This window comes from Protopterus annectens, chromosome 1.part1 (assembly GCF_019279795.1).
Source record: "Protopterus annectens isolate FY-2018-M chromosome 1.part1, PAN1.0, whole genome shotgun sequence".
Classification (NCBI taxonomy): Eukaryota; Metazoa; Chordata; order Ceratodontiformes; family Protopteridae; genus Protopterus; species Protopterus annectens.
The window spans coordinates 908,852,353-909,140,710 of NC_056726.1; positions in this window are offsets into that span (position 1 = coordinate 908,852,353).

Sequence of the window (288,358 nt, forward strand, 5' to 3'; positions counted from 1 at the left end):
GTTCGAGCATCCAATATAGACCCGAAGTGACAGAGTAAAATTTTCTTGTTAGCCTTCATAATTGCTCTACCACTTTTTTTCTGGTTGATTTTGTTATAGTAGGATATTCAGTGTCATTGACTTTGGCCAACCAATCTCCCCTGTCCTGATCCATGTAGAAGCAGTTTCACATATATTCGATCTCAGCCTTCTTTTTTTTAAACAAGAAACATCTTTATTAAATAACCACTTATGACATAAGCAATCATTTATATAAATGAAAACAAACCATATTGACATAATATTAGTTGTAAACATTATACATCACTTATAATCTATCTAGGCACTGTCAGTCAAACATTACATAGCTCATTCAAATCCTGCCTTCTTTTAAACCTCATTCCTCCTCTGCATGTATTGTTTCCACAATTCCCATATTTTTCTATGCAATTCGCTCCTATCGTTTTCTAAAGATCCCCTTTTCAGTTGTTTCATCTCTGTTACTATATTCACTACTTCTAGTACAGTTGGTTTAATTTCCATTTTCAAGTAATTACTCTTTTGGGAGCCACCATAATTGGATTCAGCAAGGTCTTAATATTTTATGAAATTTGGGTTCTGTATCATAGCTCAAAAAATAATTTCCTTAGTTATACCAATTTTTTCACCCAGTATTTCTGACAGAGTACTCTGCAAGGAACTTTTAAAGTCTGCCAACTCATTATACTCCCAAAAAACATGTTCTCAATTGCCTCTTTCTTCCCCATCACACCTCCAGCATTTGCTTTCTACCAGAGGAAAAATACTTTGGAGTCTACTTAGGGTATAAAAATACCCATGTAAATACTTCCAGGCAAAGATCCTAAATCTTCTAGACTTTGTTGCATATTTGGGAGACATACGGTCTGCGGCAAAGTATTGCAGCAGTTAACCATGTTGCCTCACAGTAAAGGTTCTCCAGTTCGATTCTTAGCTGGGGTCCCTTCTGTGTAGATTCTGCATGTCCTTCCTGCATTCATGTGGGTTTCCTCTGGAAAAGACGTGTCTGGAGAGTTTCTCCCTAGATCTCCACTGAAAATAGACTCTGTCCTAGCCTTTATTAAATAAAAAAATAAAATAAATACATATATCCCCCATTGTTTCTTTGTAAATTGTTTATACATTCTGTCTTCCCAATCATTTCAAACCTCTTCTGATTGATTCTTATAGTTACCATGCAAAATTTTATATGTTGTACTAATTATTCCTTTTATTAACAGTGGTTTCTGTTCTAGATTCTACTAAAAACTCTACCAGTGTGGGTCTTTCACTTAGGATCCCCCTATTTATTTATCTTGCCTGTACTGTGATATCTGTCCTTGATAGGGAAGGCAATCTTTAGCCTGCAGTCCAAATACATTTTTGGCCTCTTCCCATTCAATTACCTTTCCTTCTCTATTTATTTGCTCCCAATGCCTTGGTTCTTTTTCCAATTTTCTGTAATAAATTTCAGCCCCCCTCTTGCCTATTGTCTGTATCCCTAATTGCAGTCATCCATATCAGCACAATCTCCTTTCTCCATTCCTGTGTTGGCTTAGTTCTTAGAATACTTTCTGCTACTTTATGGATATAGTGTTCTGCATGGTTATTGTTAATTCTCCTTAAGGATCCGCACCAAAAATCTCAGTCTCTCCTTGCATCCCTTTCCACTTTGAATTGTTGCTTTTTTTGCACTATATATAGGAAACGTAACTGTGTAGCTCTGTAATACCCCTTCAAATTGGGTAATTCCAAACTACCTTGCTCTATTGGAAGAATCAGCTTATCCCACTTGACTCTTGTCATCTTCTCCTACCAGATAAAATCCTTCAGCTCTTTATTAACTACTATTTGCAACTTCTCCATTGCTTGATAAAAACAAACCTGAACTTTGTATAAAACTAAAGGAACTAAAAACATTTAACTGCTTGATCTTGCTATCCATATCCATAAAACAGAACTTCCAGTTTCACAGTTTTTGTGTTATTTTTTGTTTATTCTGTTTCCACATATCCCTAGCTGCCACACCAAAATCCTTTTTAATCCATACTTCTAAGTAGTTCTTTTTACGGTGTCCCCATAAATATAGATATTGCTGAAGCAGTTAGTGTTTGGATACATAATTTACAGCTGTTGCTTTTGTTTTAGCTTCATTAATTTTGTATCACGAAAAGATTTGAGACTGTCTCAGAATGTTCCACAACACTGAAATGTCAAATAATATGATCTCAAACAGAGCCCACTTTTCTTGACTACCATAAGAATGATAGCCTCAAATATATGAGTCCCTTATTTTCTTTGCCAGTGGTTCTAAATATAATCCAAATAACAAAGGGAAAGAGGACACCCCTGCCTGGTTCCTCTACTCAAACACAGATTATCAGAGAGGAACCCACCCACTTTCATTTTCACCTCCTATCCCTCATATATCCTCCTAATCAACAGTATAATTTTATCAGAGAATGCAACTGCTTTCATTGCCCTACTTATAAACTCCCAGCTTATTCTGTCAAATGATTTCTCTGCAACAAGAGCCACCAACAACAATGGTATTTTTTTTTGCATTCTGCTTCCCTCTGGATCACCAATGTTTTGTTAATGTTGTCAAATGTTTGCCTCCCCTCCACAAAACCATGCTGATCCATATTTATCAATGTTGGCATCACCTTTGCCATTCTTTTAACCATTATAAACATAAACACTTTATAATCATGGTCTAGGATTGAAATGGGCCTGTATGAAGCTGGATCTGATGGGTCTTTACTCTATTTAGGCATTGCAGCCACCACTGCTTTCTTCCAGGATGTTTGTGTTTCTTCTCCTCTTAAAATACAGTTAAACAAACCTTCCAGATCTTTGTCAGTTTTTTTCCCTCATAGCATTGAAGCTTTCACATGAATGACATCTATTCCTGCGGACTTTCCCATGGATTGGTTATAAATCACCATTTTTATCTCATATCCTTCTGTCTTGTCAGTAATTGAGCCTCATCTACAACTAACCTTGTCAAATTTAATTCTTCCATAAACATTTCTATTTGCACCTTTTCTTGATTTCCATATTTCTCTGCTTTATACAGAGTTTCATAAAATGTCTGAAATATGTATAGTATAGTATAGGTAGGTACTAGGCTATCAGCCCTAGGGCCTATACAAGCCTAGCCAAAAAGGTACCCTGGCTTTCGCCACCTAAGAAAATAATTTTCCTGTGCCCATGTCGAGCAGAGCCAGAGAGGTGATCCCTGGGGTGAATTTCCGATTTCCCATCCAATTACATATAGAACCTCTACTGGATCTCTTGTTATCTTTCTTATTTTAGGCTCTCTAAGCTTGGCAACAGCCCTTTCTACTTTCTGTTGCCTGAATTGTGCTAAAAGTTTTTGTTCTCTGGAGTTATCAAAAAACAGTTGCTTAACAGGAACTTTTTTAAACTCATACATATTATCAATGTAATCCCTTATTTTCTGTTTAGCATTCTGCAATTGCTCCTCTTCTTGATCTATGAAATTCTCCCTGTTCTACAATACTTTAACCTTTCTTGGTCCCTGTAAATAATTCTTGTTACTTATTAACCATATCTCTCTTTCTTTTATTTCTACCCTATTTTTAAACACCACTTTAATTTTATCCCACTTCCTAGCTATATTTCCTGAAGAAAATTCTGTCTTCTCTAACTCTGAATAATTTCTACCCATTTTTTAAATTCCTCTCTTTTCAACAAATAGGTGGGAAAGTGCCAGTGTATCATTTTTATTTCATTACCCTGCATTTTTTGTTTTAGTTATTATTGACATTTTCTCTGAAATAATTATTAGATGTGTATCAAAACTTTCAATTAAATGCACATGTTCCTGTGAAATATAAGTTCTGCCAAGCCTAGCCCAGTTTTGTATATTGGGGAATAATATGTAAATTCACTCCCAACCCCTACTACTGAATTCACATCTTCCATGCCAAATGTTTTCATAAATTTCTTCAGAACTCTACCCTTCTTTCTTATATTTTCCATTTTGGGTCCCCAAGATAGATCTTCACTGTAGCAGATCAAATTCCAGTCCCCACCTATTAGTAATATTCCCTCCTGAAAGCAGATTACTTTTCCAAGAATTTTCCTAAACTCCATTATAGCAGTTTTAGGTGGAAAATAAATACATGCCAGTGTAATCCTCCTCCCTTGCCAGTAGCCCCTTAGTACTACAAATCTACCATTATTGTCTTTTTTATCCTCTTCTATCACTATTGGAGCTCCTCTTGCAATTAGCATAAATACTCCTGTTTTCCTTTGTCCCAGATATTTTGCTGAATAATCATCCTGAAAACCTTTCTTTATCAAATTCACATTCACTTCTTTCCAAATATGTCTCCTGTAGCATAACTCTTTATACTCTACATGCTCAATGTAGTTCAGAACTATTTTTGTATATGTCTGTGAGACTATTTTTCATTTAAAGATTATATAGAAAGAGTCATGTTAAAAAGTTATTAGTCACACATTTTATATGTAACAACTTTATTGTTAAGTGTCTAGTTCCAGCTTTTGTGTTACATGCATACACTAATGCTTGGCAGATTAATCTTTTTCTTGTAATATCCATTTGAACCCATGTGACATCTTACAAAACTTTTTGTTTTATTGAAAACCCTCAAACAAACAAAAAAGAAAAAACAAACACACCCCAATACACATATAAAACCAATTAACTTAATACTAACACACAAAACTATGTACATCTTCAAATATTAAAGTTTTACCCTCCTAATATGAAAAATTGTCCCAGATTGACAGCCACACTCACAGACTTGCATTAACCTAAAAGGAAGGTTATGTATGCTAAGATGCGTGGTACAGCGTGTGCTTCTATTAAGTTCTGGCTGGTTTTGTCTTATCCTTATTACTCTCCTAGAATGGCAAACCACTTGAATGCTTTCAGAAAACATTATCTCCTAGCCATTGAAAGAAAGAAGTATTCTGTTTTATTACTGTTTATCAGATTGTCTCAGTGGTGGTGTGAGAACCAGATACAGAGTTGCTTCTACAAGCACTCATTTATTTGCTAGAGGAAAACTTTTGATTATATTAAATTTTCTTTTTTATTCATTTGCTTTCTCTTAAAACTTGTTACTAGATCAAGCCAAGGGCCTTATTCCCGTTATTCCCCTATGCAAGACTGCAAAAAATCACATCAGTTTTTCTTGTATCATGCTCTTTTGACAAGACTTTTCTTCTTTTTTTTTACATTGCAATGCATACATTTGTTAAAATTGAAGAGGGAGAAAGAAAGAAGGCAAAAACAGGGGCACCTGTTTACTTCAGTATTCCTATAATACTAAAAAATAACAGAAAATATTACTTTATAGCATGCAGATTATATCATGCATTATAAAAATACTACTGTTAAGAACAAATTTTGTTTTACTTGCAGTTAACTCTTTCCTTTCTCTTCTCCCTCCTTAATATTCTTCCAAACATTAATGGCATGAAGTAGGGCATATGTCCCCTACAAGTTTAAAAAAGTCAAAAAGGTTCAGTATTTCCAGGTTTTTCTTTTGTCCTGTCATGTTTCATAAATATAATTAATGCTTTGTAATCCCACATTTATTTGTCATTTTCCGAGTTGCTGGTTTTATTACTGTTGATCTCTATCTCCCAAATTCAGTCTATGCTTCATTTCCAACATACTCCAAGTTCTTCTAGTGAACTCTTGTGCTTTTTTCTGTCTCTCAAGCATTTTCTGTTGAAACATTGGAAAAGGATTTAGTGGCACAGTCTCTCTGTGGTCTTTGTTACCAGAAGAACAATAAGCAGAATCTCCTTCCGTTATAGCTCTCTTTTATTGGACAAACATATGTGTTTACTCCTTAGGATGCTCTGCATCAAAAATGATTTTGTCCCTCCAGGAAAGAATATTCTGAAAATATCTGGGTACAGCACTTTGAACCTCATGTCTGCTTTTCAACATTCCATGATTAGTGGAAAAATATACTCCTCTTCTGCCCGGTGTACAGTGAGTAATCATTTTCCACAAACACTCTACTCTCTTCCACTTTTAGTACTTGTCAGAATCCACTCCTTCTGCTGGTAAGATTGCGTATTTACTGTTAAAGGTTGCATTTTCATGGCCAGGTTTAGAACATACACATGATGTGCCCTTTCAATTAAGAACTTCTGCTGTGGAATACCAGTCCAGCTGCTTATTTGTGCTTTCATAAAATTAATACAGTCTATTTCCAGCTTCTCTAGAACAGCAGGAAATCTCAGATTTTCTCTTAATGCTCTGTCCTGTAATTATATTAGTTTTTGAAACATCTTTTCTTGAGCAGTCTCATATTCAGCTAGACTTTTCTTCATTTTGACCTCTGATTTTTGCAGTTTTATCATCTCATCTGAAATCTGTTTAAGGCTTCTTCCATTTTTTTCTAGCCTTTGTTATTTGAGTTGATATACTCCATCAGTGTTTTGTTTATTTTAATCAGCTCTGAGTAAATTTGACTTAATTTTTCCTCTAGGTTACTGGAAGTCATATCTTACACCAGAGCTGGAGCTTGCACTGCTTTTTGCTAAAAAAACTACAGAATTCATCCCAGTCAGTGTTTTTCCTCACCTTTTGTAATTGATTTTCTTTCAGGTTCTCTGAATTTCTTTTTTGCTGACATCCAGGCAATGCACTTACTACCCACTTACTGGAATTTACCCAAACGTACGAGTTCACTGTCTCTCTCTTCTTCTTCTGAGTTTCTGTTTTCACACTGGGAGAGCTGGAATTAAGCTGTTACTCAATGCACAGCCATGTTGGAAGTTTCTATCTGATCCTAACCTTAAACAAAACAAGCCACAAAATTCACCTGAACAATCCAAACCCAAACCATAGGAACTGGACCATGAAAGTACTTCCTTAAAAATTAATGTTTATTTAATCCACATTAAGTGCTTTCCTTCCACAAAGGGACTTCAACAGAAAAAAAGACATGGGCACCTTATACACTCCAGGTATCACTCCTTCTTAATTGAACAAGTTAAGCTAAGCTAATTAAAAATGAGCCATTGAAATTTAAAGGCAACATGTTGAATATATTAGTTACATCTAAGACAAACACTGACTGGAAACCAAGAAAGACTCATAAAACTAATAAAAGCAGTTCACGCACTGAATAGTTTCAGTCTGATCAAGACTGAAACCACCAAAATTAAACCTAAAACCAAAAATATTGATTGGAACAGAATAAGCACATGTACCAAAAAAATGTAAATAAAAAATGAATATTTACAAAATATAAGACTAAGGCTGCACCAAGCTGTAAAACACGCCAACAGCAAAAACAGTAATCAGTATTGTCACAGCATAACAGAAATAAAATTAAAAATACAATAAAAAATTGTATACAAAAAGAGGCCTTGAGATGTTGCTTTTAGACACCATGCCATTACGACCATGCTCATTGGTAGAATTAAGTTTTAGTTGCCGTCTTAGTTCTTTGAGCTCCAAGAAATCCTTCCACAATGCCCCAACCATTGATGTTAACATAGCCATTAGCAAAAAATTAAAAACTGTGGGAATTATTCAACTTAATATGTCTAAAAGTATGTTCTACTCATCTTTCTTGTCAACATTATACATATGCTGGTAAATTCTAGTTCTAAGGGGGTTCACAGTTTTCCCAATATAGAAAGCAGGGCAGACCTAGCATTGTATCATGTAAATGATCCCGAAGCTCATATAGTAAATTCTTTGCTTCAGGAAGACATCACTGTGGCCTGAATATTAAAATGGAGCCCTCCTTAATAAATCCACATTGATTACAAGGCCCACATTTCATCATGCAACAATTAAAAATAGTTGAAATTGTTTTTTTCTTTAAGAAATTTAAATGATATGTCCTTCTTTTGAACAATCTTAGGGGAAGGACCCAGGACCTGAAACTAATCACATACCATGGAAAAAATGTTCCATTTTTTTGTAATCACAGACTGAATGCCCAAAAAGTCCAAATTAAAGGTGAGAACCAGGGCCTATCCTTAGTTACCTGAGGTTGTTACTTGGGCATTACTACCGGTACAATGAGCCCCTTTCCCGATCGAGAGAAAGAAAACAGACTGGTCGCATTTGAGTGTAACTTCTCCCATAATAACATTAAGAAGGGTGTGGGAGATAGCTCTGTACCTTGAACATATTTTTTAATTTAGTACTCCCTTGGAAAAAGGTCTCTTGTTGTGAAATCATGCGGGCAAGGCCTAACCATCTGGCCCTTGACTAGTGCCTTCTTTTGATGTAGTGGATGCCAGCTTGAAAAGTACAGCAAAAAGTTAGAGTAACTTTGCTTCCTATAGATGTTTGATTCAAAACAATAATTGTCACAATTTTTAGAGATTGTTACATGTAGGAAGTTGATGTAGTCAACAGAGTAGTTCAAGGTAAACTGAGAAACTTAGTGATGTCCTTCAAGTAACAAAAACATCATAGAGCTTTTCAAGGCCACCAGTCCAGAAAATGATGATGTCATCCAAGTAGTATCCATACATTCTCCACATGTTGCTGTAAAAATGTTTAAGAACAAAGTTAAATTCCCAATGGGCCATCACTGATTGGTGAAGATCAGGGCACAGGTGACCCTCATAGCTATCCCAGTACTTTGTCTAAAAAGCTGCCCCTCAAATTAGATGAAATTGTTCACCAGGACAATTCCCATTAAGTTTCTAAGTAGCTTGATCTTACCATGGTCTAGTGTAATTTGAAAACACAAATAGTCATAGACCCACTCTAGACTCACATTGTGGGGAATAACTGAAAAGAGGTCCTTAACATCCATGGTAACAAAGATAATATCATCACTGTATATGTCCCTGGAAACTCTTTTCAAAACGTTCCATGAGTCTTTCTAGATGTGTGCAATGTTGGCCATCACCTCTTTCAAATGGAAATAAATATAAGGGGCCAAGGTGGAAATTTTTGAATTTTTTTGCATCTGCAGTTGGGCAAATTGGTGTATCATATATGTCCTTATGACTCTTTCATGGCCCTTTTTTTCTATTACCATAGACTATTCTGTCTCTGATGAATGAGATTATACAACCCACTGAATTCACAGTCTTTAGGCTATCAATTATTTCCCATGAACCTTGACTCTTTGTAAACAACAAATATCTAATAAATGGCAAGTTTTTATTAAGTTCACAGTACTCATTACATTTCTCTGTTATGATAGTTAGTTTGTCTCTCTCTTCATTGTAAAAATTTGCTTGCTGTATCATTTCTGGTTTCCCTACAGGTCCACTCATAGTGCAATACGGCTTGAAATTCTGAATGGATAGAGTCTAGTTTTCTATCAAATTACGTTGTGATACAAAATACATTTGTGGTGTCAATGAATTCAATATTTAATTAAATAGAAGTTAGGCATTAACTGGCTCAATGAGGAAAGAAATGTCAACATATGACTTTAGCAAAACATGAAAATGACACTTTTATTGGAGAAATACACAAATGAGACTTGGGACTTGCTGTTGCTCATGGGCATGGTGCTATTTTCATTTCACTGTAGAAATGGTCCCCTTCTATATTCCTTTGTATTGTTAGCAGTTCCATTGATCATTCTAATCATGACTGAGTGATGACAAAGAAGCTAGGTTGATGATGGAATCTTTATTGCAAAAGCCATGAATTAGAGTCACAACCATGTAATGATCTCCTTAAGGTTACACCCATTCTTAATGCCATATACTGTAGTGCTAAATCTGAATCAGTCACTGCTCAGTGCTTTCCTGATAAAAATAATAAATGGTGATTGCATCCATTTGTATTCATCCGCATGCCAACACTTATCACATTGAAAAAACTATCTTGCCTATTATTTTAGATTACATTATTTATTTATATATTTGTTTATTTTACATTTGTTTACTGGGAAAGTCCGACTGGATACATGTCCTTTTTCAGCGGAGGCCTGAGGGAGAAAAGCTCCACATAGTACATAAAAGTTAAAAACAAACTATAAAGTATAAAATACAAATAAACAACTTTACAGATTTATGAGAACATATATCACAGTGGTTACATCTACGAGACTATAGCATAGTATAGAGAATTAATGTTGTTGTTGTGTCTTTCGGCTTTTCCCGGTTAGGGGTCACCACAGTGGAACTCCAGTCCGCTAATGATTAACAGTTGATTTTTACATGCTGAGTTGCCAGCCCTAATGCACAACCTTCAATGAAGGTACGCTCATTCACGCATGTCTCCACCCAGAAGACGCTCTAGCTGAGAGTCGAACCGGTCAGCGTCTTACTGTGAGGTGACAACGCTACCGCAGCACCACCACCATGGGTAGTATAGAGAATTAATACAAATATTAAATACTTTTTACAGAATCAATTAGTTAAAAATGCACAAATTGGGTTTTCTGAGCACATAGTACTGCCAGGTTACTAGAGGTCAGGGATCATGTGTGTGTACAGAGCATCAGAATCCATGTTGAGGAGGCAAATTAATTTAGCTCAGAGAGCTACATGAATTTAACAAGAATGTTAAACATCAGGCATTAATGAGATCTATGTTTCCTTCTCCTAAACAGAATTGTAGTATATTTGAGGCCAGCAGATCAGTATTCATTAAATGACTCTCAGTTAAGTGACTGCTATCTTCATTCTGTTAGCTAGCAGGAAAACTCCTTCCTCATATTAACTCAGGGCTTTATCTTCTCCTGCTTCCAGGTTTGAAAATTGTCTAGTTGTAGTGCATGAAATTAGAAGAAAGTATATCTGCCTTCCAATGTTTAATTAATAACTATATTATACTGACAACAAACATACTTCTGGGTTTGGAAGCAGAGATAAAGGTTTCAAATCACTATGAATGATAGAATAATGAAGCAAAATTAAAGTTTCTGGAAATTATTCAGGTTACCTGCATTTCCACATAATATCTTTACTTAAACTCAGCACATAATATCTACAAAAAACTAAATCAAAGCTACTACAGTTGCTTTATCTTCAGATGCAAACAAGTTACCTTCACTTGGAAGCCATATAGGATTTGAGGAAGAAATGTAAACCATCTCTTAAGGGGAAAAGACTGTTGCAATGCTGAATCATTTAGCAGCAATTTTTTATAGGCACATTGGTCCATAGTTGTATACCAGGCTAACAACTACATGGACCTTTTTAAGCCTAGCCATGCATCTCAAATGTATCTGACAAGTTTAGGGACATTAAGATTATTTTAAGGGATATATGCAGACTAGGGCTTGGTTGGCTAATCATTTACAGGCTGCCACTGTCCATTAGGGACATAATTGCCATACCAGGAGTGATTTTCTAATTCCCCATCCATTGGTCCAAATTATGCTTATGAAACCTATTCTAGAGAAGGGGTATGCTCTCAAGACATACCGGTCCCTACAATGTGTTCTGTTTTTGTTGTAAGAAAGGTTTAAGCCCTTACTTATATCATATATTTCTGATGCCATTTATTTTACAGCTATGCAAATAGTCCATCATACTGGTATCCAAGGATTCCTTGTATGCTCAGCACTGGTCATCCCTCAATAGCCTGTAGGAGCCTGAGTGGAAGAACAGGGTGATCTAAGGAGGATATGTTCTTTATGCCCTGCATCCTTTATGTTAGTAGCCTCTGTGAACATTCCAGTTGTTATATATGTCTGATCAGGTACGTACTGAAGGGGGTGTTGAACTCAATGATTAGTCTGATGAGGTCTGAATACAATGAAACTATGACTTCCTTGAATCTAGATGCCGTACCCTTGCTTATATGTTGTGCAATATAGAACGATTTCCTTACTACTGTAGACACATGCACATGTGTGCATGTGTCTCCAAATCCCTACATACCAGATTTGCTCTTAGGGTCGTGTTATCAATGAGAAAGTTAACAGGGGTGACCAGCTTGTCAAAGGATACTGTTATTCATTTCTTGTCATTGAGTTTCAGACCATGGTTCTGACACCAGTTATTTTCTGAGCCAGCCCTTCTTGGAGGATATTTGCATCTTGGAGGGATTTTATGACTACACCTAGTTTACAATTGTCAGTAAACTTGGTCAGTGAGAGAACATTGATATTGGTTTTAACTTCAGAGAAGTAGATGCCACAAAGAAGTGGACCCAGCACAGAGGCCTGAGGGACTCTTATATCCACTGGCATATTTATGGATGTGGACTCTCCTATCTTATGTTCATGAGTCCATTCAGAGGAAGACCTGGCTATCCATCGGGTAGCATAGAGGTTTATACCTAATTCCATGAGATTGTCTACAATGCCCAAGTGGGACATTCTATTAAATTCCTTGGCCAGATCAAGGTAGGCAGTATGAACTGCTTTGTCCTCATCTATTGCTTTGGTGATCTTCTTAAAGAAGGCTACCAGGATGAGTAGGCATGATCTGCCCTTTATGAAACCAAACTGGGTTGGATCAAGTGTCTGAAGATTTTCTATGTCATTGTTAGTCATTTCCATGATAATTCTTTCCATGGTTTTGCATGTTAGACTAGTCAGGCTTATGGGCCTGTAGATTCTAGAGTCTGTGGATGTCCAACCCTTGTGCAGGGGGATGACTGTTGTAGTTCTCTATTCGCATTGCCCGAAGCCTGGCTGTAGTTAAATAGTGATTCTACTGGTCCTGATAGGTCATGCCTCATACTATTTAGGATGCATCCTGGAATGTTATTGGGATGCATTTATGCAGTATTTCTGGCCTTGCATGAAGGACCTGCTGTGTAGTGATAGCTGTTATTTCCATAGGGTTGGGTAGAGGAATGAAAGGGGTAAAACTGGAACTGAATTTGTTAGCCTGTAGATTTGCTGTATGTTTTATGTCCAAGTTCTTTACTTCTCCAAATTAAGTTATATCCAAATAACCTTACAGACTGTACCATCCCTCTTCGCTTTTTTCTAAGTACTGCCAGCATTATACAAACATCACAACTTGTTTTTAAACTTTAGTCTTGTAGCATTACAGAAAGAAAAATACTCTATATGATTTATTCTGATAACTCTCAAAATATATTTGTCTTACTCTATATCTTAGTGAAGGAAAATAGCAGTTGTAATAACTGGACCTTATGCTGCTGGAAGTTATCCAACAGTCGATACCATTTCTGTTCTATCACCTCTCTCAAAAGGGATTGAACATTCTTGTCTTCTGATCTATCAAGCAATGTCAACTAGGATGGTATGCTCTGTGATGAACAGCCACATCTTTAGAAAAGGGCAGGATAGTTCCTCAGTTCTGGTCTTGCTGACAACTTTTAGTTTATGAAGTGAAGAGCCCAGGAAGTTTTTCACATGTTTGTAGATTTGTAGATATTAAAAAACAAAATTGGTTGACTCTGACATTTATTTTTTCTGGAATGGATACATCACTATATAATTGATCACACAGCTGTTCTTTACAGTAGCAATCTCTCCACCCATCAGTTCAGAAGTCATGCAAATATGTCATTTATCCCATCCAGCTATAAAAAAAAAGGGTTCAGAAGGGATCTCTGTGAGCATGTGTGGACTTGTGTACTTCACTCAAAAATATACTGGTAATTAAATGGAATGTCCCCAAAATATTGATGCTTGTGATTGAAATGCACAACATGGTGATCAGAATAATGCAAATGCAAATTGGTTTGAAATTAAGGAGTTTTGGAGACTGGCAGAAATTACGTGTATGATGGCCAGTTCTGCTATTCTGGGGAAGAGTTTGAGGATAACTACTGTATGTGAGACCTCTGGTAGAGATTAGAAGCTACACGGCTCAACAGATACAGCACACTTGCTGACATTATTGCGGATTGTTCTTCCATTGTTGGGAGTGGGACCAGCCTCTGTCATAAGGTGAGGACTCCTGGCACCTGGTAAATAGCTCTACACAGGGCTATCACTCTCTGGTTCTAGGATTTGTGCCATAAGGTAAACTCCCTGAGAAGATGGAAGCAGGTCTGTTAAAGGTGCACATCTGGGTTTGTCTGATAAGGAGCTATGGAGGTACCTGGGAAGTGATGGACTGGGTGTGCAGGGACATAGCCTGATTATAAAGGACAGTCTAAGGGGAGAAGAGATAAATGAAAAGAAAGTAATGCTTTATGCATGCAGCAGCTATATGCATCCCCATCTGGGGGATATATGCCCCCCGGCTACTGATGTAATCACCCCAAGATCATCATTTGGGAAAACAAAGAAACAAGCAAACAAACAAACAAATAAATGAAATACACTTTCAAACAAACAGATGAATAAATAAATAGGACAAATCATTTGCTTTTGTCTTTCTTTCTTTCTTTTTTTCCCCCTTTTTGTTGCATATTCAGGAAAAACAGCAACATTAAATCAATGTGATAGAAATAATTTTCATTATTTTGATTAGTTGATTTTTAGAACTTTTAAACTTTCACTCTGTATCTCACACATACACCTTTGCTTTGTATATGCTAATAAATCATCTAATTAAACTGTCAACCAGCTCAGTGCAGACTTTAAAACTACAGCCAAATGGCTTAGCAATTAATTATGAGACGAATAAAAGGATGAAACAACCATTAAACCTAGCAACCCAACGTTACAGCTGTCATATATCTGAAATAGTCTGCAGCTCATACTTTTACTAGACCTCTGGATGAATCCTTGTCTGGTCTGTTAATACTGTCATGATATATTATACTGTAATGTTCTTTAATCACTTAAAAACGGGGTCTTCCCCAAAATAACAAAAATTCCCACCCAAATGTAAGAAAAAAAAAACATGCAGTGAGAAGTTTGTGAATGTACAGTTGTCTGAAATTAGTGTTTTAAATGAGGATAAGGCGTGTTTCCTTTTCTCTTTAGAGCTATAGTAAGCTAATTTTTATAATTAAACCAGGGGTATTTAGCTGAAAAAATTCTGTAAAATATACCTGAAGTTTATCATTGTGTAAAGGTAATGGTGTCAAACCCATTCCAAAGCAACTCCCTGTCACAGAAAAGTTTTCATACTCCTAAGTAGAGAGAATAGGCTCATAGGCTCATAGGTTCCTAGGTAAGTACTTTGCTAACTGTGCTTGTGGTCCATTTTATGCCTAGCCAATGTCCCTTTTTTATAGAAACACAGAATATGTAAGATTACATAGTGACTAAGTTGTGCATACTACACATCAGGAAATCCAGAAGCTTCTACACAGACCTGGGTATGATATACTGGGTGCTGTATAACCAATGAAAAAGCATGCAGCTGAAATGTAAAATTAGAAAAGAGCCTGTCTGAAAATAATACTGTAGTTTTCATTTCAAAGAACCTCTGTCAAAACACTTTCATGACTAGAATTAATTTATTGTAATATGCATAGTTATGATCAACATGATTATAATTAAGTGGACTTCAAAGGTGAGTAGTACATTTTGTTTTGGGGGGGGGGGGGCTGCTTCGTGATCAGATATTTACAAGACTATTCTAAAGCAATTTCTCACAGACAGGACAGCAATAAAATACTGGTGAGTTCCTCCATGTCACTTGAAATGCTTCTGCTTAAATCCAGATAATACTTTCTCTCTACAGCTTCTTGAGCTGGACAGCTGCAGCTGTGAGGTGTAAGTTAGCAGATAATGGGAAACAGCAGGTTAGTGAGGCTAGCTTATAGATCAATAATGAAGACAGTGGTCACCAGTTGCAACTCAGATATTTCATACAGAGAAAACCAGGTCATGTTTTCTTTTCCAGCAGTCTGTTTGAACAAAAACCCAGCAAGATTTCCATTGCTATTGGATGATAAATAATGAACATACACTAAGCACTGCAGGGATATTCTCTGTTTCCAGAAAAACTAAGATCAGTTTTAGGGGCTGTACACACTCAGAGATGAGGTGTCATCTTTTGTGCTCAGCATCAAATGTTTTATAAAGGATTCATGGGGAAAGGAACAGGGACAGGGGCATGGAAGTGATAGTTTATGTGTTTTTGTAACTTGAAACTATCATCCTTGAAATATCATTTTTTGTGAGGGACTGAGGCTGAGTTGGGCCAGCCAGAAGATATTGTTAATCTTTTTTGTATTCTTTTTTGTTAAATGGGTAAGACACAGAAAGCATACATGCAACTTCTCAGAACTGAACCATGAGCAGAATGGCCTGTTAAAGAACTTGTCAGATAATAGAAGCAGAGTGGCTCATTGGTTAAGATACTTGCTACTGGTTGAGGTTTGATCCTGACTTCTTGTCAATGTCTTGGTGGAGTTTGCTTATCCCCATATGTGTGTGTTGGTTTTCTATCTGTACTCCAGTTTCCTCCCTAAACATACAAATCAGCTGGCTGCTTTGATTTGTCCACATATGTTGCACTAATTCCTGTTATTTTACACAAATTGTGACTGAAAAATGGTTAATTTATACTAATTCCCTTACCTGATTAAAAAAAGTTAATAAATTACATTAAAGAAATAAAAGCCATTGCTTCAGGACTATACTTACAAACAGCTCACAGACTTAACTGTTTATTTTATTATGCTAAACCATCACTCACCTTGTCCTTCTTATATTCACCTGTAGGATGCCTGCTTCAGAAAGGAATGTTCTTGTTATGCAGGATATAAACAGTATTTTAACAAATAAGTTTGTCTATTCCTGTGCAGAACCATATTATTAACACTTCTTAGTTTCTTTATTACAAAGCATTTACAGGGCTTAATTAACTAGCAACATGCATACAACAAGGTATGTGCTGCCAATTTCCAATATGTAGAATATAAGGTGATAAATAAGAATACTAGCTATGTGATAGTGCTTCAACAAGACAGTGACAGACATATATATTTTTGGGAACAGATGCTTTCTTGGTTCATAGGTAGGTAGGTACTAGGCTAGTGGCCCTAGGGCCTATATAAGCCTAGCCAAAAAGGTACCTTGGCTTTCGCCACCCAAGAAAATAATTTTCCTGTGCCCCTGTCGAGCAGAGCCCCAGAGGTGATCCCCGGGGTAAATTTCCTATTTCCCATCCAATCATCAAGATTTTTCTTGAAGAGTGCTAATGACGAGCTTTGTTTGATATAGGTAGGTAGTTTGTTCCCAGTATGGGAAGTCTCTGGGACAGGAATCTATCCCTCCAACATGTTCTGTTTATTGTGGTGACAAGGTTTAGGTCCCTAGAGCATGTAGCTCAGAGGGATTGGGATTTCTTTAAGTGGAGAATGTCCAACAGCTCTAGGTTTGACATAAATTTGTATGTTAGGCAGTGATCACCTCTGAGTAGGCGATATGCGATGGAGTAAAGCTAGAGTTTTTTGAGACGGTCTGCGTAAGACATCTGCTTGAGGCCAGTAATCCTCTTTGTGAGGTATTTCTGCAGCCTTTCCAATTGTTGTAGATGTCTTGTGAGGTACATACCAAAAGGGACGTTGTACTCTATAATGGGTCTAATGAGTGACGAGTAGAAGGGAACAATGACCTCTTTTTTCCTGGATGAGAAACCTTTTGTGATGAGGTGTGCCATGTAGAAGGATTTCCTGACTACTGTGGTGATGTGATTATTAAAGGAGAGACTACTGTCCGTCTGTGTCCCAAGGTCTCTTATCACACTTTCAGTGTTAAGTAGACTATCACTTATGTGGTAGCTCATGGTTACAGAAGTTTTACCAAAGGGGATGACAATGCACTTTTTGGCATTGAGCATGAGGCCATGGCTTTGACACCAGGCATCTGTCTCAGTGAGTGGCATACTTGAATGCTGTTTACCACTATTAGCCTTCATCTTTATGGCCTATGTGCTATATGTGCTATATGACAATGATATTTTCAATGGACCCCAAAGCCAAAAGGACAGTATGATGATCTAACAGGTAGCTTTGCTGCCTCACATTGATTAGTTCCTTAATTCAGTTGTCAGCTGGGGTAACGTTTGTGTAGAGTTTGCATTTCTTCCCTGTGTCCATGTGGATTTCACTGTGTGCTACAGTTTTCTTCAACATTCCAAGCATGTACCATTGGCAAACAGATGATCCCTCAAATTTTTAGCGCATGTGTGTGTGTGTGTGTATGTATCCTGTAATGGACTGGCATCCTACTCAGGATGATTTTTTCTGTATCATGCTCAATGAGTACTATGAAGTTCAGGATCTCACATGACACCGAACAAGATTATTTAGGCAATCAGAAAATGTATAAATGAATGAATTAATTCAAAAGAGCCAATGTTACTATTTACAGAAGAAAGTGTAGAAATATAAGTACAGCAATGAACGCAATGGCAGTTCAGTATACCAGGTTCATATACAATGTTACTAATAAAGCAGAACTAAAATCTAAAATGGAAAGTATCTAATTTGTTATCCAGTTTTTGAAAATCTGGAAACGTGGTACAGCAGACATAGTGATATGTTGTTTTACACAGTATTGGAGTAACACACTAGTCATGCTACAAGATGCATAAAGAATGTGATGTTACAGTTCTGAACTAATGTATATATGCATGTGTACACATGAAACACATATAACTCCAACATATATGTGTATATATGTTTATATGGATTAATATAATAGCATCAACATTTCAGAATGTCAAACCACACAGGACAGAGACCAAATGGTCAACATTTTTTCAGGAGACAAGCCCTTCACCCCTCATACCTGACCCACTAATTATACATATTAACTCCAAGATTGAAATAGAGTGGGAAAAAGGGCAAGTTCCCTGATACCACCACACCACATCTCATTAAAACAGTCTTACTACAATATCTAATGGTTGGCATTTCGGAATGTCAACTATTGATCATATAACATAGACCCATTTATATATATATATATATATATATATATATATATATATATATATATATATATATATATATATATATATGTGTACATGTATATAAGTTAGCTTCAAATGACTGACCACAAAGTCATCAAAGTATTTTGTGCTTGACGCTAAGTGGTCAAAGCATGTCCAATCAAATTTGTTGTTTTTGACATGCCCCTCTTCTGGACCCATGCTGAAAATTGTCACAAAGTTGTGGAGAGCTTGGTTATTGGAGAAATTTAAACTTAATGTTCTGTTGGATTCATATTTAAAGCCATCCAGGAGTTGCAAGAAATTGTGCTTTGATCATTAGCTGTTTGCTGAAGAGGTTAATTTGTTAAAAGAACATCACTAACACCATCATCGCCAACCCTATTTTTCCTATTTTCTACATAGGTTAGGGGTTTCATGCCAACTTTCGCAATCTCTCTCAATTCATTGGCACTTGCTTAACTTCTTAGACAGTTATGTCTGCCTGTCATAAGTCTCCTCTGAAACAATCCATGCAGGTATTTGCTGGATGCCTTCATTTTCTCTTGCCTTCTTCCTGTCTGTTCAGTTTTTTCTTCACCAGCTTGTCGTCTGCTTTGCTGCACATGTACCTGTATCACCATAATCTGTTTTGTTTGACCTATGACCTATTCTGCAATTGGAAAACAATAAAAACACGCACACAACCAAAAGCACTGTACTGTAGTGATGAGAAATGGGCACCCTCTGAGGATTTCCAAAATTCACTTTATTAAACCTTAGTTGAGCACTTTTGTCCTGTAGTTAGGACTTCATCTGATCTGTGACATTGATAAGTACCTGGTTGTTGCAAACTGAACCTTTTTGTGATCAGTCATCCTTTTAAAGCAGAAGTTAGGCAAAAGCCTACCAATATCAAAAAATTCCCTGGAATATAAAAACCCTGCAACTGGATCTGCTTGGGCTTCTGCTCAGTTGTCCTCATTTCTTCATCTGTCCCACATTGTGCATCCTAACACTCATACAAGGCACTTTAACTCCATTGCCTCTTCTTCAGCTGCTCTGCCTTAACTGCTCAGGTTTCTGCACTATACAGTAGTACTGGTTACACCACTGTTTTGACAAAATGACATATACTCATATATGTATGAGTGTATGTGTGTGTGCAGTATTGACACACCAGATACATGCATATGATTCTTTTATTTTTGATTGACTGATTACTTTGGCAACCAATGAAAACTTAAGCCTTTATATGAATGCTTATTCCACTGAAACACTAGAACAGATATTATCATGGGTCTTGCTGGGTGTAAAGACTTGCGCTCTATGCAGAACATGATGTCAGCAAAACATGGGTCTTGCAGGAAGAAAACGTTCTGTACTACATGCAGATTCAGCAAAACAAACATGCAATGAATTGGGCTTGACCATTTCTGATTTATCTTGTGAACCTTCAATGACACATGGTGATTTTCTATATCCATGTATATAGTCACACATTTACACACATACACACACACACACACACACACACACACACACACACACACACACACACACACACACACACACACACACACACACGTGCACACACACGCACACATAAACTATATATATATATATATATATATATATATATATATATAAATATAAATATATATGGTACCCCTTTATAATCATGAAATACTGAAATCTTGAATTTAAGTATTTTGTGACCATAAAGATGAAACTGTAAAAAACTGAACCTTCACAATCCCAAAACTACAAATCCTGAACACACAGCATACACCGCACCACACATTAACCACAACACCCACACTACAAAACAAATAAACACACAAGAATAAAACACCACACACCCAAATACCTACACTACACATAACCAGGGGGGCAAGCCCCCCTGCACCCCCACACACCCCTACTTATATATACTAACTCCGAGATTGCACAAACAGTAAAAGACAGTACACTCACACCCAGACATTCCAAGTCCCTTGCGCGCACACACACACACACACACACACACACACACACACACACACACACACACACAAACACATCACACATAGACAAACACCAACACATCCAACAATTGCACACTCATATGTTCACCTTTCTACCCTAATCCATACATACAACTTACAAACACTCTCACATACACACAAACTCCCACCCAAAACCCTTACAAAACACTCACTTACCTGAGATTCCACGTAAGTCCATACACTATGCCGAACAACATCCAAACCAGAACATTGCATGTCACGTAACATAAAGCCATAACTGCAAATTCAAAATATTCAAATAAACAATTATGCACTTTCAACATTTTAAAAATTCGCCTTTATGGTCGCGAAATACTGAAATTTGAGATTTCAGTATTTCGCGATTATAAAGGGGAAACACACACATATATATATCCATGCAAGTGTGCGTGTGTGTGTGGGTCTACTTCTAAAATTTGAATGACTTTCGAGTTGAGACCATAAGGTCAAAGTTTTAAAATTTCATGCTGTTTAAACGGAGATCGACATATATTGCCGAATGGAATATTTACTGTTTTCCTTGCTGTTGTGCAATCTCAGAGTTGGTATATTTAATTAGCAAGAGTATGGGCGTGCAGGGGGCTTGCCCCCTGTAAAAACATAAAAAAAAAAAAAAAGATTTTTTTTTTTGTTTTTATTTTTTTTTTATTTAAATTTTGAAGTTTCAAAACTTCAATCTTATGGTCTCGACCTTTGGAAAGTCAGTGTTTTGAAACTTCAGAATTTGGTAGTAGACCTGTGTGTGTGTGTGTGTGTGTGTGTGTGTGTGTGTGTGTGTGTGTGTGTGTGTGTGTGTGTGTGTGTGTGTGTCAATTGTCTCCTGTTGGTTATGGAGAATGTGTATGTGCCTTTAAATGTGTATTAGCTTTTCCTTTCCTTCTGCCCCTTCCTCCTCCCCTATTACGTACCTAATTGTATATACTGTATATGTTGAAAATTTACTGTGTATGCTACATTTTGAGCCACTTATGTAACGTCTTACAGTTTAAACACTGGCAGTTACTTTTTTACTTATACTTTTAAGTTTAGTTATAGTGCTGACAGACTGATTGATGGACAGCTTGAGCTATTCAACAATATGCATGTATCCATTTGAAAATATCATCTTTGTTATCTTCTGTCTGTTGTGGTCTCATGGAATAAGTCTGAAAATGATGAGTTAGTGTTAGTGTTCTGCCATAGTTAGCAGCTCTATATAAAATAAAGAATAAAATAAAATAAAGATAGCTAGTAAGTGCAAACCAACCTTTATTAATTTATTTATGTATTTATTTATTTATTTATTAATTACACTAAGAGACTGGACATATAATATTCCTTGTTTGCTATAACCTTGTTGCAAAGAAAATATGCACTAGGTACAGCAATAATCATACTTTTTCCTTTCTACACTTTAGTGGCAGAATAGCTAGAGCCTTTGTCATAAATTATAGTTGGTATCCATCTCCAATTGCCATCATGTTTCCAAAATCAGTCCTTGACCTCTCAAAAGTTATGCAAAGCTTTCCTTAAGGGTGTTTTTCTTTTGTGTCTTTCAGTTAAGGATCCCACTCCTCTATGGGATCTGAACCTTGTGACCACCATTTTGAGCCAGCGTCTTCGGCAGATGTAATATTCCTCTCTTGGAAAACCCTATTTCTGGTTGCAATTACTTCTGCCAGAAAAAAATATCTGAGCGTGGTACCCTGTCCACTAATGTCCCTTACAAGATTTTCCACTAAGATAGGGTTTTTACAAGAGCTGACTCCTACTTTGTACCACAGACAGTACCAGTGTTTAACGTGAACCAAATCATTCATTATCAGTTTTTTTCTGCAGTCACTTGCATGGAGGAGGATACTTGCACATGTTGATGTTTGCAGGCAACTAGGGTTCAGCCTTCACAGGTCCAAAACATTTGGAAATGGTTTGCATTTGTTCATGTCATTTGCCTAAAACAAGCAGGAAAAAAAGATAAGTAAGCAAATCTTATCCAGGTGGCTATCGGATTTTGTTACCTTTATTAACTCGCACAACAAAATGACTTTTCCATCTAAATCTAAAGCTGATTCAAGTAGATCAGTGGCAACCCCTACTGTGCTTTGAAGGAATTTTAGTGGAGGAAATGTGTGCCATAGCAATATGGTCTGTGCTACCTAACTTTGCTAAGCATTATAAATTAGATGTGATATCCAGGTTTGGAGCTTCCTTTGGACCTTTGGTTCTGAAGACCATCTTGTCATGTCATCCAGTCAGTAAAAAGTTAAAAATCCAATCAAGCTAGATTTTCCAATGTACGATTCCTTAAAACCTCTTGTATTAAAGGTAACATGGGATATATGCAGATGACCCCTTAAGGACATCAGGTGTTTTAGCTATATGCCAGTTTTGAATGCCCCCAACTTTTTACATTTTCAAGTCTGTTATGGACAACTTCAGGCCCATAAGGAATCACACAGTGGAAAATCTAGCTTGGCTGGGTTTTTCTTTTAGTTTTTATTAATTGGCTTTTCTGTGTGACCTTGTTACTCATTCTTTTATGATGTCATCCAAGGAAAAGGTTTGGGAGTGTGTGCCACGTAGGATCGAGTGATGAAATTGGATGTGTAAGTTAAATAACATAGTCTGTCTGATACAATATCCTTCTCTCTTTCAAATATAGGGGACTTGCAGACATTGGACCCGACCCAGTTTGGCTTTGTCAAGGGAAGATCATGCCTTTTGAACTTGGTCGACTTCTTCGAAACAGTCACCAAGGCCATTGATGAGGGAAAGGCAGTCCATACAGCCTACCTTGACCTTGCAAAGGCTTTCGACACAATACCCCACTCGGGTATTGTAGAAAAACTTACCAGCTTAAATGTAAACCCATATGTCACAAGATGGGTTGCAAACTGGCTTAAGGACAGAACCCACAGGGTTAGAGTTGCTGGCGCTGTGTCGGACTCCAAGCCGGTCACAAGTGGTGTCCCACAGGGCTCGGTCCTTGGCCCCTATTGTTTGGCATCTACTTCTCAGAAGTACAGGCCAACATGGGAGGACTTTGGCTGACAAAGTTTGCAGACGACTGCAAACTGGGCCATAGTGGAAAGTGCATCGGACACGGATATCCTTCAGAAGGACTCACGGAAACAGATAGCTGGTGCCAGAGCCATGGCCTGAAGTTAAACGCCAAAAATGTATAGTCATACCCTTCGGGAAAACAAGGTAACCCCAAGCTACCATATAGGTGGCAATCCACTAAGCACAGAAGAGGTTATCAGGGACCTGGGGACCCAGGTTGACAGTGGCCTTTCTTTGACACTCACATTGCTAAAGTGGTTAGAAAGACCTTCTACATTGCCCACCTGATCATGAAGGGATTCACATCCAGATCTAGTGAGGTCATTGTTCCCTGTACTCTTCACTTATCAGTCCAATGATCGAGTACAATGCCCCATTCGGGATGTATCTCACCCGACATCTGCAGCAATTGGAGAGACCCCAAAAGTTCCTCACCAAAAGGATAAAGGGACTCCAAAATCTGTCATATGCTGCCAGATTGAAGAAACTCCAGCTCTATTCAGTCGCATACCATCTGCTCAGAGGTGACATGTGCCTGACATACAAGGCCATGTCCAACCCGGAATTAATGGACATGCTCCACCTCAAAAAATCCAAATCCACCAAAACCACTAGAGCAAGCGACTTAAACCTTAGCACGGATATAAATAGGACATGCTGGAGGGATAGATTTATCACTCAGAGACTCCCTATGCTGTGGAATAAAATCCCGGTCCATGTGAGGCAGAGCACCTCGCTGACTCTGTTCAAGAGAAATCTAGACCTGTGGATAGGTTTACCCCGGGAATCATCTCTGTGTCACTGCTGGACAGAGGCACAACAAACTAATGGGCACAGTATTTTTTCATATAAGGGGTGGCGTAAGCCACAAAAATTTGGGCTAGGCTTATAAATGCCTTAGGGCAGATAGCCTAGTATAAACCTATGAACCTATGAACCTAAGTTAACACCAGTATACACAATGACACTGCTTCCTGTTACTTATGTGTATATGGGCATGTAGTGTGGTGGATAATTTACATATTTTAGTTGACCTTTGTTAACCAGCTAAGTTCCACTAGGTTAGTAGCCTCTTTAAGGGGATAACCTTTTGTAGTGGACATTCTTATTTGAAGTTAGGTGGGCATGAAGGCATTATGGAAGGCAGGATTTAAAGGAGCTTAAGGCTGAGAGCACTGGCAGATGGCTTGTTTGGACCTGACAGTTGTCTGTAGTCCCCAGTAATCTTATCAGACAGACTAGAATGAAAACAATCCTGTGTTTATGGTAAGTATATAACTTTTTTTAACAAAATGGCTCCATTAGCACTCCTCAAGAAAAATCTTGATGAGTGGATGGGAAATAGGAAATACTCCCCGGGGGTCACTTCTGTGGCTCTGCTCAATAGGGGCACAGGAAAATAACTTTCTTGGGTGGTGTAAGCCAGAGAACCTTGTTGGCTAGGCTTACTTAGGCCCTTGGGCCATTAGCCTAGCACCTACCTATGAACCTATGAACCTATTATTTGTGAACACAAAAAAACAGTAAAAGTACAATACACATAACCAATTATTTCAAGCAGTATGAAAAGATAACGTGCACATGGTAACACAGCATGGTTTATAATGTACATAACTGAAACAAGTAGCTTAATTGTGATAATACCATGGATTGCATTAATCAGCCATCCAGCAGCTAGGTCTTACCATGGTAAGAATTGTTATAACCCCAGAGTAATGGCCCAGCCCCAGAAAACAAGTGCACCTTTATCAGTAAGAAAGGCACAACACAACTCTCATCTTGCAGTTGATGACCACATTGGAATGACTACCAACTTAGAGCACCTAAAAAATAAAGGCACATAATGAAACTATCATTAAGAACCAATGACATAAATGTAAACTTTCATTTTACCTTCCCCAAAGTCACATTTTATTACAGATAGCATGAAAGGGTAGTATGAAATACTCCAGACATTAATCTTTCCATCAGTGCAAACCAAAACTGTTATTAGCAATGTGTCTTAGGATTTGCATTCATTAATGCATTTGTGTAGCTATGTGGTCTCTGTCAGTCTGTATCAGGCAAACAAAAACATTACTATTATTTTTCTAGCAATGAAGAAATGAACATACAGAAGTCATTAAGTGTGCTTAATACATGCCATTACTAATTTCACAGTAAGGTTTCATTTATAGACACATTAAAAATACAAAGAAAGGTCTGATGCTTTTAAAGTGATGGCCAGGTGTTAGAAAGGAAAACTTACACTTATCATCCCATTTTAGTGGGTCTAGGAATGTTAAATCAGAAAATAACATTCTCATCTTAGTGGGTCTAGGAATGTTAAATCAGAAAATAACATTCGAGTATTTGGGCTTTTGAGCATGCAAAGTAGATTCATTGAGATTAATGTGTTGGGGCTTGCACCCATATCAGCAGGGGAGGGGAGGAATATTTGTGTATGATGTGCAACACTGGGAGTATAGCTACTTTGACTGTGACTTCCCAAGTATTTAGATGTTGAGGTTTGATTAATCATATGTCAACTGAAATGGCATAAGATTACTCATAGTAAACCTAACAGAAGGCTTTTGCCTCAGCTACAGATTCTTAGACCACAGGAACGCAGTTTTTCAATTAAATGAGTTTTCTTCTGAAGCAACTGTGATGTCCTGCTGCCACCAGTGAAACTTGCATTATTTTAAACAAACTGAAATAACAGTTAATTTTGAAATAGCAGTTTCACAGCTAAAATTAACAGGAAACATTGCAAATGTTTTGGAAGAACTATACTATTTACTATTCAGTTAAATTATTTCATTTTCAATCTCCCTCATTCAAATACAAATTGTTTACCATTAACTTATTTTTAACTACTAAAAAGTCTTTTGTTGGTCAAAACAGTTAAAATGCAATAAATGTGAAGTTAAAAGAGTAGGATTACATTTCTTATCTGGTACTTAAAAATTCAGGGGCTCCCTTTATATTATTATATTTCCATGAACCATACAATATGCAGGGCAGAAGACATAAAGACAATGGAAAACAAATTGCCAAAATATAATATCAGTAATCAACAGTGGACATTTTTGTGCTGCATTTACCCACCTGTGCTTTTGTTAGGCTACTTTGGATTCATGTGCTAATGCAGCACATCCCCCACACTAGCTGAGGAGTATTTCTTGATAATAAAACTTGACTATTATAGTTATATATAGTGGTATTTAGGATTAAAATGGTTGGTTGGAAAAATGGAAACAGTATTAGTTGCATCAAGTCATAATACTGATATGGAAGTCCCTCCTGGTTGACTGCTAAGTAGTTACTTTTTCACTCCTTCATCCTATTTTTCCAAAGGTACATTAACCCAGCAAGGAGGCCACTTGGTCAAGGGTGGTGTATTTTTAGAATTCTTTTTTAATCAGTGTGACTTCATACAAATGGAAGGCAGCTATCTGTTAAGAAAGGGTAGATTAATTTATGGCAGGCAGATATTTAGCTGCTATGTAAGTTGTGCACACCTCTAAAATGGAGGGCTAATCCACAACAGTTTTTCCTGTAAATAGTGAAGTAAACAGAGGAGTTATTGTATGTGTAAGTATCTTTACTCATCTTATATGCAAGATAACATATTGCTGTAGGAGACCAAATCCAATATTCTACATACAGCCTTTTCTGCTTTAAAGACATTTTCTTATTTAGGAATTATTTGATGAGTTTTCCCAAATTAACAATATTATCCATCTTATCCTAATTAGGCATCTGATGATTTGCTAATAAGTAAGCTTAGCATGTAAATAGCTTATGATGTAATTCCTGTCTAACAAAAGGGAGTGAGAGATTTTTGAAAGTTAGTACTGTGAGGTGAATACTGTAATGAAAGTGGGCTCGATGTCATCTGAAGTATTATACTGTTTTACTTCTGCTTATGTTTCTTTAAGGATTTTAGGTCAGTCAATATATTTACAGATGGGATCTTAACCTACTATGTAGGTGTTGGTGGTGAAACCAACTTACTCTGACTTAAGTTCAATGGGTTAGGGTCAGAATAGTCATGTACAGCAGACTATAGTCAAGTAGAATATCTGTGTTCATGTGAGAATAGAACTAATAACATGTATTGTTTAAACCAATTGTCATTGGTACAAACAATACATGTCATTAGTTCTATTGTTTGTTTGTTTACATTACAATAAAAACAAACTCAAACTAAAATTCAGACATCATAGTGGCAATGTTCAAATCTGGGAGACTAAAAAAAGATGGCAAGCACTGAGGTCATCCTGATACTCAAGCACATTTATATTTCTGCAGTTACTGAGATGTGGTTTTAGTGCCATGTGCTCACTCACCATGCATATACCTTATATACCTTGCTATTAGATGGATTCCTACTTTGTTACACTTCTATTTTGTTAAAATATTTTTGCATGCTAGAAATTGCATTTGTTAGACTACCACAATGTTAAATTAATGTAAAATAGAATAAAAACATGGCAACAAAAAACAGCACTTTCATCTCTACATCTCAGGACTTCATCAGAAACTAAATAAATCCATACTAACAAGCCTTCTAATTAAAAAAAAACAAACATTGTTAATCTTAATTGATTACTAAATCAACTGTCCTACTGGTGCTAAAAACACTTGAAATGCCTTCCTCAATGAATATAAAAGCACCATCACTGTTTAAAGCAACAACCTGCACATACATATGTGGTAAGAATCTTAGCCATAAATGTATGTTAAAAATACAATCTCAGTCATACAAAATAGTTATAAACAAATGCATAAATGTATAAATAAGTAATGAATACAGTGGCACTTGGACCATTGTTAATGATTGGATACCAACAACAGGAACCACATTTTGACTTTCGTGGATTATTTGACACTACAGATACACCTTTGCTAGATTCCATCTTATTTATAATGTTAGCACTTCTACCATACACAATCATTGGTGTATTACCCAACTGTTCATTTAACTTCCATCAAAAGAAATGGCCCAATTTTATTAATAATTAATTTTATTAATAATGGACCTAAGGCACCAACTGTCTGTAGTGTATCGTATAATTATAGATGTATTTCTGTCAATCCTACCCTCCTTATTAACTGTTATTAGGACAGTGTCAGCATTTGCTAAAATGAGAGCATATCTTCTTGACTCTTTACCCTTCTTTACTTCCTCAAAAACTGTACTACATATGCTTCAAGTTTTCATCTTCCTTTAATAATACGTTAGCAGAAAACAAACAAGATCTTCTGACAAACTGTTCTTTTAACACACTTTGTGTTTGTTTAGAGGAATGCCAATTATCAAAATGAAGACAAGAATTTGAGAAAGTGGGTTTATATGTATTGATGAACAAAAACTCCCCAGGATTCACTAATCCTCCGTGTAAGACTAAATTAGTCTTACACGGAAACTGCAGCCTAAGAGTAAGACGTCAGCATGCCATGCATATTCATGAGGGCATGCTGACTCAACTCTAAGGCTAACACGGAGCATGCACAAGTGCAGGGGGCGTGTTGGACTGCCGAGCAGTCCAAAAATCCATGCCCCTGCAAGTCCCTCAATCGGCAAATGTCAACTAACATGAGCAAGTCCGCTCAAATGTGTACATACCCAACACTACACTCCCCCACATTCTAAACCCCTGTACAATTAGAAAATCTAAAACTTTTTTTTTTATTATTCTCGCTATAGCTACCCGTATTTGCACAGGTTTGCCCATTGCTTAGCTACAGTTAGCAGTTTAGACATCGAAGAGGATAATAAGAAACTTATATGCAAATTAAGCCAAATAGCAATAGCGTAGTGTAGACCTTTCACACAAAGAGGAGGCATTCCTGGTTCAAGTCCCACCACTCCCCTTTCTATTTTCTGTAGGAACTCTGTATATAATTCCTGACATTTATCTGTTAAATTTTAGTAAAAAGCATTGAAATGGCCTATGTAGTAGTGAACGATATTTTATATATATATATATATATATATATATATATATATATATATATATATATATATAAAAGAGAAACGGTTATGCATACTGATGAATGCATAAGTAATGTATCTTAAGCAATGTGAAGCACTGCTAAGCAAAGTTTACCAGTATTAAGCACATTTAAGTATAATTGCTCATAGCTTAGCACTGCTTTAACTAGCGCAATGGCTTTGCGCGGAGCTGCGCATCACACCAACTAGCGCAAACAAAACATGTTTGTACGTACCTGCGCACCACGCTAACTAGCGCAACATCGAGCAACGTCGGGCAATGTCGAGCAACGTCGAGCAATTTTGAGCAAAGTTGAGCAAAGTCAGCTAAACAGAGCCACACCTCCTAGCCAGTCTGGCCAGTAGTAAAATAAAAAGCAATAACAGGCCTTGAACCCGGGACACTGTGCACCATAATCACAGTACTAAACCACTAGGCCATGACAGCTTTTCATATGCATGCACTTTCAACACACACATACATATCAATGGAAGTTTACCCATTGCTAAGCAGGTGTGCTTTCAGCTGAGATTTTTCAAAACCAGCCAATCATAAATAAGTGCTGGAAATGAGGCATATTTAAGCTCCATAGGTGGGAATACTTGCCATAACTGATTGTAGCTCCCATCTGCAGTTAGCATGGCTGGTGTTGGAGAGGGGTCTCGATTTCAAGCGCAACATTGTGGCATTGAGGAGTCAAAAGTAATGGTTTGGCTCCTCGTCCATAATCATGATGAGAGACTCCTGCAGGGCCAATTCCAGGTCACCAAATACAAAGCGGAAGCCTAGAACCGTCTAGCTCATGATCTCACAAGTGCCACAGGCATCCCACGGACTGGTGAGCAGGTCAGACACCACTACTCAGACCTGAAGAGACACAAGGAGGACTGACTGAACCAGTGGATACAGTAGGCCCGTGGGATGGAAAATGCCCCACTACTGAGTAGGTAGCCATGGAATGAAGTATGTAAGAATTTATATCATAGTCTATATTATGGATAAGTATGTCTCAATATCACTTCATTTACTTCACAGCTGCAGGTGTCCGTGCTGCGACTCAGCAAGTCTATGCAGATAGGTTGTTAAGGCTGCGCCACCAGGCAGGTTAGTAATTATTCTGCATATATTGTTATATAAAATAAGTGAGAGTGCCTGAAAAAAGTGTTGTAGCCCAATAATAAAGGTATAATAAGTCTTGAATAACTTCTCTGCATGTACTGTTATATAAAATAAATGAGAGAGACTGAAAAAGAGTGTTGTAACCCATTAATAAAGGTATAATATGTCTTGAATAAGTCTTCTGCATGCACTGATATATCAAATAAATGAAAGAGCCTCTAGAAAAGTGTGTAATGTAATTAATAAAGGTATAATTCCTGGAGTGTGTCTGTGTCACTTTCTTTGATATTTTTTAATACTCTTGCATTATAGAAATAGTACTGTTGTATTAAGTGCTGTCAACCCACACTGGGGTAGGCCCATATAAAGTGGATGAAGGGAGTGCCAGTGGCTGTTAAGCATATATACAGTCCTCAACTGTTGGTTCATGGCCGGCATGAGCAGGTTAATCTGGGACATGAGTAGCTTGTTATTGTGTTCCCCAGAAATGTCAGTGTGCTGCCAGAAATCTAGGGGGCTGTTAAAATACAACTGATAATGTCACCTGAACACATAGATATATAAATATAAATAAAATATATAAATACGTAGCAGTAACATCTGCATCCTGGACAGTTTGCATGTCAGATACAGTTCAGGTATATAAAGAACTAGCAAAACCCATTTCACAATTTAACGGACATTGCTTAGTGTAATAATACATGTAGGGGATATATACCTGCAGTCAATAGGAGTGTAGTGTAAACTATAAATATATATAAGTTGCTAATGGAGGTATCTTTTTACACCGTACTGTATGCGCATAAACAATGCAATTCCACACCTCAATGGGCATGTCTAATCTCAAAACATTTATTGGGACATATGTCCTATTGGTTTATAAATATCTGCATTTACTTTGATGAAAATGCCCTGTTCAAATACCACAATCTTGGTGGCCTGTTGCCACCAATCAATCCTGCATGCTGTTGGAATGTCCACTGTTGTTCTATATATGCATGTGTTATGCTTGCTGTTCAACTGTTGGAACTCTGGTGTGTTGGGTTAATGGGAATACTACTGCATGCTGTTACAACTAATTTGGAATGCTGTTGGCTATTACCAACCCATATTTTCATTAAATCCTCCTAAACATAGAATGTATGGGAAGGTCGGTCCCAGTGGACCCACCTGTCCCACCTCAGCTGGCGATGGCACCTGGCACCAGCAGGTTCGGTGCCCAGCCCGGGACCTCCTCCTCCATTGGCCCTGTGCCACCTTCGGGTGGAAGTGCTGCAGGGGAAGGGGCTCATCCCCCCATGCAAGCGTGGGCGGATGAGGTCCACCTATCACCCACCGGACTGTCCAGGCTGTGGTGCGTAGGGAGATCAAGCGTTCAGTCGCTGATCCTCTACTCCAGCTTGAGGTATGAGTGGCACGACTCATGGGTGAGCCTGCCCCTCCTATGCAGCCCCCAGCACAGCCACCCTCTGGGCTGTGAAGGTGCAGTGGTGACTGCCCATGGGTGGGGATCTCAGTTCAACTGTTGCCATCTGTGGGCTCATGAGCTTGCGATTTCCAAACATCCTTCCACATCAATGGTGTTCACCCACCACATGTGTCATATTCCACCCCTGTATGCATCTTGTTTGTCTTATCTGTTTACCTCCCCAACCTACCTCCCCAAATATACCTACTCCCCCTACCCCACATTCCACTCTCACCTGAAAAAAAAAAGGGCAATCTGCTCCCAAAAAAAAATTACGCCCCATACATAGCTGCCCATTTTGCACACATGTCCACTGGACACATAAACTGATATGTAATTGGCAGTACAACAAACTTTGTTGTCCTCACCCCTCTCTCAGGGGTGGAAGGTTTCATATTTGCCTCCAAATTTATTGCATATGCACAGCTGTTGCTGTTAAACAAATGGGCAAATATGGACCTTCCCTACACCCATCCTGCACATCCCGAGCTGTTTTCTCTACTGTCTTTCCCTCTGTGTGCCCCTTTTTCACTACTGTCCTATCTCCCCATTTTCTTTTCTTTCAAAGAAATGAGTGCGGGGATTAGCGGGAGTAAGCACTTTTATGCAGTAGTTAGCGGGTTTGCATGAGTGTGCGCTTGTGTGCGCTTAGCTAAGTGTTGCTAAGCTTCACGCAAACCCATGCAAACCCGCTTACAACTGCTTAAAAGTGCCTTAGTCACCTTGCATGTGAGGGCCCTTGTTCTGCTCAGCAGCAAAATAAAACATCTCTGTCACTCTCGAACCCCAGACCTTGGACACACTAGACTGCATGAAGTACACTAAGCCACAGTAGATATACAGCAGGTTGTTGCTGAAATAGATATATCACACATCTGAATGAGTGAATGTAAAGGAAAGATAGGAATGCCATAACACAAAACCTGTTTTGTGGAACTTTACCAGCAGTTATTGAGGAATTGCATTACATGACTGTGATAAGAGAACAAACCATTCTAGCAGTAAATAATGTTACAGCAGCACTTTACAACCCTCACACAGTATCATAGCAGGACAATCCCCACCCAAATGTACAATACACCTGTGTGTTCAGGATCCACCAAGGATGTAGGTAGGCATACCCAGTACTGGAATTGTCCAGTTTTCTCGAGCATCCTGTGCTAATGTCAACAATAAAAAAACACAAACTGTGCAGAAGTGAGTACATTAATATTCACAGCATAGCAGTTCACAAACAGTTCATGTGCCAAATGAATACATCTCAATAACTACTTATGTATGGCAGTTAATTGTATAAGTAGAAAAGAAACTACATACTCCCATGTATCTTGTGTAAGCATTTGTAGGGGTGAGTACAATTCTACACTGACAACTGTGTACTGGAAGTGGCAACATTCAGGTCTGAGTACAACATTTAAATCACTGGCTACACCCCTAGCTTCAGATATAAGAAGTATACCAACCTTCTGACTTAAACAACGGTGTCCACAGCAAACAAGCATGGGTCCCACTTTGGAAAGCTGAAAGGGCTACACCTACCTGACTTAGCAATTTATAGCATTGGGTTGCTATGACAGTGAGTACTGCAATTACCACACAGCAGGCTGCATGCAATTACCAAATGGTGGCCACCAATTGGTGCACAGGCCATCACATGCACATGTGCAGATACCTATAAAAGTAGGCTGTACTTGTTGTCCACACATGCAATCATTCCATTGCAGCTATTGAGAGAGAGAGAGACAGACACACACCCACCCACATCAACATCAACATCAACAGAAAAAAAAAATAAGACACACGGAACTGAAAACTACAAACACATACAAAGGAAAGGTATGTAACAGATATGTGTTTACAGGAATGTAGTAGATGTTTTTGAAGAGTACTCTACGTACTTTGAAACATCCATATGTGGCAGCAGTACGTATCTATGCACAGATGCCCTGCATAACTACTGCCATGGACAAATCAGTGTGTAGCTGTGTGCAGTGGGACATAACTGTGACATATGTAGCTCAGCATTAAATGTCAAACATCTGATCCATGTTATCTGGGTTCTGTACAGTAGTGTGTACAATGGCTGTTTGGGGGAGTAGCGCATACAGCTATATAAACATGGATGTGACAGAGTAGCATATGCATGATAGTCATATTAATGTGTAGCTTAGCATTGACAACTGCTGTACCAGGCTAGTATGCTAATCTAGCATTTGCAGCTATATATATATATATATATATATATATATATATATATATACACCCTCTAATATTACTGTGTGCTCACATGTGACACCTGTTCATGTTGCAGCAAGGCCCAACAGGTTAGCCGTGAGGTCTACGGACTTACAACAGTGTGGATCTTGTGTGTGTGTATGGCACACACATACAGAGAGATATTTCTGTGTCAGATATATTAGCATCTGTACATGTGCATAGAGCAAGGGACATACTGCAACTGTTTGTGAAGGGTGGACATATATATGTTGGTGAAGGTTATGTGCATATTTCTATGTAGGTTGTAGTGTGTGGCAAACAAGGCAGCATACAGTGCTGGTATATGAGATGTGGTGGTTAAACGCAGTGAGTATGATTTGTTAGGTTTGCAGTGTTGCAGCCAGTGAGGCCTGCTAAAGCTACATGGGCTGAGAACACCTTCAATGCATTCCGCACAAGACTGTGCAATATTATTACATAACTGTATACCTCACAACCTTCGCATAATTGATATTCCCACCATGAAAGGTGGACTGTATATGTGCCTATATGTACATCTCTATGTACACCAATGGATGTTTATATGTATGTGTGTGTGTGTATATATATATATATATATATATATATATATATATATATATATATAGAGAGAGAGAGAGAGAGAGGGTCATATTTACTGCGACAGATGCCTGGTGACAAAGCCATGGCCTCAAGCTCAATGTCGAAAATGCATTGGCATCCCTTTTGGTAAAAACTCTGTACCTATATGTGGTTGTCTACTTAACACCGAAAGTGTGATAAGAGACCATGGGACACATGTGGACAGTAGTCTCCCCTTTGATAATCACAGTGCCACACTAGTCATGTAATCTGTCTATGTGGCACACCCCATCACAAAAGGTGTGTCATCCAGGGAAAAAGAGGTCAGTGTTCCCCTCTACTCATCACTCATAAAACCCATTATAGAGTACAATGCCCCTTTTGGTATGTACCTCACAAGACATCTACAGCAACTGGAAAGGCCACAGACATACCTCACAAAGAGTATTACCGGCCTCAAACAGATGCCCTATGCAGACCGTTTCACAAAACCACAGCTAGACTGTGTCGCATAACGCCTACCCAGTGGTGACCACTGCCTAACATACAAAGCTATGTCAAACCCAGAGCTGTTGGACATGCTCCACGTAAACAGATCACAATCCCTATGAGCTACACGGTCTAGGGACTTAAACCTTGCCACCTCAATAAACAGAACATGCTGGAGGGATAGATCTCTATTCTCAGGGACATCCCATACTCTGGAATCACCTCTGTGGCTCTGCTTGACAGGGGCACATGAAATTAAATTACATGGGTGTCAAAGGCCAGGGTACCGTATGGCTAGGCTTTTATAGGCCCTAGGGCCAATAGCCTATTACCTACCTATGAACCGATACACACCCACATGTACTTGTTGCAATAATTGCTATGTGAGGTTGACTGAGTGTGATGTTGAATGTGTTGGTGAATGTGTCAAAGTTGTGTATATGTGTGATAGCTTAGTGGGAAACTTTCTGTCATGGTATTTTGTGTCCTAGCTCTGATCCCAGCAAAAGATGTGTATGCTATTGCTAGGAAGAAAAAAGCAGCATGGCATATGGTCTGACGTAGTCCCTTGGTGTTGACTGGGGTGTGCCATTGTAGGCTAAAGCAGTACATGTATGCTTATTGACTGGTACTGCTGGTGAATCCAAATCCTGTATGTACTGTAGTACTACCTGAAGCTGTAGGCCTAAACAGCACAGTATGGTGTATGTCCACATTGCTTGGAACCACTGTTTTGTGTGTTCCCTGTAGTCCTCACAGATTACATACCTCAGGCATAAGATTTTGTAAGTACTGACACACAGTACTGTATGGTACACAGGTAAAGCTCATCTGGGTTGCCATACCTTTGTGTCTTGTATGTATGTCTGATGTGTGTGTGGGTATGCCTGTAACATGCCCTCGGTCATATGTGTGTTACAGGATATAAGTGCGTATCTAGCAACATGTGTAGTCTAGTACAGCAGTATGCCACCTATATTCACGAATGTGCACATATGTTAGGAAGGGGTTTGCCATCAACAACTAGGGTGGTATACTGGTAATACTGTAACTGGACTTTACAATCATTGCAATGGATGACATATTTCTTTATGCATTAGCTTGATATATACCTCCTGTGGCTAGGTGGTGCATTGTGTCGCATACAGTGTGCCATGTACTGTTGTATAGTCTTACATAATGGTTTCTCTTTGTTGCTGTGCAGAACATGGTTTAATACATAGAGCATGCCAGGTACTGTCAGGCAGTTGTGGGTTGAGCACTGATATGTGGTATTGAAAGTGTGTATCCTCTGACAGCCAATAGGTTGCTATATATGGCAGTTCAGTGATATCTGTACTTTAGAATGTTAAGTGTGCCACATGACTTGCTCATACATATTGTTTCATTGTCTTCCAGGGTCATGGCCCACCATCGCAACCCTACCTATAATCCAACTGAGGATGAAATAATAACAAACAGGCTGGTTCAGCATTACACCCTGCTTTTCTCCAGAATCAGCCAGGACCAGCATGCGCGGACTGCACTTTGGCAAGATGTTGTCCGTAGGGTAAATGACATAGGCATGCATAACCAGACATATGAGCAGGTACGCCATCACTGCAGTGATTTACTTAGACATGTCCGTCAGTGTGCGTCTGATGTCTGTAGACAACAGCTTGCCACAGGTGGTGGGGTAACCCCCCCCCCACCAGAGTGGAGGAGCTGCTCCTGAGCCTGGTGGCCCCTGGCCAACAACAACAACAGCACATATGTATCATCATGGAGGCCGGAGCCACCCAGCAAGTTCACATGGAGCATGCAGGTAACATGGCATATCTGTAGACTATTGTTACCTTGGTTGGTAGATCATGCATATGTGAGATGTGTACTGAGTAGTTAGAAGATGTGGAGCCTGTTGTTGTGCAATACTGATAATTTGGAACATAATCTGTAGGCCTGTGACTGTCAACAGTTGTACTACTGTAAGACTGCAAACCCACAATAGCAATGCCACAGTTGTTGCCACTGACAAACTGTCTCATATCCTTGTAGGTCCCTCTGGTGTGACAGCAAGGCAGCAGACCCATGCTGGTGAGTGTGTTCTACATTTAATATTGCAAATAACATGTGCATGTCATAGGTAAGGTGTAGGCCATGTACACATGTAACACACCTATGTATAATGCATGCTGTGCATGTTTGCTGTCAGACTATGCACATCTCAGTAACGTGAGTAGCTGCCTCAAACACATGCAATACACAGAGCATCCCAAACAATTGTGGCTACACTGTACTGGACATTGGATAGGCAGAGTGTATACGCATGCACACAACATACACAACTTTGTCATACGCAGTACACATCAATATGCTACACATGGCGTATTCAGACACCCGCTGTAAGGTCGCACTCCAGTATCCCAAATGTCATCCACACAGCACACATAATATACCTGAGGGGTAGAGGCCTATCATGTGGTGGTGTGACACTCTTCAACACACAACACACTCATGTTAGGCAATGCTCCTTATTGGGCACCTTACAAAGCCATGTAATGACTGTCTGTGAAATGGTGAATGTAGCCACGGTACTGCAGTTCAGGTAAAGCATGATAGTTGCCGGTCTGGCACACATTAGCAGCCTTGAGTGACCACATGATGCTGCATGATGATGGCTCATGGTACTACACCCCATCCAGTTACAGTAACCACAGTACTACACATATCATTCATTGCTATACACCTCAATGTTGTGTGTGTGCAAACATATGCACCTATACACAATATGTATAGCAATCACCATTTGCACAAAGTGACACATACATGTTTTGTAATGTTATTGAGTGCATAGGTCACATGACACACATTGGGTATGTGTGATGTTTAATGTTGTAGTTGTGATGTAGCATGCCATGTCATGGCTAGCACTGCCATGTCCACAATATGTTCTACACTCAACATAAGCACTATACAATGGCTTGAGCAATGGTATTCCATCAGGTATACATGCACCACTCATCCTGTGTGTATACATAGCATGCATGAGCTAAACCTGTGTCCACAATTATCTGCTAAAGACACAGACGCTCTAATCAGAAATGGATATCTATGTGACACACAGATACACATCCAGCCATGGTGTGTATACCCATGAGTGATGGTGCACAGGACATTGAAGAGCTTTTAAGACTTGCACAGCAATGTTGTGTCCATGTAAACATTGCATTCCAGGGTGAGGCCAATCACTGAACAACAACACACATGCATCAAAGCCATGTATACTGTTATTAGCAAGGACTGTCAACACTGGCACTGCATGCTGTTGAGCAGCACACGTCATGCATGCTGACAAGTGTGATATGACGCTTTGCCTTGTGATACTGTACCCCACCATCAACCGCTATTGAGTATGTTCTGGTTTGCTGGTGGTGTGTGTGTGTGTGTGTGTGTGTGTGTGTGTGTGTGTGTGTGTGTGTGTGTGTGTGTGTGTGTGTGTCTGTGTGTCTGCTTTAGTGAGGAGTGTATTTGTGTGCATGTGTGCATGTGTTCATGTGTGCATGTGTGCATGTGTTCATGTGTGCATGTGTGCATGTGTTCATGTGTGCATGTGTGCATGTGTGCATGCGTTCCGACATCATGTACAGGTCGTAAAGTGTGTTTCCTGTCTTCCTCTCACAGGTGCTGAGGTTGGGCTGGTTCACTGCAACATGGAACCTGATGTCACTGACACAAATAGTGATAATGAGTATAGGTGTGTTGAGGCACAGGCATGTTTGCCAGGTTCTGTCATTGGGACACCAATCGACAGTACACAAGTGTCCACCCCATCCATGCACACAGTCATATGACTAATACATCCATCACCAATGCCCTTAGCTGAGGGACAGTGTACAGTCGGCATTGGCCAGGACTGTGTGGTATCTATGGCACGTGCATCCCGACACAGCAGCCATACCCAGATGTCTGAAATGGTACCATGTAGGCAGATGCTCAGGGGTTCTCGTTGGAGCACTGCTGGTCATCATGACCCTGGCAGACATGCCACAGGTCTTACAACCTCACACATGTTCCAGGCTGTCAAAGAGGCACAGGCATGTATGGAATGGTACACCAGACAGGGACTAAGGGCACAGAGGGCACATAACACTGCTTTAAATGACAGTATCTGTGACCTAGCAGGTGCTATCCATAATTACACTGAGGTCACTGATAGATGTTGGGGTGAGACATTAGATGTCCTCCGCAATGTCATGTCCATGTGTCAGGACAGTGTGGGATGGTTGAAATGTCGACGTGGACGTATGCCAGCAACATCAGCAGCTGGCAGTCCCCGCGGATGTCCCTCAAGTCACAGCTGCTCCCGTAATGCCAGTACCAGCCCCAGCAATGTTGGGGGTGGGCTGTCCATAGACCATCCTAGAAGACCACGTGCACATGGCTCTGGCCAGTCCCAGCAGGGACCTGGGTCCAGTGCACATCTGTCTACCTCTGAGGATAGTACCCAGTCTGGCTTAGTACCTGATACTGTCAGTAGCACCCCTGCCAGGCACAGGTACCATATCCATGGCCAGAGACTGTGATCTGTAAAGCCTGGCAGGTAAAATCTGTGGCTGTCCCACAAATCCCTGTATATGGCAGCCACATGGTGGAACTGTGTGCATGCAGACACACACACACACATAAACCAGACACCTAGGGCTAACACATACCCACACACATTACATCAACATTGGCCCATAGCAGTACTCTTGGCCCTCACACACACACACACACACACACACACACACACACACACACACACACACACACACACACACACACACACACACACACGTCAATATTATGGCTCAATGTAGGCATCTGGCAAACCAACAACTCTCCCTGTGCATATGATGAAACCTGTGCCACCTCCTGTCATCTGTAACATTGATGCAGGAACAGGCTAACATGGTGCTGATGCACAGGGTAACTTTATAGCAATATAGCAATGTTAGCATGTTGTCAGCAGTAAAGTGTAATGATATCCTTGAAGGTGTAGCTGAGCAGGCATAATGCATTAAAGCTATGATTGTCAATGTAGTATTGTTTACACCAGTGATAATTCCAATAGTGTATTGTCCGCCCACGTGCCACTTGGCTGATGCATGTAGTATTGGCAACATGTGTTAGAGAGTGGACATTATGTGTGGGATGTGTGCAGCACAGATTTGCAGGTGTACATTTGTGAACATGGTGGAGGTGCACTGTCTGCATGTATGTGCATAGTGGACACATGGGCAGGGTGACATACCCTGTATTACACAGTGTTAACACTCCATAGTTTCTATTGGTGGCCAGTATGCATTGTACTACACACATCTTGGAACTTGGGTACACGTGTGTATGACATGGTTTGACACTGTGCTGTGGGTGATACTGTTACTATCTGTCATTGGTTTGCATTCTGGTAGTATTCATAACTTCAACAGCCTGACCATAAACAATCGTTAGATGATGTCTTGACAACTGACACCCAGATGTAGGACACACAGTTACATTTGGATCCTTCAGGTACTATACTAGGACCGTAACCAGTCATATTCACCTGCACCCATTCCTGGGACCACTCCTGTTTGGCATATAGCTCTCTTAGGTACAAGCAAACACAGTAGGGATATGTCCGTCCATGTCTGGAAATGCATATTGTGGCCTATAATGCATTCTCCAGATGACACACACATCCTCCACAAGGGTATCATACAGACAGATACCTGTTGTCAAACCCATGCTGTAAAGCTATAAGCCAACTAAAGCATAGTCATACACTTTTACAAAACATAGTATCCCCACAGTACCACATAGGTAGTAGCCCCCAACATGTTGAACAGGTACCGATGTGTACATACAGCCAAGTGTTACATCATCTCTCCTTTGGTAATCACATTTCCAAAGCTATTTTGAAATCTCTCAGTGGATCACATAAGCAATAAAGGGTCTGCATGCATATTCACAGAGGTTGTTGTACATCTATAATGAATAGCCATCATTGACAGACTTTGCTGCTTTTGAACAGGTCTGAAATATAGCTCAGGCATAAACCCTCACTCACACTTTTCAATAGAAACCGTAATGAGTGTGTGTGACACAGATGACCTAGGCCAGGGATCACTGCAGTGGCTGGGCTTGTCACAAGCATACAGATGTGACCTAAGGTCTGGAAAGTGGCAGCACACTCTGGTAAAGATAACAGATGTGTTCATGGAGAAAGCAGGGTTCCAAACTATGAAATAATTGAGGTCACATGTACGTATATGTGTTTGCCACACAGCTACCTGACATGTGCAATGCACATACTGTTGTCATAGTGATATGTCATACAGTAGTAAAAGCAAAACCCACAACACATTGACCAACAATGTCACACACATAGAGCACACATACACCAAGTGCAGGATTCAAACCCCTAAGTAATTAGTTTATGATAATAGAGGAGTACACATTAACATGACGTGTTATACACATTACTGGAAGATTTCTTTTCCACAGGTATATTTGTAGGATGGTAACATCATCAGACTTGACAAAGAAAAGTATACCACTTTTAAGGTGTATTAGTAGTCTCCAAAAAGGTTGCTCTTCTTCAACGAGATCACACACAAATACACGCACACAGCTGTCACATGCAGGATTCAAACCCTTACCTAACTACTTTTTGATACTAGAGAAGTATGCATTAACACAACACACTATATCCATTACTGGGAGTTCTCTTTTCCACAGGTATATTTGTAGGATGGTGACATCATCAGACGTGACAAAGATAAGTATACCGCTTTTAAGGTGCTTTAGTGGTCTCCAACTCTCCAAGGAGATCGCACACAAACACAGCTGTCAAGTGTAGGATTCAAACCCCTACTTAACTACTTTTTGATACTAGACGAGTATGCATTAACATGACGTGCTATACACATGACTAGGAGTTCTCTTTTCCACAGGTATATTTGTAGGATGGTGATATCATCAGACTTGACAAAGATGAGTATACCACTTTTAATGTGTTTTAGTAGTCTCCAAAAAGGTTGCTCCTCTCCAAGAAGGATCACACTGTCAAGTGGAGGATTCAAACCCCTATCTAACTACTTTATGATACTAAAGGAGTATGCATTAACACAATGCGCTACACACATTTCTAGAAACTTTCTTTTCCACAGGTATATTTATAGCATGGTGACATCATCAGACTTGACAAAGATAAGTACACCACTTTTAAGTAGTCTCCAAAAAAGTTGCTCCTCTCCAAGGAAATAACACACAGGCACACACTTGTCAAGTGCAGGATTTAAACCCCAGCCTAACTACTTTATGATACTAGAGAAGTATGCATTAACACGACACGCTATACACATTACTGTAAGTTTTTTTTTCCACAGGTGTATTTGTAGGATGGTGACATCATCAGACTAGACAAAGTGGGTTACATTAGGTGACATTAGGTGGGCTACACAAAAGGAATTTCTAAACACTTTGGCCCTGTGATCATCAAAGGAGAGTTTACTATCTACCTAGGTCCCCAGGGCCATAATTACTTTCTCTGTACATACTGGATTACCACCTATGTGGTAATTTGTGTGCACTTTGTTTTATCAAAAGGGGATGACTATGCATTCTTTGGTATTCTGCTTGAGGGCATTGTTTTGACACCAGGTATCTGTCTCTGTAAGATCCTTCTGGAGGATGTCTGTGTCAGCTGTAGAGTCAATTATGGACCACAGTTAGCAGTCATCTGCAAACTTGTTCAGCCATACTCCTCCCATGCTTGCCTGTACCTCTGAGCAGTATCTACTGAACAGGTGGGGTCCCAGGACCAAGACCTGTGGGATGCCATTTGTGACTGGTTTAGAGTCGGACATGGCACCTGCAACTCTGAACATGTGTGTTTGACCTGTGAGCCAGTTGGCCACCCATCCTGTGACATAGCTGTTAATGTTCAAGCTGGTAAACTTGTCCATGATGACAGAGTGGGGAATGGTGTTGAAAGTCCTTAGTGAGGTCCAGGTGGGCTGTGTGGACTTCTTTCACCTCCATCTATGTCCTTGGTAAATGTTTCAAATAAGTCAACTAGGTTTAGGAGGCAGGATCTGCCTTTAACAAGGACAAGTTGAGTAGAGTCCAGTGCCTGGAGGTCCCCAATGTCTCTGTTTATGGATTCCATGATAATTTGCTCCATAGCTTTGCAGACCATTCTTTGGGTACATAGCCTGTGGTAAGGTTGAGTCTAGACAGTGAATGTAGGTGAGGGTGTAGTTCCTTTGGGGGCTGGTGTAAGATGCAGCCTGGGACACCATCCAGTCACATTGATGCTGTGTTCTTAGCTTTGGAGAGGGCTGTCTTTACCTGCATGTCCATGAAGTCTGGGGCTCTGCATTCTTCTGGGATGGACACAGGCCCTTTTGGGGGTGATGGGGGGGGTTTGCACTGAACTTGTCCCCCAGGATGTGGGCAATGTAAGTTGGTTCAGTGTATTTACTGCCATTTTTCAGTAGCTGACAGCATATTTGGAAGTTGCCACCTAAATGGTATAGCTAACAAAGGCTTTGTGGTTGTTATTCTTACATTCCTTGGTGATTTGTCTTTAGAAACTGGCCTTGGATTATTTTATGAGCGATCATTGTGTCTTCCTAATAATGATCAGTGATGCCTTTCCTTTTGTGAAGTTTGCTCTATCATGTGTTTGTTTCTTCCTTCTGTTGTATAGCTTATTTATGGGTGATGACCACCAGATTGGTTTCTTATTTTTGGAGGAGGGCATCTTGATTTTATTTGGGATGTCTCGATCCATGCATCCCTGTAGATGCTCATAGCATGCACTTGTAAATGATTCGGCAGATTGTATAGCATTATCCTATAGTGGTGGTGCTGCGGTAGCGTTGTCGCCTCACAGCAAGACGTTGTGTCGTTTGATTCTCAGATAGAGTGTCTTCTGTGTGGAGGCATGCGTGAATGGGTGTACCTTCATTGAAGGCTGTGCATCAGGGCTGGCAAACTCGGCACGTAAAAAATCTACTGCCAATCATTAGCGGACCGGAGTTCTGCTGTTGCGACCCCTAACCGGGAAAAGCCGAAAGACACAAACAAACAAATCCTATAGCAAGGGGGCTTACAGTTTGCTTTTGAAAATGTCTTCACAGTGGTTTCCTTGACTGGGGGGGTGGGGCGGGATGTGGATGTCCAGTGTGATTACTTTATGATCTGATATTACCAGCGAGGGGTTTATCTCTGTTGTGGAACACTGGTACCCCATGTTGGTGATGATCAGGTCCAGTATGTTGTCACCTCTAGTGGGCATGGTGACCAGCTGTTCCAGGGCATTTGAGTTTTTAAACTCTAGGAAACATTGGGCAAAGGACGTTGTACACAAGTAATTCTCCCACTCAATGTTTGGGTAATTGTAATCTTTTCATATAATGGTGTTTGATAGGACCTTTATATTTTCCACTATTCTCAGGAATACTGAGTGAGGTTCCTGAGACAAGGTAGGTGATCTGTAGCAGGCTACAATCTGATAAGCAGCTTTGCCCAATGTTAGTTGCACTTGCATGGTCTCCAAGGCCTCATGCTGTGCCACTAACATGAAGGTGTGGGTATCCATAAGGTAAATACATACACCCCTTCCTTTTGTATTTCACTCGTGGTTTGGGGGCCGAAGATCAGAGGGATTGTGAGTGTTTTACGTGGAGCATGTCCAACAGCTCTGTGTTTGACATAGCTTTGTATGTTAGGCAGAGATCACCTCTGAGTAGGTGATATGCGAGAGAGTACAGCTGGAGCATTTTGAGATGGTCTGTGTATGGCATGTATTTCAGGCTGCTAATGCTCTTTGTGAGGTATTGCTGCAGGCTTTCCAGTTGTTATAGATGTCTTGTGAAGTACATAGTAAAAGGGGTGTTGTACTCTATTATGGATCTAGTGAGTGATGAGTTGAGGGGAACAATGTCCTATTCTAATCTGCATGAGACACTTTTGTGATGAGGTGTGCCACATAGAAGGATTTCCTGACTACTGTGGGGATGTGATTATCACAGGTGTGTCCACTGTCCACCTGTGACCCAAGGTCTCTTATCACACTTTCAGTGTTAAGTATACTGTTGCCTATGTTGTAGTTCATGGCTACAGAGTTTTTACCAAAGGGGATGACAATGCACTCTTTGGCATTGAGCTTGAGGCCATTGCTTTGACACCAGCCATCTGTCTCAGTGAGGCCCTTTTGTAGGATGTCCACATCTTTAGTATTTACTGTTATGGCTCCTAGTTTTCAGTCATCTGGAAACTTCATTAGCTACTGACCTTCCATGTTAAAGTTTACTTCAGGGAAGTAGATACAAAACAGGTCAGGAACCAGGACTGAACACTGTGGTACTGCACTCGTCACTGGTCCAAAGTCATAATTGGACTCTGCTACTTTCACAGTGTGTGTTCTGTCAGTAAGCCAGTTGGCAATCCATCTTGTGACATAGCAATTTATACCTAGTTTAGTGGGTTTATCTATAATTCCAGAGTGTGGGATGGTGTTGAAAGTTGTGGCAAGATCGACATAGGCTGTGCAAACCACCTTACCCTTGTCTATGGTTCTGGTGACTGCTTCAATGTCATCTATCAGGTTTAGGAGACATGATCTGCATTTTACAAACCCAACATGGTTGTGGTCCAGAGTTTGGAGATTACCAATGTCTTCTTTTATAAGTTGTGTGATGATACATTCCATGGCCTTGAACAGCAGGCTCATCAGGCTAATGGGGCACTAGTTCCTGGGGTCCGTGGTGTCTCCACCCTTGTGTAGTGGGATAACCGTCGCTGTGCACCATTCAGTAGGCAAAAAGCCTGAGGTGAGGCTATGACTGAACATGGTACATCAGTGTGGTGCCTGTTCGTTCTGTAGTTTGTGTAGAACACAGCCTGGGAAGTTATCTGGTCCCATGGATGCTGTGATACTGGCTCTGGAGAGTGTATTTTACCTGTGCAGCCGTGATGACAGCAACTTTGCAGTCTTCCATTATAGAGATGTGCTCTTTCATGGGTGAAAGGGAGGTAAAGTTAACACTGATCCTATCTGCCAGGATGTTGGCAATATCAGTTGGGTCTGTATATTTAGTGCCATTGAGCTGTAACTCAGAGCAGATCTGAGTGTTGTCATGACATGGTCCTGTCTGTTGGGCAGAGATCTCCTGAGTAGACAGTATGCAACAGAGTACAGATTGAGTTAACTTCAGTCTTGTTGCATGGGGAAACTGTTTGAGGCCAGTAATCCTCTTGTTGAGGTACTTCAGTGGTCTTTCCAGCTGCTGAAGATGCCTAGTCAGATTCATCGCAAGTGTGTTGTGGTACTCTCTGACGGGTCTGATGACTGATGAGTAGAGGGAACCTCCTTTGACCTACATGCAAAGACCTTGGCAGTTTGTGGGAACACATAGCATAATTTTCTGACCACTTTCTGAATGTGTTTCTGGAAGTAGAGATGACTATCCACATTTGTCCATAGATCCCTTATTATCACTTCCATATTTAGGGTGTTGGCACCTATGTGGTATTTGTATGACTGTAGCTCGAGGCCATAATTTTGACACCACATCTGTCTGACTGAGACCCTTTTTAAGGATGTCTCTGTTGTCCCAAGCATCGATTATGACAACTTTTTGGCAATCATCCACAAACTTTGCTAAACATAGCCCTTGTGTGTTTGACTTTATTTCTGAAAAGTATACACCGGACAGGAGGGGTCACAGGACTGAGCCATGGGGGACAGCAGTTGTTACCAGCTTGTACAGGAGACCACACTTCTTACCTTGTGTGATCTATCTGTGCCCCAGTTGGCAATCCATAAGATGACAGACATATTTATGCATGGGTTGTTGATTTTGTGGATATGACATGTGTCTGGGATGTTGGCAAAGGTCTTTTCAAGGTCTATGTGGGACGTGTGTAGCTCATTTAATTGATGTATGTCCTGGGTGACTTTTTTGAAAACAGTCTAGCAGGTTTGGGAACCATGATCTGCCCATGACCAAACCGAAATTGGTAGGGTTGGGTGTTTGTAGGCTCCCAATAGCTCTGTTTATGAGTTCCATCATGATGGACTCCATGGCCTTGCAGATCAGGCTTAATAGGCTTATAAGACAATAGTTCCCATGGTCTGTTGTGCACCAACACTTGTGGAGTGTGACAAACGTTGCCGTAACACATTCAACAGTTTCAGATCCTGTACAGAGGGTGAGGCTCAACATACTGTTCAGGTGCAGGGTCTGTTTGTTCTGGAGTTCACTTATGACACAGCTAGGGAAACAATGTAATCCCATAGACACCGTGTTTTCAGGTTTGGAAGGAGCTGTTTACCCATTCTATATGTGATATCTGGGCTTTCACAGTCTCCAGGTATGATGATTGGGCCTTTTGTCAGTGAGAGGGGGGTATGTATGTATGAGCCTGTCTGACAGGATGTTGGCAATGTCAGTCATTTACAGTTTGCACTGACTCAGGATATATATGAGTGTACATTGCTATTTATGACATAGCGGAAGGAAGCGTCATGGTTCTCTATGGACTCCTTCACATATTATTTTTCCAGAACATGGATTGAATAATATTTGGAGTGCACATTATTTATTGATGATACTGATTGCAGGTTTATTGATCTTCTTTGCTTTTTCACTTTCTGTTAACAACTTATGTTCTTGTGGTACATAGTGTGATTATGACAGGGTTCCAATATATTATATGTGTCTGTTTTCATATAACTGTGTGCACAAGGCAGGATTGGTGAATAGTGACAGGTTCCTGGGGTAAAACATGCAACTGCCAGATATGTGTGGCCCACTGCTGTACTCAGACATGGCCTAAGTGTGTGAGCATGCCCAGTATGACCTTTCAGTGTGATGTTGAATGAAATCCACTACATTTGTTGAAGTGTGTGAGCACGCCCAGCATAGACATTTATACTATATGTGTGTAGAAAATCAAGTTGTATTTTTACAGCAGGGCTCACCTTTGTGTCATAAATCAACAGGGATCATGCTGTGCCTGCAAGGCTTCCATGAGACACTTTGCATAGTCTTATCAACATTTCTACATACAGGGGGGACAGCTATTCTTTGTACATTTCTACCCGGGGGCACACCTGATTGTTACTGTGGGTGTACACAGGATGAGGGGTTAACCTGACAACTTATACACATTTGCTAGGCCTGCACTGCTATGTAAGGTACACCATTTCAGTCTGTACTGTTGCCTATCGTACTGGCTTGAGGCATACTACTGTACTACAGATCTTAGCGTCCAATGTCATGTATATTAGATTGCGACTTCATAGCCTACCCAACCCACATCACACCGCCTATCCTGCTGTTCTCTGTCTGCATAGGCCTGTGGGGGAGGTTACCCATATGCCTCTTTAGGGGCATGATACAGCATTTCTTTGTGTTTGCATTAGTGTACAATTGTCCTGCTATGTCTGTGCCAGTGAAATGCTGTCATGGCTTAGTGGTTCAGTACTGTGACTATAGTGCACAGTATCCTGGGTTCGAGCCCTGTCACTGCTTTTTATTTTCATGCTGGGCAGGCCAGACTGCTTAAGGAACAGTAAAGCAAATATGAGCATGTTTACCTGACTTTGCTCAACTTTGCACAACTTTGCCAGACCTTGCCCAACATTGCTCAAAGTTGCCCAACGTTGCGTTAGTTAGCTCGGCCAATTTTGTTTACATATACTAAATAGTGGTAAAAGCTGCTTAGCACTGCTTTATATTGCATGGCAATCATGCCTCAGGTGGTTCTGCAGGGCTGCTTATGTCGGATGCACATAGTACATTCCCTATACATGTTTGAAAACAGGCAGTGTCAAGTTAGGCATCCCTTTTATTTTATGTGAGAGTCAGAGAGAGGTATCATTTCCAGGGCTTCTACTGAGCCAGTGTATGTACTATGCGTTGCCTCTTTGCCAAGGCTAAGGCATACTGGGCACACCTCCTTCTGCCTACTGGGGCAGGCTCAGGTTGTTCCTCCTCCGACTCACGCTCTGCCTGTGATGGCCTTGGCAATGGTGGAGGTCTGTTTGGCCCTGCCCCATGCTGTTCCTGCAGCTGCAGCTGTTTTCACAGGATCATATTGTGTAGCATGGCACATACCATGACAATTTGGGTACATGTAGTTGGTGAGTACTGCAAGGCTCCACCAGATGTGTCCAAGCACCGGAACCGTGACTTGAGCATCCCAAACACATGCTCGATTACATTTTGTGTTTGTGCGTGTGCCTCATTTTGGAGTTCTTGTTCAGGTGTGTGTGCATTTCTGATGGGTGTCATCAGCCACGGCTCCAGTGCGTATCCAGCATCCCCCACTAGGTGACCGTCAGGGATGTCCCCATTGGCAAATGTCTGGTACAGCTGCATCAGATGCCAGATATGGGAATTGTGGTAGCTTCCAGGGCAGCTAGCACACATATTTAGTATTATGCCCTGGGCATCGCACACGACCTGGCAGTTGATGGAGGGGAAGCCCTTGTGGTTGATGTAGGCCCTACCCCGCTCACCAGCTGGTGCTTTGATGTGTATGTGCATGCAGTCAATTGCACCCACTACCTCAGGGTATTCTGCTATTTGCTGGAAGAGATGCATATTGCTGGCCAATGCCTCATGAGAATTGGGGAAATATACATGATCACCGACATGTGCTGACATGGCATTCAGGAACTGGTGCAGTACCCTGGATGCTGATGCCTGTGAAATCCCCATCATATCACCAGTTGGTCTCTGGAAGGTACCTGTTGCTAGTATTCTTAGGCCAACACATACGTTGGTTTCCACTGGGATGGGTTCTCCTATGTTGGTTCTGTGTGTGAGGTGTGGCCTGAACAGCTCAACAATTTGCTGCAGGAGGACTCTGTCCACTCTATAGTGCTCCACTATCTCCAGCTCATGTAGCCCCTGGTAGGTTACCCTGGGCCTGTACACTCTTCTCCGACTCCTCACTGTGGGTTGCTCAGCAGCATTCACAATGGCACCATCCTCAGCATCTTGCACATGTTGGCTTATAATAGCAATGGCAGCCCCTAACATTTTTTTGTCTGAGTTAAGCTTTTTAAGTTTTCACTCTCTTTGTATACTGCAGTGTTTTTGAGAAAAAACATGGGGAATGTTGTTTGCAGAGTTTTAAGTGCTGGGCTGGGCTGGGCTAGTGTACTGCCTGTATAATTGTCTGTTTCTGATTTATTTCACCTGGCAGCTCTGCTAGTTCTCCTTGGTTTACTTCCTACTACTTATTTTCCTTCTTTTCCCTTTCTGTTTCCACAAGGGGCAGCACTGCTCAAACAAGCGTAAACATGCGCACACGATTGCACATGCGCGCACACAGGCTTAGGCGGGTGCATGACTTAAAATCTATTTGATTTCTATGGTAACTTATTTTGACTATCCTTTTCTTTTTGAATTTTTTATTCATTTGTAGCTGAAAGTGTATTTTTTAAATTAGCATGCCATTAATGATTTGTGCTTCAGTGTACTAAATGTTACGTATATTTAAAGGTAACACCTGATAACACTGGTAACCTGTGTTCCTCTTGTCAAAAGCTGGAAGTATTAGCAATAAAGCTACACTTACTGATAACAATTGCACTCTTGCAGCTGTCACACCTTGTAGAACTGTTCTAACATGTATTGGCCTGATGAGATAAATAATATTAGCTGAAGAGCGAATAGAACACATGTAGGAAAGGAAGTGTCTATCATCAGTAAAGATCACTCAACCTCTATTAAAAATTAAACTATTGATGACAACTTTGGAATTCAGGATGCAAGTATTCAACAGACTGAGGACTCAAAGCATGTAGAAGAAAATTTAAATAAAGGAAGAAAGACATTCACAACAAATAACATGGAAGAGAAACAAATGTAAACAGAATATATGCAAAAACTACACTGCTTTGTTATGTAACACAGTGCTTATAGGGAATTATAACATTGATCTATTAGAAAACCTTCAGTCTACACAAAAAGGCATCATTTTTCCAAAAGAGAAGGTTAAAAAAGAGGCAAGGGGCAGGTGTAAAGGAATAAATCAAACTGAACTTAGAAAGACTGAAGAACATTACTGTAAGAAAAAGAGAAAGACCGAAGTTGGTAACATAGGGCAAGCTGTGAAATTAAAAGCCAGCTGGATGAGAATTCTGTGTTTGCAAATATAAAAAAAGCATTGCAAATGTGAGATTAATAAGATTAATGGTGATGAAGATCAATTAATTTTTAACAGTTGATAGAGAATATATTGCTATATTAGAAGCTGAAGATTCTTCAGATGTGGTCGGAAATGATGTCCTTGTAACTGGAGATTCATTTATTAGAGGAACTGATCCTTAATTTGCAGTGAAGATAATGAACATTGAATAGTGTTATGCTTGCGAGGAGCAAAAATAGAGGATGTGAGAAAAGCATTAAAATGCTTTAATGAAAGGAAGTGTGGAGCTGTTATTATTCAAGTTAGTACAAATGATCTCATCTTTAAGGACTCTCTGACTGTTAGTAAGGAACTGACAGCCACCTTAGATTGCATAGCTTGTACAGGTGTTAAGACATATTTTCACAAATCACATATAGAAAGGAAAGTAAGGTCACCATGAATTAAAAGATATTTTGAGTTAATACTTACATGACAAATGGCCAGTTTTAAACACATGGAAATGTTGTAGAGCATTCAAGCCAAATTTGGGGCACACACATGTTTAGATAGGATGGTATGTACTTGTCAAGGCCAGTTTAGAGAATTTTTGCAGCAGATGGATTGCAATACTTGGCAATCAGCATTAGTAATGTTGTATCTTTCGGCTTTTCCCAGTTAGGGGTTGCCACAGCGGAACTCCGGTCCGTTAATGATTTTTTATTGGAAAATTTGCAGCGTTCTCACAAGATTGATATTGTCAGTGTTAACATAGTTAAAGAATAATAACTGGAAACCAGTTCTGCCAGGGGACAAATATTTTACTGTAGCAGACATTCTAACAATAAATTAGGTGGAAGTGTTATGACAGGGATTAAAGATTGTTATGAGACATGTGATTGTTACATTTTCAGTGATAACACTGATACTGTAGATTGTTTAACTGTGACAATAAAGGCAAATGTGTAACATATAACAATTGCTGGAGTGTATAGACCACCAGTATTAAGTGCTGATGACCTATGAGAAATGCATACATTTCTTGCATGAAACACAGGCAGGAAGAATAATAGTGGATACAAACTTAAATTTTCCAGAAGCAGACTGGAATAATAATGATTCCACAACATTAGTGTGGAAATTATTTACAACATATTTTCAGGAACAACAATTGCTTCAGATTGTAAAGAAGCCAGCCAGGGAAAGAACATACTCACATTGTGTTTCTAAAGAAATGACTATTACTTCAAGTCACATTTTACCTCCATTAATGTGCAATGATGATGGAGTTCTAAATGTTAAAGTGCTGCTGGATGACTCTGTTAACCTGAAATCTAAGCCAATGCACCGAAGGTTAACAACAGATTATATGGCAGCACAACAGTCACAAAGTAAAACAAATTAGAGTGATGCGTTCAGCAGAAAAACTGCAGAAGGAAAGTGACACGTTTTAAAAGAGAAATTGTTTAAACTCAAAAAATCAAAACAAGATACTTGATTTAGGTGAGTGACAAAAAATGTAAGAAATGAAAAAGAGGCCAAAGTATAACTCTGAAACCTGAAATAAATAAACTGGGAAGACAGACTAAGAATATTGTGAGACAAGATCAAGAAAAACAAATTGAAGAAAATATATATAAAGATATCAAGCATATTAGGAAACTATTTTATTTATACATAAGATGTGTTGGGATAAAGAGATACAAATTGTGTGTGGATTCTAAAATTCATTATCAAACACAACAGATTATAGATATATTTAAAAAATCATATGCAAAGTAATTTGGATCCCCAAAGGGAATGATAAATCATATCAGTAACACCCAGGTAACCTCAGATACTGAAATCAGATTAGATTATATTGAAAAAGAACATGCAAATTTAACCCAAACAAAGCACAGTGGGGAAACAGAAGTAATAATAATGACCTAAGAATACATTGGCATGAATTTACAGGACCAGGTCCGAATGGAGAGATGAAAAGTCAGCAAGCAAAGGAGAGTAGTAGTGCTGAAATTGAATTCATCCTCAATTCTTGGTGAGTATCTTCATGAGGTGTGCCCTGTTTTCTACAAAATCTCACCAAGGCGACACTGGTATGTATTTATATACCATATATCATGGACAGAAGTAGGACAAAAATTAAAAAAGATAGGTGGGTACACAAGACCCAGGATAAAAAAAGTGTGCAATCCTGGGAGGTACACTGGTGCCAGGATTGGAAAAAAAATGACAGTGCAGAATCCTGAAAATACAGAAACATTCCTACAATGGGGCCAGGCCAGGCCCAGTGGTAGGATGGTCCCCCTGTTGTAGAAGGAAGTAGCAGTCCACAAAAATCACAAAAACTGATAGGCCAAAGAAGAGCCATAAAGACGATATACTGGACTATTGAGGATAAGAAAGAAATTATGTACTGTTACTATTATGCAAAAAGCCCAGAATTTCCATATACAAGAGAAATTAGAGGAAAGTCAAATACTTCTGCAAGAAAAACTGTCAGAAGCTTCAAAGAAAAAATTGTGGTCATCAGTGCAGCATATTTTTGAAAAACAGTATATAGACCAAGAAACTTTGATTTGTTTGGAAAAAGAAACATCCGAGGAAGTGCGAAAATTTAAACAACAAAACCTAGATCTTTTTGAAAAGTATAAAAAAGAAATATGGACATGGGAAAGAAAGAGAGGTGTGATATGGTGCAATATTTATGCATAGTTGAAAGCCAAATTAATCAATATAAAGATGGCAGCCCCAAAGTTATTCAAAGAGAAATACAGGCAAAGGCATCCAGACATAGAAAATTTCACAATAAAAAAAATAATATCCCAAAAAAAGGAATGTAGAAAAGCACATTAGTAAAGCAACAGTTAAAGAAATAGAAGTTGAAGTTATGGAGTGCCTGAAAAGTGAAGGATTTAATGTAGAAGGTCTAATAAAGGTTACATTACAGCATGATGGAATGAGTCCCCAAAGTAAGGAGAAACAGGAAGATCAGGAGATGTCAGGCAAAGGAGAAAGCAAAACTAATCAATACAAAAAGAGCAGCACCAAAGATATTTGAAGAGAAATACAGACAAAGGAATCTGGACATGGAAAATGTACAATACAAAAAATAAGACAGAGGAAAAGTAGAAAAGGAGATCAGTAATGGAGGAGTTAAAGAAATAGAAACTGAGGTTATGGAGTATCTCCAAAGTGTAGGATTCAGTGTAGAAAATGTAATTCAGAAAGCAGTGCAAAATGATAAAGCAATGGAACTACAAATTAAATGGAAACCTGTGGAATAGGAAGCGACTGGACAGGTGCCATATGAAGATATTTTGGAGCCTTCTACAGGAAACAAGTATAAACATTCACTTGAAGCTGGACAGCAAGGAAAGGAACAGGAAACTGTGGAAACTCTGATACAGTCAATGTTGAGGAGTGACAGGCCAGTGAGTTCCCATATGACAGAGCAATAGATGGCACAGGATGAAACTGAAGAGAGTGTGCCACAGGAAGATGCAATAGAACTTTCTATAGAATGCACACAGGAAATGGAAAACAAATGTGCCCTCAGTTTAGAGGAAAACAAGCTAAGAGAAAAGTTGCTTGACTTAATAGAGATAGACATATTAAGATCAATGAAAGAAATAGACTGCAGAAGGTCAATAAAACCCAAAAAGTCAGATGTCTGATAAAACAAATGAAATCAATAATTAGGAATGTCCGTAGAGATCCATGCGATATAATAGAAGTAAGAAGGATATATTACTCTGCAGCTACATTAATAATTGATAAAGTTCAATAACAAGAACACAGGGTAGTGAGGGAGAGAAAGGGGATAAATCGAATGTCATCATGGAAGTATCGAATAGAGAAGACTATAAGGCAACTAAGATAAGAAGTGTCACTGTTAAAAGAATATAGAAGAGGGAACAGCTCAACAAAAATACTTAGAAAGATAGATGTGATAAAAGCAATGCCCAGTATTAGAACAGATCAGGATCTATCATGCACTATCGCAAATAACAAACTAAAAATCATTTATAGATGACACAAAAAAGTTTTATAGAGAATTGGGAAATAAGGTAAAAGGAATTGAAAGACCTCCAAAAAAGAAGAAATAGATACATTTTGGAGAAGTATCTATGAAGATCCTGTGGAACATAACAAAGATGCTAAATGGATAGAAGTAAAAGAAAGAATAAGAAGTTTAAAGGTACAGGATATGAAATGGGATGAAGTAACAGCCAGAGAGTTGGAAAACCCCAGGCCCAGATGCAGTACCAAATTTCTAGCTAAAAGTATTAATATTTTTGCATGGAGATTTAGCCATGAGTAAGAACGATTTATATGCGCATCAACCTGGCTAACAACAGGAAAAACAATACTCCTACTTAAGAGTGAATCTGCAAGCTACCCTAAAAATTATAGACCAATAACTTGCCTTCTGACAATTTATAAACTATACACTGGAATTGATGCGGACATAGTCTAAAGTCATTTAGAAGAAAACTCAATTATAGCAATAGAATAAAAGGGCAATAAAAGAAAATCATATGGAACAAAGGATTTTTTGCTAAATAAAGTCATAGTGGAGAACTGTATAAAGGGGAAGAATTTAAGTATGACATGGATTGACTACAAAAAAGCATTTGATAGTATCCCATATTCATGGATAAAAGAGTGCTTAAAATGTAGAAGATACACCCTACACTGACCAACTAGAGTACATTACAGTGACCATGAAACAGTGGCAAACCACTTTGCAATTAAGCCATGATAAAGGACAGATTATTATCCCATGGATAAAAATTCAAATGGGGGATATTCCAGGCTGACTCTCTGTCACCCCTGCTATTCTGCATGCCCTTAACCCATTAAGCTATAATTTGGCTCCTAGAAAACAACAACGTGTAAAGACTTCTCATTTTCTCTTTGTTGATGATTTGAGACTGTGTTGCTCATCAGACGAGGAACTGAAAGTACAACTGCAAGTTGTCAAAACTTTTTCAGATGATATAAGAATGTCATTTGGTCTTGATAAATGCCCAAAAGCAACCTTTAATGCAGGAAAACTGCAGCACCAAGAAAACATCTGTTTGGGACAAGAATGTGATGTAAAAGAACTTGAGCAAGAGGCAGTGTATAAACATTTGGGAATTGAAGAAGGATCAGCAATAAAACATGAAGAAATGTGAATAAAACTTAGGAGTACTTTAGAAAATTTAAATTAATCCTGAAAACAGAGTTGGCATCTAGGAACAAAATCCAAGCTAGAAACCAATTTGCTCTTCCTGTCCTTACTTACAGTTTCAGTTTCAGAGTGATTGATTGGCCCCAAAATGTGTTGGATAGATTATATAGGAAAACAAAAAGGATGCTTCATGCTCACCAAATTATTTATAAAAATCAGTGCATACCAAGATTATATATTCCTCATTTTGAAGGAGGGATGGGCTACCTTATAGGTTCATAGGTTGGTACTAGGTTATCAGCCCTAAGGCCTATGCAAGCCTAGCCATAACAATTCCCTGGAATTTTTTTCCCACAATATTTACTTCTCTGGGCCCCTGTCTAGCAGGGTGACTGACATGATCCCTGGGGTGAATTTCCTATCTCCCATCCAATCATTAAGGTTCCTTTTGAAGAGGGCCCATGAGGTGCTCTGCTTGACATGTATGGGCAGTCTATTCCAGAGTATGGTGAGTCTCTGGGTCAGGAACCTATCCCTCCAGCATGTTTTGTTCATTGTGATGATAAGGTTTAGATCCCTGGAGCATGTGGCTCTGAGGGATTGGGATTTCTTTAAGTGGAGCATGTCCAACAGCTCAGGGTTTGACATGGCCTTGTATGTTAAGCAGTGATCACCTCTGAGTAGACGATATGCCACAGAGTATAGCTGGAGGTTTTTTAGATGGTCAGCATATGGCATCTGCTTTAGGCCTGTGATTCTTTTAGTGAGGTATTTCTGTGGCCTTTTCAGCTGTTGCAGATGTCTTGTGAGGTACATACCAAATGGGGCATTATACTCTATAATGGGTCTAATGAGGGATGAGTAAAGTGGGACAATGACCTCCTTTTTTTCTGGATGAAAAGCCCTTAGTGATGAGGTGTGCCACATGGAATGATTTTCTGACTGTTCTGGCGATGTGGTTATCGAAAGTGAGACCACTGTCCACTTGTGTCCCTAAGTCTCTCATCACACTTTTGATGTTTAGTGTCCTGCCACATATGAGGTAGTTCATGGGTAGATGCTTTTTTCCAAAGGGGATAGCTATACATTTCTTGGCATTAAGCTTGTGCCCATGGCTCTGGCACCAGGCATCTGTTTCTGTAAGGCCCTTTTGTAGAATATCCACATCATTTGAGGATTCAATAATGGCTCCCAGTTTGCAGTCATCTGCAAACTTTGTTAGCCAGAGTCCCTTAGTGTTGGCCTGTACTTTAGAGAAGTAGATGCCAAACAAGAGTGGTCCCAGGACTGAACCCTGAGGGACTCCACTTGTCACTTGTCTGGAGCTGGATTTGGAGTCGGCTACTTTTACAGTCTGGGTTCTGTCAGTAAGCCAGTTGGCAACCCATCGAGTGACATAGGGATTTATGCCCAGCTTAATAAGTTTATCTATGATTCCAGAGTGGGGGATGGTATCGAAGGTGTTGGCAAGGTCCAGATAGGCTGTGTGGACCGCCTTACCCTCGTCCACAGCTCTGGGGACTGATTTGAACAAGTCAATCAGATTCAGGAGACAAGATCGGCCCTTCACAAACCCAAACTGGGTGGGGTCCAGTGTTTGAAGGTTGCCAATGTCTTTGTTTATAAGTTCCATGATAATGTGTTCCATGCCCTTGCAGATCAGGCTGGTCAGACTGATGGGATGGTAGTTCCCAGGATCCAAGGCTGATCCTCCCTTGTGGAGCGGGATAACTGTAGCTGTGTGACACTCAGTGGGCATGAAGCCTGAGGTAAGGCTATGATTAAACATGACACTTAGGTGGGGTGTCAATTCATTTTGTAGTTCATGTAGTACACAGCCTGGGATGCCATCTGGTCCCATGGATGCTGTATTCTTAGCTTTGGAGAGTGCTGTTTCTACCTGTGTGGCTGTGATTATCGGAATTTGGCAATCTTTTGGTATTGAGATGGGCCCTTTAGGGGGTGAGAGGGGAGTGAAGTTGGCACTAACTCGATCTGCCAGGATATTGGCAATATCCTTGAGATCAGTATATTTAATGCCATTCTGTTGTAGCTCAGAGCAGATCTGAACATTGCCATTTAGATTCTTGACATAACTATAGAATGCCTTGTGGTTGTCTTTGGAATCTTTGGCAATTTTATTTTCGTAACTAGCTTTTGAGGATTTTATGAGGGATCTCAGCTTCTTACTGAGGCTGGTGAGGGAGTTTTTTACATCCTGGGAATCTCCTCTTTTCTGCAACAGTTTCTTCCTTCTGTTGTATAGTTTGTTTATAGCAGGGGACCACCAGATTGGCTTCCTTTTTTTGGAGAAGAGCATCTTGGTTCTATTTGGGATGACGCGATTCATGCATGAGTGGATGTGCTCGTACAGTGCCTTAGTGTAGGATTCTGCAGTCAAACTTCCAGATCCCATCTGTGTGGGTGTTGTGAAGTTTGCCACTTCTGACTTCAGTAGGATGAAGTTGGCTTTGGAGAAGTTTTTTAAGGAGGTTTCCTTACTGCGGGGTGGGGGGGTGGGATGTGGATGTCAAGGGTGATTTGCTTATAGTCAGACCTGACCAATGAAGGGGGTGACCACTGGTGTGGAGCATCTATCTCCCATGTTGGTAATGACCAGGTCTAGGATATTGGAGCCCCTGGTGGGACAATGGATTAGTTGATCCAGGGAGTTGGAATTTATGAATTCCAAGAACCATTGGGAAAAGGAGTTGGTACCCGAGTAGTTTTTCCAATTAATGGCAGGGTAGTTGAAATCACCCAGTATTAGGGTGTTTGGTTGTATCTTAATATTTTCCAGTATGTTTAGGAAGGTGTAGTGAGAATCTTGGTGTATGGTGGGGGATCTGTAGCAAGCTACAATTTGGATTGCAGTCTTACCTAGTGTTAGTTGCACCTGGAAAATTTCCGATGCATTGTGTTGGGCAACTAGCCTGGAGGTGTGAATATCCTTGGTGAATATGGACGCTCCTCCACCTTTAGTGTTTTGATTTTGGTTTTGTGGCCGAAAAGTGTGGTAAGAATTGTAGCCTGGTATTGCAGGGGTGCTCTCTGGAACCTTGAACCAGGTCTCAGTCACTGCACAGATATCGATGTTCTCCATTTTTAGGAGTGCCTCAAGAGAGTGCATTTTGAGGTTTAGACTTCTAGCATTGAGTAGCATTACCTGCAGATTTTGCATGCTTGTATCTGTTATATTGGTGGTTTTATCCTTTGATCCTTACCTAAAAAAGGCACTATAGGGGTGGCAAGAGCTTTAGCCAGTAAATTGAAATTGATTACATGTATAGATCTGTAATCGTGGATCTCCACACATATCTACTGAACTCACAAGACCCAAATGTAGTGAAAGTTTTGAAACATGAGGAAAATAAATATAAGATGACTTCCCTGCTTAGGCTAGCAGAAGCATATTGGCATCATGCAGGAATGGAAATCAATTCACAAGTGGATAAAAAAACAGGCAGCAACTGAATGTGCCAAAAAACAAAAGGAAGAATATAAATTGAAGGACCAGATGAAAAGACAAGAAATGTGGAAAATGCATAAATATAGTTGCAGATATTGAAAACTTCTGGAAGAACCTCATGTTGATCAGGAAAGAACGCAGGAATGGTTAAGGAGAGGCAAATTCAAACCAGGAGATGAAAGGTTAATACTGGTGGCACAAGATAGTGGGCTGCATACATGTTGGTTTAAATGGCCATTGAACATGTGGGAGAAACAGACACATGTAGGTCTGTAAAACAGAATTGGAAACAGTTGCACACCTTGTTGTTGGTTGTGACATCCTAATGGCAGAAGGACTGTATAATGAAAGGCATAATAATGTGGTGAGACTGTTGCACTGGGAAATGTGCAAACATTATGGTGTTCAAGTGGCTGAAAAACACTGTAAACATGAACCACAAAGCATCATAGAAAATGATGAAGTCTACATCACATGGAATCATCCATTATCAACACTTCAAAAGACAGATGCTAGAAAACCAGCTATAGTGGTCCAAGAAAAGAAGACAAAAGTAGCATTAATCATTGAAATTATTGCCACACCCAGTGACTACAGTGCCCTGTGTACAGAGAGAAATAAAGTCATAAAATATCAGGATTTTCAAGCAGAAATGAAAGCAATGTGGAAGAAAGATAACCAGATAGTTCCAATAGTATTAGGAGTACCATGTCATATAAAAAAGAGTCTACAATCATATTTAGATATGTTACTAATACATGTAACTCTGCATGAATTGCAGAAGGAGTCATTACTGGGCACATTGTGGATGCTATGAAGACCACATTTGGCTGACATCAAAAAGTGAAACAATACTAATTTCATGAACTTTGATTGTGCATTGACTTAGGAATGGGGTCCATTTCTGTCACTGTATCAGAAATCCACAAGATTTGGAGAAATTAAAAAGAGAGATACCATTGTCTGAATGGATAGATGATAACATCAGTAAAAAAAAAAAGGAGATTAGTATTGCTGGAACTAAATTTTTATATATGTATTTTATTTATTTTACATTTGTTTACTGGGAAAGTCCAACTGGACACAAGTCCTTTTTTTAGCAGAGGCCTGAGGAGAAATGTTCCATAGATAACACAGAGGAATGTAAATTCTTACATATACAAGCACACATTATAATTCAGAGAAATGTAACTTATTTACATATACAACATAGAGTAATAATCTTATGTACACTATCACATATACAGGTTCCACTTACGACACACAGAAATGTATGCATTTAAATGTTGAGTTATTAACATATATATATATATATATATATATATACAGTCAAAGCAGGTGTGTTTCATCGTATTGCAAGTTCAGCAGATATGTGTGGAGATCCACGATCGCAGATCTATACATGTAATCAATTTCAATTTAGTGTGTTCATGGATGTAGATGGGAAGCTCGGATAGTAGGTTGACATCAATACTTTTCAAATACTTGGATATTAGTAGAACAGTTTGAGATAAAGGTATATTATGAACCAAAACACCAGAACCAAAAACACACCTCAGCTCAAGGCTCCAATAAAGGCTATCCCTCCAAGACAGTGTAAAACATAAGTCACTGCAGTTCCACTGGTTTAAAACAGATTTATTCCATATCCAAACACAGAGACAAAAAAATGATTAAGCACTTTCATTTCCGTCTGGAAACTCCATCAGAATCTAATTTTTTCTCACTTCGGCCATCCATTAAGTTACGTTATAAAGGCATATTATGCTTGTCAAATAGGAAAACAATCTATCCTGGACTCATGCATGAACATAGCCTTGTATTAGATACGTGAGATTTAAGTGTTATTTTGAAATAAGATAAGTTTATAGAATATAGATATTATATCTGTTGGCAAGGTGTTCCAGATTTTAACTATACAGTTTGAGTAGGGGGATTCCCCGGTATCATTGTTGGCCTTGGTTACTTTGGTAGGGATTTATTTTTTGCACTGTAGGAGATGGTTACTGGATTAAGGTTGTAGGAGATTTTGAAGGGCAGGGGTTTTGTCTGGTTGGTTAAGAAATGTATTCTTCATCCTTAAGTCTTGGTGAGTGCTTTCATGTGGTGGGTCCTGTTTTCACAAAATCTCATCAAGACAACACTGATATGTAGATTGTATTTTACAAAGCATATATCATGGTGAGATGTAAGTTAAAAAATAAAAAAAGACTGCTGGGTGCACAAGTCCCAGGATGAAAAATTGTCCAGGCCTGGTATGCACACTGGTGCCAGGACAGTGTAGAAAAGACACAGAAACATTCCTACAATGGGGTTAGGCCAAGCTCAGGGCTCACAGAGACGATGCCCTCCGTGTTATAGAATGAAGTAGCAGTCCACGAAAAGTACAAAAATTGACAGGCCAAAAAAGATCCATAAAGATAATAGTGTGGATTACTGAGGATTAGGAAGAAATTATTTAATTACTGTTATGCAAGAATCCCAGAATTTCCAGAGAGAAGATATTCAAAAAGTTTAAGAGAGAAATTAGCAGAAAGAAAAATAAAACTACTTGCACAAAAGAAAATGTCAAAAGCTTCAAAGGGAAATTTGTATTCATTAAGACAACAAATCCATAAAAAGCATTACATAGTCAAAGAAACATTGAGCTGCTTGGAAAAAGAAGAAATAGAGGAAGTGTGAAAATGTAAGAACAAAACCTAGTGATTTTTGGAAGGCATGAAAAAGAAAAATGGACATGGAAAAGAAAAAGTGATCTGATATGGTGCAATGTTTATGAAAAGGAGAAAGCCAAACTAATCAATACAACAAAAGCAGGTCCAATGATATTTCTAGAGAAATACAGGCAAAGGCACCCAGCTATGAAATATTTTACAATACAAAAAATAAGATCACAAAGGGGAACCTAGAGGATAAGATTAGTAAAGTGGAAGTTAAACAAATAGAAGCTGAAGATATGGAATACCTGGAAGTAGAAAGTCAGGTTATGTCACAGCATCATGGAACAACGAGTCCCCAGATAGTGGTTTGGGATACATCTGAAGAAGAAATATGGATGTGGGAAAGAAAAAGAGATTTAATACATACATAAATAAATACATACATACAAATATTTCAAGCACAGGCATTAATGCCCTTCTAGCCTGCCAATATACTAAAACAGTTATTCCCATAATAAGTGTCCAGTTATTCTTAAAAATATCTAGACCACTTCTTACTTTAATGTAGTTTGGTAATCTGTTCCATGCATCAGCTGCTCTCAGAGAACCAATTTGTACACTTCTCATTCCTATAGAATCTTGTACATAGGTTGTCTAACAATTCTCTACTACTTTCTGATAACCCCAAAGATTCCCAGAGATAGGTGTCTCTAAATGCCCTATACATCTGAATAAGATTGCCTCTTAAATATCTGTAAAAGACACTGTACAAATTCAGATATTTTAGTCTTTCATAATAACTTAAATTTTCACATCCATGGATGCTCTTTGTATATTTACACTGTACTCATGCTTGTTTTGTTATAGGGTTTCCATATTTTTATTCTATACTGAAATTTGGGTCTAATGTAATTAACAAACAATGATTTCATCATTTCTGATTTCCTAGACTTTATAAATCTTTTTATACAACCTATAATTCTATAATTATCATTAACCAATTGGTTGATATGTTTAGAAAAACACAAAGCTGAATCTGCACATATAATCAGGTCCTTAAATGAATCTACAGTTTCAATTATTGTGTGTTGTTATTAAATATTCACTTTTCAGTTTATGTCTCCCAAATCTTATATGCTTAGTTTTTTATATATTTAGCAAACACCACCAACTGAATTGAAAAGCAGACCAAGATCTTCACAAAAAAATGAACCACCGTAGATTCACAACCAGTAGTTTATTGATGCTTCCTAGTACCTCGGCCAGTATGCCTTCAAACGGGAATGACTTTCAGCATCAAAACCTTACTTTAAAAACATTTTCAGAACCAATCAGAAATGAATTAACAACTCAATTGTATTAATTAAACAATTACATTGGTTCTAAGAACCCAACTTTTTTAAAGTGACTGTGCAACAATACAACAAAAGGTGCATGTGAAACCTGTGCGTTAATAAATGCAATAGAATGGGAATGCAGGATCAACCAAATGTCATACTAAACACAATAAATATAATTTCATAAATGCATATAGGACAAGAATTCAACTTTTTGATGTATTTATCAGGATATTATTCAAGTTCTTTTGCAGACCTGTCTGGTCTGTAACACATGCAATCAGTTTACCCAATTTCAGATCATCTGAATACAGACTATAGGTTCATAGGTGTGTGCTAGGCTAATGGCCCTGGGGCCTTTACAAGCCTAGCCATAGGATTACCCTAGCATAGTACCACCCGACCTTAATTCCCAGTGCCTCTGTAAAGTAGAGCCACTGGAGTTATCCTCGGAGTGAATTTTCCATTTCTCATCCACTCATCAAGATTTCTCTTGAAGAGGGTCAGCAAGGTGGTCTGCTTGACATGTATAGAAAGTCTGTTCCATAGCATGGGTAGTCTCTGGGTTATAAACCTGTCCCTCCAGCATGTTCTATTAATTGTGGTAATGAGGTTGAGGTCTCTGGAGCATGTGATGCAGAGGGATTGGGATTTCTTTAGATGTAGCATTTCTAACAGAGCTGGGTCAGACATGCTTTGTAAGTCAAGCAGAGATCACCTCTATTTAGGTGATATGAGATAGAGAATAGCTGGTGATTTTTGAGTCTGTCCATACAGGACAAGTGTTTAAGGCCTAGGATCCTCTTTGTGAGGTACTTTTTGCGACTTCACAAGTTGTTGCAGGTGTCTAGTGAGGTACATGCCAAATGGGGCTTTGTATTCAATGACTGGCCTAATGAGGGAAGAGTAATGGGAGACAATGACCTCTTTCTTCCTGGATGCAAAACCCTTAGTAATGAGGTGTGCCACATAGAAGGACTTTCTGACCACAGTGGCAATGTGGTGATCAAAAGAGAAGTTGCTGTCAGCCTGTGTTCCCAGATGTCTTATAATGCCTTCTGTGTTCAGTGGACTACCATCAATGTGGTAATTCATGGGAACTGAGTTTTTCCCAAAGGGGATGATGACACATTTTTTGAGCTTAAGGCTATGGTTCTGACACCAGTCATTGCTCCCAGTGAGACTATTCTGTATGATGTCAACATTGCTTGGGGAGTTAATAATAGCTCCCAACTTGCAATAATCTGCAAAATTTGTCAGCCAGAGTCCCTTTGTGTTGGCCTGGACTTCAACGAAGTAGATACCAAACAGAAGAGGACCCAGGACCAAACCCTGTGGGACTCCACTCATGACTAATTGGTAGTCTGACTTGGAGTCAGCTACTTTCACACTGTGGATTCTATCTGTGAACCAGTTTGCACCCCACCTAGTGATATAGGGATTGATGCCAAGCTTTGTGAATTTTCTATGATTCCTGAGTGGGGAATTGTATCAAAAGCCTTGGCCAGATCAAGGTAGGCTGTATGAACCTCCTTGCCTTCATCCACAGCTCTGGTGACTGACTCAAAGAAGTCAACCAAGTTGAGCAGGCATGATCTACCCTTCACAAAACCAAACTGTGTGGGATCCAGAGTTAGGAGATTCCCTATATCCTTGTTTATTAGGTCCATGATGATGCATTCCATAGATTTGTGATAGTTCACAGGGTCTGCAGTCACTCCTCCTTTATGGAGAGGGATGACTGTAGCAAAAGCCATCATTTTCAAGTCTTGAACCCAGGACCTTGTGCACTACAATCACAGCAACATACCTCTACACCATCTGAACACCTCAGCTGAAAAAGATAGGTCTGAACGATACAATCTAAACAAGAAAGGCCTAAGATAGAGCCCTGTAGGACACCCTGACTGTAACCAAGATATTTCACCTCTCCAATTGCTGTATGAGACTTACCATGTCCTGTTTTCAGCCAAGTGCTATCCATCTTATTAAGAGTAAATCATGCTTAGTTGTTGTAATTTATTGATCAGTGTTTTATTTATGACCCTGACAAATACTAAAGTTAAATCTATATAAATTACATAACGGCACAATTTTTCATTCAAAGCTGTTATAGGTGGTAATTATCTATTTTCAACATATGTGTGCTGATATATGGTTTGAATGTAGGACGCTTGAGAGGAGGAGTGAGTTGAGGAAACTGAGAATTTGAGAGGAGAAGTTATTTTAAGAAGAGTTATTACCTTAGAGATGTAAAGTACCAAGGTTTGCCTTAGGGAATGGTCAGGCGTTTAAGCAAATATTATGTTTATTCAGATTACATGAATTTCAAACTCATGCTTTTTAATCAGATTAATATGCACTGTGCGAAGACTGTATGGGGGGGGGTGGTGACTTGGAAATCTTTTTTGTTATTGAGAAGGAATATGAGTGGATAATACGTTTACAGGCTGATAAATGGCCTGGCTTGATTAAGCATCAGAGGGAGAATTTATGATGCTAACTTTGAGTTCTTTGATATGAATTGATTTATCTATATGTAACTATATTTAATCTATATAAGATCATGTGTTTTTCAGTGCTCCTCTACTTAAATGCAACTTATGTAAGGTGATTTTATGTGAAGTCCCAGCCTTCCCAGTTCTGAAAATAACTTACCTAATATTACCTTCTCTATTATTTTCCACAAGATTAAAGTAGACTTAAGGGTGTATATGAGTCTGGATTTGTCCTACTCCCCTTTTCATAAGCATGTCTCCAATCTTGAGGAATCTCCCCATATTTACACAACCTAGTAAATATAATAGATATAATGGTACTGTAAGTTCATGCTGAAGTGTTCTCAAGTCATTATTACTTATTCTGTCTCCTTCTTCTGCTTGATTTGGATCCAGTTTGCATAGTTCTTTTTCTATATAGTCTATTTTGATTGCAGTATCTGAGGTTACCTGGATATCACTAGAACACCTTATCAGTCCCTTTGTGGAGCCAAATTGTTTTACATAATATTCTATAAATATATCTATAATCTGTTGTGTCAGAGAATGCATTTCAGAATCTACACACAGTTTGTCAATTTGTATTTCTTTATTCCTTCCACAGCTTATATATCTATAAAATGTTTTCCTATTATGCTCAAAAGCTTTATATAAATTTTCTTCAAAATTTTCTTTATCTTGTCTCAAACTATTCCTAATGTGTTTGTCCAACTTGTTTCTTTCAGTTTTTAAAGTTGCAGTTTGACATGTTTCATTTCTTTTATTTTTTCTTGTCTCTCACATTAATCAGGTAGCTCATTCTTATAGAAATATATCCCCTAGTTGCCTAGATTCTGATTTGAAACATTTGCTTAATTTTTTTTCACTCACATTCCTTCTGTAGTTTTTCCACTGAACGCGTCACTCCAATTAATTTTACATATTGACTGCTTTGCTTTCATATAATCTGTAATTAATCTTCTATGCATTGGTTTAGATTTATGTTTGGCAGAATTATCTAGCAACAAATTAACCTTTATAACCCCATGATCACTGCACATCAATGGTGGTAAAACTTGACACGAAGTAACAGTTAATTTCTTTAGAAATAATAATGTTCCTTTCCCAGGTAGTTGTTTTACAACCTGAATCAACTGCTGTTCATGAACATGCACTGTGAATAATTTCCTTATTAATGTTGTCGAATCAATATTATTCCAGTCTGTTCCTGGTAAATGTAAGTCCCCAGCCACTATTATTCTTCCCTCCTGTGTTTCATGCAAAACATGTATGGATTGCTCTAGGTCATCTGCACTTGACTTTGGTGGTCTGTACAATCCATCAATTGTTATATTTTCCAAGGTTGTCCTTATTGCCACAGTTACACAATATATAGTACTGGTGTTATAACTGAACATGTAATAATCAGAGGTCTCATAACTATCTTTAATCCCTATCATAACATCTCCACCTGAGTTTTGTTAGAATGTCTGTTACAGTAAAAACATTTATACCCTGACAGAACATTGTTTTTTAATGATGTTTCAGAAAGAATAGCAACATCAATTCTGTGGGAACGCAGAACATTTTCCAATAATAAAACTTTATTATTAATGCTCCTAGCATTAACAAACATCAGAGATGCATCAAATTTTGCTATGTGTGAACTGTTAAATTTTCATCCTGGCAAGAATCCAGCCTCATGTTTGTCAACTACTGCAAAATATCTGCTGCAAAAGTTCTCTTTCCTGATCTTGACAAATATATACCATCCTGTCTGAACATGTGCGCCAGAAATTAGGCCAGGATACTTTACACATTTCCATTTTTTAAAATGTGACATTTTTCCATGTAGGTATTTACCCAAACAAATCTTTTCATTCACAGTGAGCTGACTATCCTTTCTATATGTGATTTGTAAAAAATAGATCCTTACACCAGTACAAGCTATACTATTTAAAACAGCTGTAAATTCCCTACTAACAGTCCTTGCGGATGACATCATTTGTCCCAACATGAATAAAAACAGCTACACACTTCCTTCTTTAAATTAAGGCATTCTAAGGATTGTCTCACATCCTCTACTTTTGCTCCTGGCAAGCATAACCCAATTTGATGATTCTTATCTTCTCTGCAAATATAAATATCAATTGCTCTAATAATTTAATCTCCAATTACAGGAATATCTTATCTGACTAGATCTGTAGAATTCTTCAACTTCTGACTCAGTAATGTCTGCTCTATCAATTGTTTCAATGGAATGAGCTTCATCAGCATTAGTCTTATTAATCCCACTGTTTTCATTGCATATTATATTTGCAAGCATGCAGTTCTCATCCAGTTGGCTTTGTATATCCACAGCTTGAGCCATGTTGTCAACATCTATCTTTCTCCTCTTTTTTGTTACAGTAATGTTCTTTAGTCTTTCCATGTTCAGTTTTGATTTCTTCCTTTTCACCTGCCCTTTGTCTGCTTTTTTCTACCTCTATTTTGAAAACATGCTGCCTTTTTCTGTAGACTGAAGGTTTCCTGATAGAAAAATATTATCATTCCCTGTAAAGTGTGTGTTACATAACAAAGCAGTGTCATTTTTAGTATGTATTCTCTTTACTTTACAGACATTTATCAGTTTCTTTTTCTTCCTTGTTATTTGTTGTGAACTTCATTCTTTCTTTCTTAATTCCTTCTAAACACTCTGAATCCTCAGATTGCTGAATACATGCACCCAGAATTCCAAAGTTGTCAGGGGCATTGTGTTGTTTCATATTGGTTGAATAATCTTTACAGACAATAGATACATCCGTTCCTAAATATGTTTTATTTATTTTTTACATTTGTTTACCGGGATAGTCTGACTGGATATGGGTCCATTTTCAGCGGAGGCCCGGGGAGAAAAGCTCCATAGTAAGTACCAAAATTAAACAATATGTTTAACAATTTTGAAGAAGCAAATATAAGAAAAAAACAACATGAAAAACAATATGAAGAAATACATGAAAAACAATCCCCCAGATTCATGAACCCTCTGTGAAAGACTAAATAAGTCTTATTCGGAGGCTGCAGTTGAACGGTATGATGTGAGCATGCCATGAATATTCATAAGGGCATGCTGACTCAACTCCAAGTCTAACATGGACCATGCAGGAAAGCAGGGGGTGTGTCCGACTGCCGAGCAGTCTAAAGGTCCATGCCCCTGTAAGTGTCCGAAATGCAAAATGTCAACACACAAGAGTGAGTCCGCTCAAATGTCCATGTACCCAACACCACACTCCCTGACATTGTAAACCCCCAGCACAGTTATAAAAAGTAAAACATTAATTTTTTTTTCTAATTCCCGATATAGCTGCCCGTATTTGCGTGTGTGTGCGCGGGTGTGCTCATTGCTTAGCTGCAGTTAGCAATCCCGACATGGAAGAGCATAAGAAGGAATGTTTATACAAATTAAGCCAAATAGTAATAGCGTAATGGTAGAGCATTCCACAAAGAGGAGGCATTCACTGTTCAAGTCCCACCACTCCCCTTCCTATTTCTGTTCTAAATTAGTATATAAAATAATTCTTGACATATATGATTAAAATTTTACTAAAAAGCACTGAAATGGCCTCTGTATCAGTGAACAAAATATATATTGATAAAGGATCCTGACATATAATTGCCCATAGTTAAGCAGCGCTTTACCCAGCGCAATATAGTTGCCCATAGTTAAGCAGTGCTTTACTCAGTGCAATAGAGTTGCCCATAGCTAAATAGTGCTTTACCCAGCACAATCAGTTTGCGCGGAGATGCGCACTGCGCCACTCAGCGCACCGCACCATAGGGCAACGTGGAGCAATGTAGAGCAAAGTCTCCTAAACACAGCCACACCCCCTAGCCTGTTTGGACAGTAGTAAAAAAAATGCAATGACAAGGTACGAACCCAGGACTCTGTGCACCATAATCAAAGTGCTGAATCACTAAGCCATGACAGCTTAGGATAAACAGCCACTGTTAACATACATATACTTATATATGGTAGATTAACCATTACTAAGCAGGTCTGCAGTCAGCCAAGAATTTTCAAAAATGGCCAATCACAAAAAAGTGTGGGAAATGCGGCATATTTAAGCCCCATAGGTGGGAATACTCACCATAACTGATTGTAGGTCCCATCTGCAGTTAGAATGGCTGGTGCTGGAGAGGGTACATGTTTTAGAGTGCAATGTTGGGGCATCAAGGAGTCAAAATACATAGTTTGGCTCCTTGTCTACCATCATGAGTCAAGACTCCTGCAGAGCCAGTTCCAAGGGACGGAGTACAAGGCAGAGGCTTGAAACCGGTTAGCTCATGACCTCACCAGTGTTACAGGCATTCCTTGGACTGGTGAGCAGGTCCATCACCACCATGCAGACCTGAAGAGATGGAAGCAGGACCTACTTAACCAATGGATACAGGAGGCCCGTGGGATGCAAGATGCCCCAATACTGAGTAGGTAGCCATGGAATGCAGTATGTAAGACATGCTAATTGATTCTGTATAATGGATAGGTATGTCTCAATATCCCTTCATTTACTTCACAGCTGCAGGTGTCCATGCTGTGAATCAGCAAGCCTATGCAGATAGACTGCTAAGGCTGTACCACCAGGCAGGTTAGTAATTATTCTGCATGTATTGTTATATAAAATAGGTGAGAGAGCCTGAAAGAAAGTGTTGTAGCCCAATAATACAGCCATAAATGCCCTGAATAATCCCTGTGCATGTACTGTTATATAAAAAATGTCAGAGAGCCAGAAAAAGAGTGTAGTAACCCATTAAAAAGGTAAAATATGTCTGGAATAATATCTCTGCATGTACTGTCATATAAAATAAGTGAGCAAGCTTGAAAAAGAGTGTTCTAACTTGTTAATAAAGGTATAATATGTCTTGAATATATCAGCCATATGCACTGTAATATTAAATAAAGGAGAGAGCCTGTGGAAAAGTGTATAATGTAATTAATAAAGGAATAAAACTTGGAGTGTGTCTGTGTCACTTACTTTGAAATGTCATTGTACCCTTGCATTATACAAATAGTACTGTTTTAATAAGTGCTGGCAACCCACAGTTGGGCAGTCCCATCTAAAGTGATTGATGGAAGTGCCAGTAGCTGTGAAGCATATATACAGTCCTCAACAGTCAGTTACTGGCTTGCATGCATAAGTAAATCTGGCACATGAGTAGCTCATTAATTTGTTCCCCAGAAATGTGAGTGTGCTACACGAAATGCAGGGTTCTGTACAAATTGAACTGAAAATGTCATGTGAACACATCCAGATATGTAGATAAAGAAATATAAATACAATCAATAAATATGTAGCAGTAGCATCTGCATCTTGGACAGTTATTATGTCAGATATAGGTCAGGTATATAATGAACTAGCCAAACCCATTACACAACCTGATGCATGTTGGCAAGTGTAATAAATGTAGGGGATATACACCTGCAGTCACTAGGAATGTAGTGTAGACTAAAAGTACTTATAAGATGTTAATTGAGGTATCTTTCTACACCCTACTATATGTGCATAAACCATGCAATTCCACACCTCAATGGGTATGTGTAATCTCAAAACATTTGTTGGGACATATGTCCTATTGTTCTATAAATATCTGCATTCACTTTGATGCATGTGCCCTGTTCAAAGACCAATATCATGGTGGCCTGTTGCTACCAGTCATCCCTGCATGCTGTTGGAATGTCCACTGTCGTTCAATATATGCATATGTTATGCTTGCTGTTCAACTGTTGTTGTGTTGGGTTAATGGGAATATTACTGCATGCTGTTACAACTAATTTGGAATGCTGTTGTTTATGTTGTAATTAAACACACCTAATCACAGAACGTATGGGAAGGCCGGTCCCAGTGGACCCACCTGTCCCTCCTCAGCTGGCAAGTACACCTGGCACCAGCAGGTCCCGTGCCCAGCCAGGGCTCCCCTCCTCCGTTGGTCCTGTGCCACCTTTGGGTGGAAGTGCTGCAGGGGATGGGGCTCATCCCCCCGTGCAAGCGTGGGTGGAGAAGGGCCACCTGTCACCCTTCGAAGGGTCTGGGTTGTGGTGCTTAGGGAGATCCAGCATTCAGTCGCTGATCCCCTATGCCAACTCGAGGCTAGAGTGGTGTATCTCATGGGAGAGCCTGCCCGTCCTACGCAGCCCCCAGCACAGCCACCCTTGGGGCTGTGAAGGTGCAGTGGTGACTGCCCATGGGTGGGGATCTCAGTTCCACTGTTACCATCTGTGGGCTCATGGGCTTGCGATTTCCAAACATCCGTCCCCGTCAATTGTGTTCATCCACCCCATGTGTCATACACTGCCCCTGTATGTATCTTGTTTGTCTTGTCTGTTTACCTCCCCAACCTACCTCCCCAAATATACCTACTTCCTCTACCTCACTTTCCACTCTCACCTAAAAAAAAAAAAAAAGGGCAATCTGTACCCACAAAAAAATTACGCCCTATACATAGCTGCCCATTTTGCACACATGTCCGCTGGACATGTAAACAGATAATTATAATTGGCAGTACAACATACTTTTTTGTCCTCACCCCTCTCCCAGAGGTGGAAGGTTTCAAATTTCACTCCAAATTTATTGCATATGCACAGCTGTTGCTGGTAAAGAAATGGGCAGCTATGGAGCTTCCCTACACCCGTCCTGCACATCCTGAGCTTATTTTCCTACTGTCTTTTCCTCTTTTTGCCCCCTTTTTCACCACGTTCCTATCTCCCCATTTTCTTTTCTTTTGAAGAAATTAGCGCGGGGGTTAGCGGGAGTAAGCAGTTTTAAGCAGTAGTTAGTGGGTTTGAGCAAGTGTGCACATGTGTGCGCTTAGCTAAGCATCACTAAGCGTCGTGCAAACCCATGCAAACCCGCTTACAACTGCTTAAAAGTGCCTTAGTCACTCTATGTCAGGGCCCTTATTCTGCTCAGCAGCAAAATAAAACATCTCTGTCAGTCTCAAACCCCAGACCTTGGACACACTAGACTGCATGAAGTACCACTAAGCCACAGCAGATATACAATAACTTGGTGCTGAAATAAATATATCATGCAATACAATGAGGGAATGTAAAGGGAAAATAGGAATGCTATAACACAAATCTTGTTCTGTGGGACTTTACCAGCAGTTGTTGTGGAATTGCATGACATGACTGAAAAGAGAACCAGCCATTCTAGCATGGAATAATGTTACAGTAGCACCTTACAAACCCCACACAGTATCAGACCAGGATAAACACTGGCATAGTTGAATAGGGCAGAGGCCAGACTTCCCAACTGTGACTGCTTTACAGGGATGTCCCTGATTCGTAAACAAATGTTAGCTGTGCCCCTCTGAATCACTTTGAAAATTACTAACATTAGGCAGAAAAGTGGGGAATCACACTTAATGAATGTCAATAAGTTAGAGTAGACACTGCTTGCACATCAGAAAAGGTGTAGTAATACATATGCTCCGATTCCCTCGAAGTCTCAACTGAAATATGTCTGTAATATATTACAGGTGTATCTCACTTATATGTACCTTTCCCTGAGGCTGTTCAAATATATACCTGAGAGTATCTGAGGCCTAGCAGAGGCAGAAACACACAGGCATATCAACATTTCTGCTGTTACACACTCTGCAAATAGCTTTGGATGGAGTTCTACAAGCATGCCATTATGTAGGAGATTCAACACAGAAATATCAAAGGATGTAGCCATGTACTGCTAGCAACCAACTGTGACAATGCCATTGTTCCAGTGCTGAAAAGACTGGTGTGGTGCACAGACAAAGAATAATACGCTAACCTCTAGCTACCATCTGGATATGTCCACAGGTGGGAGCTACACAGACAGACTATTTGCCTTGACAGACTAACAGGTACACAGCAACCCTGTATGTTCAGCAAGATAAACATCACACGATAATAAATAATGCTCTCTGCAGTTCTGCACCCCTACTCAAAAGTACTATATACCTGTGTATTCAGGCAAAACCAAGGGTGTAGGTAGGCATACTCAGTACTAAAATATGTCCAGTTGTCTTGAGCAGCCTGTGCTAATGTCAACACAAACAAACCACAAACTGTTCAGAAGTGAGTAACTTAATAATTACAGTATAGCAGTTCACAAACAGTGCATGTGCCAGAGGAATACATTGCAATAACTACTTTTGTATGGCAGTTAATTGTCTAATTCAAAAAGAAAGTACATACTCCCATGTATCCTGTATTAGCATTTGGAGGGGTGAGTAAAAGTCTACACTGACAAGTGTGTACTGGAAGCAGCAACATTCAGGTTTGAGTACAACATGCATATCACTGGCTGCAACCCTAGCAGATATGAGACATATACCAACCTTCTGACTGACACAACGGTGTCCAGAGCAAACAAGCATGGGCCCCACCTTGGAAAGCTGAAAGGGCTATGCCTACCTAACCTAGCATTTTATAGCAGTGGGCTGCAATCACAGTGAGTACTGCAATTACCACACAGCAGGCTGCATGCAATTACTAAATGGTGGGCACGAATTGGTGCAGAGGCCATCACATGCACATGTGCAGATACCTAGAAAACCAGGCTGTACCTGCTGACCACACATGCAATAATATCATTGCAGGAACAGAGAGAGAGAGAGCGAGAGCGAGAGAGAGACAGAGACAGAGACAAAAGAGACAGACAGAGAAAACCCCCCCCCAAAAAAAAAACAGTAACAGACAGAGCAAAGAAATACAAAGGTAACGTATGTAACACATATGTATTTGCCGGCATGAAGTAGATGTTCTTGAAGACTACTCTACATACTGTGAATCATCCATATGTGGCAGCAGTACGTATCTATATGTATCTGCACATGTGCATATGGCAAGGGACATACTGCAACTGTTAGTGAAGGTTGGACATATATATGTTGTTGAAGGTTGTTATGTGCATATATCTATGTAGGTTGTAGTGTGTGGCATAGAAAACAGCATGCAGTGCTGGTATATGTCATGTGGTGGTTAAACGCTGTGGGACTGATTTGTCAGATCAGCTGTGTTACAGCCAGTGAGGCCTGCTAAAGCTACATGGGCTGAGGACACCAAAATGCATTCTGCACAACACTGTGCAATATTATTACATAACTGTATATCTCACAACTGTTGCATAATTGATATCCCCACCATGAAAGGTGGACTGTATATGTGCCTATATGTACATCTATATGTACAGTAATGGATGTTTAGATGTATGTGTACATATATATATATATATATATATATATATATATAGAGAGAGAGAGAGAGAGAGAGAGAGAGAGAGAGAGACACACACACACACACGGGGTCATACGTACTGCAACAGGTGCGTGGTGGTCAAGGCATGGACTGAAGACCAGTGTCGAAACTGCAGTGCCATCCCTCCTTTCCAAAACACTGTACCCATTAACTACCACATAGGTGGAAATCTACCTAACACTGAAGGTGTGATAAGGGAACATGGGACATAGGTGGACAGTAGCCTCCCCTTTGATAATCACAGTGCCACACTAGTCTTGTAATCTGTCTACGTGATACGTGTCATCACAAAAGGTGTGTCGTCTAGGGAAATATAAGTCAGTGTTCCCCTCTACTCATCACAATGCCCCGTGTGGTATGTACCTCACATGACAACTACAGCAAGTGGAAAGGCCACAGACATACCTCACAAAGAGTAATACTGGCCTCAAACAGATGCCCTATGCAGACTGACTCACAAAACCACAGCTAGACTGTGCTGCATACCACCCACACAGAGGTGACCTCTGCCGGACATACAGAGGTATGTCATACCCATAGCTGTTGGACAACCACCATGTCAACATATCACAATCCCCCCCAGGCTACACGCTCTAGGGCCCTAAACCTCGTCAGCTCACCAAACAGCACATGCTGGAGGGATAGCATTAGCAGTCATCATAAATACCACTGATGATTGTTTGGGAGATAGGTAATGCACCCCGGGAATCACCTCTGTGGTTCTGGTTGACAGGGCTAAGTGAAATCAAATTACATGTGTTTCAAAGGCCAGAATAGCATATGGCTAGGCTGCTCTAGGCCCTAGGGCCAATAGTGTATTACCTACCTATGACACGATGCACACACACATGTACTCAATTCAATACCTGCAATGTGAGGTTGAATGAGTGTGACGGTGAATGTTTGCAAGGTCTGTAAAGGTGTGATAGCTTAGTGTGAATTTGTTTCTGACATGGTAGTTTGTGTCCTAGCTGTGAGGCCAGCAAAAGATGTGTATGTTATTGCTAGGCAGACATAGTAGTATGGCATACGTTGTGACATAGTTCCTTGTTGACAACTGTGGTGTCCCATTGTAGGCTAAAGCAATACATGTATGCTTAGTGAGTGGTACTGCTGGTGAATCCAACTCCCATATGAACTGTAGTACTACCTGATGCTGTAGGCCTAAACAGCACAGTATGGTGTATGTTCACATTGCTTGGAAACACTGTCTTGTGTGTTTCCTGTAGTCTGCACAGATTACATACCTCAGGCATAAGGTTTTGTTAGTACTGGCACACAGTACTGTATGGTACACAGGTAAAGCTCATGTGGGTTGGCATACATTTGTGTGTTGTATGTTTGTCTGATGTGTGTGTAATTATGCCTGTACCATGCCCGCAATCATATGTGTGTTACAGGGTATACGGGTGTATCTAGCAACATGTATACTCTGTTACAGCAGTATGCCACCTATATTAACAACTGTGCACATATGTTAGGCAGGGGTATGGCATCAATGACTAGGGTGGTTTACTGGTAATACTGTAACTGTACTTTACATTCATTGCAATGGATGACATCTTTCTTCATGCATTAGCTTGATATATACCCCTGTTGGGAGGTTGTGCATTGTGTCACAAACAGTGTGCCGGGTACTGGTGTATTGTGGTTTGATATATAGAGTGTGCCAGGCACTGTCAGTTAGTTGTGGCCTGAGCACCAATATGTGGTATTGAATGTGTGTATCCTCTGTCAGACAAACGGATGCTATACATGACAGTTAAGTGATATCTGTAGTTAAGGGCGTAAAGTGTGCCACATGACTCGCTCACACATATTGTTCATTTCTCTTTCAGGGCAATGGCCCACCAATGTAATCCCTGTTACACAGCAGTGGAGGAACAGGAAATCCATCACAGCCTGGTGCAGCACTACTCACTGCTGTTTTCCAGAAGCAGCCAGCACCAGCATGAGTGGACTGCACTGTGGCAAGATCTTGTTCGTTGGGTAAATGACATAGGCATGTATAACCGGACATATGAGCAGGTATGCATCACTGCAGTGATTTAATTAGACATGTCCGGCGGCGTGCATCTGATAGCCATAGACAACAACTTGCCACAGGTGGTGGGGTGGCCATTAATCCCCCCCTCACCAGAGTGGAGGAGCTGCTCCTAAGCATGGTGGCTCCTGGCCAACAACAGCAACTTCAACAGACATGTGTCGTCATGGAGGCCGGAGCCACCCAGCATGTTGACATGAAGTGTGCAGGTAACATGCCCTATCTGTAGACTACTGTTACCTGCATTGTTAGATTATGCATATGTGAGATGTGTACTGTGTGCTTAGCAGTTGTGCTGCCTAGTGTTGTGCAATACTGATATTTGGAATATTATCTGTACACCTGTGACTGTCAACTGTTGTTCTACTGTAGTTTAGCAAACCCACAGTAGCAATGCCAAAGTTGTGGTCACTGACAAACTGTCTCATATTCTTGTAGGTCCCTCTGGTGTGACAGCAGGGCAGACAATCTATGCTGGTGAGTGTGTTATAACTTTAATATTGGTAATGAAATGTGCATGTCATAGGTGAGGTGTAGGCCATGTACACGTAACACACCTACGCATAATGCATGCTGTGCATGTTTGCTGTGAGAAGTTGCACATCTCAGTAATGTCAGTAGCTGCCTCAATCACATGCAATACACAGAGTATCAGACACACTTGTGGCAACACCATACTGCACATTGCATAGGCATAGTTGATACACATGTACACAACATAACACGTTTGTCATACGCAGTATACCTCAACATGCTACACATGGTGTAACCACACACCCGCTGTAAGGTCACACTTCAGTATCCCACATGTCATCCACACAGCACACATGATATACCTGAGGGGTAGAGGGCTACCATGGGGCTGTGCAACACTCTTCAACACATAGCACAGTCATGTTAGGCACCTCACACACACATGTACAAAGTGGCTGTGTAATTGTGAAGGTAGCCACGGCACTGCAGTTCAGGTACAGCATGCTAGGCGGTGGTCTGTCACACATTAGTAGCCTTGAGTAACCACATGATGCATGATGATGATGGCTCATGGTACTACACCCCATCCAGTTACAGTGACCACAGTACTACACATAGCAGTCATTGCTTTGCACCTCAATGTTGTGTGTGTGCAAACATATGCAACTATACACAATATGCATAGAAGTCGCCATCTGTACAAAGTGACACATATATGTCCTGGAATGCTATTGGGTGTATATGTCACATGACACTCATTGGGTATGTGTGATGTTTAATGTTGCAGTCATGTAGCATGCCATGTCATGGCTGGCACTGACATATCTGCAACATGTCCACACTCACCATAACCACTCTACAATGGCCATGTCGAGCATTGGTATTCCATCACGTATACATGCACCACTTATCCTGTGTGTGTACATAGCATGCATGTGCTACACCTGTGCCCACAATTATCTGCTACAGACACAGACACTGTAATCAGACATGGAAACTATGTGACACACAGATAACACATGCAGCCATGGTATGTATACCTGTGAGTGATGGTGCACAGGACATTGCAGAGCTTATAATACTTGCACAGCAATGTTGTGTCCTTGTACATATTGTGTTCCAGGGTGTAGCCAATTACAGAACAACTACACACATGCATCAAAGCCATGTATACTATTATTAACTAGGGCTGTCTACACTCGCACTGCATGGTCTTGAACAACACATATTCTGCATGCTGACATGTGTGAGGTGACTGTTTGCCTTGTGATACTGTCACCCACCTTCAACCACTATTGAGTATGTTTTGGATTGCTGGTGTGTGTATCTGCTGTAGTGAGGAGTGTATTTGTGTGCATGTATGCATGTGTGCATGTGTTCATGTGTGCATGTGTGCATGTGCGCATGTGTGCATGTGTGCATGTGTGATAACATCATGTACAGATTGTAAAGTGTTTCCTGTCTTCCTCTCACAGGTTCTGAGGTTGGGTTGGCTGAATGCAGCAGGGAACCTGAAGTCACTGCCACAAATAGTGGAGATGATGATACATGTATTGTGGCACAGGCAGGTTTGACAGGGTCTGTCATTGGTCTGCCAATCGACAGTACACAGATTTTCACCCCATCTATGCACACACTCATACTGCCAATACATCCCTCATCACCAATGGCTTTAGCCGAGGGACAGCATACAGTTGACATTGACCAGGATAGTGTGGTATCCATGGCACATGCATCCCCTCACTGCAGCCATACTCAGATTCCTGGAATGGTACCACATAGGCGGATGTCCAGGGGTTCTCGTGGGAACACCGCTGGTCATAATGCTCCTGGCAGACATGGTCCCACAGGTCTTACAACCTCAGGTATGTTCCAGGCTGTAATGCAGGCACAGGCACATATGGAACGGTACACTAGACAGGGACTAAGGGTGCAGAGGGCCCATAACACCGCTATCAGTGACAGTATCCATGACCTTGCCGGTGCCATCCGTAATTAAACCGAGGTCATTGATAGACATTGGGGGGGGGACATTAGATGCCCTCCACAATCCATTTTCCATAGTGGCAGTACCAGCCCCAGCAATGCTGGGGCTGGCCTGTCGATTGACCATCCTAGTAGACCACGTGCACGTGGCTCTGGCCAGTCCCAGCAGGGACATGGGTCCAGTCAACATGCCTCTGCCTCTGATGATAGTACCCAGTCAGGCTTGGTACCCGATACTGTCCATAGCACCCCTGCCAGGCACAGGTACCATGTCCGTGCCCAGAGACAGTGATCTGTACAGCCTGGCAGGTACAGTCTGTGGCTGTCCCACAATCTCCCATATATGGCAGCCACATGGTAGAGCTGTGTGCATGCAGACACACACACATAAACCAAACGCCTAGGGCTCACACATACACACACACATTACATCAACATTGGCCCATGCTGTACTGTTGTCCCTCACACACACACACACACACACACACACACACACACACACACACACACACACACACACACACACACACACACACACACACATACATGTCGATTGGATGGGTCAGTGTCGGGCTCTGGCAAACCAACAACACACCCTGTGCATATGATGAAACCTGTGCCACCTCCTGTCATCTGTAACATTGATGCAGGAACAGGCTAACATGGTGCTGATGCACAGGGTGACATTATAGCAGTGTAGCAATGTTAGCATGTTGTCAACAGGAAAGTGTAATGATATCCTTGTAGGTATATCTAAGCAGGCATGATGCATCAAAGCTATGATTGTCAATGTAGTATTGTTTATACCAGTGTTAAGTCTGAGTATGTATTGTCCACCCATGTGACACTTGGCTGAAGTGTATAATGTTGCCAGCATGTGTTAGTGAGTGGACAGTATGTGTGTGATGTGTGCAGTACAGATTAGCAGGTGTACATCTGTGAACATGGTGGGGATACACTGTCTGCATGTACGTGCATAGTGGACACATGGGACATGTGACATACCCTGTATTACACAGTGTTAACAACTCATAGTATCTCTCGGTGGCCAGTATGCATTCTACTACAGATATGTTCTAACATGGGTACACATGTGTGTAAGACATGGTTTGACACTGTGCTGTGGGTGATACTGTTACTATCTGTCAATGTTTTGCATTCTGGTAGTATACACAACCTCAACAGCCTGACTATAACCAATCATTAGATGATGTCCTGACAACTGACACACAGATGTAGGGAACTCAGTAACAGTTGGATCCTTCCGGTACTATACTATAACAGTAACCAGTGGTATTGACCGCCACCCATTCCTGGGACCACACCTGTTTGGCATATAGCCCTCTTAGGTACATGCAAACACACTAGGGATATGTCCATCCACATCTGGAAATGCATGCATTGGCCTACAATGCATTGTCTGGATGGGACACATATCCTACACAAGAGTATCATACAGACAGATACCTGTTGTCCAACACATGCTGTATAGCTCTAAGCCAACTATAGCATAGTCATCCACATTTACTATACATAGTATCCTGACAGTACCACATAGGTGGTAGACCCCAACATGTATGTCGGGTACCAATGTGTACATACAGCTAAGTGTTACATCATCTGTCCTTTGGTATCCACATATCCAAAGGTATTGTGAAGTCCCTCGGTGTATCACATAAGAAATTAGGGGCCTGTATGCATATCCACAAGGCTGTTGTACACCTATAATGACTGTCCATTATTGCCAGACTTTGTTGTGTATGAACATGTCTGACATGTACCCCAGGCATGTACCCTCACTCACACTAGTCTATAGAAACTGTCATGGGTGTGTGTGACACAGATGACCTTGGCCACAGATCACTACAGTGGCCGGCCTTGTCACATACATACACATGTGACCTACGATCTGAGAAGCAGCAGCACAATCTGTCAAAGGTAACAAATGTATTCATGTAGTATGCAGGCTTCACACTTATGTACTAACTGAGGTCACATGTACATATATTTATTTGCCACACAGATACCTGATGTGTGCAATGCACATACTGTTTTAATCCTGATATGTCATACCGTAGTAAAAGCAAAATCCACACTGCATTGACCAACAGTGTCACACACACACACACACACACACACACACACACACACACACACACACACACACACACTCATCAATTGCAGGATTCAAACCCTATCTAACTATGTTATGACACAAGAGACACACACATTAACACAACACGCTATATGCTTTACTGGGGTTCTCATTTCCACTGCTGTATTTGTAGGATGCTGACATCATCAGACTTGCCAAAGAGGAATACACCTCTTTTAAGGTGTTTCCCCAGTCTCCAAAAAGGGTATTCCTCTCAAAGGAAATCACACAGACACATACACCCCCCCCCACACAGCAACTGCAGGATTTAAACCCCTACCTAACTATGTTATGACACTAGAAACATACGCATTAACATGACGTACTATATGCTTTACTGGGGTTTTTGTTTCCACTGCTATATTTGTAGGATGCTGACATCATCAGACTTGCCAAAGAGGAATAAACCTCTTTTAAGGTGTTTCCCTAGTCTCCAAAAAGGGCATTCTTCTCAAAGGAAGTCACACAGACACATACACCCCCTCACACACACACACACACACACACACACACACACACACACACACACACACACACACACACACACACACACACACACACACACACACACTCACAAATTCCAGGATTCAAACCACTACCTAACTATGCTATGATATGAGAGAGATACACGTTAACATGATGCGCTATATGCTTTATTGGGAGTTTTCATTTCCACTGCTGTATTTGTGGGATACTGACATCATCAGACTTGCCAAAGAGGAATGTACCTCTTTTAATGTGTTTTCCCAGTCTCCGAAAAGGGCACTTCTCTCAAAGGAAATCACACACATACACCCACCCCCACACACAGTCAGGATTCAAACCCCTACCTAACTATGTTATGATACCAGAGAGATACGCATTAAAACAATGCGCTAGATGCTTTATTGAGTGGCTTCTTTTCTCCTGCTATATTTGTAGGATGCTGACATCATCAGACTGGACATGGTAATGTGTGTGCACTTTGTTTTATGCAATCCCAGGAATGAACCATGTGGGTCAGCAGGTGTTAACAGCTTGAACAGGACTCCACAATTCTTAGCTTGTGTGATCTATCTGTGGACAAATTGCCATTCCTTCATATGACAATACATACTTATGCACAGACTGTTGATTTTGTGAATACAAAATGTGTTTGGGATGTTGATAAAGGGCTATTCAAAGTCTATGTGGGATGTGTGTAGCTCTTTTCAGTGATGTATGTCCTGGGTGGCTGACTTGCAAACAGTCTAGCAGGTTTGGGAACCATGATCTGCCCATGAACATACCACAGTTGGTAGGGTTGTGCGTTTGTCAGCTTCCAATAGCTCTGTTTATGACTTCAATCATGATGGACTCCATGGCCTTGCAGATCAGACTTCATAGGCTTATTGGACTATAGTTCCCATGGTCTGTTGTGCACCAACACTTGTGGGGTGTGCCATATGTTGCTGTAACACATTCAACAGTTTCAGATCCTGTAGACAGGGTGAGGCTCAACAGACTGTTCAGGTGCTGGGTCTGTTTGTTCTGTAGTTCACTCATGACACATATAGGGAAACAATGTAATCCAATTGATGCCATGTTTTCAGTTTTGGGGGAGCTGTTTACTCATTCTAGATGTGATATCTCCTGGTATGATGATAGGGCCTTTTGTCAGTGGGAGGTGGGTATGTATATATGGGCCTGTCTGACAGGATGTCGGCATTGTCAGTCAGGTACAGTTGGCCCTGACACAGGACATATATGAGTGTACATTGCTATTTATGACATAGCTGAAGGAGGTGTCATGGTTCTGTCTGGACTCCTTCGCAGATAATCTTTCCAAAACACCGACAAACCTGAGCACTAAACCCCTGTTATACTCTTTTACACACTTAACACCCTACTGATCCTTTGTGATCAGTCAACAGAGTATGTCATCATAATATCCTGGCATGTCCAAAGGTTGGTTTCGTGTGTACTCTCCAGTCCAGCTGGTGAATATTGGAATTTTGACACAATGTTACAACTGCCTTATGTACACAGACAACACTCTCCTCCTCCCAACAAGCTCCGATATATGTGAGAAATGCAACTATATAGACAAACAGGAGGTTGAGCTCTCTCAACCCATGACTGGCACAGTCTATCAGGTGGTGAAGGTAACCACACACACCACAAATCCAGTCTCACATAGACCTATAGCGACAGCAAACAAAATACATTGCCACACAAAAACATACTCGGAGGCTCTACATAAACTTTGCCTAAGCAGCAGAGACCTCCAAAGCAGACACACAAACAACTGCTACCCCATAACAATACCCACATATCACATAGTTCACAAAGTCAGTGTGCCACACAGTCACTGCCCTTAGGGCTAAACAACACACCTAATACACTTGTAATAGGTGACACTTATTGTCAGACACACTGACATCCCCCTCACCAGGCTGAATAAGGAGAAGGTCACTTTGAGCTATCTGTTGGGTGCCAGGATCCGCCACATAACACATGCACTCAGGTCACTCCAAAGCAAGTACAAATATGGCTCCATCATTGTCCATGCTGGTGTGAATAACCTCAGACGTTCCTCCCTGGACTACATGACAAGAGACATAGAGGAGCTCTCTGATCATGTAGCCCAGGCCAGTATGACCCTGACCTTGTGTAGCATCTTACCCTCACCAAGAATGATGTCACAGTATACAGACAAACTGATCACGTTTAACAGTTGGCTAACATACTGGTGTCATTCAAAGGGGATCCAGTGTCTGTCAGCTTAGGGATGACATGCTCGACATGCCACGTAGCTTCGCTATGGACGGCTTGCACTTGTCACCCCTGGACTTTTGAATACTGGCTAAGGCTCTTGCCACCCCCATAGTGCCTTTTTTAAGTGAGGCTCAAAAGACAAACCCACCTCTATAGACGTTACAAGGTAAAAGAAACTAAGGGTAATGCTGCTCAACACCAGATGTCTAACCCTCAAAATGCACACACTCAGGACTCTCCTCAGTATGGAGAATGTCGATATCTGTGCAGTAACAGACACCTGGTTCAGGCTCCCGAAACCACACCAGCACTACCAGGTTATTCTTCATACCATGCTTTTCGGCCACAAGACTCGGACCAGCCAACAAAAATAGGGGGAGTATCCATATACATCACAGATAAACACACCTCCAGGTTAGTAGCACTGCACAAAGCATCGGAGACCATACATGTGCAACTAACAGTAGCCAAAACTGCCTTTCAGTTTGTAACCTGCTATAGACCACCCTCCCAAACTCAGGAACCCCACTCGGCTTTCCTAGGAACACTGGAGAATATGAAGGACTCTCCAAACACCATTATATTGGGTGACTTCAACTACCCAAACATTGACTGGGAATACTACTCAAGCCCCAACACCCAAGCCCAACATTTGCTAGAATTTATAAACTCAAATGCTATGGCACAACTGGTCACCACACCCACAAGAGGGGAAAACATATTGGACCTGATCATCACCAATATGGGGACTCTATGTTCCACACCAGAGGTATACCTCTCATTGGTAAGGTCAGACCATACATTTATCTCACTGGACATCCATATCCTGCCCCCACCCCCATCCTAGGTAATCTCAGTGAAGAACTTCTCAAAAGCAAACATCACACTTCTCCAAACCAAGGTGGTGTCATTTAAAGACCCTGGGACAGTGGTAAATACAGCTCAGACCGCTGAATCCTTTACAAACACATTCTATGGACACCTACTGGAATGCATGGATTGTGCTATCCCAAATAACAACAAGACTCACCCCTCCAAAGGCAGGGGACCTGTCTGGTGGACCCCGGCAATTAATAAGCTATACAATGAAAGGAGGAGGCTACTACATGATAGAGCACAATCCCAAAAAGGGAAGGCATTTCTGATCAGTACTAGCAAAAAGCTACAATCACTCATGAATTCATCTAAGGCCCGCGTCTAACGGAAAATTGCACCAGACACTAAGGACAATCACAAGTCCTTCTTTAGTTATGTCAGGAACCTGGGTGGAAACTCCCAGATATGCTGGGAGTTACTGCATACTGACTAAACATACACTGAACCCACAGACATTGCCAACATCCTGGCAAACAGGTTCAGTGCAAATGTCTCCCCCCATCCCCCCTAAAGAGCAAATGTCCATCCCAACAGAGTGTAGCCTCCCTGACATCGCAGATGAACAGGTGAGTGCTGCCCTCTCTAATGCAGACAACACAGCATCAATGGGACTGGACGGTGTCCCGGCCTGCATCTTACACAAGCTTCATGATGAACGTAACCCTCACATTAAGTCACTGTTCAATATCAGAGTTACTACAGGATATGTACCCAAGGAATGGCTTACAGCAACAGTGGTCCCGCTCCACAGAGGTGGTGCCACAATGGACCCCGGACAATATCGCCCTATAAGCCTAACTAGCCTGGTCTGCAAAGCTATGGAGTGTATCATCATGGAACTCATACACATAGACATCGGGAAACTACAAACACTGGATCCTACACAGTTCAGCTTTGTTGTGGGCAGATCTTGCCTCTTGAACCTGTTCGACTTCTTTAAACAGTTACCAGGTCCACAGACATAGGGAAGGTTGTCCACACAGCCTACCTGGACCTCGCAAAACCCTTCAACACAATACCCCACTCGGGCATTATACATAAGCTCACCAGCTTTGATATCAACACATATGTCACAAGATGGATTGCTAACTGGATCAGGGATAGCACTCACATGGTCAGTATTGCAGGTGCCATGTCTGACTATACACCAGTTACACGTGGCATCCCACAAGGCTCGGTTTTGGGACCTCTCTTGTTCAGTATATATTTCTCTGACATACAGGCTAACACAGGAGGAATATGGCTGACCATGTTCGTAGATGACTACAAACTGGGTGCCATAATCAACTCTCCAGCTGGCACGAGCATCCTCAAAAAGGGTCTCACAGAGATGGATGACTGGTGCCAGAGCTATGGCCTACAGCTAAATGCTATTAGATGCATAGTCATCCCCTTTGGGAATAACAACGTGCCCACACATTACCACAAAGGTGGTAAGCCATTACATACGGTAGGAGTTATTAAGGATTTGGGGACATGAGTAGTTAGTACTCTCGCCTTTGACAATCACGTTGCCAAAGTGGTTAGACAGACCTTCTATATAGCCCACCTTATCCCATAAGGTTTCACATCCAGATCCAGTGAGGTCATTGTGCCCCTATACTCATCAAGCCCATGCTTTGATACAATGCCCCATTTGGGATGTACCTTACACGACACCTGCAGCAACTGTAATGGCCACAAAAGTATCTCACCAAGTAGATCTAGGGACTCACATAGATGCCCTGCGCAGTTCGGCTAAAGTAACTCCAGCTCTACTCAGTCGCTTACCGCCTACTCGGATGCGATCTGTGCCTGTTGTTTAAAGCCATGTCCAACCCAGAATTAATGGACATGCACCACCTCAGGATATCCAAATCCCTTAGAGCTACATGCTCCAGGGACGTAAACCTCAGCACAGATATTAATAGCAACAAAAAAAGAACAAACTGGATACTAAACACCAAAGCAAAAAGCCACCAACTGGATACGAACCAAATTTACTATAAAACCAAAGTGAACTTCAATATATGCATAAACAAACAAACAATAAATTGTGTGAACTTCAGTATTTGCATTAACAAACAAACAATAAAACGTACTTCATTTTATAATTTCCTGTAAATTCAAAAAAGCCCGCCATATGGCTTTTCAAATTCACGCATGCCTAATAGTAGTAAATAGGGAAATAGAATCTAATAACTATCTATGCACTGAATTTTGTATGCACCCAAAAAATATATGACTCAATAGCCGGATTATAAGTGGATTAACCCTATGGAAAAAAAAAAAATATATATATATATATATATATATATATATATATATATATATATATATATATATGGGTCTGCTTTAGAACATCGACACGCCAGTTCGCCGACACACAAACCACCGACACCAGATAACCGACAACACACAAAACCGACAACGCAAAACACCAAACACCATTACACCGACACACTAAACGTAAACAACACATTACACTACATCGCATAGCCACTAGCCCTAACCCAAACCCTAACCCTAAGGTCCGACACTACCGCACACTTACCCTACCTGCACCCTAACTCTAACTCACTTAACCCACCCCTAACCCTAAGGTCCAACACTACTGCACACTCACCCTACCTGCACCCTAACCCTAACTCACTTAACCCACCCCTAACCCTAAGGTCCGACACTATCGCACACTCACCCTACCTGCACCTAACCCTAACTCACTTAACCCACCCCTAACCCTAAGGTCCGTCACTATCGCACACTCACCCTACCTGCACCCTAACCCTAACTCACTTAACCCACCCTAAACTAAACTCCATCACGATCACACACTTACCTTACCCGAACCCTACCTCCCTACCTCCGACACTACCACACACTCACCTATGCCACACCCTAACCCAAAATCCCACAACAACGCACACTTACCTTACCGATCCTAACTCTGTCACAATCGCACACTTACCGAGGCAGCTCACGTTACCCTAGTAGCTGTATCCGCTATCGTCACATCACCTTTCCGGTAAACTTACCTGTCGGTCATTTCGTCTCCCTCTTCCGCGTGTCGGTCAACTCGATTTCGGCACATCACCTTGTCAGTAAACTTACCTGTTGGCCATTTCGTCTCCCTCTTCCGCGTGTTGGTCAACTGCGTTTTCGGTAATTTAAAGTAGACCCATATATATATTATTTTATTATATAAAATGAATGTATAAATAAGTATAAATAATTAAAATAAATAAATTAGATTATATTCATGCTTGCCTCCAATAATAATTTAAATACAAATATTTTAAAATATTTATTTAGAAATATTTAATAAATATGTATGATGTTATAATAAATAATAATAATTTAATTAAAACTCTGCACATATATATAATAATGAATTAATTTATTTTAAACTTTAATTTTCTTTCTATTTAATGCCTTAAGTTTTAGAATTGGGGCTATTGAACTATATAGCAATAACCCACGCCTGGGTGTGGGTAATGCTGGATTTACCCACGGTTGGCATGGTTTGGTCCCGAGGGAAGCCCGAGGGACCAACCAAAGCCAACCGTGGGTAAATCCAGCATTACCCACACCCAGAAGAGGGTTATTGCTATTATACCATGACATTATTTAAGAAAAGAAACTATTACTTTTCTTAGGTAATGGCGTAGTATAATGCCTGTTTACTGCCCTTCCGCAGATGTCTGGCATCCGCGACAGTTCTGATGTACTGCGCACCTGCGCAGTACATTAGAGCTGTGGGCAAAAGCAACGGAGAAAGCAAGATCTCCGTTGCTTTTTTTTTTACTGTTTCGCTATGTTAAATGGGTTTAGCATAGCGAGACAGCTTTAAAATAAGCAACGGAGATCTCCGTTGCTTATTTTAAAGCTGTCTCGCTATGGTAAACCCATTTAACATAGCGAGACAGTGTTTTAAAAGTAGAGTTATACTAATGGAAAAAAGTCTGGGCGACCGGACCTTATTCCATTAGTATAACTCGATTTACAATGTGCACGCTGGCAAATCAGCGTGCACGTTTTGGGGGGGGGTCATGGTATAATGTTCATTAATTCCTGGCCACATATCAGCCTGTACTTTGATTTGCCATTGTAATTCCTTTTGTTCTAACAATAATCCCCAGGGGCATTTATCATCAACTTCTATATGATGAATTACTGTAAAATAAAACTGATGATCTATAAATTCATTGATATGTTTTGCTAATGCATTATTTGTTTTGTTTTTCTTTATGGAATATTCATGTTCATAAATTCTCTGTGATAACATTTTCTCTGTTTTTCCTATATAAAATATAGGACAAGAGTTACACACCGCTAAATATACTACTGCTTTAGATTTGCAATTATATCTACTTTTCAAATAATATTTTTTGTTTCTTAGATGAAAAGCATATCCTTCTTTAATTTTGAAACACCAATTGCAGGCTCTACATTTATTCATCCCTTTTACTATATTTATATTTTTCGTTATTATATAAGATTCTTTTTTTAGTATGTCTTTAAAACGTCGACCTTTTCTGTAGACTATTTTTGGTATAGCGCCTAAATATTTTTTACATTGTGGATCATCCATAAGCATTGCCCCATTATTAATAAATATTTCTCTTAATAAATAATGTTCTTGAGAATATGTAATAATTAAAGCTTTTGCAAAATTATCCTTTATTTCTACCATCAATAATTTGGTCATTTATTATATTAAATGTATTATTATTAATAATCTCTAGTGTTTTTTGTTTAAATAAGATAGGCTTAAAATACCAATTTAATCTTTTATTGGTTACTTCTAATATTAATACATTGACCAATGCCTGTGGATAACATTTATTAATAAACATACTTCTTAAAAACATACTTCTTAACATATATTAGTCAAACTACAGAAAAAAAAAACTTTATTTTTTATATTATCTGGTTAACCTGCTATGATGTCATGTGAACTTTTATGCCAATGTATTTTTTATCTGATTATATTATTGTTTTTATTTCCTATCTTTCTTATGTAACCATTTATGCCTTTTTGTAAAAGTGTACAACTGATGGAGCTTTTCTCCCCGGGCCTCTACTGAAAACGGACATATATCCAGTTGGACTAGCCCGGTCAACAAATGTAAAATAAAAATAAATAATTTTTAAATTTACATGGAATATTAATGAACATAGTATTAATTATCTAGATATACAATTCATGAAAAAATTAGAAAATGAAACATATATTGCAGCTATCCACAGAAAAGAATCATATTCAAACAGCTTCCTTTACTATAATAGTTCTCATCCCGAACACCAGAAAAAATCTGTAGTGAAGGGACAATTAGTGAGAGCTGCTCGAATGATTACCAATTTTCAACAATTTGAAATACAATGTGATTTTTTAAGAAGTATGTTTATTAATAAATGTTATCCACAGGCATTGGTCGATGGCACTATGCTTAAACATTGGCGATCGGGATAAAAAAAAAGATTATTTTATTTTCATTTTGCATCGGTGAACATTGCCAATGGCCGTATATTTGGCCATTGGCATGCTTCCTCAACTGGATGCAACCTTTATTTGGTGCTGTCACGGCTCGGTTTTGCTATTTGCAGAACGGTACTCAGTTGTCAACTGAGTACATTTCTGCAAATAACACTGCTCTTACTTGGACAGGTTCGGGTTTCCTGGATCGCAAATTTACCTCATTTGCATAGCTTTCGCCTGCAATTGAGGTAATTTGCATATCCAAGTTCTGTCCGTGTAAGACTCGTTTTAGGAGCTCTGTTGCACGCCCCCACCGGCTGTTCCTGGATCGCTCTGCGGACATGTTGGCTGCATGGAGTCTTACTCTACTCTTAGACTCCGTGCAAGCCTTCATGAATCTGGCCCAATATGAAAAAATACTGTATAAGCAAATAGGGAAAAACAAGATATATATATATATATATATATATATATATATATATATATATATATATATATATATATATATATATATCTACAGAGAATAAAACATAGTTAACTATAGGTATTCATGCAATAAGTCTACAGTTTCCATAAGCAGCTAGAGTTTCATAAGACTGCAACAAGTTATACAGTGGTTGAAGTAGGCAGTGAGTTTTATGGAATGAATTAACAGAAGGAATTATGTGATGCAAGGGCATAACCATTTTTCCATTAAGTGTGATTTAAGTGAGTTTTTAAAATGGGTAAGAGTTGAGGCAGAAATTGGAGCAGAAGGGAGGTTATTTCCATGTCCTAGCTATGGTGTGAGAGAACACAGCTTTTCCTGCAGTACTGTTAGCCTATGAGATACAGAGTAGAGATTTGTTGGATGAGCGGAGAGGATGATTTGTATTATAGTGGGTGAGGAGCTGGCCTAGTGCTGGGTTTTTTTAGGATGTCTTACAACATTGTAGGAAATGACTAGCTGGTAGTAATTTAGTAGTTCCCTTAGAGCCTGGCAGTGGTGGGTTCTGAAGGTGGAGTTATTCGCAAATTTGGCAATTTTTTTATAATATGACTCAAGTCTGGCAAGGCCACATTTTCTGACTTGAGTAAGGATAGGAGCAGAATATATTAGAGTGGACAGTAGGTGAGCTTGGTCAAGGGTAATCTGAGCTTGTCTTGTGAGGGAGTTTCTGTATCTATATAGTGTTCTCATTTTTTTATGAACCTTTTTTATTGTTTGTGAAATATGGATGTTGAAAAGTGGTTTTTGTCAATTTCAATGCCCAGGAGTTTGCTGTGGTCAGAGGGAGAGATAATAGTGCCATTTTTGTAGGAGATACTGAAGGATAGAGGAGTAGATATGTTTTTTGGGGGGTGAAAAGTAACTATTTAGTTTTATTAGGGTTTAGGATAAGTTAGAATTGAGTAATCCATGTTTTGACAGAGCTAAAAGATTCCTGAGTGAGTTGTTGTAGAGTATTGATTGATGGTGCCAAACAAATAAGGGATGAATCATCTGCGTATTGTATAAGTGAAGCGTGCTGTATGGTTGCATGGAGATTATTGGTATATATGGAGAAAAGAAGTGGGCCTAATACTGAGCCTTGTGGTACACCTATGGTAGTTGGGAGTAAGGGGAATAGTACACCTTGCCATTAGATAAATTGTTCTCTTTCAGACAGCTTTTAAATGCTATAGTAGATGGGGCAAAGGATAGGGAGACCAGGGTGTCGAGTAGTAAGGAATGTGAGACCATGTCAAATGCTTTAGATAGGTCTAAAAATATTGCAGATACAAAGTTGTTATTATTTCTCTGTTGGTTGACTAGATTGGTAAAAGAGAGCAAAGCAGTTGTTGTGCTGTGGTGTTGCCTGAAACCATGCTGTGTGTCGGAGAGGAGATTCTATAACTAAATAAACTCTGTGAGTTTCTATAACTAAATAAGCTCTGCAAAGTTGATTTACTGCATTACTGTTTGTTTTCTGTACTTTTTGCACTTTGAAAGTTTGTTTTTGCTTAAATTAACTGGTAGGCTACACACTCAGGTGTGCTAGCCAATTTAAAGCATTTACTGTTGCCACTGTATCTATTTTCTGTTTTTCTGTGAAAAAAAACAAAAAATATCCTTGTTTCCTGCCTTTACTGAACTAGAATAGTCCACTCTTCAGATTTTGCTGATCTCTGGGCTGTGTCATAGTTCCTGTGTTGTCCATATCCTTGTTTGGATAGGAGGAAGCTTCTTTGTTCACCAGTGGGAGTGGGGAGCTCTGAGCGGCCTATCTGTCCCTTAAGGAGTGGTTCCAGCCCAGTAACTTGTAGCTTATTGGCCATTTTGGGCCATTTCCTAGCTCTTTCTAACCCCCTGCTATAAAGCCCGCTTTAGCATGCTTTTGCGCAAATTTGCACGAAGTTGCGCATAGCGCAGCATTGGGCAGTGCCGGTTAATCAAGTGTAAACTATTCCTGGCTCTGCAAAGTCTGCTCTTCAGTTTTTCCCTTAGAACTGCTCTAACTCTCAATCTAAACATTTTTTTCTCTATCTAAAAAGCCCAGCACTTGCTCCTAAAAGCATTTTACATAAGTAAAGCACTTTTTAACAAAAAAGAAAGCACTACATCCACCTAAAATCCCCTTGAATACCCATTCCCCTATAGGTCCTTTCTGGCTCAGTGACACAGCAATCCTTTACACTATTCTAGCATGTCGAAGAGTCAGTTGCTGGCATCCTCTCCAGTTCAGCTGGTGAATCTGGGAATCTTGAGGCAATGTTACAACTGCCTCATGTACACAGACAACCCTCTCCTCCTCCCAACAAATACAAATATATGTGAGAGATGCAACTATATAGCCAAACTGGAGGCTGAGCTCTCTCGACTCAGTGCTGGCAAAGCCAGTCAGGAGGTGAAGGTAACCACACACACCACAAACCCAGTCTCACATAGACCTACCACAACTGCAAACCAAACACATAAACACACAAAAACATACTCGGAGGCTCTAAATAAAAATCTGCCAAAACAACAGAGGCCTCCAAAGCAGACATCCAAGCAACCACTACCTCAAAACATAACACATGCAACACATAATTCACAAAGTCAGTGTGCCAAACAGTCACAGCCCTTAAGGCCAAACAACATGCCTGATACACTTGTAATAGGTGACTCTGGTGTAGTCAACACACACCCCTCTCCTGCTCAAGCTGAACAAGGAGAGGGTTACAGTAAGCTGCCTGTCAGGCACTAGAATCCATCACATAACACAAGCATCACCAAGAATGATGCCACAGTACAAAGACAAAATGTTCAGTTTAATGTCTGTCTGCTGATGATATGCTGCAAGCGAAGCTGCCTGCTTCACAAAGGGACGGCTTGCACCTGTCACCTATAGTGCCTTTTTTAGGCAAGGCTCAAAAGACAAACCCACCTCCCTAGATAACACTAGTGGAAAAAAACTAAGGGTAATGCTGCTCAATGCCAGAAGTCTAAACCTCAAGATGCATGCTCTCGAAGCCCTCCTCAGTATGGAGAACATCGATGTCTGTGCAGTGACAGAAACCTGGTTCAAGGCTCCCAAGAACACCCCAGCACTACCAGGTTATACATCATATCATGCTTTTCGGCCCCAAAACTTGGACCGAACCACAAAAGGAGGGGGAGTATCCATATTCATCAAAGATACCCACACCTCCAGGTTAGTGGCAATGCACGAAGCATCGTAGACCATCCATGTGCAACTAACCATAGGCAAAACTGCTCTACAGTTTGTAGCATGCTACAGACCACCCTCTCTAACTCAGGAACCCCACTCAACCTTCCTAAAGACACTGGAGAATATGAATGTCTCTCCAAACACCATCATATCGGGAGACTTCAACTACCCAAACATAGACTGGGAGCATTACTCAAGCCCCAACACCCTAGCCCAAAGGTTCATAGAATTCATAAACTCAAATGCTATGGAACAACTAGTCACCACTCCCACAAGAGGGGGTAACATATTAGACCTGATCATCACAAACATGGGGACACAATGCTCCACACCTGAAGTATACCCCTCATTGGTGAGATCAGACCATAAATTAATTTCAATGGAAATCCACATCCTGCCCCCACCCCCAGCACAGAAGACCACAGTGAAGAATTTCTCAAAAGCTGACTTCACACTTCTTAAGACTGAAGTGGTATCCTTCAAGGCCCCAGGGCCAGTGGAAACCACAGCCCACTCCGCTGAATCCTATATAAACGCATTCTATGGACACCTTCAAGAATGCATGGATCATGCAATCCCAAATAAAACCAAGACCCATTCCCCCAAAGGCAGGTGTCCTGTCTGGTGGACCCCAGCCATTAATAAGATATACAACAGAAGGAGGAAGCTACTACATGATAGAGCAAAATCCCTAAAAGGGAAGGCATCTCTGATCAGTACTAGCAAAAAACTACGATCACTCATAAAATCATCCAAGGCCAACTTTGAGAGAAAAATTGCACAAGACAATAAAGACAATCACAAGGCCTTCTTTAGTTATGTTAGAAACCTGGGAGGAAACTCCCAGATATGCTCAGAATTAGTCCAAAATGACAAAAAATACACTGAACCCACAGACATTGCCAACATACTGGCAGATAGGTTCAGTGCAAACCCCCCCCCCAAAAGGACAAATATCTATCCCAGCAAAGTGTTGCCTCCCTGACATCTCAGATGCCCAGGTGAGAGCCGCCCTCTCCAAAGCTAAAAACACAGCATCAATGGGACCAGACGGTGTCCCGGGTTGCGTATTACATGAACTCCAAGAAGAACTAAACCCGCGCATAAGGCTGCTGTTTAATCTTAGCCTTACTACAGGATATGTACCCAAAGAATGGCGTACAGCAACAGTGGTCCCACTTCACAAAGGAGGTGCCTCTACGGACCATGAAAATTACCGCCCCATAAGCTTGACGAGTCTGGTCTGTAAAGCTATGGAGAGGATCATTATGGAACTCATAAACAAAGACATTGGGGACCTACAGACATTGCATCCTACCCAATTTGGCTTTGTCAAGGGCAGATCCTGCCTCTTGAACCTGGTCGATTTCTTTGAAACAGTCACTAAGGCCATTGATGAGAGTAAGGCAGTTTACACAGCCTACCTTGACCTTGCAAAAGCCTTCGACACAATACCCCACTCGGGCATCATAGACAAGCTCACCAGCTTAAATGTAAATCCCTATGTCATAAGATGGGTTGCAAACTGGCTCAAGGACAGAACCAACAAGGTCAGAATTCCTGGAGCCATGTCAGACTCTAAACCAGTCACAAGTGGCATCCCACAGGCTCGTTCCTGGGACCTCTCTTGTTTGGCATTTATTTTTCTGAGGTGCAAGCTAACATAGGAGGATTGTGGCTGACCAAGTTCGCAGATGACTGCAAACTGGGCACCATAATTGATTCTCCAGCGGACACAAGCATCCTTCAAAAAGGTCTCATAGAAACAGATAATTGGTGCCAGAGCCATGGCCTTAAACTAAATGCCAAAAAATGTATAGTCATACCCTTTGGGAAGAACAAAGTACCCACAAATTACCACATAGGTGGTAATCCATTAAGTATGGAAGAAGTAATCAGGGACCTAGGGACCCAAGTTGACAGTAACCTCTCATTTGACACTCACATTGCCAAAGTAGTTAGAAAGACCTTCTATATTGCCCACCTTATCATGAAAGGATTTACATCTAGATCAGGAGAGGTCATTGTGCCCCTTTACTCCTCCCTTATCAGGCCCATAATTGAGTACAATGCCCCATTTGGGATGTACCTTACACGACACCTGCAGCAGTTAGAAAGACCCCAAAAGTACCTCACCAAGAGGATCAAGGGTCTCAAACATATGCCATATGCTGCCCGGCCAAAGAAACTCCAGCTCTATTCAGTCGCATACCGCCTACTCAGAGGCAATCTATGCCTGACGTACAAGGCCATGTCCAATCCGGAATTAATGGACATGCTCCACCTCAGAAAATACAAATCCACCAGAGCCACGAGAGCGAGTGATTTGAACCTCAACACAGAAATAAATAGGATGTGCTGGAGGGACAGATTCATAACCCAGAGGCTCCCCTCACTCTGGAACAGAATCCCAGTCCATGTTAGGAAGAGCTCCTCACTGACTCTCTTCAAGAGAAATCTTGACAAGTGGATGGGAGATCGTAGGTTTACCCCGGGGGTCATCTCTGTGTCACTGCTAGACAGAGGCGCAGTAAACTAAACCCTAAATGGGCACACTATCCTCATTCCAAGAGGTGGCTAAAGCTAAACACACTCTGGCTAGGCTTATAAATGCCCTAGGGCAGATAGCCTAGTATAAACCTATGAACCTATATGAGTTTAGGAAATGCTTCACTTGAGAATGTATACATTTCTTGAGTATTTTAGATAAGGGAGATAGAATGGCAATGCAGTGATAATTTGAGTATTCATAAGAATTTCCATCTTTATGAAGTGGAATAATATATGATAACTTGCATAGTCGTGGGATGTAAGATTCTTCTATGAAGCATTTGTTAAGAATAGAAATAGGATTGGATAAGGATTGAGCAGCTATTTTTAGGAAGTTAGTTGGTAGGTTGTTGGTGGCAAGGGTGGTCAGTTTCAGTTTTAGAAGTTTCTTAATTTTGGAGGTTGGCACGGGTGAGAGAGAAAAATGTCAGATATTCTCAGGGCATTTGGTTGGGTTAGGTGTAGGGTTGTTTTTGGATAGTTGGGAGGATAAAGTTAGTATGGATTCAGTGAAGGGGTGATTACATTGAGAGGCTATGTCCGTATTGTCCTTGGTGGAGTTAGGAGTGGGAGTGGTAGTTTTGCCTGGTTTTAGGAGAGTTGATAGCATGCTAAAACTTTTGGGGATCTTTTGAGTGTCTAATTTGTATATCAGGGAAGTAATTTTGTTTATCTAGTTTGTTTTTTCTCTTGGCCTGACTTCTAAGTTGTAGGTAGTTTTGTTTGGCTAGGCTAGTATTATCCTTTTTCCAGTCTTTCCAGGCTTTATCTCTAGATTTTAGCAGGGCTCCAGTTTCCCTACTTAGCCATGGTGCATAGTTTGCCTTGGCTCTGATTTTCCTAATGGGAGCAACTCTGTCTAGAGAATTGATGAAAATAATGTTAAAGTAATGTTAAAGTATTCAACTGCCTGGTCTAAACCTAGGGTTTGCAGTGGTTTCCAGTTATTACATTCCTGTATATTTAGTTTACGATCATCTCTGACTTGTCTTAAAATGACGGATTTGGCAGTGTTGGTACATTTCCGTAGGAGGAAAGTGGGGAGATGGTCACTGATACCATCTGGAAGACAGCCAGTCTGGTAGTTTGGTTTGGGGGAGTTGACTAGAGTCCAGTCTAGAATATATTGTTTATGGGGGTTTTTTAATCGACTCTAGTTGGTTCTTGGATAAGTTGGGAGAAACTGGATAGATTAACACGGTTAGTGGGGTTGTTAGAGGTGCAGGCTATCCAGTTAGCATTTAGGTCACCTAGTATGATGGTTTCTTGAGGAAGATTATCTGTGACCCATTGTAAGATTTTTTCAATGATGGGAGAGTTATTACCCAGGGGAATGTAACAGCAGAGAATGTTGATACCTTTTGTGTCATTCATGTTTAAGGTTGAACCTAGGGTTTTGGCATTTTGAAATTTAGGCATGTGGGTTTGTAGAGGTTTGGTATTCAGTGTATTTTTGAAGGGGATAGCAACTCCACCTCCCTGCATGCCTACTCTATCCAGTCTTAGGGTGTTATATCCTGGTGGGAGGCTTTCTTCATCTAGGGTGCTAAGTTTTAGCCATGTTTCAGTAATAGTTAGTATGTCTGGGGAGTAGTGTGCTATGAATGCATGTAGGTCTGGGAGCTTGTTAGAGATACTTCTGATGTTGATATTAAGAATCAGAAGGTCAGAGAGTTTCCTGGCTGAGAGTAGAACATTTTGTGGGCCTGGGTTTGGGTGTATGTCTCCTGATGTAAGTAGATGTTTTGTGATTAACAGTATGTATTTAATAGTGTGGAATATGCCTTTGTTGGATTTAAGTGGTATTTTCTAATGGATGATGTTATGTGAGATTTGTAGATGCATAGGATTAAGTTGTCTTTAAATAAAGTAGAAGAGATAGGTTAGTATGTGCGTGTGTGTATGAGTTTGTATTTGTGTGAGCATGTGTTGTATGGAATGATGTGTTTTCAAGTGGTGTGTTAGTGTATATTGATGTGATGTTGGTTAGGCATGAGAGTTTTAGGAAGAGAAGTCCTAGGATGAATGGTGTTTTCTGAGTGAGTGGTAGCTGGTTGTTAGAGGTTCTGGGGTTTAGGTCTGTAGGTATGTGTGAAGACATGGTAAGTAGGTATTATGTATTGTAAGGAAGAGAGTTTGGTGGGGGTGTGGCTAGGTTGGGTGATGAGGGGTCTTTGATTGGAGCATTGATGGATCAAGTGATATGAGGTTGGAAATAAATTTAGAGGAAGTGGGGGTGGGAAATGGGGGTAGGATAGGGGAGCAAAGTGAGCCCAGCACAGTGAGGTGAATGGAGCAGGCCTATACCAAGACCTCAAGACTACAGAACCAATCTGTAGAAATGGCCAACTTAGGACAGTAATGGAAGATGATTTACTGTGAGTATACTGCAATTACCTGGATATATTCTCTACTATCCATAAGTTAAATTTATTTGAGTGAAAGACAAACTGTAGGAATTTAGGCATGGCCTAGAGAGAAATATTGTCAACAGGTAGAAGTTGCATGATGCTTACTAGTCTGCAATGGCAGATTTTATTCTCTTTTATATTTTTATTCCCCTTTGCTCATTGTTTGCTGCACACTATGTAGCTAAAGATGAAAACAGTTGGAGACTTTGCACCTTTGTTTGGTGTTAAATTAGTGAAGAATAAGTATTGAGGGGGAGGGAGTAAAGGCTATGACTCTATTGAGAGGAGCTAAATACTTTAACATAAAACAGATAAGTTAAGCAAAATGTATCAACAGTGAAGTGGATGAAAGGGATGGGGGTGGGCTAAAAGGAAGAAGTTTTGCAGCTTTCACCCCTGGGGTATGCACTCTAGCTGATAGTAACAGATTTTAACAAGGGATAACAGTAGTCACAAAAGCAGGCACATACACTATATAAGTGGCAACATCAAGGTTCCCGGAGTTAAAGCTGGGGCTGGAGTCTATTTTTTGATGATTGCCACTCAGAGTTTCCTTTGCTTTTGGCTGGAGTGAGAGGAGATCTTGCTTGCGCAAGTTGAGAGGGGAGACCCGAAGTTACCAGGTGCTCACTGGCTCTAAAAGTTGCAAAGAAGACAAAAGGAAAGAATATAAGACTAAAAGCAATAAAATAAGGACATCAAAATAAGCATAGACATCATAAATATTGTACAGAAAGCAGAGTGAGTGAACATAACCTAATTAAAAGTCACCAAAACAAATACATTGAGACTTTACAACCAAACTTATTTAGCAGCAGGCAGTGTAACTAGTTAGAATATGTCATTACCAGACAATATTGCTTCACTACTCAACTGCCTCTCTCTCCTTCCTCCACTTTAGGTATTTATTTCTACTACTCTGCATACTTTATACTACCCATCTTCATTACCATGCATGTTCTGTATGAACTAGCCGTAAGTCTCCTATACTTCACTTATTGCACTACATCTTTTTGCTACATCTTACTGTATCATCTTACAATTTTGTTTAAAATATTATATAATACTAGGATTATTCATAACTGCATTGTATTTTTATTGTATCTTTGTAATTTTGGAGCTTTTCTCCCCGGGCCTCCACTGAAAACGGGCTCCTTGAGCCCAGTGGACCACCCCAGTTATCAAACTATAAATAAATAAATAAATAAATAAATACATACATATTGCAACAATGTAGCAGTTTCACCAGTTTACCCTAAATATCATTTTGCATTTTACAATGTATGTTTAACATGTAAAAACAGAGTATTCAGTAGCAGCAGTTGGTGAAACTAGTTGTAATATATCATTACCAGACAATATTACTGCAATGTAGCAGTTTCACTAGTTTACCATAAATATCATTCAACACTTTACAATATATGTTAGTTAAAAAATGGCAAGACACCTTGGCAGAGCAACAGTCACTATTCCTGTTTCAGTTTTTTACTTACAGTTAGTGGAAAGCGAATTGGAATAAACGCCTCAGATAATTGATGGTAACCACCCAAATTGATAGCCAAAAGCATGTTTGTGTTGGACAATAACTGTCTGTTAAGATAGCAACTGTTAGAGTTTCACGCCTTCTGCAAACAGTTTACTGTAAAATAGTCAGCGAAACACACCGGCTGTTTAGATCCCAGTAAATTTTTGAGTTAACAGGTTGGTTTTCACCTCACCAAACAGGAAATTTGTTCCACAGTTAAACAACACAAGCTATTATGTGTTGAAGTTCAGTCTTCACCTCATTACAAATGGAAACAGCTGTCCAAAATGCACTTTTGAAAGGACCACAGCGATATAATCTTGTAAATACGAACACTTTATTGACAAAAAACTGGCAAGTGCTTTCACCTTGTAGGCTTCCTCAGGCCAAACACATCACAGAGCTTTGACATATATATATACTTTTGGTCTGTGTGACATCACTTCCCTTGTGCTTGACTCACATTCTGTAATCTAACCACCAGTTATCTTAAATTTACTATGACAGCTTCTGAACAACTGGTCTCTTACTTAGATGTGTATGTAGAGAGGATGCCTAGTGGTCTCTTGAATAGTGGTGTTTTCAGAAAAGCCTGTTACAGAAACTCATTATTGCATAGATCTAGTATGCACCCTAGCTTTGTGTTTAAGAACGTCATTAAGGGACAAGCAATGAGAGTTTCTCGATTAAATTCAACAGAAACAGGATATAAGTCAGAGTTACATAACCTCAAACAACAATTACTTAACAGGGCATACGCACCATCAGAAATTAATCCAAAATTCTTAGAAGTAGATGGTTTAAGGAAAGATAGTGCTTCACCTTATTTTGCATCTAGTTCATATGAAATGTATGATGCATCTAATAGTAAAACTCTATATGATGAAAAGATGAAAATCTGTATCCATTATACACAAGATGTATACAACATAAAAAGAGCTTATTCTAAGTATTGGGATATACTGAAAGTTGATCCTAGAATTAGTGAATTTGTAGGTGAAGCCCCTAGCTTCATATACAAGAACAAACTTAATTTACACAAGATGTTATGTAGTTCTTCTAGAACAGAGCATATTACTAAATCAAATACCAAGGTAGGCAGTACTCAACCTTGCAGGAAATGTAACTATTGTGATTTAATAGACAGTAAAGCAATGTTCATACACCCCCTTACATTACAGTGTTTTAAGTTTTATCCAGTAGCTAATTGTAACACTCAGCATGTAGTATATCTTGCCACCTGCAGTTCCTGCCCAGCATTTTATGTGGGCAAGACTGACAGGCGGCTAAGAGATAGAATCAGAGAACATATGCACAATATCAGGATAAAGTATGATAAAAATACACTATCTAGACATGTTATTGATACATCACCAGATCACAAATTTAAATTTCTAGTCATGCAAGTTAATCATCCCACCATTAGAAGGGGGATATTTGCAACAGAACAGAACAAAATGAAACTAAGTGGATCATTAGACTAAGAGCTGATCATGAACCTGGCTTAAATGACAGGATCCCTATTAAACCAATACTGAAAGGCAAAGACCTTAGGAAGTAGTAAATGGTACTAGATGAGTTAAGCAGCTTATACAGATCATATGGCTTTATATCTTTCATAATATAAAATGTACTAGAATGTGAGCAACCATTTACATTTGTCTTTTAGCTTTTCATAATGCTTAAAAGTATATTTAAAAGTCTATACTTGAAATTGTGGATTTAATTAGAGGCTGGTTGATGCTAAAAAGCTAGCCTCAATAACAGTAGGGCTGTTGTGCATGGAAAATGTAATCTTGAAGTTGTGTCTTGTTATTAACAACAAAAGACACAACACCTCATATTTTGCACTTGCTCTAATCATATCGACGCTGAGGTTACAAGGTTCATTTTATGTTGATCCAGCGAACCTACATTATTTACCATATAATATATGTTCAACAGAGATTAGCTGGTCATGTCTGCAATTTAGTCTTTAGATATTTGTATGACGTTTTGAATTATATGTGTATACTCTTACTTGAATTTGTGCATCTAACATAAAAGCGATTAATGCTGCTATATTAGTTTTAAAGAAAGCTGTATCACTTTATTTTTGAGATATAACCTAGAATCTAGGCATTGCTTTGATAAGCTATTTCCAGCAAACTATATTTGTTTTTCTCATCAGAAGCACAATTAAGTGCAATCACTTGTATCTGGGTATCTAATATATGCTCAACTGAAGTGCCTTTATTTGAACTTGGGTATTTAACACATGTTCGATTGAAGTGTTTAATGTTAGTCCTGATATTTTTAAGCTTTATATTTCTTAAAATGCAACTGAGTGCAGGGTTTGTACCGACATGTTATGCCTAGAGAAGTATTTTAGTCATCTATCCATTAAAATTGATTGGTTTTATAAGCTTGAGATTGTTTGCTTGGCACAGCTACTCCTACTTGGTACAAGTTTAACAGTAGGCTTTTATTTTGTTTTATATGGTTTTATTTTTAAAAAATGCTTACTTGATGTCATCTTAAATAATCCATCTTAGCATAGCAGAGAGTGTTCAAATTTAGAATAAAAGTATGACATTCATATTTATATTTTTATTTATTATTATTATACAATTGATTTTAAGTAGTATATGTTGGATCATAGTCGACCAACATTATACTCTGCATTTTATGCACATTTTTTATATAGTTAGTGTTGTTTTAAATATCTGAATGTGAGTCAAGCACAAGGGAAGTGATGTCACACAGACTTAAAGTATATATATATGTCAAAGCTCTGTGATGTGTTTGGCCTGAGGAAGCCTACAAGGTGAAAGCGCTTGCCAGTTTTTTGTCAATAAAGTGTTCGTATTTACAAGATTATATCTCTGTGGTCCTTTCAAAAGTGCATTTTGGACAGCTGTTTCCATTTGTAATGAGGTGGAGACCGAACTTCAACACATATTAGCTTGTATTGTTTAACTGTGGAACAAATTTCCTGTTTGGTGAGGTGAAAACCGACCTGTTAACTCAAAAATTTACTTGGATCTAAACAGCCGGTGTGTTTCGCTGACTATTTTACAGTAAACTGTTTGCAGAAGGCGTGAAACTCTAACAGCTGCTATCTTAACAGACAGTTATTGTCCAACACAAACTTGCTTTTGGCTATCAATTTGGATGGTTACCATCAATTATCTGAGGCGTTTATTCCAATTCGCTTTCCACTAACTGTAAGTAAAAAACTGAAACAGGAATAGTGACTGTTGCTCTGCCAAGGTGTCTTGCCATTTTTTAACTAACAAACCTTACTGTTATTATCGAGACACTAAATATAGCAGCTATTTTTTACCTGATTCTTACTTTACAATATATGTTTAACTTAAAGAAACAGAGTATTGCTTCCTCAGAAGTATCATTTAGAGGAGCCATGAATCAGATTTAGTGAAAATGGGAGCAAGCAAAACAAACACTTAAGCTTCTAATATCCAAATATAAGCTATACCAGCAAAATAAAAAATAACTGAAAAGCTGCCTTATAGAGAAAGGTTAGTATACAGCTCAGCAAGCTCCTACCTGGTGCTGTGCAGGGTTCTACAGCAGCAGAGAGACAAAAGAGAGACTTTGGAGTGATTAAGTATTTTTCTGCATTTTCTTGCTGCCTTTAGGTAATTCCACCTAAAACACCAATTTTCTAGAGTTTCTGTGATTTAAAAAGCTTGTTTCAGCTACATATTGTACTTATTTTACTGCCTGCACTTTAGCAAAGTCATTTTTATGTTTACATTACCTGTTTAACTGTTGTAGGCTACACACACAAGTGTGATGGCCATTTATGTGCATTTAAAGTGTTTTTTTGATTGTATCTGCTTTATTTTCTGAAAAAAACCCCCAAAAAACAAAAAAATATACTTGATTTCCCGCTTTTCTAAGCTAGTATAGTCCAGTTTTAAGGTTAGTGCTGAATTCAGGGCTGTGTTACAAGTTTCTGTGTTTGCCCATACCTTACTTGGAAAGAAGGATGTTTCTCTGTTCACTGTGAGACAGGGAGCTTTGAGCAGCCTATCTGTCCCTGGAGTAGTGGTTTCAGCCCAGAATTTAGTAGTTTATTGGCCATTATGGGCTAATTTCTATCTCTTTCCTTTCCCTGATATAAAACCCACATTTGCACAGTGTTGCGCATCGGGCAGCGCCAATTAGCTTGGGTATAACTGTTCCCAGCTCCACAAAGTCTTCTCTTTAATTTTTCCCTTTGAACTAGACAAACTTTCAACTTAAGCACTCAAACCATTCACTTCTCATCCTGGCACTTGCTCAAAACTCATAACAAGCACTAATAAGCCTTAGCACTAGATCCCCCCCTATACTGTAGCGAAGGAAAAGGCTCTCTATTCGACCTTACCAGCCAATCAGTAAAACAGTTCACTGTACCTATTCAGGCATATCCAAAGGGCAGTTTCAGGTGTACTCTCCGATCCAACTGGTGAATCTGGGTATTTTGAGGCAATGTTACAATTGCCTCATGTACACAGACAACCCTCTCCTCCTTCCTCCAAACACTAATACATGTGAGAGATGCAATTATACAGCCAAACTGGAGGCTAGGCTCTCTCAACCCAAGAATGGACCAGGCAGTCAAGAGGAGAAGGGAATTACTTGCATCACCCTACCAGTCTCACATAGACCTATGACACTAGCACCAGAAAAAACCCAGATAAATACATGAAAACATACTCGGAGGCTCTAAATAAAAATCTGCAAAAGCAACAGAGACCTCCAAAGCAGACATCAAAGCAACCTCCACCCCCCCAACACAAACCATGAAACACATACTTCATAAAACCAGTGTGCCATGCAATCACAGCCCTTAAGGGAAAATAACATACCCAACACACTAGTAATAGGTGACTCTATAGTCAGGCACACTGACGTCCCACTCACTAGGCTGAACAAGGAGGAGGTTACTGTTAGCTGCCTGTTGGATGCCAGGATCCACCACATAACACAAGCACTCAGGTCACTCCAGAACAAGTACAAATATGACTCTGCCATTAACCATGTTGTTGTGAATGACCTGAGCTGTACCTCCCTGGACTACATGAAAAGAGACATGGAGGAGCTCTATGATCACGTAGCACAGGCCAGTATGACCCTGACCCTAAGTAGCATCCTGCCCTCACCAAGAATGATACTACGGTATAGAGAAAAAAATATCAATTTCAACAATTGGCTAAGCTTCTGGTGTCATTCAAATGGATCCAATGTCTGTCAGCCTGGGATGACATGCTCCACAAGCCACTTTGCTTCACTAGAGATGGCTTGCACCTGTCACCCTTAAGCTTTCGAATACTGGCCAAGGCTCTTGCCACCCCCATAGTGCCTTTTTTAGGCAAGGCTCAAAAGACAAACCCACCGCCGTAAATAGCACAAGTAACAAAAAAACTGAGGGTAATGCTACTCAGTGCCAGAAGTCTAAACTTCAAAATGCATGCACTCGTGGCACTCCTCAGTATGGAGAAAATCAATATATGTGCAGTAACAGAAACCTAGTTTAAGGGTCCAGAGAGCACCCCAGCACTACCAGGCTACAACTCATACCATACATTTCGGCCACGAAACCTGGACTGAAATACAAAATGCAGGGGATTACCCATATTCATCAAGGATACCCACACCTCCAGGTTAGTGGCACAGCACAATGCTTCAGAGATCATCCACGTGCAACTAACAATGGGCAAAACTGCTATTCAAATTATAGTTTGCTACAGATCACCCACCATGTCCCAGGACCCCCACTCCACATTCCTGGAAACACTGGGAAACATAAAGGTCCTACCAAACACCCTGATATTGGGTGATTTAAATTACCCTAACATTAACTGGGAGAACTAGTCAAGTACAAACTCTCTTGCCCAACATTTCCTAGAATTTATAAACTCAAATGCCCTGGATCAACTGGTCAACACCCCCACCAAAGGTGACAACATTTTGGACCTGGTCATCACCAACATGGGCAACTGGTATTCCAAACCGGAGGTCACCCCCTCGCTGGTTAGAGCTGACCATAAACTAATCACTTTGGATATCCACATTCCGCCACCACCCCTGGTCAAAGAAACCACCATGAAAAACTTTTCAAAAGCAAACTTCATGTTACTTAAGACCGAGGTGGGAAGTTTCAAAGCCCCCATGCTAAAGGATAACGCTGTCCAAGCTGCAACATCCTTTACTAATGCACTCTACGGGCACCTACAAGAATGCATTGATTGTGCTATCCCAAACAAAACCAAGACTCACTCCTCCAAGAAAAGGAAACCAGTCTGGTGGACCAATACCATAAACAAGCTATACAATAGAAGGAGGAAACTAGTACAGAAAAAAGTAAAACCCCAAGAAGGGAAGACATCCCTGATCAGTATCAGCAAGAAACTACGTTCCCTCATAAAATCATCCAAGGCTAGCTTCGAAAGAAAAATTGCCATGGACTCCAAAGATAACCACAAGGCATTCTTTAGCTATGTCAAGAATGTAAGTGGCAATACTCAGATCTGCTCGGCGTTAGTGGAGAATGGTATAAAATACACTGAACTGACTGATATAGCCAACATCCTGGCAGATAGGTTCAGTGCAAACTTCACCTTCCTCTCACCCTCAAAAGGTCCCATAACTATACCAGAAGAATGGAGTGACCCTGAAATCACAGGCACTCAGGTTAAAACAGCCCTCTCCAAAGCCAGAAACATGGCATCAATGGGACCAGACAGTGTCCCAGGCTGCATGTTACACAAGCTCAAAGATGAACTAACCCCTCACCTAAACACACTGTTTAGGCTACGTGCCCACAGAGTGACGCACAGCAATAGTTATTCTGCTCCACAAAGGTGGAGCCACAATGGACCCCGGGAACTATCGCCCTATAAGCCTGACTAGCTTGGTCTGCAAAGCTATGCAGCGCATCATCATGGATCTCATTAACAGAGACATTAAGAACCTCCAAACACTGGACCCTACCCAGTTCGGCTTTGTTAAGGGCAGATCATGCCTCCTAAACCTGGTGGATTTATTTGAGACAGTTACCAAAGCTATAGACAAGGGAAAGGTGGTCCAAATAGCCTACCTAGACCTCGCAAAGGCCTTCAACACCATTCCCCACTCAGGTATTATAGACAAGCTCACCAGCCTGAACATAATCCCCTACATCATGAGATGGGTTGCCAACCAGCTCACAGACAGAACCCACATGGTAAAAGTTGCGGGAGCTAGGTCTGACTCTAAAGCGGTTACAAGTGGCGTAACGCAGAGCTTAGTCCTAGGACCCCCTCCTGTTCAGCATATACTTCTCAGAGGTACAGGCAAGCACAGGAGAACTATGGCTGACCATGTTCGCAGATGACTGCAAACTAAGGGCTATAATTGACTCTCTGGCTGACACAGGCATCCTCCAAAAGGGTCTCACTGAGACAGATACCTGGTGTCAAAACCATGGCCTCAGGCTAAATGCCAAAAAGTGCATAGTCATCCCCTTTGGAAAAAACAAAGTACCCACAAACTACCACATAGGTGGTAGCCCCCTAAATACGGAAGATGTAATAAGGGATCAGGGGGACCCAAGTAGATAGTAACCTCTCTTTTGATAATCACATTGCTAAAGTGGTTAGAAAATCATTCTATGTGCCCACCTAATCACAAAATGGTTTGCATCCAGATCAAAAGAGGTAATTGGGCCCCTCTACGCATCACTCATCAGACCCATCATAGAGTACAATGCCCCATTTGACATGTACCTTACAAAACACCTGCAACAACTGAAAAGACCACAGAAGTACATCACCAAGAGGATCACTGGCCTCAGGCAGATGCCCTATGCAGCTCGACTGAAGAAACTCCAGCTGTACTCCGTTGCATACCGCCTACTCAGAGGTGATCTCTGCCTGACATACAAGGCCATGTCCAACCCAGAATTGATGGACATACTCCACCTAAAGAAAACCATATCCCCTCGAGCCACATGCTCCAGGGATCTAAACCTCACCACAACAATAAATAGGATGTACTGGAGGGATAGATTCCTGTCCCAGAGACTTCCCATGCTCTGGAACAAGACGCCAATCTGCATTAGGCAGAGCTCCTCGCTAAGCCTCTTCAAGAGAAACCTTGACGAGTGGATGAGAAACAGAAAGTTTACCCCAGGGATCACTTCAATGGCTCTGCTGGACAGAGGCACAGAGAACTAATCTAAGGGGGCGGTGAAAGCCAACACATTCTGGCTAGGCTTATAAATGCCTTCAGGAGATAGTCTAGTACCTACCCATGAATCTAAATTACTGTAATACTCTATGCAGGGACAGTGAGTTTACAGTGTGGAAGACAACACTGAGAACAAGAAAAAATAACACTGTCACTTACTAGATATGTTATACCTGTAGGGCTTTCAGCTGCAAAAGCAGAGCAAATATGGCATCCAGGGTTTTTAAAACTTTTGGTGTTTTGTACCTGAGCAATCACTTGGGGATGGGGGGAGTGAGGGAAACCATCAATTGGAGCAAAGAGTAGCAGGGGAGAATGTAACAAGTTTCTAGCTAACTAGAATTGGACAGCAAAGGAAATAAACATACAGACACCCTGTTCAAGGACTGGAAGGTTTCTCAAAGAAAAACTATGAGTAAGAGTACACAGCAGGTAGAAGTTGTATGCTGCTTACTAGTCTGCAGTGGTGGCTTTTATTCTCATTTACATGTATTCCCCTTTGCACTTTGTTTGCTGCACACTAAGTAGCTAAAGATGAAAACAGCTGGAGAGTTTGCACCTTTGTTTGGCGTTAAATTAGTGAAGAATAAGTATTGAAGGGGAGGGAATGAAGGCTATGACTCTATTGAGAGGGGCTAAATATCTTAACATAAAACAGATAAGTTAAGCAAAATGTATCAACAGTGAAGTGGATGAAAGGGATGGGGGTGGGATAAGAAGAAGAAGGTTTGCAGTTGTCGCCCCTGGGGTATGCACTCTAGCTGATAGTAACAGATTTTAACAAGGCATAACAGTAATCACAAAAGCAGCCACCTACACTATGCATGTGGCAACTGCAAGGTTCCTGGAGTTAAAGCTGGGACTGCAGTCTATTTTTTGATGATTGCCACTCAGAGTTTACTTTACTTTTGGCTGGAGTGGGAGGAGTCCTTCCTCACACAAGTTGTGGGGGGAGACCCGAAGTTACCAGGTGCTCAGTGGCTACTATACAAGTGGCAACAGCAAGGTTCCCGGAGTTAAAGCTGGGGCTGCAGTCTATTTATTGATGATTGCTGGTCAGAGTTTCCTTTGCTTTTGGCTGGAGTGAGGGGACTCTTTGCTCGCACAAGTTGGGCTTTGTCTAACATTTATATCACCAGTCCTGTCATGAATATATGTAATAGTTATCCAAACCATGCCAGTTGCACAATTGCAATCATCATCAGTAAGTCTAGATTTTCTACTAATACTGGTAAGCAAATCATCCAACTTTTGACATGAGGAACATTGATCACCAGTGTTATCATGTGTTGTCTTTAAATATACAAAGCATTTAAGATATGTGTGCTTTAGCAAATCATTAAAGGCATACTTATTTAAAGAATCCATATTCAGTTTCAAGTGAATAAACAATTATAAAAAAATAATAATCAAAATCAGTTACCTCTGAATTCAAAGAGAGCTTAAATCAACTTCTATGAGAAAAAAATCACACAAACAATATAGAACTAAATACTAAGGAAGTACATGAACATTGTTGCTCTGATCTTACAAGTTCTGAAAGTCAGACAAAAGCTGGAATTTTGTTTACATCACTATCACTCACAGTTACACCTCTTTTTAACAGTAAAGCTCAATAAATAACAAACCAAGACAGGATTGTTCTGATAAGATTTGGATTGTCCTGTCTGCAGTCTGTGTGACTTTATAGCTGGCTAGGTCCATTAGGTTGCCCAGAGTTTGCCTGTCTAAAACCTATCCCTTTCTAACAACAAACAGTGAAAATTAAAGGTAAATCAACAAACTGTAAATCAAAGTAAATCTTGTCTGCAAGCTATCCCTTCTTTCCTATAAATAGTGAAAAACAGTGGTAAAAAATAAAATATAAATTTAAATAAAACATCTCTTACCAGGCAACTCCACAGTAAAACACAAACCAAGACAGGATTGTTTAGATAAGCTCTGAAAATATGGTGCAATGTTTATGTGAAGGAGAAGGCAAAATTAATGAATACAAAAAAAAACAGCACCAAAGGTGTTTGAAGAGAAATACAGGCAAAGGCATCTGGATATTGAAAATTTCACAATACAAAAAAAAAAAAAAAAAAAAATAGAGGAGGAAAGTGGAAACAAAGATTAGTAATGGAGAAGTTAAAGACATAGAAACAGAAATTATGGATTATCTGCAAAGTGAAGCATTTAGTGTAGAAAATCCATCTCTGGTAATGCCATAGCATGATGTAACAATGAGTTCCCAAATTAGGGAGAAAAAGGTGGAATGGGAATCATATGATCACTTGCCACATGAAGATGCTGCTGAACCTTCAGTAGGAAACCTGAAAAAGAAGTTATGTACCTACCATAACGTTCCATGTTAGTTGTCTTCTTCTCGCCTTCTTTCTTGCTGGTTGGTTTCGGAGCCGAGAATCGGCCATCTTCAAAAGCTCAAGAGCTGCTTACTGGCTCGAGGCCCCCCTATATCCCATGATGCCTGGCACTAGATGACCAGATCTCGTTTGGTAAGTCTAACTGCAGACATAATAATAATAAGAAGAAGAAGAAGAAGGGAATCCTATCCTAGAATGCATAAATCTTACTGGAGAGGCTACTAGTCAGAAAGAAATAGCCAGAGAAGACTCAGCCAGTGAAAAAAATCAAGAACTCTTCTCGGTCCACTAGGATAGTGGGATGGAGGGTGGGATGCAAGAAAGAAGGCGAGAAGAAGACAACTAACATGGAACGTTATGGTAGGTACATAACTTCTTTATGTTAAGTTGTCTATCTCACCTTCATTCTTTCTGGTTGGGACAGCATCCCTAGCACCTAAAACCCTGGGTGGCTCATCAGAAGAGACACTTCAGAACAGTGGGACCAAAATCAGCTCTGCTCCTGGAAACCAGATCTAACTTGTAATGCAAAATGAAGGTATGTGGATTGGCCCATGTAGCCGCAGCACAAATAGATTCCATGGGCAACTTAGCCTGAAAAGCCACCGAAGTAGCTAAAGCTCTGGTGGAGTGACCTTTAGGTTTGACTGGTAATTTTTTATTCCTGAGTTGATATATGAATGTGATGATGGAAGTCAACCACCTGGATAAGGTTACCTTGGAGACCGGAAGACCTTGTTTACCTACTGCATAGGACAGGAAAAGTTGATCTGATTTTCTGATGTCTTTGGTTCTATGCAAATAAAAGCGTAGCTGCCTGTGGACATCTAACTGATGCAACTTATATTCTGCCCTGTTGGAGTGGTTAGGAAAAAACACAGGAAGGTCTATGGACTGATTCAAATTACTCTCTGAAGAGACCTTAGGAAGGAAAGAAGGATTAGTCCTAAGAGCAACCCTGTCATTGTGGAACACGAGGTATGGGGGACGGATAGAAAGAGCCTGTAGTTCCGAAACTCTTCTGGTTGAAGTAATAGCTACCAGAAAAAGGGTTTTCCAAGATAAGGACTTCAGTGAACAAGAAGGTTCAAAAGGGGGTAAAATTAGCGAAGCTAAAATCAAATTTAGATCCCACGGTGGTGGAGGATCTCTGACTGGGGGCCTGAGCAGAGTGGTTCCTTTGAGAAAGGCTTTACAGAGCTTATGGGACATGATATTGTTTTCCGATAGGCCAATGCAAAAATTTGAAATTGCCGTTAACTGGACTCTAATTGTAGTGGAAGCAGACCCCGCATGGAAGAGCTCCGCAAGAAAATCCAAAATGGAGTGTACGGGGGCCGAAAAGGGGTCAATACTTTTTGCCTCTGCCCAGGAAGAAAAATGTTTCCACTTACTAGCGTAAGCTTTTCTGGTCGTAGACTTGTGTGATGACAAAAGGATTTCACACACAGAGGGGGAGATATCTGGGAGCCTGGCTAAGGTTGGAAGTGGAGCAGCCACGCTGTGAGCTGGAGAGAGTGCAGGGATTGGTGCAGCCCATCTGATTGATGAATCAGGAGGTCTGGAACTAGGTCCAGAGTCCAAGGCTGTTCAAGAAGATAGAGATACAGGAACGGAAACCATATTTGTTGAGGCCAGTAAGGGGCAATGACGATCATTTTGCAACCCAAAGCAGTAGCCTTCTAAATTAGGTTTGGTATGAGGGGGAAAGGAGGGAATGCATAAAGGAGTCCCTGGGGCCAATCATGGACTAGAGCGTCTCTGGGGAAATGCCCGGGAAGTGGAAGGAGAGAGAAGAAATTGCTGCACTTGCTGTTGAAGGGAGTTGCATAAAGGTCGCAGCAAGGTTGGCCCCATCTGCAGAAGATTTGGTCTGCAATTACCTGGTTCGTAGACCACTTGTGAGGCATGAGAATTGCTCTGCTCAGTCTGTCTGCTATGACGTTGGACCTCCCAGGGATGTGCGTTGCAATCAGAAACCGTTGGGAAGAGATCGCCCATTGCCAGAGTCTGAGGGCTTCTCGACATAAGCGGTAGGACCTGGTTCTGCCCTGCTTGTTGATGTACCACACTATGGACATATTGTCCATTTGAACTGCAATGGTCCCAGTAGGAAGAGAGTCCTGAAGAGCCTGCAACGCTAAGAACACGGCCCTCATCTCCAAGACATTTATGTGCAGATGATACTCGTGAGGTTGCCAGGTGCCTTGGACTGTTCTGCTCTGATAACCCCCCCCACCCGATCAGGGAACCATCCGTGGTCACTGTAGCCACTGGAGGGGGGAGAACAAATGGTCTGCCGTGGAGTACTGACGTGGAGGCCATCCACCACGCAAGATGCTTCTTGCATTCCTGAGTGATCATAATCATGTAAGACATGGGAAGTTGCTGAAAGGACCATAGGGTGAAAAGAAATCACTGGAGAATCCTCATGTGAAAACGAGCTAGAGGGACAAGTACGATCACTGCTGCCATGAGACCCTGTCTGAAGGACAAATCTGACATGAATCCTTTTGCATGCTAATAAAACCTTGACATGCTGATGAATCATTAACACCCTGTCTGGTGGGAGGCTCGCTAACATGTCTTTGGTATTTAAATTTGCGCCTATAAAGGTGATAGATTGGCAGGGCGACAATGCAGACTTTTCAAAATTTATTGTGATACCTAGCCTGGAACAAGTGTGGATGGTGCAGTCTCTGGCTCGCAGAAGGTGATGTCTGGTGGTAGCAGTGAGGAGCCAGTCGTCGAGATATGGAAACACCTGGAATCCTTGCCATCTCAGGTGAGCGGTAACTACTGCCATACATTTGGTAAGCACCCTGGGGGCTGTGGTGAGACCAAAGGGCAGAGCTCTGAACTGATGATGGCTGAGTCTCAGCCAGAAGCGAAAGAATCTTCGGGATAGTCTGTCCATTTTGATGTGGTAGTATGCATCCTGAAGATCTATGGAGCACATCCAATTGTCCTGACCCAGGAAGGGTAAAATGGACTGAAGCGTGACCGTCCGGAATTTTGTTCTTTGTACAGACTTGTTTAGTCTGCTGAGATCCAAAATGGGTCTCCAGTCCCCTGTCTTTTTTGTTACTAAAAAGAACCTTGAGTAAATTACAGATCCTTGCTGGTCTGCTGGGACTTGCTGGATGGCCCTTTTTCTTTGCAGTTTTGAGACCTCTTGCACTGCTTGGTCCCTTAGATTGGGTGGAACATCTGGAAGGGACTTGTTTGACCTTAAGGGGGTGCGAATGAAGGGAATTCTGTAGCCTCCGGATATGACGGACTGTACCCATTTGTCTTGAGTTATGTCTTGCCAGGCTCTTGAGTACAGCGATAATCTTCCCCTGACTGCCTCCAGAGGTGAGCAGCTGAGCAACCCTTCAGGGATGCTGGAAGGGCTTGTCAGAGAAAGATTCTCTGCTGCCCTGGTTTTGTGGACCCCCTCTGACACGAGGGTGGCGTCTGTTATTGTTCCCTCCTCTGCCCCTGGAGGAAAACTCACCATGTGTGTCTGGCAAGACTCCTTGGGATTTCCGGAACCACATCTTTCCACTCTTTTGACCCTTAGGATAACGTCTGGAAGGAGTGGAAAAATGGACTCCTACGGCAGAGAGAGTCTTGCCTTCCTGCTCACACCTGGTAAGGGTATCTTTCACCTGTGATCTGAAGAGAGAGGAACCATCAAACGGGGTGTTGGTGAAAGACACTCTGAAAGGTTCCACAAAGTTACAAAGCCACATCCAAGCATACCTCCTCAGGGCCACGCCTGTGCCTGCGGCTCTACTTGCACCATCGGCTGCATATGAAATGAGCCGCATGGAGGAGTTTACCACTGAGTTAAGAGTCGCTGTCTGGGAAGCTGCCTTAGCCTGTGCCCCCTCAGCTGATGGATCTTGGAGGGTATCTCCATGCTCTTTCAGGAGATCCCTCTGAATACAGGTAAAGTGGCACAGGTAATTCAGGGACCACATGGAAAAGGTCACTGAAGAGAACATCCACTTCCCATATCTGTCCATCATCCTGGACTCCTTGTTAGGGGGATGGACAGATGAAGACGTTTCAGCCAACTCCTTCTTTGTGGCCGCTGCTACCACCATGGCATCAATGGGGACACCCTTGGTCAAGAACTGTTTTTCCTACGGGACAGCAATGAACTAGGCAGGTCTTCTAGGGGTCGGTTTCACTGTGTCTGGAGCCGTCCATGCCTTTCGAGCCACCACAGACATCAGTGGGTCAAAACGCGGAGACACCCAGGAGGTGGAAGGTCGGGATCCAAACACATCCAGGAATACCGACTCATCCTCAGAAGGGATTAGGGTAGTCCAGTTTCCCCTCTGCCTAAGCATCTCAAGGATGTCTGAGAAGGAGATATCTTCAGAGGGGGAGTTTGGGGACCCTTCCAGCTCCTCTAAGTCGGTATCCGATGTGACAGACTCGGGGGAGTCAACATGCTTCCTGTTACATTTTCTCTTGCGAGGTAGCTCCTCTGAAAGATCAGGGGAGGCCTTGGAAGAGGAGGATACACCCAAGGGGGTGTCCTGGAGCACTGGATCCCCATGCTTGGGATCTGGAAGAGGGGCAGAGGCTGACACAGGCACCCTAGGGGGAGGAGTCGATGGGGTCGATTATGGGACTAACTCAGGGGTCAGTACACTCTTCATCACCTCGAAGGCATCCCTGCCTGGACACAGAGAAGGCTCAGGCTCGGAAGAAACCAGAAGCCTCCCACCCCAAGAGAGACGGCTCCGAGGCAGATGTGGGAGCTGAGCTCACCTGCGCCGAAGCACCGAGAGGGAGAGTGGGGTCAGACAAGGGTCTGATGCCACTCACCCCCTCGGAGCCGACAAGGGAGTCTTGGTGCCCAGATCCCTCCAAGGAAGGTACCATGGAAGGGATCGGAACCGACAACGGAACCGAAAGAGAGGGTATCGGCGCTGACGGTTCCATGACTCGAACCCCAACGAACTCCGGCTCTAAGCTCATAGGAAGAGTCAAAGGAGGAATATCTACAGCTTTGGATGGAGCCGACTCCTGATGAGGAGGGCTGGACAACATTTTAGCTAGGGCCTGCGATTTTAAGAGCCTACTGACCACTCTTTCCAAGTCATGGTCTGAAAGTCTAGAGGACCGAGAAAAATGGGATGATCGGTGACTACACTCCGATTGGAGCAGGGGTGACTACGGGGGTGAACATATCGACTCCAAAGAAGGAGACCTGGATCTCTTTCCACTCTCAGCTGGCTCCGAAGACTGTGTCGGAGCCGACTGGGAGGGAGGGACATCGGTTCCAGCCAGAGCCGAAATGGCTTGTGTGGCTTCACCCAACGATGGCTCCGAACTGGGATCCGACAGTTTAGGTGGCCTGGAAGATTTTGCCAGCTGAGCCTTCGCCGGTGAATCTTGGGGTTTAAGCATACCCCTCAGAATCAATTTATTTTTGCGCTCCTGCATGACTCTTGGACTGAAGGCATGACAGACCGAGCAAGAGTCCTGCAGGTGCACAGCGCCCAGACAATAAACACAAGAAGTGTGACCATCTGTCAGAGACATCTTCTGACAGCATGAATCACACTTCTTGAATCCGGATGGTTTTGGATCCTTGGACATCCTAAGGAGAAAACCAAGGACAAGTTTCCACACAGATGGTTAAGGTAACCAACAGTAAAAAAGGATAACAATCTACAGTTACCACAAACCACTACAAATACCAAAACAACCAAAAAAAAATATCTAAGACTATCACTAAACACTAACAGTGATTAATTAGAAGAAAAAACTTTTTTTTTTTTTTTATTTAAAGGGAGAAAGGCTAACCTCTAACTTAAATGGAAAGAACCTTTCTGTGGAAAAAGGGAAGAAGGGGGGGAGGGGAAACTCTCTAACTAAAATGAGTTTCTTAGGAAGGTGTAATGCTTATCTAGAAGAAAACTAGCTACAATACTAAAGTCTAACTAACGACTAATTCTACACTACCAATATAGATTTTTAAAAAGAAAAAATAGAAAAATAGTAAAGCTTATACGACCCGAGCCAGTAGAACAACCTCCTAGCAGAAGCAGCAAACGAGATCTGGGTATCTAGCGCCAGGCATCATGGGATATAGGGGGGCCTTGAGCCAGTAAGCAGCTCCTGAGCTTTTGAAGAGGGCCGAGTCAACCAGCAAGAATGAAGTCGAGAGAGACAACTTAACATAAAAGGTTCAGTTGAAGTTGTATGACAAAGGAAGGAGCAGGAAAGAGTGGCAACTCTGATACAGTCAATGTTGTGGAGTGATGGGCCAATGAGTTCCAATATGAAAGAGCAACAGATGATGCAGGATACTGCTGAAGAGAATTTGTCACAGGAAAACATTCTGGAACTTTCTGTAAAATGCCCACAGGAAACAGAGGGCAAAGAATGTGCTCCCAATTTAGAAGATAATGAACTAAGGGATGAGTTGCTTGATTTAATAGAGATGGATAGATATATTAAGGTTGATGAAGGAAACAGATTACAGAAAGTGAAGAAAACCCAAAATGTTAAAAGTCTGATAAAACAAAAGTGAATGCAATCATCAAGACTATAAAACAGAAATTCATGTAATATAACAACAGTAAATAGGATATATTACTGTGCAGCTAAATTAACAACAAAGTTTTACTACAAAAATGCAGAGAAATAAGAGAAAGGAAGGGAAGAAATCAAATGCCAACATGGAAGCATTGACTAGAGAAAACTGTAAAGCAAATAAGACACTATTAAAAGATTATAGAAGAGGGAACGGATCAACAAAAATACTTAGAAAGATAGATGTGATGCAAGCAATGCACAATATCAGAACAGAGCTGTCATACAGATCTGCAGATCTGTCATACACTATTGCAAATAATAAACTAAATATATCAGCACAGTCAGAAAAACTTGGAAGATGTGCAGATAAAATATAAAGGAAAAGTACAAAATAAGCAATTCATTGATGGCACAAATAGGTTGTATAGGGAACTGAGTCCCAAAGCAAAAGAAATAGAAGCACCACAAAAAAAAAAAAAAGAAGAAATAGACACATTTAGGAGAAATATCTATGAAGACCATGTAGAAAATAACAAAGATGCTGAATGGACAGAAGAAGTAAAATAAGCAGTAAGAAGTTCAAATCAAGAGGATATGAAATGGGATGAAGTCATGGACAGAGAAACTGAAACAAAATTAAGAAATTCTCCTAAATGGAGCCCCCCAGGCCCAGATATGCAGTGCCTAACTTCTGGTTAAAAGTATTAACATCTTTACATGAAGATTTAGCCCTGAGTAAGAACTACTTATATGTGCATTCTGAACAGACAACAACCTAGTTAACAACAGGAGAAATGATACTCCTCCTTACGAGTAAACTTGCAAGCTATCCTAAAAACTATAGACCAATAACTTGCCTTTCATTGATGTACAGACTATATACTAGAATTGATGCAGACAGTGTTTATAGTTATTTAGAACAAAACTTGATCATGGCAATAGAACAAAGGGGTAACAAATTAAGTCATCAGGACCAAAGGATCATTTGTTGCTAAATAAAATTAGAATGGAGAATTGTAAAAGGGGAAGAATCTAAGTACAATATGGACAGATTACAAAAAAAAAAAAATTACAGCATCCATATTCATGGATAAAGAAGTGCTTACAGATGTATAAGATGCACCTTACATTGATCAATTGCATTATCGTCACCACGAAACAGAGTCAAGCCACTTTGCAGCTAAACCATGATAAATGGCAAATTATTATCTCAGGGATAAAAATTCAAAGGGGATATTCCAGGGTGACTGTTTGTTACCACTGCTTTTTTGTCTTGACCTTAACTCATTAACCTGTCTGTTTAACAGATTAGGTCATGGTTACAATTTGGATTCCAGAAAAACAACCAAATTTAAATGCAGTCTGTATTGGAATTACAGCAATGAAAATACACCTCAGGCAATGATTAATAGCTAGGATGTGGGCTGGCTCAACAACCCCCTACTTGATACTAGATTCTGAGCTACCCTGAGAAAAAAACACAGTGGAGACAACAAGGGACAGAAACAATACAGCACCACCATAAATAATAAGCAAATGTATAAATAAAGCACAGTACTGTTGTGGTGGTCCTGCGGTAGCGCTGTCGCCTCACAGTAAGACACTGTCCTGTTTGATTCTCAGCTAGAGCGTCTTCTGTGTAGAGACATGCATGAATGGGCGTACCTTCATTAAAGGTTGTGCATCAGGGCTGGCAACTCAGAGTGTAAAAATCCACTGCCAATCATTAGCGGACCGGAGTTCTGCTGTGGCGACCCCTAACCGGGAAGAGCCGAAAGACACAGCATAAATACAGCACAGTGCAAATTAAGTTGCAAACATTTTACTTATCAGTTTGGAATAGATTCCAACTCTGCTCACAGCAAATCTATCAGCTTTCCACCAGTTCACAGAAATGCAGTCTGCATTGGAATTACAGCAATGAAAATACACCTCAGGCAATGACTAACAGCTAGGATGTGGGCTGGCTGAACAACCTCCTACTTGATACTAGCTTTTGAGCTACCCTGAGAAAAAAAACTCAGTGGAGACAACAAGGGACAGAAACAATACAGCACCACTATAAATAATAAGCAAATGTATAAATACAGCACAGTGCAAATTAAGTTGCAAAAAGTGTACTTATCAGTTTGGAATAGATTCCACCTTTGCTCGACTTCTCATCTTCATTTTGTGAATGACTTAAAACTGTATAGTTTATCAGATGAGGAGTTGAAAGCACAACTGCAAGTATTTAAAACTTTCTCATATGATATAACAATGTTCTGTCTTGATAAATGTGCAAAAGCAACATTTAAAACAGGAACGCTGCAGCACTAGAAAATATCAATCTGGGACAAGAAAGTGATATAAAGGAACTTTCTCTGGAGGGAGTGTATAAATATTTGGGAACTGATGAAGGCTCGGCAATAAAACATGAATAAATACAAATAAAACTCATTAAGGAATATTTTAGAAAACTAAAACTAATATTAGAAACAGCCCTGACATATAGGAACAAAGTCCAGGCTGTAAACCAATTTGCTCTTCCTGTTCTAACTTACATTTTTGGGGTGACTAATTGGCCCCACAAGGTATTGGATCAGTTGGACAGGAAAACAAGAAAAATTATTCATGCTTATCAAATGATATATAAAAATCAGTGAATATCAGGGTTATATATTCTTCTTTCTGAAGGTGGTATGGTCCTCTTCAAAACTGATTACATGTATAGATCTGCATTCATGTGACTGCACATATATTTGCTGACCTCAACAGATCCAAACATAATGAATGTTTTACAACATGAGGAGAGGAAGTCTAAAATGACTTCCCTGTTTAGTTTAGGAGAAACATGTCAGTATCAAGCAGGAAATGAAATCAAACCAGAAGGAGACAAAAATCAGGCAGCAGCTGAATCTGCCTAAAAACAAAAGGAAAAATATAAGGAGAAGGAACAGATTAGGAAGCACGAAATGTGGAAAAGGTGTAAATATTGTGGCAAGTACACAAAACTCTTAAAACAACCTCATGCTGATCAGTATTTGATACAGGAATGATTAAGGAGAGGTGAATTTAAACCAAAAGATGATAAGTTAATATTGGTGGCCCAGGATAGTGAACTACATAGACATTGGTTTACAAAGTACATTGAACACATGGGTGAAGCACGCCAATGCAGATTCTGTAAAATAAAGCTGGAAACTGTCACACATCTATTTGCTAGGTGTGATACACTTATGGCAGAGGGTCTGTATACTAGGTTCATAGGTTCAGAGGTGTTTACTAGGCTACCAACTACAAGGGCCTTTTTAAGCCTAGCCATGCATCCCAAATCTCTGCCAGATTCTGGTACCCTTGATAGGTATAAGCAGAGACTAGGGAGGAGAAACATTTACAAGCAGGAGCCTGGGAGACAAACCATTTACAGGCTGCCTGTGTCCATTAGAGACATAGGTGCCAAACCAGGGATGAATTTCCTGTTCCCAATCCCCTTGTCCAAGTTACTAGAATTGGATTAGGGATAGATGGGAAGCCTGCTCCAGAGAAGGGGTAGTCTCTGGGATACATACCTGTCTGTCCAGCAGGTCCTATTTATACCACAGACAAGGTTTACATCTCTAGACTAGGTAATTCTAGTGCTGTTTGCTTTGCAGATATGTAGGAGGTCCATCAGTGTGGGGACTGATAATATCTTGTATGCCAGGCATAAGTCTCCCTTCAACAGCCTGTAGGAGGCAGAATACTTGGATAGGGCCTTGAGGTGGTCTGCACAGGACATGTTACTTAGACTGTATTCTTTTAGTGAGGAACCTCTGTGGATGTTCCAATTGTTGGATATGCCTGGTTAGGTACATAACAAAGGGGACATTGTACTCAATGATAGGGCTGATGAATGCCAAATACAGTGGAACAATGACTTCCTTGGACCTAGATGCCATACCTTTGTTTATAAGTTGCACAACATACTAGATTCTGTGACCTTACTTTAATATTTTGTAAATATTATAATTACTTGTATTATTTATGGAGATTTTCTCCTCGGGTCTCCACTGAAAATGGACCCCTGGCTCAGTTGACTAACCCGGTTAACAAATGTCAATAAATAAAATAAATAAACATAGAATGATTTCCTCACCACTGTAGACACATGATGATAAAAGGCTCAATTACTATCTATGTGTGTCCCTAAGTCCCTTACTACTGGGTCAGCTCTAAGGGGAGCGTTGTCAATATGATAGTTACTAGGGATGGATGACTTCCCAAAGGATACTATTATGGATTTCTTGGCATTTAGTTTTAGTCCACAGTTCTGACACCAGCTGTTTGTCTGTGTCAGCTCATCCTAGAGAACATTTGTGTCAGTGTGAGATTCAATGACAACTCCTAATTTGCAACCATCTGCAAATTTAGTCAACCAGAGACCACTGATATTGGCCTTGACTTCTGAGAAGTAAATGCCAAAAAGGAGCTGTCCAAGGACTAATCCCTGAGGGACTCCCACTTGTGACTGGTGTCTTTATAGAGGTGGAATCCCCAATTCTAACTTCCTGGGTCCTGTCTGTGAGCCAGTTGGCTATCCACCGTGGGACATGCGGGTTTGTACCTAACCTCTTGAGTTTGTCAACAAAGCCTGAGTGGGCTATTGTGTCAAATGCCTTGGTCAGGTCAAGGTAGGCAGTGCAAACAATTTTGCCCTCATCCATTGCTTTGGTGACCTTCTCAAAGAAGTCCACCAGGTTGAGTAGGCATGATCTGCCCTTTACGAAACCAAACTGGGTTGGGTCCAGTGTCTGGAGGTTTACTATATCTCTATCGATCATCTCCATGATAATTCTTTCCATGGCTTTACATATAAGACTAGTGAGACTTATGGGTCTGTAGTTTCCTGGGTTTGTAGATGGCCCACCTTTGTGTACAGGGATGACTGTTGCTTTTCTCCATTCATGAGGCATGAAGCCTGTTTGGAGGCTACAGTTAAACAGTAATTTCAGAGGTCCTGATAGGTCTTGTTTCATGCTATTTAGAAGGAATCCTGGGAAATTGTTTGGGCCCATTGATGCAGTGTTCTTGGTCTTAAGAGAGAATATTAAGGACCTGTTCCCTAGTGATAGTAGGGGAGTTATATCTGATGATATTTCCTGAGGGAAGGTTGAGAGGGGGAGAGAGGAATAAAGTTGGAGCTGAATTTATCAGCCTGGAGGTTTGCTGTATCTTCTGGCTCAGTATAGGTGGCTCCATTTACAATGAATTATGCACACAATTGTGTATTGCCTTTGAGGTTTTGGGCATAGCTAAAGAATGCTTTGTGGTTGTTCTTGGCCTGGGAGGCCAAACTTACCTCAAATTTGGCTTTGGTAGACATTATTTGTCCTCTGAGTTCTTTGTTTATTTTGATGAGAGTGCTTTTATCCTGTTGGGTGCTGCACCTCCTAATTTTTGCCATGATTTTCTTCCTCCTGTTATACATCCGATTGATTTTGTGATTCCACCAGGGTGGCTTGTTTTTTTAATTAGTTCTGTACTTCTTCCTGGTGGGTGCAGCTGCCTCTATGCAGCTATTAACATGCTTGTACAGGGTTTCTGTGAACAGTTCTGTATAGGCAGAAGTGTTCTCAGGGTTTATGGGGCTTGAAATTTTGCCAAGTTCTCACTTAATAGCAGGAGGTTATCCTTAGAATAGTTCCTGAATATTCCTGGTTTAGCTGGGGGTCCAGGTTTTATTTTTACTTCAAAGGAGACCATTTTGTGGTCTGACCTTACCAGGGAAGGCATTATAGTAGGGGATGTGCAGCACTCTACCATATTAGTGAGGACCAGATCCAGTATGGTTGCACTCCTGGTTGGTGTATTGACTATCTGGTCCAGGGAGTTTGTGTTTACAAAATCCAGGAATCTCTGTGCATGTACATTTGATGCCGTATACCATTCCCAGTTAATTGTGGGATAATTAAAGTCACCCATGGACATGGTATTAGGTTGGTTTTTAGTGTTTCTACTAAGTTTAAATATATGGTATGGGTTTCCTGGGTCATAGAGGAGGACCTATAGCTTACATGGGAGTGGTACTAGATTTTACCTATGGTGATTTGAACATGAGTGTATTGTCCTGTTTGATCAGTCTTGAAATATATTTATTTTTCATGTAAATAGTGACACCTCCACCTTTTGTTCGTATTGTGACATCATCCTCGGAGAAGGTAAAATGCTGCTCAGTGCTAGGCTCATACCAGCCTGAGACACATATTCCAAGAACTCTATGATGTCTCTCTTCATATAGTCTAGGGAGGTACGTCTCAGGTCATTTACTCTCACATGGACTATGACTGAATCATATTGGTAATTGTGGCCCAATGACCTGAGTGCATGCATAATGTGGCAGATCCTAGCCCCTGATAAGCAACTGACCATAACTTTCTCCTTACTCAGCCTGGTGAGAGTGACATCAGTGTGTCTCACTATGGAGTCTCCAATGACTAGAATGTTGGATTGTGTGGTGACTTGCCTTATGGGCTTTGAGGTAGAGGCTCCATAAGATGTAGTTCTATGTGTTGATGTGGGTGTTGTTTTGATAGAGTGTGTTTGGGGCTGCTGAGGGTATTTCTTATGTGTACTTTGTCTAGGAGGTCTTTGCGGTTTAGGAAGGTTACATGTAAGTGCCTCAGTATATGTGTGTCTATATGTCTGCATTAAACTGTATGTGATCAGTGCAGCCTGTGTACTATGGACAACATTACTGACATTATGAGTACTTTTATGTGAGCGCTTTGCCTCCAGTGACGTTGTCTAAATACATCTCTGATATACCATATCAGTTTGTTTGAGAGCTGCGGCAGAGTCTGGGTGAGCTTTTCCAGTAAAATCACTTGATTGCATCCTCTCATTCCTACCTCATGGATAAAGACACCTCCACAAAGTCCTCATTCATTGCCTACAAAGTATCATAACTGCCTATGTTAGATATGTATGTATTATGTATACCTCTATGAATGTTAGAATATGACCTACATGTCATAGCTGCAGAAAACAATGACAAGCAGGGTATACTAAAGAAGACAAAAACAAAGCACTCACATTCAAGTACCTTAGCCTTCAAAATGAACACCACTACATTACTAACTCAGAATCAGTAACTTATCCCTTCTTCTTCACTCAGTCGCATTGAACCTAAGCAATGATAACCATTGTCCTCCTCTATAAAAATATGTTTTTCTGAAACACTTTTTTACCCTCAGCAACAGTAATGATACCATTTTAGTTAGAACCCCATTCACGCTAGATAAGGCAGGAAATCATTGTGACTAGCACCTATATAATTTCCCATTTTCAGTAAAAAATTATGAACTACCTCAAACAAAACTCATGGTGTACCTGCTTTGATACCACTTGCTAACCAAATGTACCAGTACTTCTTATCTTCCCAAAACTGCTTTTTATAATATTCTTATGCCTGAGAGTTACAGATAATTATTTCTCCACTGTTTCTTTCTACTCCTCACACTATTCCCTTTTCTTATTTCCCCTTAACCTTTTCAAATTTCCTCTTTGCTTTCCATTCTATCACAAACTCTTTAATTTTCCACTCCTCACCTCTATCCTTCCACTTGTAGTGTACTACAGCTTGTAGTGTGTATTACTTATACAGAGAGATCTCTTTCATAGCTTTCATTGTTTAAGCTGACAGGAATATATTTTGTCAATTATCTATGCATTTATGTTGTACATTGACTTATTTCCCTTGCTGTACATACATTTATTGTTGTAGACTGACTTTATTGTTTCACTTATGCATGCATTTTATATTCATAAATGCCTGTTTTGTTTTACCAATTTGTGAAAATTTATTGTTTTTGTCTTGCTACTATATTTCTATTTGAGTACCTCTTAGGCGTGAGTCATGCCTGAAAAGGGTCCTTGCTCCAGTGTGCTTACAGTTAATATAAATAAATAGTGTTACCAATCAGAAATCCACATACCATGACAGAGAATGTGCATAACAATGCCCTATCATAGTTCCAAATTATTATGGAATGTATGCTTGGACTACTAAAGGAACACTTCTGTTATCTATATGCCTCTTATTGTACACTGCAGTATGACCTTGGAATATGCAGTAAAATATTTGCAATGTATATAACATTACACATACTGTTACACAAACAGATACAGCAGGAGAAAGACATCCCAGAAGAGGAAGTCCTGGAGTCAGTAGCAGAGGAGGTGCCTGATGGAGAAACCTGTGTAGGAATGTTTTGAATGGGATGACTATGCAAGGTGGAGATAGGTGTAGTATGATAAGGCACTGACTAACATCCAGTGTCTGGTTCATAACTTTGAGCCAGAATAAAAGTAGTACATGACAGTGAAAATGATGCAGGCAGTTCCATACCCAGGCTGTGCTATAACATACATGGACTGTCCACACTGTGCATCAGACACAGGCTACCCGGGCAACATATTACTGACAGCAGGGCATGACTGTCATCATATGCATAGGTAGGGTGGGTCCCAGAGACAAGTGTCAATAGTGGCCATTGTGTGTGTGTGGGTGTGTGTGTGTGTGTGTGTGTGTGTGTGTGTGTGTGTGTGTGTGTGTGTGTGTGTGTGTGTTTGTGTGGTGGGGGTGAGGGTGCAGGCTAATGCTGTGCATGAGTGTGAGAGCCATGGGTAGGTCCATGTGCAGAGCAAAATATACTGGCCAGGAATGGGGTTATGTCCAGTATTTTGTGACTAAGGGATGGTAGGTGGTGCTGATTAGTGTATGGTCATGTATGGACACAGATGCCTCAGATGATGCAGTACTGTGCTGGTATCTGATGGAGAAGTCTAGGGCACCTACAGGATATACTGACCATGAATGCCCCTATTTACTGGTCTGCCTTCTCCTAAGAAGTTCACAGGCATGATCTACAGCTTTCATAGAGGAGGAAGTCCTGCATGAGCATGAATGGTAGGATGCACTATGGATGTCTCAGCATGAATACCTCATCTGTGTCTATGTCCTCTGTGCCCCAATGCCTCAGAGTGTCTCAGCACTGGATGGAGGTGTGGAGTTAGTGGCAATATGGGCCATAGACTGTTCCCTCCTCCTCTAGCATTGTGCTTCCTCACCAGAGGCAGAGGTGGAATGGCCATGAGAAGAATGGTGGCTGTGATGGGCAGCAACACAGGGGCATATGCAGCATACAGGCTCCCTATATCACCTCTGCATAATGTCTGCATATCTGACCCAGACAATTTTACAGTTCATCACACAGACAACATATTACACTGATCAGCTCAGGTATTGCTGCATTGGTCTATGCCTAGCCCTGTATAATTTCCCTGAGCAATAATTGTATAGTGGCCATAAAGACATCCAGATCAGGATGGTGGAGGTACCCATGGCACTGTCAGCCATAGCTTACAGACCCTTGACATCTTTCTCATATTTGATGGAGCTGATAGTAACCAAGGGTGACTCTGTTGCTGGAAATAAGGTGCTTCATTGTCCTCACCCTATTCTTGGGTGGCATCCATGGTCTGAGGGTTGGGTTGCACAGACACCGTAGCTGTGGTTCTAGAAAGGTGTGGAGATTATACCATCACACTACCTGAGTCTACCACTGACACTGTGAGCTCTTGATTGTGCTGGAATGTGGCTGCCCTTGTCATCATCATCAAGCCCAGACAGTTTGCCAACATCAGGCAGGCCTATATCTGTGGTAGAGAAACCTGATAACACAGCACCTGTGAAAATACGTAAGCATTACTTAGTCTAACAATGAATCCTTCACCAATATGCACAGCCTAATAAATGCACTCTTGTATAACACAGCAATGGTTAACATACCTTGAACGGATTGCTTTTGTACTTGTAAGCCTGATGTTCTTGAAACAACAAATATGCCATACTCATTACTTGCAAGAACCTGAGGTGAACAAGTTCTATGGAAAGTCCACATGTTCATACATATTCATGATGGACAAAGTATCATAACTGCCTATGTTACATGTCAGGCTCACTATTGCCTTATGTATACCTCTACCAATGTTAGAAGTATCACCAATGTTTTTTGGAGATGTCAAATACAATTCAACACCCAAGTATAGCACACCACAGTGGATTCCTGAACTGTCTGGTTCCCTTGAATGAAATATCAAGAACTCCTCCGTATCTATCAAGAGTGACTCTGTCAGCAGACCCTCCCACCCCCACCCATGACCCTCTTCTCTTATGTCAGGCAGTTTGCCTTACCACAGCATAAGCAATTATGTTAGTATCCCTCTGATAGAATTTACCCTTTCAGTGATGGCCACCTTCATGCATGACAATCTGTAATATCATATAGGTTCATAGATTCATAGGTGTGTACTAGGCTAATGACCACTAGGACCTTTTTATGCTTAACTATGCATCCCAAATCTCTGACAAGTTGTTATACCCTTGATAAGTGTAAGCAGGGGCTTGGGAGATGAACCATTTAAAAGCAGGGGCCTGTGAAATGAGTGAGTTACAGACTGCCTGTGCCTATTAGACACAATAGATGCCAAACAAATGATGGATTTCCTGTTCCCCATCCAATTGTCCAAGTTATACTTGAATTGGGTTAGGGAGGAACTCTGCTTCAGAAGGATGGGGTGCCTGTTCCAGAGAAGTGGTAGTGAATGGGATACATACCTGTCACTCTGGAAGGTCCTATGTATATCACAGGCAATGTTTAAGTCTTTGGAACAGGTAATTCTGGTGAAGTTTGTTTTATGGATATGCACTATGCCTCTATGCAGCAACACAAGAAACTAACCAGTGTTAATAAGACCTCTGTTATCTGCAAAAATGATGCAGGACTACCCACATATACCCACATGTGTATGGTAGTATTAGATATGTTGTGTTTCTAGGTGCTATATTCATACAGGATTGGGAGGTCACATTATCCTGAGCAGGAAACATTGTGGGAACATGGTTGTAGTTGGGACAGTTCATGTCTTCTGTATGTCCAAGGTTGATCACCTCCCAAGACATGCATATCAACAGTGCATGAGACCTATACAGCCATGAGCCTACACCAGGGACTGTGCTTCCCATGTAGAAAACCAAACCTTACTGTTTGTTCTCAACCTCCTTTTTTTCTCATTTTCTACATATGGTCAGGGTGTCGTGTCAATGGTCACCATCTCTCTCGATTTAATGCCACACTCATACCTTTTTCAACAGTCGTGCCTGACTGTTGCATATCTTCTTTCACACAATCCATCCATCCATCTCTTTGCCTTACAACTTCATTTCCTCTTGCCTTCTTCCTGTCTTTCTGAAATCTTCTTCACCAGATTGTCTTCTGTTTTTCTGCACATGTACTTATACCACCATAATCTGTTCTCTTTGACTTTCTCTGCAATTGAATATACTTTGGCTATTGGACTTATGTCCTCATTTCTTCATATGTACCACAGTGAGCATCCTACCACCTGTCTCAGGCAGTTCATCTCCATCACCTCTAGCTTCCTCAACTACTCTGCCTTTATTGCCCCGAGATCTGTACCATACAGCCATATAGAACATACCACTGTTTTGTAAACCTTACTTTTCAACTTTTTTGGGATTCTTCTATCATACATTACCCTGACACTTTGAGCCAGTTGGCTGTAGCCCCTCTGAGCCTAGCTTGGGATCATATCATGTTACGAAATGTAATTTTAACAAGCACAAAAAGAGCCAGTACTGTTCACCGAAATGATTTTTGCCAACAGTGGAGTTTGCTTTTTCTCCACTGTTTTGTGACCCGGGAGTTAGTATAAGCACACATACACGGTGGTGTTGGGAATGCAAGGAGGGCTTGCACCCTTTGCAAAAACAAAACTATTAAATAATTAATTGAAGCTGATTTCGGAAAATAGTTTTAGTTTTTTTAACATTCAGAGAAATTACTTTCAATGACTCGACATGAATCCTTCCAGCTTTGACGTTCTCACTTGAGATTTCCCTTCTCCTCAACCACCCCTCCAAGATATCTGAAGCTGTTAACCGGATCCACTGTTTCCTCTTCTAGCTCCTTAATGTTCAGCTTCTTCTGATTCTCCACATTTGTTGAGATTACAACTGTCTTATCTGTATTCAGTTTCATCCCATGTGCCTTCAGTTTTTGCATTCCATTCCCCTATATGTTGATGATGTTCTTGCTCAGAGTTTGTCTGTAATGCCACATCATTTGCATACTGCAGCTTTGTATATCTGCCTCCTCCAGCTTGCTTGCTTGCTAATGTAGTCAATCACCAGTACAAATAGCAGTAAGCTCAGAGGTGAACCCTGATGCACACCCACTCCCCTTGGAACCCCTCTGTGAGTCCATGTACTGTTCATTTATCTGTGGTTGGGTCTTTGTACACAGCTTGCACTAATTCTACCAGTGCTTCTTGAACTTCAAATCACTGCTGGACTACCCAAATTAGCTTTCTTGGGACCTTGTCATATGCTTTCTCCAAGTCTAGGGATGCCCATCTGGACTCTTTCCTCATCTCTATCTTCTTCTCAACTATCTGTGTCACTGCAAACACTGAGTTGGCTATATGAATCCAAACTGATCATCTCCATCTTACTTCCTACTGTTCTGAATTTGTGTTTATCAATTACCCTCTCCAGAACTTTCATGTAGTGTAAGGTTTGATTCCTCTGTACTGTCCAAAGTTGTAGATGTCCCCTTTGATCTAGTACACTGGCACTAGTATAAAAATTAAAACAAACCAAGTGTAACACAGCTGAAAACTTTATTGACTGGTGCTAGGAAACAGTGCTTTCCTCTAAACCTTAAAGACTTCATGAGTATGCTTATTCTCCACTCATCTCGGATATGCCTTTCTCTCCAGGCAATGAGTACTCTCAGAAGCCAGGTCTCCCCCATCTCACCTAACATCTTGATCATATATACTGTGACCTCTTCTGAGTCTGCTACTTTCCCTGGCTTCTCTTTCCTTAGTGTCAGTCTTATTTCTCCTAAGGGGAGCTCCTCCTCTTCCTTCATCATAGGCTGTGTCTGGAGCAGTATAGCTTCTGTTGGGTTTGCGTCATTCAGAAACTGCTGAAAATACTCCTTCTATCTACCTTTGATTTTCTGTGGCTGGTGAGCAGATTGTTGCTGGAATCCCTTACTATCTTCTTTACGTTTCTGTCTTGGTCTTGCAACCTGATAGTTTCTTTGTGCCACCTACCAAGTTACTTTCCAGATGCTGGTAGAATGCCTCCTAGGCCTTCTTTGCTATTGCAACTCCTCTCTTAGCCTCATTGTTAGCCAGTCAGTATTCCATCTTAGCCTGTGCCACCTTTTTTATCGCCTACAGTTTCCTGTACTCCTTCTTTCTGTTGTGTTCTTAAACACCATTGTCTTTCTAGTTGCATGCCCCTTATGTTAATTTGACCATATATCTCATTTCCTCTCTGCTTTTACTGGCTGGTGCGAGTAAGCACAAACTTATCATTTTGTGAAATCACCCTCATTCATCTATTTAAATTTATTGGCCATCCTACTGTATTCCATAGTACCAGAATACAAAAGTGACCACCCCCTTTCAATCTATCTTGCTGTTTTAAAAATGGTGACTTTCCACTAAAACTTAACTTTTAGACAGGTAAAACTTGTTACCTGCTTTCACATCCAACTCCTCTAGTGCACACTGCAGTGTTTAGAATAAACCATTTTTTTCATCTTACCTTTGAACATCTATTGCAAGACCACCAGTTATTGGAGAGCCCACATTCTGCCTCGGCACTTGCTTGGAATTCATTGTGGGTACTAGATAGTTTGCAAATTGCTACAGCACTCGACTTTCCTCACTTGTCATGTGGAAGGCAGTTCTTGGTGCTTGGGTTAGTCAACACTTGTCCAGACATGTCCGTGGGTCAGCTCCTGATGTTGTCTCCTGTCCACCTGATGAATCCGGGCATCTTGGGGCAATGTAGCAATTGCCTCATGTACACTGACAACCCTCTCCTCCTACCACCCAACACTACAACCTGTGAGAGATGCACTTATATAGCCAAACTGGAGGCCAGGCTCTCTCCAGCCAAGACTGGACTAAACAGTCAAGAGGAGAAGGTGACACATGCACCACACCATACTCAACACATAGCCCTTCAAAACCCACACTTCCAAAACCCACACATAGAAACACAAAGCACACACCCACATTCACGGAGGCTCTCAATAAAAATCTGCCCAAGCAACAGAGACCTCCCAAGCTGAAACTCAGACAACCACCCCCACAACACTACCCAAATGACACATAGCCCACAGAATCAGTGTGCCACTCAACCTCAACCCATACGACAAAACTCTTTTCAGTAATAATGTTGGAAAATCCTGGAACCTTCTCCCCAGTGAACTTTCCTCAGTTTCATCTAAGTCTCTTTTCAAAAACAGACTGAAACTTTTCCTAAGAACACACTGGCTATGCCCCTGTACTAAACCTGACTAATCATTTTTCTACTTTTTCTACTCATAACAGGCACTGCCTACCCACTACTTCCCTACAACTAGTTCTACTTTCCTTAATTGCCACATTACCTTTTTCCGATTCCTTACCCTTCTATTCATCCCCTGAACTTACTCATAGTGTGACAACTCTTTATTTATATAATTACACAATATGCCTCTTTTATTGTTACTTTCTGTATTCTACCTGTAATTTGCACTGCACCTGCCTACTGCACTGCAAAGTATTTCTGCCCTCTCTGTAATTTTTGCATTGTACCTGCCTTTCGCACTGTGAAGTATTTCTGTCTTCTTTGATTTTTTCTGGGTTAACTTCAAATTTTCTTTGTAAATATAAATGTATTATTTCCTCTTATCCCAGACCTTATCTCCCAGACTATAGTATATTATTTTACCTGTATTTTTTTGTATTGTACCTGAATTTTGAAATGGGAGGTATTTAGACCTCTATGATAATTTCTGTATTAACCTGTAACATAATTGTATGTAAAAATGTTTTTTTGTTATTTTTTGCAAGGAGCTTATCTCCCCGGGCCTCTACTGAAAATGGACATGTATCCAGTTAGACTAGCCCGGTCAACAAATGTAAAATAAAAATAAAATAAAAAATAAATAAATGTACCAAACACACTAGTCATAGGTGACTGTATAGTCAGGCACACTGATGTCCCACTCACCAGGATAGGCAAGGGGAGAGTTGCTGTTAGCTGCCTGTTGGGTGCCAGGATCCACCATGTGACGCATGCACTCAGGTCGCTCCAAGGCAAGTGCAAATTTGACACTGTCATTGTCCATGTTGGTATGAATGACCTATGACATACCTCCCTGGACTACATGGGAAGAGACATGGAGGAGCTCTCGGATCTTGTGGCCTAGGCAGGTGTGGCCCTGGCCCTGAGTAGCATCCTGCCATTACCCAGAATGATACCACAGTACATGGACAAAATGATTGACTTGGTTAAGCTTCTGGTGTCATTCTAAGGTGATCCAGTATCTGTCTGCCTGGGATGACATGGTCGACAGACCACGATGCTTTGCCAGAGATGGCCTACACCTGTCGCCCCTGGGATTCTGGATACTGGCTAATGCTCTTGCCACCCCTATAGTGCCTTTTTTAGGCAAGGTTCAAATGCTAAATTCACCACCATAACAGGTACAAGCAAGCAAACTCTGAGAGTAATGCTACTCAATGCTAGAAGTCTAAACCTCAAAATGCACTCACTCGAGGCACTCCTTAAAGTGGTGAACATCAACATCTGTGCAGTGACAGCAAACTGGTTTGGGGCTCCAGGGAGCACCCCTGCATTGCCATGCTACAGTTCATGCAATACCTTTTGGCCACCAAACCTGGACTGAAACACTAAAGACAGAGGTGTGTCCATATTCATTAGGGGTATCCACACCTCCAGGCTATTTGCTCAACATAATCCATCCAATATTATCCAGGTGCAGCTAACACTGGGCAAGACTGCAGTCCAGGTTGTAGCTTGTTACAGATCCCCCACCATGCCCCAGGATTCCCGCTATTCATTCCTTGGGATACTGGAAAATATTAAGGTAAAACCCAGTGCCTTAATTATGGGCAGTTTCAACTACCCCATCATCAACTGGGAAGGCTACTCATGTACCAATTCATTCACTCAATGTTTTCTGGAATTCATGGATTCCAATGCCTTGGATTGGCTTGTCCACGCCCCCACCAGGGGGGGGGCAATATCCTGGACCTGGTCATTGCCAATATGGGTAACCAGTGTTTCACGCCCGGGATTGACTCCTTGCTGGTCAGATCCAACCATGGGCTGATCACCATAGACATCCATGTCTCACCCCCACCTCCTTTGGGGAAACCAATGTCAGGAACTGCTCCAGAGCCAACTTCATGCTTCTTGAGACAGAGGTGGCAAGCTTCATGATACCCATGCAGACGGAAAATAGAGGTGCGACTGCTGAATCTTACACAAATGCACTGTATAAGCACATACACAAGTGCATGGATTGTGCCATCCCCAACAGAACCAAGATGCTATCCTCCAAAAAAAGGAAACCAATGTGGTGGTCCCCTGCCATAAACAAACTCTACAACAGAAGGAAGAAAATGTTGCAAAAAAGAGTAAAATCCCAAGATTGGAGGAACTCCCTGGTCAGTCTCAGCAAGAAGCTGAGATTCCCTCATAAAATCCTCCAAAGCCAGTTATGAAAATGAAATCACCACTGATTCCAAAGACAACCACAAAGCATTCTACAGCTATGTCAAGAATCTCAATGGCAGCACTCAGATCTGCTCTGAGCTACAACACAATGGCACTAAATATACAGAACCAACCAATGTTGTCAACATCCTGGCAGATGGGTTCAGTGCCGACTTTACCCCCTTCTCACCCTCCAAAGGGCCCATCTTAATACCAGAAGAATACAAAGCCCCTGTAATCACAGATGAACAAGTAAAGACTGTACTCTCCAAAGCCAAGAACACAGCATCCATGGGACCAGATAACATCTCAGGCTGTGTACTGCATGAACTAAAGAATGAACTGGCACTGGCACTCCACCTACATATCATGTTCAATCATAGTCTCACCTCAGGCTATATGCCTACTGAATGGTGCACAGCAATGCTTATCCCACTCTACAAAGGGGGTGCCACCACGGACCCCAGAAACTGCCGCCCCATTGGCCTGACAAGCCTTGTCTGCAAGGCCATGGAAGTGTCATCTTGAAGCTTATAGACAGAGACATGGGTAGCCTCCAGACCCTGGACCCCACTCAGTTTGTGTTTGTAAAAGGTAGATCATGTCTACTAAACCTGATTGACTTCTTTGAAGCAGTCACTAGAGCTGTAGATGAGGGAAAGGTGGTACACACAGCCTGTCTTGACCTTGCCAAGGTTTTCGATACCATCCCCCACTCTGGAATTATAGATAAATTCACTAAACTGGGCATAAATTCCTATGTCACAAGATGGGTGGCCAACTGGCTCACTGACAGAACCCACACAGTAAGAGTAGCCGACTCCAGGTCCGACTTCAGACCAGTGATGAGTGGAGTAGCACAGGGTTTGGTCCTGGGTCCTCTCCTGTTCGGCATCTACTTCTCTGAAATTCAGGCCAACACAGAAGGTCTTTGGCTAACAAAGGTTACGATGACTGCAAACTGGGAGCCATAATAGAATCACCTAATGTTGTAGACATTCTACAAAAGGGCCTCACAGAGACAGATGCTTGGTGTCAAAGTCATGGCCTCAAGCTCAATGCCAAGAAGTGCATTGTCATCCTCTTTGGGAAAAACTCGGTACCCATGAACTACCACATAGGTGGTAGCTCACTGAACACTGAAAGTGTGATGGGAGACCTTGGGACACAGGTGGACAGTAGTATCTCCTTTGATAACCCCATCACCACAGTAGTCAGGAAATCCTTCTACGTGGCACACCTCATCACAAAAGGGTTCTCCGCTAGAAAAAAGGAGGTCATTGTTCCTCTCTTCTCATCCCTCATCAGACCCATTATAGAATACAATGCCCCATTTGGCATGTATCTCACAAAGCACCTACAACAATTGGAAAGGCCACAGAAGTACCCAACTAAGAGGATTACTGGCCTCAAACAGATGCCATACGCAGACCATCTCAAAAATCTCCAGCTCTACTCTGTCGCATATCACCTACTCAGAGGAGATCTCTGCCTAACATACAAAGCTATGTCAAACCCAGAGCTGTTGGAAATGCAACACTTAAAGAAATCCCATTCTCTGTGAACCACACAGTCCAGGGACCTAAACCTTGTCACAACAATAAACAGAACATGCTGGAAGGATAGATTCCTGTGCCAGAGACTTCCCATACTCTGGAACAAACTACTCATTCATGTCAAGAAAAGCTCCTCATTGGCCCTCTTTAAGAAAAACCTTGACGACTGGATGGGAAATAGAAAATTCACCTTGGGGATCACTTCTGCGGCACTGCTTGACAGGGGCACAGGAAAATAATTTTCTTGGGTGATGAAAGCCAGGGAACCTTTTTGGCTAAACTTATATAGGCCCCAAGGCCGATGGCCTAGTACCTACCTATGAACCTATGATGTCCTTGGTTTCTACATGCCACCTCCATCTTTCCTTACGTACCTTATTTTTATACCTCGCTCAGCCACATACCTGTTCTATAGTCCTCACACATGCTGTTTTGAAGTGCTGCCATTCTTCTCACCTCCACCTATTTCCTCTTGTTCCTGAGTTGCTAGAAAAGTAGCATGCAAGGATGGTCATCATAAATTTAAATGAGCCCTTGCAGGACACATAATCTCTGTGTTTTTTATTTGTCGTTCTTGTTTTTCAGGTCAGGAAAAGTTTGTGGTAAATCAGCTCCCATAGTGGAGAAGAATGAAACATCTCTCCAGATAAAGAAGTGAATAGGAGTATGAGTACAGTCATCTTCTACATTAGTTATGTAATGTCAGCATTGAATTACCCACTGTTATGGTATGTAGAGTTGCCTGTGACACACCTGGTCACATACAAGATGACACAAAGTGCAATCATGACTGCAGGTAGCTTCCTCTGTTTTCATCTCATGCATCCTGTCTTTGGTGGCAACCTATGGGTGATGCAGGGGTTTATTCCTAATTTATAATACTTTTCTACTATGTGGAGGGGTTGTGTCAAAAACTATGGCCAGGTCATTTTCCCTCCATCCTTTTTTTGGTGACCAGTTCAAAAAGTCCACCAGGATGAGTAAGCATGATGTGTCCTAAACAAATTCAATCTGAAACAGATCCAGTTTAGGTATTTCCTATGTCCTTACTGATTAGTTCCATGATAAGCCTTCCTATGGCTTTGCATATGCAGCTGGTCAGACACATGGGTCTGTAATTACCTAGGCCTGTGGAAGGTCTTCCCTTACACGGGGAATGACTATAGCTATTCTCAATTTGCTTGGTACAAAACTTTTATGGAAGATGAGGGTGGACAGTGTTGTTAGGAGGATGGCTAAATTGTGCTTCATGCTATTTAAGATGCATCCAGAGATATTGTTAGGCTCCATCGATGCAATATTTTTAGCTTTTGATAGCACTTTTAGGACTTTGCTTCTATGACAGTTGGAGGTGAATTAGTTTCAGGTGTATCTTGCAGGCTAGATGGAGGGGAGAGTGAGTGGGCAAAAGTTTGAGCTGAATTTATTGGCCAGTAGGTTCAATGTATCTTCATTCACAGTGCAGGTAATATAATTTACAATCAACTCAGCACATAGCACATTGCTGCATTGTGCTTGTGAGGTTACAAATATAACTAAAAAGTCTCTGTGATTGCCTTTGGCTTGGGTGGCTATTTTAGAGTCAAACTTGGCTTTTGTGGATTTTATTAAGATTCTGAGTTGTTTGTTTATTTCAGTGACTAAGGATCTATCCTTTATATTACTCTTCTTAATTTTGATCAAATTTCTCTTCCTTTTATTCTAAAAATTGCTGATATTGTGGTTCAGTCATGGGTATTTGTTTCTAGGATTTACCCTTTGCTTGTTATTATTGGTTAGAGCTGCATCTATGCAGCTGTTAATTGCTAGTATAGTGTGGTGGTGTAAGTTTCTGTGCATTACAGTGGAGTTTACTGGGTTTGGTGGGGATTTGAAGCTTGCCTATGTACCATCTAGAAGTAGCTAGTTTGTCTTAGATAAATTTGTAAAGGGACTTTGGGTAGAAAAGGTTTCTCATTTCAATTGCATTTTGCATGAGATGGCTTTGTGGTCAGATCCAACAAGTAATGAGGCTATGCAGGTGATGGTGCAATATGACCCGGTATTAGTAAGGATTCAATACAAGATATTGAGTTGGTATTAAGACTAATTGCATTTACAAAGTCCAGTAGTCTCTGTGCTTGGGCACTAGTGGTGGTGCAGGTTTTTCAATCTATAGTTGGATACTTTAGATCATCTAGGAAAATTGTATTGAGTTTAATACTGAGTGATTCCATTTCCTGAAGGTAGTTTTTGTGTCTTTCTTGGGTCATACAGGATGTTCTGTAGTTAGCTAATGTATGGTACAGGACTTTTCTGAGTGTGATTTGGAATGAAAAATTTCTAGTGCATCATTCAGCTTTAGTGCCTTTATGTAAGTTGCTTCTGGATGAAGATTCAGACACCTCTACCTTCCTACTCCTGCACAGTACTTGATGTAAAGGTGTGGAAGGTGTTATAACCCTGCACAGCTTGGGGGCTCTTCACCTGTTTAAACTATATCTTAGTCATTTCATAAACATCTGCATCATCCAAGATTAGGGGGGCTTGTAGGGTGCAAAGTTTCTTGTTTAGGCTCCTAACATTGATTAGTAACACTTTTGTATGTTCCTTTGCTTATTTAATTATGTTGGTAGGTTTATCAGTTTGACATTGCTTAAAAAAGGTACTGTGGGGATGGAAATATCTTTGCCAATAATCAAAACCCTGGAGAGGCCAGATGCAGCCATCCCTGGAGAAGCAGTGTGGTGTGGTCTGTTGATTGCATCCCCCCAACCTGACACATATTGGACCTCATGCAAATGTCAATTGAAGTCAATTATTTTTTGCTCATATTGTGGCATCATTCCTGTAGAAGGTAGGATGTTGCTCAATGCTAGGCAAATACTTGCCTGGTGCACATAGCCTGAGAGCTACATCATGTCTCTTTTCATATGGTCCAGGGAGGTACATCTCAGTCATTTTTAACAACATGTACTATGGCAGGGTCATACTGGTATATATTTTTCAAGGACTTGAGTGTGTGTGTGTGTGTGTGTGTGTGTGTGTGTGTGTGTGTGTGTGTGTGTGTGTGTGTGTGTGCTTGTGTGCGTGTGTGTGCGTGTGTGTGCGTGTGTGTGTGTGTGTGTGTGTGTGTGTGTGTGTGTGTGTGTATGTGTGTGTGTGTGATCTGATGGCTCTTGGCACTAGACGAGCAACTAGCCATCACTCTTTCCTTGCTGAGCTTGGTAAGAGGTATATTTGTGTGTCTTACAAGGGAGTCTACTAAAACTAGACTATTTGGTTGGGAAGATGCTTATGTTTTGGCTCAGCATCCATGACTTTGGGACTCATTGTGCTATGTGAGATGGCAGGCTTAATGTGCTGAGTTTGCTTTGTGACTGTGTCACATTTCTGGAGGTCTTTGAGGTTCAAGCAAGTTAATCTACAGAACCTCAGCATATAATGGATTATATGTATTGTGATGGTCTTGGAGAGGTGTAGTGAGTTGTTTACTGCTGATGATTCTGGTGTCTGAGTTTACTGTGTATGAGATGTTTGCCTCCAAGGACATTATATTTGTATATCTCTCAGACACTGTGTTATGCTGTTTGAGTAATAGATGATTGTTAAATAGCATGAGACAGTTCTTACACTGTCTCAAGATACCCACCATAATCAGGCAATCAGGCCAGCTATAGAACTTGTGGGGAACCAATTGTTTCAACAGGAATGACTCACGAGGTAGGAGTGACAATAACTGCTTGGAGTTCAGTTTGTTTCTGAGACTATTTGGGAAGACTTACAACTTAAGGTGTGGGAAATGTCTAGCTATTTGGTCAGGGTGCACTGTAGCCAGGGTGACTCTATATGCACTTGGCATAGGTTATTTGAGTCTCATACCTAGATCTGGAAGGTTGCATAAATTTTGTAGATCACTTATAGGCATCCAAACAGAGAGAGATGATAAAATCAGCAAGCAAAGAAGAGTAGTATTGATGGAATTGAATTCATCCTTAAGTTTTGGTGAGTACCTTCATGAAGTGGACTCTGTTTTTACAAAATATCACTAAGAAGACACTGATATATAGACTGTATTTTATATAGCATATATCATGGGCATAATAAGGTTAAAAAATAAAAAAAACAAAACTGCTGGGTGCACAGATGCTGTAATAAAAAAATGCTCAGTCCTGGTGGGTGCACTGGTGCTAGGACTGGAAAAAGTGACAGTGTAGAATTGTCAAGACACAGAAACATTCCTACAATCCGGTTAGGCCAGGCTCAGGGGAAGGATGGTCTCCCTGTTGTACAAAGAAGTAGTAGTCCACAAAAATCACAAAAACTGATAGGCCAAAAAACAGCTATAAAGATGAGAGAGTGGACTGTTTAGGATAAGAAATAAATTATATATTGTTACTATTATGCAAGAAGCCCAGAATTTCCAGACAGAAGATATACAAAAAGATTAAGAGAGAAATTAGGGGAAAGAAAAAATACTTGCATATGAAAAAAAACTGTCAAAAGTTTCAAATGCAAATTTGTGTTCATTAATACAACATTCATAAAAAAACATTATATAGACCAAGAAACCTTGAGCTGTTTGGAAAAAGAAGCAACTGAGGGAGTGCAGATATATAAAAAACAAAATCTAGAGATTTTTGAAAGGCATACAAAAGTAATACTGATATGGGAAAGAAAGGGAGATCTGATATGGTACAATATTTATGCAAAAGGGAAAGCCAAATTAATTAGAAAAAAAAAAAACAGCTCCAAAGATATTCAAGGAGAAACATAGGCAAAGGCACCCATATATGGAAAATTTTACAATACAAAAATTAAGATCACAAAGGAGGAATGTAGAACAGACAATTAGTAAAGTAGAAGTGGAAAAAATAGAAACTAAAGTTATGGGATACCTGCAAAGTGAAAGATTTAGTGTAGAAATTCTAATACAGGTCATGTCACAGCATGATGGAACAATGAGTCCCCAAGAAGGAAAAACAGGAGGAAATTGAGACAAATGAAGAAGAAATATGGACATGGGAAAAGAAAAAGAGATTTAATATGGTAAAATATGTATGCAAAGCAGAAACTAAAGCTAATCAATACAAAAAACAGCACCAAAGAAATTTGAAAAGAAATACAGGCAAAGGCAAATTTTACAATAAAAAAATAAGATCACAAAGTGGGACAGTAGAAAAGAGGATTAGTAATGGAGAAGTTAAAGAAACAGAAACTGAAGTTATGGATTACCTGTGACATGAACAATTTCATGTACAAAATCAAACTGGTAACATCACAGCATGATAGATTAATGAATCCCCAAATTAAGGAGAAACCAGGGCAGCCTTTGAGTACAATGCCCCCTTTGGTATATATCAACCAGGCATATCCAACAATTGGAACAATCACAGAGGTTCCTCACTAAAAGAATACAGGGTAAAAATAAAATGTCCTATGCAGACTGCCTCAAGGTTCTATCCCTGTATTCTGTCTCCTACAGGCTTTTGAGGGGAGATATATGCTTGGCATACAGGGCATTGTCAGACCCCACTCTGATGACCTTCCTGCATATCCACAAAGCAAACAGCACCAGAATTACCCATTCTAAAGATTTAAAATTTGCCTGTGATACAAATAGAACCTGCTGAAGAGACAGGTATGTATCCCAGAGACTACCCTGTCTATAGAACAGGCTCCCCAGCTATGTGAAGCAGAGTTCCTCCCTAACCCAGTTCAAGTGCAACTTGAGCAATTGGATGGGAAACAGGAAATTCATCCCTGGTTTGGCACCTATGTCTCTAATGGACAAAGGCAACCTGTAAATGGTTCATTTCCCAGAGCCTTGCTTATAAATGTTTCATCTCCCAAACCTCTGCTTATACTTATCAAGGGTATCAGAACTTGTCAGAGATTTGGGATTCACAGCTAGGCTTAAAAAGGCCTTTGTGGTCATTAGCCTAGTAAACACCTATGAACCTATGAAGCAGAAAGCATCTGATCAGTTACCTTATGAAGATACTTTGGAGCCTTCAGTAGGAAAGTTCAGTTGGAGTTGCACAGCAAGGAAAGGAACAGGAAACTGTGGAAACTCTGATGCAGTCAATGTTGTGGAGTGATAGGTCAGTGAGTTCCCATATGGAAAAACCATGGATGACACAGGGCGAACCTGAAGAGAATATGGCAATGGAAAATTTTCTGGAATTTTCTGTAGAATGCCTGCAGGAAATGGAGAACAAAGAATGTGCCCTTAGTTTAGAAAAAAATGATCTAAGAGAGGAATTGCTTGATTTAATAGAGATGGATAGACATATTAAGATCAATGAAAAAAAGTAGACAATAGAAAGTCAATAAGACCCAGAATGTTAGAAGTCTGATAAAACAAATGAAAACAGCAAGCAATACTGTTCATAGAAATTCATGCAATATAACAGAAGTAAACAAGATATAGTCTGTTTGGAGGGTACAGTTAAATAACAATTCCAGAGGGCCAAATAGGTCATGTTTCATGCTATTTAGAAGTTATCCTGAGATACTGTAAGGGCCTGCTGATGCAGTGTTCTTTGCCTTAGAGGGAACATTCAGGAGCTGTTCCCTAGGGATAGCAGGGGAAGTTCTTTTGATAGTATTTCCTTTGAGAAGGTTGAGGGGAAGAGAGCGGGTAAAGTCTGAGCTGAATTTGTCAGCCAGTAGGTTTGCTATATCTTCTGGCTCAGTATTGGTGGCTCCATCTACAGTGAGCTCTGTAGACAATTCTGTATTGCCTTTGAGGTTGTGGACATAGCTAAAGAATGCCTTGTGATTGTCATTGGCCTGTTAGGAAAAATGTACCTCTGATTTGGCTTTGGTAGACTTTATTTATTTATTTATATCACATGAGATCACCCATTACCAGCAGTTCAAAAAATAGATGCGAGTTAACAAGATATAATAGTCCAGGAAAAGAAGACAAAACTAGCATTGATCATTGAAATTGCTGCACCTAGTGTTTTGTTAAGTACAGAGAGTCACAAATTCATAAAATGCTAGGATTTGCAGGCAGAAATGTGGACAATGTGGAAGAAAGATAACCAGACAATTCCAACAGTAGTATGAGCAATGGGTTTCAGAAAAAAAAAAATGGTAATTTTATTTAGATATGGTACTGATACATGTAACTCAATATGCATTGTGGAAGGAGTCAATTGAAACAATACTAATTTCCTGAACTTTAATCATACTTTGACTTAGGAATGTGGTTCATTCCCATCATGGTATTAGAAACCCAAAAGTCTTGGGGAAATTAAAAAAGGGAAAAAGCTCTTATGTTGTCAACACACCAGACAGGGAGTCCAATGGCAGTGCTGCACTGAGTCCAGTTCAGCACAGCTTCTTTTCCTTCCCCTTCTTGATGAAAAACTCACTTTCCACAGGTCGGGGCTTGTTGTGCTTCTCAGAGTCCTGAATAAAAGACTGTGTGGATGGGTGCGGCTCTTTGCAAGTTATAGCAGATGACTGTCTATTTGTTTTGCAGATGTGCAACAAATTCATCAGTGTCGGATTAGAGGATGTCTTATTGGCAAGGCATAAATCACCATGCAGCAGTCTTAAAAGATGTTTTTCCTCAGAGCAGGCCACCATATGGTGGAATTTTTGTCATCACTAAGACTGCCTGATGGTCACTGCTTTACTTCTTGTGGTATCCATATCGTTTTCTTGAAGATCATCTTTAATGCAATTTTTGTAACATTTCACTTCACTACCACCAGATCTCTTCTCATGCTTGAGCTGTAACTACAGAATGAAGGTGAGAGAAAGGTAAACTTAGTAAAATAAATATTGTAAGTAGCGTGTACTTAGAAAGTAGAAGACATAAGAGTGATGTGGAATTATGTCTTATTAATGCTATTCATTAAGACAAATTAGTTCAGCTGACTGGCAATGAAGTTGAATACTTTCCCTGCTTTGGGATGTCTTTAATAATGCCTTGAAAGTCAGGCTTATAACAGAGTAATGCTTTTGAGCAGCCATTACAGGGAAACACTCATGCATTTGGTAAACAGATGAGTACTTAATAATTTAAAACCAGCACTGCAGAGTAAATATCCTCATACAAAACCAAAATTACCAGTTTACCATTATAGCATATGGCTTTCAGTAATAGTAGATCACATGCAAATTATATGGTTATAGTAATAGCATAAATACTAGTAAGTTATTGTAAAAGAATCTTCAAAGTTTGAGGTTGCAATAATTATGCAAAATGCAGTAAGTACTGCTTTTTCACTGCATTTAAATATGGGGGGGTTTAAAAATTATCACTGTGTTTACTGTGCTACATGTATTAGAAACCTTAATTTAATAAAATCTTATATAAAAAATAGATAAGAGCATCTTAAAAGAAAGTACAGTTTTGCTCTGGAAAAGGTCAGTAACTTAAAAGGGTTAGAGACAGTGTACTGCATTTATCATGGATGGATTATTCTGTTGAACACTATTTTACTTTCCTACAGCCACTGGAGATTTCTGTATTGGACGTATGTTCTCTAGCAACAAAAAAAAAAATTTTGACTGATGTGCACACAAAACCCAAAGGAAAGAAATGCAGAGAGAGTGAACTCATAAAAAAAGTTACTGGATACTTTGGTGTCTGATATTTATTTCTAATAGTTAGATAAAACAGCTGTAGGCTTGAGTAAATTCAGTTCTTTGTTTTCTAAGCTCATTGTATTCATATTTTGACATTGGTGTATTTAAAACAAGTGGATAAATATATATTGTTTGAATTCTTCTCAAATAGATAATATTTATGTGCTAATACTGCTTAATTTTGGAATCACCACTCAGCACCACTCAGCAGGCTGAAGGTCTTGTTACATTGTCATTAGGAGTGCTTTTACATGGTAGCCATACAACTGCTTCTCAATGCTGTCAGATTAACTCATCAGCAGCTGAAACATTTACATGTTTTTGCCAGTCCTGCACTTGCTATTATTCTGTAAGACATTACGTTTCCATGGTAGCCAGAGGAATAGTTGTGAGTTAGTCATAGTTTAATGATGCTTTCTGGACTAAAGACCAAGACATATTTTTTAACAGATGAATTTTAATACAGCTCCTGCATATATGCCGACTATACATTTACCATTACTATTTCCTTAAAAAATATTACTGTATTCTGATATAGATGCGCCAAGTCTACAAATATATTGTTTTTTGTATTAAGCTTTTGCTAAAGATTGTGCTCATAGGAATGATTAAAATATTGTATGGTACTACCTACTTCCAGTTCTGAGAAGCCAAAGCCAGTAATCAGCTGGAAATATTTCTAGGGAGACTGTAGAGGGTGTTTCATTTCCTATGGGCACTCACAACTACAAGAAGGGATGACAGTTTTAAAATTCATCAATATGTGGGTACTTCAGTATGGAGAAGACATGCCAGAATAAGCTCCCCAATGAGCAGAACACTGATGGTATGAAAATAAGAACTCGAGAAGTATTTCAAATAATTTGGCTGTAGTACAGGTGCAGACGTCAAAGGTGGACAGTGGACTAAGTGTTAACATAGAAAAGATACTAATCAATAAATGATGTACAAAAGACCAAGTCATGTCAAGAGTGTGCTAGAAAGGCCAAGGGTGCAGCTTAGGAATTCCAACAAAATGGGGGGGGGGGCATATTCATGTTTTGTCATCAAACAATATAAATACATGGTCAGATGTCATCGTGCCATTAATTATTTCTCAGATTTCTCAGTAGGTTGCTTATATAGATATACCCATGGAACTGCTAAGCTAGTCTATCATGCCAGTGTACTACCTTTGAAAGTTTTTTACACAGGTAAAATTATGAGGAAATTAAAAGGGTAGCTCACGATAACAGAGACATTAAAATAAGGATTGTAAGAATGCATTGTATAAACATAGCATATAATGTAGTAACTTTAAAAGATTAGTTTGTTTTTGTGATAGAAAAGGTGGGGATGAACAAAAGTGGGTGTGTGCAAACAATATTTTTGAGAGAAAGGAACTTATCTGGCCATTTAAATTTGATGCTTTTCATGAATCATACTTAAATGCAAGTGTAAAGTGGTTAAAACTAAAATCTTTCTAATACTGAAAACTAGTGAGTGTGCAATTAATTATTCCCAAAAAGCCTTGACTGGTTGATGAGAACTGCTCTAATAAGATTGGTTAGTATTTGACGGTTTATGTTTTATTAAATGGCAGTCTGAAGAAGCTCATATATCTGAAGGTAAATTAAAGCATTTAAATTATTTATCTATATATTGACTTAGTTAATACATTTTATTCTTGGTGAATGTTCTAACATGTGGATTATTTTCAATATTAAATCTGTGATTTCTGCACACTTAAATATTTTGTGTAACAGAGTGTAAGGGAATGTTTGATTTCCCATGGACACTCAGAATTTCTTGAAGGAATATTCTGAAATTCATCAATATCTGGGTACTTCCATACAGAGAAGACAAAGCCATAACAAACTACCCAGCTAGCATAATACTGCTGGTATAAAAAGAAGAACATGGAAAGTATTCAAAATGATTTGGTTGTAGTATATGTACAAATGTTGGATTTGGAGTAGGAGTTACCATGCAAAAAAGTACTTAGCAATAAAGGATGATCTGTGCTGTATACTTTAGGCTGTTTATCACTGATAAAGTTTTAATTTCAATAATCATCAGTGCAAACATGAATTAAGGGAATAACTTCTTTCTCTAGCAGGCCTTATTATGGATTACTGATCCAACAGGCTTTTCTGTACTCAAAAGAACTGAAATTAATACAATTTGCTAACTTCTTCCTTTATTTCCTTTGCATTAGAATTATATTTGTACAGAGCATGCCTAGCTGGCATTATATATCTCTGTGTGGATTTTAAGTGGCTTAACATATATTTCAATTGGCTGAAAAGCAGTTTGCCTGAATGATATACTTCAAAGTGAGATTTGAATGCATTCCGGAAGTGCATTCTATAAAAAACTTACTAAAAAATAACGGAAAAAGCATAAAAATTCATATTAATAAATTCAAAAAAACATGCTAAGAGGATACTCTAATAAATGTTTTCTAAAATATTTTCTAAAATTAGTTATTATTTATTTTTTAGTAAGTTTTTTATAGAATGCACTTCCGGAATGCATTCACCCGCATATAGTTTATGACTGTATTTTTAGTTATTATTTTTTAGACAGTTCATGTTTAGAATGTATTTATTGGTATTTTATTAATAGAAGTATAATTTTGTCATATATGAACTATTTGTTGAACGATGATCATGCATATTGCATGTAATTTCAGCAAATGCACTCTTGAAGCTCATATTTATTTTTAGTTAATGTCATTTTAAACTTTGAATGTGTTTTTGGCACCAAAATGTTTTTAAATATCAGGCAGTTGTTCATTATAGTGTTCTGATGAAGTCCACCATTGTGTGGATGAAATCGCTTAACTAGGATATGTTGTAATTTTTCTTCAATAAATTCAGTATTAATTGTATCTTGGTCCGAGCTTTGGTTTTACCATAGGAACGAGTACATCACACATCCTGTATCAGAACTTTGCTAGTTATTTACATTGTTGTTGGCTGCTGCCGGTTTTGTATCTAATACTGAAAACTAGTGAGTGTGCAATTAATTATTCCCAAAAAATTGTAACTGGTTGATGACACTTGATAATTATTTTGAGGTCTGGAAGCCCAGCCATAATGTATGTGACTGAAAGTCTCAATACTGATATAAACACACATGTGGATAAAGATAATCCTTAGAAAAATCAAATATCAAAAGCAGAAAAAGAAATGGACTAAACAGCATGGCTAAAACTGACAAAAATTTAATTTGTAAGTGCTTTCATGCCTTAAGCCGTTTCACCAGACCACATACTCACAGATACATTTCAGTCCTTTATATACAAAAGTAAAAATTGAGTAAACATCAATTATGAAGCGCACGTGACTTCAATACTGGTTTTAAAGGTATAGTCTCATTCAGACCGTACCCTTTGTCAGCTTGCAGCAAAATTATCCATCTTATTTCACAGTTTTCAGTACTTCTATGTGGGGAAAACTAACTACTCATTAAGGGAGCAGATCCATGAGCATTTGTGTGATATATGGAAAGTTAAGAATACAAGTGCACTGGCAAAGCATGCTAGTCTTTTTGGTACTTCACTTTCCTTTAGATTTAACTTGTATTGAAGTCCCGTACTGTTCATAACTGATGTTAAATTGATTTTTAATTTTGTATATAAAGGATTGAATTTTGTCTGTGAGTATGTGATCTGATGAAGTGCCTTAAGGGTGTGACGTGCTTACCAATTAAAACGTTTTTGGTGGTTTTAGCCGTGCTGTTTAGTCCTTTTCTTTTTCTGCCTTTGAAATTCTCAATACACCAAAAACATCAAAAGTAGTGATGATTCTCAGCTATTTGTGGAGAAGCAAAAGTCTGTAAGATAGAAGCAGTCACATCCTTCAACTCAATGGCACCAGTCTGAATGCAGAATAGAGGGAAGAATATATTCTTCACTGCAATGGTAGACCAAAAAAGTTCACTCACTGAAAGAAATCCCTAGACAAATGAAATGGAGACCCTGAAATGAGGTTTGGATTGTACTGGTGACATCAAAGGATACTAGTGTCAGGGCTATCCATGTAAAGGTTTTGTGACTTGGGAAGAAGTTGTTTCTGCTTCCCATTCTACAGGAAAGCTATTAGGGAAGGCAGGAAGATGAAATCAGAATTCAGCCAGACCTCATAATGACAAAGTATTAAGCATGGTAAACATGTGGTTTAATCATCTTTACTGTCGTCCTCCATCTGTTACCTTTAAGATGACATACTTTTCTGAAGCATTTTCCTTTTCCTTTTTTATGTTTTTTTCAATATCAGATAAAATATAAGGAATGTATACATAGAGCCTACATTCCAAAGTTGCATAATTAACCTAACTACTTACTACTGCTTGCAACACATGCTGTAATTGTTATTAACTTGGCTCCCTTCTTCTGTCAAACTAACTTTTCTGAGAAAAAAAAAATCTGCTTGAGTGCCACCTAACTGATGGAGAACAAGTCAGTGATGTTGTATTTCTGTTGAATAAACAAGCATACCTAAATGTTTACATATGAACATTATTAAATGATGTAATTTATATGACTCTGAATATAGGCACACATAAAGAGCCAAATCCTTGTTGCGTTGTTTAGAGTGTTGCAGATAAACCAGCTCTGTGTTGCTTTCCAGTTACATAACACATCTTTTATCAACAGTTGATTTGTTATGACAGATGTCTTTTTGTATAATCTTGGATAGCCAAAGGAAAAACAGAAATCCATGCCATGCATCTGGCATGTTGCTTTGGAGTTTCTTTTGGAGCCATGCCAACTATACAACTTTCCAAGAGCAAATCATCCATACAGACAAAGAAAGCATCAGCCCTGAATTTCACTTCATGCTAACAAACTTATTTGATTACAGATCTGCACTTTTTCTCAGAAATGATTGAGCAGAATATGAGACAGACTGGGAATTTCTTCAGATAACCACTAGAGTGCACAGCTTACATGATGTCATACTTTCAGTTTAATAATGTTTTGCTTTGGAGCAAGGATAAATTTGTATAAAAAAATGAAAAATAAATTAGTTCATAGTAACAATTTTACATAAACACTCAAAAGCAAAATGTGGTTGCTTTACCTAATTAAAATGTGAATTTAATGGACATGAAATGTAATAGACATGCAACTCTAATGTAACAGCGTTCCATCATGATGAAACCTAAAAATATACACACACACAACAAAATAACAATCAGTTAAAATTTGTCTGTGATCTCAGTCTGTGTCAAGGCACCATTACATTATGGTTATGTATCATTAAATCCATGTAACTGTACCAAAATAATATTTGCTAATAATATTGTATGCATTGCACTATGTTAGCCAAATCCCTTCCATTGATGGAAGCAGTCATTACCATACATACCTAAAATAACAATTATAAGCACTACTTCCATATATTATATGCTCTATGCTTTTGATTTTACTTTTGTCAGAATGTCTCGGCATGTCCTAATGCTCATGACTTAATCTTTATAATTTTTTTTTTTTTTGCAGAAAATACAAAACATGAAACTCAAGTAGTGATGAAAGTAATCTAATGACAATTGCAGTCTTTATATAAATGGCATCTGCAATTATTTAAAGGATGACTAACGTTTTCACCTTGTAAACCTACAGACAGGATTACCACAGGTATACCATTTTTCTTGACATTACTCAGACAGCATACATTCCTCATGATGTATGCTTAACACAGCAACTCTTTAATTTTTCCTGTATTTTAGATGAAATGTGGCACATCTCTCTTGACTTTAGCCACCTCAGAAACTACACATAGAAATTGTTCACTTGTCGAACATAACATTTCACTTCCCTAACATCAAATGTTTATTTCAGGATACAAAATTGTTGATTTCAGCTAGTATTGTTAACATCAACAAATTCAGCTTTTTACGGAAAAAAAATGAAGTCTGGTTTTATAATCTCAAGCAATCACTAATTGGAACTTCATTTGTTGCAATATATTGTGGCTATAGTCCCCTGAAAAAATCTGTAACTTATATACTACATTTCAGTAACATAATATCAGTTGTATTTAGTATTTTATTTATTTTATTGACATTTGTTTACTTGGAAAGCCCAATACCTATTTTCCGCAGAGGCCTGGTAAGAAAAGCTCCAGAGAGATTGATAACATCAAATAAAACTATATTATACATATAAAACAGAACTGGAAGCGATAAGAATGGACCCAAAATAGTAATCACCGTTTATTGTAAGCGCTTTCGGCTTAGTCCTTACTAAGCCTTCTTCAGAAAACAGTGGATACAGCAGTATTAGCACCTTAAATATATTCATTAATTAATTGATAAACCCTAATTAAAAGGGAAATGCTCACTAGCTAAAAAATTTTTTTCTTTAAAGTACAATCAAAATATAATCTTTAAAACAAATCTAGAAACCTCACTACTCTAACAAAATTTAAGTGCATAAGTTTATATGGATTTGTATGTTAATTCCATAGATTTACATATTTAAAGTCATGAATACATTGAATTATACATCCTTATAAAATAGGGACAGATGTCCATAAAATGCATAAATACCTATGCCATATGAACACTAAACTTAATGCATTAAAATCAACATATAAGTCCATAGATACACCATTAACCAGACCAAAACATATAAAATATTTAGATGTTCTTCAATAGATAGATATTCATACCTATGTAAAATATATGAACATTATAATGTATATATTTATATATAAACATAAATATATGAAATTATATAAATACACATACATGTTTATATATGTTCCCATATTATTGCAAATATATATACATGTGAAACAGTCTTAAAAAAGCTTGTAGGACAAAAATAAACTCATCTACCTATTCAATGACAATAATTTCAATATACATTTGATTGACAGAGTTTCATTTAAGCCAGGATATGACTGTGCATTTGTTGAAATTTGCCATTTTAGTTCATCTAATTCTAAATTTAGCTGCCAAGGACCCCCTCTAATGTTCAAAATTCTTTGTTGAAGAATAATGAATTTAAATGAGTGAGCTGGATGCTGAGAAACATGCTTACATATTTCTACATATTCGAACAGTTTCTTGAACTTCTCTAGTTGCCATCCAATTCATCAGAAACGTGCAGTCATTAAAGGACAAATGGTTAGGGCAGCTCGCATGACCTCAGATAATTTAGATTTTGAATGTGAATGTGACTTGTTGCAGAGCGTGTTCATTAATAGGGGTTATCCTGAATATCTTATCAGAGCTATTAGATCTGAAGTTGAACAGAAACGACTTTTAGGACATTTTTTACCATTGTTGAAAGTAAGCCTAGGACCCCGTTTGAATTTTTCAGCGCCTCAGATCAACATGATCAATGATAGTGAAAATGACGTTATTACCAACAACGCATCATACCATGTTAGTCTTTTGCTCACTTACTCATTGGATCATAAATATTTAAAAGACATATTGTATAAAAATTGGTCGATCATTAGAAATAATGAACATTTATTGGATGCCTTAGGACATAAACCAAGGATTACATACAAGAGGGGCCCAAATTTGAAAAACATTCTTGAGAAAAAACATAACATCTGTATTTCACATTCAAACATAAGAGGAATGTTCAAATGTGGTTGTTGCCAACAATGTAAATTTATACTTGCTGGTCAGACTTGTTCCATTAATGGAAATAAATATTTCCTTAATGCTAAATATAATTGTGATAGTAAGATGGTAGTTTATGCAGCTTTATGTCAACAATGTAATGGATTTTATATAGGAAAAACAGAGAGAAAATTTAAGCAGAGAGTGTATGAACACATATATGCCATCAACAAAGGTGATCTCAACAACGCTCTAGCTAAGCATGTTTCTCAGCATCCAGCTCACTCATTTAAATTCATTATTCTTCAACAAAGAATTTTGAACATTAGAGGGGGTCCTTGGCAGCTAAATTTAGAATTAGATGAACTAAAATGGCAAATTTCAACAAATGCACAGTCATATCCTGGCTTAAATGAAACTCTGTCAATCAAATGTATATTGAAATTATTGTCATTGAATAGGTAGATGAGTTTATTTTTGTCCTACAAGCTTTTTTAAGACTGTTTCACATGTATATATATTTGCAATAATATGGGAACATATATAAACATGTATGCGTATTTATATAATTTCATATATTTATGTTTATATATAAATATATACATTATAATGTTCATATATTTTACATAGGTATGAATATCTATCTATTGAAGAACATCTAAATATTTTATATGTTTTGGTCTGGTTAGTGGTGTATCTATGGACTTATAGGTTGATTTTAATGCATTAAGTTTAGTGGTTATATATAGCATAGGTATTTATGCATTTTATGGACATCTGTCCCTATTTTATAAGGATGTATAATTCAATGTATTCATGACTTTAAATATGTAAATCTATGGAATTAACATACAAATCCATATAAACTTATGCACTTAAATTTTGTTAGAGTAGTGAGGTTTCTAGATTTGTTTTAAAGATTATATTTTGATTGTACTTTAAAGAAAAACATTTTTTAGCTAGTGAGCATTTCCCTTTTAATTAGGGTTTATCAATTAATTAATGAATATATTTAAGGTGCTAATACTGCTGTATCCACTGTTTGTCTGAAGAAGGCTCAGTAAGGACTAAGCCGAAAGCGCTTACAATAAACGGTGATTACTATTTTGGGTCCATTCCTATCACTTCCAGTTCCGTTTTGTTTGTTTTTTCACTAGTCTTTCTTTTTTGCAATTCGTTTAAGTTTTTGTAAAATGGAATCTGGGAACGGAATCGACTCACAAGTACTATTCAATGACACTGATGTTACGAACACTGCTTTGGAACCTACTAACGGTTCCCAGCAAGCTCATGCTATCGGGAACCTCACTGCTTTGGTAAATGTGCTTCTTGGTCGAGTAGAAGCACTTACACAGAAAGTGGAAGCTTCGTGTAATGTTGGCAGTTTAAATCGAGCTGTTCAGCCTAACAGATCACAGACTACGGAAGTTCGTCATTACCCACAAGGTACGGTTGATACGCACATTCCAGCATGTTTGGTGGATAGCGAAGAAGCATTTCCACCGCTTGTTCAACGCAATAGTGTTTCTGGTGTTCTGGTTCAATCGGAGCGTATACAAACAGATATTTTGCAGTCTGGTCGGCAAACACAGCATGCCGGCAGTTTGGGAAGCCCGATTCAACCGGGACAAAGACAGTTTGCAGGCTCGAATTTATCGAGTGGTGCTGCAACAACCAACACCGGATTACCTGTTGCAAATGGGCGTTCCACTTATGCTAACAGACTTGTCTGTAACAACGGGACTTCTGAATTAAATCATCTAGGACAAGGTAATTCCAATGACTTTGTTACCGATAACAGACAGAATAATCGGAATAATATTGAAGGAAGTAATTCTAGTGCACAGGACATTCCTTCTATGGCATCATTTTTTAGTAATGGTGACTTTTTTACAGACTCATATGTCAATAATGCAGGCCAGCAAGTAACCAATTCACAAAATAATAATACTTTAATGAATGTTATTGATGAATTTGATATCAAAATGTTTAAATGCAGGAAGCTTCAATTGGAAGTTTCATATCTCAACGAATGTATAAATAAAAAAGTGGTACCTAAGGGTCTCCGTCAGTGGAGATTTCCAGCAGGTCTTGTAGCTGGTTCAACATTTCATGCTGAATTGTTAGAATTGTTTGATAGGCAGGCAGTTGAATTTTTAAAGGCACTCATTAATTTTTATGATTTGGAGATTATTAGATTTAAGGGTGAGCTTGAGTCCTTAGATCAAATCATAAAAGGACATATAGATTTTTCAAGATATAAATTTGAGTATTGTCGAGTTTATACTAGTATTGACACAGCAATGGATAAATTTTTGAGTACTAAGAAACGCAAGCTCCAGAGGGATATTTCGGCGTACGCTAATAATGAAGCGTACCCTGATCCCCCTCCACTTAAAGCTGAGAATGTAAATAATCAGGGCATTTTGGTTGAACCCAATGACCATCTAGTACAAAATGATGATGTCAATTATGCCTCGCCTGCATCGGCTAATGAGCCAATTCAAAATGTACAGCTCCGACGGAGTGAAAGGCTCATTAACCAGAAAAATAATAATAATAGAAATAACAACAACAATAGCTACACTGTAGGTGATAACAACCAATCTAATCAGGGTTTTCACCCCAGGAACAACAAACGTTCGAACAACAACAGGAATATGAATACCAATTCCTCATTAACGAGGAACACCAGGAGACAACCCAAGAGATAGAGTATATGACTATTAATAATACACCTCCCTTAAAAATGTTGGTTTCGTCGGAAGGGGATTTTAAGGTGTTTAATTATTCTTCATTGACCATTAATGAACAGATGGTAAACTTTTTATCCAAAGGTTTGTCTTTTGTGCCAGATAAAACTATAGATGTGGCAGAGACTATCATTGACCTAAAGTTATTCACACGTAAGCTTAATTTAAATATGCTTATGGGTAACAATTCTTCTATCACTAACATCTTAAGGGTCTCTAGTCAATATAATCCACCATTACATCCTGATTTATATATTTTTGATAAAATGTGTGAATTAGATATAAGAAATGTTTCTAGTTTACACAAGAATAGGCACAGTATGAATCTTACTGAGGAGGAGTTAAACCTTATTACTTTAATTAAGAGCACTGACATTAGAGTAATGAAACCCGATAAGGGAGGTGGGCTTGTCTTTATGGACCAACAAATATATAATGAAAATATTGAAAAACATCTTAATACTGAATCTTATAGCCAAATATCTAGAAATGAAGTAAATGGGGCGTATAGAAAAATCAAACAATGTATAGATGATTTGTTTATCGAATCTTCTGTTGACATAAATCAGTATGAATATATATCCATGGCAGCACCAATTATTCCGGCAATATTTGGAGCCCCAAAAATTCATAAATCATTAGTTGAACCACCATTTAGAATAATTGTGGATGGTTGTGGCTCAATCACTTATGGATGTGCAAAATTTATAGATAATCTACTGAAGCCAATTTTATCTGAACAGCCTCAGATTTGTAAAGATTCGTGGTCATTTTTGGAAGGGATTAATAAACTAACATACCACGAAAATAGCACATTCATAACTATAGATGTCAAAGATCTATACACGGTCATCCCCCACGATTTGGGGATAGAATGGGTCTCCGAATTTCTAGTAAATAATAAAGTTGATAGCAATGATATTTATTTGATAACGTCCTTATTGGATCTTATATTAACTAACAACTTTATGACATTTAATAATAAATTCTTTTTACAAAAAACTGGAGTTGCCATGGGTTCCCCATGTGGAGGCGCATTCGCTAATGTGGTAATGGCCCATTGGGAGCATACTCATTTATTCACAAATCCATTGTTTTCGAACAATGTCTCCTGGTACACTAGGTACCAGGATGATATGTTCTGTTTATGGAAAGGAGACCCCAAAGACATCCCTGGTTTCATAGAATCAATTTCAAATTCTACTTCTTTCTTAGAATTTACTTATGAGACAGGATTTGATTTCATCAACTTTTTGGATGTCTCACTGTTTAAAGATAAATTAGAACATTGCTACAAGAGTAAAATATTCAGGAAACCTACATATTCGAACAGTTTCTTGCACTTCTCTAGTTGCCATCCAATTCATCAGAAACGTGCAGTCATTAAAGGACAAATGGTTAGGGCAGCTCGCATGACCTCAGATAATTTAGATTTTGAATGTGAATATGACTTGTTGCAGAGCATGTTCATTAATAGGGGTTATCCTGAATATCTTATCAGAGCTATTTGATCTGAAGTCGAACAGAAACGACTTTTAGGACATTTTTTACCATTGTTGAAAGTAAGCCTAGGACCCCGTTTGAATTTTGCAGCGCCTCAGATCAACATAGTCAATGATAGTGAAAATGACGTTATTACCAACAACGCATCATACCATGTTAGTCTTTTGCTCACTTACTCATTTGATCATAAATATTTAAAAGACATATTGTATAAAAATTGGTCGATCATTAGAAATAATGAACATTTATTGGATGCCTTAGGACATAAACCAAGGATTACATACAAGAGGGGCCCAAATTTGAAAAACATTCTTGAGAAAAAACATAACATCTGTATTTCACATTCAAACATAAGAGGAATGTTCAAATGTGGTTGTTGCCAACAATGTAAATTTATACTTACTGGTCAGACTTGTTCCATTAATGGAAATAAATATTTCCTTAATGCTAAATATAATTGTGATAGTAAGATGGTAGTTTATGCAGCTTTATGTCAACAATGTAATGGATTTTATATAGGAAAAACAGAGAGAAAATTTAAGCAGAGAGTGTATGAACACATATATGCCATCAACAAAGGTGATCTCAACAACGCTCTAGCTAAGCATGTTTCTCAGCATCCAGCTCACTCATTTAAATTCATTATTCTTCAACAAAGAATTTTGAACATTAGAGGGGGTCCTTGGCAGCTAAATTTAGAATTAGATGAACTAAAATGGCAAATTTCAACAAATGCACAGTCATATCCTGGCTTAAATGAAACTCTGTCAATCAAATGTATATTGAAATTATTGTCATTGAATAGGTAGATGAGTTTATTTTTGTCCTACAAGCTTTTTTAAGACTGTTTCACATGTATATATATTTGCAATAATATGGGAACATATATAAACATGTATGCGTATTTATATAATTTCATATATTTATGTTTATATATAAATATATACATTATAATGTTCATATATTTTACATAGGTATGAATATCTATCTATTGAAGAACATCTAAATATTTTATATGTTTTGGTCTGGTTAGTGGTGTATCTATGGACTTATATGCTGATTTTAATGCATTAAGTTTAGTGTTTATATGGCATAGGTATTTATGCATTTTATGGACATCTGTCCCTATTTTATAAGGATGTATAATTCAATGTATTCATGACTTTAAATATGTAAATCTATGGAATTAACATACAAATCCATATAAACTTATGCACTTAAATTTTGTTAGAGTAGTGAGGTTTCTAGATTTGTTTTAAAGATTATATTTTGATTGTACTTTAAAGAAAAAAAATTTTTAGCTAGTGAGCATTTCCCTTTTAATTAGGGTTTATCAATTAATTAATGAATATATTTAAGGTGCTAATACTGCTGTATCCACTGTTTGTCTGAAGAAGGCTTAGTAAGGACTAAGCCGAAAGCGCTTACAATAAACGGTGATTACTATTTTGGGTCCATTCTTATCGCTTCCAGTTCCGTTTTGTTTGTTTTTTCACTAGTCTTTCTTTTTTGCAATTCGTTTATATTATACATATCTAAATATTTAAAAAAACATCAATCTGTAGAGATATACATACATATAATTTGACAGTGGAATACCTTATGTTACATTAAAGCATAAGGAGACACTGTGATGTAATAATAATAAAAAAATATATCTTAGAAATGCAACACATAATGATTTCACTACAGACTGGTTTAACTTTAAACACATTTATGGATGGCTCTAGACTTTTGTAGTGTAAATATGAATTAATTTGCTTAAGGTATAATTATATTCTAATTTCAAGTACAGCAAAATTGATAGTGTTCAAATTCAATAGTTTTCATAGTACTACTCCTATTTATATTATACTTGTAAGTGTAAAATACTCAGCACTTGGTTTAGAAATTATATATCAAAAATTAACTCATTGCTATTTCTTTCCAAATTAAATGATGCCAATAATAAATCAGTCATATCAAAAAAACTGATGTGATGGATTAACCTGATATAAAATTACCAGTTCCTAGAAAGGAGACAGGATGTCCATGACAACACATTGGTAAGTGACCAAGCATAGTGGAAAAAAGATTACTATCCCATACCATAACAGAAAGCCTCACACTTATCTCCCCACCATGAACAAATGTAATGCCCTTGGAACACTAAAGGAGAAAGGAGAACCCCTAAGTGCTAATGGTAGACAATGACTCTTCATCAGATGATAACTTTGTGGACTCAAAGGTCCTTCTGATCAGGACAATCCCCAGGATTTAATAAAATTCACGTATGCTCTATGTAGAGCCTACACAGAATGTACTCATGTGCATGGCTACTGTTCCTCCTCAGCAGCACACCATGCATATTAATGATGGTGCACAGTTGAGGGAGAGCATAGGAACAGAGATATTGAATCCATGCAGGGAGCAGTGTAAAGGCTATTCCATGGTTGTTGATGCCTTTTTTTTTTGTACTGTGTGTTTGCGTGGTGCAGCACAGAGCATAGCAATGCCAAGCTGTGCTTACATATAGACAGCTAACACCTGCTACGCATCTAAAAATAGAAACATGATATAATTAATTATCATAATGTTTGTTGTTATTGTTTTTTTTTTTTTTTTTTTTTTGTAATTGCGGTTTGTGCAGTGCAGTGTGGAGTGCAGCAATGCTGAGTGGCGTTTATACATACATACATAGCCAACACCTGCCAGACATCTAAAAATAGAAACCAGATGTAATTTATTTATTTATTTTTATATTTAAGCTTGTTTGCATGGTGTAGCGTGGTGCTCAGCAATACTACAGGTAACCTAGTAGTATACATGAAGGTTTACTAGTTTTCATAATATCTGAGTAGGTAAATGGGTAGCGTTACAGCCTAATGCTTAGTAGGTCCTGGGTTCAAGTCCATAGGAGTCATAACATGTCTGTAATTTAATTTACTGTTTTTATATAATCTAAAAACAAAATTGTTAAATATGGCAGTGCTGCGCAGTGCTAAGCACTGCTTAAACATGCTAACAGCTACTGTTTGTGTTGTGTTAAACTGCACTAAAACCATTGTTGTGTGAGTTTTTGCACTGCTCAGCTCCGTTTAGCTGGTTTGCACTATGCTAAGCAACATGCCACTTTTTTGAATGTTGCTCAATGATGTGTAAGGACAGGAAAATAGCCTATATTAAGCCCAATAGGTGGGAATACTACACCATTCTTTGGAGTCTGCTTATCTGCTGATATGCCAGGTGATGTTGAAGAGGGTGCATGATTTTGGGTGCAGAGATGGGGTGTGCAGTACTCCAGTGCTTTTGTTGGGTTCCTGGTACAATTATGAGCCCAGGCTGATGCATGGCAGTTTTCAGGGCTCAGAATACAAGGCTGAGGCATTGGATCAGTTAGCCTGGGAACTTACCAGTACTACTGGCATCCCCCACCCAGGTGAGCTGTGTTATCACCATTATGATGACCTGAAGAGGAGAAAGAGGGGAACCTTCGACACCTGGTTCCAAGAGGCTAGTGCTGGGAATGCACCACAAGTATGTAAGTATGTTTTCCACTTCTTTACCAATATGCAAGTTGAATGTCTGCAAAACTGGTATGCATAATGGTGTGCTTTTCTCCCAACAGCTGCAGCTGAGAGGACTTGTAATGTTCAGGCCCATGCTGAAAACCTGGCCAGGTTGAACTGTGAGTGTGGTAAGTATGGATTTAGTATGCTAACTGTAGTACAATAAACAATAAAGAATAATAAAATGTACTGCAGTAAAGAATAAACAATACAAATATAGTGCAATAAATGGGCAATTAGAAGTGTAGTTTAATAAATGGGGAATTAGAACTGTAGTGTAATAATTGAACAATAACAACTGTATCAGAATAAATCATAAACAATACAAATAACAGTAAACAAAATGGTGTACAGCAGGATTGTGGTGTCATAATATACTTGCAGTAGAGCTATATGCATTTCATGTCTATGGTAAGGTTGTTACAGTCAAGTGTAGCACTGTAATAGCTGTAAAATGCAAAACTAATGGCCTGAGAACTGTATTGCTCAACTCATAGTACGGACCAAGGTGGTCTCCAGGCCAGTCTTCAGACCAGTTTCAGTCACATAATGCTCTCTGTTCTTCCTACTCCATGTAAAAAAAGGTATATGGGTGAGGTAGCCCACATTATGAGCAGATGTATGTAGATTTCACAGAAAATTATCAGCAATACCAACAAGGTGTTAAGCAGCATTGCTGTTTCCTAAATAAATATGTCTTAATATTTGCAGTAGAGCTGTATTCATTGCATGTCTCTACTAAGTTGCTGCAGTCAATTGTTCCTTTATTTGCAGATGTCTCCTGCAGTCATAGCTATTGGGTTCTACTCCCATGCCTGCCAACTAAGACATGACGGCTGTCTAGTTTACTTACTGTATACAAACATGCCTCTCACGTGTCATGATTTCTCATAACATAATTAAAACTGCCTAATTCATCTGTCACATGATTACCAGATAAATGATTACCTGGAATGCAATCTATTACTAAATCCATTTAGAGAACACATTGATAGTTATATAAGTCCACAGTATGTGAAACTGTTCTGTGTAGTTGTGTACCTGTATTTGTTACTGCTTGGCCCATACAGTCACATGTTATCAGCTTGAAAGGTATGGACATGCTACATCAGCTATAGGAGAATTGTAGGCACTATACCCACAACTGACACTAAACACCTGTAGATGTATATGCTACTAGTGTTTTCAGGGATAACATCTACAATGTCACTAATGGAATGTTTTTCTCTCTCTCCCCGCCCCTTACCTTCATTTATTTATTATAGTTATTCATTATTATTATGATTTACTATTAACATATTTTGTTAAACTAAGTATATTTTGTTAAAAATGTAATTTATTATTGTTATGTATTATTATGATTCAGTATTCATATATTGTTAAACTACTTTGTTGGCCTTATAGTTTAATTCTTACTGACTTGCTCTTAACATACTGACTGTTTTGTTTCTTAATGTTGTATTACACATAATATACATTAATATGTATTTGGATGAATAAATATTACATTCTATTCTGTTAATACTAACAATGGTTTGGTTATTACTAACCTTAGCTTATTGCTATAACTCATTAACCACAGTGCATCAAGGTAGGCCAGTTCCAGCTGATCCCCCTACCCTGCCTCCTCTGGCCGTGGCACTGGGTCCCAGCACATCTGGGACCCAGACCAGTGGTGCCTCATCTGCTGCTCCTGCACTATCTGCAGCGTCGGGTAGTTCCAGCCCATGAGATGGGGCCAGGCACCCCTCTGGGAGCCATGGTGGAAGGGGAGATGTCACCCATGATGAGCTGCCAGTTTTGGTGCACAGGTTTGTTTACTGTGGCTTTGGACAATGCCTGCACCGAATAGAGGGCATGCTGGCCAGCTTGGTGGGGCAGTCTCTTCTCAGCACCCAACTTCCACCACTGCCACCCCAGGGCAGTGATGGAGCAGTGAGAATATTCCCATGGGTGGGGATGTGAGTCATGCTGTTATCTTGTGGAGGCACATGGGACTGAGATTCCACAACACCCTCCCCATCCAAGGTGTTAACCCCATCATGTGCCACACACCATCCCTGTCTGTTGTCTTGTCTGTCTGCAAATGCATCCACACCTACCCAACTTACCTCCCCCACATGTACCTATGTCCCTTCCCCAACATTCAACTCTCGCCATACATAGCTCTCCATTTCGCACATTTGTCCACTGGACACACATAATTTGGTCCAATTGGCTTGACAACACAGCTATGTTGTCCTCACACCTCTCTCTGGGGGTGAGAGTCCAAAGTAATGTACAAATTCTGTCAAAGTGCACAGTTGTTGCTGTACAAGAAATGGATAGCTATGGTTCTTTCCTACACCCTTATTGCACATCCCTATATGCCTATCACTATGTTTTCCACTGCTTGCACCCCATTTCATCACTTTCCTATCTCCCCAATTTTATTTTATTTATATTTTTTAGCATGACGTTGCACAACATGCCAAGTTGTGCAGCTTCACTTAGCTCAGCGAATTAGAGCTTTATTGAATATATGTGTTTTATATTTCTAATGAACATGTGCAAAACAAACACCTGTCCCATATTTCGATTCCAAGACCATCTGATCTGTGCACCACTGCATTAACCTGCCATGCCACACAGCTCTTTATTAAAACAGATGGTTTAAATAAAACATAGTGATTGCCAGTTACAGTCATTAAGAAATGCTTAGTTGAGCTGTGCATTGCGTCTCGTCTTGTAAACTTGATTAAAAAGTAATGGAAAAATGGGAATCTACTTTGGTCTTTGGTGTAAGACTACACCACTAGAAAGCCAAACACATAATAATAGATATGTGAGGCTTGTGATAGCAGGTAAATGTGCCCTTTTACCAGCAGCATGTAGAAAAATACCTGCTAAGGCATTAATGGCAAAATACATGCTCAACTGGGACCCTGGTTCAGAAGTACATCTATATAAAGCCTTGCATATACTGATGGATGTAACAAGTGTGTGTCACAGCCTGTATATGTGCACATATATCTTGCAAATACACCTGCTATAGCAGGGACTCAGTAGTGCAGTCTGTTAAATGCCTTGCAAACAGTACATTTTGCCACACACAGTCCTGGGTTCAAATCCAGTGGTGTGCAGCAGTGAAATTACAGTATTATGAAGCCAGTAATTAATGACTGAATCAAGCACTCATTATCCACACAATGCATGTCAAATGCTTTACACTGATGGAAGTCATCGGCCTGCAGATGGGAACATGCTTCACATATCTCTATAGCAAAACTATAAGTGCATAAAGTGTCAGGTCATGCATTAATATGCATTCACAGAGGATTTCAACTCAGGTAATGCAAATGAGGCCTAGTAATATCAGAATGCAGTACAATATCCTTTCAAACTCACAGTGCAGATTAGCACAGCTGTACTACTAACATACACATATGAAGCCCCTGCTTGTAACAAGGACTGCCAGCATACATGTTCCAAATGAGGACCAGACTGTTGCTCAAACGGTGAACATAATATTACATATACCCCTTATGTTACTGAAGAATACAAAAAACATGTGACCTAGTACTCTGTTACTGATACCATTCACTAACATACTTACCATAAACACATGCTTTAATTGGAGTGGAATGTATATCGTCACTCTGGCCCTGCCTCTACAACAAGGCTGACACAGCTCCCACAGTTACTCTTACAGATTGTTGTCCTCCAAAGTGTTCACACTCTCTGCCTATGCTTATCACCTGCAGCAGCAACTGCAGCCTGTAGCACATACATCTCTATGTAGAAGTACTATTACAGACCTACCCACTGCAATAACACAGTCTCTCCACCCCAGTAATGTCCAGCACAACATATCAGAAAGGGCTTCCAATCTACATGAAGGCCTTATATCTAGTGCAGTGGTTTCATGTCTTTTGCTGATTATAGTGCACATCAGTTGTGTTGATTGCAATTAGTATTTCAGAACCACAGATTGGTTAAGAGGCAATCACCTGGTAATGAGAAGCATGCTAAAAAGGCTAACAGCTGGCTATGGGACTTTATTCAGACAGAACACACTTTTGCAAAAACTTAAATATAACCACGTCAACAGAGGAGTTTTGCACTCTATCAGGTATGTAACCTTTTCATTTACAACAGGATGCAGATGTGTGAATATACTTAGGGGGAATAGGGATTATAGCATTAAGCATTTCTTAGAACTATGATAATGACATGTCATTGATCTCCAGATTTGTTACTCCTACAGAGGATGTACAGTACATCAAGGGTGGAATGTCTTTTGTCAGTGTGGCACATTGGTCTCATGGGACTATCCATTTACAGTGGTTGTAGTAGCACACTACTAGTTGTGTGACACTGCTGTTTTCATATATTATCATGGGGGGTGCCCATAGGGGACACACTACAATAGACCCCAGTGTTGGGTGCATGATCATACAGCAGCATCTGTTATGGCTCACATGTGAATGACTATTGCTAGTACCTTTGTTGCATCCACACGCTTAGTATGCTTGCACACTGTGAAATATGACATGTGTGATCAAGCAGTGGATACTGCCAGCCATACTGTTCTTGCTATATGTCTGAATAGTGTACTTCCATGTACCCATTTTGTTGTCTTTCAGGAAACATGTATTCAAGACACTGTTCACCTTTCATGGATGCAGAGAATGATATTATACTGGAAAGCTTCTGTCAACAACATAAGCTCCTACTGTCCAGGGGGAAGCAAAACATGGAACAGCGAGCAGCATTGTGGGCTGATCTTGTCCATCACATGAATGCTACAGGTCATCAGAGCAGGGCATATGAGCAGGTTCAACACTGCACAACAGACATGATCAATGCTGCATGCAGAAGAGCAGAAGATGTAGCCAGGGATCATGGCATCACTGGTGGAGGGCTTGCAGTGGAGCAAACACTCTCAGCCACTGAGGAATTCCTGGTGAATCTTGGCATACATGACAACTCCCAGGCATCCATCACACTGTGCATTGTGGATGTGGGTGCCACAGTTTCCATGGCAGAGGAGTGTGCAGGTAAGCTTAGTTTGATCAGCATTGCAATTCTGTAGCATTCAATGTGTCTTGTCATACATACTTTTAATTGGGTATCAGGTCTATGTTCTTTGGGGGAGAGTTTAACTGTAGTTTGAGTGTCATGCTCAGAGGTTGACCAATATAACAATTAACACAGTATCTACTGTAAATGTGAGATTTATGGACATATCACCTTGTGGTGGTGGAACATGCGGTGGTACTGGCATTACCTTTCCCTCAACTTATCACAGGTCTGTCAGGTATCAGATAAGCCCGTGGTCCTGCTCCTGGTAAGCATGACACTGTTTTGTTATAGATGTAGGTTATAGCAATTTAATCCCTAAACTGTCATCCCAGGCCTGCTGCCTGCATTGCTGTACTGTAGACATGATTGCCAACCACACACATATTTTCTGACTGTATACATATTAAACTCATACCTATGCCTTTTAGGTGTGACCACACTGATACATGTGACAGTATTGTCAGGACATTACAGAGTGCCATATATGTCAAATGTACAGAGTCTACACAAATGTCAACAGTGTACCTCACTGTTGCTGATGAGATTGCAGTCTAATGAGCTTTTATTTTCAAGTAACAACAGCTGTTAGTGGGAAGAGTAATACACTCATGTCCTACTATGTGAGGTTGGGATTTCAACAGGTCTGTAATAGTGATGACAGTGCATAGAGCTTTACATATATTACAACAGTAGTGCACGTATTACTGTACTACTTTTACCTTTTTATCACAGGTGACTGAGGGAATTGATGTTTGTCCCCTACACAAGCTGATATTAGTGTCTTCTCTGACTCTGATGATGATGGTGGTCACAGTGAGGAACAGGTGGGGGTTTTGGGGGCTGAATTTGTCCCAAAGGTTACATCCCCTCTTCTACCATCATTATCATTGCACACAATCAGTATGCCCACACATATCCAATCCCCAGAGGCCACAGATATTCAACAGTCACAGGGTGGGGACATTGACCAGGAAATTGTGGCAACTATGGCTCCAGTGAGTGTAGACACTGGCCATAGCCAGAGTCCTGGCCGGGTTGCACACAGGTGGAGTGATAGGGGTGCTTGTGGGAGGCCTGCTGTCTGTCCACCACCTGTTGCAGGTGTCACATCATGGGTCACTTGCACATGTTTCAAGCTGTCATGAAGGCACAGGCACATTTTGAATGGACCTCCTGATGTATGCTTAGGGTTATGGATGCAGCCCATTCTGATATCTGTGACTGCCTCCACTGTATTGGTGACACCCTGGATTGGTTCACTGATGCAGTGGACAGAAGGTGGGCTGAGACAGTGTCTGTCTTGGAATGCACAGTGTCTGTGCTGAAACATCTGGTTGGAGTTGAGTGTCAGACATAGGTCAGCAACCCCATCTGCTGAGAGTCTACATGGCCATGCACAATCATGCTTCCATAGTGTCAGTACATACAACACTACAGATGGGAGTGTGCTGTCCATACCAAGACATAGCAGGGCATGGGCTCATGGTCCAGGGTGTTCCCATGGAGGACATGGTTCCAGCAGACAGCAGTCACAGTCAGGTACTAGCACTGGTTCTGACCTTGGGCATGGAGGTGACAGTGCAACTCCTGGCAGAACCAATTCCATTGTTCAGGGCTGGAGACGGTGAACTATTAACTCTACCATGCATGGTTCAGAGCTGTTCAACATACACACATGTAGGGCTAGTACTGAGCTTGACTGTGTACACGCACACACTCACACACCACTGTCAAATGCAGATCACCTACAGATGCACACAGCACCTTTCCATGGTCCATCTTAGCTGCTTCCCTTCCTGACTCACACACATGCTGTCAACCTTTTAGGTTAGCCTAGACCTTCTGCACCCCCACACAACACCCTGTATAAGTGATACCTCTTCCACATCCCTGTCATCCTTAGCATTGATTCAGGGAAATAAATATATGTGTCTGATGCATAGGGTGACTATATAAATTAACATGTACTTATACAATGCAGTGTTGTTTTGCCATGCCACTTGTAGTGGTTACTGACAGATACTGTATGCTGATATTTGTTACGAGTACTCCACATACTTTTGCATACCTTATGTATGATGGTGCAATGGCTGTATACTTACACAATGAAAGATGTGTCATGGATCTGTTTCTGTTTCACAAGTCTGTTGGGATAACCTATGGATACACAGTGGCTGTAAAGCAGGATTGAATGTCAGCAAAGCAGAAATATGTCTTCACCAAGGTACAGCACTGTAAGTGCATGGCTCCATAGGTTGATATGTGTATAAAAGGCTGACATGGACAATGGCATAATTCAGCATACTCATGCATCCCTAATCTGTGAAAAGGTGTGATACCCTTGATAAGTGTTACCAGAGTTTTGGGAACTAACACTTCTACAAGCTGTGATGATGGAGAATACCCATCTACAAATATCCTGTGTCCACTACAGACATTTTTCCGACACCAGTTATGATTGCCTTGTTCTGCATCCCATTGTGTAACCTGAACATGATGTGTGTCATAGCAGATGCATGATTCACACACATGGGGGGGGGCTGTTTCATATAGGGTGTACTGTCTGTGTCACATACCTGTCTCTCTAGCATGTACTATTTATGCCACAGTGATGTTGTAGCTGTGTAGAACAGGTAAGATGTGTTAGTCCTGTCATGGATATGTGGGAGGTACACAGTGGGATCTGACACCTCCCTGTATGGAGTCATACAGATCTCCTCCAAAGCATTTAGGAGCCAGACTACACATGTACGGTCTTGACACAGACGTTATAGGCCATGTTATGTATACTGTGTATTGGTGCACCATGGAACCTGTGTGGCTGCTACAGTTGTATGATATGCCTGTGTAGTGACATAGCAAGGGTGCCATTGCACACAATGATAGGTGTGCTGGCTGCAACATTCAGTATACCAGTGACAGCCTGGAATTTACATCCAATACTTGTCTGTATAGGTTGTACAAAAGTGATGTAGCCCCACATATTACAGACCAGTGAAAGTCAAAGGCTATATTACTCTCTGTGTCCATAACTCCATGAGTAATGACTGAACTCTGTGTGGTGTGTAGACACTACAATATTTCTAGGGATGGGTGACTTCCCAAAGGATAGTATTGTGCAGTTGTTGGCATTTAGTATTTGTCAATACTTAGCCAACAACTGAATGTGTCTTAGGCCATCCTGGATAACTGTTGGTTCTGTGTGGGATTCAGTGACAGAACCTAATATTTAATCACCTGCTAATGCAGTCAGTGAGAGGTCACTGACAGTGGCTGCAAGTGCAGAGAGGAAATGGCTAGAAGGGGTATGCCAATAATGATGAATGGTGAAATCCACTGATGACTGCTGTCATTGCAGAGTGGGTCTCACAATGCTATATTCCCAGAATATGACAGTCCGACACTTGCCTATCCACCAGCTGACATAACACTGTACATAATGTACACAGTTTCCAGCTAGGCCTGCGGCCTAATATTGTTAAATGCATTGTCAGGCCATGGTAGGTGGAGTGAGTCATATTTCCGTCATTCACTGCATAGTGTAACAGTCAATGTGCAACGCTGTTTACAGCTGGTATGCATGATCTGGCCTTGAGCAAAAGTAACAGTGTTTGGACAGTGTCAGTAGGTGTATGACAGTGTTAGTGCTTGTAGCCATGCTAACTCCTTTCATGGCATTTCACGTAACATGACTCAAATACCCAGGGACACTGCTTGCCACTACATGCTTGATGTCCTTCGTGCAAGTAAGTATTGCAGTTACTTCCAGCATGTTACAAGAAGAGAGTCATGCAAGGTGTCTGTACAGAGCACACATTAGGAAAGTGTAATATGTACAGACTGTGTTGCTTAGTCATGCTGCGGCTCACTTGCCTAAAGGTTAGTCTAGGTCCTTACCTACAATGTCCTGGAGCAGTGCTGTGACATCCTCACATGGGGAACCAACATACTACTTCATATGTTTACCAATATGGGTGACCACTACAGCCTCTCCAATGTGAAGTCTTCCCTGGTGGGATCTGGCCATAGATCATTCTCCTTAGAACTACCATCACAAACCCCCCTTGCAGATGAAACAGACATATATGTCAACAAAGCCATTTATGACCACCTGTGGGATGGCTGACAAAGCTTGACTGCACCTCAACCCTCCTGGCAAGTATGCAGAGCTCTACAACCATGTATTATAGAAGCAGCATTACGACTGCATAAACTTGGATGTACATGACAGGAGGGACACAGGCTCATCATGGCACAGAAAACCTGATTAGTGGACATCTGCCATTAGGAGGCTGTGCAATAACAGGTGGACATTGCTTTGTGACAGTTGGGGTGAGGGTGCACCCCCCAACATGGAGTCACAACCTTCTCATCTAAAAGAAGCATGTAGTTTTGCTGTGATGCTGTGTAGACATAGTAAGTGCCAAAATTAGCCACCCACACAAAGCAGAACTGCAACTCACAGTGTAGTTACATGTGCAACCTCAAAGGACAGGCCCAGATTGTCGGTGGACTCATAAATAATGATGCCACATATGATGGGTCTATACTCACAGCTAACCTGTAGTCCTGCACTTTCTACATCAACTACACTCCCCTGTCCCCACCACATGTGACACATGACCTTCCTACAACCTGTCCCATAACTTCCATATTTGCAGATCAGTTCTTAAGTGTCCTCACAATGGAGGATACAAAGCATCTATTGGACATACGAACATTCCAGGCTGCATCACACATGTGATCTGACAAGGATTACTAACACCACTGGGAAAATCTTGAAATCATACTGAGACCACTGGCTGTACACCAACTGAGTGGACAAAGGCAACTGTTATACCCTTGCACAGAGGTGGTGCATCCACTCACCAACAAAACTGTAGACCTCTTTGTCCAAGTATCCATATCTGTATGGCTGTAGGGGGAATCATTATGGAGCTGATCAGCATACATATATGTGATCTACACACAGTTGACTGTACACGGTTTGGATGTGTGACAGGGGGATCATGACTGTTACATGTGGTGGACATTTCCAAGGCAGTCACCAAAGACCTGGGTGAGGGGACAGCAGGGCGTACAACCCCCTAGACTGAGGCAAACCATCTGACTATATCCCCACTCAGGCAACATTTACAAATCACCCACTTAGGCATCCACGATACTGTCATTGTAGGGGTCACTAAGTGGCCCATTGATGGCACATATGCTCAACATAGGGACATCTGCCTGCAATAGCTGATCTCTAAGCAGCAATGTTCAACAGAGCTCAGTCCTGGATCTTCCACTGCTTGGAATCCATTTAACCACAGTACACATGACTACTGACTGACTGTTGCTAACAATGTTGGCTGATGCCTGCAAATTGTGGGTACTCATACTCTTGGTGGTATATCACTATCCTGCAAGAGGGTATTGTAAAAGCATGCCTGCTGACATAGTAATAGCCATAAACTCCATGCAAATATATATGTAGTATCAATTCCATCAGTTAGACCTATGTACCTGATAAGTAGCACATCAGTTGCAACATGTGATGTGCATACTCAGGGGTGAAAGAACTGGGCACACACACCTGGCCATACAGATTTACACCTAAGTTGCCTGAGATCACCATGTCTCCACAGTGGTATGACAGGAAAATGGCATATCTGAGGACAGAGTCACCTGTAAGTGACATACTCATAACCTCCAAGTACTCTTCCCTCAGCATGCCAATAATGGAGTGCAATGGCCATTTGGTAATGTACCTTTCCAAGCAGTACTGGGAATTGCACACAACAGTATAGTCCCTCACAAGGACAATTCACGTCTTCAGTATGTGTTCAATGGGGATCGTCTGCAATGAGTGTAACTGTAGCCTGTGGCATATAGACTACTCAGAGGTGATCTGTGCCTTACATATGGGGCAATGTGTGACCCTACTTGATTATATATGCTGCCTATCTTTAGGAGGCATAGTACATGGGTAAATCACTGTAAGGACATTAACTTAGTATGTGACGGTAGTAATACATGTTGGTGGGAAATATTTGTCTAGTAGACACACACATCCTTGAAACAAAACCCTGCCTAATGGCAAACAGAGCACCTCAGTGCACCTCAGCACATGCCATCTGTATGACTGGCTGGGTAACCATCATCTCACCACAGAGCTTCTGCGTGTGTCACTCTTGGACTGGGCAAGTATGTGCTGATATTGTAACTATGGATATAAAGTTGTCTAATGATTGTGAGGGCTGTATGGCCATTATGCTAGTTCAGTTCAAACATCCTGTGGTTCCATAACATGATCTAACAGTCTTACATACAAGCATGGCTACATTGAGACTAGCACCACTTTCAGTTACTGCATACAGGACATAGCAAAGCACACACACAGTGCAAGTTGGCTGTATGTAGATTAGAACACTTACCTATGTAAATGGTACACACTGCAGATCACAGTATGTGATGCACGTAACATACCTCATGTCTGCTAGTACTATCAGCTTAGGACATATAATGCTTGATGACATTAGCAGGCATTGTCATGTTCAGCCATTTGGGGGGGGGGACATCACTGGCTACAAATAAAATACTGCCAATACCATACCTATTTCTAAGTTACTGAGGTGATCATATTTATGCCATATGGATATACACACATACACACCAAGTGGCCTGGAGTGAGATTAGAACCCATACCTATCTAGCTTCATACACAATAGATTGCAGTACTTATGATATGCATCATGGGCTAGGTGTGATACTATGATGGAAGCTGGTGCTCTTAAGGTGGATGACATCATCAGGCCTTGTAGAAGAGGGCAATATGGAAGCTAGCAACTTACAGGGCCACAAAGTGCATAAGCATTGTAGGTTGATAGCCCATTAGTGGAGTTAAGTTGTTTTGCAGGGGGATATACACACACACACACACACACACACACACACACACACACACACACACACACACACACATATGCACACACACACACAGACACACATGTGCGCACGCATGCACCAAGTGCCCTGGAGTGAGATTGGAACCCCCACTTATCTACTCTTATACACTATAGATCACAGTACTTATTGCATGCACCACGGGTTAAGTGTGATATGACATTGGCAGCTGGTACTGTTAAGGTGGATGACATCATCAGGCCTTGTAGAAGAGGGCAGTTTGGAAGCCAGCAGCAACTTACAGGGCTAAAAGGTGCATAACCATTGCAGGTGGATAGCCCATGAGGGCCTGGCAGTTGTTTTGCATGAACACACACACACACACACACACACACACACACACACACACACACACACACACACACACACACACACACACACACACACACACACACACACACCAAGTGGCTTGGAATGAGATTAGAACCCCTACCTATCTAGTTTTATATACTATAGATCAGAGAGCTTATCACACAACCATGGGTTAAGTCTGTTTTACATGTTATTGCAGGGACAGTACTGGTGCATTACACAAACTCGGCTTGTGTTGAACAGCATCTATGGCCTGCAGAGTGATATTGCTTCATGCTGTTATCTGCATCTAGTATCCTAGTAGCCAGATAACTGTTATTATCCTAGCTGTGTGTGCATAATTACCAGTATTGTCATATGTGGCTGTTTGCACTTAGGCAAGCCTGTGGGCAGGCACAGTGTGCCCTGTCCATGCATGCATAGACAACATTATACTTTAGAACACCTGCATACCTGTTTCTGTCTATGTGGTGACATCCAGCAGGTACAGGTGTTTGTAAGTAAGTGATTTATATACTGTTGAGCCTTTACTTTTACATCCTTTGAGCAACAGTATTGATGTGTGATAGTGCACCTTTACTCACCATTATTAGGCTATATAGGACAATAGAGACATCCACCAACATATTTATGTATATAACAGGGATGCATATATAATGTAGCTGTGTGTGTGTGTGTGTGTGTGTGTGTGTGTATAATTTGTAAATGTGTAATGTAGACATATGGGGAGAGACTGAGATGTATTGTGCATATATATATATATATATATATATATATATATATATATATATATATATATATATATAGGTATATATCTATTTGTCAATACATAGAGATAGATAGTGGGACAGTCAGTACTTATAAAGTGACTCTAGCCCACACCTACCTGTACTTCAGTCCAGGATTTTGTGTGTTACAGACAATGACATCTGTCCCTGTTTCTGCAGTACTACACTTCACTCAAATTGTCCCTAGCATTCCTCAGCTGTCTGATGTAATTAATATGTGGCGGAGGTTCATAATGTTACACCTCACACATAATGCCCATCTGTGGAAACACCAACATAATACTACCTCACATGCAAAAGATGTGAATACTTCCAGAATAGAACCCTCAACACCATCACCCATGCTAACTTCCCTAATGCACTGAGCCACACAAGCTGCCAGACAGAGAGGAGTCATTCGTCACATAATTAACAGCATACATATGTAGGGTGTTATTCCTGCAGTAAGTGAGACATACAATGTGTGATCAATTTCTATGTTACTGCCCTGAGATTGCCTGGACTGCTGATATACCATTGCTGACTTACTGTTAAAGCAGTTATATGGGAACACTGCTGTGTTGGGGGTGGGGGAACAACAGCACATGATCTGCTGAGATACACAGTTGCTCAAATATCAAGTGACCCCATTGTTTAACATTTCCTTTAAGTGATTTAATGCATATTACAAACATGAAGCTTAGTGAATATTAAGGAACACATACTAGTGCACACTGTGTAACTGTAGTCTAATGGAGATGTTACTTGTGTCCAGATATTCCACTGTATTTCCTTGCATAAATGAAGCAAATCCGTACATACTATAGCATATTATAATAATCCTTACAAGTAGTGTGAGGTTAGGAACTTACCTTGTGAATGCGGCAGTTGACAGAATTGTAGTTCAGAGCTGACTCTGTCTGATGCAAACAGTACACAGCCAGTGCATGGATAGGTACAGGTTGTGTGGGTTGCCTGTCATCAATTTTACTATATGTATGTGAGTAGGAGTAAGGTGTCAGTACCTTGGGCCCTAGGTTCTCAGTGAAATGCTATGCATTGTCTCTTAGCCAAAGCCAGAGCACACTAGGCACACCTATGTCTCCCTAAAGGGACATTATCAGGGGGTTCCTCAACCGAGTCCTCCTGTGACTGTGGCTTTGGTGACTTTAGCAGTGGTGATGGGTTGTGTATCCCTTCCCTTTGCTGATCCTGCTGCAACTGGTTACGCAGGATCATATTGTGTAGCATAGCACATACTATGAATATATGTGCACATGTGGTTGCAGAGTACTGCAGGGGTTCACCAGATATATCGAGGCACTGGAACTATGACTTCAGAAGCCCAAACACATGCTGTATGATGTTCTTACTTTGTGTGTGTGCCTCATTATGGTGTTCTTCAGTGGGCGTGTGTGCATTTATGATGGATATCATCATCCACAGATCCAAAGCATAGCCACCATCCCCCAGTAAATGGCCATGTGGGATGTCCCCCAACAGCAAACATCTGGTACAGCTCTGATGTGTGCCAGATATGGGAGTTGTAATAACTGCCAGGGCTGCCAGCACACACATTCATGATAATACCCTGGGCATTGCACACAACCTGGAGGTTGATGGAGCAGTGCCCCTTGTGGTTGACATAGATTCTGCCCTCCTCACTGGATAGTGCCTTGATGTGTACATGAGTGCAATCTATGGCACCCAGTACTTCAGGGCAGTGTGTTACACGGTAGAAGTGTTGCATATTGCTGGCCCTCACCTCAGCAATGAGGGGAAAAGAAATGTGCTCACTGACATGTGGTAGCACAGCATCCAGATACTGGTAGAGTACCCTGGATGCTGATGCCTGTGAGACCGCCATCATGTCCCCTGTTGGTGTTTGGAAAGTACCTGTAGCTAGATGTAGCTAGTATCCTGAGGGCTGCACATACCTTTGTTTCCACTTAGATGGGTTCCCCTCTGTTGGCTCTGGGTCTGAGCTGATGGCAGCCGAGCTCACTGAGTTCTTGTAGCATGTCCTTGTCCACCCTGTAGTGCTTTACAGTCTCCAGCACATGTAGCTACTGGAAGATTACCCTGGACCTGAACTCTCTTCTCCTCTGTCTAAGCCTATTGTCAGCAGCAGCACTGACTTCAGCATCTAGCACATACTGGTGCAGCAAACCTGCAGCAGACTCTAACATTCTCTCAAAATCTTAAAATTCCCAAGTCTGTACTCCAATGGTGCAGAGTACTGGAGCAAAATCAGAATGTAGGGTGTATGTATACTGTATTGAGCTCAGTAGGTGCAGAATGTGTGACTGGGTAACTATGATGCATTGCACCTCCCTACAATATGATTAATATCCTTTAATGGCCCTATTTTAGCTTAAAACTAATTAAATGCATTTTTAAACACACACAGCACAGTGGCACAACACGCAAACATGCGCACTGAAGGTAAAAAAAGCTTAGAAGTTAGTGGACACACACCCCTGTAGGGACACAATCAGCCAGGTGGCAAACTGTGCAAAGACGTGCACCTAAGCTGAAATGAGCTTAGAAGTCAGAGACAACCCAGCCCCATATCAGCTACCTCCTTTGTAAACAGCAGCATGGGTCTAAGCCTGCACGAAGGGGATATGTGGACACAATTACTCCTTTCTGCTGTTCACTCCTCCACCTAACTTGCATAGGTATCCATACTCACAGCCTGGAAACTACATGCTTCAGAGCCCAACCATGTTAGCAACAGCACCAATGCACCATTGTATGGACTGCACACACAATCCTGTAATACATTTGTGTCACATACTAATTAATTTGCTTTTTTCCATTTTTTTTTTATTTTTCTATAAAGCATGTTTGTACACTGCGGCACACCATGCAAACATGGCTAGATTATTAAAAAAAATAATTTAACTTATTTCCTTTCATTTTTCTGACATACAGGATAATAGTTTTGCTCATATGTGTATGTGGTATGACAGTTCTGTCCACATATCTACAGTTTTACAACCCTTTTTGTCTGTCTACACTCCTGTACACAGAATTTTTCTGTGTACACTACAGACACTGACATGTGGTCTGACGAGCTGCCTATCTCAATCATTGGATTTATACAGGATCCAGGAACTATTGCATGATATTCACCTGCTTATGAGGTGATTTGCATGCCACAGAACTTACCGAGTTGGTGCGTGCATGCTCGCCACTCAGCAGTGCTTACTGAATATAAAAATGTTCATGCCTGTGTAAGCAGCACGGCTCGATGCCTACATGGAAAAAAAAGTGTAGGCTTTATTAAATTCCCCCGATGTGATCACAGAGGCAATTTGACATACACCAAATGCCAAAACTACTTTCAAACTGCTCTACCACCTCTCTATGATACCTTCTCCCTTCTTCATTCATTACTAATTTCTTTTATTGCTTAGTTATTTATTTAACTTGGTCTGATGAAGTGACTTAAGGATGTGAAAGTACTTATCGATTAAAGTTTTTCTCAGTTTTAGCCGTGCTGTTTAGTCCTTTTCTTTTCTGCTTTTAAAATTCTCAATACACTAAAAACATCAGAAATATTGATAATTCTCAGCTATTTCTGGAGAAGCAAAAATCTGTAAAACAGAAGCAATCACACCCTTCGACTCAACTGCAGCAATCTGATTGGAGAATAGAGGGAAGAATATATTCTTTACAGTAATTGTAGTAAGTTTTACTTACTTACCTTCCTTTCTTCCTTCACCTGCTTACCATATAACCCTGTAGGAATGGACTACATGGTCCCTAGCCTAAATCCATTAAATAAAGTGGTCTGTCATCTTTAAACACAGGCATACATCCCTTACTTGTTTTCTCTTTAACTCTTCTACAATAAGGGTTAAGTCATGTTAACTGATTTTTATTTAGTGATTGCATGAAATTAGCCAGGGCTGTTCTGAGGCAGTATTCGGTCTGGAGCAGTCAGTGGCAAGGCTGGGGTATTGTTTGAAGATGACAGCTTTATTGAATCTATTAGAAACAAAGTGTTGAAATCCTATAATCATATACGAGTGATTTTAAATAAGTTATTTAAAGGTGTTTCAAATGAGGATATTTATAAATCTGGTATTGTTTCAAAACTCTTCACCACAACATTTGGTATATGGAATGTTCGAACTGATAATGTAGTTCATCGACTTAGACCAATTATTTCAGCCAGCTTCTGAAAAACTGAACCCTTGGCTATGCTATTACAGGAAAATTGTATCCAGTCTCAGTGCCATTGCTGGCTCATTCTGCCAGTCCTTTGTCTGTCACCCCTCAATGCTAGGCTGGAAAGAAAAAAACAAACAAATAAAAAAGTAAACAAGTTTTCTTTTCCAGCCTGGCACCATGTCCTAATGCCCTACTTCTTCAGAGTAATACAAAAAATAGCCCATTTTCTAATCTGGCACTCCTTACTTCTCTTCTAAAGAGGAGCACCATGTCTTACTGACCTCATGCTTTATGTGAAAAAAGGGTACATTTTCAAAACTGGTGCTGAAGAGAACAAAGTCCTAATGCCCTCTGTCACTGCTCCTTGCCCACACATTTGCATTAGGAATATTAAACTAAAAAAAAAAAAGACCTGCTCATCTCACATCCTGACACCTTGGGCCAGTGAAAAGAGTTGTTCTCAGTGTAAGTCTGCCCTGATTGCCCTGATTCCAAAAGACCTGCTGTGGGCGCAAGTGACTTTCTTTGGTGTATGGCCTATCTATAAACATGCTTACTATGGAGATCAGATTGCAAAACACCTATTCTTAGCCTACTTTCAGTGTAAGTGGTCACACTAAGAGCATGTCTTTTGGAATCGGGGTCCTTACTCCTGGGCTGGCTGCCCATTCACCCCACCATAGCTATGTCTATGTCCACTTCTAACCAAGATACCCTAATTTATAATAAGTAAATTAAGTAACTTTTAATGTGAGAAAGATTTGTATTTGGCGATTTATTGACTCATAGGTACTTAGACACTTAGAGGTATTTACTAGGCTATTGATCTGTGAGGATTTATGATATTAAATCACTATAAACTGTGATACCTCAGAAAGAAGGTATTTCTGCGATGAAGAATTTCATTTTGGATAATGTACATATGGAATATATGGATATGCCTGATGCAAGCATGGTTCATGGCCTGCTTTTTGTTGATTATGAAAAATAATTATTTTTTTGTTTAAAGACATTTTTTAAACAAGTGGCAGGGGTATCTATGGGAGGTTGTGATGGCCCTATCCTTTGCCAGTTTGTTCAGGGAAGATTGGGTGTCCAAGTATGTTTATCAGTCAAGTCATTGTCAGTATATAGTGCTTTGTTTGTCTTTTATTGACAATGCATTGATGTTATGGAGGGAGAGACAATTGTTGAGGAAATATGTAAAATTAATTAACAACAGTACCACATTTTTAGGATTTGACTGTGATGCAATTCTTGGATGTGGGGATTTATAAGGATTTGGAAGGAAATATGGGTACTAGATTGTATGGAAATGATTACTGTATTAATAGTTTGCTACACTGGCAGAGTGGACACCCAGTCAGTATGAAAACTATTAAGTCAGGCCACTAGATCAGATAGATTTGTTACAGATGAAGTTAGTGTACAGGGGTATCCTCTGAAGACAGTGAACGGAGTATTAGAAGATGTGAGAAATGTGAGAAAAGAAAGGAAGTGTAATTTTTAAACTTGTGTTATTAGATAGAAAACAGTACAGCAGTGGATGAAAAGACTTAGGAAAAGTGGATTAGAGTGATAGCAGCTTACCTCTCAACCTGCAGTCATTGAAAGTAGGAACAAATATCCTTGAAAAGTAGGAGCATCCAGTTAAAAATATGGATATGTAATTAGAATAAGATTTGAATACCAAATGGCACATTACTCTTCCCACTTCCAGCAAGAATGTGCAATACTGCACTGAAACACAATAAAAAAAAAAGGCAGTGACAAAAATGATGGAAAAATATAAGCACATTATCAAAGAGGCAGTATAAAATCTGTTGACTTTAATAAACTGTATCAGAAAGGTAGAATTTACCATACAAGGCTATTTGTTTTTGTTTCAGGATAAAGTGAGTTTTAATATGTATGTCCACTTTCTTTAAACTTATTTTTGCCACTAATATGTTGGTCATGTAGCATGGTTTCCTGTGTACTAGACAACTTCAAAAATCACATACGATGAGGGGGATTCAGAAAATTGTGTGACAGTGTAAATCAGCACTAAAAATGGGGACATGCCTCCAAAAATATTGACATCCTAAATCAGGCCTGAAAATAGGAACGTTCCTCTAAAGTAGGGAGAGTTGAGAGGTCTGGATGGGAGTTGAGCTTAGTTTGGGCACAAGGGAAATGAAAAGAATTATACCGTTTAATTAAAATATATTTAAAATGAAATGATATAATTTGAAAAGTTTTATTCAATAAAGAGAATGTCTTTAAAAAAATAGAGGAGGGTAAAGAGTTAAGAGAAGTCAAATCAGAAAGTTACAGCAGTGAAGATAAGGCAACTTATGCCTGTGGTACTTCTAAATATTGCTGTTACATGGTAAATAGTACCTATTTTATGGACAATAGTACAGGTTTATATATGGTAGTGAAGCAAGATGCACACATCAGGCAGATAATGTTGTTTATGTGACAAAATGTAAAGCTTGCAATGCATTTTATGTGGGGAAGATAGCAAAGAAGATATTTATGTGAGTGCAAGATCATGGCTGCACTGTGAAGCACAGATACAGATATTTGACAAAATGCAGTACTCATGAAAAGTTTTTGTTTATGAAAAGGTGGTGGAAGGAATTTGGGGGGGGTGCGGAAGATGAGTTTGATCTATAGGAAGTGTTTTGGCAAATGCAATTAACAACTAAAGTTCAGCTGAGTATAATGACATGATTCCTTTAATATCTGTGCTAAAGAATACAAGGATACTTTATGGTGGGGTGGTTTTAGACCACTTAAAATAAAGAGAACGTAGTAAATAGATAATTGAAATAACTGATCATATTATTGTATGCTATTTAAAACTTGTGCAGTCTGTATAGTTTATCTGATGAAGTTCTGTTGCCTGAGATGAATGAAAGCACTAACCTGACTATGTTGTGTGTTATAAGAAATCCTGTAGGAAAATGTATGTTTGGTGTTTTATTTTATTTAAAAGCTTTTGATGTGTAGTTGCTCACATTTTTATTATCTATAAAATATATCTGCTCTCTCTCAATAAATATATATAGGTTCCATGTGATTGGTGAATTGTGGCTATGATCAACCTCTGTATTATTGACACACTTTGCTCAACAATAGTCAACAGTTGTGCGAGAAAGGCAAATCCACAGGGAAGGAGGTGTGGGGGTGAAGGTAGGCTTGCCTCCCTGCAAAAACAATGTTTTTTGTCTTGCATGTTTTAAGAAGTAACTTCAGAGCATGCACAGAAACTTGTTGACATTGTGTGAGTCAACAGTACTATGTCAACATTAACCACATTAATAAAATGCCAAATTGACCTTTCACTCTCCGTAATTACACACACACACACACACACACACACACACACACACACACAAGCATATATACTTTTCTTTTTATTGTGTTAGAGTTATTATTTCCTTCTGTATTATTTCTATATGTTGATTTCTTGACAAGATCCTACTGACTGAAGATTTTGTATTGCTTTCATATTGCTACTACACAATTGCTTTCTCAACTTACATTTATCATCTACTGGTTCTAAGGGCTAAATCTGAGAATTAAAGGTATCTGAATGCATCTGTCAGTAGAGAGAATTAAGACTCTGAACTATTGACATGCTTGTTGTGTCCAGGGTACAGCATTTAATTTATTCTAGATAGATAGATAGATAGATAGATAGATAGATAGATAGATAGATAGGTAGATACATGTGATATTAAGAAAATATAAAATGTCTTGATGTGCAGTACTGTTGTATAATAGATGCTGCACTCAAAACTGTCACATGGAAAGTATGTGGACCTGGCACTCGGATAAAAAGAAGCTAGTCTTTGACAGACATAGTTGGGCCCATGATGACAGTATTACTGCAGGTAATTAAAATGAAACATGCAAACTTTCTGTAGGTGATGTCAAATGTTACACTCTATTTCTTTTAGTGGTGCTAGTAACAGAAAAAGAAGAACATTAATTACTATATGTCAGTGGCTATGTGGTACCTCCTGAATTCATTTTACAGAATGCATGTTTGTTGTTTGTATTGTCATGCAATATTACAAAAATCTTCCTTATGAAATCCTGATGACAAGTTTAATAAATTATTTCATGTAAAGTTGGATAGGCCCTTGCAACTGCAGAAAAGCATGAAAAAAATAATTTCAACTTGTTTTTCCTCTACCTTTGAAATGATAATTTTTTGGTAGGCTATCTACAAAGTATTTGTAAGAGTTTACATATTTCACCTGTCAGGGCTGAATGATTGCCAAGATGAAACTTATTCTCCTTTCTCTTGCCCTAAGTGGGTCTGTTCTTGATTGTAATACACTGGAAGTATAGCATCTCCAGACTGCAGTAAAAGGTACAGTCCTGGAGCTTCCGAACAGGGGTGTCTAATGCTTCAGAGATTAGCATCATTATTATTTAAGTAGCTTGTGCACTAATAATGTGTCATTGAATTTGATCACATTCAGCAACAGGATGCCTGCCTTACTGACTTTTTCTGGGACAGCTTGAAATGTTGGCTCAGGAGCCACTTAGCTTTCTAACTCACAAAAGCAAATTGAAGGTCATGCTGCATAATGCTAGGAGCCTTAACCTGAAAATGCACTTACTGGAGGCGCTCCTTGCACTGGAAGATGCTGACATCTGTGCAGTCACAGAAACTTGATTCAAGGCTGTGGAGAGCACCCCGCCTTACTAGGCTATACCTCATTTTTTAAATTCTGACCTCAAAATTAGGTCAGGAAGACTAAGGGTGGTGGGGTCTTTATCTTCATTAAACACAAGCACACCTCCAGACTGGTTTGACAGCATGAAGCACTAGAACTACTCCAGGTGCAACTGACAGTTGTCAAGGCACCCATCTAAGTTATAGCAAGCTATAGACCCCCCCTCCATAACTCAGGACACCCACATCCCCTACATAGACCTACTTGACTCCATCAAGGTACTCCCTAACACCCTGAGCCTTGGTGACTTCAATTACCCCACCATAGACTGGGGGAACTATTCCTGCTCTAATGCACTCACCCAACAATTCATTGACTTCATCTGTTTTAATACACTGGACCAGCTTGTCTCATCCCTCACAAGGGGAAATAACATTCTGAACTTGGTTCTCACCAACATGGGTGACCTCTGCAACACTCCCATAGTAAGTTCTTCCCTGGTGAGATCAGATCATCAGTCTTTCTCATTCGAAGTTTCTATCCTGCCCACACCCCTCCCCCAGCTGTAACCAAGCTAAAAAAACTTCTCAAAACCTGACTACAACCTCCTAAGGGAGGGTATCAGTAGCTTCACACCACCACCCCCTCAGAGAATGCAGACAACTATGCTGAACAGTACACCAGTGCAGTATACAAGCACCTGTACAACTGCATGGACTCAGCCATACCTAGCAGAACTAAAACCTGCTCCTCAAAGAAACACAGACCTATCTGGTAGACATCCTCTATCAACAGACTTTACAACAAAAGGAAGAAACTGTTGTCCAAGGGTAAAAAGGCACCAATTCCCAATTGCAAAAACTCTCTCCTTAGCCTCAACAAACAAATTAGATCACTAGTGAAAATCTCCAGAGCCAATTAAGAACTGAAACTAGTCTCCAAAACAAAGGGAAACCACAAATCCTTCTTCAGTTATGTCAGGAACCTCCATGGTAAAGCCAAGGTTTGTTCCAAATTAGTACTTAACGGTACCACTTCTACTGATCCTGTTGACTTAGGCAACCTGCTAGCAGATAGGTTCAGTGCAAACTTCACCCCCTGTCCCCCAAAAGGCCCATTCAACATCCCTGATACTTGTCTTGCACCTCACATCTCCATAGATCAAGTGTTAAAGGCTCTTTCCAAGGCAAAGAACATAGATTCCATGGGACCTGATAGTATCACAGGCTGTATTCTCCACCATCTCCAGCAAGAACTAGCTTCAACATTGAGAACCCTATTAAACTACAGCCTATGTACAGGCTTCATTCCAGCAGAGTGGAGAACTGCCATTATCATCTCCTTGCACAAAGGTGGTGCCACTACTGACCCTGGAAACTATTGCTCCATTAGCTTGACAAGTCTGATCTGTAAAGCCATAGAGTGTATTATTATGGATCCCATAAACAATGACATAGGCAATGCCCAGGCATTTGACCCCACCCAGTTTGGATCTGTCAAGGGCAGATCTTGCCTGTTGAACTTGGTTGACTTCTCTGAGACTGTCAACAAGGCCATGGATGAGGGAAAGTCAGTACATACAGCTTACCTTGACTTGGCCAAAGCCTTTAACACAATCCCCCACTCAGGCATCATTGAAAAGCTAACACAACTTGGCATAAATCCCTATCTCATCATGTGGGTGGCCAACTGGCTCACTGATAGGACCCACAAGGTTAAAACAGGTGCCTCCAGGGATCTGTTCTGGGATCTCTACTGTTTGGCATCTACTTCTCAGAGCTCCAGGCAAAGACAAAAGGCCTGTGGTTGACAAAGTTTGTAGATGAATGCAAGTTGGGCACTGTCATTGACTCCCCAAATTATGTTAACATACTATAAGAGGGTCTCACAGGAACAAATGATTGGTGCCAAAGTCATGGCCTTAAGCTAAACACAAAAAAGTATTATCATGCCATTTGCCAAAAACATGGCCCCTTACTGATTACCATATCAACTTCAACCCCCTAAGCACACAATCTGTGGTGAGAGACCTGGGTACACAGGTTGACAACAATCTCACATTTGACCATTGTGTAGCGGCTGTAGTCAGAAAAGTCTTGTACATGGTTCATCTGATAAATAAAGGGGTTGCATCCAGAAAAAAGGAGGTTATTACCTCTCTGTATTCCTCCCTCATTAGGCCAATATTTGAGTACAACACCTTGTTTGGTGTGTACCTCTCCGAACATCTGCACCGACTGGAAAGGCCACAGAAATCCCTCACAAAGAGAATCAATGGCCATCAACACCTCTCCTATGCGATCACTATCACTCTATTTGGTATCATACAGATTGTTCAGAGGTGATCTGTGTCTTGCCTACAAGGCAATCTTGTACCCTGCCCTACTAGAGATGCTCCATATCCTTAAGTCTAACTCATTGCACATAACCCTCTAGAAAGGACTAAAAGTGACATTAACAAAACCTGCTGAAGAGACAGGTTTGTCTCCCAGAGGTTCCACCATCTCAGAATAGACTCTCCATACATGTCAAACAGAGTATCTCAATGACCCTATTCAAGTGCAACCTTGATGAGTGGATGGGAAACCACAAATTTGTCCGAGGGGTTCCACCTTCCCTCACTGACTGGGGTGACAGGTGCTGACCGAGGTTTCTTTTTTGGGGGATAAACTCTTGGCTAGTTTTGTAAGGGCCCCAGGGTCATTAGCCTAGTAACCACCTATGATCCTATAAAAGGATGGACAATGTCAAAAGACTGCACTGGTAAATTATCTGAAACTTATTCAGACCACACTGTCTTAGTGACAGTTAGGCAGAGACTCACAACTATTTTACATTAAATCCACTAAGGAAGAATTAAGAAACCTTTATATCCACATTGTGGAATTAGCCACTGTGATGGCAAAGAATTATAATGAGGTTTTGTAGAAAATATGAGTAATGTGCATCTATGTAGATTTAAATTTAAATATAAGCAGCTTGTCCAGATAATCTTTCTGAGAAAAATCAAGATGACTCAACATTCTGGTGAGTCTTTAATTATTTTGCCATTATTCTGCACTTACTACACAGTCATAAACTCATCATCCTCAGCATTTTGGTCCCATCTGGATCCAGCTGCAGACTTTCTAGAAAACTTTCCTTCTTTCATAGTAGCTAAAGAGATGTTATCTGGAAGTACCAAACTGTAAGAGTGAAATTAATCCTGGGTGTTATATTGAACTTACAACAGAAAAACTTCCCCTAACAGAAGAGCTTCTAACTGACATGAACAAAAAGATCCAGCTCATGGAATTCTTTTTTTTTCTTAAATATTTTAACAAAAGTTTTAACATCAAAACAGTAACATATAGCATTAGAAATATAAATATATAACTACAAAAAAACAAACAAAAAAAAAACCAGTAAAACAAAAAAAAAACAACTATTTATAAAGGTAGCTACTTATACAATAAAATTCTAAAAAAGAAAAATCAAATTAGAACTGTAATCATTTAATTATTAAAGCTTGTTTTTCTAACAATTCTTTAAATTTCAGCCAAACATTATATAAAGACATTCTTGTTTGATAAGTTCAAGTTGACATACTTCAGTTGCAATGTTTACAAATTCTTTCATGGTTGGGGTAGACTCATTTTTCTAGTTTTTGGTAATAACCTTCCATGCTATTGTTAGGATGCTCCACTTTGTTCTCATAACACATGAAGGAATTGGAGCATTTAATAAAATTAAAGATTTAATTAACATAAATTTATCATTGAAGACAGCCTATAAAAATAATTTATGCTATCCCAATATGGTTTAAGCCTTATACAGTCAAAAAACATATATTGCCTTACAGCTTTCATATTCATTTTACATCTCCAACAACCTATATCTTTTTTATACATTAATTCAATTTTCTATGATGTAATGAAGGCTCTGTGTATGAACTTTCAAAAGAATATTCCTCATTTTAGTGAGGAAGTAGTCTGTTTTGATGATGGAAGTATCAATTTTTTTTATCAGCTTTGTTTGGGGGATTATAGGCTCATAAGTGTGTACTAGGCTGATGGCCCTGGAGCCTTTACAAACCTAGCCCATAGGATTACCCTGGCATTGTGCCACCTGACCATAGTTCCCAGTGCCTCTGTCAAGTAAATCTACTGGAGTGATCCCTGGGGTGAATTTTCTATTTCCCATCCACTCATCAATATTTCTCTTGAAGTGGGCCAGTGAGGTACTCTGCTTGATATGTATGGAAATCTATTCCATAGCATGGGCAGTCTCTGGGTTATGAACCTGTCCCTCCAGCATGTTCTGTTGATTGTTGTAATGAGGTATTATTATTATTAATTATTAATAAATTAATTATTAATTATTATTGATAAGTCTAAAATAATCCCAATAGTTTTCTCTATAGTATTTTGTTGAATCTTTAATCACTTTATATACTTTAGATTGAAATCCTTTCCCTATTGTATTCTGGTGAATCAGGATAGTTAAACAAATCAATAAACTCAGGGTACAAGTTTCTCACTGTTGGTTGCATTAAATTAATCTTATATTCAATTAATTGTCTATAGATATGAATTTCTAGCCACATATCTTTGTTTAAATCAAATTTATCTATAATATGATCAACATTTTGTAATTTCCCACTATCCAACAACTGATACCAATATATCAAATTTTTATCATTAAATGTAATCATTGTTGATAGATTGAAAGTATTAATATTATTTTGAGTGTAAGCTATGGAAAATAAAAAAATCCACAGTTTATAATTCAGATTATTGTAAATAAAATTCCTAAAGGTAACTAATATTATGTTAATATAATAAGAATTGATTGAGTTTTACTTTCTGAAAAATAGTCTTTTAGTAGCCAGTGAAAATTATTAAATAGTATTTTAGAATGATGTGATTTTATCAAATGATTAGATTTGCAGCAAAGGTTTTCCTGAAACTATTTCCACTTAGCATTATAATTATTGTTTAACAAATAAATTATTGTCTTAGTAATTGATGATAAAGAATATATTTCTAAATCTCTAACTCCAATACCACCTGATGTACAATCTCTAATGATGATTTAAAGCCAGCCTTGGTTTATTAGGAAGGCAAGAAATTTCAGGAACAAGGAATTTTATTAGTTTATATTATTTTTTGTGGAGGGAGAGATAAAGATTATATTATATATACAATTTTAGGAAGAATAATCTCTTCCACTGTAAAAAATAACTTATTCCATTTATTAAGAATATGTTTTATGAAATTTAAATTATTACTATAATTAAAAGTTATTACATTTTTAATATTATCTGTTAAGATTATCCATAAGATATATTTTTTTTTTATTTTCTACAATGTATTTAGAAAATGTCTTGTCTATTTTAGTAGTATTATAATTCAATGGTAATATTTTAGTTTTATTTTCATTAATATTAAGGCTTGATTTCTACTGGAAGATTTCTATTGGGATAAATACTGCCTTAAGAGAGGAATTACAGTCATTCAAAGTTAATAAGATATGATCAGGAAATAATTGTATTTTAGAGGTTAAGTTATTATTTATTTGTATTCCTTTGATGTTTATATTTGATCTTATATAATTTGCAAAAGGTTCCATAATTAAAGAGCAAAGGTGACAGAGGACAACAACATTGTTTAGTTCCCTTAAACATTATAACTCACTAGAAATATATGCACCTATTTTGATGTAAACAAAATAATTTTCATAGAGAAGTTTAATAAGTTGTAAAAAATCATTTGAAAAGATGCATTCTTTCAAAACCAACAAAAGATATTCCCAATTAACTGAGTCAAATACATTATTGATCTTTTTCTTTCAGTTTTTCACAGTTAGGGGTTGCCACAGCAGATCACATGTCTGCTCATGATTGGCAGTGGAGTTTTACGGTGTCGAGTTGCCAGCCTGGCGCCCAACCTTCCACAGAAGGCACACACATGCATGCACTCATACCTAGGGCCAATTTAGAGTGTCCAATTCACCTACAGCATGTCTTTGGGAGGAAATTGGAGCACTTGGAGGAAACTCACTTGACCACAGGGAGGACATACAGACTCTGCACAGAAGGCACCCCAGCCAATGATTGAACTGGAGATCCTCTTACTGTGAGGCGGCAACTCTAACCACTATTCCACGTTGTCCACCCCAAATGCATTATTGATATCTAAACTAGCTAAAGTTAACTTTTCTTGTGTGTGTAATTAGCATGATCTATTATTGTTAACACTCTTTTGATATTGGCATAAGTATTTCTATTTAATATAAAGCCAGTCTGATCATTATTTACCAAAATAGGAAGAAACGATTTTATTCTACAAGCATAAATAGACATGAATATTTTATAATCTGTATTTAATTATGAAACTGGCCTATATTATTTTATTTATTTATTTATTTACTTATGTTATTTTACATTTGTTGACTGGGATAGTCCAACTGGATGCATGTCCATTTTCAGAGGAGGCCCGGGGAGAAAAGGTCCAAACTTACAAACAGATAAAGACAAGCAAGTTACAGTATATGCACAAACATATTGTATTAACATACAAGTTAGAGTCTCACATTTCAAGCCTATGAAGAATACAGTTTATATTCAGAAATATATACAAATATGTTACAGTTTCTCTTATCAAACCTATAGGTGCAGCTATATACAGAGCATCTGCAGAGATGTAACAGTTTCTCTTTTCAAACCTTTTAGTGTAAGAAGTAAGTCGCTGTGAATAAAAAAATTGCAGGGATATGGAAGTAGATTAGGCTTCAGTCAGGGTTAGAACAAGGACATAACCGGTGAGTTTTAAAATACTGGTTTAGATTTTTTTTTTAACTAATTAAGGGAGGGGTTCAGAGTAAGGTCAGATGGGAGCAAATTCCAGGTCTTGCCTACTGAATTTGCAAAGATTCTCTAGATAGGTTGTTAGCTTTAACAGACTGAACCAAAAGTTTTGTAGTGGAATAACGTGGCTTAGCGTTTTTGTAGGGATGGATAATGTTTTTAAAGGAGGGCGTTTTTTTTTTGGATGGTTAATAACCTTGAATGCTACAGTAAGTTGATTATATTGAATTAGCCTGGGGTGTTCTAGCCATCCTAAGAGGTTTAGGTTTTGACAATGGAGTGTCCTGTAGGAAGTTCCTGTGGCAAACCTGGCAATTTGATTGTAGCAGCTAGAGAGTTTGCTGAGATCAGTTTTGTTCAAGTTAGAGAGTATTGGCGAGGCATAGAATAGAGTTGAAAGCAGATGGGTATGGACAATGGCAGTTCTAACTAGAGGGGTGAGAAAAGTTTTGTTTTTGTATAGGGAGACAACTTTTTTATTAACTGTTTTAATAGTTTGGTTTACGTGCATATCATATTTGAGATTGTTCTATTATAACACCCAGGTGTTTGGTATACATATCTGGTAAGATTATGGTCCCATTGTTAGATGTTATAGTAAATAAAGGTTGAGAGGATTTGCGAGTAGGGGAGAAGAGCAATAGCTTTGTTTTATTAGGGTTTAATATCAGCTGTTGATTAGAGATCCAGTTTTCTACTGTATTAAAGGTTTTCTGGGTTAAACTAAGGAGATCTATGGGGTAGAGGCTGAGCAAATCAGGGTGGAGTCATCGGCATATTGTTTACAGGTTGCATCTGGGATTACACTTTGGAGGTCATTGATAAAGAGGGAGAAAAGAAGAGGACCTAATATGGAGCCTTGAGGGGCACCAAAGGTAAAGTGGAGAAGGGTGGAGAGTTTGTCCTGCCAAAGGACAGCCTGCTGTCTTCCACTAAGATAAGATTGAAACCATTGTATAGCATGGTTGTTTAGGGAAATTTTCTTTAGGGTAAGTAAGAGTAGCTGGTGGTTAACCATGTCAAAGGCCTTGGAAATATTGAGAAACAGGGCAGAAGATCGTTTGCTGTTGTTACGGTTGGAATTTATAACATTAGAAAAGGAGAGGAGGGCTGTGGTGGTACTGTGCTGTGGTTTAAAACCATGCTGGGAGTTGGCCAGAAGATTATGTTGAATAAGGTAGTGTAAGAGTTGTTTATGAAGAACATTGTGTTAAATCTTTGTCAGCTTTTAAACTTGGAGAAATAAGAGTGTATTTCCAGGAAGGTGGAACCATTGCTAGATCTTTACTTACTACAAGTTCATAGGGTCATAGTTGTTTACTAGGCTAATGACCACAAGGGCCTTTTTAAGCCTAGCCATACATCCCAAATCTCTGAAAAGTTCTAATACCCTTGATAAGTGTAAAGATGGACCTGGGAGATGAACCATTTGCAGGTTACCTGTGTCCATTAGAGACTTAGCTGCCAAACCAGGTATGAATTTCCAGTTTCCCATCCAATGGTCCAAGTTGCACTTGAAATGGGTTAGGGAGGAACTCTGCTTCACATAGATGGGGAGGTTCCATAGGCGGGTAGTCTCTGGGATACATACCTATCTCTCTAGCAGGTCCTATTTATATCACAAGCAAGGTTTATGTTTTTAGAATGAGTAATTCTGATACTGTTTGTTTTGTGGCTATGCAGGAGGTCCATCAGAGTGGGCTCTGACACTGCCCTGTATGCCAGACATAGATCTCCCCTCAAAAATCTGTAGGAGACAGAATACAGGGATAGGGCCTTGAGGCAGTCTGTATAGGGCATATTACTTACTCTCTGTATTCTTTTAGTAAGAAACCTCTGGGGAATTTCCAGTTGTTGGATATATCTGGTTAGGTACATACCAAAGGGGGCATTATACTCAGTGATAGGTCTGATGAATGCCAAATACAGTGGAACAATCACTTCCTTGGACTTAACACCATACCTTTGTTTATAAGTTGTGCAACATAAAATTATTTCCTCACCACTGTAGACACATGATGATCAAAGGCTAGATTACTATCTATGTGTTTCCCTAAGTCTCTGACTACTGGGTCAACTCTAAGGGGTGTTTTGTCAATATGATAGTTACCAGGGATGGACGACTTCCCAGTGGATACTATTATGCATTTCTTGACATTTAGTTTTAGTCCATGGCTCTGACACCAGTTGTTTGTCTGTGTCAGCCCTTCCTGGAGAACATTTGTGTCAGTGTGAGATTCAATGACAGCTCCTAATTTGCAATCATCTGCAAACTTAGTCAGGCAAAGACCACTGACACTGGCCTTGACTTCTGAGAAGTAAATGCCAAAAAGGAGTGGTCCAAGTACTGATCCCTGAAGGACTCCACTTGTGACTGGCCTCTTTGTAGAGGTGGACTCTCCAAATCTAACTTCCTGAGTTCTGTCTGTGAGCCAGTTGGCTATCCACTGGGAGACATACCAGTTTGTACTTAACCTCTTGAGTTTGTCAACAATGCCTGAGTGGGGTTTTGTGTCAAATGCCTTGGCCAGGTCAAGGTAGGCAGTGTGAACGATTTTGCCCTCATCCATTAATTTGGTGACCTTTTCAAAGAAGTCCACCGGGCTGAGTAAGCATGATCTGCCCTTGTCAAAACCAAACTGGGTTGGGTCCAGTGTCTGGAGGTTTACTATATTTCTATTGAACATCTCCATGACATTTCTTTCCATGGCTTTACATATAAGATTAGTGAGACGTATGGGTCTGTAGTTTCCAGCGTCTGTAGATGGCCCAGCTTTGGGCAGAGGGATGACTGTTGCCTTTCTCCATTCATGAGGCATGCAGCTTGTTTGGAGGCTACAGTTAAATAGTAATTCCAGAGATCCTGATAGGTCTTGTTTCATTCTATTTAGAAAGCATCCTGGAGATATTGTCTAGGCCCATTGATGCAATGTTCTTGGTCTTAGAGAAAGCATTAAGGACCTGTTCCTAGTGATAGTAGGGGGGAGTTATATTTGATATTTCCTGAGGAAGGGTTGCGGGGAGAGAACAGTAAAGCCAGAGCTGAATTTGTTAGCCAGGAGGTTTGCTATATCTTCTGGCTCAGTATAGGTGGCTCCATTTACAATGGGCTCTGCAGACAATTGTGTATTGCCTTTGAGGTTGCAGACATACCTAAGGAATGCTTTGTGGTTGTGCTTGGCCTGGGATGCCAAACATACCTCAAATTTGGCTTGGGTAAACTTTATTTGTCCTTTGAGTTGTTTGTTTAGTTTGATGACAGTACTTTTATCCTGCTGGGTGCTGCACCTCCTAATTTTTGCCATGATTTTTTTCCTCCTATTATACATCTGATTGATTTTGTGATCCCACCAGGATGTTTTCTGAGTTAATTCTGTAATTCTTCCTGGTGAGTACAGCTGCCTCTATGCAGCTATTAACATGCTTTTACATGGTTTATGTAAACAGTTCTGCACAGCCTGAAGTGTTCTCAGGGTTTATGGAGGCTTGAAATTTTGTGATGTTCTCACTTAATAGCAGAAGGTTAGCCTTAGAATAGTTTCTGAATATTTCCAGTTTAACTGGGGTTCCAGGTTTTATTTTTACTTCAAAGGACATCATTTTGTGGTCTGACCTACCAGGGAAGGCATTACATTAGGGGGTGTGTAGCAGCCTCCCATATTAGTAAGGAGCATATCCAGTATGGTTGAACCCCAGTTTGGTGTATTTACTATCTGATCTAGGGAGTTTGTATTTACAAAATCCAGGAATCTCTGTGCATGTACGTTTTGTGTCATATAGGATTCCCAGTTAATAGTGGGGTAATTAAAGTCACCCATGAACATGGTATTGGGTTGGATTGGATTAGTGTTTCTAATAAGTTTAAATAAATGGTATGGGTCCCCTGAGTCATAGAGGGGGACTTATAGATTGCAAGAATTGGTATTGGATTTTATGTATGGTAACTTGAACATGGAGCAGCTCAAGTGCATTGTCCTGTTTGACCAGCCTTGAAATATATTAATTTTTGGTGTAAACAGAAACACCTCCACCTTTAGTGCCTGCTTGTGAAGTAGCTGATCTAAATGTGTGGAAGGTGTTATAACCTTGCAGTGTAGGTGTACTCTCCACAGCTTTAAACCATATCTCAGTGACTGTACAGAGATCCAGCATTCTCTAGGGTAAAGAGAGCTTCTAGGGAGAAGATTTTTTTGTTTAGACTCCTAGCATTGAGGAGTAATACCTTCAGATTTTCTTGGTTTTGATTTGCTATGTCAGAAGTACTTTCAGTTTGGCATTGCCTAAAAAAGGCACTATGAGGGAAGACAATGTTTTAGCTAATATTTGAAAGCCTAGAGGGATGAGGTGCAGACCATCCCTGTCAATACCGTGTGCTCTGTTGACCATCTCCTTCCACGCTGACAAATATTGAACCTCTTAAGAATGACACCAGAAACTAAGCCAATTATTAAAGTCAATCATCTTTTGTTTGAATTGCGGCATCATCCTTTGGGAAGGTAAAATGCTGCTCAATACTAGGCTCATACCAGCTTGAGACACGTATTCTGAGAGCTCTATGATGTCTGTCTTCATACAGGCTAGGGAGATAAGTTTCAGGTCATTTACTCCTACATGGGCTATGAGTGAGTCATACTGGTAATTGTGGTCCAGTGACCTGAGTAAATATGTAATGTGGTGGATCCTAGACCCTGATTATCAACTGACTATAACTTTTTCCTTGCTCAGCTTGGTGAGAGGGACATCAGTGTGTCTCATGATGGAGTCTCCAATTACTAGAATGTTAGATTGTGTGGTGACTTGCCGTATGGGCTTTAGAGGCAGAGGTTCCATGAGATGTAGCTATATGTGTTGTTTTGAAAGAGCACATCTGGGACTACAAAAGGTATTTCTTATGTTTACTTTGTCTAAGAGATCTTTGTGGTTTAGGAAGGTTACATGTAAGTGCCTCAGTATATGCTGGTCGATATGTCTGCTTTGTGTTGTTCGTGATGGGTGTAGTATATGTACTACTGACAACCTTATTGATATTAAGAGTACTTTTATGTGAAGGCTTTGCCTCCAGTGACATTGTGTAAATATATCTCTGACATACCACATCAGTTTGTTTGAGAATTAACTGGTTGTCAGTAAACATGAGGCAATTTCTAAATTGCCTCAAGATGCCCATATCCGCCAAGCCGGTAATGGAGACAGTAGGAAAGTTCATATCCATGGCAACAGACCCTTTTTTATTGATTAGACTGTTGGAGTGAGATTATCAATCACTGTCAGGAGTATCCGGTTTGCAACTATGTGGACAGTGCTTGTCACTGCAAACTAGTTACAATATGTGCAACTAGATATTGGAGAAATCTCAATTGTACTTTTACAGGAAAAATGTCACTCAAGGTGTTTGCATCTATACAGGGCACTGCCAAACACTTGAGGGGAAATTAATATGTAGACCTTGAGAATTTAAGATTGAAGTATTTGGGCAAATATTCTGAAGTTAGAAACAAATCAAGCAGCACTTACTGAAAACAAAGAATTAGCTTGCCAAGAATGATGAAATGAGGGGAGTCGCATGAATGGCTACTGCCTGGCTACTGCTAATGCTGATCTCACCATAGCTTCACTCTTTTGGGATATAATGCTTCTTTGCTTCTTCTCTTACCAGAAGCAAAATGTTAGCACCAATCCCAAGAAGAGAAGTAGGCCACAGCCTGTTTGCTAATCTACAGTCTTGCCCCGGATGATGCGAGGGTCTGTAGGCTTGTAGCCATTTTCTGGTAAATGCCTCAAATAGCAACCAGCCCAATCAGGTATGTTAAGCACAGATACTCACTCTCCAACCAGAAACAGCCAGGAATCAATGCACTCTGCTCCTACTCTCACCAGGATCAGAGTATAAGCACATATTCCAAGCTGTCACCTATATAGCAGTTATTAGGCTTTCTGGTGATCAGCTATCTCCAGGAAATAATGTCACTGTATTCCTTCTCTCACCAGTAGAAAACAGAGCCACTAATCCCAAGATGACTACTGAGAGGCAGAATGTGCACTTTCCAATAACTGGTGGACTTGCAATAGATGTTATTGAGAATACTTCCAGCTAAATGCTCAAAGCATATTTAGACATAATTTTATATAATTCAGGTATTATACCATCATTTACAGTGGCTTTATTGGGCTTTAAATATTGATTTCAGTTTTGATTTCGACATTGAAATAGGTTTATCAGTTAATTTCATTTGATCTTATGATAGTCTATTTTTAGTATAAATTTTTTATAAATGTTCTAATTACATTTTAAGTATCCATTGTTGAATTATTTGATTATTTTTATTAAAATGAGATCTAAATATGTCTAGGTTATCTTCTGTTCCAGTAAGCTTTTTTTATTAATAGAAAAATATAATTCTCTATTATGATTAGAGTTAATAATCACTTTTGTTCTAGTAGCTAGCTTATGCATGGATTTAGGATTTATAGAATAATTAGTTATTTTAATCCTTTCTAAATGAATCATGATTTTATGGTGTAAAATATCTACATACTTACTATTTAATCTATTTATTTCTTCTAAGTTATTATTCCATTTTGACTATCTTCCTTGAATCTTTCATATTAGTTATATAAGCAAGAATGCTATAAATGGAGATGCTGAAATTCAGCAAAACTTCAAATGTTATCACATTACAGTCTGAAAATGGGCAACAGACTACCTTAACTTTACCTAATCTATTAATAATATCATTTGAAACATACACTCTATCTATTTGAGATTGTGTACCATGTCTGTGTGAGAAATGTAAAGAAAAAACAAGTCTGGCACTGAAAATTCAGTAATATCTCTAATATTAAATAAATAAATAAATGTTATTAATGCGTTTACTGACACAGGTTTTCTCCACTTACTAATAGTATTCAAATATCTATCATGTAATATAGCTAAAATCTCCTGTCAGAATAATACTACCCCTTGAAATTTGATTTTTTTCTTCTAATTGATATTTAACAGCTTGAAACCCCATTTCAGGAAACCAGTATACATTGATTGTTTGTTTGTGTCTTTCGGCTTTTCCCGGTTAGGGGTCGCTACAGCGGAACTCCGGTCAGCTAATGATTGGTAGTGGATTTTTACGCACCGGGTTACCAGCCCTGACGCACAACCTTCAATGAAGGCATGCCCCATTCACGTATGCCTCCACACAGAAGACGCTCTAGCTGAGAATCGAATGGGACAGCATCTTGCTATGAGGTGACAACGCTCCCACAGCACCACCACCGCAGCTCTTATAATTTCCTTTTAATCTCTAGAGTCACTGAACAAAACATTCTCTTTTCATCATTATGCGTATTTAAAATTATGGACATTAACATGGAATTCTTCCATAATATAGCTGCCCCTCTTTTCTTTTCTTTATAATGTAAACTAATCAAAACAGTAAAATACTTTGTATTAAGTCTGTCTGTATCCTCTTGTACTAAATGTGCTTCTTACAAAAAAATAATCTGAGAAGTAAATATCTTTAAAAATGTATGTAAGCTACCCCTTTTGCAACCATTATTCAGTCCACTAACATTAATGGACATACAATTTAAGTAAGTCATGTTGTAAATATAAACAAAATATAAGTAATAACCTCAAGAATTCACAATTGCAATATTACCAAAGCATTGCTTCCAGAAGTGCTGAACTGCTTATTTTTAACTACATGCAAGTTATCAGTGAAAGTAGACACCACTAAAAGAAAACTAGCAATTCTACCCAAACATTCCTACCAATCAACAAGTATATGTCAAATACCACTCTGGTGCTATTGGAAAATAGAATAAATGAAAGGTCTCAACCATTAATAAAATAAGAGAAAATAGAGGTTATACATTATTATGTTCTAAATGTTTAGTATTTACCTATTAATTATTATAAATTTAAACTAGAAAAAGTATATAATACAATTATTTGATTATGTTATGACCTAAAATGCATAACAAATAATAAAATATTCAAATCATCTTTTTCATTTTAGTAAGAAAATTGGATTTATGGGTTTTACTCAACAGATTATCACTCACTAAGAATAATTAGACTATGAGGGTAATTTAGTAAAGGTTATACAGACTTTTTTCTCCATGTAGGCATCATGGCACACGGCTTACATGAAAGTAAGCAGGTTTGTGATTCAGTAAACAGAGCTGGGTGGCGCGCATGTATGCGCCAACATGGAAGTATCCATGGCATGGAAAATCACCTCATAAGCAGGTGAAGTGCATGCAAATGAGGAAGGTAGAGCAATCCAGAAAGCAGATAGGCAGTCTTTCAGACCCCATGTTGGTGTCCATAGTGTACATGGAAAAACTCTGTGTACAGGAATTTAAACAGACAACAGGGGCTGCAAAAGTGTAGTTTGATGGACAGAAATAGTATAGCAGACACAGATGTGTGCAAAATTATCCATGTACCTAGAACAGTATGGGAAATACCTTAAAACAAATGTATTTTTTTCTTTATATTTTTATTGATTTTCACAAACATGAAGCATATATGCAAACATTTGTATCATAGAAATATTTTCATACTGTATGTTTAAAGTAAGAAAACTAGTCTAAGAAAATTACAAAACAAATTATTTACAAAGGATGTCTACACTTGACATACTTCTGTTTTCTTGAATATATTTTTATGTAAAATTATAGTTTATTGCAATCATTACTTTCTAGCACTTTGTTTACCTTTTGCCAATCAATGCTTAGAGATGTAGATCATTCTGTTCTTTCCTTGATTGTTTTCAGTTCCAACTGCAAAACTGATGATGCCATGCTTCCATATTGCTTAAAACTTGGTGGAGCTTCAGATTTCCAATTTTTTATGATATTTTTTCTTGCTATAGCAAGGAGACTCCACATAATTGCATATATCTGCCTTGGTACACAGGTAGGTACAGGTGCATTAAACAAAAATAAGGATTTTGTAAGTTAAAAACTATCAGTGAAAATAGCCTGTAAAATAGTTTATTTTATCCCAGTATTATTTAAATCAATGACATTCATAGAACATATGTTGCCAATCAGCTGCTAATTGTGATTTACATCACCAACATCTAGTTTTCTTATAGTGTATTAATTCCCAATTTGTGTGGTGTTAGGTATGTTCTATGTATCAACTGCCATGTAAAAAGTTGCCAGTATAGTGAGAGGGATGTTTGTTTTGGGGATGTAAGAACTACATTTTTTTCTTTGTCTGGTATCTGACCATTAATGATTTTATAATAATTCCAGATATTTTGTTTATTATGAATTCTTGTTTTTTAACTAATTTATATATTATTGATAAAATTATTTTCCCATCTATGGGTTGATTTGTTAATATTATTATCTGATCTATAAACGTAGGAACCACTTCTCTAATAGTCTTTTGCATTGTTGCCCATTTGTTCAGAATAATTTGTCTTAATCCCTGCAATACTAGCCATGTATTATTTTCAAGGTTGAATTTCCTTGTAATCTTTTCTATTGTTAGTACTTTTTCAGTGCTCATCAACTGATGCCAATAAATCAAACCCTTCTTACTAAGCATTTTAACTGCTTCTGAGTCATAGGTTATGACATTGTCTTGTGTGTATGCTATTGGGTATAAGAAAAAAGACCATGCTTTTATGTCTGGATTATTGTTTATAAAGTGTTTAAAAGCTTTTAGAGTATTAGCAATGAATTTAGAGTTTAAGTTTTTGTATTTATTTGCTGCCATATATTCTTTTAGTAACCAAAGCAAGCTATTTGATAATATTTCCATCTTTTTACTTATTGTAGCGGGAATGTTTTTTAACCAGATTTTTTCATGCACTAATTTCCATTTAGAGGTATATTCTTTATTTATCCAAAGAGATAGTGTTTTTAAAACTAACGACTGTATATATCCGTGCAAGTCTGGTAAACTTATCCCACCCTCTTCCCAATCATCAAAATGGTGTCTTGAGGCTACCCTAGGTTTTTTAGGGTGCCATAGAAATTGTATTACTAGATTATCTAGTTGCTTTAAATATGATTTGGAAGGTGGTAGAGAGAAATCTTGTATAAAGTACAGAATATTTGGAAATATAACCATTTTAATTTTATATATATATATATATATATATATATATATATATATATATATATATATATATATATATTCTTTCTTCCATGGTGAAAGATAATTTATTCCATTTTTGTGTAAGTTCTTTAATATTGCCTAGGATCTCTTTATAGTTTAACTCCACTGTTATATCCATGTTATTTACTATTTTAATTCCTAAATATTTGATTGCATTGTTTTAGATATGTATTTATGGTATTCTTCATTTGATACTTCTTTATTTATATTTATAAGTAGTATATTTGTTTTATTTTCATTAAATGTTAGATCTGATATCTTCTGAAATTGTTGTATTACATTCCATAATTCTTTTAATGTATTATTATCTTCTTTTAAAGTCAGCAAGATGTCACACATAGTTGAATCTTTAACTGAAGGTAGGTATCTAACTAAATTCCTTGAATTTTTTGGTTGCATGTATGGAGTTTGCCAGTGGTTCTATAACTAGTGCAAATAACAATGGTGAAATTGGACAGCCCTGTTTTGTGCCTTTTGTGATAGCAATAGACTCAGATAAACTGGAACCTATTTTTATATATGCCAAAGATTTATCATAAAGGGTAAAAGTTTTTTGAAAATTCATATTCATCTAATACCAACCAGAGATAGTTCCAATCGACTGAGTTGAATGCACTGTTGATATCCAGACTAATAACATTCATTTAATTTTTTGTTGTGTTTTTGAAGTCAATAAGGGACAGGATTCTTTTTTATATTATCATAGGTGTTTCTATTTTTAATTAATCCAGTCTGGTCATCTTCTATCAGTAAAGGTAGTATTTGTTCCATTCTGTTTGCATTAATTGCCATGAATATTTTCTGCATCCAAAAGCACTTACATTTACTTGGATACATTAAACAAATTGACTTGTTACATCCTTGCCTTTGTTTTAGTTTTAGCTTGGTTTGTGATTGTTTTAATTTTGGTTTATGAATATTTTGTAATCTATATTTAGTAAGGCTATAGATTTATATGAAGAGCATTCACAAGGATTCTTACCTTGTTTCAAAATTGGTGAAATGTGAGTATATTTCCATGAAGGAGGGCTTTCTTTACCTTCTTTAATCGATATGAACACACTTAGTAGTACATTTAAGGCATTGTTAGTTAGTAATTTAAACATCTCTGGTGTAATATTGTCAGTACCTGGGGCCTTCTTTAATTTTGCCTTCTTGATTTGGGCTTTGATTTCTGACATTGTTATATTTTTGTCCATTAATTTTTTTGTGATCCTCTAGTAGCCTTACTTTGCTATTTGTTTTAAGGAATTTTCCGAGTACTTCACTTGCTTCTATTTTATTTCTTTGGCCATTGTGTTTATGAAAGTATACTCGAAATCCTTCTAGTATACCTTCTAAATCTGACACCTTTCTTTTATTGTCTATATTGTATATTTCTTTTATTTGATTTTCCTTTATCATTCTTTTAGTTCTGTTAGCTATTTGCCTTTGATTTTTAGAATTCATAGAGTAAGGGCATAATTTAATAATTTCTAGATTAATCATTATTTGATGATATAATATTTCTAAGTACTTTTTGTTTGTATCTTCAAGTTCTTTTTCTAAACCATGTTGCCGTTATGAATGCCAAGTTTCAATTTGTCTATTTTTGTTTGCAAGTCTGCTAGATCTTTGTTCCAAAGCTTTTACTTATTTCTGTACCAGGCTACTGCTTTTCCATATAAATATGCTTTTATTGCATCCCATATGTATATGTCTGAAACATCTCTTGTAAGGTTTATACCTAGAAATGTTTGCATCTCTGTAGTGTAGTATTGTTTGAATTCTTTGAGGTTTGCTATATAGGCTGGCATCCTCATAATTGTAGTCCTTCTCTTAAAGTTAAAATCCATTTCAAATGTTATCACACTGTTGTCTGAGAATGGGCATGTCATCATTTTAACTTTATTAATGTTTGTAGTCAGGTCTTTTGTTTTATATACGCTGATCTCTGTGTATTCTGGAAAAGGTGTTATGTCTATGAGAGAAATGTATAAATAATAGTCAACCTTGTTCTGCATATTCTTTAATATCCATTAAATTATATAAATCAATGAACTCTAACTAGTTTTGCTAAAGGTGATTTTTTACATGCATTTTTAGCATTTGTATACTCTTCTTTCATTATGCAATTAAAATCTCCTGCAATTATTATATTACCTTTGGAATGCTGTACTGTATTTTCTAAATATTGTTTAGCCACTTTGACTCCCAGTGCTGGTATCCAATAAATGTTTACAAGTGTGTATATTAAGTCATTAACTGATATTGTCACTAAAGAAAACATCCCTGAGTTGTCACTAACTGTATTTATGATTTAGGGCATTAAAGTGGCATTCCTCCATAGTATTGCTGATCCCCTTCACTTCTGATTATATTCTGAACTTACTAATAGTGTATAATTATTTGTGTTGATTTTATTAATATCTTGCCGTATAAGGTGTGTTTCTTGTAGGAATACCATTTGTGCTTCACATAGCTTTAGATATCTTTGTAAGCTTTCTTTTTTACAATGATTATTTAGTCCATTGACATTAATAGAGATACATTTCACAGTTGGATCAACATTACCTTTATATTTACCCATAATCATGTTTTTGTATTAATAAACAATTTTGTATGTGTGCAAAGGATGACTTGTTATTCTTTTCGACTGATATAGATCCACTGCATAGATGCCCATTTAAGATACAGAAAAACTGTTCTCACAAAAATCTATTCTTTAAAGATAAACAACCATCCATTCCCTTCATTGGAAAACAACATCCCATCCTTGAATGGATTTACCATTCACTGATCGCACTTATCTCCTATTCAGCATCTTCCCTCAGCTTCCCCATCAATAAATATAACAATAGAAGCATCACATTATTTTTTCCGTTTTATGTTTAACAAATCTTGAATTATAGAACTGTACAATATAAAATTAAATACTATTGTAAATGCTATTATATAGTTGTACTCTTACCTAATAATTAAAAACAGCATAACTAATCTTAAAACACAACATCGCTCTAACATAGGCTTTATGTACAGTTTGTCTCACTAAGCTGATCCATATCATTGCAAAAGCATTTGCAGTATAGCAGATTTTGTATCATATAGTCTACATCAAAATTAAATGACACTGTACAATCAGTGTATTATTTGTTTTCAGTTGTTGCTTTTATATATGCACATCCTTTTTCTCATGCTTACATTTCTAAGTAACCCGTTATGTTAGTAGTTCTCTACATCATGTTTTAATATATGTTCAAAAAGTCTGTTAATATTTTATACTCCATATTCTTGTTTCCACAGGTATTACTGTTTTAAGCATTCTTAGCTCGTGTCTAGAGCTTACAGAAACACTGTTGATTAAGTTTTATATGAATGTCACATTTTTCATGTGTAAATATTCCAATAAGCTTCACGTTTTAAGGCATTACGTGTTTTATCATCAAAGCAAATTAATGGAAACATTGTTTTAACTGTCACAAACCGAAGATTTCACAATATAATGATATATCGTAGGTTCATAGGTAGGTACTAGGCTATTGGTCCAAGGGCCTATGTAAGCCTAGCCAACAAGGTTCCCTGGCTTACGCCACCCAAGAAAGTTATTTTCCTGTGCCACTGTCGAGCAGAGACACAGAAGTGATCCCTGGGGTGTATTTCCTATTTCCCATTCACTCATCAAGATTTTTCTTGAAGAGTGCTAATGAAGAACTTTGCTTGACATAGATGGGTAGCCTGTTCCAGAGTATGGGAAGTCTCTGGGACAGGAATCTATCCCTCCAGCAAGTCCTGTTTATTGTGGTGACAAGGATTAGGTCCCTAGAGTGGGTAGCTCAGAGGGATTGGGATTTCTTTAGGTGTAGCATGTCCAACAGCTCTGGGTTTGACATAGCTTTATATGTTAGGCAGAGATCACCTTAAAGTAGGCGATATGCTATGGAGTAAAGCTGGAGTTTTTTGAGGCAGTCAATGTAGGGCATTTGTTTGAGGCCAGTAAACCCCTTTGTGAGATACTTCTGTGGCCTTTCCAGATGCTGCAGATGTCTTGTGAGGTCCAAAAGGGGTATTGTACTCTATAATGGGTCTAATGAGTGTCGAGTAGAGGGGAACAATGACCTCTTTTTTCCTGGATGAGAACCCTTTTATGATGAGGTGTGCCACATAGAAGGACTTCCTGACTACTGTGGTGATGTGACTATCAAACAAGAGACTACTGTCCACCTGGGTCCCAAGGTCTCTTATCACACATTCGGTGTTAAGTAGATTGCTGCCTATGTGGTAGTTCATGGGTACAGAGTTTTACCAAAGGGAATGAGACTGCACTTTTTGGCATTAAGCTTAAGGCCATGGCTCTGACACCAGACATCTGTCTCAGTGAGGCCCTTCTATAGGATGTCCACATCATTTGGGGACTTGACTATGGCTCCTAGTTTGCAGTCATCTACGAACTTTGTTAGCCAGAGGCCTTCTGTGTTAGAATGTACTTCAGAGAAGTAGATACCAAACAGGAGAGGTCCCAGGATGGAATCCTGTGGTACTTCACTTGTCACTGCTTTGAGGTCAGATTTGAAGTCTGCAACTTTTACAGTGTGGGTTCTGTCAGTGAGCCAGTTGGCAACCCATCTTGTGACGTAGGGATTTATACCTAGTTTAGTGAGTTTAGCTATAATTCCAGAATGGGGGATGGGGTCAAAAGCCTTGGTGAGGTCAAGATAGTCTGTGTGAACCACCTTACCCTCATCTACGGCTTTGGTGACTGCCTCAAAGAAGTCGATCAGGTTCAGGAGGCATGATCTGCCTTTCACAAACCCAAACTGGGTGGGATCCAGAGTTTGGAGGTTACCAATGTCTTTGTTTATGAGTTCCGTGATGATACGTTCCATGGCCTTGCAGACCAGGCTCGTCAGGCTAATAGGTCAATAGTTCCCAGGATCAGTGGTGGCTCCCCCTTTGTGGAGTGGGATAATTGTTGCTGTGCACCATTCAGTGGGCACAAAGCCTGATGTGAGGCTATTATTGAACATGGTGCTTAAGTGGGGAGCCAGTTTGTTCTGAAGTTCATGTAAAATGCAGCCTGGGATGTTGTCCGGTCCCATGGATGCTGTGTTTTAGAGAGTGCAGCTTTTACCTGCGTAGTTGTGATTAAAGGGACTCTGCAGTCTTCCTGTATAGATATGGGCCCTTTAGGGGGTGGGCGGGTAAAGTTAGCACTGAACCTATTTGCCAGGATATTGGCAATATTAGTTGGTTCTGTAATTTTCGTGCCATTGTGCTGTAACTCTGAGCAGATTTGGGAGTTGTCATCGAGATTCATGACATAGCTATAGAATGCTTTGTGGTTGTCCTTAGAATTAGTGGTGATTTTGTTTCTATATAGGAGTCATGACAACTGCCAGGGGTGCCAACACACACATTTAGGATAATGCCCTAGGCATTGAACATGACCTGGCAGTTGATGGAGTGATACCCCTTTCAGGTGACATAGATTCTACCCTCCTCACTGAGTGGTGCCTTGATGTGTACATGACTGCAATCTATGGCATCCAGTACCTCAGGGTAGTGTGCTACACAGTAAAAGTGTTGTATACTGCTGGCCCTCTCCACAGGGGTGTGAGGAAAATAAATGTGCTCACTGGCATGTGGTAGCATGGCATCAAGGAACTGGTGGAGTACCCTGAATGCTGATGCCTGTGAGATCCCCACTATGTCCGCAGTTGGTCTTTGGAAAGTACCTGTAGCTAGTACCCTAACAGCTACACATACCTTTGTTTCCACTGAGATGGATCCCCCCTGGCTCTGGGTCTGAGTTGAGAGGGACAGAGCTCAGTGAGTTCTTGTAGTATGTCCCTGTCCACCCTATCATGCTCTACAATCTCCAGATTATGTATATAGTTCTCCAAATTGCCTCTTCCTCACAAAGATCTGCTATGTGAAAATACGTCTATACATACAAACAGCTACATGTACATATTTGTCTGCCCCTATCCCCCTCACACGATTAGTGTATCTATCAGTATGTATCACATACACATATGATACCAATATATATATATATATATATATTGCTATATAAATTACAATAATGCATAGACTCACCAGATATATCTACATAACACATTTACATATTGTACACATATAGCAACATTTAAAGAGACATCCCTGTTACACACACATATGCACACATATGTGTGTGTGTGTGTGTGTGTGTGTGTGTGTGTGTGTGTGTGTGTGTGTGTGTGTGTGTGTGTGTGTGTGTGTGTGTGTGTGTGTGTGTGTGTGTGTGTGTGTGTGTGTGTGTGTGTAAGATTGTCCCCATATACCCTCGGAATACTGAAGTTATCTGCATGTACACATCACAACAGTTGTCCAAAGGAAGCAAACCAAGGCTGCAACAGTACATAATCCACTAACCCCTGTGCATGCGGAATGTCACCTTGCAGATAGACACAGGTGAGCAGGTGTTCTAATGTACAATGGTTTCAACACATGCCTTGGACTGGCCATATTGTCCCTGACCACATTTTTGCCTATCTAACTGCAACCAGACACTTTTGACCATACTGGTAATTGTAGATGCATAGCAGGGATATTAGCATGTATCTCACTCCTAGGACACTAGATACAATAACAGTACCAAGCAATATCACTCTGCAGGCCACACATGCTGTCCAACACATGCAACAGGTGTAACCTGTGCCACATGTGATAAGTACTGAAAGCTATAGTGTGTAATAGTAGATAGGTAGGGGTTTTAGTTTCACATCAGCAAACTCTGTGTGTCTGTGTTAATATATCCCCTTGCAGCACTACGACATGCCTATATGGGCTATCTTTGTGCAATGTTTATGCATTTTATGGCTCTGTGACGAGCTGGTGGCCTCTACATTGCCCTCCTGTACAAGGTCTGCTGATATCACCCACTTTAAGAGTGCTGACAGATAGTTTAATATCAGAAGTATTGTAAGCTATAGTAGTATGTAATAATAGATAGACTGGGTTTCTAATCTCATATCAGCCATGTGACTAGGTGCTGTCCCTAATTTGCCTTCCTCTATATAATCATAACTGATGTCTGACACCTGTCCGACCCAGGCACAGGATATTTGTAGAAGTGTCAACTCCATCACCACACTTCTAGATTAGTATGTTCAGAAAACCCAGGTGACACATAGCAAGGGTAGCAGATGTTACCACAAAGTAGGAATGCATTATTACACTGACTGCCCCCATTGTCCCTGATAGAGTGTTCTACACATATGCACCTAGGGAGCCATGCATGTATACTGCTGTACCTTGCTGACATCATATTTCTGCTGTGTTGCCATGCCATGCTGTGCGACTGTATTGTCACCATATGTCCATAGTTTACCTCCTCAGACTCCTGGAACATAGACATACACAGGTCTGTGACACACCTGTCATTCTGTAACACTACCGCCAGTCCAACATCCTGCAACAAAGATACACAGAGTGTGATGTGTAGTCATGACACATGCCAGCATACAGTACCTGTTGTGGCCCACAAATGGCATGACAAAACAATACTGCATTACACAAGTACATATCTAGTAATATAGACACCATGTGCAGCAGACACATAGTAGCATTTCCCTGATTCGATGGCAAGGATGGCAGGGATGTGGCATAGGTATCATCACATGCATAGGTTGTGGTGTGTAGATGCCAGAGGCCTAGGCTGTACCAAACAGTTAACAGCATGTGTGTGAGTCAGGAAGGGGTGCGAGTTAGATGAACCATGGAGAGGTACCGTGTGTGTCTGTTGGTGACCTGCATGTGACAGTGGTGTTTGACTGGGTGCATATACACAGAGAAGCCCAGTGCTAGCCCTACACATGTGTATGTTGGACATCTGTGGACTGTACATGATAGAGTGGACAGTTCACTGTCTCTGGCCACAAACATGGGAATTGGTTCTGCCAGGAGTAGCATTGTCACCACCATGCCCAAGGACAGATGTGTCATTGGCCCTGATGATGACTGCTGTTTGCTGGGGCTGTGTCTTCCATGGAATCACCCAGGACTATGTTCCCATGGCTTGCCATGTCATGGTGCAGACAGCAAACTTCCTTCTGTAATGCTGGAGGTACTGGCACTATGGGAGCATAACTGTGCATGGCCACATGGATACTCAGCAGATGGTGCTGCTGATCTACGTCCATGTGTCTGATGTCCGACTCCAAACAGTTGTTCTGACACAATGTGCGATCCAAGACAGACACTGTCTCAGCCCACCATCTGTCCACTGCATCAGTGAACTGATCCAGGATGTCCCCAATGTGGTGGAGGCAGTCACAGATGTCACATTGTGCTGCTTCCATAAATCTAAGCATCCATCTAGTGTTGTATTCAGAATGTGTCTGGCCTCTATGACAGCCCGAAACATGTGCCGAGTTAACCATGATGTGACACCTGCAACAGGTGATGGAGGGACAGCAGTCCTCCTACAAGCACCCCTGTCAATCGGCCTGTGTGGACCTTGCCAGCTCTCTGGCTATGGCCATTGTTTACACTCACTGATGCCATAGTTGCCACACTGTCCTGTTCAATGTCTCCATCCTCTGACTGTCCAATATCTGTGGCCTCTGCAGAATGTGTATGTGTGGGCATACTGAATGTGTGCAGTGACAATGGGGGCAGAAGAGGTATGTCAACCTGTGGGACAGATTCAGCACCTTATAACTGCACCTGTGCCTCACTATGGCCACCATCATCATCGGACTCCAATGAGACACTGACATCAGATTGTGAGGGGGACAAACTCCACCCCCCCCGTTCCCCTGTGAAAACCAAGACAAAAGCAGTACATTTCTACCAGTACTTTAATGTATGGTAATCCACAGAGACTCATACAAATGAGGATCCACAACTGCATTACCTGTCTCACAACTTCTCACCTCCACTCCCATGCACAACAGGTAACCTCACAACAACATACACAGACAAGTTAAGCCCTTTATAACATGCACTTCAGCCACATCCAGTTAAAGTTGCCAGTACAATCTGCCTGTAAGGAATGCAATATGACACTATACATGATAGAACTACACATAAAACCCAGTACACCTATCTGAGAATGATATGCCAGTACCAGTGTCACTGCCTCAGGTATGTACCATCTCCCATTTGTGTTTGAACAGGCATCTTGGAGTAATTGCCTCATGTATACCAGGCTGTGTAGCCACTCATAACAATAAGTACAAACCTGATGATGGTCATTCAAATACACACCTGTAATTATCCAGTCTATGAACTGTAGTTAACTATTCCAGAATGGAATGTACAAATATAATACTCTGGCTAAACACATTTTCACATAGGGTAATATGGCAGCCCTTAACTTTCATAGGGTATATATAATCTGTAAAAAACAGTATCACACTTACCAGGTACAAGACCATGGACTTTGGCCACACCTGACGGACTTATGAAAAGATGAGGGACAGGTATTGTCAGCACTACCAAATGTTGCAGCACTACAAGGTAATATTTGCATGTATCCGCATCTACAGTAGCTACTGTGATACTGGCTGTATTGCTCATATTCTGAGTATGTGTGTACAACTGGGCATAAACCCCAACTCCCCTCAATTCAGATAGACCTGCCACCAATGTACAGGTATATACAGCCTGCCACAATAATACAATATTACACCGGTGAACACAGTAAGCTTACCTGGATGCTTCTCTGCTGTGGACACTGTGGCACCCATCTCCACGATATTTGGTGTGATGGATGCCTGGGAGCTGTCATGTGTTCCTAGGTTCACTAGGAATTCATCTGTGGCTGAGAGTGGTTATTCTGTCGCAGGCCCTCCACCAGTGGTGGCCTGATCCCTGGCAACATCAGCAGCCCTTTGTTGTGCAGCATTCAGTATATCTGTACCCCAGTATTGGATCTGCTCATAGGTCCTGTCCTGTTGGCCAATCTGATTGACATTCAGCACAAGGTCTGCCCACAATGCTGCCCACTGTTCCCGATTATGCCTTTTCCTGGAAAACAAGATCTGATGGTGCTGTCTCCACCTATCCACTTTTATGTCATTCTCCACATCTGAGAAAAGAGCATGTCTTCTGCGGTATATGGTTCCTGAAAGACAACAAAAGGGAAGACATTACAGGACCAGATACATGGCCGTCCACTATGTACAGATTCAGCACACCCATAATGGCCTGCACTATCCATTACTTCCTCACATGGCATACCCCACAGTCTGGCAACACACTACATGTGTGGATACCACCAAGACAGTAACAATACTGGGGTATGTCCCTGTGTGCTCTGACAGATTCTGCTGTATGTTCCTGCACTCAGCACTGCAGTCTACTGTGGTGTGTCCCCTATGGGCAAACACCCAATAATATGTCATACAGTCACTGCCATACAAATTGTAGTGTGCTATTACAATCACTATATGGGGATAGTCCAGCAACACCAGTGTGCTACAATGACAGAAAGCAATGCAAACCTGCTGTAGTATATGTTCCCTGTAGGCATCCTACCTCTCAACTATAGAGATGCTTGCAGAATGTCAAGATGTTTGCCTCATAGTTTTGATCATTTTCACACAACATTGTAGATTTCTGACAAAGGATTGGCCAAGCATTGATGGCTGATGTCAGAAAATAAAGACAGACATCTGATGTTAAGATGTCATACCCTTCAGAACACAGTTATGCTAATGTAATATCTGTTATTCTATTCACTTTCTTATTTTGTACAAGCAATAGTTGCATTGTCCCTAATTTGGGCCTTTGCCCCTCCATTAATTATGGCTTTGTTCAGATATCTTGCTGTAACAGATTGACAGCTCTGTTAGACATAGCTCTCAACCAGAGAAGCAACAACGTAAACAGGATCATGGAATTAGCCAGACTACATCAGGGCCACTTTTAAAATGTTAGAACTATTTATGTGAGACAATGACAGAATGAGAGGGGTTAATTAGTTTACATCATCTGACGTTACAGGAGTACACAGCCTTACACATTGTCACTATATTTTACATGTAATTCACTTGCTTCCCTACAATAGCCAGCCGTTGCACGTGGGAATAAGGGGGACAGAGCTAAGATGTGAGTGGAAATCAGGGACATTTTAGAGGCATGCCTGTAGGTGTAGGACAGCTGAGTATCAATGACCTCATTACCATAGATCTAAGACAAGCTTACTACTGTGATTTCTATTTCCCCATACCTCCATTCTCGCATCTGCATCCTGTTATATGGAGAAATCAATTACATACCTGGTTGAGTGTGGTACTCCTTTGTTGACCTTTACTTCTGGTAATCTTTTGAAAATATACTCTCTGTGTGAGGTAAGTTTCAAACAGACTTGTTCCCCATAATCAGCTACTTGTATTTTTAAGGTACTGCTGATTAGCAGGTAATTGCCTCTGCACCAATCTGTGGCTCTGCTATAGTAATTGCAGCCAAAACAGCTGAATTGCACTATCATTAATCAATGACATGCCACCACAGTGCAATATATAAGGCCTTCATGTAGACCTGGTCCCCTTTCTTTGCTGTTATGATGGACATTACTGAGGTGTGGAGACTACAGAATCACAGAGGTAGGTATCATAACCGTCAACTGTAAAAATGTATGCAATATGTCCACAGTTTCTCCTCATATGTGTGGTCATTGTCCCATGACATTGTGCTCATCTGGAAATTCACTGGCAAACATTGTGGGTTGAGGTCAATAATGGAAGACACACATTTGAGTGTCAGACTTCATACCCTTCTGAATATACATGCTAATGCAATATATGTTATTCTATCAACTTACTATCAATGTAGGAGCAAACTGTTAAACAAGTCTCAATCTTTGCCCCCCCCCCCCCCATTAAGTATGGCTGTGTCCGGATCCCTTGTTCTAGGGGATTGGGAGGTATAGTAGGTATGTAATAGCTACCATTACATACAGGTGTGTGTGCTACAGGCTGCAGCTGCTGCTGCAGCCTAGAACAGATGGGGGAGTATGAACACTTTGGAGAACAACAAGCTGTACATGCAACTGTGGCAGCTGTGGCAGTTCTACCATTATGGCAGAGCCAGTGTAAGGGTACCCTTTACAGGCCAATCGAGGCATGTGATTAAGGTACATATGTTATGCAACATTGCCAATAACAGAGTAGTAGATGCTATACGGATATATGTAGTGTGTCCCAACCTGTAGGCCTTTGACTTGCAAAGCTGAATAGTAGTTAATTAATTAGCAGTAACCTGTGAGAATAAAGACTGTATTACTCAGTCATTAATTGTTGTCTTTACAATAATGTAATTGTACTGCAACACAAGACTGGATTTCAACCAGGGACTGTGTGTGGCAAAATGTACTACATGCAAGGCATTTAACAAACTGAGCTACTGATTCACTGCTACAGCTGGTGTATTTGCAAGGTATATGTGCAGACATACAGGCTGTGACACACATTGTCTACATCCATCAGTATATGCATGGTTTCTATGGCTGTATTTCTGGACCAGGGTCCAAGTTGAACATGTTCTTCACCATTGCTGCCTTAGCAGGTGCCTTTCTACATGTTGCTGATACAAGAGCACATTTGCTTGCTACCACAGGCCTTACTTACATCCATTTTTATGTCTTTGGTTGTCTAGTGGTGTATTATTGCACCAGCATCCAAGGTACACTCCCATTTTACACATTAATTCCAGTTTGCATGGTGCAGCACAGAGCACAGTTCCGCTGAGACATGCCTAACGACTGTAAGTGGCAATCATTATGTTTTGATGTAAATACTTGTGTTAATTAAGATCTGCATGGTGTGACAGGTTAGAGCAATGTGCTGCAAGTGTGATGGGCTTGGGTTCAAAACATGGTAGATGTGTTTATTTTGTACATAGGACTAAACACATATACTCTATAGAACTCCATTTAGCTGAGCTAAGCAAAGCTGCATGATGAGGCTCAGTTTGCAGCTCCATGCTAAAAAAATTTAAAGAAAAGAAAAAAGGGGAAATAAGAAAGTGGTGTAATGCGGGTGAGCAGGGGGAAAACATAGTGAAAGGCAGGTAGGCATCAGCAGGAAGGGTGTAGGAAAGAACCATAGCTATCCGTTTCTTGTACAGCAACAGCTGTGCACTTTGACAGATTTTGTAGATGAAGTTGAACTCTCCAACCCCAGAGAGAGGGGTGAGGTCAACATAACTGCATTGTTATGCCAATTGGACCAAATTGCTTGTGTCCAGTTGACATGTAAGTATGGGGCTATATTTTTTTTGTGACAGGTTCCCTTTTTTTTTTTATTAAGGTGAGAGTGGAATGTTGGGGAAGGGACTTAGGTACATGTGGAGAAATAAGGTGGTTAGGAGAGGATGCATTTGCAGACAGATAAGACAGACAAGATAGCAAACAGGGACACTGTGTGACAGATGAGGTGGTGAACACCTTGGAGTCCCACGTGCCTCCAGATGGCAGCAGCATGACTCCCGTCCCCACCCATGGGGCTGTCAACACTACTCCTTCACTGCCTCAAGGGTGGCTGTGCTGGAGGCTGGGCACCAGGGTGAGGCTGCCCCACCAGGTTGGCCAGCATGCCTTCAATCTGGCGCAGGTGATATTCATGGCTATGATGAACAATCCTGCGCATCATGACTGGCAGTTCAGCCTGGGTGACAATGCCCCACCACCACTGGTCCCAGGGCAAGGCCGGGCCACATCCCCTGAGACAATCCCACCTGATGCCACAGGTGGTGCAGGGGCCTACCGTGACATTCTGTAGTAATGGAAGTATAGCAATGAGTATAGCTTAGTTGTGAACAAATCATTGTTTGTAATAACAGCATGGCAGAACATTGGAAATAATCCAATTACATATCAATGCATACTATGTGAAACACAACAATAAATAACAGAACAGTCAGTATGTTGACAGCATGCCAGTAACAGTTACAGCATAACACCAACAAAACAGGTAATTCAACAAGATATGTTAATATGCAACCATCATAAAACAAAACATTAATAAAACACATCTCAAAATACAGTTATTGTAACAACGTATGTTAATAGTAAACCATAACCAATCAATAACAATAAGAAATAAATGAAGATTAGGGGTGAGGAGAGAGAGAGAGAGAAAAACAGTCCATTTGTAACTTTTTTGGTTATTTCTTTAACACCAGTATTACTATCTACTATATGGGTCTGTATTTTGTTTATGTGTACAGTGACTACAAGTCTCCTATAGCTGATGTAGCACATACATACCTCTAAAGCTATTTGCATGGGATACTATGGACCAAGCAGTAACAACTGCGAGTACACAGCTACACAAAACACTTGCGCATCAGGTGGACCTTATAACTACCAAGGTGTTATGTGGGCCGATTTAGTGATACTTTGCAATCTTGTTAATCATTTTCATGGTAATCCTCTTACAGATGGATTACACACTATTAATTACATAACGTGAAGTCATGACACTTGAGAAACATATATGTGTCCAGTATAGACACTAAACAGCTATCCTGCCTTGGTTGGCAGGCATGAGAATAGAACCCAATAGCAGTAACTGCAGTGGACATCTGCATAGGATGTATTAATTGACTGCAGCAACTTTTAGCAGGTACTCCAGGCATACAGCCATACTGGGATTACGCATTTTATTTCTGAATGAACATTGCTGATGAACACATTCTTGCTAATGATTTTAACAGTCTGTGAGAACTAAACACACAATTATCTACTCATAATGTAGGCTACCACACCAATGTACCTGCAGTTCTTGTGGAGATTGAATTTGTAAGCATTACAGGACTGCTACTGTAATATTTAGTGCTACATAGCACTGGATTCAAACCTTGGTCTGTGTGGCAAAATTTACTATAAAAATAGCATTTAACAAACTGAGCTACTGAGTCACTGCTGATAACTGCCTGACTGATATTTACCTAGAGCTCACCTGGAACCAAAATATGACCTGGTAGTAAGTACTACTGCAGTGCTATACTAGACTGCAGTGACAGTAGAGTACACATGCAAGAAATACAAGCATAATGCAGATAGTAGGTAAGCTATATATCAGTATAAACAATGCTGGTGTACACAATTTATTGTTAGTGGTTTGAAATATATGTGAAGTCAAAAACAATATCACCTCATGGAGTGGGCTACCTCACCCATATACCTTTATTACCTGATGTGTGTGGATGACAAGCATTATGAGAACAATATTGGCCTAGAGACAGCTTTGAACAGTACTATATGAGTTAATCAATACAATTTGCATCTATTGGATTTGCATTCTATAGCTTTGACAGTGTTATACTTGACTGCAGCACTTACAGCCTGAATGCCTACAGCTCTAATGCAATGGTTACAAGAAGACAATCCTGATGTACACCATTTTCCTTGGTGTTACTGGTATTATTTCATGCTTTATTGCACAACAGTTGGCATTATTCATTTCTTGCAATACATCTCTAACTTCACATTTATTGCACTACAGACTTTATTGTATATACTGTAATGCGGTTACTGGTATTGTTTCATGTTTTTATTGCACTACAATTGGCATTATTCTTTCTTGCAATACAGCTGTAATTCCACAATTATGGCACTACAAACGTTATTGTATATACTTCAATGCAGTTAATACTTTACTCTTTCTTTCTTATTTCACTACAGTTAGCATAACAGATCCATACTCACCACACTCACTATACAACCTGGCCAAGCACCCAGCATGTGACTCGACATTGTGAGCCTTCTCAGCTGCAGCTGTTGGGAGAGAAGAACATCATTGTGCATACCAGCTTTGCAGACATTCAGATTACATATTGTTAAAACAGAGGTAAAATTGCTTACATAAATGTGGGGCATTCCCTGCCTGGGCTTCTTGGACCCAGGTGTCCAAGAGTCCCCTTTTTCATCCTTTCAGGTCATCATGGTGGTGATGACACTGCTCATCTGTGCTAGGATACCAGTAACACTGGTGAGTTGTCTGGCCATCCAGTCTCATGCCTCCACCTTACACTCCGAGTCCTGGAAACCTCCCTGCAGCAGCCAGTCATGGTTTTTAACTAGGAGTCCAACCATGACCCTGGACTCCAGAATGCCCCAATGCTACACCCGAAAGCATACACCTTTACCAACACCAGCCATAGTAACCTTAAGTGAAAGAACTTCAATGGATTCTGCTGTATTCCTACTATTGGGCTTAGTATAGGCTGTTTTCCCACCCTTACATTTCACTGGGCAACATTCAAAAAAGCAGTGTGTTGCTTAGCATTGTGCAAACTAGGGCAGCTGAGCTGAGAAGTGTGAAAACTCAAAGAACTGTAGTCTTAGTGGAGCTTAGCAATGCGCAAACCACTCAAGCAGAGATGAGCATCTCATAAACATTGGCAGCCATTAACATGTTTATGTGGTGCTTAGCAGGTCTAAGCACACTTGAGCATAGCTTAGCAGAGAGCAGTGGGGCTACATTTCAAAATAGTCTACATGCTATGCCTATCAGAATTAAATACATATTTTTCCTTCCATGTATTCAAGCCCTAGACCCACTGCACATCGAGCTGTAACTCTACTCATTAAGCTATGTGGATATTAGGACATCTGGTATAACTTCACATATACCACTGAGGTACCTATAAGCAGTGCTGAGCAAAGTGCCATGCCGTGCAAACATGCTTTTCTTTAAAAAAATATAAAATTAAAATAAAACAAAAGGACAGACCAGGGAATCTCTTACTCATCTGCAGACACAAGTAGCACTACACCTCTACCTACACTGATTCAATAACCATGTTCCTTGACTCTGCCTCGTCAATGTGCCATCATTAATATGCATGATGTGCTGCCGAGGGGGCACCATGTACATGGACATGGTAACATTCCATGTAGGCTCTACATGGTACCTACATGGATTTTAATAAATCCTGGGGTATGAGTATGGGAGTGACGCTTCTAGATTTCTATACAAAATCCATATAGGTATTGATTAATAGTATATTTTTATAAACAGATATAAAACATTTCTGCCACATCAAATATACTCAGGATTATTTGTTTTTGTAATATTTATGAATAATGATATCACTGTATGTTTCCATATGCACATCATAAACAACAGTACCTTTTGTTATAGTCTGGCATGTGTCTGCAATTTAAAAAACTAGATAAATATATGAGTCATTGTGGGCTTTAAAATAACTTTTCCAATATGTACACCATCTGTCATAAAGATGAATTTTACAAGTTTTGAATTTCATCTATTATCTTCTATAAACCAAAACTATAACAAAAATATTTTATAAAAGTACAATCATTTCCTACTTCTTTAACAACTTTACAATAATATTAGTTTGGCAAGAAATTGAAAAAGTAGTTTATTTATCTGGGATTTTGCATATAATTTCAAAACCATTAAGATACCATAGAGTGTTATTTAAAAAATGTAATGCAAATATTACCACTTTAAGTATGTTCACAAAACAATGTTGCAGACTAAAGAAATATATTTGCACTGTTTACATCATTTTAAGCATTCAGTACCATGGAACTGTGTTGTGTCAGTATTGTACTGCCACTGATTAAATATATGAATGTTCCTTCAGAGGAAATCAGATGAAATCTGATTAAATGTAATGCCTCAGTGTGCTAGAGATATTTAAAACTCTGATGCATACTGGGTAAATGCCAATGTGTACAGAAGATTGAAATTAATAAATATCTCAACTTTAGAAAGCAATTTTATCTGTAGTCATATGTTTACATGGAGAATGAGATACTGTATGCAATAAGTTTACATGTGTATTTGTAAATCAAGTCAAGTCAAAGTCTAAGAAAACTTTATTACCATTCAGAACTACATAGCAGTGTAGCTGAATTAAATTACAATGCTTCATTCTCAATGCAGGAAACAGTTGCACATATAGCCAGAAAAAAATGAATAAAATATCACAGTAGAAATGTAATAAGTAGCAATTAGCAAATAAAGTAGGACAGCAGTGACCCACACCCTCCCCAGAACAGGAGATAAGGAAGACAAGGAACAATATGAAGGTAATATTGTCAAAGTAAGATTGAAACAATAGCAGTATATCTATGATTAGACTGAATTATTGCACAGTTTGTATATTACACTTTGCAGTCCTTCAGTGTGTAGGTGAGCTATCTTAGTATTGCACTTGGTTATTGCACATCCATAAAATAAGTCCCGTGATAGGCTAGTTATGTAACAGATGGCTCATTTTTCCCAAGAGTTCAACAGTCTAATGGAGGGTGGGAAGAAACTGTTATTTAGTCTGGTGGTCTTACAATGCAGGCTTCTGTATCTCCTGCCTGACGAGAGGTGAGTGTACAGACCATTGGCAGGATGTGTTGCATCACTGGAAATCTTTTTGGCCCTGTCGATACAATGGCATTTGTGTAGATCTTCCAGAGGTGTAAGGGAGGTAAATGTATGTGTAAATGTACGTGTGTTCCTGTGTGTGAATGTATGTGTTGACAAATATGCAAGTGTATGTATGTGTGTGTTTGTACATGTGTATGTATGTATCCTTATATATGCACATGCATATATAAGTATCCTTATATATGCATGTGCAGCTGAATGTATGTGTGAATGTGTGTGTATGTGTTTGTCTGCCTATATGTATATATATATATATATGTATATATATATATATTCACTTTATAATCTCAAAATACTGAAATATTGAATTTCAGTATTTCAAGACCATAAAGTCAAATGTTCAGAATAGCAAAAGTGCATAACCACAAATCCAGACATGTCAAATTCACGATTATGGTTTAACAGTATTTGACATGGAATGTATTGTGTGGATGGTGTCTGTTTTTTTTGTGTGGATTTAGGTGGAATTTAAGGTAAGTGATTATTTTGTAAGGGTTTTGGGTAGGTGTTTGAGTGTATGTGTGTGTGTTTGGAAGTTGTACGTGTGAGTTAGGGTAGGCAGGTAAAGGTATGAGTGCTTAACTATTGAATGTGGTGGTGTTTGTATATATGTGATGTGTGTTTGTGTGTGTGTGTGTGTGTGTGTGTGTATGTGTGTGTGTGTGTGTGTGTGTGTGTGTGTGTGAGGGACTGTAAAATGTCTGGTTATGAGTTTGCTGTCTTTTTCTGTTTGGTATGATCTTGGAGTTAGAATATATATGTTGCAGGGTTGTGGGGAGTACAGTGGTGCTTGCCTCCCTACTTATTTGTAATGTAGGTTTGTTAATTTGTGTTTTTATGTTTGTGTGTGTGTTGTGGGTTTTTTGTAGTGTGGGTAGTGTGGTGTATGTGTAGTGTAGTGTAGTGTATGGTGTGTTTAACTTCGCAATTTTTACTTTCACGGTTTTGGGGTTTCGGTATTCTGCAGATTCGATTTTATAGTCTCGATATACTGAAATTCGATGTTTCAGTATTTTGAGATTATAAAGTAAATATATATATATATATATATATATATATATATATATATATATATATATATATATATACATACACACACACACACACACACACACATATATATATATATATATATATATATATATATATATATATATATATATATATATATATATGGGACCGACACTTCTTGCCAATTTAACTTTCACCAAAAGTCAAATTCACGCTCACACATACCCGAAATTGCTGTTCATTGAAGCAGCAATTTCGGGTATGTGTGAGTGGTGTGCCAGTCGCACTGCGGTGCGAGTAAGGGAATATTCCTTTACTCCACTGTAGTGTGACCTTGGAGTGAGAATACTTAAGTAGGTGTGTGTGGGGGGTGCAGGGGGGCGAGCCCCTCTGCAAAAAAATTTAATTAGTGGTTTGGTTTTTTTTTTTTTTTTCACAGTTTAACAGAAGTGCATTTTCAATTAAAGCACTTTCGTTAAACTGTGATCGGTATATATGGATTCTGACACTTGCTTTTTGGAGCAAGTGTCCTAGATCCATAAATATATATATATATATATATATATATATATATATATATATATATAGATATATACATATTGACTGCCAATTCCACTCATCTAAGAGATTAGACATTATCTCATGCTCCATACTGTACTTACTATACAACATTAATTTTATTACATCAACTAAGATTTGTTTAAACTATCACTGTTATAATATTATCTCCAAACTGAAAATATGGTAATACTAATTTTGGTGTATAGTAATTAAAATGCTTATAAATTAGGCATAGAACCTGAGCAGTTTGTATATTCCAGAATTGTTTATTTCAATACATTTGTCAAGTTTACATAAAGGAAGCATTGTATATGTTTTCCTACTTTATTTAAAAAATGGCATATATCATAAGTTTTGGAATCTCACCACTGCCACCCATATATTCCCTTACAGAGTTACTAGCTTTTTACAGAACCCAAACTTTTGACCGCATGACATTCATTAATAATTACAGTATGTACAATAAAATATAGTAGTTGTTGGCCTATCTGCTGTGCATGTTTGTAAGGGAAGATGTTGACTCGTCCCTGTAACTTGACCATTCCTCCCAACCCTTTATGTATGGCTGTTGTGTGGACAGCCTGTTCTAGGTGTTTGGTAGGTATGGTTGGTCTGTAGCAGGTAGCTGAACATACTGATGCATATGTTGCAGGCTGCAGCTGGTGCATTCTGCCCAGGAGTCATACTGAGGATTGTGAACACATTGGGGGGCAGCAAGCTGTCTGAGTGAGGGAACAGTGTTAGCTCTATTGTCACAGCATAACCAGGATGAGGGTACCCATAACAGTCCAGGTGAGGCATGTGCCTCTGGTACATATGTTATGTAATTGTGCCATACAAAGAGTGGTAGGTGACATTTAGGACACCCATACATATTTGTGAAGTGTGTTCCAACCTACAGGACTTTGATGTGCTAATATGGGTGGCAGTGACAGCAGTAGCAGCAACCAGTTCTGCTTAAAATTGCATGGTTCAGTTATTTAATTGTTTTGACAATCATGTACTTGACATGCAACACACTGGAATGGAAGCCAGGACTGTGGGTGGAAAAATGTTACACATGCTAGGAATACAACAGACAGGGCTACTGAGTCAATACTATAACAGGTGTATTTGCAAGACATATGTACATGCATATAGTCTGTTACACAGGATTGGCATGAACATGTGTGAATGGATGGTTATGACATGTGACACTGAACTGTCTGTCATGAATTTCTAATCTCAATGTGTACTGACTTGCCAGTACTTCAGCACACAGAATGGGTTGTGTGACAACAAAAAAAAAAAAAAATTGATCTGCTTTTACTGTATTTGTGTTTTTTCCTACTTTATTTTGCTTTTGCGTCATCTTAAAAGTACTCAATTGTATTTATTACTGCTTGGTGTAACACATTCTAAGCCTTTTAGTCTAAGCACCTGGGCTTCAGACCAGTTTTACATTAAGAACGTTTGTGGTCTGCACTGTAGTGGCAGAACAGGTAGCTTACATCCTTCTAAGTTGGGAACTGCTGACTGAGGGCTCAGTGTCTGTTATTCTAAAAGTGTATTAATTCTGGTTTAAGCACTTGGGCTTGAGGCCAGTTATTTTACATTAAGAGGGTTCGTTTTCTGCACTCTTGTGGGAGGAGAGGCTGGACTCTGTCCTTATGAGCTGGGAATTTCTGGTTAAAGGCTTATAGTGCCTGCATATTTGAACTGCTTCTTACTGAAATTGGTACACCTTGTTTGCTGTAGCATAGACTAGATCCAGGCCTACTGAATCTAGCTTTGTTTGTATAACTTGAGCACTAATCCAGGCATTCTTTAAAGTATTCAGTTGTATTTATTACTGCTGGTAGTAACTTGATTAAAGTGTAGCTATCATTTCTAAGTCTTTTGGATTAAGCACTTGGGCTTCAGACCAGTTCTTTTACATTAAGAAGGATTGCGGTCTGCACTCTTGTGGAAGGAGAGGCAGGACTCTGCCCTTCTGAGCAGGGAATTTCTGGTTAAAGGCTTATAGTGCCTGCATATTCTAACTGTTTCTTACTGAAATTGGTACACCTTGTTTGCTGTAGCATAGACTAGACCCAGGCCTGCTGAATCTAGCTTTGTTTGTATGCTTGTTGTTTGTTTATTTCCCTGAAACGCTAATTCCACCTAAAACACGGCCTTTTAGCACTTCTGTGGATCCCTAGTGATATCTGCATTGCTTACTGTACTTATTTCCTTGTTTCACTTGAAAGAAAGTTACTGTTTGTCATTTTTGCATTTAAGTTACCTGTAACACATTGCATTTAAGTTACCTGGCACTTGCTCACTAAAGCAATTATATAAGTCAGCTCTAAATAATTAAAATCACTACACCCTCACAAACTCCCCTTGAGTACCTTGTTCCCCATTGGCCCTTTTTTTCAATTATAAAGAAATTCCCAATACTATTCTAGCATGTCCAAAGGTCAGTTGTCAATCTCCTCTCCGGTCCAGCTGGTGAATCTGGGAATCTTGAGGCAATGTTACAACTGCCTCATGTACACAGACAACCCTCTCCTCCTCCCAACAAATTCCAACACGTGAGAGATGCAACCATATAGCCAAACTGGAGGCTAAGCTCTCTCAACTCAGTACTGGCGTAACCAGTCAGGAGGAGAAGGAAACCACACTCACTACAATTCCAGTCTCACATAGACCTACCACGACAACAAACCAAACACATAAGCACACAAAAACATACTCGGAGGCTCTAAATAAAAATCTGCCATAGCAGCAGAGACCTCCAAAGCAGACACCCAAGCAACCGCTACCCCAAAACAAAACACGTGCAACACATAGCTCACAAAGCCAGAGTGCCGAACAGTCACAGCCCTTAAGGCTAAACAACACACCTAATACACTTGTAATAGGTGACTCTATCGTCAGGCACACTGTTGTCCCGCTCACCAGGCTGAACAAGGAGAAGGTCACGGTGAGCTGCCTGTTGGGCACTAAGATCCGTCACATAACACAAGCACTCAGGTCACTCCAAGGCAAGTACAAATATGACTCAGTCATTGTCCATGCTGGTGTGAATGACCTGAGATGTACCTCCCTGGACTACATGAAAAGAGACATAGAGGAGCTCTCTGAGCATGTAGCCCAGGCCTGTATGACGCTGACCTTGAGTAGCATCTTACCCTCACCAAGAATGATGCCACAATATGAAGACAAGATGATCAATTTCAACAATTGGCTTAAGTGTTGGTGTCATTCAAAGGGGATCCAATGCCTGTCAGCCTGGGATGACATGCTCGACAAGCCACGATGCTTCGCTAGGGACGGCTTGCACCTGTCACCCCTTGGTTTTCAGATATTGTCAAAGGCTCTTGCTACCCCCATAGTGCCTTTTTTAGGCAAGGCTCAAAAGATAAACCCACCTCCATAGGTATCACAAGGGATAAGAAACTAAGAGTAATGCTACTCAACGCCAGAAGTCTAAACCTCAAGATGCACGCACTCGAAACTCTCCTTAGCAGGGAGAACATCGATATCTGTGCAGTAACAGAAACCTGGTTCAAGGCTCCCGAGAGCACCCCAGCACTACCAGGTTATACCTCATACCATGCTTTTTGGCCCCCAAAACTTGGACCGAACCACAAAAGGAGGGGGAGTATCAATATTCATCAAAGATACCCACACCTCCAGGTTGGTGGCACAGCACGAAGCATCAGAGACTATCCATGTGCAACTAACTGTGGGTAAAACTGCCTTCCAGTTTATAGCCTGCTACAGACCACCCTCCCAAACACAGGAACCCCACTTGGACTTCCTGAGAATACTGGAAAATATGAAGGTCTCTCCAAACACCATTATATTGGGCGACTTCAACTACCCAAACATAGACTGGGAGCATTACTCTAGCTCCAACACCCTAGCCCAAAGGTTCCTAGAATTTATAAACTCAAATGCTATGGAACAACTTGTTACCACTCCCACAAGAGGGGAAAACATACTGGACCTGATCATCACCAACATGGGGACGCTATGCTCCAGACCAGAAGTGTATCCCTCACTGGTAAGATCAGACCATAAACTAATCTCACTGGATATTCACATCCCGACCCCACCCCCTGCCCAGAAAACCACAGTGAAAAACTTCTCTAAAGCAAATTTCACACTCCTCAAAACTGAGGCAAAATCATTCAAAGCCCCCGGGCCTGTGGAAAATACGGCCCAGACCGCAGAATCCTTTATAAACGCATTCTATGAACACCTTCAGGAATGCATGGATCATGCAATCCCAAATAAAACCAAGACCCAATCCTCCAAAGGCATACGTCCTGTCTGGTGGACCCCAGCCATAAACAAACTATACAATAGAAGGAGGAAGCTACTACATGATAGAGCAAAATCCCAAAAAGGGAAGGCATCTCTGATCAGTATTAGCAAAAAACTACGGGCACTCATAAAATCGTCTAAGGCCAGCTTCGAGAGAAAAATTGCACAGAACACTAAGGATAATCACAAGGCTTTCTTTAGTTATGTTAGGAACCTGGGTGGGAATTCCCAGATATGCTCAGAATTAGTCCAAAATGACAAACAATACACCGAGCCCACAGACATTGCCAACATCCTAGCTGACAGGTTCAGTGCAAACTTCTCCCCCCCTCCCCACCAAAAGGGCAAATATCTATCCCAACAGAGTGCTGCCCCCCTGACATCTCAGATGCTCAGGTAAGAGCTGCCTTTTCCAAAGCAAAGAACACAGCATCAATGGGACCAGATGGTGTCCCAGGCTGCATCCTACATGAACTCCAAGAAGAGCTAAACCCAAACATAAAACTACTGTTCAATCTTAGCCTTACTACAAGATATGTACCCAAAGAGTGGTGTACAGCAACAGTGGTCCCTCTCCACAAAGGTGGTGCCTCAACGGATCCTGGAAACTATCGCCCCATAAGCCTGACTAGCTTGGTCTGCAAAGCTATGGAAAGGATCATCATGGACCTCATAAATTAAGATATTGGGTACCTACAGACACTGGATCCTACCCAGTTTGGCTTTGTTAAGGGCAGATCCTGCCTCTTACACCTGGTTAATTTCTTTGAAACAGTCACCAAGGCCATTGACGAGGGGAAGGTGGTCCACACAGCCTACCTGGACCTCGCAAAAGCCTTCGATACAATACCACACTCGGACATTATAGATAAGCTCACCAGCTTAAATATAAACCCCTATATCACTAGATGGGTTGCAAACTGGCTCAAGGACAGAACCCACATGGTTAGAATTGCTGGAGCCATGTCAGACTCCAAACCAGTTACAAGTGGCGTCCCACAAGGCTCAGTCCTGGGACCGCTCTTGTTCGGTATATATTTCTCCACGGTACAGGCCAACACGGAAGGACTGTGGCTGACCAAGTTCGCAGATGACTGCAAACTGGGCGCCATAATCAACTCTCCAGCCGACACAAGCATCCGCCAAAAGGGCCTCATAGAAACAGACAACTGGTGCCAGAGCCATGGCCTCAAGCTAAACGCCAAAAAGTGTATAGTCATCCCCTTTGGCAAAAACAAAGTGCCCACAAATTACCACATAGGTGGTAATCCATTAAGTACAGAAGAAGTCATTAGGGACCTGGGGACCAAAGTTGATAGCAATCTCTCATTTGACAACCACGTGGCCAAAGTGGTTAGAAAAACATTTTATATAGCCCACCTAATCATGAAGGGATTCACATCTAGATTAGGGGAGGTCATCGTGCCTCTTTACTCATCCCTCATCAGGCCCATAATTAAGTACAATGCCCCTTTTGGGATGTACCTTACCAGACACCTGCAGCAACTGGAAAGACCCCAAAAGTACCTCACCAAGAGGATCAAAGGGCTCAAACAGATGCCGTATGCTCCCCGGTTAAAGAAACTCCAGCTCTACTCAGTTGCATACCACCTGCTCAGAGGCGATCTGTGCCTGACGTATAAAGCCATGTCCAACCCGGAATTAATGGACATGCTGCACCTCAGAAAATCCAAATCTCATCGAGCTACGTGCTCGAGAGACTTGAACCTCAGCACTGAAATAAATAGGACGTGCTGGAGGGACAGATTCATAACCCAGAGGCTCCCTTCACTCTGGAATAAAATCCCAGTCCAGGTTAGGCAGAGTCCCACATTGACTCTCTTCAAGAGGAATCTTGATGAGTGGATGGGAGATCATAGGTTTACCCCGGCTATCACTTCTGTGTCACTGTTAGACAGAGGCACAGTATACTAACCTCAAAAAAGGCATAGCAAAATTAATTTAAAATGGGTGGCGAAAGCCAAACACACTCTGGCTAGGCTTATAAATGCCCTAGGGCAGATAGCCTAGTATGAACCTATGAACCTATGAACTGTGCCAAATGTGGGTGGCACAACTGTGGATATTCCACAACAGTCTGTGCAGCTGTCAGCTTTACCTGATATCCTGGCCTCATGTACAGCCATCAACATTTATTTGGCTGTGTACTGGCTTGGTGTCTGTATCACAGTCCCAAGTATGCTGCCATTTGTCCCAGTATATGTACAAGGAGTGTGTCACTGGCAATAAAGATATGTGTATGGAAACAGCCTAGTTGGCTATGCACTGTGCTGTCATTGTTTGGGTCCTGGCTTTGAGATGTGGCAGGGGTGATGTTTTTGCTGATGTGTGTTACTGGCAATCAGGTTATGTTAATGGAAACAGCTGCTATTCCTCAGAGTTGAGTGGTCTAGTGGGCTAATGCACTGTGCTATACTTGACAGGGCTGAAGTTTTGTCTGATGTGCATCACTGATACGCAGGGAAAGTTTATGGAAACAGCTGCCATTCTTCAAAGCTGAGTGGACTAATGCAGTATATCCTAGTTGGCAGGTTATTGGGTTTGAGTCTTGGCAGGGGTGATCATTTTGCTGATGTGCAGAACAGTGTCAGAAAGACAGAAGGTGATTAAAGCAGCTTTAAGCTGGTTTAAGCAAGTTTGCGTGACCCGGTCCATCGTGTCATGTTACTTAGCTCCACTTAAACACGTGCTAATTACAAAAAAAAAAGAAGAAAAAGGGAGACGATATGAAACTGGTGAAATGGGGGCAAGAAGGGGAAAAAACAATCTGAAAAGCAGATAGGGATGTGTGTAACATGTGTAGGAGAGAACCATAGGTCTCCATTTCTTGTACAGCAACAGCTGTGCAGGTTGTGGACAATTTGGAATTTGGAGCCTCACATCACAGAGAGAGGGGTGTTGGTGACATAACTTTGTTGATTAATTGCTGTAATGATTGATTGTGGGTGTGTAGATTTGGGTGAAATGGAGAGCTATATATGGGGAGATATATTTTTTTGTGGGACAGATGCCCTTTTTTTAAGGAGAGAGTGGAATGTTGGGGAAGGGATATAGGTACATGTGGGTAGGTAAGCTGGGTAGGAGATGTAGCATTTGCAAACAGACAAGACAGACAAGACAGCAGACAGGGGTGACAGATGACATACAAGGGGGATAAAGACCTTGGACAGGGAGAATGTTGTGGATTTGGAGAACCAAGTGCCCCCAGATGGAAGCAGTGGGACTGAGCTCCCCACTCATGGGTAGTCAACACTGCTCCTTCATTGCCCCAAAGGTGGCTGTGCTGGGGACTGAGTGCTGGGGTCAGCCTGCCCCTCCAGGTTGGCCAGTCTGTCCTCATTCTGGCACAGTCAATCATCAAACCCTTGTTGAATGATCCTGCACACCATGCCTGGTAGCTGTCACTGGGTGACCACTCCCTATCCAGGAACCAGGCTACCCAGTCAAGCTATGGTGTTGAGGTGTTTCACAGTGTATAGGTTAGTAATGAATAGAACATGTGGTTAGTTGTAACAGCATGCCAAAGGAAATCACATAACACAGTAATGTAACATTGCATAGCATATAGAATACAACAATAATTGGGGTAACAGTCAGTAGTATAACAGCTTGCCAGTAACAGTTACGGCTTATGGCCAACAACATAGGTTATTCAACAAAGCATTTTAGTATGTAACCATTGTAATACATAACAATAATAAAACACAAGGCCCAACATAATGTTATGAGAACAACATATGTTAAAAGTGTACCATACTGATGTATAGAAGTAATAAATTATGATGCAGATAAGGGGTGGAGGAGAGAGACATACATGCCATTACTACTAGTATAGGCTATAGTTTTTTGCAACAGAACTTTTATATATTCTACAGGTCTGCCCTTAATTTATGTATACATGTGCCCTACAGCTTTTGTAGCACCTATATGCCTCTCAAGCTTTCCACATGGCAGAGTATGGGCCAAGCTGTTACACCTACAGGTCCACAACTTAACTACAGGGGACTATTACATGTCAGGGGAACATATGTGACTACTAAGGTATAATGTGGACTGATGTAATGTGACTGCACTATTGAGATAAATCAAGTGGCTGTTAAATCTGTGTCCCAGGGATTTGGCAAAAGGGATCACAGTCCATGACAGCTTGACACTTGAGAGACATGTATCATGCACAGAACAGCCACTTTACGCTTATCATGCCATCCTTGGCAGGCATTGAGTTTGATTATCAACGGACATTCACAGACACACCAGGCATACAGCTGTACCAAGATTAAACCATTTTATTTGTTTTAATAACTTGTATTAGTATTGCACTTCTTGACTTTTTATTTACAGCAGTCATATCACCTTACTGAGCACTGCTGTTAACACTCTTGTATATCAGGACACACAAATTAGTAACCCATTTGAACAGCTACTACCACCATTTATTTACCTGTAATTGCTATGGGAGAGAACGTCTGTTAACAGTGCATAACAGTTTCTATTAATACTTAGTAGTACTTGTCCTTGGACTCGAACTTCAATCTGTGTGACAAAATGTATATCAAACTTAGCATTTATCACACTGAGCTACTGAGCCACTGCTGAATATTGATTGAATAATATATCCCTTGAACTCACCTGGTAACACACAGTGACCTGGTAATAGAGGTAGAGTGTCATACAAGACTGCTGTGACACTTGAACAGACATGCATGAAATTCATGAATAAAAGAGATAGTAGGTGAACTGTGTAATAATACTTGGAATGCAGGTGTACACAATTAACCCCTAGTGGATGGAAATGTGTGTGATGTGTACAGACCATATCAGAGTGCTGGGTTGCCTACCTGACTCATATACAGTTGCAGATGGTATATTTGCAGTCTACAGTTATTACAGTTTCATACTTGCCTGCAGCAGTGTAACTAAGTTCAGGAATGCATATAGCTGAAATGCAATGGTTAACACAAGACAATCCTGAGATAAACACACTATTATACTTTAGCCATTACTATTCTAGTACTACAAAAAAAAAAAAAAAAAAAAAAAAAAAAAAAACAAGGAAGATATGCAAGTGGTACACAGAAGAGAGCACAATAATAAAACAAGTATGTGAAATATGTATGCATGTTATTGTATGTAGTGCAGAACAAATATCATAATGATATATCTTGTAGTACAGCTCCACATCTGCACTTTAGCACAACAGTTCTTTATCAACTAACCTTCAGTCACTTCATGGTATTATTCCGGTGTTTAACTCACAGCACTTGTAATACTTGATTTCTTGACCAAAAGCCCAAACTACACACATTTTCCAGAACACAACTTAATACCCTTGAAGACATCCTACAGTGGCTGTCCACAAACTGCCCACAAGACACCATTGTTCTCGGAGATTTTAATATAGACTGGAACATCTGTTCCTCAGACTTCCCTACCACCCACATAAATCTGTATGGTTTCTCCCAAGTCATATCATCCACTACTAGAATTAGTAAGCCCAACAAAAAAGAAAATATACTAGACTGGATTCCCATAAATAACTACCCCCAAATGTATAAAGCAGGCACCCAACCTGAGGAAATAAGTGATCGCTTCTTAACTTATATACCCAGACAAAAAACTGATATAGGTTCATAGGTTCATAGGTTCATACTAGGCTATCTGCCCTAGGGCATTTATAAGCCTAGCCAGAGTATGTTTGGCTTTCGCCACCCATTTTAAATTAATTTTGCTATGCCCTTTTTCTAGGTTAGTATACTGTGCCTCTGTCTAACAGTGACACAGAAGTGATACCCGGGGTAAACCTATGATCTCCCATCCACTCATCAAGATTCCTCTTGAAGAGAGTCAATGAGGGACTCTGCCTAACCTGGACTGGGATTTTATTCCAGAGTGAAGGGAGCTGCTGGGTTATGAATCTGTCCCTCCAGCATGTCCTATTTATTTCAGAGCTGAGGTTCAAGTCTCTCGAGCACGTAGCTCGATGGGATTTGGATTTTTTGAGGTACAGCATGTCCCTTAATTCCGGGTTGGACATGGATTTATACGTCAGGCACAAATCACCTCTGAGCAGGCGGTATGCCACTGAGTAGAGCTGGAGTTTCTTTAACCGGGCAGCATATGGCATCTGTTTGAGCCCTTTGATCCTCTTGTTGAGGTACTTTTGGGGTCGTTCCAGTTGCTCCAGGTGTTTGGTAAGGTACATCCCAAAAGGGGCATTGTACTCGATTATGGGCCTGATGAGGGATGAGTAAAGAGGCACAATGACCTCCCCTGATCTAGATGTGAATCCCTTCATGATTAGGTGGGCTATATAAAATGTTTTTCTAACCACTTTGGCCACGTGGTTGTCAAATGAGCGATTGCTATCAGCTTGGGTCCCCAGGTCCCTAATTACTTCTTCTGTACTTAATTGATTACCACCTATGTGGTAATTTGTGGGCACTTTGTTTTTGCCAAAGGGGATGACTATACACTTTTTGGCGTTTAGCTTGAGGCCATGGCTCTGGCACCAGTTGTCTGTTTCTATGAGGCCCTTTTGGAGGATGCTTGTGTTGGCTGGAGAGTCGATTATGGCGCCCAGTTTTCAGTCATCTGCAAACTTGGTCAGCCACAGTCCTTCCATGTTGGCTGTACCTCCGAGAAATATATACCAAACAAGAGAGGTCCCAGAACTGAGCCTTGTGGGATGCCACTTGTAACTGGTTTGGAGTCTGACATGGCTCCAGCAATTGTAACCATGTGGGTTCTGTCCTTGAGCCAGTTTGCAACCCATCTAGTGACATGGGGGTTTATATTTAAGCTGGTGAGCTTATCTATAATGCCCGAGTGGGGTATTGTATCGAAGGCTTTTGCGAGGTCCAGGTAGGCTGTGTGGACCACCTTCCTTTCGTCAATGGCCTTGGTGACGTTTTCAAAGAAGTTGACCAGGTTTAAGAGGCAGGATCTGCCCTTAACAAAGCCGAACTGGGTAGGATCCAGTGTCTGTAGGTCCCCAATATCTTTATTTATGAGGTCCATGATGATCCTTTCCATAGCTTTGCAGACCAAGCTAGTCAGGCTTATGGGGCGATAGTTTCCAGGGTCCGTTGAGGCACCACCTTTGTGGAGAGGGACCACTGTTGCTGTACGCCACTCTTTGGGTACATATCCTGTAGTAAGGCTGAGATTGAACAGTAGTTTTATGTTTGGGTTTAGCTCTTCTTGGAGTTCATGTAGGAAGCAGCCCGGGACACCGTCTGGTCCCATTGATGCTGTGTTCTTTGCTTTGGAGAGGGCAGCTCTTACCTGAGCATCTGAGATGTCAGGGGGGCAGCACTCTGTTGAGATAGATATTTGCCCTTTTGGTGGGGAGGGGGGGAGAGTTTGCGCTGAACCTGTCAGCTAGGATGTTGGCAATGTCTGTGGGTTCGGTGTATTTTTTGTCATTTTGGACTAATTCTGAGCATATCTGGGAATTCCCACCCAGGTTCCTAACATAACTAAAGAAAGCCTTGTGATTATCCTTAGTGTCCTGTGCAATTTTTCTCTCGAAGCTGGCCTTAGACGATTTTATGAGTGCCCGTAGTTTTTTGCTAATACTGATCAGAGATGCCTTCCCTTTTTGGGATTTTGCTCTATCATGTAGTAGCTTCCTCCTTCTATTGTATAGTTTGTTTATGGCTGGGGTCCACCAGACAGGACGTCTTCCTTTGGAAGATTGGGTCTTGGTTTTATTTGGGATTGCATGTTCCATGCATTCCTGAAGGTGTTCATAGAATGCATTTATAAAGGATTCTGCGGTCTGGGCCGTATTTTCCACAGGCCTGGGGGCTTTGAAGGATTCCACCTCGATTTTGAGGAGTGTGAAATTTGCTTTAGAGAATTTTTTCACTGTGGTTTTCTGGGCAGGGGGTGGGGTCATGATGTGAATATCCAGTTGGATTAGTTCATGGTCTGATCTTACCAGTGAGGGATACACTTCTGGTCTAGAGCATAGAGTCCCCATGTTGGTGATGATCAGGTCCAGTATGTTTTCCCCTCTTGTGGGAGTGGTAACAAGTTGTTCCATAGCATTTGAGTTTATGAATTCTAGGAACCTTTGGGCTAGGGGTTGGAGCTAGAGTAATGCTCCCAGTCTATGTTTGGGTAGTTGAAGTCGCCCAATATAATGGTGTTTGGAGAGACCTTCATATTTTCCAGTGTTCTCAGGAAGGCCGAGTGGGGTTCCTGGGTTTGGGAGTGTGGTCTATAGCAGGCTATAAACTGGAAGGCAGTTTTACCCACTGTTAGTTGCACATGGATAGTCTCTGATGCTTCGTGCTGTGCCACCAACCTGGAGGTGTGGGTATCTTTGATGAATATTGATACTCCCCCTCCTTTTGAAGTTCGGTCCAAGTTTTGGGGCCGAAAAGCATGGTATGAGGTATAACCTGGTAGTGCTGGGGTGCTCTCGGGAGCTCTGAACCAGGTTTCTGTTACTGCACAGATATCGATGTTCTCCATGCTAAGGAGGTTCGAGTGCGTGCATCTTGAGGTTTAGACTTCTGGCGTTGAGTAGCATTCCTCTTAGTTTCTTATCCCTTGTGATACCTATGGAGGTGGGTTTGTCTTTTGAGCCTTGCCTAAAAAAGGCACTATGGGGGTAGCAAGAGCCTTTGACAATATCTGAAAGCCCAGGGGTGACAGGTGCAAGCCGTCCTTAGTGAAGCATCATGGCTTGTCAAGCATATCATCCCAGGCATATCATCCCTCAAATACCTAGCTTCAGAACTATTAGGAGCAATAAGAGCTTCAATCAAACTGAATTCCAAAAAGAACTTCAGTCATGTAACTGGAACAGACTAAAACTACTCCCACTAGGTGAAGCAGTATCATACGTTAACTCCACATTTCTTTCGATCCTTGATAACCATGCACCTACCCGGACCATCAGAACCAAGAAAAAAGTAGCACCATGGCTGTCTAAAGAAACTAGACTAAAATCATAAGTACAAATAAAGCCTGGACCTCTTGGAGAACCAATAAAACCCCAAATGACCAACTTATATATAAACAGCTAAGAAATGATGCAAAAAAGTCTATAGTACTAGAAAAAAAAACTATTAATGTAACCTGCAACATAAGCATCAAAATCGACCACAAAAAGTTTGGTCCAGTTTAAACAATCTTCTCAACCCGGGACATACTACTGCTACCCCTACCTCCATGACTACCCTCCAAAAACCTCCATAAAATATTGCCAACATCTTTAACACTTTCTTTATGGAGACCATACAACCCCTTGCCAACTAACTAGGTCCCAATAACCTAGACCCAATTGGCGCTATATCCAACACCTACCCCTCCTTTAACTTTCAATCAGTACCAACATCACTTATCCGATCCTTAATCAAGAAACTGAAACCTACCACCCTATCTACAGATTTACTCCCCGCTGAATATCTTCAAAAAGCAGCAGATGTAATAGCATATCCCATTTCAATATTAATCAATAGAACCATCTCAAAAGCATATATCCCCCTCCATATGGAACATTTCCCATGTAATTCCTCTCCATAAAGGGGGTAATTCCACTGATCTATCAAATTACTGGCCTATTGCAATCCTGTCACCTCTGGCTAAAATTATGGAAAAATGTATCCATAAGCAGCTCTTACATTACCTCAATCTATACAATCTCCTAGCCCCCTCTCAGCATGGATTTAGACCACACCATAGTACTACCTCAGCCTTTCTATCCTTCTCACAGACAGTAAATCATAATCGTAATAATAACATGCTCTCCTATGTCCTCTTTCTTGACCTCTCCAAAGCATTTGATATGGTAAACCATCAACTACTCCTTGACACACTAAATACTCTCACCATAGATAAGCTGGCAATATGCTGGTTTCAATCCTAAGTGGCATACAACAAGCTGTGCTATGGAAGGATAGCCTATCCACTCGACTGTCAGTCACCCTTGGAGTGCCCTCAAGGGTCTATACTAGGACCTCTCCTATATTTTCCATCTTCATTAATGATCGCCAGATAGTCATCCCCAAAGCAACCTGCATTCACTATGCAGATGACTCTACCCTAATCTGTTCTCCCATCTCCTCAGCAGACCTACAGACCTTATCCCAAAATACTTTTAATAAAGTAGAAAACTGGCTCACTGACTGGTGTCTTCTATTAAATCTAAATAAAACAAAACTGTTACTCTTTACACCCACTCGGAAAGTCCCATTGCCATCTTTTACCATAACATCTAATAATGGCACCATAATTTCCCCAGAAGCTAATACAAAACTATTAGGTGTAATAGTTGACAATAACCTTAAGTTTGATGCTCACATCGATAGAACCATTAAAACAGTCAATAAGAAGCTAGGGTCTTTATATATGATTAAGTCATTCCTAACCCCAACTGCTAGGACAGTTATTGCCTGAACACATTTACTATCAACCCTTCTTTATGCCTCCCTGATTTATACAGACCTAAGTAAATCTGACCTCAATAAACTCAATAGCTGTTAGTTACAATAACACAGCCAGATTTACCACAGGTTCAGCATATAGAACACAACACTGTCTTAACCTACAATCCCTAGGCTGGCTAGAGTTACCCTCTCAACTCCAGTATAACCAATTAATAGTAGCCCACAAAGCCCTCTATCAGCCCAATAGCACGCCCATATTCAAAAATATAATCACCCCCTACAGCAACCTAAAACACTCTGGTCTTCTGATAAAATGCTGGTACAAACTGTTAAATTCAAGTAACTTAGCAGGTGAGTCATAATTTTGCAACTCTGTTGGCAAAATCTGGAGCCTACTTCCTGCTGAACTTAACAGCAGTTCACTCTATAATCCAATTTAAAACATCTGTCAAAGCACACCTAAAAATTCACTGGTTGTGCCCCTGTACAAATCCTGACTAACCAATTCACCATTCACTTTATTCTCTGGCTACTTGTAGAAACAGTCTTAAAGTCTGAAACATTAGCTATCTCACTCTAATGTATTGTACTATTGAATGATATGCTACCTTACTCAGCCTTGTACAGCTAAAACTGTCTATGTTCTAATAAGATAATTAATATTGTAAAGTTTTTATGTATGTATTCCAATAAATCTGGAACACGTATCTATATGTAATTGTAGAAAAAAACTGCAATTGTTATCCATATGTGGAGTTTTTCTCCCCGGGCCTCCGCAGAAAATGGACCTGCATTCAGTCGGACTTTCCCAGTTAACAAATGCAAAATAAAATAAATAAATAACTAAATAAATAAATAAATTAGGGGTGACATGAAACAATGTTCGGTATATGAGCACTTGAGTTGACAAACCACTAAGACGTAGAGGTACTGGAGGTACTGGAAAAAATATCCAATTCGACGTATGAGAGTGAATATAAAATGTATATAACGTTTATTAGAAACAATCATCAAACCCTTTTGAGGGTTTGACGTGACTTTTGTTTCTAATAAACGTTATATACATTTTATATTCACTCACGCTCAATTGATATTTTCAGTACCTCCAGTACCTCTACGTCTTGGTGGTTTGTCAACTCAAGTGCTCAGTGCGTATTATTTTGGTTCCTGGTTTCCTAAAATGTTCGGTATATATCTAACAGTCTTTATTGATGAACACTTTAGATAATGCAGGTGTTGCAAGACAGCTGTCATTCCACAATTTATGCAGTAGTAACTTTATTTCCTTAACAACTCTGACTGCAGTTGAACTTTATTCCATTACTATTATGAATACAGTTAAATTTATCTCCTTAACATTATGAATGCAGTTGTACATTATTACCTTAACATTTTTAATAAGGTATAAACTTTTATTTCTGTAACATTATTAATGCAGTTCTAACTTTCTTTCTGTAATATTAGTAGGCTTCATGCTTCCATCTATATTGAACTGTACCTGGCATTACTCATTTTTATCAGTCCAGGTCTATGACCACATTCATTGCAGTACACTCAAAACAGAATATACCTACTGGCAGTTATTACTGCACTCCTTTTTATTTATATTACTACAGATTGCAAGATATAGCTGTACTCACCACACTCACTTTGTAACCTGGCCATGTGCCCTGCATGGGCCTCCAGGTTGTGAGCTCTCTCTTCTGCAGCTATGGGGAGAGAAAAACACCAAAATGTGTGCCTGTCTATCACACATGCAGATTAAATATTGGTAATACAATAGTAACAATACTTACAAACTTATGGGGCATCCCCATCTCTAGCATCCTGGACCCAGGTATCCAGAAGTCCCCTCTTCCTATGCTTCAGGTCATCATAATGATGATGCACCTGCTCACCTGCATGCACTGGTGAGGTCACATGCCAGCCGGTCCCAGGCCACTGCCTTGTACTCCAATCCCTGGAACTGGTCCTGCAGCAGCCAGACGTCATGGTCTTTAACAGGGAGTCCAGCCATGACCCTGAACTCCAGAATGCCCCACCACATCCCTTACACTGATACTGTAACTATGTAACACATCTCTCTCTCTCAGTGGTACACCTTCATTAATATGCAAGGTGTGCTGCTGAGGGAGAGCCACAGACATGGCCCCAGTACACTCTGTGTAGGGTTTCCACTATTCCTACATGGAGTTTATTAAATCCCCAGGATAGTCTTTATTTACTTACTTATTCAGTAGTTTTACTTCTCAGTAGTGCAGTATCATGTCATAAAATTTATTCATCATTATTTATGCACATTAATCATATATGTTTGTATTGTACATTTCCCAAAATTAATATTTGTTTTTTAATCAAATGTACATGCTTACTGAGAATTTGCCAGACAAAGCTGCAAAACTTCTCTTTATTGACAACTTGAATTATGTACATTGATGCATCTAGATATATCTATGTGTAGCAATAAAATATAAATATGATGTTGACCTTTACTACAAGCATGTTTCAATTAATTGGAAGTGTGCTCTGAGGCTATCAGCAATTATATCAATAACTGGCAGTGTTATAGCTATATGAATCCACAAAATGTAAAGGTGAGATTTCTTATATGTGTATGCATCTTGTAATTGCAAATGTGCTTTTCAGATGTATGCCTTTATATGTCTCAATTCATTGTGTAAATATACACTGGATGCTTTCCCACTGGTTCTCCCCTGAAAATGGGCCTGATTGCCTGAATCAAGGAGCAAGTGAATAAATACATTCAACCATTTCTTCTCCTGTGACATACAGAAATAGAGTACTTTACTTTTTCAGGCTTTTTTTACTTACTGTTTGGAAAAGAACATCACTCTAGAGCCTTAGTGCTCATTTCTTGTGCAAACTCACCTTGCAGAAACTAACTGAAAGCTATAGCTGCACTGTATTTCAGATGAATAAAACAAAACCTTCTAAACTTCTTACAGAAGATAATGTTTAGGTTTGTAATACTAAACAATGAGGCTGCATGAGATGCTCTGCTGCCTGCCTGCTCTTCATTTTCTCTCATCAGACAGAAAAATGCTTAAGCAATAATCCATGAATTTGTGAGGGCATATCAGGATTTACCCACAGTTGGTGTGGTTTGAACATGAGGATGAATGGACATATACTTGTGATTTTTATATGTTATCTGGACATTACCAGAATTTCATTATAATTTTTGGTTTATCTATTTATCTATGTGAAATTTAAAACATATTCTAGTACAGAATGTCTAATAAAGCAAACTGACAGTATTATAAGTAATAAACAGAAGAAGATATACTAGTTATAAATGAGTGCCTTGCTTAAAATTGCCAGATTCCATGACAATCGTGTATTTTTCCAATGCTAAGGTACTATATTTATGATTTTCAGGGTTTATATTAGATCAGCGAATGCTTAAACAAGTGAACGCTGATTGATCGATCTTAATTTAGCGAAAGTTAGAAATATCGAAGCAACAGAAACTCAAATTCTTTCCTAGGGAAAGAATTTGGTTGTCCGTTTCTGTTGCTCCGGTATTTTCAGTGCTGTGGTGGAAAGTTAAGGGTCAGATTCAGGTAAGTGTGCAATTGTGTGGATGTGAGAGTTAGGGTGGGTTAGGTGAGTTAGGGTTAGGGCTCAGGTTAGGTATGTGTGCGATTGTGTGGACATGAGCATTAGGGCGGATTTAAGTGAGTTAGGGTTTGGGAGCGGGTGAGGTGAGTGTGCGATAGTGACGGACCTTAAGGTTAGGGTTTGGGTAAAGGTGAGTAGATAGTTAGTGATGTGTGCATAGTTTAGTGTAGGGTTAGATATCAGATTTTAGGTGTATGTGCATGGATTTCTGTTTGTTTGGTGTGCTTGTGTTGTGTGTATGTGTTTTGGATCAGCGATTTTTTTCCCTAGGAAAAAAGTCGCTGATCTGACAGTTCGAGATTGTAAGCTTTCGCTTATGTAAGGTCGATTAATCAGTGTTCACTTTTTTAAGCATTCACTGATCTAATATAGACCCGATTTTCAGGTACCTTTTTTGGAAACCTGGAAAATTAGTGAATAAGTATCCCTGCTCATCACATGATACTTACTGGTGAAATCACTTAACGGAGGCATGTTAGTTTTATCCTACTGATGATGTGTTGTTGCAAAAGTAATCCTGCTCAGTACGAGAGGAACTGCAGATTTAGACATTTGGTGTATATGTCCCCTGTAAAAAAGGGGAAGACTCTAAGTATGACATGGATTGACTACAAAAAAGCATTTGACAGTATCCCACATTCATGGATAAAAGAGTGCTTAAAAATGTATAAGATACACCCTACACTGATCGACTACATTATCATGACCATGCAATTAAGCCATGATAAAGGACAAATTATTATCCCAGGGATAAAATTCAAAGGGGGATATTCCAGGGTGACTCTCTGTCACTGCTGCTATTCTGCCTTGCCCTTAACCCATTAAGTCGTCTCCTTAACAGCTTAGGCCATGGTTATAATTTGGTTCCTAGAAAACAACAAAGTGTAAAAACTTCTCAAATTCTCTTTGTCAATGATTTAAAACTGTATAGCTCATCAGATAAGGAACTGAAAGTGCAATTGCAAGTTGTCAAAACTTTTTCACATGATATAAGAATGTCATTTGGTCTTGATAAATGTGCAAAAGCAACCTTTAAAGCAGGAAAACTGCAGCACCAGGAAAACATCAGTTTGGGAAAAGAATGTGATATAAAAGAACTTCAGCAAGAGGGAGTGTATAAATATTTGGGAATTGATGAAGGATCAACAATAAAACATGAAGAAATGTGAATAAAACAGTAAGAAATACTTTAGAAGACTTATATTAATCCTGAAAACAACATTGACATCTAGGAACAAAATCCAAACTATAAACCAATTTGTTCTTCCTGTCCTAATTTACAGTTTTGGAGTGATTGACTGGCCCAAAATGTGTTGGCTAGATTAGATAGGAAAACAAGAAGGATGCTTCATGCTCACCAAATGATTTATAAAAATCATTGCATACCAAGATTATATAGTCTCCGTTCTAAATGAGGGATGGGCCTCCATGAAATTGATTACATGTACAGATCTACATTTGTGGGACTCCACACAAATCTGCTGACCTCACAAGACCTAAACATAGTGAAAGTTTTGAAACATGAGGATACTAAATCTAAGATGACTTCTCTGCTTAATCTGGCAGAAGCATATCGACGTCAAGCAGGAATGGAAATCAAACCAGAAGTAGACAAAAATCAGGCAGCAACTGAATGTGCCAAAAAACAAACGAAGGAATATAAGGTGAAGGACCAGATGAGAAAACAAGAAATGTGGAAAATACATAAATATAGTTGCAAGTATAGAAAACTTCTGGAAGAACCTCATGTTGATCAGGAACAATGCAGGAATGGTTTAGGAGAGGCAAATTCAAACCAAGAGATGAAAGTTTAATATTGGTAGCCCATGATAGTGGGCTACATACAGACTGGTTTACAAAGTCCACTGAAAATGTAGGAGATACAGACAAATGTAGGTTTTGTAAAACTGAATTGGAAACAGCAACACACCTTGTTGCTGATTGTGACATATTAATGGCAGAAGGACTGTATACTGAAAGGCATAATAATGTGGCAAGACTGTTGCACTGGGGATTGTGGAAACATTATGATACTAAAGTGTCTGAAAAACACTGTAAACATGAGCCACAAAGCATCATAAAAAATGATGAAGTTTACATCACGTATTACAGTTCAAAAGATAGATGCTAGAAAACCAGATATAGTGGTCCATGAAAAGAAGACAAAAGTAGCATTGATCAGTGAAATTGTCACACCCAGTGACTACAGTGTCTTGCGTACAGAGAGACACAAAGTCATAAAATATCAGGATCTGCAGGCAAAATCGAGAGCAATGTGGAAGAAAGATACCCAGACAGTCCCAATAGTAGCAGGAGCAATGGGTCTTATAAAAAAAAATCTACAATTGTATTTAGATATGTTACCAATACATGTAACCCCATACAAATTGCAGGAGGCATTACTGGGCACATTGTGGGTGCTGTGAAGAGCACTTCTGGCTGACATCAAAGACTAAAACAATACTAATTTCATGAACTTTAATCGTACTTTTACTTAGGAATGGGGTCCATTCCCGTCATGGTATTAGAACCCCAAAGATTTGAAGAAATTAAAAAGTGAAATCATATGGTGCTGTTGGTTCTACTACAAAATGTTGACTTTCTGAAAGAACAGAATGAAAAAGAGGGCAAAAAGTCCCTTTTTCTTGTTTTTTGCAGGGGGGGGGCAAACTCTATACACCCTAGAACTTACATATACCAACTCTGAGGTTGGATCAACTGGAAGAAGGGATAAATCTCCATAGAAAGTGAATCCTTGGTGGCACACAATAAGAACTAGCTCCATTAATGATTTCCTGTGGAGAAAAGTCTTCAGCCTTGGGCAATATAGTTTTCATGGTGTGTGGTGGTGGTGCTGCGGTAGCATTGTTGCCTCACAGTTAGACGTTGCCCGTTCGATTCTCAGTTAGAGCGTCTTCTGTGTGGCGACATGTGTGAATGGGCGTTCCTTCGTTGAAGGTTGTGCATTAGGCCCGGCAAGTCAGTACGTAAAAATCTACTGCCAATCATTAGCGGACCGGAGTTCCACTGTGGCGACCCCTAACTGGGAAAAAAAAGCCAAAAGACACAACAACAATAACAGGAAATGCATATTATATGAACTGAAATGAGTAATACATAATACCAGCTATAACATGAAGATTCTTGTGGCCTAAGAATAATAGTACCATCAGTGGTATTAAAATGCAAAACATATTACATTTCTGACTGAAGAAATACATGAATCCTTCATCAGCATCATGTTCCTTTTTAACCAGTTCATAAAAAAGTTTATACGACTCTGGAGATCAAGTGGCAGACTTCATGAAATACGCTTCCAAACATTAATGTGCAACTATGTGCTTCATTTTCCAAATAAATGAATAAAGAATGTCAGGCATAAGGAGAAATTTAGGAAAAAAGAAAATAAAGGCAGAGATGATTTTAAATTTAAAGACAGTAGTACGTGGATGAAATATGGAAATTAAATGCATAATAAGCCTAGTTCATCTGTCAGTCACAGTGACTGATAGTTTTGCAGATTAACGATGCATGTAAGTGGAAAATACAGGAGCTACAGTAGAATGTGTCAGTTTCTTTCCATTATGGTACTCTGTTAAAATAGAATCAGTTTCTGGCAGTATAATAACAGGAATGTTTCCAGCTGCATACGGTGCACAGAGATGAATACAAAGTGCTGAATCATTGACCTTGGTCGAAGAAATTACCCTGACATTTGCAGGCAGAAAGCAATAATTACGATGAGGTGTAGCTGCTGTAATAATGAACTTTAAAAAGAGATCAGTGTTTTTAATCATACCTCATACATTGGATGACTGAGCATCTGTAAGAAAGTCTTTTTTTTCTTCTCAGTAGATTTAATGGCTGAGATTTTCTATTGACTAAAAGTGCTTTTGGAATTAAAAGCATGGTTAACAGCTGAGCCAAATTCACCAACTGTAATCAGGTAACCATGTAAATAAAATAATAAAAAGCATCTGCAATGTAAATCTATCAGTGTATATTTTTATACTTAGCACATGTTACTGGTAGCTATATCAAATAACATCATGACAGCAGCTGACGAACGATGAGAGATAAGCCTGCCATGTGATTCTCAGTATTTCGATATACAGTAGCTTGTCATTGTGATATTTAAAGAAATACACATTTATTTTTTTTTTGTAAATGAAGTATACACACACACACACACACACACACACACACACACACACACAAACACATACATATGTATGTGTGGTTTACAGCCTTACATTGTAATGGTCTTTTATTTCTGCCCCTATTCATGTGTTTCATTTATTTCTTTATTTCAATTTTCAGTTACATATTTTGTTCTTATTTTCAAATATTTTCAAGTGCTTAACATAAGTAAAGTCATTCTGAAGTAACTGAAATAAAAAACATACCTGGACTACAGCTGAAAATATGTCTGACCAGTTGACTAATGTAGTGAACAAACATATAAATAAATAAAGAGGGAAGGACATATCCATAAATAAATAAAATGACAGATGAACTGCCATCCTAGAAATAAAATGTAGATTATTGGTAATAATAATGATGCACTTAATTTCAACTTGATGTACACTTTTTATGGGGAAGATGATTGGAAAGGCAGTGCTGCATAATAGGGAGATTGTTTTAACAATGCTGAATGGGTAACGAAGTGGCTCCATGATCACACCTTCTGCGACTGTACTTGCAGGCATACCTCTTTCAATTGCCCATAATTTCACAGAACTCCCAGAGTTTTGCCTCATATTTTTGGTCTGTTTTTCATAACATTTGTTGTTTTCTGGAAAATAATTGGGGATTGAAGTTAATAAATAATTGACAAATATTTGACTTTCAGATTTTATATCCTTAAGAAAATGGATGCTAGTGTAAAATCTGTTATGCTAGCAAATTATTCAATTTATAAGACCACTATTTGAAATCTGTCCTTGCTTTTGGGCTTTTGTTCCACCATTATTTTTGAGTTTGTCCAGAATTCTTACGTTAGCAGGTTAAGAGGTATTCTTGTGGGTCAAGGTCTCACTGCTGATCTGTGGTTATTGTCCATGTGGAATTTGTACATTCTGCCCTTGTCAATGTGTGTTAAGTATATCTTTGATCTCATTTTCATTTCATTTTTTCCATCTACCTCCAAAAATATGTTGGTTGACTGGCTACTCTGAAGAGTGCATATATGTTGCATTTCCTTTGAACCTGTGACCACGATCACAACTAAAATGACCCATGAAGGATCAGTTCAGATATCTGATTTAAATCAAAATAATGTTAAAACATCACATCTTCTGGAACCATGAAAATTTAAATACAACACTGGGATGATAAAATGTGTCTCTAGGTCCTTTATTGTATGCACTATGGATATATAATATAGTGATGCATCTGTAAGAAACAAACTATCCCATAATGCCTAGGGTCTGGTCTCCTAGATGGGGTTGAGTTTGTAATAAGTGATGACACTGATACTCTGTGTTTTTATTTTAGTTATTATCGGTGCATGATCTGAAATATTTATTGGGTGCGTATCAAGACCTTCAATTAAATGCATATGTTCCTGTGAAATGTATTTTTTGTCTAGCCTAGCCTAGTTTTTATATCTTGGGGAATAATATGTAAATTCATTCTGAACTCCTATTATTGAATTCACATCTTCCATGCCAAATCCAGCGTCATACAGGCCATTTCAATACTAAACCATGACTATAAAGTGTTCATGTCTATAACGGCTAAAAGAATGGCAAAGGTAATGCCAAAATGGATAGATATGTATCAATGTGGTTTTGTGGAGGGGAGGCAAACATTTGACATTAACAGAACATTGGTGATCCAGAAGGAAGCAGAATGTAAGAAAATACCATTGTTGTTGGTGTGTCTTATGCAGAGAAAGCGTTTGACAGAGTAAGCTGGGACTTTATGAGCAGGGTTATGGAAGCATTTGGATTTCCTGAAAAAAATATAAGGTTGATTAGGAGGATATATGAGGGATTAGAGGCAAAAATTAAAGTGGGTGGGGTCCTCTCTGATAATTTCTGCTTGAGCAGAGGAACCAGGCAGGGGTGTCCTCTTTTCCCTTTGTTATTTGCATTATATTTAAAGCCACTGGCAAAGAAAATAAGGGACTCAGAAATTCAAGGATATAATTCATATGGCAGTCAAGAAAAGCTGGCTCTATTTGCAGATGACATTATTTTATACCTGAAAAAAAAAACAGAAAGAGACATCACAGTGCTGTGGAACATTTTGAGACAGTTTCAAATCTTTTCACGATACAAAAATTAATGAAGTTGAAACAAAGGCAATAGTGGTGCAGTAAGTACCCACATATGAAGTGGTTCAGCAATATCCATTGAGGACATGGTAAAATGAAATATTTACAAGTATGAATTAAAAATGATTCTGGTGTGGCAGCTAAGTATATGTGGGAAGAGACTAAACAAACAATAATACAAAACCTGAGAAAATGAAAGCTTTGTTATATGGATATGGATAGTAAGATACAAACAATTAAAATATTTTTAGTCCCATTAGCCTTATACACAGGTCAGGCATATTTTTATCAACCAGAGGAGAAGTTGTGGATAGCAATTAATAAAGGACTGAAGGACTTTATTTGGGAGGGGAAGATGGCAAGAGTCAACTGGAATAAGCTGCTTCTTCCAATTAAACAGGGCAGAATGAGATTACCTTACTTGACAGGGAACTGCACTGTTAAGGCACCTATACATAGCACAAGCAGAAAACTATAATTCAAAGTGGAAAGGGATGATGATGAAATGGGGGGAAGCTCAAGAAACAAGGAGAGACTGGGATTTTGGATGCAGGCCTTGAAGGAGAATAACAATAATCATACAGAATATTATGTCCATAAAGTAACAAAGTATTCTAAGAACTAAGCCAACAAGGGAATGAAGAAAGGAGATTTTTCCATTAAGGATGACTGCAATTAGGGATATAGACAGTAGGCAAGAGGGGGCTGGAATTTATAGGAGAAAACTGGCAAATGAACCAAGGTATTGGGAGCAAATAACTAGAGAGGGAAAGATGACAAAAAGGGAAGACATCAAGAATCTATTTGGACTGTAGATTATAGACTGCCTTCCCTATCAAGGATTGATATCAAAGTATAAGCAAAGAGAAAGAAATAGAGGGTCCTAAACAAAAGACCAGCATTGGTAGAATTTTTAGTAGGATCTACAACAGAAGCTGCCATTAAAAAAGGAATAATTAGTAGTGCATTTAAAATATTGTATCATAACTATAAGAATCAATTAGAGGAGGTTAGAAAGGATTGGGAAGAAAGATTGGATAAGCAATTCACAAAAAAACAATGGAAGAATATATGTATGTTTCCCAAATATGCAACAGAATCTAGAAGATTTAGGATTTTTGCTTGGAAATGTTTGGATAGGTATTTTTTACATTCCTAGTAGACTTTAGAAAAATTTTCCTCGGGTAGAGAGCAAATGTTGGAGGTGTGACAGGGAAGAAAGAGGTAATTGGGAACATATTTTTCAGGGAGTGCAGTGAGTTGGCAGACTTTAAAGATTCCTTGCGGGATGCACTATTGGAGATGCTGGGTGGGCAGAATGGTGTAACAAGGGAGATGATTTTTCTGAGCTATGATACAGAATTAGAATTACATAGGTATGGTAAGAAGGCCTTGCTGTGTCTAATTATGGTGGCTGCCAAAAAAGCAATTACTAGAAAATGGAAATCAGAATCTAAACCGACTATACTAGAAGTAGTGAATATAGCAACAGAGACAAAACAACTAGAACTGAGATATTTAGAAAAGGGTAGGAGCAAACTACATAGGAAAAATGGGAACTGTGGGAACAATACATACACAGGATGAATGAGGTTTAAAATAAGGCCGGACTTAAATAAGTTATGTAATGTTTTACAGAAAATGATTGGGTAGATTATAAGTGATGTATAATGTTTGCAACTGGGAGTGTGTCAGTATAGCTTGTGATGTAAAATACTTGCACTAGTATTGTATTGGTGTGGTTTGTTTTCATTTACATAAATGTATGATTACCTATGTTGTAAGTTTCTTCTTTAAAAAAAAAAGGACAGGAATTGAATAATTTATGTAATGTTGTTTAGGTTATATGAAATATAGCAACATATGTTAAGTATAATGTTTGTAAATGTGAACTTGTTTAATATAGTTTGATTACTTTTATATAAGCTAAATGTTCCTATGTCATGTGATAATTCAATAAAGGTGTTTAATAAAAAAAAAAAACATGACACTCTTAACCAGCTTTCTATTAAGGTGCCATTTTATGAGCTACTAAAGTTGCAGTTTTATTTCAAGTGACAATGTCTACCGACATTCTTCCCACTGACAAAAAATATTATTGGATAAGCATCGGTGTGCATCATGACATATCATCAGGCATGACATATCAGATCTGGGATTAGTTCTGAATGACAAGAGTGAAAATGCCATTTCAGACCAGAAATCCATGCCAAAGCTATCAACCAGCTCAGTGTAAGCTACCATTTTTCTGAAAAATAGTCAATTTGCATGCAACAGAGTCATTGTATTGAATATAACCCCCTTATCCTAAACTCTAAATAATCATTTTTTTAGCAAAAATGGCCACGTTTAACCCACTGACAATTCAACTTTTCAAAGCCATTTCACTGACCATCATGGAGGCAGAGATTTGTATGTGTTTAGACTGCAGCTACACTGGATAAAGAAAGTGAAGACTCTAGGTGAAGTGGAAGCAATTTATGATTCATTTTGTTTTTCTGTGAACCCGAGTGTTGCATATAATATAATAAGTAAGAGCAATGAACATTTTGTGGCCAAAGGAAATATTATCCATGAAAGAGCATGCTTTCACAGATGTGTTCAAGCTAAGAGAGAGAGAGAGAGAGAGAGATGAAGCTTTTGTCAAGTACTTGTATGCCGAGGCTGAAAATGGTGTGTCTGTCAAAAATAACTATGAAAAAACATAGACATAATCATGATTTGGCTGGGTGATACTGATGTGTCTCAAAAGTTACAGCCAGAAGTGAGTTTAACCTTAGAAACTCAAATTGCCAGAGTGGGAACTAGTAGAGAGATAAAATATTGATATTAATGCAGCAACTGATATTTGGGATGTAAAACACAAAAAAGCGACGAATGCAATAAAAAGCATAATACTGACCAAAGAAAGCATGTGGCTGAGAAGCAAAGTGCATAAAGGCTAAGCAAATACACAAGGTATAATTGATTATATGCAGAGTTCAAAGTGTGGTGTACGTGACAGAAAATTTAAGAAATGCAACAACAGGAGACTTTCTGCTGTCATTTATAAAACAAAACTAGTGTAACTCAGAATAAAACTGAGAAAAGTGTTCATAAAGCATTTTCTTGGGATCACTGACTGGAAATTCAAGCTCCCAATTGATAGAGCCCCAGTAACCATTACTGTTACATCATGTGCTACTTAATGAAGCATCTTGACGCATCTCAGTTTATTGAAGCAGAATAAATAGCACTACAGAGTCCAAAAGGCAAACCCATGTACATTAGTAGACTTCCAGCCATGTCTTTGCGGAATGAGCATAAGTATGAATTCTGGGTTTATGTCCTGGAAAGTCTGTACATAAATAATCTGCTTATCAGAAGTGCAGTCAGCAAGATGGAGCTGATTACTAGAATACGCAAAAAAAAAAATGCGGATGTAGTTGGTGGCAGTGGTCTTCTTAGATGTGAACGTGTAAAGAGAAAGTTAAAGAAAGATGCTGTCATGTATGACTTGATTGTACCCAGAAAAGTGACATTTATCTGTACTGTCCAAAGTAGATGCAAAACTTTAATGGATACACAGACTTGGTGTGACTGGAAGTTTAAGTGAACTAACTGAATGGTCTACTCCCATGGTCTACTCCCATGGTAACAGTCACTGAACAGAAAAAGCTAAATGGCTCAGTTATGAAAAAATGTGTATTCTATCAACCATATAGAACATTGCACCTAAATTGGTTAATACTAGTGCATTCTTTACATTAGATGTTTCAAGTGGGTTTTGGCAGAAATCCCTACAGAAAATCAATCAAAAGCTGACAATCTTCATCACTCCATTTGGAAGCTTTTGCTTCAAGAAACTGTGATTTGGTATCATTTCAGCATTAGAAACATTTCAATGTTAGATAAGACATCTGCTGAAAGAATGTGAAAGTTGTTAAGGAAGATGCACTACTGTTTGGTCCTGATAAAGAGACACATGGAGTAAGACAGGAAACAGTGCTCCAAAGAACAAATTCAGGTCTAAAGCTAAGCAGACATAAATGCCGCATTTGTTAGTCTAAAATCCAGTATTTCACTCACATTATAGTACTAGTGGAATCAGACTAGAGGCAAGCAAGATCAGAGCTATAGCAGAGCTAAAGAGTCCAGCCTTGGTAAATGTGCAATGTCAGGTCCCAGTCATAATACATTTCTTGGGCAAATTCATACAATTTTTTCTAAACTACCATGTCCACTGACAGATTTACTAGAGAATGATGTAACCAGGCTGACAGTTGTGAGTTCTGATGTGAGTAGCTATGGTCTAGATCAACTTTACTCAAGATGGGTGAACAAGTGTTATGACTGGTTTCTTTTTTTTTTTTCCAATAATTTTTATTTTTATTTTTACATTAATAAATGTCACAAATAAAAACTATCTTACAACATGACCGTATATGCATATATATATATATATATATATATATATATATATATATATGTTATACATTTATTTATTTATTATTTGTTGACCGGGAAAGTCCGACTAGGTTCCACAGAGCCTGTTTTCAGCAGAGGCCCGGGGAGAAATGCATGTCTTTGGAATGTGGGAGGAAACCAGAGTACCCGGAGGAAACCCACACAAACACAGGGAGAACATGCAAACTCCACACAGAAGGCACCCCAGCCAAGAATCGAACTGGTGAACCTCTTGCTGTGAGGCAACAATGTTAATCACTGCACCACTGTGCCTCAATGACACATTGATATGAAATACCACAGGATATAGGTTGTACAACATATCTATTTACACTATGTACATAGATGCTTTCACTGTTAGTTCCACAGTTATATAGACAGTATATACATTCGTAATACCCAAGTTTTTATTTAATATCTGAACTTGTATGTGCTCTTTGGTTCCATTATAGTGTATTTCTAAGTTGCTGTGTGATGAATTATGCTAATATGATATTAAAGGTTTGTTACCAAATCTCACTGGATTTCATGTTTTTGTTTCTTTTATCTATTGCTATTTTATGAGCTAAAAGGTGTTGTATAGCTACTTGTTTAAAACCCTCCAAAGAGATATTTATCGTATCTAGCCATTTAAAAGCTATATACAGTTTCATTAGTAGGAAAATTGTTAAAAGTGTATTTGCTTGTTTTCTTGGTATGTTGGGTGGGAGAGAGAATGTGTAATAGAGTGAATTCCCAAGTTAATGTTAATGTTTGATAACCTGTTTTTTGTAATTGTACCTTGAGAGAGTTCCAGAGTTTATAGACACATTTACAGCTCCAAAATACATGGATTAAGTCAGCTTTCTGGTCCTTACAGTGTGGGCAGAAAGGTGATTTTGATGTGTTAAATTTGTGTAGGATTGCAGGTGTAAAATAAGCATTATTATTGATCATGAGCTGAGTGCATGCTAACTTTTTGAGGGGTATAATCTTCAGTGTTAGATTGATTGCCTGGCTTATTTGCTGATCATCTATGGATGGTTTAATTTTTCTCCAGCAGTTAGAGAAGAGGAGGTCTTTCTGGTATTTGATTTCATTTATCATTTTATATGAATTAGTAATAGTTTTCTTTGTTGTGATAATAGTTTTCCAAAACCTGCTACAAGTTTCTATGTCACTATTGGTCATAGTAACATTTTGGAGGTAATTGGAACACAGTTCTTTGATTTGTCTTAGGATTATTATGTGTGATTTAGGGAGGTTTAAGTTGGTCCTCATTTCTTGTATTGAACAGTTAAGGTAGGGATAAATATCTTGGATTGTTTTATCTTTCAGTCTGGGAAAAGGGACTAAGTCCAGCATCTTATTGTTCATTTTTAAATTTGGGTTTTTATGAAGGGGTTGCAGTATTGCCATGGCTTGTCTAAGGTTCAAGAATAAAGAGTTTTTGCGCTAAGTTGATAGAATGTTTTAAGGGCTCTATAATGTTATAAGTTTGTATTCCTTTCTGCTTCAGGAATGGAAGTGCTTTGGGATTGAAACCTAGAGCTTTAATTTATCTATAATAGATTGTCACCCAAAGAGGAGACCAATTTTCCATGGACGGGTTATGTTCAGCTATTCTTAATATTCTGTTAGTGTTAATGATCGAGTAGTACATTTTAAAATCTTGTAGATTTAGTCCTCCTTTGCTTTTTGGGAGTGTTAATTTTGGATAGGAGATTCTGTTTTTTTTGGGTTCCCATATAAATTTTGCTAGGAAGGTATGAATTTGTTTGAAGAATTTATTATGTATTGTTGTATGTGATGTCATGAATATATACATTAGTCTAGGTAAAATGTTCATTTTGATTATTGATACTTTGGCCAAGAATGGTAGTTTTAGGTTGTTCTATCTTTTACAGTCTTGCATTATATTTTGCCATTTTAAGGTTTACATTGTGTTGGTAGAAGTCTTTGTTATTCTGGAAAAAGGTGATTCCCAGATATTTAGTTTCTTCTTTTATTTTTATTGTGTCTAACAATGGTATTAGTGAGATGAGTTTGGGTGTTTTTAGGGTGAAAATATTAGTTTTATTGAGGCTTAGTTTGTAGTTAGACATAGTCAAGAAATGTTCAATTGCAGCTATTATTTTGTTTATATCTGAATTTGGTGTAGTGCATTATATGTTCAGATCATCCACAAATGCAGTGAGATATATTTTGAAGTTGTGTGTTGGAGGATTGTGGTATGCGTTTTGTTTAATGTATAGAAAGAGTGGTTCTAGGTATAGGTTAAACAGGAAGGGTGATAATGGGCATCCTTGTCTTGTTCCGTTTTTTATTAGAATCCTATTCGACCAAGTTTTATTTATATATAGAGATGTGCATGGGTTGCTATAGAGAGTTTGGATGATCTAAATGAAGTTATTGGGTATATTAAAGTAGGGTAGTGTTTGGAGTAAGAATTCTAGGTTAACCCTATCAAATGCCCTGTGGGCATCCACTACCATTGTGTAGATGTTGATATTGTATCGGTTAGCATAGGATATTAGTGCATCTAATGTTAATGTATTGTCACTAGTCTGTCTATGTGGTGTAAAACCGGATTGTTCTGGGAAAATGATTTTCTCTATCAGATTTTTCATTCTGTTTGCAAGTATAGAGGTAAATATTTTAGTATCTATATTTAAGAGGGAGATGGGTCTGTAGCTGTCTGGGTTTTTGGGGTCTGTGTGTTCTTTTAATATAAAGATGGTTTTAGAGGCATTAAAGTGGATATCATTTATTTTATAGTTTATTATGTAATTCAGTGTATAGTATAGTAGTTTGGCTATCAAGGGGGAAAATGCTTTGTAAAATTCTGATGTGAGTCCATCCGGACCAGGAGCCTTATGCACTTTTAAGTGTTTGATTGTTGTAATAATTTCACTGATGGATATTGGTTCAGTTAGTTTTTTTTGTTGGTATAAATTGAGTTTAGGGAATTTCAGTTTTTGAAGGAAAAGAGTTCTATCTTCCTTTGAGGTTTGTAGTATTTGTGCTCCATATATTTGAGAGTATATTTGTTCAAATGTTTTAATAATGTCTTCATTTTTTGTGTAGTTTTTGTCTCTGTAGTTTATTTCTGATATATTGGAGGCATTTTTGTGTTTGGAGATAATTCTGGCCAGAGCTCTAGATGGTATTTGAGCTTCTTTTGCGTAAGTGGCTAATATTCTGGCTTTATAAAAAGATAGGTTCCTGGTTTCTAACATATATAGATCCCTTTGCAGTTTTAAAAGTTCTGCTTCTGTTTGGTTCTTAGGGTTATTTATTAGTTCTTTTTCAAGATGCTCTATTTTCCCTTTCAGTATATGCTCCTCTTTCAGTAGTATTTTTTATAGTATGCTGTTTTTTGATAAACAATCCTCTGATTTGTGCTTTGGTTGCAGCCCATTCTATGTCAGTTGGTACTTGGGAGTTAGTGATATTTGTAAGAGCTATTTTTAGTATTGCTTCTGTTTCTTTTATTACATCCATTTTGGAAACTAAATTAGGGTTTAATGACCAATTATGGCCCCTATTCTCTAAATATATCTTTTTGTCCCAGTTAATGTTCAGTGTGATTTTGGAGTGATCTGAAAAGAACCTGGTGTGTATAGTTATTGTTGGGTCCATGTTAATGAATATGTCAGAGATTAAGAAGAAGTCTATCCTTGACCACATTTTGTGGCATTGCGAATAGAATGTGAATTTCCCTGTTTTATCTGCACTGTTCCCATATTTAAAAGGGTCATATAGTTTGAAATCTTGCTTGAGTTCATTAAGGGCTAATGTGGCTTGTTTATTATGTGATTTGGTCAGATTAGATTTATCCTTTTCTGGGTTTTGATATGTGTTCCAGTCACCTCCAATCACTAGGTAGTGATCTTTAAATTGGTTTAAGGTTGGGTATAATGACATAAAAAAGTGTTGTTGGTTATTACAGGGTGCGTAAACATTAAGTACCATTATAGGTTTTGGTATTGTAGGACTACTAAATGTTATGTAACACCATCTTCCCTCCTTGTCAGCTTTGGTTTTAAGTATTTTTTCCTTAAATTGGTTTTTAATTATTATGGCAGCCCCAGCACTGTTTGTTTTCCCCTCTGAAGCTATAATTTGACTTATCCATTTCTTTCTGCTAATTTCTGCCCATTGCTCTGCAGTCAAGTGTGTTTCTTGTATTAGTATGAGGTTGGCTGTGGTTTTTAATGTAAGGTGTAAGAATAGTTTTCTTTTCTTCTTGTTTTGGAGCCTTTAATGTTCCATGATTCTATTTCCCACATTTATTAGGTGTATTCCATAGATATGCCATGTATATTAGTTTTGTTTTGTTATCTTTGTATGTGTTACTGTGTGATGGTTTAGGAAAGCATCCATTTATCCCCGTTCCCTACTCTGTGCCTAACCACTATATCCCTGGACCAGGAATAATCAGGGGGAGAGGATGAAGGCTCGTTATATGGTTTACCTTTATGTCTAATCTTGGAATGTGTTTTCTTTTTAGATATAGATTTAACCCATATTATCCCCCCTGTGTTACTATAAACAATGTGGACAAAGCTGAACAAACTAGTTCCCTCAACAAACACTGCTACTTAATATCCCTAGCCTCTTCCAACATATTATTTATACAATTATGGTATTGCATTTAAGGTATAGCATGTATTGTTTTTGTCTAATTTGTGACTAATTCTTTCTAATAGTATTTTTAAAACAGCATATTAATATGCATTCCTCAGTAAATTATAGCAATATATATACCATAGTAATATTGTTAAACAATCAGTTTTGTCATTTTTACATTTTTCTTTCATTTGACTTCTTTTTCCTCCCCTTTATTTATTCAGATTTCAGCCTTCTTTGGTGCCTGTAATGTTTTTCCACATCAATCTGTGTGGGTTGTAAAATATATACTTGGCACCTATTTATCAGAGGTAGGAAGTATAGAGAGAGACATAAAAAAAAAAAAAAAAAAAACAGCTTAGCCAAAAAGTCCTTCTGCTATAGTTAACATATTAAGGTTATATTTACATTACCCCAAGATTGTTGGGTTATTTAACTATTTTCCTGAGATTACTTCTCTCCAGGATCTTTTAACACATTTCTAGTATTTACATAAAACATTTAACATTTTTTTCCCTTTTTTCCCAATATTAATCTATGAGCTAGCCTGTTTCTGACAGTTTATTTCTTGCCTATTATTTAAGGCTGGATTTTCATTCACCTACACGGTACTGGGTGTACTGTTTTAGTGAATGGTTCAGTTCAACAGTACCTTATTTCTTCAAGGTTTTGCTTGCAGGTTGGTTGACATCTATGGTGCAGCTTTCTTCTTTTAGCTGGTGCAGATCAATTTTCATTTTTCAGGCAGTAAAATCTTTTGGAGCTTGTTGAAACCCATTTTGTCTGATTGTTCTTAATGGAGTCCTCAAAATCGTAGGGGGACTGAATTTGCAGACCAATGTCCCAGAAGGAGGCTCCTTCCTATATTCGCACATCAGAAATGGCAGTTGATTTTTGGTTCCTACCCAGGCTGTACTTCCTTTTCCTGTGTTCCTCATATCTCACATCATGGATGTAATGGCCTAGACAGCAAGGGGAAGCTTTCAGAGTTGGATCCCAGCTAGAGTGCTCGTGAATGGGGTTGTTTTTTTCATCCAAGGGTCCTTTATCATTTTTTGTGGATTTATTTCACTTCTGAAGGTGGAATTTGCTTGAAAACGGCCAGGAATGTCTCTTTTGCCTCTTTGGGGTTAGTGACCATGTATTTAACCTCTTTGATGTAGTAGATTAACTGATTTGGATATTTCGTCTGGAATTTGATTTTTTTTTTCTATTAGGAACCTGCAGTATGGAGATATTAGTTGTCTTGCTTGTCTTATTTGTATTGGGAGGTCTTGAGCAAAGGAGATTTTATTATTATTCCAGGTGAGTGTGCCTTTTTTCTTTGCTGCCAGTATGATTTTATTTACATCTTGGTAGTTTAATATTTTAATATAGACAGGTCTTGGTTTCAGTGGTGTTTGCATTTCCCTCAGGGCTCTGTGGGCTCTCTCTATTGTTATTTGCTGCATTTCTTCAGGTTCCTCTAGCAGGGAATTTATTATTTGCTTGATTGTTGGTATTAGATTGTTATGAAGTACAGTTTCAGGTATTCCTCTGATGATGATATTGTTCCTTCGAGATCTTGCTTCCAGGTCTGTTATTTTTGCTTGGAAGTTTTGTATTTCTTTGTCATGGGCTTCAGTTCTTTGAGAAATAAAGTCTATTTTTATTTCATTTTCTATTATTTTGGACTCAGATTTTTCCATTCTGGATATTATTTGGCTGAATGAGTCACCAAAGGTTTGAAATTGTAATGATAAGTCCTTTATTGCTTGCTGGATAGGTAATAAGGCAGATTTTATGTCTTCCAGATTAGCTGGCTGGTCTGACTTGGATTTATTTGTAGTTTTAGAGCTGTCAGTTTGTTTAGTTGTCTTTTGTCTTTTTGAAGTGGTGTCTTTCTCAGGTGAGGCTAGTGCTGAGAATTTGGTCTTAGTTATTGTTGTTTCTATATTATTTTCCTCTTTTGACATCTTGCTGTATAGTGTTTTACCAATCTTGCAGTCAGATGCAGGGCCTTAGTAGCACATGGCTTAAGCTGTTATTCAGAAATCTTAGTTAATCCTGCTGTTTCTGAGCTGAATCTGTCACTTTTTCTTCCTAAATATCTACAGTTATTTCTGTATTATTAATTCTGCGTTGCCTTCTGGGTTTGTTTTAATCCAGAGTATATCAGAGACCTAGGTGATAGCAGTGCTCACAGAACAGCGGCCATTTTGAACTGTTATGTTATGACTGGTTTCTCATGGCTCCAGAATGTTAATCAATGCTGAGCAGAGATATCCATAAATATTTTATTTATTTATTTATTTATTTATTTATTTATTTCATTTGTTTACTGGGTAATGTCCGACTGGGCACAAGGCCCATTTTCAGTAAAGGCCCGGTGAAAAAATCTCCTTGCGTACAGTTGAGACAAATTAAACAATACTGAACAAATAAAGTAAACATTAATAGTATTTACAATATACAATGTACGTTCAGTGTAGTAATTTAAACAATAACAGTAAACAAAAAATTACAAAATTAGTACAGTTTGAGATGAATTAATATCATGAAATAATAGTAAACAATGTGCTACAGTTTGGCAAGATAAAGAAATGCAAAATAGAGGATTATGTTGTGAATGTGTAGACGTGAATATGTCTTAAGATACCTATTCTATGAGCACTTTTATGGGGTCAGATTATTGGGTTGAACATTTCGTATACTCTACAAATGCAAAGTCTGTGTTGTAACATGATCTCTGGCCTGAACACAGGTGTACCTTGAAGTATGAACTGTTGGGTCTAGATAATTTCCATCTGCAGACTGACCACAAACTAGTGGTTCCAATGTTTAACTCCAACAATTTAGACAAGACACTGCCCAGTTTCCAACAGCAGCTTATGAGACTGAGACATTTCAATGCCAGAATAATTCATATGCCTGGAAAGCAATTGGTTATAGCTGACATTTGATCAGAAACCCAATAGCTGACAGATATAACCTGGTACAGAAGAGGATGTTTTTACCTTAGTGCAGAGCATTATGACAACTTGACCAGTGACTACAAGAAGGACAGAAAAGCCAAAACAAGTGAACAAACTTGTATTGAAGTTACAAACAGTCATCAAAATGTCAGAGGCGGATAGCCTGTTGAGCAAAAACCAAGCATCTTATGTACAAATGTTACACTGTCAGAGTACAATTATCTGACCATAATAGTTTTCTACTGTAGGAAGCAGAACTGGGATTTTTCAGTATGCTAAAGCAGTGAATCAAAACAAAGCACACAAAGGCCTTTCTAAGTACTGTGAAAGAGCCAAGATATCTGTATGGTGGCTTAACATAAACAAAGACATTGCAAAATGTATATGTCAGCTCAGTATTATATAAAAACTATCTTACAGATGAGAACCATTACTACAAAATACCTTACCTTGGTTGAATGATAGCTGTTGACTTACTAATACTCTTGCAGACAAATTCAATTCCAGCTTCCCTCCACCCACCCTCCCATCTCTCTCTCTACTCCATTCCCCCTCTCATCTCTCTTTCTGAGATCAATTTAGAACAAGTCCTTTGGTCACTTTCCAAAAATTAAAAGCACTACTTCCATAGGTCCTAAAAATATCCCTGGATCCTGCTGAGAAGTGTGAAGACACACTTAGCAAAACCCTTCCTTCAACTCTTCGAACTGAGTCTGGTTATGTCCCCAAGGTGTGGAAAATTACAGCTGTGGTATCCCTGCATAAAGGGGTTCTCTCTTCCGACCCTAGGAATCATAGGCCTATTAGTGTCACTAGCATTATTTGTGAGGCTATGGAACATATTTTAAATGAATCAATAAACAATGATATAGGTGACCTTACACTCCTGGATACACACAAGTTTGGCTTTATAAAAGACAGATCATGCCTGTTCAACCAGGTTTAGTTCTTTGAAAAGGTTACTGAGGCCATGGACAAGGGACATGCATTCCTCACTCCTTATCTGGACATTGCCAAGGCCTTTGATACTATTCCCTCATACTTGGATTATTGACAAACTCTCTCACCATAACATTAATCCATACATAGTTCACTCGACTGGTAGCTGGCTGCCTGAGAGAACCCTTACTGCTAAGGTCAGAGTCATTCACTCTAGACAGAAAAATGTCACCAGTGATATCCCACACTGCAGTGTATATTTTTCTGTGACATAAAAACTGATATTAAGGGACTATGGCTAGCCAAGTTTGCAGATGATTGCAAACTGGGATCAGTTATCAATCTATTTTTGATACTCAAATTCTCCAGCAAGGACAGGATCAAGAAAATGAATGGTGTATTAATCATGGGCTTATCCTCAACAGCAAGAAATGTAGCCTAGTGTTGTTTGGTGAATCTTGCATCACTATACTGCTTATCGTATAGATAACATTCCACTTAAATTTTACACAGTCATCAGGGACTTGGACATATATGTTGAGTACAGGCTCTCCCTTGACCACTACATGTCAAGTTGGTTAGAAAATCCTCCTACCTTGCACAGCTTTACCTTTGTAGTACCTTCTCAAGTTCCAAAGCAGCTATAGTCCTACTTTAATCATCCCTTATTAGGCCCATAATTAAACATAATGGGCCCTTCAGCATGTACCTCAAACACTTAAACCAGCCTGAGAAACCTCAACATTCCCTCACCAAAAATACCATAGGCCTCAGTACCTTTAGCTACTCAGACTATAAGTTCTGTCCTTCTACTCACAGCCATGCATAGTCCTGAGCAGTAATCTTTACTTAGGTTTCCATGCTATGACTGGCCCTGTACTCTTGGAACTCCTTCACCTAAATAGATCAAATGGTAAAGCAAACATTTGTTGCAGAGACCTAAACCTACACTGTCACACCGATAATATCAGATGGTAGGGCAGATACCTAACCCAATGAATCTCCAATTTTCCAAAGAGGCTACCTTATTTATTAAGCAGGGTGCTTTCTTAGCATTCTTTAAAAAACAGCCTGGATGACTTGATGGGCAATTAAAAATATTCACCGGGGATATGTGGAGAAAGTCTAATTAATGTGGGATGCTGTTAGTCTCCCACTAGTGGGTGTTATGCTTGAGCTTCTTGATGGTCCCCTTTTGACCATAGGTTTGCTAAGAACTTATGATCCTATGAACATGTTAGTGAAGTCAGCAGAAAGAACTGCCTCATAGTAGTGGAATATTACTCTTGAAATATAGAGATATTTAATGTACCAACCATGATTAAACACAAAATGATTGCATGCTTCAAGACAATTTGTACCAGATATGGTATACCTGCCAAACTGATTACAGGCAATGGTATACAATATTTGTCAAGTGAATGCCAGCAATTTGCTGAGGACTATGACTTCATACATACTGTGTCAAATCCTTACTATCCGCAGCCCAGTAGAGCTGCTGAGAGAGCAGTTCTAACTATTAATAAAGTCTTAGACAACCTGGTGATCCACAGAGAGCTGTTACATCTTATCATGCTTCTAAACATGGTATTACAAGAGTGAGGTTTGCATAGTTAATGCTGAGAAAACAAATGTTAGCTAACCTACCTAGGTTTGAATCTAAACCTGAACCAAAATAACATTCAGTGTAAGTCCATACTGAGGAATGATCAGAGAGGAAAATTCTGCAGTTTTACAACAACTGATATTCCACCCAAACTGAAAGTGGGAGACAGCTAGAGTGGAAATAAAAAGACAAAACAAAAAAACTTTATCCTACATGGTGAAAACTGAAAGTGCCATCATTGTGAGATGCTACAGGAGAGATGTAAAGGCTTAATTTGAAAGTCATGCACCAGAGAGCCATAATCAGGCAGTTGAGCCAAGGATGGTGGGATACTTAGGCAGTGAGAGTGCCCAGTTCCTTTGAAGGCTCTACTTCAACCTGCTGTCCGAAGTAATGTGATTGTTCCAAATCCAAACTTTTTTCTGTTAATCTAAATACTGTTGATCTGAGTGTGACTGTACCTGATTCAACCCATACTGTTCTACTAATAGGCACTGGACAAACTTCTAAGTAGTAAATTGTTTGGCTAACTCGTTTTCTTCCCCAGGTTTTACTGCTATCATAACTACTTAAAGTAGTCATGAAATCTGAATTCCATTCAGATATTGTGGATGTAACTGAATCCAGTTGTCAGATAAGTGATTGACTCTTTTCCTCCTATATCTGTGTGATTATATTACTACTGAGTAGCGTGATCTACCTCAAATGCTGCTATTTTTAGATATTTGTCTGTTTAGAATTTGTAAACAAAATATTAAGAGCATCTGGACAGTCCCAAGATCATTCAAGGGTGTTAGAATGCAAATTAAGCTAAGATTAGCAGTGAGACATATTTTTAGAGATGGCTCTTTCTCGATTTAGTCTTACAGATGTGGTGATAAACAGTCTGTACAGATCTTCACATGTATATACAATGGATATGCAACATAGTGCTGTATATATAAGGAAACAATCCCATGATGCTTAGAAAATGGAGTGCTAGGGTGACATACAGGTCATGATGATATTGTTATAGTTGGTGGCTTTGCCATTGCCCGCCCCTACTGTAAATTTGATCTGGGACACTCCTCCCAGTCTAGTGTTTATTCTACCTACTACAGAGAGAACATTTGAGATGGCCATCCCACTTAGGTTCTTAACCTTGAATTATCTTCTGCTCTTCTTTCCTCTCCTTGCACTTTACTAACAACAACAAAAAAATCTCCTTGTGTTCTGACTAAGTGCTGAGTGTGCTTCTCAGCTGATAAGTATATTTTCTGGCACTTCTTAACTGTTCAGACTTGAATAAAGCAACAATTGAATTTAGTTCAGAATACATTTCAAATAAATTGCATTTATTTAAACTGTATCTGATTCATTTTTAGTGCTGTTTTAGCTGCTTTCTGAAAAAAATCTGTTCTTGTTTCCTGGCTGTCCTGTAAGTAGTCTAGTACAGATACAGATTTACTGTATCCAGGACTGTTGGTAAGCTTCTGAGCCCCCAAGCCTTTTTGTGTTGGAGGGAAACCTTCTAGCTTATCAGTGGGAGTGGTAAGCACTAGGTAGCCTGTCTACCACAAGAGGAGTTGTTTCTGCCCCATAAATTGTAGTTTGGCCATCTGGGCAGTTTTTCCATCTCTTTCAACTTTTTGGTTTAAAAGCCTGCATTTGTGCTTGTTTCCTGCCTTTCCTGTAACTAGTCTAGTCCATATACAGATTTGCTGTATCCAGGACTGTTAGTAAGCTTCTGAGCCCCCAAGCCCTTCTTTGTTGGAGGGAAGCCTTCTAGCTTATTGGTGAGAGTGGTAAACACTAGGTAGCCTATCTACCACAAGAGGAGTGTTGTCTATCCCAGAAATTGTAGTTATTGACCGTTTGGGCAGTTTTTCCATTTCTTTCAACTTTCTGCTTTAAAAGCTTGCTTTTGCACTTGTTCCCTGCCTTTCCTGTAACTAGTCTAGTCCAGATACAGATTTACTGTATCCAGGACTGTTGGTAAGGGGTTGCACTTTATATGTTTTGATGCACTTTGAATGTTTCTGAAGCACTTTACTGCTCAGGATGCACTTTAGATTTTAATTTTCTTGACTCACTGATTAATTGATCAATTACTGTATAATTGAATTGAATAATGAATGTAATGAAATGTATATAAAGTACACCATTCTTGTGCATGATTATTCCCTGGAAGGCTTGATGCCAAAGTACTAGGAACACAGTAAAAGTGGATGGTGACCATTTCTCCTGTTGTTCAAGATGCACTTATATATCCAAATTGGAAGCCATGCACCCTCCAGCCAAGACTGGAATAGCTGGTCAAGAGGAGAAGGTCAACACTTGCACCACCCCACTTGGAACAAATATCCCTCCAGAACACACACCAGCACTGCCTTCACATAAAAACCCAAACCACACACCCACCTTTGAGGAGGCTCTCAATAAAAATCTACACAAACAGCAGAGACCTCCAAAGCAGAAACACACCAGACCAACACAACACAACACTAATGACGAGACACATAACTCTCCTAAACAGTGTGCCACTTAACCAAAGCACCTAAGGAAAAACAGCATGCCCAACACACTAGTCATAGGTGACTCGATAGTGAGGCACACTGATGTCCTACTCACTAGATTGAATAAGGAGAAAGTAACAGTCAGTTGCCTGTCAGGTGCCAGGATCTGCCACATAACGCATGCACTCAGGTCCCACAACAACAGGTACAAATATGACTCTGTCATTGTACATGTGGATGTGAGTAACCTGAGATGTACCTCCCGGGACTACATGAAAAGAGACATGAAGGAGCTCTTGGATTATGTAGCCCAGGCAGGTATGACCCTAGCCCTGAGCAGCAGAATGATACCACAGTACAAGCAGAAAATGATTGATTTCAACAATTGGCTAAGTTTTTGGTTTATTCTAAGAGGATCAATTATCTGTCTGCCTGGGATGACATGATTGACATACCTCGATGCTTTGCCAGAGATGACCTGCATCTGCCACCCCTGGGCTTCTGGATACTGGTCAAGGCTTTTGCCACCCCTATTGTGCCTTTTTTAGGTGGTGCTCCAAAGGGCAAATTACCACTGTAACAGCTACAAATAAATGCAATCTGAGAATCATGCTGCTTAACCCTAGAAGTCAAAATCTCAAAATGCACTCACTCAAAACACTCCTTAAAATGGAGAATATCAACATTTGTGCTGTAACAGAGACCTGGTTCAAGGCAGCAGAAAGCATCCCCGCACTACCAGGCTATAACTCATTCCACACCTTTTGGCCCCAGAACTTGGACCGAAGCTCCAAAGGCAGTGGTGTTTCCATAGTCATAAAGGATGCAAACACCTCCAGACTGGTAACCCAACATAATGCATCTGAAATACTTCAGGTGCAGCTAACACTGGGTAAGACAGCAATTCATGTCATAGCCTGCTATAGGTCCCCAACCATGTCCCAAGACTCACACTCCATGTTCTTAAGCACCCTGGCGAATATTAGAGTCCAACCTAGCACTCATACTGGGTGACTTCAACTACCCCTCCATTAACTGGGAAAACTACTCATGTACCAATACACTTGCCAATTCTTTCTGGAATTCATTAATTCCAATGCTCTGGACCAGCTCATTCTTACCCCCACTAGAGGTAGCAACATCCTTCACCTGGTCATTACTAACATGGACAACTGTTGCTCTACACAAATAGTCAACTCCTCCCTGATTAGATCCGACCACAACTAATCACATTGGAAATCCACATCCCTCCCACCCCCCTCCACAAAGGTAACTGCCATGAAAAACATCTCCAAAGCTAACTTTGGGCTTCTAAAAACATAGGTGGCTAACTTCGCAGCACCCATACAAATGGAGAATAGTTGCATGATCACCGAATCGTACACCAGTGCACTGTATGAATACGTACACAAATGTATGGATCTCGTCATACCTAATAGAACTAAGACACTCTCCTCAAAAAAGGAAGCCAATCTGGTGGTCCCCTGCCATAAACAAACTCTACAACAGAAGGAGAAAACTGATGCAGAATAAAAGGTGAAGTCCCAAGACTGGAAAAACTCCCTTATCAACCTCAACAAAAGGTTGAGATCCCTCATCAAATCCTCTAAAGCTAGCTATAAAAACAGAATTGCAGCAGATAGTAAAGACAACCACAAGGCCTTCTATAGTTATGTAAATAATCTCCATGGCAATACCCAGATTTGCTCTGAGCTACTTCACAATGGTACCTCCTATACTGAGCCAACAGATATTGCCAATATACTGGCTGCCAGATTCAGTGCTAACTTTACCCCTCTCTCTCCCCCCAAAGGACCAATCACAATACCAGTAGATTGCCAGGCACCCAGTATTACTGCTGCACAGGTTAAAACAGCACTGTCCAAGGTCAGGAATACAGCTTCTATGGGACCTGACAATATTCCTGGCTGTGTTCTACTGAACTATAGAGTGAACTGGCACCTCACCTGTGTGCCCTTTTCAATCACAGCCTCACCTGAGGCATTGTCCCTACCAAATGGTGCACTGCTACAGTCATCCCTCTCCACAAAGGAGGAACGACTACTGACCCTGGGAATTATCGCCCAATTAGCCTGATGAGTCTGATATGCAAAGCTATGGTACCTAATAAACAAGGATAAAGGGAATCTCCAAACACTGCATCCTACACAGTTTGGTTTTGTGAAGGGTAGATCATGCCTCCTCAACTTGGTCGACTTCTTTGGGTCAGTCACCAGAGCTGTGGATGAAGGCAAAGTCATTCATACAGCCTACCTTGATCTGGCCAAGGCCTTTGATACCATTCCCCACTCAGGAATCATAGAAAAACACACTAGGTGGGTTGCCTCTATATCACTAGGTGGGTTGCAAACTGGCTCACAGATAGAACCCACAATGTGAAAGTAGCTGACTCCAAGTCAGACTGCCGACCAGTCATGAGTGGAGTCCCACAGGGTTCGGTCCTGGGTCCACTCTTGTTTGGTATCTACTTCTCTGGAGTCCAGGCTAATGTGAAGGGACTCTGGCTGACAAAGTTCGCAGACAGTTGCAAGGTAGGAGATATTATTAACTATCCAAGTGATGTTGACATCCTACAGAAAGGCCTCACTGAGACCAACAACTGGTGTCAGAACCATGGTCTTAATCTCAATGCCAAAAAATGTGCCGTCATCCCCTTTGGGAAAACCAGGTTCCCATGAATTACCACATCAATGGTAGTACACTGAACACATAAGGTGTTATAAGAGATCTGGGAACGCAGGTTAACAGCAACCTCTCTTTTGACCACCACATTGCCACTGTGGTCAGAAATCCCTTCTATGTGGCACATCTCATTACTAAGGGTTTTGCATCCAGGAAGAAAGAGATCATTGTCTCCCTCTACTCTTCCTTCATTAGCCCAGTCATTGGCATGTACCTCCCTAGACACCTGCAACAACTGTAGAGGCTGCAAAAGTACCTCACAAAGAGGATCCTAGGCCTTAAACACTTGTCCTATGTTGACAGACTCAGAAAACTCCAACTATTCTCTGTCTCACATCACCTACATAGGGGCAATCTCTGCTTGACTTACAAAGCCATGTCTGACTCAGTTCTTTTAGAAATGCTACATCTAAAAAAATCCCAATCCCTCCACACCAGATGCTCCAGAGACTGCAACCTCATTACCACAATCAACAGAACATCCTGGAGGGACAGGTTCGTAACCCAGAGACTGCCCATGCTATGGAATAGACTTCCCATACATGTCAAGCAGAGCACTTCAGTTGCCCTCTTCAAGAGAAATCTTGATGACTGGATGGGAAATAGAAAATTCATTCCGGGGATCACTCCAGTGGCTCTGCTCGACAGAGGCACTAGGAACTAACGTTGGGTGGCATGATGCCAGGGTAATCCTATGGGCTATGCTTGTAAAGGCTCCAGGGCCATTAGCCTAGTACACACCTATGAACCTATCGATGAAGCCATTAACAGCCTTTCTACTGCACTGCCATTTAAGTTGCTGTTTTACTTCAAATGCTAGTTTCTGCTGACATTCTCTAGACTGCCATAGAAGATAACCGAGTAATCATAGGTGCACATTGTGACAAATAACAACTGAGAGAGCATGCCATCAACTAGGAAAAACTGTCTTAGGACAAATGAAAATAGAAATAGTAGGAAGCTCTAAAAATCAATATTTATTGGGCAGCAACTCTTTTTGTAGTTATCCTAAATTAACATTTTATTATATTAAGAGGTTCCATAGTACATTGTGACAGGTTACAGCGCCATTTATCAAAAAAATGATGAGATGGGGTTTTATATTTGTCACACTGATAATCTAAGTTGAAAATGTTGAAGAAATATAACATTACTTGGATTTGTTGAAATATAAAATGTGTTCTTGAGAGGATATAACCTGATACAGAAAAATCAGTGTGCCTGTAGAAGTCTGAAATTAGTATTGCAGCCAGTTCATTTCCCTCATTACTGCAAATCAGTTATTCTAACCCAATATAATAAGATATGATTGATGCTAATAACTGGCTTAATTTCTAGTGTCATTCTAGGGGATGCAATATTTGTCAGCATGGGAGGACAAGGTCAAAAAACTATGCTGTTCTGCAGGGATAGCCTGCACCTATCCCCTCGAGGCTTCCCAGTATTGGCAAAAATGTTATCCTCCCCATACAGCTTTTTTAGGCAATCCCAAGTTGACAAACCTTCCAACATAGCAAAATCAACCTAAGGAACCTTAAGATTTTACTGGACAATGCCAGGAGCTTAAACAAGAAACCCCACTGCCTTCAAGGCTCTCCTTACCCCTGTATGTCACAAAACGGGCAAAAATATCTTACATACTTGCCAAAGGTATGGGTACATTAATTGTGGAACATGCACTTGTAAATTCTGCAGTTTTAATAAAACTAGCAGCACTGCTATTTCTTTAGATAATGTTATTACTGCAACACTAGCCATGGCTGAAATCTGAACAGACGTGTTTTTCAAAAATTCAGAGGAAGACCTATCTGACTCCAAAGTGCTACAAAAATTATTTACTGAAATATCACAAACACCAAATAATTAAAATAAGGACAATTGCACATTCACAGTTATGCGTTATTCAGACCTTATGCTACATCTGAAGGCTAAAAGGTACTCATTCTTTAGACTTTTACCTTAAAGCAAACATGGTAATATATCAAAATATGCATATTAAACACAACTTAATCCTTTATTGCCAGACTATTTGATATTGGTATCCCTCAAAATACTGACACTGGAGGAGTATACAATAATCTGACCCCTGTATGCAATATGAAGTTCACAAAGAACATGACCTCCAGTTTTCTAGATAGGGCAACTGATACTCCTCCCCCTCAGAATCTGATTTTTTTTGTTGCCATTTCCACTTAATATTCTTAGCAAGAACTGGATAGCAAATCATCACATCCAATTCGTCATCTTGCATTTCAAGAGATTCAACTTATGATTTCTTAAAGGGAACATTACGAAAAAAAAAATAAAAACAATACAAGAATAGAAATGTAAAGGATGGAAAGCAATGACTGGTGTTGTAGTATTCAGTATTTTGTGTTTTGGGCAATTGTTGCTCAAGGAATTTCACATCAGCTACTTCTAGGTATACAAATATTTCATGTATCATACAAACAAGACTCCTTCATAGTCCATGTTTTTCTTTTTTTTCTGCATTTTCTGTTAAAATAGTGTTTCCCCATTTGATTTCTGTAGGATATATTAATCACTTAAGTTTCTCCTGAATAAGGCTTAACATAATTTGCATAGGTTTATATGACTGTACTGTCTTATGATATAATTGGCTTTGAAGTCTAGTTCTGGCTACATTTTAATTATTATTGTAATTATACTTTATCTGCTATGCTTTAGCTGTCTTTGATGAGCATGGTAACGTTTATTCATTTTATAGTTTACTTTCTTTTACTCAGCTTATTTTAGTTAGTTTAGATAGTAGTTGCATATAATGCTGTTTTCTATGTGGCCAGTAGTGATTAGCATTTTATTTCATTTTGTATTGTTTTACTTCTTTACTCTAATAATAACAAACTTATTTCCTTTAGAACTGATTTAGTTGTATTATGGTGTTTGTGTGGATTTTATGTGTAGTGATATATAGGTATGTTTTTTTTTCATGTTGTATTACAGTGAATGGAAACTCAGTCTGTGTTTCACTTTATTTATTGACTGACTGATTTTTCTTAGCTTATTAAAGTTAAACTGAGTGTCAGTTTGGGTTTACGAGGTTGTTTTGGTAGATGAGGGTGGGTTTAGGTGTCTGTATCTATGTGTTTGAGTGCACATTTTGTAAACTTTTACTTCAAATTTCAATGAGTACTATAACTATTGTAGATTTAGTAGCATTTCTGTACATCTGATGGCATCATCAACTTATTCATTGATTATTAATGACATCATCAACAGAGAGACATCTTAAAAAGGTAAACCATTTAACAGGTATTGGTCTAAAACACCCCATAAATGGGACAAAGGGTGGGGAGATTTACTACACACATGCACGCATCCACACAGACACCCCCCCACACACACACACACACCCACATGGAATCACACACTGTTCACACTGCAGACATTCCTATGGGCAATTCTGAAAAATTAGGTTCATAAGTTTGCAAGTATATACTAAGCAATCAGTCTGCAGACAGTTACAAGCCTAGCCACAAAACCCTATCCCTATTCAAAAGTTCCCTCTAGCCTCATGAAGGGCAAGACAAGATAGACAGGGGGAGAATTTGGCCCATCCAATTATTTAAGTTTACCTTGATGACAATGGCTTTGTATGGCTTTTGATATGGGAGCTTCAAGTGTGTTAAAGGGAAATGGAGCTAGTTACTTGGAACATTTGTTGGATGATTTTATAATGGATTTGAAATACATTGTGGAAAAGGAGGTGAGATACTATGTGAGTGTTGTATTATTACAGCAATACTTGTTACATGAAATTGTACACTTTGCAAATCTGAAAAAATGGTGGGAGCAGGCAGGTTTGAGATTTTCACTGGAATTTATCAAAATCTTGGTGGAATATGGTAAACAGCAAATATAATTGTTGGATTCCAAAACTAGTAGTTTATTTAATTCGAAACCAACTTTATTGACTAATATTTCAAACCAGTTTGAAGATAAAATTCAGTTTCTTTTTTCTGATTTTAAGAAAAACATTGATTGAGGATGTTGCATGGTTTTCTTGGGAATGTATATGTTCTAAATGTCACCAACAGCAGAAGTTTGGAGGTTCTAAATATGGAGAACATCATGATTTGCTTAACTGAGAACAATGTGGAAAGGGTATGAAACAGCAAAAAGAGGGGACTTTCGGTATCAATGACAACAATGAAGCTCCCTGTGAAGTTTTACAAGTCAGTAGAAAAGTAAAGGGTTTTCAAAAGGATATAATTAGAAAAATAACTATAAATGATGCTGAACCACTTTTAGTGGATAGTCACAATAATAATAAACAATGTGTTATTGCTCTGGGGGATTCAGGATACTGAAAGTCTACTAAGTAAAGGTTTAAAGTTTATTCCAACTACAAAAATCTCTTTATCTGAGATTTTGGTTGATTTGTGGTAATCTATTCATACGTTTCAATTGAAATATGATTTTTCTAATAGAAAAATGGAAATGTCTGCAAATGCCTGGTAAGGTCAAATTATTACATGTGCAAATTTTAAATGTCAAAAAATATTTATACTGTCTTTCATAAATAAGGCAGCTTTGATGTTTAGTTAAGAAAGAGATTATTTCATATGTGAAACAATGTTTTAAGTGTTACAGTGCTATTTTTTTTATCCTTTAGTGCTACCCAGAGTTGTTCATAGAATTTCTTGAGCATCTTTCAAATAATTATCAGGGCTTGTGTTTCACCTTTGAGACTCATAAAGATAAAATACATGTAGATGCTTTATTCTATATTAAAAATAATAAAATTAAATTGACTTTGTATAGAAAGTTCACTTCAGCTAATACATTTTTTTGCATCTAGTAGACATCCTTCACATTTGTTAAATTCCCTCTTGTATGGTGAATTACTTAGAGCAAAATTTCTTTGCTCTGAAGATTATAACTTTCAGGAAGTAGCCAAGGAAATATTGAGTAGGTTATTGATGAAAGGTTATAGACATGAACATTTGATGTTTTATTGGCAAAAGTAGGGCAATCTATGTTTAATTATCATAGCTACAGGAAGAAGAGGGGACAGTGGATTCAGAATAATAAAAAATATATTTATTTTGTTACACATTATGCCCCATTTGTTGAAAGGGTTGCATGTATTTCAAAACAGTATTAGTATATAGTGGCATCTGATGAAGTTTTAACACATTTGAAATTAAACATTTCTTATAGAAATTGAGTACTGGCAACTAGATTCTGCATACAGGTTTGTTGAATGAATCCTTGCAGCAAGTATGTGATGGGTGTTAAATATATCCTAACAAGGGAAGAAGCTCAGAATATGTAATTTATGGATTATGTTTCAAGGTTTGTGAAATATGTAATTGTTATCAGGAATCAGTAGTGTATGGACTGAAGTGTTCATGTGAAAAGTTTTATATAGGACAGGCTATGAGTCAAATCAGAAAAAGGATACGAAAACACATTAGAGGTTTAATTAATATTTCACTTACTAGACTAATTGCCTTGTACTTCTTAGAAAAACACAATAGTGATCCAGAAGATTTAATATTTTTATTATATATGCATGTTATGGTTCAGCATTCTATCTTAATGTGCCTGAGATTTGGTACAAAGAGAAGCGTGGCTTATATTTGTCTATAATACACTATAACCAAAAGGCCTCAACAATGAGTTGTTAATGAAAACATTTGATATAAGCTGCTTGTGAAACATTTAATGTTAGTTGCTTCTGAAATATCTGATATATGTTAGATACTATATATATATATATATATATATATATATATGATGTTTATAAATAACTTAAAATAATTTCATAATAATTTAATGCTATAAATGTTTAGGAATTCTGACTATTGTAATTGGCTTTAATTTCTTATTTTGCTGTATTAATTGTCAATTGTTAACTTGGTTAGTTAATTGAATTGTTTAATCAATTAATTAAACTTTGAATATATAGGGGATAGGATTTGAAACACTGAAAGTGTTTGCCGAGGAGTCAGTTCTGTTGTTAATTAAAATCTGTCTTTTAGCTCTGTTGCCAAAGTTATTATTTCTTAAAGTTGTTTGGTTTATTATTTTGGCAATAATAGATGTGGAATTTTTAAGTGTCTATTTAAAATTGATGTGGTACTTGACATGTAGTAGAAGTGTGTTCTAGAGCTGAGGAATATGTTAGATATGAATCTGTCATGCCAACATGTCTTATTTATCTACTGGTAAAGGTTAAGCTACTTTAACTGATTGTTTGAGTTTCATTAGTTCTGGGAAGGAATAGGAGGTCAAATAGGCTTGGACCTTTCTTGGCTCAAAACACTAGACATATAGCTTCACAGAGGAGTCTGTAAGAGACTCAGCACAGAGAAATGGCTGCCACTCTTTCTTATTAACTAAGATTTCTGAGGTCACTGATGTTTTTAGTTATGAATCTTTCAGGTGTGTCAAATTGTATGATATGTTTAGAGAAATACATTCCAAAAGGTGTGTTATATTAAATAATGGGTCTGATAACATACAAATAAAGGGGAATTAAAACGTCTTTGGATCTAGTGGAGATACCTTTGGAAATGAAGATACACCAGATAAAAGGCTTTCCAGACAACTGAGGAGATACAATGGTTAAATGCTAATGAATCATGAACATGAGTAGAAATATGCCTCACAGCAGTATCTGACTGGAAGGGTGCATTACCTATATGGTAAGTGAAACTGTTTTATTTATGAGTATGAACTGTGCTACACTTTTTACATTTAATTTGCTCCAATTGTTAACATAGTCTAGCCCATGTTGGAGCAACTGTGAGTCAGTTGCTGACCAGATAACAACATCCAATTTAAAGTAATCTTTAAACTTATTTAAATATAGACCAGGAGTGCTGGACTGAAGGCATGAGTAACAAATAGGAGAGGGTCCAAAACTGAGCCCTGTGGTAGACCACTAATAACTTTTTTGCTTGTATATGTGGCTCCTGGGTTAACTGGGTTCTGTCAGACAACCATTTAGCTATCTTCCACATAATATAATGATCTATATCAATATTTACAAGTTTATTAATTATGTCTATATTGGGAATAGTGCTAAAAGCCTTTGGCAAGTCTAGATATGTTATGTACACTGCACAACTGCTATCCACTGCTTTGGATACTTTTCAAAGAAATTAATGAGGTTAAAATGGCACAACCTTCCTTTGACAAAGCCGAATTGATGAGGGTCCAGGGTTAAGAGATTTTCACTGTCCAGACTAATGAGGTCTAAGATATTGCATTCTGTAACTTTACATATGATGCTACTGAGACTAATTAGTCTATAGTTACTATGGCCTGTTTTTGGGCCACCCTTGTATAATGGTATTATGACAACTGTGTTCTAGGCTTCAGGGCTGTAACCAGTGTAGCGGCTTAAATTAAAGAGGTTAAGTAGGGGTTCAGAAAGGCCATATTTGGCACTGATAATCAGGCAATCTGGTATGTTATCAGGGCCCATGTATGAAGTATTCCTAGCTTTTGAGAGGGCTGAGAGAACTTGTGCCACAGTAATTAAAAGGGGTGGCAGAGATTCTGGAACCTGTAGAATAGCTATAACTCTGGATAAAGTAAAATTTGCACTAAATTTGTTTTCTAAGATATTAGCTAATTCCTTTGGTTTGGAGAGTGTAGCATTACTGTCGACTAGCTCCAAAGATTGCTGGGTGTTAGTTCTTAACTTCCTGACATAATTAAAGAAATATCTGTAGTTAGTTTTAGTTGATATTATAACTTCATACTCAGCTTTGAGTTTCCTTTTGGCTCCTGTAAGCTCTTTGTCAGTTTCTATAAGTGTGATCTTAAGTAAGTTACTTTGTCTTGTTATATAATTTATTTATATGGGCATTCCAACACAGGGATTAGTTTTTAAAATTTTCATTATATTTGGTGTGGATAGGGACTGCCTTTTTATTACAACTATTTAAGTTGTAGTAAAGGTCGGAGGCATAGGTAACAGCTTTAGGAATGGGATACTTTTGAGGAAGATTATAGCAGATTATATTTAGGTCATCAAGTAACTGAAGAAGATTTACTTATGAGAAATCTACAAACACACAGAACTATATGCAAAGTAAGTACCACAGTTTCAAAGGAAGAGGTCAGTAAATGATGGTCGGATTTAACTAGGCATGAAGATACATGTTGGAATGAGCAAAAAGTGGCCATATTTGTGAGGACAAGAAGAATATTGGGCCACCTAGTATGATGGCTAACTATTTGTGAAAGATATTTAGAATTTATAATGTCAAGTAAGCACTGGGCATGCCGACCACTGGCAGTGTAGGTTGCCAATCTATTGATGAATAGTTGAAGTCCCCTTGTAGAAAGGTATTGGGATTAATTGGAATTTCAGCTCATGTGTTAAGATAAGTATCATGCTCAGAAGGGAATATAGAAAGTGTTCTATAGCTATCTTTGTAGTGGTAGTCAGTCTTATTTATGGTGATCTAGACTTCTAGGAATTTAAATGTGGTGTTCCAAGAGACATATTGTGAGGTAATGATATCCTTGACAAATGCTGATCTATAAATATAAAACTGTCCCCATCTTTTTTAATGGTCATATTATTAGTGTGTAATAAATGACACAACCAATTGGAGAAAACAAATGCAAAGCTGAAATCTATATGTAAAACACAATTTTGAAACAAAATTAGACCATTTCCACATCATCTTTAAACACACCATCATCATTATCATATAACAGAACATAAAACAGCACAAGTAAATATAAGAAGTAGATTCTTGAAGCAAAGTTAGTGTTTATTGTAGAAAGCATTGCTACAGGTAGATACAGGCCATATAGGTCCAACACCAGGAGGTTAGTTAATACTTGTCTCTGGCATCCAGGTGAGGAAATCATTCTGTTAAAGCATCTGCACAGGAATTAACATGAGTTCTTTAGAGACTGCCCCATAGATCAGGAAAGCCATCTATAATCTGCAAACAAATGTGAATATTTCTGTGAGGTAAGTGCTAGTCTGATCTGAAGACATTTCTTTTTTGTCACTAGCAAAGACTTTGACCCCAGCTGTTATACAAATTAAATATATAAAAAATGCCCAGACAGGCTGAATAGGTTCACATTTCCCTAAAATTGTGGAATGCAACTGCTGCTGAAAATGACTTGAATTTGTTGTAATCAAATTTAACAACTGGAAAGAGATTAAAAACTATAACCATTTCTAAGTTTAGTTGTGAAGTAGCACTTTTATTTAAGAAACAACTGTCCTTCATTTCAGCAGTTAAAATTAGAATGTGGATCATAATGGTGTACTGGGTGTCAGCTGTGTGTCTCTTTATTTGCGGAGTTTTCTATTTATATGCCTTACCCACTTTCCATTATGCCTCCTTCCCCTTCATTGACTATATCCTAGGGCAAATCCCCTCTATGGACCACACGTCCCCTTAGGGAGCATCACTAATGAATGACCATCTCTCACTGACTCACTATCAATTCCTGAGCTGCTAATTGAAAAAGAGGTGGCCATACTGTAGGTAGTGCTTTTTTCAAATGGATCTAATTTCTTTAGAAAATTGGGAGTGATGGGCATTATTAACTTGATGTATACCACACTGCCTCTATGCAAACCAGCTTACAGTCTAAGAGGCATTTACGGCAATGCTATCTTCCTCATTAGACATTGCTATAAAGCAATATTAGGTGAAAAAGCATTCTGTAAACGTAGTCCAGTTACATGGAGACATATTTTTAGTAAAGTAAGATCACAAACTACACTTGAGGTCTTCAGGTCTGAACTGAAAGGGCATTTTCAACATGGATATTTATGTAAATACTTTCAGGATACTTGACAATGCCCACTTCTAAGTTTAATTTTTCTTTGTAAAATACCAAGTAATAATTTATAAGCTAATAGTATACATTGATAATATTGCCAGAGTAAAATTAACACAGTTCAGTATTAATAGAGTCCTTTAAATTATGTAAGTATGCTATACCAATGTGTTACTATTTGCATTTAGTACCTGCATATCATGTAAGTTGCTGAATGACTATCATACTTTTATTTATTAAGCATCTTTAGTAATAAAATCTTCTTTGTTTGATTGCTTCTCAATGAGCTTGGGTTATAACTGAAAAGGATCAAGAGACCTACCTACTTATCCTGTTAGCATATTGCAAATAAATAAAATAAATAAATATGTACTATGAATAAATATATGTGGAGTTAAAAAAAACAATGCTTAGATTATTTGTATCAATACCATCATCATTATTGAGAGAACAGTTGTGGAAGGCTTCATTTTAAAATAATCAGTGATGCTCAGTAGATGTAGTAGCCCTGTTCATTTCTTTTTTTTTTTCAAAAATATTTTTATTTTGTTTTCATTATAAACATACACAAATGTACATATAACAAATACAATAAAGCAATAACAAAACTATTTACAATATTTACATTCATCCATGATAAACAATCATTGTATCCATGAGAAATTATCATTATTTGTTCAAAAGCTTTTCCAATTTTTGCCATGCTATTTTTATGAGTAATGTTATGAGTTCTATAACAAATGGTTTGCAGTTCTTTTTTGCAAACAACTTTTGCTAAATTAATAAAATCTTTAAACATCAAATCTTGTTTATTTTTCCAGTTCAAAGTAATAACTTTTCTGGCAATTGCAAGAATTGACCAGAGTAACTGAATCTGAGATTTAGGTATTACATTGGGTATAGGAACATTGAATAGGATTAGTGAGTTAGAAATATGAGAGTTATCAGACCATAAAGTATTTACAAAATATCTGAAGTCTTTCCAGTATTAAACAACATTTCTACATTCAATGAACATATGAACTCAGTTGGCATCTAGTAATTGATCACATTTACAACATTTACTTTCACTGTTTTTGAGTATAAGATTTATTTTATATGGAGTATAGAAACTCCTATTCATAAATGTCCATGTATGCAATCTCCAATATAATGAAGAAGAGGTACCATAAGTATAATTCAGTAACAATTTTTGGATTCATCAGATATTTGTTCTCCATTAATCTTTACATCGCAATTCCAAAAATCTGAGTCAAACTTTAGTGTCTTCTCTTAGTATATTATAGATAGGTGAGATACTTAATTTTTTATTATCTATCTTTTCAAGACATCTAATAAAAAGCTGAATCAAACTAGGCATAGATTCAGTCTCTAGGTTGATTGATACTTTCATTTTGTTTTCTATAAACTGCTGTAATGAGTGTATAAACAACCGTCTTGACTATTATCAAAACTACATAAAAGAGAGTTTACTGGTGTTATACTCTTATTTTCAATAAACTGATGCCAGAATATCAAATTATTTTCCTTTAACTTTTGCATCGCATTGATGTTGAAAGAATCTAGGCAATCAGGGGAATATGATATAGGGAATATAAGACATAGAAATTGTTTAATGTTGTAATTGCAATCAATTATATTTTTAAAGTTGTTAAATATTTGATTAATGCCATAAGAAAAATGATCAAACTTCTTATTAAATAAACAAAATTCATGTAAAAGCCAATGAACTCTACTTATTCCATATTGTTCCTTAAATTGATTTTCTATAGTTCTGACATCAGTTATACAAATCTCATGTATTGTTTTCCAGCCATATATATAGGTAAGTGTGATCCAATGTAATATTAAATTAATTATAACTGATTTGGAATAAAGATCTAGGCTAGGGAATGCTATCCCATTACTGTTCCAAGCTCTAATGTGCTATTTATATGCAATCCTAGGTTTTAAGGGGAACCATAAAAATGTAAGTAGCATGGAATCTAATTTTTTAAATATGTTTTTGGGAGGGGGTAGTATCAATGACTGTATATAAAACAAAATTTTAGGTAAAATTGTCATTTTAATTAAAGAGAGGCTATCCTCCATTGTGAAGAACATTTTATTCCATCTTTTGATTAGTTTACTAATGGTGGTTACTAAATTATTGTAATTTAGTTTAATAGACTCTTTCCATGTACTCTTTATACTGACACCCACATATTCTAATACATCATTCTCACAATTAAACAGGCTATTCGCTCTTAGGCTTTTGCTGATCTTTTTGTTAATTAGTAATGTCTTGGATTTACTGTGATTAAATTTAACCCCTGAAATTGTTTCAGACTTGCTTAAGGTATTCATAACATCATGCAAAGAACCATCAATATCACCCAACATTAACATATCATCAGCAAATAATTGTATCTTAAGACAAAAGTCCTTATTAATTTGAAAGCCTTTTATGTTTTACTTGTTGCTGATATATGTAGCAAAAGGTTCCATTGAAAGAGCAAACAATAATGGTGACAAAGGACAAATGTGTCTAGTTCCCTTGAGGATTTCTAATGGTGAGGATAGACATGATCCAGTTTTCACATAAGCTTGTGCCCCACTGTAAATTTTCATTAATAAGTTGACAAAATCTGAGGAAAATTCAAAACAAATCAGAATTATTTGTAGATAAGACCAAATAATAGAATCAAAAGCCTTTTCTATGTCTAGACTGATAATAGTTAGTTGTTTTTTTGTATTTGTATGCTATGTCTAATAATGATAGTAATTGAATAATGTTATCTTGCACTTTTCTATGAAGAATGATCCCTGTCTGATCATTATGTATTAGATTAGGAAATATTTTCTTTATCCTCTTAGCTAATATTGTCATGCAAATTTTATAATCAGTGTTTAGTAATGAAATTGCCCTATATGAATCACAAGATTTGGGGTCCTTACCCTGTTTTAATATGGGAAGATAACTGAGTATTTTCAAGATGGGGGTGTTATACATTTTTGCTTAACCATAGTAAAGGCACTCATTGTTTTCTTTATTATATATTCAGGAAAAACCTTATTTAGTTCAGGAATTATTTCATCCAGTCCTGGAGCTTTATTATGTTTTAAGAAGTTTTTGTATTTGCTCTTTCACTTCTGTTAGTGTTATTTGTCTATTTAATATGTTATTTTGTTGCATTGACACCTTAGTAGTTATATTTTCTTGAATAAAAGTATTTACTGCATTATTATAATAGTCTCCAAAAGTGGTGTGTTATTACTTATATCTTTATAGTAGTTTTTGAACACTTGTAATATGCCCATTAAGTTAGATGTACTCTTAACTGAACCATCACTTTTATATTTAATCTCTTTAATAAGAGTTTGATTCTTTATTTTTTTGTTTCTTACCACTATTTTCTGTAGATATTTGAGATTTACAGCATAAGATTATAATTTCAATTTTTCCAGATTTATGGCTACCTTATGATTCAGAACTTCTAAGTATTTTTGATTTAACTTAGCAATTTCGTTATGTGCAACTTTGTTATTTGGTTTTGCATCCATTTTTATCTTCTCTATTTTTTTTTGTAAGTCTAAAACTTCTTTGTCTCACTCTCTCCTTTTTTTAAGGTACCAAGATTTTATTCTACCATATATATAAACTTTAAAGGTGTACCATAGTATAGCATCAGTCACTTCACCATTATCATTTGTTTCCATAAACATGTCTATTTCTTTCATTATCCATTCCTTAAAGTCATTTTACTTAGTTATGTAAGCAGGAATTCTCAGTAGAAATCTTAAATCATCTGTATGTGTAGTTAATGTAAAGTTTATAGCATTATGGTCTGAAAGTGGACAAGTCATTATAGCTACATTGCTTATTTTAGAGTATATATTATTTGATACAAAAACCTTATCAATGTTTGTTTGTGTACCAAACTGATATGAATAGTGAGTATAGAATAAGGAATAATGTAAATTATTGGCTTGAGATGCCAGTTTTATTTTACCATTTTTAAAAGTATCATTGCCTGATAATAGGCAGTTAAAATCATTTGTTTCTATAATTTCCCCTTTTGCATTTAAACTAATCAGGTCCAGATATTTATCAACATATTTAGTACTCAGTCCTGGTATCCAGTATGTATTAATCAAAGTATAATACTTCCAATTGATTTCCAAAATAACCATGCTTAGCATCCCATCTTTATCTGAAATTGTATCTATAATTCTTGGCATAGTATAAGTATTTTTCCATAGAATAAGAGTGCCCCTTCTCTTAGCCTTAAAACATGAATCAGCCAGAATGGTATAGCCATTCAATGAGTATTTTTGTAGATCTTTTTTTAATAGATGGGTTTCCTGTAAAAAGATGATCTGGACTTTATGCATTTAAGTATATTTAAGCAAACCAGCTCTTTTTACATTATTGTTCAAACCATTAATATTTAATGATAAAACATTTATAAGCCATTGACTGTAATGTGCATGTTGTTACTAACTGATAAATCTTTCTTCCGTGTTGACTTGAAATCTACTGAAAACTTACTTATCATGGATGCATAACGTGTATTATGCACTATTTTCAAAAACCCACAACTATTTACAAACACATACATGAAACCTAAAGTTTCTGGTTTAGTTAAAAACCTAACTAGACCATCCATCCACCACCTCTCTAATACCAATCAATGCAAATAATCCATCTCTGCTTAGAATATAGTATAAAAACAAAAAAGAAAAGCATTATGAAAGCAACTAAAGAAATACGAAACTATGAAATATACATTAGAATGAGAGTATATACTATATCTAAAGCTATATAAATATGCCACACATGATAACAGCACCACTAGTAATAGATATGCCAGAAATATACATCAGATCAAAGTATGTATAAACATTAGAAGCTGAAGGTTAAGAAGACTGCCATTATTTCCAAGACTTTTCAAGAAACATCAGATAATTTAACCATGTTGTCAGTCATCTATCTAAGATTTTTCATGTAAGGATCTGTTGAATATACATATATATATATATATATATATATATATATATATATATATATATATATATATATATATTTATTTATTACAACATAAATATTATATTTTGCAATTATACACATATTACTCATATGTGCTAAGAATATCTACATTGATGTCTTTCATCAGGAATGGGGGGAGATAGAGAGAGAGAGAAAGAAGGGGGCCTCACAACCCTCTGTTTAGTTACTAAAGGTTTAGTCATATAACATAAGTCTGATGTTAATATGCATAATAAGTTTTCTAATGCAGCTCCTAGTTCACTTGATGTCATTTAGTTACTAATAGTGTCATTGAATCTGCAGAATGCATGCAGCTATAAGAGAACATAGGCATTTTCAAAGGTGTTAAACACTTTTATCTGAACTAATTATTTACCATTTAAAGTATCTAGTAAAGGATAACAGAATTTCAAGAGAAAGGAATTCTAAGTACAACTATTTAACAAGTTCAAAAGACCAAATGATGTCATCACTGTTGTTTCCTCAAGCTGCAGCTTCATAAACTTGTTAAAAAGTATCTAAATAGGCTCATGCACAACAGAAGTTGTCTCTAGTGTAGAAAAAAGCATTTTCGGTGGGAAATTCAGATCTTGACGCTTTTAGACTTTACAGAAAGGAAAAAAAAAAACACTCAAGCTGCCTTGTCAGTGCATGTCATGAATCGCCACAATGAGAACAGTCACACAGACTACCAGTTTCCTCACAAAATATCAACATCATGAAAAAATTAACCCTTTCATATAAAAACAGCTGTTTAGAAGTAACAACAGCTGCCTCAAATCAGAAATCATATTATAACATTTCAATCATTTACCCACCAGTTAACCAGGTCAGAGAGAGAGAGAGAGAGAGACAAAAAAGGATCTATATATATATATATATATATATATATATATATATATATATATATATATACAATATCTATAAAACACAATGTACTGTATTAATGTTTAAATGTATCTAAACAAAGAGTCTAAAACATAAAACATCTATTTAGAAACACTAATCAGAAGCACCTTGTTACCTCACCATTTACCCACTAGAAAAAAAGCACTTTGGTATTAAGTCAAATTATACAATTACTGAAGAATTTGAAGACATGCATCATTTGTAGTTATTTGAAAGGGAAAATTATGTAAAGTACTTATAATGGGGAAAAGAGAGAAAAAGAACATTGGTAACAAAAAATAGGAAGAAAGAAAAGAGAGAGAGAGAGAGAGAATGTTATTTAAATACTTAGTACTATATGTAATTAGAAGAAGTAGATATAGAAAGGAAAAGAGAAAGTTAATAATAAAAATGATTCAAATTACCTTACAGCAATATAGACTTTCCACAATCAAATATATTATGATTCATAAAACAAAGCATTTAAAATTATAAGGAATTTATTAATTTGTCCATTAGTTTCTTAGTTTTGTTTGCTCCTTCCTTCACAGACCATCCATTTTTTTGCCTGTCTCTTCAGACTCTGGGATGACCATTCCATTTCTTCTATGACCAAATAAATTCTACTCCTTCTTGTAGGGAATCAAAGATCTTCACTCCTTCTGGCAAGGTGATTTTTATTCTTGCAGGAAAAAAGAATTTGAGCTTTAATATTGGCTTTTTTCAAGGATTTAACTAGAGGAACAGACTCCTTTCTTCGGGATATGATTGTAGAGCTGTAGTCATTGTCAAAAGGAATAACTTTTTCACCCATCTTGATAAGGGAATTAGTCCAAGCTGATTTCAGCACTAAGTCCTTGTCTTGCAAAGAAAAAAATCTAACTATTATAGACCTGGTTTAGGTGAACTCAGAGATGACGCTGGATTTGCCAGGGACCGATGAGCCCTCTCAATTCCAAAAGAGAGGGAATCAGGCATGTTTAGTGCTGATGAAAACCACTTATTGAGGAATTGAATCACGTTAGCACCCTCTTCTTTCTCAGGAATTCCATATATTCTTATGTAAATCCTCCTACGTTCAAGGTCATCCAGTTTGTCAATCAGCCTGGTGTTTTGTTTCAGAAGAAATTCATTGTGATGTTCATTTTCTGCCACTCTAGTATCTACGTCAGTTACTGTTTCCTATAAGGCAATAATCTGTTCACATTGTACGTTTCCTATTCCATTTAGAAGGTCCAGTTGTTTACTGTATTCTTGTTTGATAAGATCCATTTTGTTTTCGAATTTGTCCATTTTAGTGACAGTTCTTGGATGTTTGTTATTATAAGATGCAGTTCTTTCTTCACTGCACTCTCCTGGTGTGGGTTCTTCACGTTGCTCATGTTTTTAGTGACAGTTCTTGGATGTTTGTTATTATAAGATGCAGTTCTTTCTTCACTGCACTCTCCTGGTGTGGGTTCTTCACGTTGCTCATGTTTTTAGTGACAGTTCTTGGATGTTTGTTATTATAAGATGTAGTTCTTTCTTCACTGCACTCTCCTGGTGTGGGTTCTTCACGTTGCTCATGTTTTTAGTGACAGTTCTTGGATGTTTGTTATTATAAGATGTAGTTCTTTCTTCACTGCACTCTCCTGGTGTGGGTTCTTCACGTTGCTCATGTTTTTAGTGACAGTTCTTGGATGTTTGTTATTATAAGATGTAGTTCTTTCTTCACTGCACTCTCCTGGTGTGGGTTCTTCACGTTGCTCATGTTTTTAGTGACAGTTCTTGGATGTTTGTTGTTATAAGATGTAGTTCTTTCTTCACTGCACTCTCCTGGTGTGGGTTCTTCACGTTGCTCATGTTTTTAGTGACAGTTCTTGGATGTTTGTTGTTATAAGATGTAGTTCTTTCTTCACTGCACTCTCCTGGTGTGGGTTCTTCACGTTGCTCATGTTTTTAGTGACAGTTCTTGGATGTTTGTTATTATAAGATGTAGTTCTTTCTTCACTGCACTCTCCTGGTGTGGGGTCTTCACGTTGCTCATGTTTTTAGTGACAGTTCTTGGATGCTTGTTATTATAAGATGCAGTTCTTTCTTCACTGCACTCTCCTGGTGTGGGTTCTTCACGTTGCTCATGTTTTTAGTGACAGTTCTTGGATGTTTGTTATTATAAGATGCAGTTCTTTCTTCACTGCACTCTCCTGGTGTGGGTTCTTCACGTTGCTCATGTTTTTAGTGACAGTTCTTGGATGTTTGTTATTATAAGATGCAGTTCTTTCTTCACTGCACTCTCCTGGTGTGGGCTCTTCACGTTGCTCATGTTTTTAGTGACAGTTCTTGGATGTTTGTTATTATAAGATGCAGTTCTTTCTTCACTGCACTCTCCTGGTGTGGGCTCTTCGAGTTGCTCATGTTTTTAGTGACAGTTCTTGGATGTTTGTTATTATAAGATGTAGTTCTTTCTTCACTGCACTCTCCTGGTGTGGGTTCTTCACGTTGCTCATGTTTTTAGTGACAGTTCTTGGATGTTTGTTATTATAAGATGCAGTTCTTTCTTCACTGCACTCTCCTGGTGTGGGTTCTTCACGTTGCTCATGTTTTTAGTGACAGTTCTTGGATGTTTGTTATTATAAGATGCAGTTCTTTCTTCACTGCACTCTCCTGGTGTGGGTTCTTCACGTTGCTCATGTTTTTAGTGACAGTTCTTGGATGTTTGTTATTATAAGATGGAATTCTTTCTTCACTGCACTCTCCTGGTGTGGGTTCTTCACGTTGCTCATGTTTTTAGTGACAGTTCTTGGATGTTTGTTATTATAAGATGCAGTTCTTTCTTCACTGCACTCTCCTGGTGTGGGTTCTTCACGTTGCTCATGTTTTTAGTGACAGTTCTTGGATGTTTGTTGTTATAAGATGTAGTTCTTTCTTCACTGCACTCTCCTGGTGTGGGTTCTTCGAGTTGCTCATTTTGAGATCTCCAGGAATAATTAAAACATTCTCTTGACTATGTATTAATTTTTAGAAAATAATAAAGAGTCTATGTTAATCTAACTTTTTTCTAAAAATTAAAATATATTTCCTGTCAGGATATTAAAATCTAAGCAGAGTTATGGATTTCTGCTGCTATCAGACTGGCATCTTGGCCATGCCCCCCCCCCCCACATTAATTTCTCATAACACTATGTGCAGTCCTTTGGCTATTGCACTGAGTTGATTGTTTATGAAGTGAATGGGGGGGTCAGCTTAGAGATCAAGTTACTGGTGTCTTGCCCACTATCCCTTTAAACTTCATTGTGACTACATGTTTACACCTGATTAAATACCAAGAAAATGCCAAGCTGTTAAGAAAAATTATCCTGTTTGTTTGAAAAGAATATACTCTGCCTGACTTACACATTTTTAGATAGAAAGTATTTCTATCTGACAATCACTTAAGATCTATGGCAGACCAAAAAGGGGGCAGTTTGTTAATTGCTATAGTGGCTTACTGGGTCTGTTAGTTCAGAAATAAAATATGGCAGGTAATACTCATAGAAATTCTCTGAACTAACACTCACAGGCATGCACACTCATGACCAATCCACTTACTGCATGTCTTTGGAGTATGGAAGGAAGCCAGAGCACCTGGCAAAAACCCACACAAACACAGGGAGGACATGCAGATGCCACACAGAACACACCCCAGCCAAGAACTGAACTAGTGAACCTATTGCTTTGAGGCAATACCACTGTTCCTGATAGTAAGAACAAAAAGACATCAAGAAGTGATGAATATATATCAGATATGAATATTATAGTACATGGGAATGTTAGACGTGTCCATGAATTAGGGATTGCGAATGAACTGGGTGAAATATGCATCCAGGACTTGTGGATACTATTAACTAATATAAGAATGCATCATATGAGAAGTAATAGAGAAAAATATTATTTAAATCACAAACACCAAGGAAATTGTCAAGTAAAGCAGCAGTCTAAAATGATAATGATATAATAAGGCATAGTAAGATGATGGAAACATCAACAGCAGAAGACACAAAGTAAAAATAGGTTATTAAGGCTACTATGTCATACATAGAACATAATTTGAAAGAGGTAGCTGAAAATTCAGAAATGATTAATAAAAAGAATGAAATTAAGACTATAACAGAGCCATATAATTCTAAGTGTTCAGCGAATGAACATGTATTCTCAGTGGTTATCATACAAAAAGGAAATAGCTGTAGGTCCAAACTAGGAGATGAAGAGGTGACTCAAGTAAACTTGGACTGTGATAAATCAGTTTATAAGAACATTATGTTAGACGAACAGAGCTATATAGATGAAATTATATAAATTGTGGATGTTCTTAAAAAATAAATAAAATTTAATTTGAAAAAAATGTAGATAATAGAAGTCAGTCAAAAGATGAATACTGAAGGTGAGTCTAAAGGTAACTGGATACAAACTAAACAAGAAATGTAATAGTAGAAAATTAATAAACAATAAAAAAAAATACCCCTAAAAGGAAAAGAACTGGAAGCAGGATTTGCATTGCTAGAAAATAAAAAAAAAGTTTTAAAAGGATAATTCTGATAATGTTCAACCAATAGTATGTAGTATTGAAACTAACAGAAAAAAACATAAATAAGGCTAAGACAAGATATTGTATACATGGTTCAAAATAAGAAACACTACACTGCTCAAAAGACTAAAATAAATGAAGGTATATTAATACTGAGGGTCTCACATGTAATTCTGTAGACTAAGGTGATTTTAACCAGTATTGATAAGGAAATTGCATTAAAAGGTAAAAGCCACATACCTAAAGACTGGGATGACTGACTTATCACCAATATGCCCACAATATGTATCAAAAATTCATACTTGCAGCAATATATGCGACATAACAGGGGCAAATGTAATAGATAAACTCTCTCAACTAGGCATCAATCTACATGTTACCAGATGGGTAGCAAACTGGCTCACTGACAGAACTCACCTAGTCAAAATAGGGAAGCCACCTCAAGTAGTAGACCCGTAACAAGCGATGTACCCCAGGGATTGGTCTTGGGGCCTCTGCTGTTTGGGATATACTTCTCGGAGGTGCAGGCCAAATCTAGTGGGCTATGGCTGACCAGGTTTGCAGATGACTGCAAGCTGGGTGCTGTCATCAATTCAGCTAGCGATGTGGACATCCTCCAAGAGGGTCTCACCCAAACAAATGGCTGATGCCAGAAACATGACCTCAAACTGAATACCAAAAAATGCATCATCATCCCTTTTGAGGAAAGTGATGTTCCCACAAATTATCACACTGATAATAAGATCCTAAGCATGCAATCAGTTGTGAGGGACTTAAAGACCTAAGATGATAGCAAACTGACTTTTGACCACCATATTGCCTCCGTTGTACAGAAAGCTTTTTACATGGCCCACCTCATTAGTAAGAGTATCTCATCCAGGGACAAGATGGTCATACCATCCCTGTATTCTTCCCTTATAAGACCCATTATTGAGTACAATGCCCTTGCCGCATGTACCTCGCAAAGCACATGCAGTAGCTGGAGAGACCACAGAGATTCCTCACCTGGAGAATCCAGGGCCTCAAATATCTACCCTTCACAGATAAGCTAAAATCCCTGTCCCTCTATTCAGTCTCTTACAGACTCCTCAGAGATGACCTCTGTCTGGCATACAAAGCAATCTCAGACCCCGCCCTGATGGGTCTGCTGCATATCTGCAAGTCAAGCTCCATTCACGTAACCCACACACGAGACCTAAACCTGGTCTGTGACATCAATAGGACTTGTTGGTGAGATAGATTTGTGTCCCAGAGACTCCCCCTCTTGTGGAATAGACTCCCTCTCCATGTAAACTAAAGTACCTCATTAACCCTTTTTAAGTGCAAACTGCATAACTGGATGGGGAACAGAAAATACACCCCCTTGGGATTCCACCTGTGTCCCTGCTGGACAGTGGCATAGGGTGCTGACTTATTGGAGCATGGGCTAAGTTCTTGGCTAGGCTTGTAAGGGCCTCAGGGCCAATAGCCTAGTAACTTCCTATGATCCTATGATCCTATGTTGATCATTCCAGTTCAACATGTGAATGATGCTGTATTAAACATATTTAAAGTTCATAAGTCGAACATCTGCATCTAAGATTTTGTGAGAGTCCACCATGTCCCTGATTTGATATCTGTCTGTTTACCAAGGCTTAAATTGCTTAATATGTGGTTGAGCAGATAGTGGTATCTAAAGACGTTATCACAGTATGGAAGAATTATTTATAGGTAGAAACACATTCTTTGAAGACTTATTTTATCTCAGGAGATAAGGGACATTCTTACTGTGAGCATATCAGATATTGTTATATGTGCCACCATGTCTGGCTGAAGTTTTGTAAATGCTTGTAAATAATTGTAGATTACCCTGTGTTGTGTATGCCAACATGACTAGATATTATTTTTTTTTTGTAAATGAGTTTATGTTTTTTGATTATTGCTTTGTTTTATGTAAAATGTTAGACTCAAATGATGTTTTCTGTCTGACCAAATGTACGTGTCTTTTAAAAAAAATTCTGAATGCAGATTGTGTCAGTCAGCTGACCCAGAGTGATGTCACTGTGTGCCAGAGATGAAAGGAATAGAATATCCACAGCAGCTGTTTTTGTCTACTTTTCAAAAGTCTGAAATGAGAGACAGTAGAATTCTCATACCAGCTTTCTGTGACTTCTAAAAAAATTCTGCTATAAAAAGCAGGTTTATTATAGGACTGTATAAAATTGCAGTGAAAACAGATGTTTTTAAATGCATAAAATCTTGGCTAGCTTTTAAAAACAGGGTATCAACCATATGCAGAGGAACTAATGTGAGCTCTCCTCAGGGCTCCAAATAAAGACCAATATTATTTAATATGTTTCACTAACTTCCTACTGCTTCAAAAATTTGGTAATGCAAATATGCAGATAATGTGAGGAATTGAATGCTTGTTTATGTTCTTTTGTAGTTTGGTCTGAAGGAAAGAGTTTAAAATGTAACAAGAATATTAAGATGGTATCATCTAAGGTGAAAGGAGATATAAGGGTTAGATTGGAATAACAAAACCTTGAAATTATGAATCAAATAACAGACTTAGGAACTATAATTAGCACTGGATTCACATTAAAAAGCGTGTGTTAGATATAAAAACAGGAACTATGAGATAAATCGGTCCATTATTCAAGAAAATTGAATCAAAGGTGAGGAAAAACTAAGTGTTGTGTTTAAATTTACAACTAGATCCATAACAGAATGCAACCTTTGCTTTTGTCATTTAACAATGGCTGATGTCAGCATGCTAGAATTTGTACAATGGAAATTCACAGAAATGATAAACAACATCAAGAACTTGGCTTATGGTCAAAGGCTTAAAATGATGAAACTACATAGTGTACTCCATAGATAATAAGGGGAGAAATTATATTTTGCCGATGAGGTTTTGACATGTCATAGTTTGAGAATCTATCTTGATATGCATTTATATGAGCTGTGTCCTAGTAACAGATATTGTGGATTTGTATTGTATATAAGATCAAACTTAATAAAATAGTTAGGCGACATTACTTTATATCACAATCAGTACCAAAATTATGAATTAGATTACCAACAGGAAAGAAGAAAAATGCTAAATCATTGAGCATTTTCATGTTTAGCATAGATGAATACTTAGTAGATAGGAAATGTATGAGCAGGATGAGGGAGTCTGCATTACTTGGTCTTCTGACCAATGTGTAGCTAAATAATTTTGAATTATGAAAGCATATCTGTTTCCTCCTTTGCCTTGTAAACTCCATGAATACTAGGGGCTGTCTAAGTGGTCATTCTAGCAGTCAGCTGTGACTCATTAGAGAGAGAGAGAGAGATGAAACTATGAACTACACAATGACATACAAATAAATGTCTGTATGCCAATGAGAGCCATTAAGTATGCAAAAGATGATATCAAATATG